Source organism: Lynx rufus, unplaced genomic scaffold, assembly GCF_022079265.1.
Source record: "Lynx rufus isolate CCGP_SWC_20201006 ecotype Redwood Valley unplaced genomic scaffold, mLynRuf1.p SCAF_16, whole genome shotgun sequence".
Lineage (NCBI taxonomy): Eukaryota > Metazoa > Chordata > Mammalia > Carnivora > Felidae > Lynx > Lynx rufus.
The window spans coordinates 39,779,743-40,036,845 of NW_025814830.1; the positions used below are offsets into that span (position 1 = coordinate 39,779,743).

Here is a 257,103-nt window from a genome sequence, read left to right on the forward strand (position 1 = left end):
AGAGGATAGGAGGGTGCAGCTCCCCCAAGAGAGTGTCAGTAGGGTCAGACAAGATAAGGATCAAAAAATGTCCCCCAGCCTGAGCCCTAGGGAGGGGGGGGGGTTGGTTACAGAAGCCAGTTAGTGTCCATGTGTTTGCTGACGGTTCGATGGACGGGAGCTGGGCTGAGCTAGGAGTTTGGGAGAAAACGTCTTGGGTCTGTGTCTTCCTAGGGTGCGTAGCGGAGGGGTTGGCTGAGAACGAGGTATGGAGGCTATCTAGCGCAACTTGTGTAAGCTGTATGGCCAACAGCCATAAAGGAACGGGCTGCGGGGGCCATTTAGAGCGAGGGTGGTTGGGCCCAGGTCACGGCCCGCCTGGGGACAGGCAGCCAAGTACACGCAGACGTTGGGACGGCACACCGAGCAGGGCCTTCTGATCCCTGAGGCCGCCGCGATGCCCCCCAGGCCCAGAGGCGCCGCCGCCTGCGGACTCAGCACGGAACTAGGCGTCCTGTCCCGACGCGGCGCGCGCTGTCGCGATCCGGCGGCGCGTGACGTGGCGGGGGCGGGGCCTCAGCGGCCCGGGCGGCCGTGGCGGTCGAGCTACTGAGCATCCTGTCGGCGCTTGGCTACCGCGAGGTAACGGGCCGCGGGCGGGCGCGCGGGGGACGCGGGGCCGGGGCCGGGGGCCGCGTCCTGGAGGCCGAATTCTCCGCGCCGCCGCAGTCGCCGCATGCGGAATTCGGGCCCGCCAACCCAGGCGCGGGGCGGGCGGGCGGGCGAGCGGCACGTGAGAGACGCCGCGGTGAGAGCGTGCCAGAGGGTGACGCCGTGCGTGTAAGAGGGACCGCGAGCGTGAGGGTGGCTCCAGGAGTGTGGGGAACCCTGAGTGTAAGACTGAGCGTGTCAGACTGTGTCTGTGTGAGTGTGTGTGTGTGTGAGCGACCCCCGTGAGTCTGAGGGTGACTGTGAGTGTGCAAGAAAGACCGTGAGTGAGAAGATGACGCCGAGTGTGTGTGAGATGATGCTGACAGTACGGGAGAGACTTTGGTGTGAAGGAGACTCGGTGTGCGTGAGGCACGCCCCCCCCCCCCCCCAGACTAGCGGGAGGCTGTGTGTGTGAAACCCAGAGCCTGAGGGTGATTCTCTGAGCGTGTGAGGGTGGTTCCAGGAGTGTGCGAGAGACTGAGACGGAGACTCTGGCGACAGAGGCCCCGAGTGTGACGCTGTGTAAGAGACTGAGAGGTGCTCCAGGGTGAGCGTGACGGGAAGAAAGCGAGCCTGTGCTGTGAGAAACTCTGCAAGCGAGAAAGACGGCGTGCAAGATTCTGAGAATGTCCTGCAGGATCAGAGCTTGGGATGCTGCGAGATTGTCTGGGGGGGGGGGGGGGGGTTGCAGGGCTAGGGAACCGCGTGCTGCTGCCATGAAGGCTCCTCCTCCCGTCTCATGTCCTGTCATCTTGTTTGATCATCTCACGTTGTAAATGGAAAGAGATATTTGTAAAACATTCTGAGAATTCTTCACTAAGTGCTAGGCAAACAGTGTGGGTACCACGTTGTGTAATGGTCGGTATAAATAGGAATCAATATTTAACAGACGTTTTTGAGTACCTCTTGTGTGCACTGGGCTGTGGGCTTGGTGACACAGTTCAAAAGAATTCAGTCTGTGCCCTTGATGGGGGAAAAAAAAGCACTGCCAGCGAATCTAGCATCGTGTTAGCAGAATGCTCAGCCATCTGGTGCTTCTCTGAGAGCTGCTCCCTGATTTGAAGATCTGGGGGCAGCAGACTTTTGAAAGTCTGAGTGCTTCCTGAGCTCATTTTCGTCTCTCTTTGCTTGCTGTGAAGCCCTTAGGAGGAAGCTGCCCAGGCTGCCTACTTTGCTAAGGTGCCGTTGTGCGCTCACGGCTTTTGCTTCCCAACTTTGGTCTCAGACTGTCATTTGAGTTCTTATATTTGATTTCCCTCTCCTGACAAGTATGTGGAAAACCACAAACCCAGTTTTTCCCTGTCTTTCTTCTTCTCTCTCTGGCTGCGGACATATTTTTGTTGCAGACCAGAAGTAAATACCAGTTATGTGACTTATCTCCTTGGCACTTCTTGGTACAGGAAATTTCCTGACCTCTGTCTTGTGCGCTTCCTGCTGTAGCCTCCAGGATGTGGATACGTTTCTACAAAAGTGACGCAAACAGTGCTCACAGGACCTGGGACTCCGGGAGCAGCAGCAGTCTAGATATGCATGCTTTGAGATGACCGAGCTACTTCTCTGACACATGTGTGGGCTGGTGGCTTCAGTTACACTCCACTGTGAGTGTGATGGAACTTCTCAGTTGAGAATGCTGTCCCTGCCAGGCATATAAAACATACATTTTACAAAGGGAGATATCCAGCTGCTTATTAGGCTCGTTTTTGATAAGCTGCCTCTTACTCTTTGTTGCAGAGGTTAAGTGGCCAAGACAGACAGGTGGAATTAGGCCTTGATGTGGAGGCTTCATTTTCTTCTCAATACCTGACCCTTCATAATGAGGCAGCTTATGGAAGTGTGATGTTTGTTCATTTCCTCACAGGTGAATGTTGTTGCTCTGTCCTCTGTTAACTTTCTTGGATCTTTGTGATTTGTAAAGAATTTCAGTTATTTTTGCACACTATGAACAGCATACTAGTGATGAGAATGGCTCATATATAATTAAAAATTATATAACATTGTATTATATAAATTGTATATATATTAAATTATATCTCTTTCTAAAGAGTAATTGTGGTGGTTCATAATGAAAGATACTTGCAATGAGGTTGTTAAAAAGAAATTGAAAACCAAAGTCATGGAAAAGAATAGATACCATGTACTGTTGAAAGTAAGGTTATCTGTTCACTGTGATTGGGAACTGAATTGGATCTTAAGTTTCCTATTTTCTTAGGTAAAAAGATAAATATAGAGTCACATCACTTTTTTGTTTTATAGGAGTGTAAGTATGTGTGTGTATATTATATAGATACAGTTAAACATTAAGAAAATTAATGTATACTAATTGTGGAAAATATATAAAGCTCAGAGGTGTATAGAAAAGAGAGTCCTCTATATTTTTACCACAGTTAAGATTTTGAGGGGTGCCTGGGTGGCTCCGTTGGTTGGGCGACCGACTTTGGCTCAGGTCATGATCTCACAGTTCGTTGAGTTTGAGCCCTGCGTCGGGCTCTGTGCTGACAGCTCAGAACCTGGAACCTGCTTGGGATTCTGTGTCTGCCCTCTCTCTAGCCCTCCCCTGCTCACGCTGTGTGTCTCTCTGTCTCTCAATAGTAAATAAACGTTAACAAAATTAAAAAAAAAAAAAAAGATTTTGATATTTTTCTCAACAGCATTTTCCCTCATAGTTACCCATTGTAAAAGAGATTTTAAATCCAGCTTGTAAACTATTCCTTGTAATTGAACGCTGAAAGATTCTTTTTTCCCCCTGAAATTGCATGTGGTAGTTTCATGGTTAAGTTTTCGTGAAGCAGTTTTAGTGGTCTGATGAATTCCTTTGTTATCTGCTTAGAGGAGCCTGTAAAATAGTATGAAAACCTGCTGGAAAACTGCATTGTGCCCTTACAGGCAGGGTTTAAGACTAGTTTTTCAAAACAGGAACTTATAGGGTACACTGAATGATTTAATGGAAATTGTCTTAGGTAGTGATTTTAGAGACTGTGTGAGAGAGACTGAGAATCCGATACTGTTTGTGATCTTCACATACCGATTTTTCTTATCAATTGGATAAAAACTGAAGACAGAAGGATAGCCAGTTCAGAGAGGGTGATCTGGTAAGATTTTGTTGTACACTCTTCCCCCCAGATACCAGGCTACTTAGCTGGAGATAGTGGCTTAGTTATGAGCTCCTTGATTTTCATCCCATTTCTGTGGGGATAGGATAAACAATGCATCTCACAGATAAGGATTGCCTTTTTGAGAATGTATGTAGATACTGTGGCAACTAATTAAATGTACTTGAATTCAAAACCATTATTGTAGTCATAGTTGCTTTTTATCCTTTTTTTCCTCTTTCATCATCTAAAGAACAAGTACTTTGACAAAATGATAAGAACCACCATCTCAGACTGAATTCTCTGAATGATCACTTCATTTAGTTAAGCCTTGTTTGTTTGTTGTTCTGGCAAGCAGGTGAGTAGGTGGCTCAAGGTGTTAGACTTTTAGTAGGGTTTGTTGTGTATTTTCTCTTTTAGCTATTTTTTGTCCTTGGTATTTATTTATTTATATTTTTTGTGGGGGGAGAGAGATAGAGAGTGAGCGGGGGAGGGGTAGAGAGAGAGAAGGAGATAGAGAATCCCAAGCAGGCTCCTGGCTGTCAGTGCAAAGCCCATTGTGGGGCTCAAACTCACAAACCACGAGACCATGACCTGAGCTGAAATCAAGAGTCAGATGCTTAACCGACTGAGCCATCCAGGTGCCCCTGTTCTTGGTATATTTTTATGGAGTGATCACAGATTGAGTACCAAGCCTGTGCTGGGCCTTGTACTGGGTGCTGTTAAAACAGACAAGGAACTTACTAACTAGTTGGGAGAGACTGAAGGTAAGTAAATGCAACAGAATGAGGTGGCTGCTAAGGCAGAAGTATGTATTAGAAACCTTACAGACACAAGGAGATAGGTGGAGAAAGATGGCAGCCAGGATGTTGGGGAAAAGGTGAGAGAAGTAGGGTGTTAGAAGCAGAGGCTCAGTACGAACAAAGGTGTGTTTGTCTGATGGGCTCTAGGAACCCTGGACTATTCCAGGTTCTGGAAGCTGCAAGGAATTTAGTGTGATAGGACCTTGGGTGGGACATCGGGGGTTGGAGGTAGGGGTGGGTGTGGGGGGGTGTAGTGATAAGGACCTGATAAGTAGGTTGGAATTGGTCTTAAAGGCCTCAGGTAGCACCTGAGGGAGGGTTCCTAACTGTGCTCTGATACCAACAGAGTAGATAGTAGGGTTGATACTCTGTTGTGAAATTTGAGGAGCCAAAGTAGTGTTTTTCCTGCTAGAAGGCTGCCTCCTACCCGTAGCCTGCCCCCCGTCTCCTGGATGGAGGTAAACCCTATTGCAGTTGCCAGTTTTTGTTTGTTTTCCTCAGAAGTCACATAATTACTTAGACAAGAGCTATGTTGTTGGCACATTCCGTTTTCAGGTCTTCTAGATCTTGCTGATTTTTTTAAAGTAGGCTCCACATGCAGTGTGGGACTTGAACTCATGACCCTGAGATTAAAAGTCGAATGCTCTACTGACTGAGCCAACCAGGTACCCCTCGATCTTGCTAATTTTATGTCTATTCTAGTGACAACTGAGAGAGGTGCTTTGAAGTCTCCAACTATAATTGTAGATTTGTGTATTTCTCTTTTTAGATATATATCACTTTATGTATTTTGAAACTTTGTTGTTGGAGGAAATATATATTTAGAATTGTCTTCTTGATTAATTGACTTCTTTATCCCTAGCAGTATTTCTTATTCTGAAGTTTATTTTATATAATGGTACTATAGCTACTCCATCTTTCTTTTGATTAGTGTTTGCATGGTTTATTTTTTTCCTATCGTTTTACCTATAGTTTACTTATGTCTTTATATTTAAAGCAGGTTTCTTGTAGACTACATGTTGGGTTTTGCATTTTTATCTGTCAGTATCTGTTTTTTAGTTGGTATGTTTAGATCATTTATATTTCATGTTATTATTGAGATGGTTGGATTAAAATCTTCCTTCTTGCTACTTGTCTTCTGCTTCTATTAGTTCCATATGTCTTTTTTTCTGCTTTCTTAAAAAATTTCTATTATTTAAGTATAGTTGACATACAACATTATGTTAGTTGCACAACATGGTGATTCCACAATTCAATGCATGCTCACCACGATAAGTGTGGTTACCATTTGTCACCATACACCATTACTACAATATTAACTATATTCTCTATGCTGTACTTTTCATCTGCGTCTTATTTATTTTATTATTTTTAAGTTTATTTATTTATTTTGAGGGGGGGAAGTGGGGAGAGAGAGAATCCCAACCAGGTCCCACACTGTCAGTGCAGATCTTGTGAAATGATGACCTAAGCTGAAATCAAGAGTTGGGTGCTTAACTGACTGAGTCACCCAAGCACCCCTGGAAGTTTGTGCATCTTAATCCCCTTCACTTGTTTTGCTTATCCCCTCACTTCCCTCCCCTCTGGCAACCACCAGTTTGATTTCTGTAGTTATGAGTCCCTTTCTTTGTTGTTGTTTGTTTTGTTTTTTAGGTAAGTGTGATAATATGACATTTATTTTTCTCTGACCTAGTTCACTTACTTTTGGTTTGTGTATTTTTTATGTTTTATTTCCACTGTTGGCTTGTTATTTACACCCCTTCTTTTAATCTTTTTAGTTTAGTTTTGTTTTTAATATTTACCTATTTTGAAGGAGAGAATGCATGTGGGGGAGAAGTAGAGAGAGAGGAGAGAGAGAATCCCAAGTAGGTTCTGGTGCTGTCAAACCAGAGCCCAAAACAGACCTCAAACTCACAAACTGTGACATTATGACCTGAGCTGAAATCAAGAGTCGGATGCTTACCCAACTGAGCCACCTAGGTGTCCCTTTAGTTTAGTTTTTTTAAGTAATGTTACATTATTTCACACATGAGAACCTTACAACAGTATAATTTCCAATTCTTCGTTGTCTTTGTGCTGTCATTGTCATACATTTCACTTTCATATATGCTATAAATCCACAATTCACTGCTAGTGAATTTTTACTTGAGGCAGTCAACTATATTCTACAGCAATTAAATGGCCCCCCAAAAGAGTTTTTTTTTTCAAAAAGTATTTTTTTTATATTTACCATAGACCATTTGATACTGTTCTAGGTTTTTACTTTTTTTCCCGTTTTGACTTTTGTGGTTTTCATCTCTCTGCTGAAATTTCACCTGTTTATGTATGCTGCCCTACTTTTCCATTAGAGCATTTAATGTATTAATCATAGTTATTTTGTATTTCATATTTTTATGTTTTGAGAGAGAGGGAGAGTATGCGCGCACGCAAGCAGGGGAGGGGCAGAGGGAGAGAGTATCTTTTATTTTAAGTTTATTTTATTTTTTTTTGACAGAGAAAGAGAGTACACTCACAAGCACTCTTAAGCAGGGGAGGGACAGAGACCGATGTGGGGCTCGAACTCACAAACTGTTAGATCATGACCCTAGCCAAGATCAAGAGTCGGATGTTTAACGGACTGCGCGCCTAGGCACCCCAAGGGAGAGAGAGAATCTTAAGCAGGCCCCATGCCCGGCGTGGAGCCCGAGGAGGGCCTCAATCTCTTGACTGTGAGATATGACCAGAGCCTTAGATGCTTAAAAGACTGAGCCATCCATGGGCCCCAATCATAGTTAGTTAGTCAGTTAGTTATTTTCAGGAGTAGAATTCGGTGATTCATCACTTTCATACAACACCTAGTGCTCATCATAACACGTGCCCTCCTAATACCCATCATCCGTCTAGCCCATCTCCTACCCCCTTCCCTCCATCAATCCTGAGTTGGGTTTGGGTTTTGTTGTTCTTGTGGTTACCTTAGGTGCACACATGGCTTCAAATTCCTCTGGTGTTTCCTTGCGCTTAGCATTGGTTTGCTGGAGGGAGGGTTTTTCTTCAATGTTTATGCTTTGCCCTCAGCTTTAGGTCTTTTTGTTGTTGTTGTTGCTGGGTGCTTGCATACCTGGTGGTGGGGAGCAGGGATTCTCTGTTGTCTTGGTTCAGCCTCAGTCTTAGGCAGGCCCTGTTTTTCTGGATTTGAGTGGGGGGAGAAAAGGGAGGGGTGTGGATCTTTTTGGTGATCCTGCTCTTGGCCCAGAGGTAGGCTATCATTAATGGTCTGGATCAGAATGTCCTGCCTTCCCCCAGGAATAAAGGGTTGTTTTATTTTTCTTTCACCCTGCCCTAGCTGCCTTGGGAGTGGCAGAGTTTTGCCACTCTTTCCCCAGCAGTGTTAAGATTTTTATTCTAGGGGCGCCTGGGTGGCTCAGTCGGTTGGGTGCCCGACTTCGGCTCAGGTCATGATCTCTGTCTGTGAGTTCAAGCCCCGCGTTGGGCTCTGTGCTGATAGCTCAGAGCCTGGAGCCTGTTTCAGATTCTGTGTCTCCCTCTCTCTGACCCTCCTCCATTCATGCTCTGTCTCTCTCTGTCTCAAAAATAAATAAACGTTAAAAAAAAAAAAAAGATTTTTATTCTAGAGAGGGCACCTGGTGGACCTTTGTATTTTTCCTGGAATAGTGATTGCTTTCCTTCTCCAGACTAGCACTACGGAGAGGCTATCTCTGGCCTCCTGCCTAGTATTTTTTATGAGCATCCAATCCACAGAGATCTGTGGAGAAAAAACGTCTAAGTGTCTATGCTCTTGCTAACCCACACTAGACCTTTATTATTGTTTTTTTTTTTTTAAGTTTTATTTATTTATTTTGAGACACAGAGAGAGAGAGCAAGCAGGGAGGGACAGAGAAAGAGAGGGAGAGAGAGAATTCCAGGCAGGCTCAGTACTGTCAGTGCAGGTGGGGCTTGAACTCCCAAACTGTGAGATCATGACCTGAGCCAAAATACTGAGTCAGACACTTAACCGACTGAGCCACCCACGTGCCCCTAACCCATGCTAGACCTTTAGTAATTCATTAAAAATTATACCTGAATTCTACTTACCTGCCTGTATATTGGTCCCATCATTCTCCCTCTGCCACAGACCAGCCAGACCTTACATCTCTCCGTGGAGGTGCCTTTTTTTCCTTAAATTTCAGTCCACTTGGTTGCCCTGTAACCTTAGCTCTCTGATGGCTTCAAGAAAAGTCACAGCTTTTGATGTAAGAAACAAAGCTGAGGAACTGTAGATAAAATTAAATATATAACCCACTGCCCATTGACTGATATTTGAGATAGGCAGAGTATGATATTCTTTCAGGAACTCCCAACTATCTTAATGTTTATACTTTGCTAGAGGGAAAAACAACCTTAGCTTGACAATACCTAGGCCTCTAGGATCCTGTGTGTCTTTAGCATATGAAAGTCTGTTTGGAAACCTCCAGGTACCTTTTACCTTCCCCAACTCCCAGGTAGAAGATTGGTTCCTCCGCACAACCCCAGTGCAGCTCTTTCTGTCCACAGGTCCTGTCCCTGTGCTTTAATGAAACTACCTTTTTTGTACTGAAGACATACCAAGAATTCTTCCTTAGCCGTCATCTCCAAACCCCAACACTCCAAACCATATCAGTTATGTAGATTATTTGGCTTTTTCTTGTCATTGGAGTGGGAGTGATGCTTTCACCATCTTTCTACATCTTAAATCTAATTTGTGATTAAATATATATTTGGTCTTCATCAACTGTTTCTAGACACAGCTCCTATAATTTCCTATATAAGAGCCATAGGGGCTTTTTGTTATAATATTTGTGTTTGTTCTCAATTTCCTGAAATAGTTCAAGGGCAATAAAGGTGAAATGGATGTCTTTTGTTATTTATATAACAATCCCCTTTCAACCATACCTCTGAGTTTATGTTAATGAAGTGATTTTTGGAAAACATCTTGATCTCCTAAGGATGGAGGTTGGTTGCTAGAGGAACCAGACCTGTGGTTAGGAGATTGGTAACTTAGGTTCAGTCTGACCTCTGGGGAGGGGAGAGGGGCTGGAGATTGAGTCAATCTCTAATGGCCAATGATTTTCATCAATCATGCCTTTGTAATGAAGCCTCCTTAAAAATCCCATAAGGAGAGAGTTTGGAGAGCTCCCAGGTTGGTGAACAGGTGGAGGTGCTGGGTGAGTAGCGGCTTGCTCAGAGAGAGCATGGAAAGTCCACACCCCTTTCCATATACCTTGCCCTAAGCATCTTTTCCATCTGGCTGTTCCTGAGTTATATCCTTTTTATTTTTTTATTTCTTATTTTTTTTAATGTTTATTTGTTTTTGAGGGAGAGAGAGACAGAGCATGATGGGAAGGGGGCAGAGAGAGAGGGAGACACAGAATCTGAAGCAGGCTTCAGGCTCTGAGCTGACAGCACAGAGCCCTACCTGGGGCTGGAACTCACAAGCTGTGAGATCATGACCTGACTGAGCCACTCAGGTGCCCCCCCTGAATTATATCTTTTTTTAATAAACTGGTAATCTAGTAAGTAAACTGTTTTTCTGTGAGCCACTCGAACAAATTAATTGAACCCAAGGAGGGGGCAGTGGGACCCTTCAATTTATAGCCAGGCATATTGCAAGCCCTGGTAACAACCTGAACCTGCATTTGGCATCGGAAGAGGGGAAAGTTTTGTGGGACCGAGCTCTTAACCTGTGAGATCTCCAGGTGGATAGTGTCAGGAATAAGTTAAGTGTTGCAAAATTGCTTGATGTGTGGAAAACCATACATCTGGTGTCAGAAGTCCGAACAAGAAGGTGTGGGAGCCCCAGCCTCCTCCTGCCAGCTAGCTAGGGTTTGATGGAATAGGGGAGAGGCTGGAATGGGCACTGGGACCAGGGATCAGGTTTCTCTGCTTGCCCTGGGTTGAATTGGGTGGAAAAAGGCAATCTAGATCTCTCTGCACCTGACTCATGGGAGAATATAAGCTCCTCTGCTATTTTCAAGTTTGTTTTCATGGTTGCTTTGGCTCAGCTGACAGACACGTGAAAACAAGTATGTTCCCACGTGTCTGTGCCTGCAGAGGGAAACCTGCATGGCTTGGTGCCAGGAGTGAAAGGAAGAGTGGTGCTGCCTTAAAGCCAGTTCTCATCTAAGCGGAGGTAGGCTGGCTCCACTCTGGGAGTGAGAGAAGGCTTATCAGTGCCCAGAGGAGTTTTTTCACTTCGCCTCCAATCCAGACTCTGGAAGGGGACCAGAACAGGTAAGGCAGGAGTTTTGGATGGAGCTGTGGAGACTGGAGTTTTCCCTGAGAACTACTTACTCTTGAGTGGCTGTGGTTCCCTTACTCTGAGCTCCATGAGGTAAGGTTCTGGCATCTCCATCTTTGTTAAGTCGATGAGAGGCTTCTGGGAAGATGATGTACTGATCTCATTCTTATCCCTGGAAATTATCTCTGTGACCTTAAAAGACTGACTCCTGGGTGGGAATCAAACGGCTTACAGGATTCCTTTATCCAGAACATGAGGGGGGAGTAAATAGGTGATCTGAATTCCTGATTCCTGGGGCATAGGAAGGTTCTTGTCTTCCTCTGACAGATTCTGGGTTCTTTATATGAAGATTGGTGTGGAGTCTAATTTTCCTGAGGTTTCTGGACTGGCCCAACTCTAAACCAAAAGTAGTAGTGTGTGTGCCATCTCCATATAGGATGCCTTCCGATGCCAGGTCTGTGGATAAGAAAAGTCATGTAGCGGGGCGCCTGGGTGGCGCAGTCGGTTAAGCGTCCGACTTCAGCCAGGTCACGATCTCGCGGTCCGTGAGTTCGAGCCCCGCGTCAGGCTCTGGGCTGATGGCTCAGAGCCTGGAGCCTGTTTCCGATTCTGTGTCTCCCTCTCTCTCTGCCCCTCCCCCGTTCATGCTCTGTCTCTCTCTGTCCCAAAAATAAATAAAAAACGTTGAAAAAAATTAAAAAAAAAAAAAAAAAAAAAAAAAAAAAAAAAAAAAAAAAAAAAAGAAAAGTCATGTAGCTCCGATTGAGTGTCAGAATTCCTGGGTCCTATTCTGGGAGAATCTCTTTGCAACCCAGATGGTAGTGAGAGGCACATGCTGAGAAGGAAAACAAATAAACAGATAGCAGTTGAGCCCCAGGTTAGGGTGCCCTCTGTGTGTTCTTTCTCCATCTGGTCTTGTTGTCTCTTTTTCTGGGCACTTTAGAAAAAGAGATGTGTTGAACGGGGAAAGCAGCAATGAGGGAAGTAAGGTGGAAGTGGTGGACTTAGCAACACACAGGTGTGTATTTTCATGAAGATCCTCTCCTTGGTCTAGTCTTTGTAATGGCCCTGGTCTTAGCATCTTCCTAGTCCTTCTCACCACCTGCTCATATTCTTTCGTATTTTTTGCTGGCCTGAGAGTAGCTACAGACTTCTCTGCATGTGGCTAGATACTGCAGGAGTTCCTGTTTATGTTTGGATGGAGGTGAGTGGGTTTGGGCAGTGAGGGACCTATCAGGCTGGCTAGGGCTATGAACCTGGTGCTGGGAGTGTTGTTGTTGTTGTTGTTTTTAAGTTTATTTATTTATTTTGAGAGAGAAAGAAAGAGAGAATCCGAGGCAGGCTCTGCACTGTCAGCACAGAGCCCCAGAGCCCAATTGGTGCTTGAACTGATGAACCGTGGATCATGACCTGAGCCGAAATCAATTGCTAGATGCTTAACTGACTGAGCCACCCAGGCACCCCTGGTTTGCAGGTTTTAAACTGACCAAACTAGACTCTGTAGCTCAGGGGTTAGAGCACTGGTCTCATAAACTAACCAGACTAAAACCTATACCTTAGGGAGAATCCGTGCTATGGCTAGGCCTAATGCCAACCTAATGGCTGGGTGTCAAGCCAGATACCTCTTGTTGGAAGTTGCCATCGCCTGAACCCTGTCATTGTCATCTTTCTTGGGAGCACTAGATGTCTGCCTACCTCCATTTATTTCTCTGTGTCCTGTGGTGGGAAGTGATACAAGGTCATTGTATTTAGATCTATGTGCAAGGCATGCCATTCCTACAAAAGAGGTTGGCTTTGCAGTTCTCTAAACCAGAGACTCACCAGCTCCTGCCCTAGACTAATACATTTATATTCTTTGCCAGGCCACAGGAAACATAAGTGTGAAGGAGACATTTGCCATGGAAGCCAGGGAGCTGGAGAGCCCCACACCAACCTACCATCTCATTCCTGAGGCCAGCCAGCCCAGAGAGAAAGATGTCAGCATGCAACCTCAACGGACCATGGAAACTATGCAGCTAAAAAAGGAGATCTCTCTGTTGAATGGGGTCAGCCTGGTGGTGGGCAACATGATTGGCTCAGGAATCTTTGTCTCACCCAAAGGCGTGCTGGTATACACTGCCTCCTATGGGTTGTCACTAGTCATATGGGCCATTGGTGGGCTTTTCTCAGTTGTTGGTGCCCTTTGCTATGCGGAGCTGGGGACTACCATCACCAAGTCTGGGGCCAGCTATGCTTATATTCTAGAAGCTTTTGGGGGCTTCATTGCCTTCATCCGCCTTTGGGCCTCCTTGCTAATTGTTGAGCCCACCAGTCAGGCCATCATTGCCATCACCTTCGCCAACTACATCATCCAGCCCTCGTTCCCCACTTGTGATCCCCCGTACCTGGCCTGCCGTCTCCTCGCTGCTGCTTGCATATGTAAGTCTGGGGTTTAGTGGGAAAGTATGTTTGAGGATGTGGGTTCCTTTAATAATGCTAATGGTACCTCATATTTGAACAGTATATTTTGCTTTATGGGAGGAAGAGAGGCATCTTACCTTTTGAAGAAGTAATTTCACCAAAGCCATTTAACCCTGAGAGATAAGTAAGGGTAAGGGATAGAGATGAGAGAAATTTGAGTCTGTTTGTGGCTTTTGGTGCCTCACATTCCTTCAACTCTTGACTGTTACAGAGTTCTGTGCTCCAGTCTATGTGACAGGTTGGTGCATGTCTTATTTTTGTCTTATCAGATGTTTTGATTGGAGTCAATAGCACTACTTGTGGCTTAACCCAGAAAAAAACCTCAGTGCTGAGTACTTTATTTTGCTTCCCAGCTTTTTATCTTAATCCAGTTAAAAAAAAAGAAAACAAACCAGTTTAGAGGCTGAGAAAAGAGCTTCTCTAGATTGTTGGGGGTGGGGGGTGAGGGGGTCCCAAGGTGTTACCCATCAGGCCCACAGGACTACTGCTCCCTGCCACTTCCACTCTTTGCAGCCCATTGTGTTGTTTTTTTTTTTTTAATTTTTTAAATGTTTATTTTTTGAGAGAGAGAGACAGAACATGAGCATGGGAGAGGCAGAGAGAGAAGACACAGAATCCTAAACAGGCTCCAGGCTCTGAGCTGTCAGCACAGAGCCCGACACGGGGCTCAAACCCACAAACTGTGAGATCACGACCTGAGCTGAAGTCAGATGCTTGACCGACTGAGCCACCGAGGTGCCCCTCTTTGCAGCCCATTCTAAGCAGCAGGCACCACACCAAAATGGCTTTTTCCCATTGGTGTTTCAGATTTCTTTACACTGACTTTGTAAACAAGCTCTGCTTGTGGCCAGTGACAGGAAGGTGGCTTCTAGCCCATATTTGGGTTTCTGAGGACAGAACCTGAGAGATTCCAGTTCATCCCTCTTTATTTTCCTTTTTCTCTTACGAGGTGGTGAAGAGTGATTCTGCCTAAAGTCACTGAAAAGAAAGAAGATTGCTGTGAATTTACACAGTCTTGTAGAGCTAGTGTTTTAGCTGAGAAGTGGCCCAGAATTCCCTGTGTTCCTTAAGCACTGTGCTGCCAGAAGCACTTAATTATACTCTGTCCTTTCCGTATCTCTGCTTGCAAAAGCTTTGGCAGTGTGTGTAGTTTATCCACAGTGTTAAAAATAGGCTGAGAGTACCTTGGAGTTAGCAATAAAGGATTGTACTGTACACTGGGCCTGCTGACTTTAAGGATTTGTTAAAGACAAATGTTAAAGGGAACCCCTCCACATATAGCCCCAGGAAGAGGGAAAGTGGGTACTCAGCTGTATTGTATGTCTGGTAGGGTCTGGCCAGGGGAACTCTGGCCAGACTGAGTTGTCTAGAAAAAGAATAATTTTCTGGGGTGCCTGGGTGGCTCAGTCAGTTAAGCATCTGACTTTGGCTTAGGTCATGATCTCACAGTTCCTGGGTTTGAGCCCCACATCAGGCTGTCTGCTGAGAGAGCCTGCTTCAGGTCCTCTCTCCCTCCTGCCCTCTCTCTGCCCCTTCCCTGCTCTCAGTCTCTCTCAGTTTCAAAAAATAATAATAATTTTCTGATTACAAAATATGTTAGGGGGTGCCTAGGTGGTGGCTCATTTGGTTAAGTATCTGGCTCTTGATTTCGGCTCAGGTCATGATCTCATAGGTTCATGAGATTGAGCCCTGCGTTGGGCTTTGCACTGACAGAGTGGAGCCTGCTTAGGATTCTCTCTCCCTCTCTCTCTGCCCCTCCCCCTCTCTCAAAATAAATAAACATTAAAGAATAAATAAAATACAATGTATTCATTAAGGAGAAAATTAACTTGACCACAAATCACCCATAATCTACCACCAAAAGATGAGCACTTTTAATAGTTAAATCATGTCTTCATTTCTTTCTTTTTATAGAATTGGTATCATACTTTGCATATAACTTTATATTCTGCATTTTAAATTTAGTATATCATTTTTTTCCCATTTTGTGGAATGTTCTTCAAAAGAATCATTTTTTAAAGTAGTGTTTCTTTTACTATTATTGTTTAGAGGTAATATGTAATGTTACAAGCACTTTGAAAATGCAAAAAAATAGAAAAAAGAAAAGAAAAATCACCCATAATTTTAACTCCCCGAGAACTATTGCTGCTATTTGTGTGAAATACCTGTGGTATTTTTTTTTCCTGTGCTTATCTCATTTTTTACAAGTACTTTTGAGATCATACTCTGCGTGGTTTGTATAATACTTTTAAAAATTTAATATTTAATCCCTTTCATGATATATTCTTAGAAAACATGATTTAGGGACACATAAGTAGGTTCCTGGCAGTGTGGTATAGTGGTTAAGTTCACAGGCTCCCATGCCAGACTGGGATTGATTCCAGCTTTACCAGCTGTTTTTCTAGCTGTTAACCTTAGAGTAGTTAGTTAACTGTTGCTTTGGTCTTCTCATTTGTAAAATGGAAATATCAATTGTATTGATGGTTGTGAGGAGTAAATGAATCAATACATGTATAGTACTTCTCTGTGTCTGGCATATAGTAAGTGTTCTGTAATATCATTATAAATAATATTGCTGTGGGAGTCTTTGTATATATAGTTTCAGAGTTTCTGCATCTTTTTTTAGGGTAGAATTATACAAGAGAAATACTTGTGTCTAAAGAAATAAACTGTTTTAAGATTCTTCATGTGTTACCCAATTTTCTTCTAGAAGGTTTTGTGAGTTTGTGCTCTTATCTAAGCAACTGAGAGTGCCTGTGCATTGGTCTCGTGTTGGCCTTAGGGTGAATTCCAAAAATAACCAAGTCAAAGGACACCTCTATATATAATTTTTCATGTGCAAAAGATTTTTATTTGCTAAATCCTTTTTCCTTTATGATTTTCCTCATTGTTTTTGTGCTTAGGAAGCCTATCCCCATATCAGGAACTGCTCTTTTGATTGGAGAAGAGACCTCACTTCTTAGAAGTGCATTCATAGCATCTGTAGCTGCTTTTATTCAAGTGTACTTTTACCCAGAGTACTCAGGATCAGAATTCCTTCAAGCCCGTATCCTAGAAGCCCAGGCTTTTTCACAATGCATGTCTGTAGGCAGGAAATTGTCAGAGACGGGCCGAAGTTATAAAACCATGTCTCATTCTAACTGACAAGACTTTGGAGTTCAGCTTGCTCCTCTTCTTGGAACTTAGGGTGTAGAACCAGGCTGATGCATCATCTAACAAATCTGGAATGTGCTGAAGGGAGTCTCTTTGGGCAGGGGTGGCAGTGAGAGCGACGTGGTCTTAAGAGACAAAAATTTGGAAGAAACCAATTAGGTCATAATTAAGGGGGAAACCCCCAAAATCTGCACTTGTAACCATGGTGAAATTTAGGTGGGATAGGATAATTAAGTTAGTCTAAAATTGAGATATGAGAGGGGTCCACGTTGTTGTTTGGGAGACTGTCTACAGAAATTATAACCATGCCAAGCTAGACAATTAAAGTTCCATTCTAGAAGAAAGGGCCCAGATAGTCTCCATATAACAACTCCAGGTCAGAGCTGCAAGCTGGTGCCCCATGGGCCAGACTTGACCCACAGATATATTTGTTTGGCCTCGTGTTGTAAGCAATTTTGAATTACTTGCCAAAGTATGAAAATCAGGACTGGACCTTTCTTTTGAAAAACCAAAAGTTCTGGTAACCTTGGACCCACATTCTTTACTGACACAATCAGCTGCCTTTGAGTAGTGGTTGCTCTCTTTAAAGGAGCACACACTCTTTAGTCTGCTACAGCCCTCCACTCCCTCTTGTTTAATACCCAGACATTCTTACCATTGCTCACTTGTATTACCTACTTGGACCTTGAAGGTGTTACTGATTCAAATCCTGGCTTTATAGCAGCCCCTTACCCTATTCCCAGATTACACTGGCAGAGAGATCCTAGCAACTTTTTTTAAATTGCAGGCTATTTTAGCTACTTACTATCCTAGGGCAGTGGTTCTCAACCGGAGGTGAGTTTGTCCCCCAGGAGGCATTTGGCAAGGTCTGGAGAGATTTTTGGTTGTCACACCTGCTGGGAAGGGGTGCTACTGGCATCTAGTGGGCAGAAGCCAGATCTTATAACTTATAAAGTATAAGACAGCCTCATACAATTAAGCCTTTTCTAGCCCCAAATGTCAATAGTGCCGAGGTTGAGAAACTCTATTCTAAAGGTGCATTCTACTCATATCTGTGCTGGGAGCTTGGACTCTTCTGTGGTGGGTGGGGCCTCAGGCTGCCAATTGGACTCAGTATGCTTAGAGGCTCTTACTCACTTATGGGACTGTAGGGGAAAATGGCAGTTCTTGAGGTCCATAGGTCCCTTCTCTGGCCAGGTGACCAGCAGTATTCTTGATAACTCAGGTGCCCAGGAGTACTTGATTTGATTGCGATGTTTCTGTCTTAGGTGTTGTCATTCTGTTTATCTTTGTGGGATCCTGCCTGTTGTGTAGGCCTGTTGTGTATCATTGGAGATTATTTGCTGTAAAGGTTTCAGTATAGAAGTCATTTAGCATTGACACTGGCATCAAAGCAGAAACTTGCTCACACTGAGATCCATTTCCCCCACCCTCCACCCCTCATGGTTTGTTTGGCAAGGCCCACAGTGAAGAAGAGCTGGAGGAGGAGGAGCAGGAGCTGGAGGAGATGGGGGAGGGAGACTGCCAAGGGGAAGACGAGTGAAGAAACACCATATAATTCCTGAATAACTTTCTGTTGTCTCTTGCTGTCTTAGGCACTGGCATGGCCAGGGTTCTGAGAAGGAAGGGTATGCTCCCCTTTTTTGGTCAGTTGTTGCTATGGATAGACAGCTTTCATGTTCTGAAAGTGACAGGCCTCAGAAGGACTGGGTCTTTAGCAGTACAAAGACCCTGGAGTCTACCCCTGTATAGAGCATGAATGGTTTGATAATAAATGTGTATATCTGTGTAATTAAAAACAAGGAGGGGGTGCCTGAGTGCCTAAGTTGGTTAAGAGTCTGACTCTTGATCTCAGCTCAGGTCATGATCTCAGGGCTTGTGGGTTTGAGCCCTGCATTGGGCTCAGTGTTTACAGCCTGGAGTCTGCTTGGGATTCTCTCTCTCTCCCCCTCTCTCTTTGCCCCTTCCCGCTTGTTCATGAGCACACACATATATTCTCTCTAAATAAATAAATAAATAAATAAACTTTAAGCAAACAAACAAGGGTGTTTCTTAACAAGGCATATACCTGACATATTCATATGCATCCTGAGAGGTAGCTCCAGATTCCAGGATTTACATTTGGAAGGGTTTACTTCTCCTGGACTGTTGTACATTTTTCTCCTAATATGTTTGTAGATGGTCTCTCCCCTGCTTTTTTTCTTCTTCTGCCTTGTAGCTGCTGTTGTTAAGGATTGCACTCCTGTGTCCTTGAGTGCCCCTTAGTAACACCCAGCTTGTTTGTGGGAGGAATTGGAAGGGTTCCTTCCTTTCCCTGTTGCTGTGGGAAAAGGGAGCTGTGACTATCAGCATAACTGGGACTATAGCTGCAGATTGCCAAGTCATCTCCTCATCAGAAAGAGAATATGAGAGGCACAGTTCTGTTGTAGGGCACATGTATTATCCAGGATGAATTTCGGCTTCAAATAACTGAAAACCGAAAGCAGTATGGCTCAAATATATTGAAGTTTATTTCTCTCACATGTTAAAAGTTTATTTCTCTCACAGCATTGTGGGGCTGGTAGGATGACTTTATAGTTTTTCGGGGAGCCAGGTTCCTTCCTTCTGCTTTACTGCTCCGCCATCTTCAGCATGCGACTTCTACCTAGCTGGTGGTCCAAGATGGCTACTCACGCTCTAGCTGTCAAGTCTGCACTGTAGCTGATACAGAGAACAAAGAAAGGCATGTGCTGCCCTTCAAACAGACTTCCTGAGGTCTTATTTATATGAATGTTTGCTTACATCCCTGGGGCAAGAACTTAGTTATCTGGCCATACCTGCCTGCGGAGAGAGACTGGGAAATGTCAACTTTATTTTGGGCAGCCATGACTACGCTAAAATTTCTATTACTAAGGAAAAAATGGAAGAAGAGATACTAAAAGATAACTAGCAGTTTTTGCCACAGAGAGACTTTAGGGATTTGTTTCTGCTTTGGGGTTGGGTATGGATCTGCTAAAGCCCCTGGAGACTGAAGACCCTCACATGGACCCCACACTTGCTGGTACAGGCTTTCCAGCCAGGAAATGAGATCGGGAGAAGAGGGAAGTCTTGGATGTTGTAATTGTGGTAGTTGCGTCTGAGCACCTGGCCTCCAGGCTCAGCTTTGTGCTTAAGCCCTGACAGAATCTATGGTGCTAGATGGGGTTGGGAATTTGGGGAGGCTTGAAGGGGTGGGATCAGATAGTGATATGTTTCTTACTTAATTAAAATGAGGAAAACTTTAAGGGGACTTGGCTTCTGCATGGTAGACTGTTCTTGGAGCTCCCTGTTCTCTGGTAGGGCTGAGAGTATGGTGAAGCAAGTAAGGCTCCGGGGACAGCATTTAAGGATGCACTCACTCTGGGGGTGAGTCCCCCAGACACCTGGGGGTGTCTGGGTGGTCCATTGGTTAAGAGTCCGACTCTTGGTTTCGGCTCAGGTCATGATCTAGCAGTTGGTAAGTATGAGCCCCGCCCTGACGATGCAGAGCCTGCTCAGGATTCTCTCTCTTTCTGCCCCTCCCCTGCTCCTGCTCTCTCTCTTCCCTTCTCTGTCTCAAAAAATAAATAAACTTAAAAAAGAAAAAAAGGATGCACTCATTCTGAGGTTCTCCAGGCGATCCTGAAAGTGAGCACCTCCTTAAATTTTGTGTCCCAGACACCCTCCTTACCTCACCCTACTTCTGGCCTTGCTCCCTGGCTACACGTTGTTTTAGATTAAGTATTTTAATCTTTACTGAGGAAGAAGCATTTATGCGTGGTAAATAACAGTGTAAAACAGTGTACAATGGAAAAAGTGTCTCTCCCTCACCAGAGCTTTGGTCTTCTTCCCCAGAGGCAACCACTGTGACCAGGCTCTTTTGTATCTTTCCAGCTGTCATTCAGAAGGGGCTCTGAGGGGATTTCCACGAAGAGCTGCCTTCTTTCACTTATTGGCAGGAGTCATTGAATTGCACTATGTGCAATATTTACTTCTGTGCTGAGAGGATCAAGCCAGGGGGGAGATTTGTAGCAGGATGGAGGGAAGGAGAAGGAACAGGAGTGAGAGGGAGTGCCTGTTAGTGGGGCTGTGGAGTATGTCTTCTTTTCTCCCCCATCTTGCAGCCACATCTTGGTGCTGTAAGGCACAAGCACAGTGAGCACAGCTAGGGCATCGTGAGATAGTCTCTTTCTTTGTGTGTATGTCCGTCTTTTTGTCTGTCACTCTTTTTGTCCCTTCTCTCTGTCTCTCTTGGTCTGTCTCATCTCTCTCTCCCCTGTCTTCTGTGTATTTCTGCACCTTTCTCTGTTAGTCTTTTTCTCACAAGCTGCACACCCTCTCACCTCTGCTTCTTTTCATAGTTCTGTTTCCTTCCTCTGCTTTTTTGTGGTTTTTGTTTCTCTGTTACAAGGGCCTGTATGTACCTTCGACTTGCTGTGTCTCCCAACTCTGCTACTGTTAGATAGATTCCATTTCTTGCTGCCTCACTCTGTGTTCCTGGGAAAGACAATTGAATAGGTTCACCTTGGGTGATCAGCTGTGATAGGTGAGGGGGGGGCAATTCCCAAGAAGGGGCCTGGCAGATACCTCAAAATTTGCTTACTGTGTTGGATAGGGGTCTGTGGATTACTGGTGGCTATTAACTTGGTAATCCTTATGCTAGCTGATCTAGGCTTAACCCCCACAGAGAACTTGGATTAGCAGGGCAGGTCCCTGGGAAGACCTGCCAGCAGCATGCATTCCTTTGGCCTTCCCTCCTCTTTGACCATTGCCTTCCTCCATCCCCCGTATGACTAGTGAGCACCTGTATCATTTGCCAGAGTACTGAGTGAAAGGTCTTTAAGGGCTATGGAGTCTGTTTAGCCACCATGTTTATTTCCACAGGCTCTAGGCTTCCTCACATCTGAGTAGAGAAATGTCAACTTTCTGACAATTGCCTCACTCTAGGGAATTGGTGATTAAGTGAAAGTCATCACCATCTTTTTTTAATGTTTATTTTTGAGAGAGAGAGAGAGTGTGTGTGGGTGCGTGCAAGTGCAAGTGGGGAGGGGCAGAGAGAGAGAATTTCAACTGGGTCCGCACTGTCAGTGGGGAGCCTGACATGGGGCTTGAACTGATGAACCGCAAAGACCATGACCTGAGCTGAAATCAAGAGTTGGATGCTCAACCGACTGAGCCACCCAGACACTCCAAAGTTCATCAACATCTTGATTCCAACCAGAGTTTATCAGTTCCCCTCTTTGCTTGGCAATAAGCTTAAGAAAACAATATGCTTTTGTTTCCCCCTAATAGTTGTGGTCTTCTATGGGCACATGCCTAAGGGGGAGACCTTCATGAGACAGATGTCCGTATGACCATAGCATGAGTTACTAAGCTGTGCTGTGAAGTGGGAATGCCATAGGGTTCAGGGAGAGAGAGCTCAGTGAGGGGCTGCCTGGTATATTTGGGGAAGGTTTTACAGAGGAGGTGGGGATTTAGCTAGATCTTGCAAGTGGGAGTTGTTGGCTGTGGCAGGAGGAGGAAGAAAGGACATTTCTTTTAAATGTATATATGGCACCAGTAAGAAGAGAGCCTGGCTGAAGGAGAGAGTGCAAAATGGGTAGGAGTAGGTGGAGGCAGCCTGGAGGATGAACCCAAAAGATTTTGTAATAATGTTTGAGGTTCACATAAAAGTTCTATTGTTGGAGGCTTAGAGCAGTAGTTAGCAGTGTCACTGTGGAGCCTCTTGTATTCTGTTCTTGTGTCTTCCTGGTGGGTCAGAGCAGTCCCTGTTTAGCAACAGTAAGGTGCTGGGACACTCTGCATAGGGCCTGGATATCACTGATGTCCACGAAGAGCTGGAACGTAAAGCCAGTAGTGCAGACAGGAGCCTAGAGAATGTCCAAGCAAGCTTCGTTTTGCGTGGGTCTCATTGAGAATCAGGAGGTTTGGATAGAAATGGAGGGGGTGGATGGGGAGGGGGTCCTTGTAAGCTTAGGAATGGTGGTTAGCCTTATCTATAAAATGGGAATAAGAACACCTGTATTTTAAGGTTGTGAGAATTAATCGAGAGGATGCATGTGGAATTGTCAGGTACATAACAGGCTTTTAAAAATATATACTTACATGCAAAACATAGTCTCTCTAATTCCTAGGTGACTTGCCACTTGTATTTAAATTCACCTCATTTATTGATGGACCTCTCTTGTCCCCACTTTCTAATGTGGCCATGGAAATGTTTTGTGCCTTGGGTGGCTTGGAACCTTGGGAGTCTGAGTGGGGAAGGGTGGGTGAAATCCATTATTTCTGGGCCTGGGGGCAATTTCCAAAAATGATTCTGGCTGTCAGAATTAATGAATATGTGTTAATGCATGCCTTTGTATCTTAACTTGTCAACAGTGATGGGCAGATTGTGGATGTCCCTCCATTTGCCTGTTCTTGTGGTTCTGACTCGATCATTGGCCCCTTTGGTTTTAGTTAGGGCAGAAGTGATGCTCTCTAAGGAGAGGTTGGGTCACTGTGCCCTCAGCTCAAGCCTGCCAGTGATTTTATGTTTTTCCTTCTAGGTCTGCTGACATTTGTCAACTGTGCCTATGTCAAGTGGGGCACACGTGTGCAGGACACGTTCACTTATGCCAAGGTCTTAGCGCTCATTGCCATCATTGTCATGGGCCTCGTTAAACTGTGCCAGGGTAAGATGGGCCTGGGCTTGAAAGGAGGGTGAATGACTCCAGGAATTTGTGTGGATTTCCTGAGGAGGACATGGGAAATCTTGGCTTAACTGATCAGCTCATTCTATGTATATCCTAGACTGTCATTGAGAGTAAGACATCTGTTCCTGGGCTCCTTGGACCAGGCTGGCTTGGCCAACTGAACATGAGTCAGTCCCTCTCTCAGGGCTGTTTTCCCTTTGTGGAGGCTGGGAACATTGCAAGAAGGCAGCTGAGAGCCTAGGAATTCTTGAAACCTGGGTCGTGTGTAATTGGGTCATAAATGTAGTTGATGGGGATAGAGTGAGCCCTGCTGTGGCCCTGTTTTTGGTCTGTGACTGCCAGGCAGCAAGTAGGAAGACTTGGCCCTCCTTGAGAGGAGTGGGAAGGTGTGCATAGAAGGTGGATGGAATGTAGAAATGAGTGGTTATTTTGGAGTCTTTACTTTTTGCTTTTATTTAGCATTTGAACCCAAAGTCAGCTCTCAGCAAAATATTAAAATAGTATGAAGCACTGGCTTTCCTACATGTTGGCTTTAGAAAGCTTTTCATTCCTGAATCAGAGTAAACTAGCAGGGAGGGTAAAAGGCCTCATGAGGTCTCCTGAGCTCTTAGGGAAGTCCTGTGGTGTCTTTGGCCAAGGATATCTCAATCACTTACTTAGCAACCCAGTTCTATATTGTCTGTCTCTAAACTCAGCTGTGTTTACATTTACCAGGGAGAGGTGAGACCCCCTTCTCAGATCTATTGGTTTTGGAATTCAGAAAGTTCTGTTTTCAAGTGCCTTCGGTGATTCTGGTCCAGTACCTTGGCATATGTGCCAAGTTAGTACAGCCAGCCATCTGGATGTCCCTGGAGTCTCAGGAACATCTCAGGTCAAATTGGGTAGCTGAATTAGCCTCCTACCAAGATCTGTGCCTTAGGAAACCACTGCTGTGAATGATGACTGACACCTCTCGGGCATGAAAACCCCTATTTTCCCTTCTCTTGCTGCACACCAATCCCTTTTTGATACATTGAAGGAATAGGTCTGCTTTTTGCAGGGGATTACAGCAGGTTCCTTAGAAGTATGGATCTTGTAAGAAAAAAAAAAAGTATGGATCTTGTTTAAAAAACCTCCAGTGTGTCTAGAAGGTCTCTCTTCTGGGCAACTGGGTGCTGCTCCCTTGGCTTTCAACTGTGCGGGCTCCAGATGCCTCCAAGGAGAACAACAGGTGCCTAGGCTGGCTCTCCACGGGTGGAAGTGGCTTAGGCCTACCCCAGGCGCAGTGAGAGATAAGAAGACCCCAGTTCCTACATAGCCTGTGATTTCCTGCTGCATGCAACCGCAGCCCCTGCAATTAGAGCAACAGAGTTTCCTCCATGAGAATGAGAAAACTGTTTGACCACATTGTGCAGTGGTCTTGGCCAAAAGAGATAGTTCCACAGGAAGGTCTAATTGTTAGTTAAAAATGTAAAACAGGGTTATTTCTAAAAATAGGAAGAACTCTGGCCTACCGTGAGGTCACTTGGAAATTCAGCAGAGCTTTGGAAAAGGTGTTATCACTTCAGAAGGCAGCCAGGAATGTTTTTGTTTTTCTGAGATTGTGTAATTTTGCTAAAGGAATATGAACTTTCTTGAGGGAGTGGGTGGGGTGATAAAGTACAGGGAGCTGGTGGTTGTTCTTTTGGTGTTAAATTATGTTTTTTTTCTTCCCTCTGCCCGCTTGCTTTTCCCTTCTTTTCTTGACCCTCCTCTTTTTTTCTCCCCTCTTCACTTCCTCTTTCTTACTGCCTCTCCCTGTTCTTCCTCTTCTCCCTATACCTTCCATCTCTCCCCTCCTTCTTCCTCTTCCTTCTCCCTGAACCCCTTCCCCTACCTGCCTTTGCCCCCACAGGACACTCTGAGCACTTTCAGGATGCCTTTGAGGGTTCCTCCTGGGACATGGGAGACCTCTCTCTCGCCCTCTACTCTGCCCTCTTCTCTTACTCAGGTTGGGACACCCTTAATTTTGTAACAGAAGAAATCAAAAACCCAGAAAGGTAACGGTGGGATCACACTCTTTCCCCCCAACTTGGCTAGAACTCCTGCTAATAGTGGGCATACTTGCCCTCCTCCCTCTCCTCCTTTTTCTTTCTCTCATTCCTTCTTCTTCTCCCTACTGCCCTTTTTCTAGCTTGGAGGAATTAGGGGGTAAGCTGGGAATGAGTGAAGGTGGGAAAGCCCCTGGCTCCTCACCCTCAGGTTTACACTGAAGGATCCCCAGGGTCCTTGCTCAAGGAGAGGTCCTTCAGTGGGCAGTAGCTGACCCAGCTGGGGCTAAGGTGTTAGAACCTCGTCTCTGGTGCTGACACTGAGGCCTGAGGAGCCAGGAGCTTATTCTGGGCAGCCAGTTCCCCAGCCTGACCTCCAGTCCCTGGAGGACACTGCTCCTCCTTCAGTGGGGTCCATTGGTCCTATTGTGGTGAGGATCAAATACTGATCCCCAGCTATCCTCACAGAGAAGGGTTTCTCTCTCCCCCTCTCCTTCTCCCTCTGTCCCTCGATCTCTCTGTTTCTCCATGGAAAGGGCATGGGATTCATATCCATCTTTGACCATGTGGGGAAGAGGAGCCTGCCTCAAAGATTTAGAACCAGGGAACTGTTAAACTTCAGAAAAATCCTTGGGTTAACTTTTTTTGACTCCAAGGATAGTTGATTCTAGGTAGTCCTGTCTCACTTGTCCTGACAGAAATTTGCCCCTGGCCATTGGGATTTCTATGCCAATTGTGACGCTCATCTACATCCTGACCAATGTGGCCTATTACACAGTGCTGAGCATTTCAGATGTCCTTGACAGTGATGCTGTGGCTGTGGTGAGTACCCATTTGCTCATCACCTTTTCATACTGAATGGCTCAATCTTTCTTTCTGCAGCCATTCCAGTTCTGCAGGGTGGGATGATGGGTCTAGGTTAGAGGGTGGGTGGGCTGCTCAGTAGTGATGGCATTTGTCCTGATAGCATAGGTACAGGAGGCTTATGAAAGCCTGTCCTGTGCTGAGTGCCTTCTGTGCTCTGCCCTCAGACATTTGCTGACCAGACATTTGGCATGTTCAGCTGGACCATTCCTATTGCCGTTGCCCTGTCCTGCTTTGGGGGCCTCAATGCATCTATCTTTGCTTCATCAAGGTACTGTGTTTCTGCCTTACCAATAACAGACTGCGGTATTTAATCCCCTCAGGCTCTAGGTGAGCCAGTAAGAGCCCTTCTTTCTCTTGGATATATAGGGTGTATGTGTGTGTAAGCTAATGTGCATGCATATGCTTGCCTTTGTGCAAACATTGTGTGCTTGAAGCTCACACTTCCATCTGAGACGAGGACAAACTGGTTAGAGGTAGAGCGGAGGAAGGTCGTAGCTTGGAGTAGTGATCCTGTCAGGGACTATACTCTAGGCTCCTAGAGTGGGTTATCTGCAGTCCCAGGATTCATTCCTTTAGAAGATTATTATTGAGCACTTGCTGTGTACCAGGTATTAGTACAGGATAACTCTGCCCCTCATTTCAAAAACACTAAGGCTGGCAGGTAGGCTCTTGCTCTCCTCTCTACATAGAGACTTATCTATAGGAGCATTTGTCTTTCCTCCTGTTTCAGAGAAAAGAGCAGTTCTGCTTTTCCAGGCTTACTCTGGGTTCTAGTACCACCCTCTTCTTTAGCATTTTGCTTCATCACTTGGCCCTTCTCTTTGGTGGATGTTCAGTTGGAGCCAGCTCTGCGCTTCTCTCATCTCTACTTAGTGAAATCACAAAACAACTTTTCTTATCTCCCTTCTTCCTTATGGACACACTTCTTGAGGGAATAGTATGCATTTTGACTGTCAGTCATTTTTCTAACCATTATACTTTGGCTTCTACTACCTTAAAAAATGTTCTTATTACCAGTGTACCTGTGTACATTGTGTACCAGTGACCTCCTTCTTAGCCTGCTTTTAGTCCTTATCCTACTGGATCCCCAAAGCAAGTGATGCTTACCACCCTCTACTTCTGAAACTATTCCTGTGACTCTGTGACTCTCTGATATCTGAGAGAAAGGCTTCTTTCCCGATTTCTCTTCCACTCACCTTATAAACGTTGCTGTCCCAGGACTGGGAGTGTAATAGATATTCAATAGATATTTTCTGCATGAACAGATAAGATGAACTAATAAAATAGTTTCATCCTGTTTATTTTTCTTACTAGTTTTGACACCCCAGTCCATGTACCTGGGGTCTCCCTAGGGTAACCAGAATAATAGAGAAATCAAAGTCTTGTAAAACAGTACGGTGTCATCTTCCCTTGCTTCAGCCTGGTGTGGCCAGGGTTGCACCAGATGTGACTCTTAACAAGTTACCCCACCCAGAGATGGTGTTTCCTATAGCCTTATCCTTACTGATTCCTAAGACATCCCAATTGGCTCTGTCAATCTTCTTCTTCTTTTTTTAATTCTTTAAATGTTTTTTTTTTTATTTTTGAGAGAGAGAAGGAGTGAGAGAGACCGAGCATGAGAAGGGGAGGGGCAGAGAGAGAGGGAGACACAGAATCTGAAGCAGGCTTCAGGCTCCCAAGCTGTCAGCACAGAGCCTGACACAGGGCTCAAACCCATGAACTGAGATCATGACCGGAGCCGAAGTCAGATGCTTAACCAACTGAGCCGCCCAGGCACCCACCCTCCCTTCCTTCCTTCCTTCCTTCCTTCCTTCCTTCCTTCCTTCCTTCCTTCCTTCCTATCTTTGAGAGAGCATGAGCAAGGAGGGGCAGAGAGAGAAGGAGAGAGAGAATCCCAAGCAGGCTCTGCGCTGTCAGTGCAGAGCCCCAGGTAGGGCTTGAACTCACAATCTGTGAGTTCAGAGATCATTACCTGAGTGGAAACCAAGAATTGGACACTTAATCGACTGAGCCACCAGACACCGCTCTTTTTTTTTTTTAATGTTTATTTACTTATTTTGGGAGAGATAAAGCAAGAGAGAGAAAGAGAGCAGGGAAGGGGCAGAGAGAGGAGAGAGAAGGAGAGAGAGAGAGAGAGAGAGAGAGAGAGAGAGAGAGAGAGAGAATCCCTAGCAGGCTCCACACTGTCAGCACAGTGCCTGATGTGGGGCTCAATCCCACAAACCTTGAGATCATGAACTGAGCTGAAATCAAGAGTCGGACACTTAACTGACTGAGCCACCTAGGTGCCCCAGCTCTGACAGTCTTCTTAAAATACTTATGTGGTAGGTGCCTTTTAACCTCATTCAGCTATATTGTGGCATTGACAGGATGGGGGTGGGGATAGGGGATGCAGAGAGTAAGGGTCTGCATATAAAGGGGACTGCAGTGATGTCAAGATAATGCACAATTGTTTCTGTCTTACCTTCTCACTTTTTCTTTATTACCTATGTAGTTGTCTTTGTCTTTGTACTAGACACCTTTGCTGCACCAGGACATTATCTCCCCTTCCAGCATCCCCTCTACCATATTTCTTCTCTACCTAGAACAAATTATTAACCTCGTGTGAGCCAACTCCCAATATCTTGCCCTATGACCCTTCCAGATGCTATCTTCAACTCCTGTGGCTCCACCTGGATGGCCCACAGGTATCTCAATGCACTCCACTTGTGCTTTGTCTCTAGTTGTGATGTTATGTGCTATCAGTTCTCCTTGTGTGGCCTCTTTATTTTTCCCTTGGTGTCTACCCTCTTCTTCCAACTCAAACATGTACATGCATGCACACACATATATACACACACACACATGTAATGTATCACCAAATTTAGTTGAGGTTGTCACATATGTCTTGTTCTCTCCTAAACCAGGGTGTCTACCCTCATTCAGGCCTCTTCTCTTATGGGACAGTTGTCACAGATTGCTTTCTTGTGTGGCCTTCTCCCTATACCCTAGCCTCTCCCTCCTTTAGTTGGCTTCCATGATGCCCCCAGAGTCTCTGTGTCAAATCCTGTCAGGCCTTTACTTCAGAGCCACAGGTGACTCTCAGTGTTTGTTTAGACTCCACAGCATGGCCTGTGTGCAAGTTCTTTCCAGCTGTCTCCTCACACACCTTATCCTGGGACTGCAGGCATTCTAGTACCAACCTTCAAGGAGGCCACCCTCTTTCACTCCTCCAAGCTTCTTTTGCCTTTGCCTATGCTGTTTCCCACCTACCCACTCACCTTCTGGCAAACTCCAACTCTTCTTCCCAGCCCAGATATGGTTATCTCTTGTAAGGTTTTTTATTCCCCCAGCCCACCCAAGCCTGGTGAATGCCATGTGCTCCATGATGATGCTGTACACCCTGGTCTGTGGTTCATTTCTCTGCTGCTCTGTTTCTCAATCAGTAGGGCTCTTTGGGGACAGAGAGGAAGCCTGGGTTGTCTCTTTGAGCCCCAGGCTTGTCCTGTCCTATCATATATCAGGAGTTCGGGGAAGATAGAGAGAGAGAGCTGGCTGCCCTTCTTTAAACAGCCATTGTATTAAGCATGAAATTTGTGGGGTGATAGAGTGGAGGTACCCTTGGTGGAATGGATCGGAGTGCCAGTGAATGATGGGAGGGTGAGGCATTCATTGGGTGATTGGTGGGTTTTATAGCTGAGGGGCTGGCGGCTGTCCATGGCCAACAGTGAGGTAGGACGTGCCTGGATAATGTTGAAGTACTGTACCCATGGTTGGAGGTTGGAAACATCTGTGGGTAAAGTTGGGGTGAGGGTGAGGGTGAGGGTAGGTTGGGTTGGGCATGCATAGAGAGCATGTGATGCTCCTGAGACACTGCCTCCTGCTTTTTTCTGGAGCTCTGAGCCTAGTTTGTCTGAGGAGTATGGCTGCATGGCTAAGTGAAAGGATCATCCTGACACACTTCTTGTCCTTTTAGGTTGTTCTTCGTGGGCTCCCGTGAGGGCCACCTCCCAGATGTACTGTCCATGATCCACATTGAGCGTTTTACACCCATCCCTGCTTTATTGTTCAATGTAAGCTCTGCTGGGGCGGGTGTGGGGATTGTAGTCCCCTGCTGACATTATGAGAAGACTGGGTGGGAGGTATAGCAGCTTCTTACGACATTTCCCAAGCCGAAGGGCACCTGGGTGGCTTGGTCAGTTAAGATATTTTCCAAGCCTCTTAGTGTTTATTCTCTTTTCTTAAACTTTTTAAAAAATATAAAAGTAAAACAGGGCACCTAGGTGGCTCAGTTGGTTGAGCATCCGACTTCAGCTCAGGTCATGATCTCATAGTTCGTGAGTTCGGGCCCCACATTGGGCTCTGTGCGGACAGCTCAGAGCCTGGATTCTACTTCAGATTCCATGTCTCTCTCTCTCTCTCTGCCCCTCCCATGCTCACACTCTGTCTCTCTCTTTCTCTCTCAAAAATAAAAACACTTTAAAATTTTTTTTAAGTAAAACAATTATATTAGAGAAGGAAACAGTACAAAAGAATATAAAAATGAATTTGTAAAATTTATCTATCTTTTCTGTCAGTAGTTCTTTTCTTCTCCTTCTCCTCCTTTCTAGCTCCTTTTTTTTTTTTTTAATTTAATGAATGCATATCTAGAAAAGCCAGTCCAGTTGTATACCAACTACCTAGGGGCCTCTATTCATACTATAGACATCATAGATTTATATACAGTAGATAGCAGTAAAGCATTTTATTCTAACAAAATCAGTAAATTATGAAAGTATTCTAACAAATGAGAAAAGACCTGAAGTAGGACTGCCATTTTCTCATTTGCACTAAGGTATTATATATATGAAGGCCAACAAAGGCCTTGAGAAACCTTACTCCAAGATTTGGTGGACAGTTTATTTATTTATTTATTTATGTCATTTAGTTATTTTCTGGTTTCATTACTTAAGTTTACATTTTGGATTCATCTGGAATTTATAGTGTATGGAGTGAGCGGGGGGAATTCACTTAATTTTTTCTCAAATGGCTAGCCAGCCATACCAATATCATTTATTAAATAATCCATTTATCCACAGTTTAAAATTATTCTCGTATAAAAATAATAGCTAATTTTTAGGGTGCTTCATATGTACCGAGTACAATTACATACCCCTTAAGTAATATCATCAGCTCAACTTATCTTCTCCATTAACACCAACCTTCATTATTTAGCTTTGTACTGAATTTCTAAAAACTATTTTTTTTAATGCTTATTTATTTTTGAGAGAGAAAGAGAGAGAGGGAATGTGTAGGGGAGGGGCAGAGAGAGAAGGGGACAGAACATCTGAAGTGGGCTCCCAACTGACAGCAGTGAGCCTAATGTGGAGCTCGAACTCATGAACCACGAGATCATGATTTGAGCTGAAGTCGGAGGCTCAACTGACTCTGCTACCCAGGCGCCCTGAATTTCTGAAATCTAAACAGGGACTAAGGATACTTCTATAGTTTTTTCTTACCCCCTGAAGTTTTCCTGGCAATTACATTTGTATTTCTCTTTATGAACTTCATTATTTTGTCAAAATAACATAAAATCTTCTCAGTATTTTTATTGGGATTGCATTGAATTTATAAATTTAGGGGAGATTTGACATCTTGTTTTTGAATCCTCTTTCACCCCACTTTTTTCAATACAGTCCCCTTTCTCTCCCCAGAATGGGCTCTTTTTGTTTTAAATCCTTTGTTGATAATAGGTGAAAAGATTAAATGGGGAAACTCCATATTTTTGAAGTTTAAGTAAATCTGACCTTTCCCAGGACTCTAGTCCCTGATTCTGTCTTCTAGGACTTTTTTGTTCCAGAGGGCAAATTCTGTCATACCTGTTTTATCAGGGGTATAGATCCATTTTGCCAATCTACATTTCTAAGAACCCAGGACAGTGAGTTGGTTCTGGAGGCATTTCCTCCATTTATAAGCCAGGTAGTTGGGACTCAGGAGTGATGGTCTCCAGAGGGCAGTGTGTTTCATGTTGAGGTTGATGCATCAAAGTGAGGAGGGCCTAAATATCTGCCATCAGAAGGGGAAAGGAGTCTGGCTTCTTATTGAAGTGCTTGCAAAAAAGAAGGGAGGCATTGTGTATAGGAAGAGCCAACAGAAGAGGGAGAGATGCCACCTTGAAGGTTAATGCAGAGAATTGACCTATCTGATGCCAAGGGGTCACTGAAAAGAACTGGAGGTAGCCTGGTAAGCTAAATCAGCAATGAACGGCAGATCTCGTATTGATTGCTGGGTGGTTGGAGTCTCCTGGGGTGGCCTGTTGGTGACAATGCCCACTCCTTCTTCCCATCCCCTCCTCCTCCAGTGTACCATGACACTCATCTACCTCACTGTGGAAGATGTTTTCCTGCTCATCAACTACTTCAGCTTTAGCTACTGGTTCTTCGTGGGCCTGTCTGTTGCTGGACAGCTCTATCTTCGCTGGAAGGAGCCTGAGCGGCTCCGGCCTCTGAAGGTCAGTGACTGTGGACAGACTAGGAGGGGTGGGCCATCTCCTGTAGGTGACTTCTCTGTACCCTGTTCCCGCATAGTGCTTTACCTCGTATCTCACCTCCCTCCATTTCAGCTGAGCCTGTTTTTTCCCATCGTGTTCTGCACATGCTCTGTGTTTCTGGTGATTGTGCCTCTATTCAGTGACACCATCAATTCCCTCATTGGCATCGGGATTGCCCTCTCCGGGGTTCCTGTCTATTTCGTGGGTGTTTATCTGCCAGAGTCCCAGAGGCCACTACTTATTCGGAATGTCCTGGGTAAGTTTCTTTGCCCATAACTCACTGCCTCTGTGTGTGTGTGTGTGTGTGTGTGTGTGTGTGTATGCGCGCGTGCACACACAGATGTGTGCAGAGGTGGGAGTGGTGGCTAAAAGCTTCCCCTATACTAGTGATGTACTGGAAACCACGTGACTTCTCAGTGACATGAGCACTTTATTTATTTATTTATTTATTTATTTATTTATTTCAACGTTTATTTATTTTTGGGACAGAGAGAGACAGAGCATGAACGGGGGAGGGCCAGAGAGAGAGGGAGACACAGAATCAGAAACAGGCTCCAGGCTCTGAGCCATCAGCCCAGAGCCCGACACGGGGCTCGAACTCACGGACAATGAGATCGTGACCTGGCTGAAGTCGGACGCTTAACCGACTGTGCCACCCAGGCGCCCCTATTTTTTTTATTTTTTAAATTTTTTTTTCAACGTTTATTTATTTTTGGGACAGAGAGAGACAGAGCATGAACGGGGGAGGGGCAGAGAGAGAGGGAGACACAGAACCGGAAACAGGCTCCAGGCTCTGAGCCATCAGCCCAGAGCCCGACGCGGGGCTCGAACTCACGGACCGCGAGATCATGACCTGGCTGAAGTCGGACGCTTAACCGACTGCGCCACCCAGGCGCCCCTGAGCACTTTAGTTCTAACTTTAGAGTCCTATTTTTGGGTTAAAACACTCCCTCCTGAAAGTGCAATCCATGTGGGGAGATGGGGAGTCATGCATCACTTTCTGGTTGGGCATGGAATGGAGGACAGTGAGGCTTATGGGGTTAAGAGGCAAAGCCTGGCACAGGATACCCAAGGGACAAGTGGGAGGGGGCCATAGATGTGCTTTAATCAACATTGTGGTGTTCTTATTGGGGTTGTAGCTAACCATCAGTTTGCTGAATTCTGTTCTCTATTTTCATTTAGCTGCTATCACCAAAGTCACCCAGCAGCTTTGCTTTTGTGTCCTGACCGAGCTTGATGTAGCTGAAGAGAAAAAGGCTGAAAGGAAAACTGACTAGAGGCCAGAGGTGATGTCCCTTGAGGCCTGGAAGACCAGCCACAGCCACCAAAGTCCAGATGACAAGACTGTACAGGCCCAACTCTCTTGTTCTAAAGGATCCTGTGGGCCACATTATGTAAGGGGGCTCAGGGCCAATGGCCTGCTTTGGTGGTCACTCTCATTGGGAGCAGACTCAGGGTCTGAGGCCAGCCTGAAGGTGGGAACTGTATAGAAAGTGGTGGTGGGAGGGCTTGGGGTCAGGGGAATAGTTGTTTAGTTTTGTTTCTGGTGAGTAGGTACAGCTTACCAAACACTTGGCAAGTTGCACTGGGGAAAAGGAAGTGCTAGGTTAATAGCTGTGGCTGGTGGTTCTGAATTTGATATTTGAGGTTTGAATCAGAAGTCTCTACAAAAGGGGCTGCTTTATGACAAGTTTTCCTCTGACCAGGTCCAAGCATCTGACTGTAGAGGCCTAAAATGCTATCATTTCTTCCTGTGATTCAAAATCTTTCCCTGGAAAGACGGCTATATTCCGTTATTTATTGATATTATTTAATCCAGAACCCCAGTTCTAGCAAAGCATTGGTGTTCATTCATCTACCGAATGCCATAGACTGATTGTGTTTAAAAATTCAAAGTTACTCCAAACTGAGTCCCTCTGCCCTTAGAGGTGTCTCTGTGTGGTGGTGGATCAGACTCAGACCACAGATTTTTTGGTTTTAGCACATTCTTCTGTTGAGTCTTAGCTGCAAAGGTGAACTTTAAAGATTTTTTTAAACTCATGTATCAATTACACGTTAGTCAATAGGTCACAGATTACAAGCACCTGGCTCAAATCAGCAAGGACAAATGAACAAATTCATGAGTCAGAAGTCTGGTAATACTGCTATTTTGAAGGATAATCCTTTATTTTACTTGAGACCTTAGGTCTTTGTTCTAGATGATAGAAGGTAAATTTCTGGGTTTCTGGTATGAACTTTAAGAGGACATGAACTGTTCTAGAATTCAAGTGGATTACCTGAATTCTCTCAGCTGTCAATGGCTTAGAGACCATCTCATGGACCCAAGCCACCAAATAGCTTGTTTCTTTCTGTAAGGGCCGGTGTGAGGGATGCTGTGCAGACCCACACAAGCCCCCCTTGGTGCTAGAAGTGGTCATTTCCCTTTTCTGAAAACCTCACATCACGCTGCATGCTCCTCTTCTATCCCCGACACTGGGCTCTGTTTACACTCCGAGCTGTCTTGGTGTGGATCATCGGGATAGTGCATACCTGTCCTGTCTGCCTCCGCTTGCTGGAGGTTTGGTGGGCCTGCAGTCTCAGGAAGAGCTTGGTACTTGTGTGGACCTCTATTTTCTCCTTGTGGAGATAGTGAAGACTTAGAGGGGAAAAAGCTGCTTCATCCTCAAATCTGGCTCCTCAGCAGACTGCGTGATTGGAAGCAACTAATTCTGGTGCTCAGGCTGTGCTTTAGCATCCAGGTCAGGCCAGAGCAGATTTGGCCTAATGGATGTTCGTTCCCTCATGGACAGCCATGGTTGCGGTGGACTGTACATCTGTCCTGTGATGTGTCCAGACACTGTCATCCTGGGTCCAGAGGAACCTGCAGACTTGGCTCATCCCCTGCCTGGACTTCTTATCCTTTGGTTTTAGAATTGGTCAATTGTAAAGACAAGAATGAGGCAATCTCCCTTCCTGATCATTCTTTTCCACCAAATGGCCCCAGTCGCAGTCAGGGGAATGGCCTTGGTCATACTTGCTCAATAAAGACAATCAGGGGAGCATGAGCACAGCTGTCTTCGGTTCAGGGCATGCATGGATGAGAAAATGAGAGGACATTCCTACTGTCATGGGTTGGGGCAATAGGGAGTCTGTGCAAAGGCTGACTTGCCTAGACTGTGTAAACTTGACTCCTGTCTGAGGCAAGATGGCACTTTTCCCAGGGATCCTCTGGAGCTAATCATTGAAGTGGTGTGTGCTTGTCTTGAGGATCCCTGACCAAGGTTTTAGCTTTCTCCACTGAAGTAAATGACCAGCTAGTCCCAAGAACTTGCTGCCCCCCACTGGCTCCTGGGGGAAGCATGGGCCTCACACCCTAAGTGACCCCATACAAGCTTAGTGAGCCATGTCATCCTCCTCTCATTACTGGATGGCACCTGCATTTTTCCCCTCTGTGCTGGATACAGACTTCACCCAAGAACCCATCTGTGGGAGGGAAGCCAGAGACTCCCTACAGCACTCAAGCTTTGTGGTGGAATTAAATTTCTGCAAGGTCTTTGTTGTTCATCTCCTTCAATCCTTCTCCTGGTGTGCTAATCCCTTTTGCAGTAGGCACAGTATGTGAGGTTGTCAGCCCTTTAATGTTGGCAAACCTTAATGAGTATAGAAACAGCAGTGAGCACATTATAATGGCACGGAGTAGTTTTTAAGCCTTTGTTTCTATGCCTACAGGAGACTAAGATGACTAGTATTACACATGTAAATTGCTGCCTGTTACTTACAGCACTGAATTGTACCTTTGTGGATAGTTAGGATGGTAAACTAACATTTTGTTGGTTTTGTAGCCACAAGAGTACATATGGAATTTAATCACTTTGGCAGGTTTAACATAAATCTAGGAATATAGGAAAGACCTACAAAATGAACATAAAGTGAAAGAATGGGTGGAGGCAGGTTAGAAAAAGAGAGATACTTAAATTATAAAAGATGTGGGTAGAAGACATCCCTGTGCAACTCATCTTTCCATGTGATGGGTGTTCGTGCCACAGGGCAAGAAGGCACATTTTGAATCAAAATTCCTGTGTATTATTTTCCTAGACCTGTACTATCCGGTACAGTTAACTATTAGGCACATATAGCTAATTAAATTTAAAAATATTGATTCCTCAGTTGCACTAATCATAAATTTTAAGAGCTGAGCCACATATGGCTAGTGGCTACTATTGTACAGTACAGATATAGAACATAATTATTGTGCATGAAGTTCTATGGGACAGTGTTCTCTTAGAAGAATAAATGCCAACTCAGAGCAAAGATGTGTGGTATGGAATGAAGTAGGGACAGAGTTTGCTTATAGGGAGTCCAAGTTCCGTTAATCACTTTTTAGTGAGTACTGTGCATAGTTAACATTTCTCATTGGAAAGCTAAGTTCAGGATATGCTTTTCTTTTCCGCACTTGCCTGAAGTCCTTAGTGTCTAAGGTCAATCCTGAAAGCTGTCTCACTAACCACTTCCCCCCTGCCCATTTTTGGTCGAGGGTGGGGATAGGAGATAGGAGGTACAGTGGGAAAACATGTAAAGCCATTCAGATTTAAAAGGTTTTTGAGGAGGGACAGCTGGGTGGCTCAGTTGGTCAAGCATCTGACTTCAGTTTAGGTCATAATCTCATCGTTAGTGAGTTCCAGCCCTGCGTCTGGCTCTGTGATGACAGCTTGCAGCCTGGAGCCTGCTTTGGATTCTGTGTCTCCCCCTCTCTCTGGCCATCCTCCACTCACCCTATGCCTCTCTCTCTCAAAAATGAATAAAAATTTAAAAAATATTAAAAAAAGGTTTTTGAGGAGTGTCTGGGTGGCTCAGTCCATTGAGCATCCAACTTTTGATTTTGGCTAAGATCATGATCCTAGGGTTGTGGGATCAAGCCCGCATTGAGCTCTGCGCTGATTGTGGAGCCTGCTGAAGTTTCTCTCTCTTCCTCTCCTACTCACTCTCTCTAAAAAAATAAAAACTAAAAGGTTTTCAAGGAATGACTTGCTCCCATTTTTAAAGTTAGTTTTTATTAAACATAAGAGTATCACATTCATACATATCCTGTTCTTTCTGGCACCACTGCCAAAGGAAGACAGCAGTCTTTACAACCATTATCAGAGTCAGGAAACAGGGTGGTGGAGACAGCTGTTAACTTAAAACCTCTCATAGCTCAAGCAGATTCTACTTCCATCTCTATGGCCACAACTATCCAGTCTTTGCTGCTATAAGGGACCAACTACAGCCCTTCTAGATTCCATCAAAAGAAAGGCTTTTACTGGAGGCAGGTGGCCGGGTGGTATGAGAAAGCTAAATCTTAGTGTTGAGGAAACAGGAGGCTCTCCTCCACTTACTGGCCTTAGTGTAGGAGTAGAATGGGAAAATCCCCAGGCCAGGAAGCATCATTTTTACAGCATTCCCCCCCCCCCCCCCAGACTATAGAGTCACTTTTGATTGAGGCAAAGGGGCCCTTACTGTTACTGAAAAAGACACACTCCTTTAGCACAGGTTTTCACTGGTAGGAGGGTGCTGTTGGACATGGGTTTTCCCTTCTACTTGTTAAGCTAAGAAACCCAAGGATGTTACTAGGGTGGCTGAAGCTGCAGTTAGAGCCCTCAAGGGCCTGGGATAGAATCTCATGGGATCATCAGTCTGAATCCAGGTCATGGGGACTATCATAGCCAAACTCCTTCTGCACATCCAAAGGGTATTTGCTCCACATCTGTGGTCTGCTGTTGCCTCTTTCCTCTTCACTGAAGCTGTCGTATTCATCAGAGCCTAGAATGATAAAAGAAATGGGCTGTTTGAGTTTCTAGGTGGCCATGACAACCCTTTACCATCTCAAGAAGGTCTGGGTTTTTTGTTCTCTATTCTAAAATACTTGCTTAGTGAAGAGAATTTTGAATTTAAAAAAGCAGGGGAGGGCACCTGGGTGGTTTAGTCAGTTGAGCATCCTACTTCGGCTCAGTTCATGATCTCACGGTTTGTGAATTCGAGCCCCTTTGGTTTCTCTGTCCCCTTCCCCTGCCCTGCTTGTGCTCTCTCAAAAATAAACAAAAAAAAAGGCAATCCTATTTCTCTACCACCTAAACCAAGTCCCTCAACATTGGAATATTTTTTCATTTCTCCCCCTAAGTATAGGATTTTTTTTTGTTGTTGTTATAATAGTTGTAGTCATACTGTAAATATAGTTTCATGTCTGCCCCTTTCAACATATCACAGGCACTTCCCCAAAAGAATATTCCATAGTTTAATTGTTCCTCCATTAACAGAGACCAAGAAGTTCTTTTTGTTGGCACAAAGAACATAATCACTGAAGGAACTTTATCATCAGAGTATCTCTCCTTCTTCCTTCCCCAGGGTACCATGCCTGTGTTGCAGCTTCCTCAAAATGGTATAAACACAGCAACTTCTTTGAGAAGTTATATAACTGATTTGTCAAAATCCTAGCTCTGCTCCTACTGGCAAACCTCTCCAATACTTTCCTGACTGAGCGAGAGAAGAGACACTGAGATAGATGTTTCCCTTAATCCCAATCACTAAAGTTAGTGCAATACTGTTCTGGAGACAGGATGAGGCTCAGTGAGCCATTAACTATGTCCCCAAGACCCACAGACAGGCCATGAAAGAACCAAGGGTTCAAACCCAGCCCTGACTGACATTAAAACCCCAGTAGGCCCCCTGGAAACACTGGTCTTTGGGGTTCTTAGAGCTCCAATGGCTTGTGGGTGAGCTGCTGGGAATGGTAGAGAAGGAAAGCCAGTTAAGATGTAAGTGAACCGTGTTCACACCTCAGTCTTAGATGCCACCAGTCCCTTCCCATCCAACACTGCTACCCATGTACCTCTGGAATCTTCATCTCCATCACTGTTCTCCTCCTCTGGGTACTCGTTGCGCCAGTTACTCTCACTATTCTCATCATCATCATCTTCATAAATGTCTTCTGGTTGCTGGTCATCATTCACCTGCACATCTCAACACAATCATGAGTATAAATCAAAACCTCTAAGGTTGTAGGGGGGAAGCTATTAGCAGACCAACTTGGAGAGATCATTTAAGAGTACTGTGTGAAAGGGGCGCCTGGGTGACTTAGTCAGTTAAGCGTCCAACTTCAGCTCAGGTCATGATCTTACGGTGAGTTCGAGCCCTGTGTCGGGCTTTGTGCTGACAGCTCAGAGCCTGGAGCCTGCTTCAGATTCTATGTCTCCCTCTCTCTCTGCCCCTCCCCTGCTCATGCTCTGTCTTTCTCTGTCTCAAAAATAAATGAAAAAAAAAAAAACATTAAAAAAATTAAGAGCGCTGTGTGAAAATGAGGCAGCCTAGGAGCTGCTTTGAATCTGCTGCACAAGAGGCTATAGTAACCTTAGGCTACAAGATAGTGACAACAGCCCTATTCCCCACTCAGAGTCCAGCTCCAGGCATTACAATCCTGATAGGATGAACTCCACTAGAAGGGAACACACCAGGCTGGGGAGGAGAGACAGCTCTGAGCAGGTGATGGCAGTGGTCTTCAAACTTTAGGATAGCCAGGTGGGAGAGGGATTAAATGGATTATGGGTGATGCCAAAAATCAGAACCAAAACTTGAGTGTAAGGGCAGGAAGAGGGGCTATGCAATGGTCCAGGGTGGGTTCATGACTGTGAGAGTATGGTTGCAGTGTAGGTATGGGATAAATATGCCTTTCACCATTTTAGAATTTGTTTTAAGAATAATGATGTCTGGAACGCCTGAATGGCTCAGTTGGTTATGTGTCCGACTCTTTTTTTTTTTTAAATTTTTTTTTCAACGTTTATTTATTTTTGGGACAGAGAGAGACAGAGCACGAATGGGGGAGGGGCAGAGAGAGAGGGAGACACAGAACCGGAAACAGGCTCCAGGCTCCGAGCCATCAGCCCAGAGCCCGACGCGGGGCTCGAACTCACGGACCGCGAGATCGTGACCTGGCTGAAGTCGGACGCTTAACCGACTGCGCCACCCAGGCGCCCCTGTCCGACTCTTGATATTGGCTCAGGTCATGATCTCATGGTTGTGAGATCAAGCCCTACATCAGGCTCTGTACTGAGTATGGAGCTTTCTTGGGATTCTCTCTCTGCCTCTCCCCTGCTTGCACATTCTCACTCTCTCAAAATAAACAAACAATATCAACAAAAGAGTTGGATTGCCTGGGTGGCTTTGTTGAGTATCCAACTTTAGCTCAGGTCATGATCTCATGGTGCCATGATCTCATGGGCTTGATGCTGTCAGTGCAGAGCCTGCTTTGAATCCTCTGTCCCCACCCTTTCTGCCCCTCCCCCGCTGGTGGAAAAAAATAATAAGGATGTCAGGAGCACCTGGGTGGCTCAGTTAAGAGACTGACTCTTGATTTTGGTTCAGGTCAAGATCCTGCGGTTCATGAGATCAAGCCCCATGGCAGGCTCTGTGTTGACGGTAAGGAGCCTGTGTGGGATTCTCTCTCTGCCCCTCCCCTGCTCATGTGCAGGGGCACGCCCTCTATCTCTCTCTCAAAGTAAACAAACTTAAGAAAAAACAAAACAGAATAATGATGTCAAGGGGCGTCTGGCTGGCTCAATCAGCAGAGCCCCACTCCTGATCTTGGGTCATGAGTGTGAGCCCCACGATGGATGTAGAGCTCACTAAGAAAAATAAATAAAGATGTCAGGATGTTAGTTTTCTTCTTCTTTTTAAAAAAAGAATTTTTTTTTTTAACATTTATTTATTTTTGAAAGACCGAGAGACAGAGAGTGAGCAGGGGAGGAGGAGGAGGAAGAGGAGGAAAAGGAGGAGGAGGAGGAGGGGAGAGAGGGAGAGGGAGAGAGAGAGAGAGAGAAACAGAATCTGAAGCAGACTCCAGACTCTGAGTTGTCAGCACAGAGCCTGATGCAGGGCTCGAACCCACGAACTGTGAGATCATGACCTGAGCCAAAGTCGGACGCTTAACTGACTGAGCCGCCCAGGTGCCCCAGGATGTTAGCTTTCTTAATCCAAGGATCCCCCCCTTTTAAGATATAATTTTAAAAAAAGCTTTTATTACCATTCATGTTTAAGAATTTCTGGTTTATTTTCTCTTTAAGTCCCCATGTTTTTCCCCAAGGGTGGATGGTATAAATGTTAAAAATGATACTGCAAACCTTATAAAAGATGTATTAAGAGCAAACATTATCAGTGTAGACCGTCATTCCCAAAATTTCTTGCACTAAACCCAGGTTCCCAGGAAGCATTTAGAATAAATGTTTCCATTTAAGCAAGAACAAGAAGAGGTAAGAACAACCTTGAACCCAGTGGATGCAAAGCATCCTGACCAGAGAATTGCTTAGGCTACCTCATGCCCCTCATCCTCATGGGTCCCCTTACCAGCTCCCACTCCTGGCTATAGGGGTGCACGGAGAGGATGTTCTCAATCCATCCTGGAGTGGCCATCTCCAAGTAGTAAATGTCATATACATAGTCATCCTTCTGTTCCTCCTGGTGCCCAATTCTTGGTCCATCCTCAGATACAGCCAACCGCTCACGGATCAACTCTATAGAATTGCAGAGGATCACGTCTGGGTCAGAGATCTATAAAGAAATCAAGAGATAATACATACATGATCTAAACCATCGATGTTCCAAAAGGAAGAATCTAAGATTTGAGTGAAAGAAGCCTCTCTATAGTTGTCTATGTTAAATTCAAGATTCTTATTCCCATGTCCTACTAGTTTCTTCTTAATTAGCAATGAAATTAAAAACTCAATTATCTCTAAAAACTTAATGTGTAGTTTTTCTTTTGAAATAGACACTTATAGGCTCCTGTCCTTTTGTGCTTGGCTGACAGAAGAGAGCACATGGAAAGATGGGCCTGAGAAGAGGGCCAGCAGAGCTGGCTGGTCTTGTCCCCACGTCTTCTAAGCTCCTTCAGTATGATGTTCTCCCCTTAGGGATCTGCATTTTGTGTGGCCTCCTACAGGGGTCTAAAGGCGATTCCTGGACTCATGACTACCACCACCTGGCTTGCCCACAATGATGTCCCACTTTTTTTTTCAATATTTTTTAAGTTTCTTTTTTAAATGTTTACTTTAGAGAAAGTGTGTGTGTGAGGCAGGGGACGGACAGAGAGAGAGAGAGGGAGACAGTGGATCTGAAGCGGGCTCTGCATTGACAGCAGAGAGCCTGATGTGGGGCACAAACTCATGAACTGTGAGATCATGACCTGAGCCAAAGTCAGACGCTTAAGTGACTGAGCCACCCAGGTGCCCTAATGATGTCCCTCCCACTTTTAATCACAAACCAGGAGTGAACTCCCCTATAATCCTACTGCTAGAAAGAATAGCTCAGGATAGATTGCCCCAGAATAGAACTGGCCCAGGGAAGAGGTACTCCAGGGCAACAGGCTGTGTCATCCAGAGTAGCATAGGTCAATTTGCAAACCCAGGGGGGCATGCTACAAATGACCCCTCTCAAAGGGTTCATCGGAGGAGGCTATGTAGCTCAAACCAGATACCATATTGGGAGGAATGTTGCATAGCTAAGGCAGATAAAGGCAGACCAGACTTAGAAGATGAAGGGAATTAATTCTTTCTTGCTCCAAAGTCAAAAGGAACTAGAGATGTCACTTTTTGTGCAGGCTGTTGACCAACCTCAAAACTGTTCACAAGCAAAGTTCTGGCTCCCATTTATAAGCCCCCCACCCTTAGTCCAGCAAATCATGCAGCCATTAAAATATTTACAAAGACTAGCAAACAGAAAAATGCCATACTCTGAAGACAATAAGCTGATTTTACTCCAATTACCTTTGTGATGGGAGTAAAATAGGTGATTTTTTCCCCTTTTTACTTTCCTGTATTTTTTCTTAAAAAAAAATTTTTTTTTTTCAAATGTTTGTCTATTTTTGAGAGAGACAGAGAGCACAAGCCAGGGAGGTGCAGAGAGAGGAGACACAGAATCCGAAGCAGGCTCCAGGCTCTGAGCAGTCAGCACAGAGCCTGCTGTGGGTCTCAAACCCAGGAACCGTGAGATCATGACCTGAGCTGAAGTTAGTCGTTTAACCAACTGAGCCACCCAGGCACCCCTCCTATATTTTTTCAAAATTTCTATAAGGAACATCTATCATTTTTATAAAAGAAAAATTATTGTTTAGTCTAGTCTATGTTGGTATAAACATACATACTATCTTGCCAGTCTTCATGGTTATCACTTTAATGGTGCAGGCAGTTGTGTATGTCAATTTGTCAGTTTTTAGCCTATATCTACAATGCTGCAATGAATGTGTTTCCTGCATGTGAAAAATGGGGATAAAACACCTACCTCATAGGGTTTGCATGAAGATTAAAGGAGTTAAATTAAAAGAAAACACAACAAGGACTTAGCATAGTACTTAATGCACAGTAATTACTTAGTAAACCAACAGTAGCTTTTGTTAAGACCATAGCTGTTTGCCTCTGAATTATTTCCCTAGGATAAATCCTGGGGTTGAGATCACTAGATAAAATGAACTGAACTTTTTCACTTTAAAAAATATATATAGGGGCGCCTGGGTGGCTCAGTTGGTTAAGCGTCCGACTTCAGCTCAGGTCATGATCTCGCGGTCTGTGAGTTCGAGCCCCACGTCGGGCTCTGTGCTGACAGCTCAGAGCCTGGAGCCTGTTTCAGATTCTGTGTCTCCCTCTCTCTCTGGCCCTCCCCCGTTCATGCTCTGTCTCAAAAATAAATAAACGTTAGGGGCGCCTGGGTGGCGCAGTCGGTTAAGCGTCCGACTTCAGCCAGGTCACGATCTCGCGGTCCGGGAGTTCGAGCCCCGCATCAGGCTCTGGGCTGATGGCTCAGAGCCTGGAGCCTGTTTCCGATTCTGTGTCTCCCTCTCTCTCTGCCCCTTCCCCGTTCATGCTCTGTCTCTCTCTGTCCCAAAAATAAATAAACGTTGGAAAAAAAAAAAAATTAAAAAAAAAAAAAATAAATAAATAAATAAACGTTAAAAAACAAAAAAACAAAAAAAAAAGAAAAAATATACACTGTATAAAAAATATATACAGTTTTTATTTTTTATTTTTTTAGAGAACGCAAGAGAGGGGGGAGAGGAGCAGAGAGAGAGAACAAGAGAATCTTAAGCAGTCTCCATGTTTAGCGCAGGGCCTGACCTGGGCTCTTCGGTTTGATCACATGACCCTGAAATAAAAAATCAGACCTGAGCCAAAATCAAGAATCAGAAGCTCTACCAACTGAGCCACCCAGATGCCCCAGAACTTTTTCACTTTTTAAGATTTCCTATTAAATAGTACTTTATTTGCTTAAAATTTAAGTGGTGTCAAATTAATGAGAAATGTAATGTGGCAAAAAATACTGTCACTACTTTTGTTAAATTTCTTTATATGTTTGGATGGCTTTAGAATCCCAACAATAAAATAAATTTAGGTAGGGGTGCCTGGGTGGCTCAGTCAGTTGAGTCTCTGACTTCGGTTCAGGTCATGTCACAGTTCATGGGTTCAAGCCCCACATCAGGCTTTGCTCTGACAGTGCTCTGGATTCTCTGTCTCCTTCTTTCTCTGCCCCTCCCTGACTTGCACACATGTACATGCATGCACACTTTCTCAAAAATAAAAACATTAAAAAAATAAAAATAGGGGCGCCTGGGTGGCTCAGTCGGTTGAGCGTCTGACTTTGGCTCAGGTCATGATCTCGCGGTTTGTGAGTTCGAGCCCCGTGCTGGGCTCTGTGCTGACAGCTCAGAGCTTGGAGCCTGCTTCAGATTGTCTCTCTCTCTCTGCCCCTCCCGCATTCACACTCTGTCTCTCTCTCTCCTTCAAAAATAAACATTAAAAAAAATAAAAATAAAAAAATAAATTGAAGTAGTTTTAAAATAGGTCCCAAGCTATTTTTAGGATTGCTGATAAATAAAGCCATGCTGTTTTCCAAAAGCCTTGCATCAATTGTAAGCACTACAATTGTGTACCATTTTAATCTAGCCTTGCCAGCAGTGCTATCAATCTTTCCCCTGCTAGTCTAGTAGACATAAAACCCCAAGTTTGCTTTCAGTTTAAATCCATTTTTAAAAAGATAATTACTATGGACAAGCATTTTTTTAAACCTGTGATTAATTCTACAACTGTGTTTTTGAATAGCTGTTTAAAAGACAATCCTGAGGGGCGGTTAAGCGTCTGGATTTTGGCTCAGGTCATGATCTCTTGGTCTGTGAGACTGAGCCCCCTGTTGGACTCTATACTCACAGCACAGAGCCTCCTTGGATTCTTTCTCCCTTTCTCTCTGCCCCTCCCCCACTTGCACTCCTCCCCTCTCTCCAAATAAATAAACATTAAAAAAATATTTATGGTACATATAAAAAAAGACATGAGACATTTTTGTTTTGTAATAAATAAGGCGGTGGCCAATTACTACTCCTTAGTAGCTCTTTTTTTGAGATAAGCTATCAAGTCTGTCCTTTTCTCTGTCTTCTTAATGTCAGTGAAGATCATTTTTGTTCCAGGGATGTACTTTCTGGGATTATCTAAATACTCTATCAGTGTCACCTCTCCCCAGGGGTTCTTTGTTCTTGTTGGCATCTGTGTAAGAAAATCCAGGGGCCTGACCTATCTTGCACACACTGGACCATGGAGATCTGGCTCAGTCTTGTGTTTGCCTTGCCTCTCGTTTCGACAGTATGGCACGGGGCATTCTTTTGGACAAAAATCTTGCCTTTCTCAACGTCACCCATTTTTAAATTGCTTTCTTCACATGGAGACTGAAGATGCCCACTGGAAAGCCGGATGTCCCGCTCTCTGATATGCAAACATTTTTGATGTGTTTAGTTTTTATTGCATTGTCGGGAAGTCTGTGTTCACATCCTTCATCAGCTTATATACTAGTTTTTCTTTTAAAATTGAATGAGCTCTTTGGTTGATTCAATTCCACCGAATGTTGGTTTACTTTTTAAGCTATTTGACTTATAACTCATAAATCAGTTTTCAATTAGTTTTGGTAAAAGATGTGGCTGTCATCATCATGCACAAATTGTTATCCAAGTATACCAGCATCATGATGAAATATTTTTTGCTTGATATATTTGGAATTAAAATTTCAGTTTTTAAACTTTAACTTTTAAAAGGAGTGAAGAGTGAAGTTTATTAAGTTTTTTTTAAGTTTATTTTGAGAGAGACAGAAAGAGTGCAAGCAGGGGAGGGACAGAGAGCAAGGGGGACAGAGGATCTGAAGCAGGTTCTATGCTGACAGCTGAGAGCCTGATGTGGGTGTCAAACTCACGAACCATGAGATCATGACCTGAGCCAAAGTGAGAGGCTTAACCAACTGGGCCACCCAGGCGCCCCAAGTTTTTTTTGTTAAATCAGTGGCGGGGGGTGAACCTTTTAGTTTGAGAGTTTTCTATTTCTATAGTCTGAATACAGGTAGCCTTTGTTTTTTTGGAACTGAAGTACAAAACAAATTTAGTAAATCTAACAATGGAAAGACCACTGGATTAAATGTGAAGAGACTTGCATTCTAGAGTTAAATCTGCCTCAAACTTGATTCGCTAGGGAGAACTAGTCCTTTAACCTTCCTCTGATGAGTTTTTCCATCTGTTTTATCTTTACATTGCTCAAAACCCTCCAGTAATTACCCAGCTAAGGGTGAAGGCAATGTGTCCCTGAAAGCATCTTCAAGGGGCGCCTGGGTGGCTCAGTCGATTAAGCGACCGACTTCGGCTCAGGTCATGATCTCACGGTTTGTGAGTTTGAGCCCCGCGTCAGGCTCTGTGGTGGCAGCTCGGAGCCTGCTTTGGATCCTGTGTCTCCCTCTCTCTCTCCCCCACCCCCGCTCACACTTTGTCTCTGTCTCTCTCAAAATTAAATAAACATTAAAAAAAATAATAAAAAAAAGTACCTTCAGGGTCGGAGTATCTGGGTGGCTCAGTCGGTTAAGTGTCCAACTCTTGATATCAGCTTAGGTCGTGATCTCGGGGTTCGTGGGTTTGAGCCCCACATAAAGTTCTATGCTGACACCTCAGAGCCTGGATGGAACCTGCTTTGGTTTCTGTGTCTCCCTCTCTCTCTCTGCCCCTCCCCTGCTCCCGCTCTCTCTCAAAAATGAACAAAAATTAAAAGTATCTTCAGGGTCTAACAGGAATCCTTTCCCAAATTCCTTATTATTCTCCCAGAGTTCACTGAGCTCCAGGCACAGTGGTCTTGAAAACACCAAACTGCCTTTTCTTCACATATCCACAGTACTTTGCCATTCACCTCCTCCAAGTCCTCACTGAAATGTCATTTTCTGAGACCCTCTCTGTAATGGAACCAATCTTTTCCTGCCCCCCCCTTCCCTGTACAGCCCTTATTAAATTTGTTTTCTGTTTCTCTCCTCTACCTGAACGTTAAGTCCTCAAAGCTATATCCACAGAACCTAAGAACAATGCCTGACACATAGTGGGCACTCAGTAAATACTGTTGAATGAATAACTTAATCTGTAAAAGGAGGTTATCTCGGCTGATAGATCATTCATTCATCAGTAAGGCGAAGCTGTGTGCCTCCTCTTCACTGTGTGCTAAGTGCCCAGACCCTGGCACTATCTGTCCGCGGGAAGGCCAGCGCTCTGCTCCCGGCGGCTACTCACTTTGGAGGAGACTGCGGCGGCGGCGGCGGCGGTCTCTGGGTCTCCTTCCTCGTGGACTAGGTCGAACAGCTGGAAGCTTCCGTCCTCGGTGGCTTCTGGGTTTCCCGGCACGTCTTCGGACTCTAGGCTACCCGACGGAATTCCTGAGGATCGGCGGCTAGAAATCACCCTGTAGCGGCCCTCCTGTCGGATCTCCCGAGCCGAAGCGCGGAGTTCTCGGCGGATACGCTGCTGGCTGCCCCGGGAAGGGCGCAGGGCGGCTCGAACGAGCTCCTGGACTGGCTCCTCCTGGGAGGTGGTAGGGAAGAGCAGCCGGGGTAAGCAGGCGGCTCGTCAAGGGGTCAGGGATACAATTTCCCCCCATTTGCGCCCTAAGATCCCCTTCAGACATCGGCTCCATCCCGCCCAATACCTGGGAGCGCACGGTGGCCACCAACTGGAAGACATTATTCTCTGGCCCTCTCTCCACATCCTCTGGAGGTGTCTTTTGGGCTACCGACTCGACGCCGCCCCTCCGCAGGCGCTTACAAGAGAGGACAAGAGCTTCGACAGCCTCTGCGCTACGCTTCCGCTTCACGCGAAGCACTGCAGTCCTCCCGGCCTCCATACTGGCTGTCGCGGAGGACTCTGGGAACCCGTGGGGGTACGACGGGAGAGCCTTTAAGTTCCGCTTCCGGGCCTCGCTCCCAGCATTCTCAGCGGGCCCTGAGAGAGCCCGCCCCCGTACGCCGGCTTCGGCGTGGTGGAGGTAGCGGCGGAAGTGAACGGAGAGGTTCCCGCTGCGGGTGAGGCGCATGGGTAGGTAGGGAAGGTGGGGTTGCAGTTAGAGTCCTGGGTGCCGCCATCATCCGGCCGTCAGCCCAGCGGCTCTGGCCGACGGACCTGATGTGGGCTTTCTAGGCCACCGGGGTATGCGTCTCTCGAGGACCTTTCTAGAGTCTGCACTGGGCGGCGGTGGGGAGAGCCTGGGCCGGCAAGAAAACTGGGATACGGTTGGGCCCCGACTCTGTAGGGTGACCTCTACGGGGACCTGGATTTTAGTACTTGGCGTCTCCCTTCTGCTACAGAAATTCGAACCGCAGTCATATGGAGCTCCAGCCATCACATCCTTAATTGACCCACGCTTCTCTGATTCAGGGAACTGCTGATGGGCTCGCTTTTCCCAGTTACTGTGTTCTGAGTAGTTGGAAACCAGTCCATTCACCACACGCTAGTCAGAAGGGTCTTGTAAAAGCGTACATCTGACGCGGACGTTTTTTGTGCCTAAGACCTTGAGTGGTTTCCAGCGAGTGAGAACAATATCCAAACGCGTTTCCGAAGCCGGCATGGTTCAGTGTGATTTACAGTAGCCCACGCTTAATCGATCGTTCTCAATACTTTTGCTGGAAGTGCTTCAGTCATTCAGGCTTTTGTCAGTCTTGCTTATATACACAGGTCTTTTTTCCCTTAGGACTTTTTCTTGGAAAAGTAGGGGTAAGGTGTCCAGAAACATAAGCACTACCTTTCTCTCTTACCTTGTGGCATCTTAATTGCCACCTTCCTCAGAGAGTCTAACAATTAACCTTGTTAATTCTCTTTCATAGCACCCTGCCTGTTTCCTTTCTTGCACTCACATAGTTTGTGATTGTATATTTAGTCTCTCCCTTATTAGAATCTAATCCCTTGGAGGATGAAGATCTCCTTTATTTTACTTATGGGAGTTCTCCAGTCCCTAACGCAGTGTCTGATATTGTATAAATTTTACTAAAATTTGAATGAATGAAGCAGCTATCTGCTCTGAAATCTGATTGGTAATCCATTTAGGGCTTGGCATGGTGGTTTCCATTCCAGCCTTATAAACTATCATGTGAGTTCACAGGTCTTTTGAATGAGGAGGGGGTCAAAATAGCTCCTGAGTCTGGAGTGTGAGGTCCTTTTGGGAGAGGACAAGTCATAATAATAAAAGGGATTTATCCATAGGAGATGTGTAGTACTGAGAGGTTACAGGACATGGTTCCCATCTGCAAGCTTTATTTAAACTTATATGAAACTAGTAACTTCTCTAAGTTATGAAAAAACTATAGTCCTATTTATAGCCTAAGCAACAGCACAGACAAAAAGGAAATTCCATAGATTAGAGTTCTGTATTACACTCTTAACCTTTAAATAACTTCAGAATTGATCTCACATGGCCCACAGGATAAGGGTTTTAGGACTCTGCACAGTATGTACCTCACTGATATGTTTGACCTCTTGTTCAGTTTCACTTCAGTTAAACTGGTTTATTAACTGTACATGACTAAGTCTTTCTGATCTGGTGAAGTGCCCTCTCCCTCCCATGCCCATCTAAATCCTAGCCATCTTTTAAGCCTTTCCTGAACATTCAGCCAGATATGGTTATTTCTTTCTACTGTGGCATTTTTTTGGACACACTTCTTTAAAGCACATTACAGATTCTGATAGTTGGAGATACTCTTTAAAAAAATTAACATAGGAGAGGTTCACAGCTGATTGTGGCAAAACTTTTTAACCTGTGGGTTGCAACTCAGTTAAATTGTGAAATCGGGCACCTAGGTGGCTCATTTGGTTAGGCTCAGGTCATGATCTCACGGTTCGTGCATTCAAGCCCTGCATCAGGCTGTGTGCTGACAGTGCAGAGCTTGCTTTAGATCCTCTGTCTCCCTCTCTCTCTGCCTCTCAAAAATAAACATTGAAAAATGCTTCTCAAAGTAAAAAGTAAAATAAACATTGAAAAAGTTGTGAAATCAGTTTAGTGGATCATGATCAATTTAAAAAGAAAAATCAGGGCGCCTGGGTGGCTCAGTAGGTTGAGCACTGACAGTGCAGAGCCTGCTTTGGATCCTCTGTCTCTGCCCCTTCCCCACACATGTGTTCTCTGTCTCTCTCAAATAAGTAAACTTAAAAAAAAGAAAAAAAATACAGTAGAATGTATCAAAGGGCTTTGCCCATAGGAAGGCTAAACACTAGTGAAAGTTTGTACGTACGCGTGTGTGTTGTGTCTTTATGTAAAGTATATTTCTTTCTGGTGTTGCCAGAAAGTTTGGGAGCCACTAGAAGAGAGGATGAGTAATACTGAGATTTTAGAAGTAGAGTTTCACTGAAGGACAAATTGACTACTTTGAACCAGACCACTGACTGCCTGAGTCTTTTAAGAAAAGATTTTTCCCCATCCTCTTTTATGAGAATTAAGTGTTTAGTCTAAATAACTTTGAGAGAAAGGCAATAACTCTGGTCAGTAAAATGCCTCAGGGATGTTTAGGGACCTATGGAGTAGGCATTTTTTCTAAGGTTTCCTGAAGATAGATCAGTGTTTAACAAGAAATGAAGGGGAGTGTAGAACACTTGAGGTTTTCTGAAGGTAGGTGGGAGGGTGCTGGTAGAGCCCATACCTGCTGACAGGTGCCTTCAGACTTTGAGCTGTGGTGTTTCTCTGTCAGAAATAGATCTCTGCAGAAATAGGGCATACAAGATGAATCTGGAGAATTTGAAGGATTTTTTAAGATGAAGAATTTTTTTAAATTTTATTTATTTAATCTGCACCCATTGTGGAGCTTGAGCTCACAACCCCAAGATCAAGAGTTGCACACTCTTCCAACTGAGCCAGCCAGACATCTCTCGATGAAGAATTTTTAAAAATTACTTTTAAAATCAAATATTGAGTAGGTAACAAGTAATCATTATTAAAAATTGTAAGTCATAAAGAAGGACAGTATCATGAACATCTTTCTTCCCACCACCCAGTTTTATTTATTTTTTAATGTTTATTTTTGAGAGAGAGGGAGGGAAGGAGCCTTTGCAAGTTGGGGAGGGACATAGGGGAACAGAGGATTCAAAGTGGGCTCTCTGCTTTCAGCACAGAATGCAGAGGCTTGAACTTACCTGGCCCAAAGTCGGATGCTTAACCGACTGAGCCACCCAGGTGGCACTTCCCCATCCTGTTTTTTTTTTTATTTTTTTTTTTTAAGATTTTTTTTTTCAACGTTTATTTATTTTTGGGACAGAGAGAGAGGGAGACACAGAATCGGAAACAGGCTCCAGGCTCTGAGCCATCAGCCCAGAGCCCGACGTGGGGCTCGAACTCACGGACCGCGAGATCGTGACCTGGCTGAAGTCGGACGCTTAACCGACTGCGCCACCCAGGCGCCCCCCCCATCCTGTTTAAGAAGAAACAGTACTATTACTTTGAAGCCCCCTGTATGGCCCTCCTTGATCCCAGCCTTTTCCCTTTCCTCTTAGGGGTAACCACTATCCTTATTCCCTGCTATGCTTTTTAGTGTGATCCCTGAAGAATATATTGTTCTTGGGGTGCCTGGGTGGCTCAGTCAGTTGAGCCTCCAACTTCGGCTCAGATCATGATCTCAGGGTCTTTGAGTTCGAGCCCTACATCGGGCTCTGTTCTCACAGCCTGCTTCAGATTGTGTCTCCCTCTCTATCTGACCCTCCCTCATTCATGCTCTGTCTCTCTCTGTCTCAAAAATAAAAAAAAATAAACATTAAAAAAATTAAAAAATATATTCTTGTTCGGCATCATTATAAATGTTATAAAAATGTTATCATTGGGGCGCCTGGGTGGCGCAGTCGGTTGGGCGTCCGACTTCAGCCATGTCACGATCTCGCGGTCCGGGAGTTCGAGCCCCGCATCGGGCTCTGGGCTGATGGCTCAGAGCCTGGAGCCTGTTTCTGATTCTGTGTCTCCCTCTCTCTCTGCCCCTCCCCCGTTCATGCTCTGTCTCTCTCTGTCCCAAAAATAAATAAACGTTGAAAAAAAAATTTAAAAAAAATAATAAAAAAAAATAAAAATAAAAATGTTATCATTACGTATTCTGTGATTTGCTTATTTATTTTTGGCTCAACATGATATTTTTGGATTATCCACACTTATAGCTGTGATATATTTGTTTAGATGAAAGTTTTCCTAGTTTGTTTGAATTGCTCTTTGTATTTTTCCTTAAACTAAGTGTTTAAAAACTTTATTTATTTTTGAGAGAGAGAGAGAGAGCAAGCAAGCAGGGGAGGGGCAGAGAGAGAGAGAAAGAAAATCCCACGTAGGCTCTGAGCTGTCAGCACAGCCTGATGTGGGGCTTGAACTCACAAACCATGAGATCATGACCTGAGTCAAAACCAAGAGTCAGATGCTTAACTGACTGAGCCACCCAGGCACTAGTGTTTAAACTGTTTAATATCTTGAGGCAGTATTGGTGGCACTCTTTTCCCACTACCCCAGCCTCTTTGTTTCTTCTTTCTGGTTAACCACCTGTTTCCTTTGCTTTATTTCTCTTCTCATCTGCCTTTACCTTGAGGCTGCATCGAGTTGCACCTGTGAGGCTCATTTAACCTGAAATCACTGGGGACTGCCAAAGTTTCCAGATAGCTTTATGAATTTATGTTAATTACAGTTTTTTGATGTTACATGCTGAATGTAAAACCAAATAACTTGTGGGAAAGATTAAAATACTAATTTTTTTTTTAAGTTTATTTATTTCGAGAGAGAAGGAGAGAGAGAGAATTCCAAGCAGGCTCCATGCTGTCAGTGCAGAACCCAGCTTAGGCCTTGGACCCATCCACAAACCGGGAGAACGTGACCTGTGCTGAAGTCGAACACTTAACCAACTGAGCCACCCAGGTGCCCCTAAAATACCGATTAACAAATAATTTCATTGGCTTTGATGCTTTTGTTCATTTTATGATTTTTTTCCTTTTTTTTTTTTTGTCTTTAAAATTATTTCCCTCTACAGTTTGGGCATTATGATGTGAACAGATTTCTGATGATTAGACCTGTCCACAAGAAGTGAGCTGGCAAGGCTGCTTTTCTGTGGTGAAACTGAGAAGCTGATTGGCACCATGAAGGTCTTCTGCGGGCGGGCCAATCCAACCACTGGCTCTATGGAGTGGCTGGAAGAGGATGAGCACTATGATTACCACCAGGAGATTGCAAGGTAACAAGGGCGTGTTCACTATTGGTTGCAGCTGGGTGGGGACACTGGCTCTCAAAGTAGGAGCCCTAGAATCCTGTTCGAATGTGGAATAAGCTTTACCCAGTGCTTCTGATCAGGGCAGATGTTGGTCATGAGCAGGTCTGCTCTGCCAGGTAGGTTTGTGTGGGAATTAGGCAAAGTCATTTCTGTGTAGAGAGTCAGATATCATGTAACAGCTTTATCAGGGTCTCAGAGGATCTGTCTAGTGGAGCAGAGAGGACCCACCTCAGTAGTACTAGTGATAATTGAAGAGTTTATGAAATTCATTCATTGTGTCACTGAAATGGAGACACATTTATCATATAGCTAAATTCTTTTGTTTTTTTTTTTTTTTTCAACGTTTATTTATTTTTGGGACAGAGAGAGACCGGGGGAGGGGCAGAGAGAGAGGGAGACACAGAATCGGAAACAGGCTCCAGGCTCTGAGCCATCAGCCCAGAGCCTGATGCGGGGCTCGAACTCCCGGACCGCGAGATCGTGACCTGACTGAAGTCGGACGCTTAACCGACTGCGCCACCCAGGCGCCCCTAGCTAAATTCTTTTGAATGGAAAATGTGAAAAATGCATTCTTCCCCGACTTGGGAAGGGATATTTAAAACTGTTGAGTGTGTTACTATTCTTTAGCAGTCATTAAGTGCGTACAACATACTAGCCCTGTGGTGGAGCTAATGAAGAAGATGGGGTTCCCATCCTCAAGGACCATGCAGTTTTTTGTAAGAGACAGACATGTAACGAATCATGACACAGTGAAGAAAGGCCACGGGACATGGGTGCAAAAGTTCATGCAAGCAGTAAGAACCAGCTGGGCTGGGGGGAGGGGGGGGCGGGGGCGGTGATATGTGAGTGATTTCCCAAATCCAAAAGGAGGGAAATTGCTTTCTGAGCAGCAGGGATCACGTGTAACAGTTTGGGGGATTGCTAGCAGTTTGAGGTAGCTGGAATGTGGTACAAAAGCAGGGCTCTGGTGAGGGTACCGAAAAGGTAGGCAGGATCATATTGTAAAGGGTGGTAGCAAAATGCAGGAAGAGGAGCATGAGGGTTAGTCTGGGCTCTGTCGTGTCTTAACTCTGACATTGGCTAAGCTCCTTAACTTCCTTGAGCCTCAGTATGATAATATATGTCTCCATACATGTAATAATGTACATTTCCTCACATATAAAGCCTTATTTTAGGGCTCTTTGATGGGTGACAAATACAATGTGTGGTATAGAATAAGGGCTCAAAGATACTACCTTCTTTCAAAAGATTTTGAACATCATTTTGTAAGTGATTGAGATGTTAAACTGGGGAGAAAAAAGATTAAGCTGCATTTTGGGACATTTACTGAGAATGGTGTGGAAAGTGGGTTGGAGGGAGTGGAAGCCATTTGGGTGGATATTGCAACCCTACAGGTGAGGCAGTGGAGGTGGGGAGACAGCTTTGAAGGAGCTTGAGTTTTAATAACTCATTGGTTCAGTGGTGGAAGGAGAGAGAAATTCCAGAAGCACCCAAGATTTCTGATTAGAGTGACTAAGTGGATGGAGCTGTGTTCTGTGAGAGGGATGACCACAGGAGGAATGGGTGTTGCTGGAGAGAAAGTGATGGAGATTAGGTATCTGGGTTTCGTCATCCAGGTAGAGACGCAGTGGGCAGATAAACATGGGTCTGGAGCCAGTTTGCAGTTATTAGAATTCAAGATGGAAAAGATGGCAGGCTCTGAGGGAGGGTGTGTGATGAGAAAGGTAGAGGGCTGAAGAAAGAATCTTGGAATAGAGGAGGCAGGAGAACCAGGAGGGAATGGCCAGCAAGTGGAAAAGAAGAAAGTGTTTCAGGAAGAGGGAGTGTCCAACAGAGACAGAAATCCTGGATGTTAGTGATGGAGTGGGTTGATAGTGCTTAGGCAGAATGATGTCTGTGGAGTGGTGGGGAGAGTGGATGATGAGGCTATGAAGATGGAGACCAGAAATGCCTCTTGGAAGGTAGGGAAAGACAGAACCAGATTTCAACTAAACATTCCTAGGTGGGTTCACATGTAAAAGCCATGGTGTGCCATTAAAACGAAAAGAATGCTATTCTTCTGGTACAGTGCTCCTCGGAGTTTAGAATATGAGCTGCCTGTGTGACAGTTGTGTGGGGTACCAGTTCAAGTGCGTATTTCCAGACTCCAGCCCAATTTTCTGGATCAGGATCTGTTTGCATGTATCGTGGGAATCTGCATTAAAAAAATTTTTTTCAGTATTTATTAAAAATTTTTTTTATAATGTTTAATTTTGAGAGAGAGAGAGAGGAAGAGAAAGCATGACTGGGGGAGGAGCAGAGAGAGAGGAAGACAGAGAATCTGAAGCAGGCTCCAGGTTCTGAACTGTCAACACAGAGCCGGATGTGGGGCTTGAACCCACAGACTGCAAGATGATGACCTGAGCTGAAGTCAGCTGCTTAACTGACTGAGCCACCTAGGCGCCCCTAATTTTTATTTGTTTTTGAGAGAGTGCAAACAAGGGAGGGGCAGAGAGAGAGGGAGACAGAGGATCTGCAGTGGGCTCTGCACTTAGAGCAGCTAGCCCGACTCAGGGCTTGAATTCACAGACAGTGAGATCATGACCTGAGCCAAAGTCAGAGACTCAGTTCAACTGACTGAGCCATCCAGGTGCCTTGGCAATGTGCACTTAAAATAAGCTCTCCAAGGATCCCTGGCTAGCTCAATCAGTAGAACATGCAACTCTTGATTTCAGGGTCGTGAGTTTAAGCCTCATGTTGGGCATGGAGTCTATTTAAAACAAACAAAAACAAAAAACAGGTCTCCAGTGATTCTGTTGTTGATCTGAAGCTGGAGGTCCTCTGTTTAGTGAAAGCACCTTTGCTCTCACCTGCATCTCTCAGAAAGCATCTTTGGGCTGGGCCTGCTGAGTTCTGGGAGCTTATCCTGACCCTGCCAGAGATTTTTCAAGTTTGTGAATTAATGGAAAGTGCAGGGCATGATACCCCTCACTTACACAGCAGGTATATACTTTCCCTGATTCGTCTCTGCGGTGTTGAATCTGTGATTATCGTAATGTGCAAATGTATGCAAGATTATGTAAAGTATTAGACAAATTGAGCCTGAGTTCTGGAGAGAAAAAAAAATGTGTGACATATAACATGATCAGCATGCTGGTGGCTGTGACAGGGTTAACTCCCAGACCATTTTTAGCTCTGAGGTTCTTTGCTGAAAGTAAACATCTTTAAGATTTTTTTTTTCCTGCAATACTAGAGAATTTTAGCTTATAACTCTACTAAAATAGTTTAAAATGGGCCTGGGTTAGAGATGAAAAGTACAGCAGAGGGAACATTGTTATAATGTTGTATGGTGACTCCACTTAACATATTGAACATTGAGTATAGAATTGTGAATCAATATGTTGTACGCCTGAAACTAACGTAACATTGCATGTCAATTATAGTTCAGTAATAAATAAAAAATAAAATGGGCCTGGATGTTTTTCCATTTGACTTAGGAATGCATTTATATATGTGAATGCTCTCATATGTTAATGCATATCATTAATAGAGGTTTCTGACCTTTTGTTTCTTTTTAGATCCTCCTATGCTGATATGTTACATGACAAAGACAGAGTAAGTGTAAAAGGAAACCATTATCTTGCTGTGGTGTTGAAACCTTTAGTTAGTTACAAGATCAAAAATTTCCTCCAGAGACATGATGTTAGAATAATGTACAGAGGCAGTATGGTGTAACGAGTGGTCAGGAAATCAGTTGGGAGGCCTTGTCCTACTTCCAGCTCTGCTGTTCACTTGAGTGTGGCCTTGGAGAAAACATGGGACCTCTGCAGATCTTGTTTATTAGGATTTAAAAGGAGTGGGATATACTAGCTGATCTCCATAATCTCCTCTAGATACAGATTCTCTAATTACACAGTTTTACCTCGTGTAGTCCGTTTGTAATTTTAAAATCATATCTCTAGAGGCCACTGCAGACTGTTTTGTAAAAGCAAATTTGACTTCTGTTGCACTGTGACATTTCATTCAGCTTTTTGTTTGTTTGTTTGTTTCTTTTTGTTTCATCTGAGTTTTCTTTTCCTGTTTGAATTATGTTACAGTTCTGGTGTTACGATGGTTAGCAATGCAAGCTTTCCTGGTCTACCAGAGTGCTTGACTGGTCATTCTCATCTGGATGGCTCAGAAATGCAGAGGCTTGAAGGCAAAGGATTCAGGGCCAAGCTTAAGAGCTAAGCAGTGTAGGGTAAGAGAAAGATCAGGGCACATGGTCAGGTTGGTCATGAGGCTTTGTTGTTGGTGTCTACTTCATCCAGCCCTGGTTAACTGCTCAGTATGCATACTTCTTGGCAACATCATGACAGAACAGTCTCCTTGAGCATCATTAGTGTGTAGAATACACCAAAAGGGGCTAGGTGCTTCCCTGATTTTTATCAAATAGCTGAGTGCCTTTGCTGAGCTATTGGGGAATTATAGGATGTGGACAGACATTGCTTCTGGATTTGACTAATTTTCTCTAGCTTAGTGGTCTTGGCTTCTTACTGGTTTCTTGAGCTTGTGAGCCTCTCTGATTTTAGTATCATCTGCAAAGATGATCCTTTTTGGCTCAAATTCCAGGGGATTTGAACAAATGGCATTGCCATTCATTCAGTCAGCCAGGCAGAAAAATGGCACCCTTTTCCTCATCTGAGCACACAGTCTGTCATCAAATTGTGTGAATCTTTCAACCCTACTGCCTGCTCAGACCTCATTTACTAGTGTTGACCTCTCTTCCTTTCTTTACATAGCAGCCCAAGGGTTGTCTTTCTGAAATGCCAATCTATGTTATTCTTCCGCTTAAAACCCTCACAACCCTGTTTAGCACCATCCTCGGTGTCCTCTCGCTGTTGTCAAGTTAAAATCCAAACTCGTTTGAGGAATGTTCCTACCTCTTCATTAATTAATCCCCCCCTTTTAAAAAATATTTATTTTTGAGAGAGACAGAGTGAGCTGGGGAGGCACAGAGAGAGAGGGTAACACAGAATCCGAAGCAAGCTCCAGGCTCTGAGCTGTCAGCACAGAGCCTGACACAGGGCTCAAACCCATGAAATGTGAGACTGTGACCTGAGCCGAAGTCAGGTGCTTCACCAGCTGAGCCAGCCAGGCATCCCCGTTTTCTTCTCTTTTTATATTGAGTCCCATGTTTCCTGGTTCCCCTGTGTTCCTCTGTGGTTCACCCTCTCTTTTTGGTGAAGCACATTCTTCCTTAGTGTCCTATGAGAGGGTGCATGGGAGGTGAGAGTTTAAAAACTTTGCTAATCTGAAAACTTCTTTATTCTGTCCTTACAGTTAAGACTTAGGCTGAATTGGATTCTGATTGGGAAATCACTTTTTGTCAGAATTTTGACATTATCCATTTTCTTTTATTTACTATTATTTTAATGTTCGAGAGAGCGAGTGTGAGTGAGCATGGGAGGCGGAGGGGACAGAGGATCTGAAGTGGGCTCTGTGCTGACACCAGAGAGCCTGATGTGGGGCTCAAACTCAAAAACTGCGAGATCATGACCTGAGCTGAAGTCGGACGCTTAACCAACTGAGTCACCCAGGTGTCCCTAAAGATTTTAAGTAATTTGTATACACAACCTGGGGCTTGAACCCACAACCCCAAGATCAAGAGTCACATGTTCCACCAACTGAGCCAGCCAGGCACCCCCTATTCATTATTTATTTATTTAAATCTTTATTTATTTTTGAGAGATAGAGAGCGTGAGCAGGGGAGGAACAGAGAGAGAAGGAGACACAGAATCCAAAGCAGGCTCCAGGTTCTGAGCTGTCAGCACAGAGCCCGACGCAGGGCTCGAGCCCATGAACTGCGAGATAGTGACCTGAGCTGAAGTCAGACGCTCAACCGACTGAGCCACCCAGGCGCCCCACTATTCATTTTCTTTTCGAATTCAGTGCTGCTATCTTAAGATTTATTACCATTCTTATTCTATAAAAAACTTTTTTATTGTGACAGACATAGAGAAGAGTATAAAATGTGTATGTATAGTTTAAAAAAGAATAGTAAATGTTCATAGACTTACCACTCAGCTTGGAAATAGAACATTACAGTTACTTACAGTTCCCCTGTGTACTCCTAGATTGCATTCCTTTTTCTCCCCCTAGAAGTTTCCACTGTCTTGAATTTTATATCAGTCACTCCCTTACTTTTCTTTATAGTTTTACCATCTGTTGTATTAAAAAAGTAAATTCCTAGTTTTGCCTGTTTGTGAACTTTATATAATGGAGTCATACTGTTTAATCTTTATGACTTTCTTCTTTGCTCACCATTATTTTTGAGATTCATCCATTTTTCATGAGGCTGTAGTTCATGCATTTTCATGATGTATAGATTCCATTGTATAAATATATCCTCGCTTACCTGTTATTCTGTTGGTAGACCTTGGAGTTATTTCTAACTTGTTGCCGTTGTACATAGTGCTCCTAGAATATTCTAGGACCTGTACTCTGGGACACTTTTCTCTAGGTTGGTATATCTAAGAATGGAGTTGCTGCCCGTTGAGTTTGTTCAACTTTATGAGGTAATGTCAGATTGTCTCCCAAAGGATCATGCCATTTTACATTCTCATACTTGTGTATGATAGTTCTTCTTGTTTCATGTCCTTGCCATTATTTGGTATTAACCAATTTACATTCTTGACAGTCTGATAGGTATGATTCAGCCTGTCATTGTCAGTTTTAATTTGCATTTCTCTGGTTACTACTGAGTATGAACTCTTTTTGTTCATTGGCTTTTTGTGTTTCCTCTTTTTTTTTTTTTCTTTTTTTTGAGAGAGAGAGAGAGACACACAGAGCATAAGCACGGGAGGGGCAGAGCGTTAGGGAGACACAGAATCCACAGCAGGCTCCAGGCTCTGAGCTGTTAGCACTGAGCGGACATGGGGCTTGAACGCACGAACTGCGAGATCATGACCTGACTTGAAGTCGGATGCTTAACTGAGCCACCCAGGTGCCCTTCATGTTTCTTCTTTTAATACTTAGTTATTTATAAGAGTTCTTTATGTATTTTGGGTACTGACCATTTGTCAGTTATATGTATTGTAGGTGTCTTACTTTATGGGTTGTTTTTTCATCTGATAAATGCAAGTTCTTAAATTTAATGTCAGGATTTATTTTTTAATCTTTGTTGGCTGGTACTTTTTGTCTCTTGTTTAAGAAATCCTTCCCTTTGCCAAGGTTTTTTTTTTAAGTTTATTTATTTATTTTGAGAGAGAGAAAGCACGGGCAAGGAGGGGCAGAGAGGAGAGACAGAACCCCAAAGCAGGCTCTGCGCCATCAGTGCACAACCTGATGCGGGGCTCGAACTGATGAACTGTGAGATCATGACCTGAGCTAAGGTCAAGAGTCCCACACTTGATCCAGGTGCTGCCCCTTTGCCAAGGTTTTTTCTTAATTTTTTCTTAAATTTTTTTTTTTTTTAACATTTATTTATTTTTGAGAGACAGAGTAAGACAGAGCATGAGTGGTGGAGGGGCAGAGAGCGAGGGGGACAGAGGATCTGAAGCAGGCTCCAGGCTCTGAGCTGTCAGCACAGAGCCTGATGCAGGGCTCAAAATCACGGACCACGAAATCATGACCTGAGCCAAAGTCGGGTGCTTAAGCGACTGAGCCATCCAGGCGCCCCGTTAATTTTTTTTAACATTTATTTATTTTTGAGAGAGAGAGAGCGAGAGAGAGAGAGTGCATGCAAGAGGGGAAGAGGCAGAGAGAGGGGAGACACAGAATCCAAAGCAGGCTCCAGGCTCTGAGCTGTCAGCACAGAGCCCGATGCGGCGCCCAAACTCACAAGCTGTGAGATCATGACCTGATCCGAAGTTGGATGCTCAACCAACTGAGCCACCCAGGTGCCCCTCCTCTGCCAAGGTTTTAAAGGCTGCTGCTGATATATAAAATTTCAGTTGATTTTTATTTATTGATTTGAAGTTCTGTAATCTTAAGTTTTTTTTAATGTTTGTTTATTTTGAGAGAGAGGGAGAGAGCACGTGCATGCACTAGGGGGAGTGGCAGAGAGAGAATCCCAAGCAGGCTCTGAGCTGATAGTGCAGAGCCCAATATGGCCACGATCTCACGAAATGTGAGATCATGAGCTGAAATCAAGAGATGCCTAACTGAGCCACCCAGGTGTACCTCAAAATGTATTTGCTAAAAGTTGTTTATAATCTTTAATCTTTCTAATATTGGCAGCATATATAGTGGTACCGTGCTCTTTCCCCCACCCCTTATTCCCAGTTTTTGCTTACTTCTTTTTTCCCTTTTGTTTTTTGACTTATCAGAGGCTCATCAATTAGATTTTTGAAATAACTTTTATAAAAAATTTCTATAAAATCTCCATATTTGTTCCCTGGTTCATTAATTTTTGTGTTTTATTATTTTTATTCATCTGCTGATTTAGAGATTATATTGCAGTCCTCTTTCTAATTTTTTGAGACAGATGCTTACCTTATCTCTTGTCTTTTGTAACGTATTTCTTTCCAAATATTGCTTTTTGCTATCCCCTGAGTTTTGATAATGTAATTTTAAAAAGTTCAGTTCTAGATATTTTCTAATTCTCTTTTGATTTGGTTCTTTACCTGTGAGTTTAGAATTTTTTCATGTTCAAAAATCTCTTTTTCTTTAGTTATATTTTTGTTATTGAGATCTCTGACTTGATTGCACTCAGGTCTGAGAATGTTGCCCTTTTGATACCAGTCCTGTATTATGTTCTGTTGTATAACAAATTATCCCAGAACTTAATGGCTGAAAAGAGTTATTATTGTCTCATCATTTCTGTGGGTTCGGAATCTGAGCTCAAGCTTAGCTGTGTGCCCTGACTCTGGGTCCCTTGCAGGCTGTGATCAAGGTGTCACCCTGTCAGGCAGTCACCTTAAGGCTCAGTTGAGGGGAATCTACTTCCAGGAGTTTGGCCTCTTTCTTTTTTTAATTTTTTTATGTTTGTTTGTTTGTTTGTTTGTTTATTTATTTATTTTATTTTATTTTTTTTTTAAATTTTTTTTTTCAACGTTTATTTATTTTTGGGACAGAGAGAGACAGAGCATGAACGGGGGAGGGGCAGAGAGAGAGGGAGACACAGAATCAGAAACAGGCTCCAGGCTCTGAGCCATCAGCACAGAGCCTGACGCGGGGCTCGAACTCACGGACTGCAAGATCATGACCTGGCTGAAGTCGGACGCTTAACCGACTGCGCCACCCAGGCGCCCCTGTTTATTTATTTTTGAGACAGTAACAGAGCATGAGTGGGGGAGGGGCAAAGAGAGAGGGAAACACAAAATCTGAAGCAGGCTCCAGGCTCTGAGCTGTCAGCACAGAGCCTGATGTGGGGCTCGAACCCACCAACCGTGAGATAATGACCTGAACTGAAGTTGGACGCTTAACCAACTGAGCCACCCAGGCGCCCCCAGGAGTTTGGCCTCTTAATGTTTCTTTCTAACTTGCCAGCTCATTAGTGCATTTTAAAAGATTTGCATGTGTTTTCCCTATCATTATTGTTTTCATCAGAAGGGTCAGGGTACCTATGGAGCCAAACTGTTACAGATTGGAAATGTATCTGTGTCAGCTGCGAAAGACCTGAACTAAAAACAAAGAAATGATTTCCTGAGGAGGGGATTATTTTTTGAGACAAGGAACCCCTGTGAATTAGAGTCCAGTAAGGAAATCCAAAGCCATGTTACTATTTTAACAGAGGGAATTTCACAGGGGGAATTGGTAACACAGATGTGGGAGGCCTGGGAAGCAAATGGGAGCACCAAGGTTACCTAGTGGTAGTAATTGCAGGAGGCAGCTAACTTGCCTAGGGCTGATGATACAGAAGAGTGAGCTTCATGAGTCCGGAAGCGTGGAGGAGAGGTCCTGTGGAACTGGTGCTCAGCTCTCCGAGAAGGACAGCTGCATGAGTGCTGCACCTGTCTCTGAGGTGCCCAAGGAGGCTGGTGATGAGAGTATAGAGAGGAGCTGGGGAGGAGCTGGCATCTGGAGCTGGCTGCCACTTCTGGGAGGACCCTGATGAGAGCAGCAACCATTTGGGAAGGAACAAGTTTTCTGCCTCTTCCTACCTGCCGGTCGCCCTGTAGTTCCCCTATTGTCCATACCTAATAGCTGGAAAAAGAGAAGGTTGTTGGCAGAGCCCCAGCCCCTCTAAGCAGAGTACAAAAGAGTGGGTGTGGAGGGAGGGACAATCACCAAATAAAAGGCAAGAGGCTGACCCAGTGCTCTGGGAGTCTCTCAAGGCCTGCTTTACTCAACTAGCCAATGCCGTTCCTTGACAGGCCAGAAAGCCATGGAACCATGACTTACATTGCTGCTGCCATCCATGACTCCCAAACTTCACAAAGTATCCTTGCATTTGTTTATAGTAACTGGTATGAAGTGATAGCTGTTTCTCCTTTTCTCTTAGAATATAAAATATTATCAAGGTATCCGGGCTGCTGTGAGCAGGGTGAAGGACAGAGGACAGAAGGCTTTGGTTCTTGACATTGGCACTGGCACGGGACTCTTGTCAATGATGGCGGTCACAGCCGGGGCTGACTTCTGCTATGCCATTGAGGTGAGCCACACTGTTCAGATATGTGTCCTGTGTGTTGTGTGGGAAGTCTGTCATGTACCTTGCCTATCTGTTTGTTTACAAATGTTCATGGAGTGCTCACTCTGTTTCAGGCATAGAGCCAGGTTCTAAGGATATGGAGATGAATCAGACACCTTTCCTTACCCCAGGGTCTCCTTTTCTCCTCTGAAAACAGCAGTCCTCAGTCTTGGCCTCATGTCAGAATCACTTAAGTACTTAAATAGCTTCAGAAAATACTGATGCGGTTACTGCCTCCCCTGCCTCACCACCCCGCTATCCTGACTCCAGTTTTAATTTAATTATTCTGAGATGTGGCCTGGGCATTGGGAGTTTTAACTGTGCACCAAGGTTGAGACCTGCTAGTTTAAATTTTTTTTTAATTAAAAAAAATATTTTTTAATGTTTTTATTTTTGATGGAGAGAGAGAGAGCATGAGTGGGGGAGGAGCAGAGAGAGAGGGAGACACAGAATCCGAAGCAGGCTCCCGGCTTTGAGCTGTCGGCACAGAGCCAGACACGTGGCTCGAACTCACAAACCATGAGATCATGACCTGAGCTGAAGCCGGATGCCCAACTGACTGAGCCACCCAGGCGCCCCTAATTTTTTTTTTTTTTTTTTAACATTTATTCATTTTTGAGAGTGAGAGAGGCAGAGAATGAGTGGGAGAACGGCAGAGAGAGAGGGAGACATAGAATCCGAAGCAGGCTCCAGGCTCCGAGCTGTCAGGACAGGGTCCAACGCAGGGCTCGAACCCACGGACTGTGAGATCATGACCCGAGCTGAAGTTGGACACTTAACCGACTGAGCCACCCAGGCACCCGAGACCTACTAGTTTAAATGTCTCCATTGAGCCTGCTATCTTACTATGTTTGTCAGTAGTTGGGCAGTCTGTCATTTCATTTCTTTATTGTTAACATTAAACATACATTGTTTTGCTGATAAAGTAAATAATGCATTCTACCATAGAAAATATGGTAAATGTAAAACAAAAATAGCATGTTAACACAATGTTAACCATTGTTGAAATTTTGGCATATGTTCTTCACAGCTTTTGGGAAAAGGTAGCATGTATTTAAACACTTTTTCCTACAAGATTTGGTTTGTATGGTGATTGAGCTGTGAATAACAAAGTCCCAAAATAACATTGGCTTAAACAAGATAGAAGATTTTTGCTTTCTCACATAAAGTCTGGAGGCAGCACTCTGGGGTATTCTACTCAGACTCCTTCTAGCTCCCCACCCCTCTTTCCCTATAGTGTGGCCCTCATGTTCATGGTCTAGAAAGGTGGGCATTTTAGGCTGAGGGAATCCCGTATTGTATTGTCCAGAGTCATGGCAAACAGGGTCAGGGTAGAAATCCAGAAAGGTAGATTGTAGCCACACTATGGAGGACCTGAGTGCTACAATAAAGACTTCTAACTTCAGTATCCTGAGTTAGTTGTTCTTAGCCTGAAATAAGAATAATGGGCTTCAGGGGCGCCTGGGTGGCTCAGTCGGTTAAGCGTCCGACTTCGGCTCAGGTCATGATCTCGCAGTCTGAGTTCAAGCCCCACGTCGGGCTCTGTGCTGACAGCTTGGAGCCTGGAGCCTGCTTCAGATTCTGTGTCTCCCTTTCTCTGACCCTCCCCATTCATGCTCTGTCTCTTTCTCTCTCAAAAATAAATAAACATTAAACAAAAAAAAAGAATAGGTTTCAGGGGCCTTTGGATGGCTTGGTCATTTAAGCGCCCGACTTCAGCTCAGGTCATGATCTCAGCACTCGAGCCCCACATCAGGCTCTGTGCTGACAGCTCAGAGCCTAGAACCTGCTTTGGATTCTGTCTCCCTCTCTTTCTGTCCCTCCCCCACTTGTGCTCTTTCTCTCTCTCAAATATGAATAAACATTAAAAAGAAAATCTTAACAAAAAAAAAAAGAAAAATGGGGTTCAGGTCTCCATTAAGTCCTGAGAGAGGTAGGGGTGTGTGTGTGTATGTATGTGTATGAGTGTATGACTCTGTGCACTTGTCTCAGGACTTCATAAAAAGATGAAGAGTCATTTCTTGGCCTTCTGGGGCATCATCAAGATTTTTTTTTGAGAGAAGAGAGACAAAGAGAATATGAGCAGGAGAGAGGGAGGGGGAGAGAGAGGACCCCAAGCAGGTTCCACATCCAGCATGGTGCCTGATGCAGGGTTCAGTCTTATAAACTGTGAGATCATGACCTGAGCCAAAATCAAGAGTCAGATGCTTAACCAACTGAGCCACCCAGGTGCCTCCAGCATCATGATTTTTAAACAGATACAAAAAAATTTATATTTTAGGATAGTTACCTTAGTTAGTCTCAAGTAAATTTTATTATCCTTACTTTACAAATGAAGAAACTAAGACCCAGAGAGATTAAAGACTTAATCTCACAATTAATAAATAGGAGAGCTAGACCTGGAGACTTGGTCTTTTGGTTGCTAATTAAGGTGCTAGCCCTACAGTGGTATCTTGGATGGGAGAGGATGTGTGAGTGTGAGATTTCTAGCATGGTTGTCTGGGGGAACAGTGATGCTGTTGACTGGTGAGAGGAACTCAAGAAGATACTTACTTTGTAGGAAAGATAATGCATTTCATGTTGGATGTGGTAAGTATGAGAGAGACAGGTCCCAGGGCAGGAGTCACTTTATGCGTGGACTGCTAATTGAAAATACAGGGTGAGGGGGCACCTGGGTGGCTCAGTCGGTTGTGCGTCTGACTCTTGATTTCAGCTTAGGTCATGATCTTACAGTTTGTGATTTGAGCTCCACTTCAGGCTCCTCACTCTTAGTGCAGAGCCTGTTTGAGATTTCGCCTTCCCTCCCTCTCTCTGTGCCCCTCCCCTGCTCGCGCTCTCTCTCAAAATGAGTAAATAAACTTAAAAAAAAAGTACACACACACATACATATATGTATGTTATATATATATATATATGTACGGTAAGAACATGTTTTCTGGCAGAATTGGTAGGACTGTGCTGTTGGGTTTTTCTATATATTTCCATCTCAGTTACCTGGATTTCTAATTTCTGTCTTGGTACTCTGGTCTGTGATTCTCAGATCTTTCCTTTTTGGCTCTTGACATCTTATGGTGGCCTCCCAGCTTTTACTTTAGTGACCACCTTTTGAACCTCTCAACTCAGTTCTAGCTGGACTGCCCTGTGGTTTTCAACTCTGCCTGAGCTCCACAACTGGAAAGACAGGTCTAGAACAATGAGTGAGAACCTGCTAGTCTCTGGAGATGGACGTCTGAACCTTTAGAGAGTGGCATGTACAGGCGATTTCCAAACTCATTTGCAGATGTGGCAGGTGAAGCTGGCATTGTAGGAGATTGTTCAAGGAGAGAGTAAAATGAGAAGGGCAGAGCTGGGGACATGCCTGTGAGGGAAGAAGGGTGGCCAGTAAAGCAAGTTCAGACAGATGCAAAGAGACCCTAGAGGGCAGAGGTGGAAGCCAAGGTTGCAGGGCATTCATGGGAAAAAGGAAGTGGTCAGCAAGTGTGGATGTTCTAGCCCAGCATTGTCATATAGAACTTTCTGTGATGCTGAATATTCTATAGCTGTGCTGGCCAACATAGTGGTCCGTAGCCACATACGGCTGCTGAGCACTTGCAGTGTGACTAGTATGAGGAACTGAATTTTTTTTTTAATTTTTTTTTTTTTTTTTTTGAGAGAGAGAGAGAGAGAGAGAGAGAGAGAGAGAGACAGAGTGTGAGTCGGGCAGGGGTAGAGAGAAAGAGACACAGAATCTGAAACAGGCTCCAGGCTCCGAGCTGTCAGCACAGAGCCTGACGTGGGGCTTGCGCTCACAAACTGCAAGATCATGATCTGAGCTGAAGTCGGACACTTAACCGACTGAGCCACCCAGACGCCCTGAGAACTTAATTTTTAAATTTCACTTAGTTTGAATCAACGTCTATTTAAATGCATGTGGTCACTGTGTTAGCACTGATGTAGCAGTTGAGTAGGATGAGGACTGAGAGAAAGCTGTTAGGTTGGCAGCTAGGAGGTGACCTCCTTTAAATGGTATTTTCAGGGGAATAGGTTTGAGGAGTAGATGGAATGCAAGGAATTACAGACAGTGACTATAAACTTCTCTTTTAACACATTTGAAAAGTGAGGAATATTTTGGGAAGGTGTATTCGTTACAGTGATTTCTGTGGCAAATGCTTTGAGAATAAAGCGTGGTCCTGGTTTCCTCACTTATTTTCCTTCTTTGTAAGAGCAAGAAGAACTTTCTCAGAAATCTCTAGCAAACCTCTCTTTGGGTATCTTTGGCCAGAATAAGGTTCAATCCTATTTAACTTACTTGAGTGACATGGCCTGAGAGATTCAGTTACACTTAGACCAGACAGGTGTACCACTTGGAAGTGATACAGTCATTCCCCAAACTGGAGGTGCAGGGGAGTACACAGAATGATGTTGGGAAGTCATCTTCAGGGGCCATTCCAGAAAGAAGTGTTCTGGGAGAGATTTTGAGGTCTTAAGCTAAGGAGGAGACTGTGAATGTCAAGCCTGAAGGGTCAACAGAAGAGATGAGTGATAATGTCCAGAGGCAGGAGGGCTGAGGGGATGATACGAACTTGTGATAACTTTGGGGTGGAGGCAAAGTGATGGGTGAGAACTGAGGTCTTGAGGCCCTCAGACTACATCTAAAAACACCAAGCCAGATCCTAGAAATAATTTGAAACAGATTGGAACGATTTTTTTCCTAGGTAAGCACATATGTATCCTTTACAGAAGAATATAGCATTTCCTTTTGATTTTAATAAAAGAAGTATGTGTTCATGGTAGAAAATATGGAAAACGCAGAAAAGGACTTAGGAAAAATGGAAATCTTGTCCTTGTGACCAGTTACTTTATCATTTTGTTCCATTTCCACTCTGTAGGTGTGGCCACATGTGCATCTGTATGTTTTATGCACTATCGTGGTTGGAGCCGTGCAATCTAAATTGGGCAAGCTAGAAAGTAAGAGTTGGAGGGGTTTGTGTTTAGGGATAAGTGAAGGGTTTAGGAAGGCTTTGGAGAAGCGGGGGCTTCGTGCTTCCTGGAAAGTTGGGTTTGCCTTGGCAGGTTGGGGTAGGGCAGAGAAGGCTAAGGCTTCCCTAGTGCACAATAAGATCAGTGTGGCCGGAGCATCAGTCATGGGTGGGGATGGATTAGGAGGGGAATAAGGCTGGGGGAACTAAGGTGGTTCATATTATGGAGGTCCTCGAATGCCATAAAATAGAGGCTGTATTATGCCAGCAGAGAGGATTTGGGACAGTTTTGAGCTGACGCCTGTTTACATTTAACAACTAATGCAGTAACAGTCTCACTTCCTTCTAGAGAGTACAGTTGTCCAGCCCCATTCCCCCAGGGTGTGGTTTTGTGAAGCAAATCCCCTTGCTGCCTTCTTCTAGCCTGGCTCTGACACCTGCCGTCCTTACTAGGTAGTGCAACCTTCCTGGGAAGCCCTGCGTCCCCAGTGTGCCTAGCATGTAAGGTTTAACTCCTGCAAGTTAAACCCAGTGGATGGCCTTCCCTTTGTGTTCATTTTTATGACATGCATTTGGAGAATAAACTATTTAAGTTACAAAGGTGAAGTCTCATTTATTTAGATCAAATCAGCCCAAGAAATATTTTGCCTGTATCAAACAGTAACAGAGGTACATTTTATATATTCAGGAGGTAACTCTGTAATGGAGACCTCTTTTACTTCAAGTCTTAGAACCTGTATCAAGACATATTGTGTCTTGATTCTCCATTTAAAGAGAGATTACTAATCTTTGATGTTAGGATGTTATTTAATTTATTGCTCATTTTTACTTGGGTTTTGGCTCCAATTTCTAGGTTTTCAAGCCTATGGCTGATGCTGCTGTAAAGATTGTGGAGAAAAATGGCTTCAGTGATAAGATTAAGATTATTAACAAGCATTCTACTGAGGTGACGATGGGGCCAGGTAAGATCAACACATACTGTTTTGAGGGGTGCCTGGGTGGCTCATTCGGTTGAGCATCTGACTCTTGATTTCTGCTCAGGTCATGATCTCATGGGGCTCTGCTCTGACAGCATGGAGCCTGCTTGGGATTCTCTCTCTCCCTCTCTCTGCCCCTCTCATGATAGTGCGCTTTTTCGTGCTCTCTCTCTCAAAATAAATAAACTTAAAAAAAAGCAAAACATACTGTTTTAAAAGCCTTATTCACTCTTATAGGAGAGAAGACAAGGTTTATTCTAGTTATCTGGAATAAACGTATTCAGGTTATTGAAGAGAAATAGGGCCTCTCCACTTGGTCTGAAGATAAGTACTTTGCTTCTCTACTAGTGAAAGCAAATCAGCAGTGAGTAAACCAAAACTAATGCTCAACAGTGGTGAGACAAATGAAACTTCCTTTTGCTTTAAGCAAGTTGAAATTCTTATGTGACTCAGTTCTCAGAGATTTGAGTTTTATCGACAGAAGTAGAACTAAGTAGATAACAGAAAGAGGTTTGCTTAGTGCTGACATCCTGCTTCAGCATCCAACATGGGAGATTTGCTTGTATAGCACAGTCTCTCCAGGTTTTCAGAATATTTTTTATAGTGTAGGCATTTGAGTCAGACTTCTAAAATTTCACATGCCACTTGATACCTGGAGAGACAGTGGAAAGATTTGCAAAAGAAGCTTCTGGGATGAGGTTATGTATATCACCAGTTTTTTAAAATGCAGTATTTTAGATGGAAGCATCTATATAAGATCAACGTTTTTGTCCCATTTAAAAAAAATGTTTTTTTAAATGGAGAATCTGAAACATGCACAAAAGAAAGGATTAGTGTGCCCTTTATTTTTGAAGCCTACAAAAGAGTGTGCAAATAATTATCTCATTTTTTAGTCCACATTATTGAGGTATAATGTACATAAAATGAGTGCATCTGGGGCACTTGGGTGGCTCAGTCAGTTAAGCGCCCAACTTCGGCTCGGATCATGATCTCGCGGTTCCAGAGTTCAAGCCCCACATCAGGCTCTGTGCTGACAGCTCAGAGCCTGGAACCTGCTTCAGATTCTTTCTCTCCCTCTCTTTCTGCCCCTCCCCAGTGCGTGTGCACTCTCTTTCTCTCTCTCTCTCTGTCTCAAAAATATACATTAAAAAAATTTTTTTAAAAATGACGGGGCGCCAGGGTGGCGCAGTCGGTTAAGCGTCCGACTTCAGCCAGGTCACGATCTCGCGGTCCGTGAGTTCGAGCCCCGCGTCAGGCTCTGGGCTGATGGCTCAGAGCCTGGAGCCTGTTTCCGATTCTGTGCCTCCCTCTCTCTCTGCCCCTCCCCCGTTCATGCTCTGTCTCTCTCTGTCCCAAAAATAAATAAACGTTGGAAAAAAAAAAAAAATTAAAAAAAAAAAATGAGTGCATCTGTCTTAAGTATATAGTTTGAGTTTGGACAAATGTAAACACATTTGTAACCTCTTCTGCATTCCAGACTAGAAAGTCTTTACCGTGCACAGATTTCCTCATGGCCGCTTTATAGTCTTTTGCCTCCGTATCACTGATCCTAGGCATCCACTGATGTGCTTTCTTCTTTTTTTTTTAACGTTTATTCATTTTTGAGACAGAGAGAGACAGAGCATGAATGGGGGAAGGTCACAGAGAGAGGGAGAAACAGAATCTGAAACAGGCTCCAGGCTCTGAGCTGTCAGCACAGAGACTGACGCGGGGCTCGAACTCACTGCGATGCGAGATCGTGACCTGAAAAAAAGCCGAAGTCGGATGCCCAACCGACTGAGCCACCCAGGCGCCTCAACATTGTGAATATTCTTAAGCTTCTTCTCAAAACAAGTGTCAAAGGTCACAGTAAACCTCAAGACCTAAGAAACTAACATGTCCATCAGTAGGTGAGGGGATGAACAAATTAAAGTATGCACACACACAGTGCTACTCAGCAACCCTTTAGCCACAGAACGTGGATGAAACCCAAAAGCATTATGCTAAAGAAAAGAAAGAGTACATGTGGGTGATTTCACTTACTCAAAATTCTAGAAAGGGGGGGATCTAATCTACATTGAAGAAAGTTTTGCATTGCTGAGTACCAGAGTTTATTGCCTCCCTTTAAAAACTTTGTCTGGGGGCATCTGGGTGGTTCAGTCAGTTAAGTGCCTGACTTTGGCCAGGTCATGATTTCATGGTTTGTGAGTTCAAGCCCCACCTTGGACTCTCTGCTGTCAGCACAGAGCCTGCTTTGGATTTTCTATCTCCCTCTCTCTGTCTCGTGTCTGCTCACTCCCTCTCAAAAATAAATATAATTTTTTTTTTTTAATTAAAAAAATAGGCTTTGCCTGGCATGCGGTTGGGCTACTAGTAGGTTAGTTTGATCCTTTCAGGGCTTGTTTGTTTTTGTTTTTTTTTTAAATTTTTTTTTTCAACGTTTATTTATTTTTGGGACAGAGAGAGACAGAGCATGAACGGGGGAGGGGCAGAGAGAGAGGGAGACACAGAATTGGAAACAGGCTCCAGGCCCTGAGCCATCAGCCCAGAGCCTGACGCGGGGCTCGAACTCACGGACCGCGAGATCGTGACCTGGCTGAAGTCGGACGCTTAACCGTCTGCGCCACCCAGGCGCCCCTCAGGGCTTGTTTTTAAGCTTTGTTGGAGCAGGGTTAGAATAGCTTTATTTATTGATTTATTTATTTTTAAAGATTTTTATTTTTAATCTCTACACCCAATGTAGGACTCGAACTCACAGCCCTGAGATCAAGAGCCACACGCTCCACTGATTGAATCACCTGGCACCCTGGGTTAGAATAATTTTAAGTCAGGTTTTCTCAAAAGTGACATTTTGGGCCTGATAATTTGTTGGGAGGAGCTGTCCTGTGTATTGGAGGATGTTTACCCCTGGCTTCTAACCAGTAGAAGCTGGTATCACCTACTCCCCCACTAGCATTTGTACCAACCAGAAATGTCTCCAGACATTGCTGAATGTCTTGGGGGTGGGTAGGGGCAAAATTGCCCTGTATTGAAAACCACTGTTCCTCCTCCTCCTCCTCCTCCTTCTTTTTTTTTTTTAATGTTTATTATTTTTCAGAGAGAGCATGAGTAGGGGAAGGACAGAGAGAGAGAGGGAGACAGAATATGAAGCAGGCTCTAGGTTCTGAGCTGTTTGAGAGCCAGATGCAGGGCTCAAACTCATGGACCAAGAGAACATGACCTCAGCCGAAGTCAGATTCTTAACCGACTGAGCCACCCAGGCGCCCCTGTTTTAAGACTACCTTGGTCACACTAGCAAAGCATGGCTTTTCTGGGGTCTCCGCTTAGTGTCTGTTGCTGGCTGATTGGAACTAGAATGTTTCCCAGTCCTCTGTAAGCTCTGGAAATTATTCAATTTCTAGCTCTATGGTTGTCCTTTGCCAGACTTTCTATATTCTTCTATATGTGTGAATATATTCAACAAGAGGCTTCGGGGGAGTCCTGTGCAGATTTCGGAAACCTGCTTTCTGTGTAACATCCTCTCTGGTCCCTGCCCCCAGTCGTGAGCCCCAGCCACCTGCCCTCTCTCAGCTTCAGTTGCTATCTCTTTACCTCAGCAAGATTGCTACGTTCTGCCTGACATCCTGCTTTTTGTACAGCATCTGGAAACTACCTACTGGCAGAAAGCCAGAGCAGTTGCAGGGGTCACTTTGTTTCTCTTCTTAGAGAACAAATTTGTTTCCTCTTATTCAACATCTGAAAGCACTTGTTTCATATATTTTATCTAGTTTTCTAGTTGACTACAGTGGGTGGCTAAGTTTGATCCCAAGTACTCCACAGGTAACTTGGGGAGCAACATTTGTCCATCTAGTCATGTGGCAAAGACATACAAGGCACTGGGGTAACCACCCCTCCCCAGGTTCCCACTGCACCCTCCTGTATTAGCACTCACATGCTAGATACCAGGCTCTTCAAGAGTATTTATTGAGATTCAGTGGATCATAAAACTTAGTTTATTTGAAGCAAATTGAATAATAAGTCATTTTAAGTTACAAAATTGTTTTAAGAATTATTCAGGAGGTAGAATTGGCAGGGCTTGGTGACTCATTGGATGTAAGATGACAGGGAGGAATCAAGAATTCAGCCAATGTTTGCTGGTTGTTGTGGGTGCTAGGTGTTGTTCTAGGCATTGGGGTAAAATGGCAAGCAGAGCAGGCAGGGTCTCTGCTCTCCTGGAGCTGACAAATGATGCCCTGGTTTCAGGGCTGTGTGACCGGTGGTGCCATCCACTGAGGCAGAAGCATCGGAGGGAGAAGCAGTTGTGTAGGGGTTGGGTGCAGTTTGGGATAATATACTTCCGTTCGAGTTTGGCATGATATCAGAGATGTGGGCAGTGCCATTCAGGAGGGCAGTCTCTGTGCCAAGAGACAGATGTTTCTTGTCAGCCTCCTTGCATGGCATACTGCCATTGAGCACAAGGGTACTTCATAGAATGTAGATACCTGGGTGGCCCAGTCAGTTGAGTGTCCTACTCTTAATTTCAGCTCAGGTCATGATCTCACAGGTTCCTGGGATGGAGCCCTGCATTGGGCTCTGTGCTGAGAATGCAGAGCTTGCTTGGGATTTTCTCTCTCCCTCTTTGTCCCTTGCTCTTGAGCATGTGTGCACATACTCTCTCCCTGTCTCAAAGTACGTAAACTTAAAAAAGAAAGTGAAAGTGGACAGCTTTTTCCTTTGCTGTGTTACCACTATATCTCATTACTCTTGTTTTTTTTTTTTTTTTTTTTTTTTTAAATTTTTTTTCAACGTTTTTATTTATTTTTGGGACAGAGAGAGACAGAGCATGAACGGGGGAGGGGCAGAGAGAGAGGGAGACACAGAATCGGAAACAGGCTCCAGGCTCCGAGCCATCAGCCCAGAGCCTGACACGGGGCTCGAACTCACGGACCGTGAGATCGTGACCTGGCTGAAGTCGGACGCTTAACCGACTGCGCCACCCAGGCGCCCCTCATTACTCTTGTTTTAAAGATTACGTGACTGATGGTCAGCACTGAAGGTTCAAGGCTAGAAAGTGGGATCCAGCCCCAGGTCTCCATGACTTCAGGTTTTCTCTACCTCACCCTCCTTTGAGCTTCCTAAATGCTTCTCTTTCCTTTTGTTATCCATGAGACTTGTCTTCTTTGTGGGGAAGATGAGTGGGCTTTGTCAGATGAGAATTTGTGTGCCATTAGAAGTATTTATGGTTAATTCTCTATGATAATTAGCCCCTTCCAAAGTTTATTGTCTCTTGGCTCATTAAAAATTGTAATTGTAGAAGTAACATTACATTACATGATGGAGGTTTGAGAAATAGATTCAGCAAAAGGTCTTCCCTGATCCTAGTATTCTAAAACAACTATTATTTGGGGAATTGACTGGTAGCAAGAAATTAACTTAATTAAGGAGGATTTAGTAGAAGGAACTGGGGATTCTGAATCCTGGATCTTGTAGTATCATTGGAATCATGCAACCTCTCTTGCTTTGGTTTTTCTCTCTCTGTGCAGCCTAGAAATAGAAGTACCAGCATTCAGGGGCACCTGAGTGGCTCATTCACTTAAGCTTCCTACTCTTGATTTCAGTTTAGGTCATGATCTTATGGTTCATGGGTTCAAGCCCCAGGGTTGGGCTTCATGCTCATGGCATGGAGCCTGCTCGGGATTTCTCTCTCTCCCCCTCTCTCTGCCTCTCCCCCATTCGTGCTCGCTCGCTCTCTCTCTCTTAAAAATAAATAAAAAATAAACTTAAAAAGTAGAAGCATTAAGTTTTTGTTTTTCAAATCATTGTTGTTAATATATTAATAGTTTATTTAATTGTTAATTTGCATCTCTCCAATTGCTAATAAGAATGATACATTTTTGGGGTGCCTGGGTGGCTCAGTTGGTTAAGCACCTGACTCTTGATCTCAGGGTCAGGAGTTCAGGCCTTGTGTTGGGGTCTACACTGGGCATGGGGCCTACTTTAAAAATAAATAAATAAATAAATAACATTTTCCATATAATTGATTGATTTTTCTGTTTTGAATTGTCTGTTTGTATTTTTGCCTGGTTTTCTTTTTGGGTGTTTATAGCTTTCTTATCAGTTCTGCAAGTCCCTTGCAATATTAAATGTACAGAAAAATTGAAAGAGTGGTGTAGTGGACACTTACATTCTCTTAAGCAAGACTTATCAGTTGCTGGTATTTTGATGTGTATATGTACATCGAAATGGGCTCTTTGGTGAGCCATTGGAAAGTTAGTTGCATGACACTATTGAATTGTTCGGTATATGTATATGCTTTCAATTTAGTGATCTGTTAACCTTTTATCTTTCACGTATTTGTTGTAAATATTTTTTTGACCGCTTGCTTCTGGCTCTTTGTTCATGTTTCTTAGATGGTGACATGCCATGCCGTGCCAATATCCTGATAACGGAGTTGTTTGATACGGAACTGATTGGAGAGGGAGCGCTGCCTTCCTATGAACATGCACACAGGCATCTCGTGCAGGTAGGGAATCAAGGACCTCCCTCGCACATATTGCTGTGATCTCAGCCAGCTCACACAGGTCTCATTGATACAATGTGCTGTGCACAGCCTGAGCCCTCAGTACTTCTCTGTACACCTTAGGGTGCCCTTCATTCCTACAAGACTCTGGTTCTCCTCAATTAGGATTTCTGGATCTCTTATCAGGTCTTTGTAGGCTAGAGTCAAAAGGCAAGAAACTGTGTTTCAATTCAATTCAATTCAGCAAACATTCTTTGAATGTCACCCGTGTATAAGGTGTTCTAGCATCCAGGGAGAAATATCAGACATCCTTCTTGTTTCTAAGATCCACCGTCAGTGACAGTAAAGACTGGATGGGCCAAATGGAGAGGCACACAGAAGCACCACTAACATTTGTTTTAGGACTGGCGGATGGGGTCTGGGATCAGGAGATGAGGTCATGTGTAGAGATGGTGGAATTTGGAAAGGCACTGAGAAGAGAGAGAGGTATCCCAGGTAGAGGACCTATTTGGTAGGTCAGTGAGAACACCACACTGAGTGGGCTTGTGAGCTAATGGTGGAGAGTGGGGGAGAGGGTGGAAGGCCTTGAATGCGAAACCATTCCAGGTAGAAGAATTTGGGTAGTGATAATCGTTGACAGTTTTGGGGGAAGGGAGAAGCGTGTTGAAAGTGTTATCACAGGGATGTTGGTCTTTTTTTTTTATGGACATAAGCTTCCCCAGAGGCAAAAGCCAGGTGGGGAGGTATGAGTGTCTGCTTCTTTTGCTGCCACCTGTCCTGTGGGAACCATCCAGGTGAGCCTACAACTGTCTCAGTCTGGGGCCCTCTTTGGGGATTCTTGGTGTTCGCACAATGAAGAATGTGGCTCCTTCCAGGGCAATTGGGGCCATAGTCCACCTTACTCACACGGTCAGCATGTGATGGTGATTGTTCCACAGATCCCTACGCTGTGTGAGATGTCTCATTGTCTCCAAAATGTGAAATCTTTTTCTAGTAATGTTAGTAATTATTGCTGTTTCTTCACATTAAAACCATCAGCTAAAGCAAAACAAAACAAAACAAAAACTACCAACTAGATGAATCCCTGAAACAGAGAATGAGGATGTTAGAATTATGTTAGTGTTGCCCAATTGGTCTTTTCTCTAATACATTTAATAATTATGAGTTGTGCAGGCAGCCATCTGCAGTTTCCTTTCTCAGCTGACCTGTGCAGCTAGGTGTCCATTGTCTGGGGGTATTTTTTTTTTTTTAATGTTTGTTTATTTTTAATGTTTATTTATTTATTTTGAGAGTGAGCAAGTAGGGGGAGGGACAGAGAGAGAGGAGAGAAAGAATCCCAAACAGGCTCCATGCTATCAGCACAGAGCCCGATGTGTGGCTCGATCCCGCAAGCTGTGAGATCATGACCTGAGCCGAAACCAAGAATCAGGTGTTTAACTGACTGAGCCACCTGGGTGCCCCTCCACTGTCTGTTCTAATCGCTGTCCCCATCTGTCCACCCTGTTTCTGAGATTGAAAGAGTTACGGCTTTACACAAAGGCTTCCATTGCCCTGTCCCTCTTCCTGCCTTGTTGAGGGTCATGGAACTAGGATGCTGGCATGTCTAACAGATAGTCCATCTGGTGTCCATGTGGTGATGAATGACCCAGTGATTAATCTGAGAAGGTAGATTTATCAAGTGCCTTCATTTTTCTGGGCTCCTTTTTGAGTACCAGGAATATGAAGGTGCACTCCCAGACAGGCAGGTAGGTGAGCAGATTATCCCAGTACAGTTGGAGTTATGCTCAGATGGTCAGTGGGGTGAGATCCTGTCCGCTCTGGTAGGGTATGATGGGGAGCATGAAGGGAGATAAAGCTTGAGCTGAGTCTGTCTTCAAGAATCATCAAGTATTGGCCTGGCAGACGAGGGTATTCTCAGTAGAAAAGGTCAGCATGCAGAAAGATGTGAAGAAGAGCTGGTACAGGGCAAGTTGTTGGCATTATGGGTAGTGTGGGAGGCAGGGCTACATTCAGATGGGCCCCTGTGCTCCAGAAGGCAGTGTGTTACCACAGGAGGGGATTGACATTGGATTCATGCAGGCAGGCATTTGGAGAGCAGTTGAGGTGTAAGATCAGAGGTAGGAAGACTGATTGGAAGGTGGTTGGGGTCATCCAGGCCCTGAGGCTGAGACGAGCCTCAGCTGAGACCAGGGAAATGGGCCTGGAGAGGTAGACTTGGGGAGGAGGAAGGTGGTCAAAGACTTGGTAATTACTTAGATGTGGAGGCATTGAGGATGATGCCAGGGTTTGGGGCTAGGTGATTAGATTGGATGTTGGTGTTCCCTACTGAATGGGAGGACCACCAAACCTGGGAAGGAGGGGGAGAGGTGAAGGTGATTTGTTTGGTTTAGACAGAGTTTGAGCTATCTGAGGGTCAGCCAAATGGAGTGGACCAGAAGGCTTTTGGACACGTGGTATTTGGTAAACGAAATACCAAATTTCCCTGGCTGAGCTCCCTCAGGGGAGAGTATGTGGAGGGAGAGAAAGGTGGGCCCAGACCAAGTCTGGAGTTCTCTCTGAAGGATGAACAGGGGAAGTTTAGCCTTCTGAAGGAGACAGAGGGGGAGAACAGTACTTCTCATCAGGGGTCATGCTTGGAGACATTTTTGTTGTTACAACTGAGATGGAGATGCTATTGGCATCCTTGTGGATAGAGGCCAAGGTGTTGATAAACATGGTATGATGCACCAAACAGCCCCATACCAAAGGATCATCTGGCCCAAGAGGTCACTAGTACTAAGGTAGAGATACCCTATGCCTGTCATTTCCCTCCAGTAGTAGCTGTGTCTTCCTCATGGCTGGGCCCCTGGTGCCTGGTGCGTAGAGGCTGTCAGGTGAAAGAATGGGGTAGGAGGGAAACTGGATGAGGTGTTTCAGCCAAAACCAAACAAGGGGAGCAATTGGCAGTGCCCAGTGAGGCCAGGAGATTAGGTCATCTGAGGGTGGACACTTGTCCATTGGGCTGTGCAATAAGGTTCTGGCGTCTGGGTGAGAGCTGTACCTAAGAGAAACTCTGAGCCCAGTGCCAGAATTACTGCTTCGCAGGAAGTCTTGGACTCTTTCTTCAAAGTTGATGTGGGAGTTAATCAGCATGATAACAATTAAGGGTTATTTTTGAAGTATTTAAAAGTGTCATGTAGCCAGGAATTTATCTGACATAAATCATTTTAGATATAGCATGTATTCTTTTTGAAATGTGGTTCCTTTTTTCTCCTTTCCCAAGGACATTAGGCCAAAAACAGTTCACTGTTCTGATAGTGGTAAGGCGTTAGATGCTGCTAAACTGACCTGATATTAAGGAACAAACCCTCTCCCTCTCCCTTTCCCTCTCCCCCTCCCCTCTCCCCCCCCCCTTCTCTCCTCTTCTGTCTTTTTTTTTCTTGAGAGAGACAGAGAGTGCAAGCAGGGGAGAGGGGCGCGCTCGGGGGAGAAACAAAGAGAGAAAGTGGGAGAGAGAATCCTAGGCAGGCTCCATGCTCAGTGTGGAGCCCCACACAGGGCTCAATTCTAAGATCCTGCGATTATGACCTGTGCTGAAATCAAGAGTCTGATGCTCAACTGACAGCCTGAGCCACTTAGGCATGCCTGGAACAAACCTCTTTTGATCCATGAGGATTACTGTGGGTTTATTTTCTAATAATATACTGGTTTGTTTTTTCTTCTTTTGTTTTTTAACAAACTTAGGAAAACTGTGAGGCAGTGCCTCACAGAGCAACTGTCTATGCTCAGCTGGTGGAGTCCAGGAGGATGTGGTCATGGAATAAGCTCTTTCCTATCCCCGTGCATACCAGCTGTGGAGAGCAGGTCATCGTCCCCCCCTTGGAACTGGAGAGGTGCCCTGGTGCACCCTCTGTCTATGACATTCAGCTGAACCAGGTGTCATCCGCTGACTTCACTGTCCTCAGTGATGTGCTGCCTATGTTCAGGTACCAAGAAGCCACCCCAGCTGACGGCGTTTTAAGATATTTGGTGGAATTGGGGTCTTTAGAAGTTCTTCATGAGTGAGAAGGAAACCTAGCTGAGGTCAGCTGCTTCTGAAGGCAGGAGTCCATTGCAGACAAGTCCCATTGCTAGTGATGTCACCATAAAAGCTTAAAAATGGAGTGTGTGGGCTTAAAATGTACTTAAGTTCTTGCATATTCTTCCACAGTGTGGACTTCAGCAAGCAAGTCAGTAGCTCAGCAGCCTGCCACAGCCGGCAGTTTGAACCTCTGGCATCTGGTCGAGCTCAGGTGGTTCTCTCTTGGTGGGACATTGAAATGGACCCTGAGGGGAAGATTAAGTGCAGCATGGCCCCCTTCTGGGCACACTCAGACCCAGAGGAGCTACAGGTAAGAGATCATACCTGAGCACATTTTCATGTAAATCAGGAAACTTACCCACTTCTGGTTGTGGGAAAGTAACGTGTTGAACCTTAGATTCACAAGAATGTAGAGACCGGAGGGGCTATGTCAGAATCAATGTCAGAGAAGAATTAAACAAACAAAAATCCCCAAAAGGCAAGGCTACCTATCATAATAAGATATAAAATAGATCTCTCAGCCGAATTCAGGCAGCAGCCACAGAGGGGGCCTTGGGGAAACTTGGATGTGCTGGCTCTCCCAACTCCTAGCACAGCTACTCTCAGAGCCCACACCCCTTGCCCCCGAGTAATCCCAGGGAGCCTCACATCAAGTTGGAATGGAGGACTACAGTCTGTCTGCAGACTTATTTTCTGCGTGGCCTCAAAATCTAGCTTTTCTAAAAAAAACGGGTACCTTTTCTAGCTCAGTTGAAAGTGGGTGAGGACGTGAACTACAGAAAAGGAAATGCAGAGTACTGTTTAACATGTGAAAAGCTGTTCAGCCTCACTCATAAGAGCAGTGCACATGTAAACTGCAGTGAGAAATGATTTTCCACCTGTTAGTGATGAAGTTCAGGAAATTTGGTAATGCACTGTCGGGAGAGCTGTGGGGACAACTGGCCAGTGAGCATCACAGCTTCCGTGGAGCACAAGGAGGCCTACCTAATCTGTCATCAGAGGAAGGATGCCACTTCCAGGCATTTAGGTTCTGGATAGATTGGTGTCTGTGTATAATGACGTGTGCTGGGATACTCACTGCAGCCCTGATTTAACAGAAAAGACTGGAACAACCTAGAAGCCACCAGTAGGGGACTGCATCCTTACTGATGCTAAGAGAGGCAGCTCTCTTATCACTGATGGAGAATAATCTCTAGGATGATCATTAAGTGAAACAAAAATAGAGGTGCTGAACAGTGTGTGCTATGCCAATGTTGGTATCAATAAAAATAAGATGTTATGTGTTTATGAGTGTATATGTGTGGTGGGTGTGTATAAGAATATATTTGGAAGACTCCACATAAATTGGTAAAAATGGTTGCTTCTGGGAAGGGGGCTAGAGGTTAGGGGTGAAAAGCAAACTTACTTTTTACTCCATGACCTTTTTATATCTTTTGAATTTTCTCTCAAGTGCACGTGTTGTCCACCCCTTATATGCACACCTAAAGGGAAAAAAAGTGGGAAAGGTGCCTGTTCAGGGCCAAGGAATCAAGCCTTCCTTTTCCGCCTGGGAGGCCCTGGGGCACCATCCTCTCTCTGTGTTTTGTTGTCCTGTTAACCATTTGCTGGGCACTGGGTTTATCTTGATTGCTCATCTTCTAGTTCTAGTGTGACTTCTAAGGATGACCTTAGCTGCTCCCCTGCTCTCTGAGTTACTGCTTAGGCCAAAGGGTCATGACTGCTACAGGATTGCACTTGGTCCCCTTCCCCCCTTCCGGGCCTTTGAGGTCCCTCTTCTCCCTTCTGCCCTGCACTTGTCTGGCATTGGGCGTGTGTGACTGCAAGCAGTGTGTATGAACTTCCTCGGCATATCCTGGTCCTCTGCAGGCTCGGGGTGTATTTTGGGGTGGGAGGAGGGTGTGGGTCAGAATTCTTCTACAGAATTGAGATTGACGCTGGGCTGTTTTCTTTCCCTTTGGGAGTGTGAGGATACACATTAGCATAAGAATGTAAAATGCTAATGATCTCATTTGCATATCTTCAAAGTGCTACTATGTATATTTTCTCCTTGAATTCCTGTGGAAGACTTGCTGGGTAACCACATACTGCCCAAACTGAGACTGAGACCCAACCCAGTGAGTGATTGGAGCAGGGCCTTCTATCTAGGCGGCAGTAGTGGATGCTTGTCCCTAGGTCTCCTGACTTTGTGTCCTTCCTTTACCAGTGTTTTGTACAGTTTGTGCCCTTTGTTTACCAGTGGTGGCCTGTGGACTGTTAGAAATGTGAAGAGCTGCTTGCTAATGCATTTCTCTCTTGACTTCACTAAACTGCTCTTGGTTTGAAATATATTCAGTTTGTCTCACCTTGGTCAGTGGGTTCTGTCAGCAGACCTTTAGCTTAAGAACCTGGGAGGCTGGCGTGTTGAGAAGGACTTGTTGATGATCAGGGAGCATTATGGGAGCCCGGGAGGGGTTGGGGACGGCTTCTTTTGTCTTTGGGTCAATTTGCATAGTAAGGAATGAACTACAGGTTTTAGAGAATCTGTTTTTCCCTCCTTGTGTTTCCTTATTCTACAGTGTGTCTAGTTACATTGTCATTTTCTAGCTTTTATGTTCAAATAGACATCTTAGATACCTGGGGCTGTCATTCACCTGCGTTTTAGTTAGATCCAAATCTGGGGAGGGCGGAATGCTTCCTGAGAAGTAAGGCTGGTGTCAGCCTCATTTGGGTCTGCGCCCAGCAGTGATGGAGTCTCCCAGGGGCCAAGTTTTTCTTAGTTCCTGATGATGACAGAGAATGAGTACACGCTTGTGTCATCAGAATTGAGCCAGGCATCCACTTTTTAGGACAGTTCTTTCTTTTTAAAAAAGAGGCTTAAAGGTTATGAGAGTAATAAACCTTGTGTAAAACAAAAATGAATCCAAAGTCACTCAGGGTCCTGTCACTGCTAAGAACTCCCTTCCTTTGATCTCTTTCCATATGCACAGATTTTGTCAGTGCTGACATCTGGTTTCATGCTGCACTAGTCATGATAGTTACCATTTTCAGTGTCTGTGAATATTCTGAATAAGATTTTGTAGACCCATTTCTGAGCTGCTGGACGTTTGGTCCAGTTTTTGCTAGTATAAATCTGTAATATGGGTGTTCCTGAGAATATAGCTTTTTTTCCTTTTTTGTTTGCATTTTCTTAGCATAGAATCCTGTATGTGGGGTTTGTAGTGTCAAAAAGGATCAACACAGTGTATTAAGTTGACTCTGGATCATTGTATGCCATGTTTCACAATTTAGAGTATTCCAGGTCTTTAAAAACTATTTAATTCAAAAGAATAAACAGAACAAAACCTTTCTGTACTATTTCCCCAACTTTTTATTTTGAAAAATTCTAAATCCATAGAATAAATGAAAATAAACATCGAGATGCCCTTTACTTAAATGTAACAGTTATTTACATTTGCCATGTTTGCTTTCTCTCCCCCTTCCCTCTCTGCCTTCCTTTGTGTGTGCACACACGTGAGGTGGAGGCATGCACATGTACACACACATACACACACATGACAGAGAGGCTGGAGTCCCCTCTCCTAAACCCTTCTGGAAGACTGCTTCCCTGGGCTGTACCCTTGAAGCCAGCAAGCCTTCAGGACATGAACCTCTCTGACTTGAGAATCTTCTTATTTATCTCTGTGGCAAGAGTAGTCATCTGTAGTCCACAGCATGGTCTCCCTGCAAGCTGATTTTTGGCTTAGATTTTGGCTCCTGGATTAGAGACGTTGCTCTTTTTGCAACTTGGGAACAGCTGGTATCTCTGTTCCCTATTTCAGTGGCGGGACCACTGGATGCAGTGTGTGTACTTCCTGCCACAAGAAGAGCCTGTTGTCCAAGGCTCAAGCATCTACCTGGTAGCGCACCATGATGACTATTGTGTATGGTACAGCCTCCAGAGGACCAGGTATGCCCCAAGTCTTGTGGTGGGGGGAAGCACTGGGCCTGTGATACTGTGTACTTACGTAAGTTCGCCTTATAAACAGTGTAGAGGCACAAGTGGGCACGCTTGTGTCTGAACAGAATAAAACAAGAGCAAGAGTTTGTGAGTAGATGTGTTAGTGCCCATTGGCATGTTCTTAGAAGAGACTGCCCTGGTTGTAGGGCCCCTGTTTGGGGGAGACATGAATGAGAAGTCTCGGGTTGGGGGACCCTCCAACCTCTAATGCCTACTTGAAAGCCAGTTCCTAGACTCATGCCCTCTAGAGGATGTGGGTGTGCCCACCATGGCTTGTTTCAGTTTTAGTGGGGCAGATCCCTATGCCCATCTCTGTGCCATGCCTTCATGCTTGCCGGTGTCTAGCAGGTTATGCTCATCATGTGTGTCTATTTCCTGGCCTAGCCCTGAAAAGGACAGGAGAGTCTATCCAGCACGCCCCGTGTGTGACTGCCAAGCTCACCTGCTCTGGAACCGGCCTCGGTTTGGAGAGATCAACGATCAGGACAGAACTGATCAATACATCCAGGCTCTGCGGACAGTAAGTGTCCAGCCCCTTGGGTGGTTATAGTCAAGAAGGAGTTTGTAGCATGGGCCTCAGGTCATTGCTTGCTTATAATTTGCAGGTTTTGATTTCTGTACTACCTGGCTTTTGGGTGGGCACTCAGATAGTAGCCAGGAAGCATGTTACTAGACTTTCTGAGGGCTTGTTCTCTGCTGTCCTGTGAGAACCTCTGCCTGGGAGCCTTACCTCAGCTGCTGCCATTGTCCCTCTAGATACTTTGCCTTTGTGGTCACTAGTAGTTCCTGTGGATAATCCCAGTGGATTCAGCCACCTCATTCTTCCTTTCATCTGCTGCATTCTTTCTAAAATTTTCTAAAATATGAGTCTGGTTATGTAACTCTCCTGCCTGAAACCTTTGCTCCCTGCTGCGTGTAGCAGGAGTCTCTCAGCTCAGGACTATACAGAGGGTTTGGGGAAGTGTCTTTTGGACCTCTTGGAGTTGTATGCAGAAATATGTGTGCACATATGTACATGCATGCATTTTGGCACGAGGGAAGATCCCAGCCATCTAAAGTTTCTCTCAAAGGGATCTATGACCTATAAAGTAATCCCTGCCTTTGGCAAGTCACTCAAAAGCCCAAGCTGTCTGTTCTGTGACCAGAGAGGGAAGAGGCTTATGGTAAACTGAGAGATGGCCTCTAGCAAGTGGGGCAGGTCTTCAGGTGGGCCTTGTAGGACAGCTTGGGGATAGTCTCTCCTGACAGTGAGGTCTGGGTAGGGAGAGGTGGGTGAGGTGGTTGCACTGGAGGGTGGGGGCTGCTTACTGCCTACAAGGCAAGCACAAGTCTGGGGCTACAAGAAGATCCAGCTGGGTGTTGAGGGGTAGATTGAATGATCACAGAGTGAGTTAATGGGGCTAGGAGAAAGGAAGTGTTTCTGTCAGTTTTCCAACAAGAATTTCTTGACCTGCTATAAGAAAACATATTGAGGTTGTTGTTTTCCTGCAGGTGCTGAAGCCAGACAGTGTCTGCCTGTGTGTCAGTGACGGCAGTCTGCTCTCCTTGTTGGCCCATCACCTTGGGGCAGAGCAGGTACCAGACCGCATTCTGCCAGCTTCCTGAGGGCAGCTCTTGAGTTTGAATATCACATGGTCTGGGTACACAGTTCTGTGACTAAAGGCCTTTGCAAGTGCAGCTGCCACGCACGTGGGGGCTTTGGGGTTTATTGCCTCCGTGTGCAGACAGGAGTCAGGCTGTAGCTATTCCCATATAGCTGCAGCTCCAGTGTCTGAGTGCTCCTTGCTAGCATCAGTGCAGAAAGTGGGTGCTGTCTCAGTGGGTAGTGAGCACAGGTAGACTTGGTTAGGTGGTACATTCTGCCTTGGAATTATCTTGTTGGGTTTTAACCTTTTTTTTTTTTTTTTTTTTTTTTTTTTTAGTTTTTTTAAACTTTTATTTAGAGGGAAAGAGAGAGAAGGGGAGGGACAGAGAGCAGGGCGGCGGGTGGGGGGACAGAGGATCCAAAGTGGGCTGTGCGCTGAACAGCAGAGAGCCTGATGTGGGGCTCGAATTCACAAACTACAAAATCGTGATCTGAGCCGAAGTTGGACACTCAACCAGCTGAGCCACCCAGGTGCCCCAGTTTTAAATCTTTAATTTCTTCTTTTTTAATGTTACTTAGAACAAGAACGAGTGGGGGAAGGGCAGAGAGAGGGGGAGACAGAGAATCCCTAGCAGACTCCATGCTCAGCTCAGACCCCCGATGCAGGGCTCGAACTCAAAACCATGAAATCATGACCTGGGCCGAAATCAGGAGTCAGATGCTTAACCAGCTGAGCCGCCCAGATGCCCGTTAATCTTTAATTTCTTTGTCAAATGAATCTCTAATAGCATCGTATTCTTTTTAGGTATTTACAGTAGAGAGCTCAGCAGCTTCTCATAGACTGATGAAAAAAGTAAGTGACTGTTGTTACTAAACTATCGGGCGGGGAGGCAGGTCAGGGGCCTGCCTTGCTGAGTGTGGGATTGATTGCTCTGATGCTGTCTTGGCAGTAAGGGAGCTGGTGAGAGTTCCCACCTTGAGAGCTGGTGTAGAAGTCTTCTGGGGCTGTTGCTGAATAGCAGCAAACATTTAGACTATTTTTTGTGGCTTTTCTCCTCGCTTCACATAAAACTAAAAAAGCTACAATCTTTGCAGTGATATAACTGAATTTATGATTTGTTTTTGGGACCCAGTGCCCAGGGAGTCAACACTCACAAGCTGACCTGACTGATTGGTTCCATGATGGTATTTCTTCCCTTGGCCATCGATTGGTTTTGATTTCCTTTCTGAAGGAAACTACCAGAACTACAAGCCTATTGCTAAGTCCTGCTGATACGTCTGTAAGAGAAATTTCTTTTGCTGTTACAACAATTTGCTTGGTGCACAGGATGCCCCTGGAGGAGAGGATTTTCACAAAGCAGATAAAAGTGGTGCTTAGAACAATTTGGCCAGAAAACTGCAAGCATACAAAACAACTTTGAGATGTTTTTTTCTGGACAAAAACAATACTTTCATTTTTTTTCCTCATAAGATTTTCAAGGCTAATCACTTGGAAGATAAAATTAATATAATAGAGAAACGGCCTGAATTGTTAACATCTGCAGACTTGGAGGGTAAAAAGGTGAGTGGCAGGGGCTCTGCATTTGCATGGACAGCACAGCACCGAGATGGCCTGAGTCCCCCTTCTCTTCTCAGGCCATACAGTGGGTCCCATACCTAACTCAGCCCCTGTGGGAATGTGGTGAGGCATTGCATAGATGTCTGGTCTGCAAATACATGAGCTACTCTGAACTCTGACCGATCTCTGCTCCTTCCGAGTGAGGACAGAATGGTTCTGTTAGGATGAATAGCCGCCTGTTGTGGCCTCTCTGCCTTATCCCTTTACAGTGCTCCAGCTCCCATTCACTCCTGTTATTTTGGTTCACTTTTCACCGTTCTGCTTACTTCCTGCCACCTCGGCAGTTGATCTTCTGTCCCCTACGGTTGGTCTTGTCACACAATCCACCCACCACCCGTTGCTTCTAAAGCTACTCCCACCCCTTAGTAATCCTGAGATGTAAACACATTCTTCTGCTGCCTTTCCTCTCACTGGCCCCCTGGGCCCTCATGACTCAGGGGCCTCTCCCTTCTCAACACATTTCTTTTTAGGGCCTTAAGAGACTGCTTTTTCCAGGTTTTTCTCTTATTTTTCTAGCTGCTCTTCCTGAGCTTTTCATGGGTTTCTCTTCCTTCACTTGATCCTTCCATAGCAGTCTTCTGATGGTTTCTCCCTGTCTGTTCTCTCCTCTCCCTCTGTGTCTCCTCTCTCTCTAGGTGATCATGTCCTTTCCCATAAGGGAATCTTTGGCCTCCAAAGCTGGGTCTGCAAATCTCTCATGTCCAAGTGCCCACTGGATGCTTTCCTTGCATATCCTGCAGGCCCTTCAAGCTGGAATCCATCACCTTTCTTCACCAGCTTTTTAACAGCTTTACTGAGATGTAATTGACATACCATAAAATTAACCCATTTCAAGTGTACAGTGATTTTTTAATAAATTTTTAGAGATGTACAACTATCACACACTCTAGTTTTAGAGCATTTCCATCACCCAGCCCCTAGCCCCAGGCAAGCACTGATCTGGTTTCTTTGTATCAATTTGTCTTTTCTGGGCATCTCATATAAATGGAGTAGAACGATACATGGTTTTTAGTGTTGGGCTTCTTTCACTAGTCGCACCTTTGAGGTTCATCCGTGTTGTAGAATGTGCCAGTATTGTATTCCGTTTTAATCCTGAATAATATGCCATGTCACATTTTGTTTATCCATTTACCTGTTGGTGGATATTTGGATTGTTTCTTCTTCTTCTCTCTTCTCCTTCTCTCTTCTCTCTTCTCTTTCTCTCTTCTTCTCTCTTCTCTTTCTCTCTTCTCCTTCTCTCTTCTCTTTCTCTCTTCGTCTTCTCTCTTCTTCTTTTAATGTTTGTTTATTTTTCAGACAAAGAGAGTGAGCAGGGGAGGGGCAGAGAGAGGGAGACAGAGGATCCAAAGCAGGCTCTGCCCTGACAGCACAGAGCTCCATGTAGAGCTCAGACTCACAAACCACAAGATCAGGACCTAAGCTGAATTTGGACGCTTAACCATTTTTGGCTGTTAGAATAATACTGCTGTGAGCGTTGATATATGTCGTTGTGAAGATATGTGTTTTCAGTTCCCTCAAATGCTTAGGCTTAGAATTGCTGGGTTGTGTAGTATTTTTGTTTAACTTTTTAAGGTACTTCTAAACTGTCCAGAGAAGCCATACCATTTCACATCCCCATTACACACGAAGGTTCCAGTTTCTCTGTATCTTTACCAGCACTTGGTATTGTCTTTTTTAATACAGTCATTTTCACGAGTGTGAGTTTTAATTTGTATTTGCCTAGTAACCACTGGTGTTGAATACGTTTCCTGCGCCCATTAATTGCTCCATGTCTAGCTAGCTGAAATCACTCTTCAGGTCTTTTGCCCATTTCTCCCTATGCCTTTTCTTTTAAGGAGAGTTTTTTTGAGACCTAATTCACATACCATACAGTTCACCCACTTAAAGTGTGAAATTCCATGATTTAGTATATTCATACAGTTGTACAATCATCACGAGTCAATTTTTAGAACATTTTTATCACCTAAAATGAAACCCATGCCCATTAGAAGTCACTTCCCATTTGCCCCCTGCCCTCCCAGCCTCTAGGGAACCACCAGTCTACTTTTTGTCTACGAATTTGCCAATTCTGGACATTTCATGTAAGTGGAATCATGGGATATGTGTGGTCTGTTTGAGACTGGCTTCTTTCAAGGTTCATCCATGTAGCATAAATCAGTACTACATTTCTTTTTACTGCTAAATAACATCCCATTTCATGGATAGGCCACATTTTGTTTATCTGTTCATTAGTTGCTGGACACTTGAGTTGTTTCTGTTTTTTGGTTGCTATAAATGATGCTGCCATGAACACTCAGTACAAGTTGCCCTTTTTTTTCTCATAGATGAGGATTAAAAACTTACTCTAGTTCTGGGGAGCCCGGGTGACTGAGTTGGTCAGCGTCTGACTTCAGCTCAGGTTACGATCTTACAGTTTGTGAGTTCGAGCCCCACATTGGGCTCTGTGCTGATAGCTAGGAGCCTGGAACCTGCTTTGGATTCTCTGTCTCCTTCCATCTCTGCCCCTCCCCAGCTCACTCTCTGTCTCTCAAAAAGAAATAAATGTTAAAAAGAAAGCTACTCCACTTCTATAAGCCACTGATAATGGTGCGCTGGCTAGACTCTAGGTGACTAGTGTGGTGAATAGAAGGGGTGAGAGCAGGCATTCTTGCCTTGTTCTGATGTTGCAGGGCAGGGAATACTCAGGACCAGCTCTTTTCTGTCTTTGGTGTTTCCATCTGCATCTTTGTTACCTCAGCCAGACACCTAGATGTCATCTCAGATCGGCCCCTCCCTTGAGGTCCTTCTGCTTGGGCCCAGCCCTGGGTGCCCTGTGTCCTCCACATCTGTTGTGTCTCCCAGTCCTTCCTTCTGTACACTCCCTGCTCCTTTCCTGGACCACTGCAGTACTCACCCAAGTCCCTGTGGGTGGTCTCTCCGTATGTTTCATGGTCGTCAGAGGGCTCTTTCTAAAACACATTCCTTCTCATTTTGAACCCCCAGTTAAAGCTTTTAGAGATCCCCTCTTACCATCAGGAAGGAGTCCAGCCTCCTTGACCTTTCATAAGCTGCCTTTGGGCAACCTAACTCCTTTCCACCTCTCTGGCCTCACCCTTTACCATCCTACCCTGCATACTCATGTAACAAGCTCTTGATGGGCCTTGCTCTCACACCCATGCTTATTCCCCTGCATACCTCTGCTAGAATCCCCAGTCCTTTGCTTTTCCTATTCATACATTTGTTCATTTGCTCAGCAAATAAATACTAACCATCTGCTCTGAGCCAGGCACTTTGCAAAGTGCTGGGGATACTGTGCTGCCAATGTCCCCACTTCTGTGGTGCTCAGAACCTACTGAGGAAGACTGCTAGAGGAGCACTGATAACAGTTTGTTATGATAAGCTGAATGGGAATCTACCCACAGGATGCCATTCAGGAAGATGTTATCTACACTGGCCCTTCCCATGAAGGGCCCAACCCTGGGGTCCCTCCACATGTCCCTTCCTCACTTCTGTCAAACCACACTGTACAAGGATAACCCCAGCCCTGTCTGTTCCCTCTTCTACTCTGCACTCCTGAGGACAGGGCTCATGTCTGCTCATCTTTGTGTCTTCAGGCAGGTGCAGACCTGGCATGCTTGTTGGTTGAGGGAATGGATGCCCTTTTATTTCCATGTTTCACATGAACCTTGTGACCTGTCCTTCACCCTTTAGCAAAATCGTTCTGACATCTTGGCCCCCCTTCTTGCTCTGATTGCCAGATCTCTCTCCTCCTGGGTGAACCATTCTTCACTACCAGCCTGCTGCCCTGGCACAACCTGTACTTCTGGTATGTGCGGACTGCCGTGGACCAGCATCTGGGGCCTGGTGCTGTGGTGATGCCCCAGACTGCCTCGCTGCACACTGTGGTCGTGGAGTTCAGGGTAGGCCCCTCAGAAGTTGTTGCAGAAAGGGCAGGGGCTGGGGGTCCTTATTTTCTTGCAGAGACCTTGGGTGCAGATAGAGCAATGTGAGTCTTAATGATATGGGCCTCTGCTTTTCTGTATCAGCACACTGCAGGGTTGAATGGAAGAGACTTGCCTTTGTACAAATGCGGTAATTTGGCATGTGAAATGGAAATGGCTGTGTGTTGTCATTTTACAATTATCCCTTATCAGAATAATTAAAAAAAGCATAAATGAAGAGTTTCAGAAGACATGCTGTGCAGCTCACTCTGTTCTTATTAAAAGTTGACGCTCCAGTTGTTAAAAGCATTTTGAGATGGAAAGTCAGCTTCTTTATGTAACAAAAAATTGAAAAGCTTCATTTTAATTTCCTCATCAAAGCAGAACCAGTCACAAAGTCATTTTGGGAAAGACGTTTCTTCTTAAAAGGATTTTGAAATGCTTTCAACCTGAGAAGTAGAGTGAACCTCATTTGATATTTCTTTGATAAGAACGGCTTCACCCATTGGTAGCTTAGTGTCTCCATCAGTGATTATCTGGGCATTTCTTCTGTGTTGTCTATTTACCTGGCGAGATTTCCACAGGAGTTCTGGCTTTCATGGCCCAGGAGGGAATGTAGGCATGATGCTCATTCCCAGACATGTATCCAGGAAACGGGACACAAAATTGGCTAGCCTGAGTGCACTTCTGGTCCCTTCTCTCCCAATGTCCTCACATCCTGTTTATAGGCACAGAGCCTCAGGAACTGGTTTACAGATTTCTTCCCAAAGAAACCCCATCCCAGTGGCTCTGGTTGATTGTCCCCTGTAGGAGAGGACTTGATCATGTGACACTTTGCAGATTTCAGTGACCTTCCCAGATCCTTGGTGTCTCTGAGGCCTTTCAATCATGGGGTCTCTTCCAAGTGTGTGGGAATAGCAAGGGGTGCCTTTTTGGGGCTGTCCCCTTCCCCCCAACCTGACCTCACTGACTCTTCTCGCTCTTGTCACCATGCTTTCATGTCTCTGGGTGGGTGTGGATGTCTGTGTGCTGTCCTACCGAACCTGTGACATCCATCCCCAACTGGGTGTCGACAAGGGCTTTGCCTTCCTCACAGGACCTGTGGCGGATCCGGAGTCCCTGTGGTGACTGCGAAGGCTTTGACGTACACATCATGGATGACATGATTAAGGTAGGTGGGGCACAGTTCCTGCCTGTAGTGTCCCACCCACCTACTCCATGTGCACAGTTTCCTACCCCTCCCACTTGGCTTTCCCTTACCCAGTCCAGGTGAACCTATTGATCCTGAGTCTGGCCCCATATGTTACCCCATCCGTCACCCCTGCCGCTTGGTCTGTGCCCTGCGCCCTCTCACTCCTTGGCTTTATACATTCTTCTTTCTACCAACTCCTGTGTGACCTTCAGGTAGCTGCTCAGAGATCACGTGTGGGTCAGCTTTCCTGCCCAACCCCATTCTCAGCCAGACACTGGTGTGTCCAGGCACTGTGATTCCCTGTCTCCCTCTAGACTGGGAGCCTCATGTAGGAGTGATCTGGCAGCTGTAGTGCTCAGTAATGGTCACTGAATGGGCAAGTGTCCAAGTGCCAGATGTTTTTACCATTGTTGACGTTTGGTCCTCAGAGTAGCTCATGAGACAGGCAGCGTCATCCCATTTTAAAAAGGGAAAAAATGAGGCTCAGGTGAAGTTAACTCTCTGAGAAGACACTTGTGCATGGCAGCTGAGAGTAGAGAAGGCAGCTGGTTTGATCCCCGTGTGTGTGGTCTTTCTGTGAGGACCCACTGAGGCATCTGACTGTGGCAGTTACCTTGAGGGACCTGGGCCAAGGAGGTAAAGGACCACTGGTATAGACCTTGGAGACTGGACAAGAGCCCCTTATCTCCTAGGCCACTGGCTCTGGTTCTGTCTCTGTCTCTGCCCACTGCCACCTCCCCTTCCCTTCTCAGCGTGCCCTGGACTTCAGGGAGAGCAAGGAGGCCGAACCCCACCCGCTGTGGGAGTACCCATGCCGCTGTCTGTCTGAGCCCCAGCAGATCCTGACCTTTGATTTTCGGCAGCCAGTACCCCCACACCTGATCCATGCTGAGGGCTCCATTGAGCTGAGGAGGTAAGAACGGGTTCCAGGGTGCAGTAAGCTGGGGAAGGGAGTGGTAGGGCCTGCTTTCTGTCTAGTTACTGCCTGGGTGACTAAGCACTTACTTTGGCCATTTTCATGTGGGTGGCATGGCCTCCTTTTTTGGGCCTTGCCCTTCCTGGTCCAAAGTGGCCCTGAGTGTATAGTGGGTCCCCACAGCCTCTGGGTGTGTACAGGTGGGGAGGGAGAGCCAGAGTGGGCTTTGCACATCCCCCCACACCTGCAGCTTCCTTTGAGCTAAGTGTCATGATGGATCACAGCCATAGAGAAAAGTGATTTTTGTTGCTATGGTTACCCAGTGGGCCATTTTCCTGAACCCTGCTGGGAATTAAGCAGGTTAGGAATTGGTAAGGGCTACTCATCGTGAGGCACAGTTGGGCCATCCTGCTCCACCTCCCTTCCCAGGGAGGAGTTGCTGCTTCCCTGAGGAAAAACCCCTGTCCCATGGTTCCTCTAAGTGCTTGGCCAGGTTGCAGGGAGCAGGTGGGGCTCTGGGTTGTGGTTCTTGCTCAGCATTTTACCAAGTGGCCTTTAGTCAGGTGGAATGTTAGCAGCCTCCTGATTGGGGAGGAAGGAAAGATCAGAGGTTTCTGGAAAGCGGTGAGGAACCGTGGCTGTGCCTGCCCATCTCTTGTGTGGCTGTTTGTCTTTGGCCCAACATCCCCACCTCCAGGCCTGGGAGGAGCCATGGGGCCGTCCTGTGGATGGAATACCACCTCACGCCGGACAGCACTGTCAGCACTGGCCTCCTGAAGTCTGCAGAGGACAAGGTAGTGCTGTGCACGTGAGTCCCAGAACAGGCCCACCCTGTGAGCTGGTTACAAGTTAGCCGGATTGTAACTCTTCAGTGGCCCCAGGTCACCTGGTTCTGACCAGCTTCTCACTGCGAGTTGCCTGGGCTGGAGACTGGCCAGGAGGGGGCTTGGGTGCTAGTAGCCCTCACTATCTTCTCGCTGCTTCTACAGGGGGACTGTTGCTGGAACCCCCACTGCAAGCAGGCAGTGTACTTCTTCACCACGGCGGACCCCAGAGCGCCGCTGGGCGGCCCTCAGACTGTCAGTTACACCGTGGATTTCCACCCCCACACTGGAGACATCACCATGGATTTCTCACTCTCAGACACCCTGGACGATGGGCAGTGACCCTCACCTGTTGAGAAATAAAGTGGCCTGAGGGCTCTGGGCTCTGACTGGCGTGGCTTTCTAGGAGGGAAGGTGAAGGCACTTCTCTTTTCAGGGCCCAGCTTGTCCTCCGGGCTCAAAGCCCTCTTCCCTTTTTGTGTTTTTGCTCTGCCAGTTCCTTATTTTGGGTGTGATGGGCGACATAAACTGCTGACTGAATTTGGAGCCGAGGAGGGGCCAGGGAGCCTCCCTGCCATGGTTCTAAAATGCTTAGACAGCTCTAGTGTGGCGTTTCCCTCTACCATCCTGGGAGTTGGCTGGGCCAGGCAAGTTATGTGCTGCTGTTAGCTGTGCAGTGCTGCGGTAGGTGTGCTGCCCCTCTGTGAGCCGCTGGCCTGTACTGGGGAACCTTGGGGTCCCTCCTGCCTGATTCCAGCTAGGAGGGGCTTCTGGGGTGGAGATGCTGACTTGTGGCTCAGTCCTGGGCCTGAAAGACCCTGACAGGGCCGTCCTTTTCATCTCTTGGGTAATGTTACCAAGGCACATCCATAAGCATCTGCCATTGGTGTTGCAGCATCAGCAGGTACCCAAGACTGACACCTGGTTTCAGGCTACTGTTCAGAGGACAGGGAAGAGGCTGTCTCATAGCAGTTCCTGAGATGCAGACCAGGAAACCAGCCATCAGGAGGGGGAACCAGGAGGTAAACCTTTTCCTGTGTGCCCCCATTCCACCTTGGAAGTCTGGGGCAGGTGGGTGCCGTGCAGCCACCCCACCCTAGCCTGGGCCTTGCTTTGCTAGGGAAGGCTGTAGAATCCTGAGGAGGCCCCAGCCGTGCTTCTCCCTACGTTCAAGGTGTCCTTCACTGTTTATTCCCACTTCCAGAGGGAACAGGGAGACAGTAGGAACCCAGGTGGCCCAGTTTTCTGGCAGTTCAGGGCAGACTTGGCCTATTCCCATCCTGTTGGGGAGGAGGCAGGAAAGGTGCCCCCCCCCCCCACAGCCTGGCCCCAGCTTGTCGCTCAAATAAGACAATACCAGCCTTGAGCCTCACAGTTTTATTTTATCCTTGTTATCCATCTTTCTGTTCAGCACCAGTAAAGGGGAAAAACACCTCTCTTTTCAAAATATTTTATCAGGTGTAAAGATTGTTTTTCTTCTAGGGAAGAATCGTCTGGATATATATTTGATAATAATTTTACCAAAACCTTAGGTGTGCTTACCATATAAAACCCCTAATGTCCCATGAGGATACAATACAGAAAAAAATACAGAAATTAAAAAATTTTGTTTTTTTTTTAAAACAGTATTTCTAAATCTCAGCAAGTTAATACAGTAGTTAAAAAGCATCAAGGTTAATATTCATACTTAAAACTCAAGGTGGTTTGGACAAATGGAAATGACTGTTTCCTTCTAAAGCTGACCCCTGCCTCCTGGCTTCTCTGGAGGAGGCTGGGCCTGGAGTGGGCATGGGGGCCTCAGTTGGGGATTTGAGTGACCCCTGTGTCCACCCCTCCTAGGCCTAGATGCCACAGAATCTGAGATTCTGGTAGTGTTTTCTTTGTTTTTTAAAAATCAAAATGGAAAAGTCTGGCTTGTGCATGGCCCTAGGAGTCCACAGCCTTGATGAAACATGTGGTTGGGCAGTGGCGTCCTCGATGCTGAAGCTGCGCCAGAGGGAAGTGCAAGGGGAGCTGGGACACAGGCTGGTCCGGCTCCAGATACTAGGGCCAGGCTGGGCAGAGGTGACCTTGTTAGGACAGGAAGTGACCGAGGCACAGGGAGGTATGACTTGCCTAAGGCCGCCCTGTGAGTAGGGAGAGAAGCATGTACCCCTGTGCTGTGGCTCCCGTAGAGCTGCCCTGGGAGGGAGGTGACTCCTCGGAGGGATGCAGGCTGGGTCCGGAGTTTCTCTGCTTCAGGAACCCTGGCCTCTGTCCCTGCTGCTCTCCTGGACACACATCCAACTTGAAGCCTGGGGCCTTTGCTCAGTCCCAGCCATCCAGGCGTTGAGTGTGTTTAGTTGGGCCCCACCTGTGTGAGCAGAGATTCCTGGCTGCTCCTGGGAATGGGGGCCCCATTTGGCTTAGCCAAGGCCCTGAAGGCCAGGCCCTGAGGCACAGCAGAGAGCCCAGGTGGGGTTGTGCCTTCAGTGGTGAGCAGCCCCTCCTGGCTCTGGACTCAGGGTGGGGCTGGGGGCTTGGTCAGTGAATGCTCCTGGCAACAAAGCCGGCAGCCCACTGCCCCAAACAAACCAGTGCCTCCGTGTGTATAGTTCTCAAGAGTGTCCTCCCCCAGCACAGGGCCTGCCCCTGACTGGCTGCTTGGCCCCATCTTGGTCCCTCTTGCAGCTCAACTGGGTGACAAGGCACTGCATCAGCGTGCCAGCACCAGGAGGAGGCTTCTGGCAGAAAGATCCTGGTGCATTCCCCAGCCTTGATAGGCAGAGCTGGCTCTGAGCCAGGTGGGCACAAGGTCAGGGCACTTCAAGGAGGGGAGATCAGTGGGGAGTTGTCAAGAACAGTCTGAGTTGGAGGGTCCTTGCATGGGAAAACAGACACAACCCTCCCTCGTGTGACTGGGGAGTATCTCCGGGCATGTTTAAAAAGTCAGGTAGGCAGAGGCAGAGCTGCCGTGGAGTGGGGAGCTGTGGACTTCACCTGCAGGCTTTGCCATGCCCTGCCCAGGTCACACGGTGGCAGAGTGGGTGTCTACTGGCCTGGATGCCAACCAGTACCACTCCATGCCCCAGGCAAGCGGTGGCCCCTGGCCTTCACCCCCAGCCTCCACACTGGTAATGGTCAGGGGACATGCCTTTCTGCACCTTGGCTTCCTGTCCCTTCATCCAGGGCCCTGGGTCACTTTTGAGGATGGGGCTGGGAGGACAGAGCTGCAGCCCCACCTAGAGGCAGGCAGACAGTTCCTGAGCTCAGCCAGGGAAAGATTGGTCCCAAAGCAGAGAGATGTCCAGAAGGGAAATGGGATCAGGCAGAAAGAAGGGCATGTGTTGGTTCTGACAGAAGAGAAGCTATAAATCTATCATTTGGAAAACCTGAAGCTCCCTGACCCCTTTATGTCATGAGTTCCCCTTCTTCCTATAAAAAAGTGATGCTCTCTCCTCAGATTCCCTTTGCCCACTTTGAAGTCTCTCAGGGGAGACTCAGGGGCCCTGATTGGCTGGGAGAGAGGAGCCTGAGCAGTGTTCTCCCTCACGGTCTGCAGACCTTCTAAAGTGAAGGGTTTTCTTAACTTTTTCTGTTCTTCTTTTTAAAATAATCGCCCTTGAATGCAAGACCCTGGGAAGAGCCCGGGCTTGCTGGTAACTGGACACGGCCCTCATGGTCCCTGCTCATTAGCCGTCCGGCCTGGAGGCGGGAGCTGGCGGCCCTGTGCCCAGGAATGCTTCTTTGGCTGGTTCTGATTGTGTTTGGAGTTTGGCCTTGGGTGAGGCCCGAGTGAGGGGTCTGTGTGGCTACGGTGTGGCACATGACATGCGGGCAGCGTGCATGCGAGGGTGCAGGCATGCGAGACAACATGGCAGCAGACAAAAATAATGAACCCTGGACGAAGCTTGAGAAGAGATACAAAGAGTACAGAAACCCGGTTCTCATACTAACCCCCGGGTTACAAACTAGGTTGTGCTGTAGATTTGTAGAAAATCACGTTTTGAAAGAATGGCACTGTTGGGCAGCTGTGGCTCCCAAGACCAGCCTGACCCTTCTGTCCACAGTGAGTGCCCAGAGGTGCAGGGCAGCGCTGGTTCCAGCTCACCTGGGACTAACCAAGTCTCCCCCCAGGTCTCTGCCCTCCTCCCCCAGAACCGCTGGTGCTCGCTGGAGGGGACATGGCCAGAGAGGTGCTGCGGCTCAAAGGGTTGGCAGAGGCCCCACTGCTCTGAATGACGTGGCTGGTCTATGCCTCCTCCTCCCCTGCAGACACCATTAGCCGCATGGCCACTGGGAGATGGTCGGTCAGGCCAGACAGCTGGGTGATAAAACTGAATTCTTCTACCTCCTGTTGGGAAGAAGCATTCCTATTAGACCCAGAGGGCATCCTACACAGGAGGGGCCTGGAGGGCAGGGGTGGGGCTTCTGGGCAGAGGCGGGGGCTGGGTCTAGCCAGGATCTTCCCGGAGGCAGAGGAATGGGAGCATCCCATGGGCCCCAAGGACTCTGAGACTGACAGATCTCGTTTTCAGAGAAGAGCTCAGTGCTGCTGAGGGGTACAGGGCACGGGATCCCCTATCTATAGGCATTGCCTGGCCCACTCGACTCACAGCCTTCCAGTCCGGGCACAGCCCCTCCTCTGCGTACAGCATGTAGTCGATGCGTCTGCCGTTGCCCTTCAGCAGGTCCTTGCGTCCCTTCTGGCCTGCCCCGGGGCTCTTGCTGGTGGGGAAAGCCAGGTACTCCCTGCGGCCTTCCTCGGTCTCCAAGACCCTGCTCGACAGACAGGAAGGACAGGAAGCAAGGTGAGCCCCTGCCCCATTCTCCAGACCCCAGATCCTGAGTGTGGAATCATGTTCTAGTCCCTAAGTGGGAGAGATGCAGGTCAGACCAAACCCTGTGTTTAAGATCTATTTTCCTTGGGGACCCAAAAAAAGGGGACTAGGGTGGAGGGAAACCCAGTCTGACCCTGTGAGTTCCTGACTGAGCCATGCCACTCCAGAGTCTGTCCATGTCCACCTTCGGCTTGGCTGTGGCTGAAGTTTGGACATAGTACTGCCCAGAGCCTGGGGTGCCGAGTTGGGAACAGAAGTGCTCACCCCTCTCTGCACACAGGGCTTTGCTTAGAGCCAGTGGTGGGGGGTGGGGGTGGGGTGGGAAAGGGTCTTTGCAGTGAACCTCAGGGACCCTTCTCTCCTATAGGTCCTCAGAACCACCCACCCCACCCTCCGTGACCGTTGTTTCAAGTCAGCAGGGGTGAGGGAGCCAGGAGAGCACCCAGGCCCTATCCTGGGCCTGGACTCTTGTGTTGGTTTCTCTCTGAGCAGCTGTGCCACCAAACCCCTGAGCTTTCCTCTGACACAAGGATGATTGATTGCTGTGGGCCCCAAGACATTTGGGGGACCAGGAATGCTAAGAAAGGAACAATTTTGGGGGCACCTGTCTGGCTCAGTAGGAAAAGCATGTGAGTCTTGAAGTCATAAGCTTGAGCCCCACGTTGGGTGTAGAAATTATGTTAAAAAAAAAATGTGGGATGTGGTTGCCATACCATTTCTTACAGGAAGAAAACTGATGTGGGTACTTAAATGTGGGTCAGGGTTCTCTACAGGATGTGCAAGGGACTCAGGTTGGGTGTTAACACCCTGAATCCAGGCCTTTTGACTTCCTGTCTGCCGTCCCCTTCCTGCCAGGTTTCCTTTGGAGCCTGAGCACTGGTTGGGGACAGCCTTTACGGGAGACTTGCAGAGGCCAATGGACACTGAACAAATGGAAGGGGCGCCTGGACAGGCACAGCAGGCAAACGTGGGTTTCTACAAGGCCTTTATCAGCCCAGAGATAAATACACTAATGACATGCAGAGCATCACTACATCTCAGAAATATAATCCATTACCGTCCTTGGCCTTTGGTAATTAATTCCAGCATCAATGATCTAAGAGTTACTGATAGTCATTTTTTAATCATCATCTCATAAAAAGATAATTTTCTCGGCATAGGATGATGTTTCAAATTTAGTCTATAATCTAATTAATTGGCTTAAATTAGCTGTGAGGAGCCATTGCCATGGCTTTGTGCAGTTTCGGGCTGTGAGTTACAAATTGGTTCTGCTGCTGGCCTCTCAGATGGGCCCTGTATGGAATTCTCATCATGTTCAAGTATGAAGCTTGGCTGCAGTGGAACTGTTTCTGCTTTGAAAATGACTACTTAGTGTTAGCTCTGCTCGCGTTTTTGTTTGCCTGATTGGTGGCTACCAGCTGCCGGGCTCCCTGCAATGGATGCCGCTCCATGGCTCTTCTGCAGGGGTCTCAGCAGCCCTTGGCCTCACCCTGAGAGATTCTGTCCCTCTCCCTGTGCCCAGAAGGGCCTCAAAGCAGGCTATGGCTCAGGGCTGGCCAAGCTCTTGTAAAATGAGCCCGGACTCTGGGGCTGATGTAGGAAGTGCCACCTCTAGAGCCTCCTCCTGGTTGAAGGCTTCTCCTCAGTCAGGCCAGTCCCTGGGGCATGAAGGTGGCCTGGTCTCTGCCCAACCCCAGCTTTAGTCCTTGAGGCTTTCACAGGCTTCCTTCCCATGGAACTGCATTCTCTAGTCTACCCTGCACAGCCCATCTCTCCACACCAGAGTCAGTGCTCAGTGTTCATCCCAGCCCTGGGATCCATCCACCCCTGCACAACTGCATTGGCATGGGTGCTGGCTGCTTACTTTTGCAGGTTGTCAGGGGTGCACACGTCCTCATCGTAGAGGTTATCTGTGTCCAGCATGGTACCTAGGAACAAGGAGGCAAGAGTGGTCACTGTGAACAGGGCCCAGCCAGCCTCTAGGAGGGCTGCCTCTGGGGGGCAGGAGGCATGGGTGAGGGCTTCTACCCCTGCCCCTTGCAGAGTGGTCTTGGCGATAGGTCCTGAAATGTCTCTGGGAAGCCTGTGGGGAGCCCAGCCTTGGTTCAGTGTCAGGTCTCAGCAGGGTGGGCTCAGGCCTTGCAGTGCTCCTCCGCCATTCCCCCTCAGGGCCCCCAACCCTGTGCCCAGCCCCAGCTCACCGATGGCCCAGGACTTCTCCTCTCCAGGCCCCAGGCGGCAGGGGTCCTTGTAGTGTGTAAACAGGGAGTGCTGCTGCTCCAGCTTGTCATCTGTGCATGAGGGGAGAAAGGGAATGCTGTGAGGCTCAGGGTGTCTGTCCTGGAGGGCTGCCTGCCTTGGGTTCTAGTCAGTAACTCAGGTAACTGCCTCTGGGTGGGGTCTCCTTTGTCACTGGTTTTCTGTGTCCTTGAGAATGCCCCCCCCCACCCCCAGCGGGGGTGGGAGTGAGCTATCCTTCTGAGGACAGTGGTCATGGTCCCTCTTGGGCTCCAGGGGACGGCGGTCTTGAGGCCTTCCCAGATCTGGTGGCAAAACCTGTGGGGGCTCGCTCATGCTGTCCTGGAAGGGACCCCTGCCCTTCAGACTTGGGTGACCAGGTTGAATCAAGAGTGACCATATAGGACTTAGGAGAGGGAGGTGATCTGCCCTGAATTCCAGTTTGTCTTGCCAACTCATGGAGCCAGAGGGCCTTTCTGAGACCCCTTGGGAGGAAGGACAGGCACCAGTGGGGCCTGACTGGGTGAGACCCTCTCTGACAGCCTCTTCCTGTGTGTACCACATCCCCACCCTGACTCAGGAGGATCCCAGGAGCACCTAGCATTTGGAGCTGGTATCAGGAATGTGTCTTTGAGGGGACCACAGGGCTACCATCGAGGGGCTGTATGTTCCAGGGTAGGCACTGGTCTCCCCACCCACCCTAGAGTTGCCACCAAGTGAGGGCACCACCCTGTGCTCCAGGTAGGACCTTTAGGTCTCCAGCTTTCACTGAGGGCTAAGCCTCAGCTCACAGACCCCATGTCACTCACTCATCTGTAGTTGGGCTGGGGCTAGCGTGGAAGGAGCCCAGGAGCCAGTGGCGGGCGGGGGGCGGGGAGTGGCGGTTCCTCACATCAGCCCCTTGGGCAAAGGGAAGCTCAGAGCTGCATAAACTCCCAGGAGTAAACTGAGATCAGCGTGATCACCAGATCAGTTATTTAAGTCAATTATTTAAAAGTTTACCCATGATGAATTTTTAGTCTTTTAGCCTAAGGGGTAAAGATATAATTGCCAGGGTTCAAATCCCAGTTCAACCACTTCCTGGCTGTGTGACCTGGGACTAGTTACTCAGCCTATCTGGGTCTTAGCTTCCTCTTCCACACCCTGTAGATTAATACTGTGCTCACTCTTTGGGTCATTATGAGATTTAAATGAAACAGCCGGCCCACAAACAGCTGTTAGAATTGTGCCTGGTGCAAAGCAGGAGATGAGTAACGACTTGGTGGGTAGTGTTAGCTAGCTTGCCCACAGTCTGAGTTTCAGAGGCCCCAAGCTTCTCCATCAGAAGTTCATTTTTAGGGCATCTCTTTGTCTCCAGCAAGGAGGCCTCTCAGCTTTCTAGGCAGAGCGTGGGCTCTTCTCATTTTAGGATTTTTAGGGGCCACAGAAATCAGAGTCTTGCTAATATCCCACGCACATGCTCACAAGCAGCAGGAAGTTCTTCAAGCTGTGGAGCCCAATCCTTTCCAGTGTGACTGGAGCCCATGCCTTCCCCAGTAGTCCACCCAACTGGGGAGGACCACCACCTCACCAGAGGAGCAGTTGTCAAAGTTAAAATCTCCACAGACGACATCAAACACCACCAGCTCCTCGGGGTTGGCTGTGCTGGACGAGGAGGTAGATTTTCGGAAATCAGCCAGCCAGTCCTGAAGCAGGTCCAGCTGCTCACAACGGATGGCACTGTCCTCTGTGGGGCAGAGCCATAGAGAACAGATGGCAGAGCTGCAGTTAGACCCCAGCCACGCCCCGGCACCAATCCCAGCCCGCGGCGGGCAGATTACCCCCCCGCCCTGCCCTGGAAATCAGGGGCTGCCAGACCCTACCTGGCAGGGCATGCAGGTGTGTGCAGGAGATGTACCCGACGATTCTTTGGTCCTGAGGTGTGCTTCCCACCTGCACCTGTTGGGGAGGAGGCGAGGTGTTGATGATGAAGCCTACGAGTCATGACTGCTCTAAGTATGAGCCCATCTCTGTCAGCTCCTGCTAGACCTGGGCCCAGATAGGAACAGCACATGTCATGCTTATAGGAACTTCTCGTCCAGGGTGGGAGGCAGATGTTTAAAGAAATACCAGCCTGTGGCATAATGAGTGCCACTAGCAATTCATGCAAGGCTTTACAGGAAGAAAAATGCAGAAATCACTGCTGATTTCCTCCCTAAATCCCCACCATCTCCTGGTGACCAGAGTGTCCACATGGATGACCCTCATGTGCCAGCCCCTCCTGTCTGGTGGCTCTTTCCCCTGATCCCACTGCCCTGGAGCCCATCCCTCCAAAATCCAAGCTGGTCTCCCCTCTGGGATGCAGCCTAGCAGGTAGAGCCTCCCACCCATCCCTTCAACGTGAGTGGACCCTGCCCTCCACTCTCCCCAGTCTCTCTCTGCCCCTGTGACTTCATGAGAAGCCACTTTATCTGCTTTTTGGCAGTGGTTTCTGTTGGTCCCCTGATCTGGGATGACAAGTGTGGGCTATGTCTCTATGACACCTGTGACATGGGCTTGCCCCAGGTGCCCCATAGTCTCTATCCAGAGCCCAGCCCTCCTTCCTCCACAGCAGCCTCTCCAGGCCTTCATGCTGCACTCTCCCCAGACCTAGTCCTTGCCTCCTGCTCACCTCCTTCACTGGAGATAGAGTCCCCAGGGGGTGAAGTGGGGCCAGGGGCTCCTCCGTGACTCCCTGCCCAAGTGCAGATGTCCCTGGTGGGCTTTCTCTACAGGCTGGCATAATGACATCACAGACAACCCGAAACAGCCCCCAGTGGTGACACTGATACAAGCCTGAGCCCTTGTCAGGGCTGTGGCTGTGGAGGTAAGGAAGGGGTGGCTGCCCAGCCAGCTGCTCTCCCAGGCCCTCTGTCCATGGCAAGTGGCAAGAGGCTGCAATAGGAGATTACCCCTTCCCCCTCCAGGCATGCTCCCTTGGGTAATCTGTGGGTGCCTTTCCCCAGAGGCCTCTGGTTGGTTCCTCCTCTTTCTTTCTGGGCTCTCCTCCCACCTAGGCCTCAGCAGTATTTCCCAAACTTCTTTAATCCATTCCAGAATTGGTTTTGTATGAAGAAGAGATCCTGGACCCTGGGAACTCTCCAGGGAAGATGACCGTAGAGGCCTGTTCTTGGCTACGAGGCAGACATCTGCCTGAACATGACCTTGCCCATCCTCCAGCTAAGAGAGGCTTGGACTCACGGCTGCAACCACCGCCACATCACAGGCCCTCCACTCAGAGAGCCTGGGCAGGCTTCCATCTTTCTTTTCGCTGCCAAAGTCAGGTTGGCATTATTCTCCTCCATATGGGTTTTCACATCATTAAGCATCCTTAGCTTCCTACAGCTCTTCATCTCCTTTCCCAGCCTGGATGGATGCACATCTCTCCTTTCCCAGCTCTTGGGGGGGATGAACATCTGGTTACTTGATAATGGGCTGTACAGCCTGAATTTGGGGCTGTTTATAAACTCCTATGTCCACCATTCACTTCTTGCCTACATTCCAGACCCAAACCTCAGCCTTTAGTACCACCACCCTGGAATGTCTTGGGAAATCACATACCACTGATGCACTGTGTTGCAAAAACACAACACAGTTTTAAAGCCACAGTGCCTCCAAAGGCCACACGATGGCGCTCTTGCCCCCTGTGTTCCCCAGGCAGTGAATGTTCCCCCTCAATAATAATAATAATAATAATAATAATATGCTGTGAGCACTAGTGGTTAGTGCTTCCTGGACACTGCCCCCCTAGGGCCTTACAACAATTAAGAAGGTTAAAGTAAAATTATACCAGAATTGGCTTGGGGGTCACGAGGCTCAGAAGGGGGAGGCAAGTTCTTGTCAGATGTTTGCTGCCCTGAGCCCAGCTCTTCACCCTACTCTCTGCTGCTTTCTCAACTCCTGGTGACTTGGCAGGCTTTTCACCCATTTGATGGTCTTAGTGTGCTAACCCATCACTCACTCTGCACTTGGTGTCACTTGCCTGTGCTGAGACATGGGGCAGGGACCGGGGAGGCCCCCCCTGAGGAGACCGGCCCCCGAGGGAGGGAAGACACAGCAGCGAGGCTATGGCTGCCCCTCCCTCAGCCCCTTCCAGCCCCTCCCACTCTCCATCAGCCCGTGAGCTGCCAATAGCCACTTTACTACGTGCTTGGATTGATTGATTCCAGTGTGAGTCCTCAGGAGTTGCAGAGGCTTGTGTTTCTCTTGCAAAAACAAATAATCACACCAAGAGATTGTGTCTTTTAGTCCTGGTGGGCAAAGACTGTCAATAGAGAAGGTGCCCAGAATCAGGCTCTCCCGCAAGGGGGGCAACAGCGATTCTAGTCCCTTTTCAGGCTGTGACAGCAGCAGGAAAGCACACTTTCCTCAGGCATAGCCGTGCCACAGAGTAAATGGGGGGGGGGGGGGCGGGGGGAGAAGGGGATACAGATAGAGGGAGCACTGGCTTCCACCTGCAGCCAAGGCCACAGCCATGGCTGCTATCTTTCTAGCCCCTGGCCCCTTGGGGGATGGCCTGTCTCCTGAAACCTCCAGGCTGGAGAAACAGGTCTGCTCTCATCAACAGACAGCTGGGTCTGCCACATAGGGAGCTCAGTCGGCCGGCTTTCATTTCTGTCTCACTAGAGAGACAGACAGCTGGGGACAAAGGCTGAGGGGCCTATGGCGGGAAATACGGCTTGTGCGGGCTGCGCTGAGGAAAGCGCCACACAGGTGGTGTGACCAACCCAGGGTGGGACCAGGACAAGAGGAGCCATTCATGGAGGACCCTGGGGGTGTGGGGTGCTGGAGCAGAGGCCAGGGCAGGTGGAAGGGCCCCGCTATGAGATGGGCTTCTCCCCGAGGCAGGAAGTAGGCACCAGGAGTCAGACCTGGGACAGGAGGAGGATGGGATTGGAAGGGGAAGGAAAAGCAGAGGAATGGTGGCCTGGGCCTTGGAGGTGCAGCTGAGGATGTGGGATGGACCCGGATGTATTTAGAAGGTGCAACTAGAAGTCTGGATGGACTCCTAATGGAAATTAGGAAATGGAAGTGAAATTAAGAGCCTGGATGGGCTCAGGTCATAGGGAAGAGTAAAGGTGGGGATGGTGGAACCTGGCTGATGGAGATGGGCATATGATAAGTGAAAGAGACTGTGTCCAGGAGGGCAGCCGGACACAGAGTTGAGGGCTCTGGGGAGAGATCTGGGCTGGGACAAGCCTGAGAGCCCTCAGCAAATATGGAAATGGAGTCTGTGGACTGACTTCCCAGGGGCAGGTGCGTGGGGCTGGCCATGGTGTCCACTTGGAAATGAAGAGGTCTAGTCAAGTGGGGTAACCCTGCTGTGGGGGCTGCCAACCCTCACTCAGGCTGAGAGCTGGGAGGAAGGCAGCAGGCCCTGCCAGGTGCTGCCAGATCTGTGAGGTGAGAGAGAAGTTGCAAATTGGATTTTATTGGAATAATCTTGATTTTTCAGTGCTGGCCAACACAGGAAACTTTTTAATGGTGTGGACCAAGTCAAACATATCTGCAGACCAGTTTTAGGCTAAGGAGCAGAGGGAGCAGTTAAAGGCTGGGCAGGTGACCAAGAGTCTGGAAGGAACGGCCAGAGAGGTAAGAGGAAAGCCCGTAGCAGAGGGACTGTCCTAAGGAGACTGTTGTGACCCTGGTGGGCGTGGTGGTCAGGGTGCAATACCAAGGAGGGAGATGAGGGTGTGTGGGCTGGGGGCAGCACCAAGGGGGTCCCTAGCCTCTGAACCATCTGTGGTAGGGGGTGGGAGGGAGAGGGTATGCTCTCCTCCTGAGAGCTTGACAACATTTCCCCTCCTTCCCCAAAAAGTCACTCCGGCTGCTGAGACAAAAATATATCCAAGGAACAGAACACTGATGAACCACATGCCAAAATGGGGTGGTAAAAGGAGTTCATTCAATTTTCTCTGTGAATGGAGAGTCAAGGACCCCCATGTCTGGGCCTGAAGAGCCACACAAGAACCACTGGAGTGGGGCCTGGGGCCGGTGCTGTATCAACTGGCCTAATGCTCCTTCTGAAAAATCTGGAAGCACCAACAGTGGCTTTTGCATAGGGAACAAAAAGTCAGCACTCAGAGTGTGTCAGGCTCAGTAGAAGATAAGGGGTAATGACCAAATTACCATGGTCTAAAAACTCCTCCAATTGCATCCAAATTAGCAGAAATAATTATGATTCACTTTAATTAGTGACTATGGAAGCGAAGCCTTGGGCTGGTGGGCAGGGTGCCTGGCATGGCAGCTGTGTGACAGCCAGGAGGGAGGGTGCACCGGGCCAGTGAGGCTGCAGGCCTAAGCGAGCAGGCATTTGCCCCTTAATGGAAAGGGGCCCCTGCCTCCCCCTTCTTCCCTTTATCACTGCCATCACTGCCAGCCACCTTCACCAACCCACAAGACCCCTCAGGCCTCAAGCTCACTCCCCACCCTATGACTGGGCACTAGGTCGCCCCCACTTTACAGATGGGGAAAGGGCTCAGAGATCTGAGGAGCTTGCCCAAGAGGACCCAGTCAGGTCTGTCTGTGCCTGGACCTTCGGCCCTTGTCCCTGCATCCTTATTGTCCTTGTCCCTGAGCTGGGTGCCCACCCATTCAGCTCCACGAAAGGCCTCGCCTACCCCCAGCCCCCAGGAGGAACCCCCGGCTGCAGCCCACCTCCGGTGGCTCTGTGACGGGCTGATGTGTGGCCACTCTGCAGAGCCACAGCCTCCTACCTTGAGAAACAGCGCTCCTTTCGAGGCCAGGCCATCGGAGCCGCGCCCGTTGGGGTAACAGTGATAGGCCACGTCCATGATGGGGTAGCGGCTGGCAAAGAAGAGGCCGCTGTTGAGACACTTGAAGCTGCAGCAGCCTTGGCAGCCGTAGACCCCGACGTCGTACAGAATGTACTCGAAGTAGCCGTGCAGCTGGGCTTTCAACTTGGCGGCTGCCCGCTTGTCAAACACCTCCTGCAGGCACAGGAAGTCCAGGTTGGCGGGGAAGAAAGCGGAGACCTCGTGGTCAAAGGCCTCGTCCGGGTGGCGCCTCTTGCGCGCGGCAGCCTTCTTCACCCCGGAGGCCTTGTAGGGGAGCTTGCTGTTGGTGGCGCCCGGCTCCCCGCTGCCGCCGTCCCGCGCCTTCACCAGGGACTCCCTGGAGGCCGAGGGGCTGCCCAGGCTCCCCGAGTCCCCATCCCGCTGACTGTGGTTGGGCGTCTGGCCCCGCGAGCCCCCACTGGCCCCGTTCCTGGCCTGGCCCCCAGAGGCGGAGTCATCAGCTTCAGGGGGCCGGCCCCCGTCCTCGCCTCCGATGCGCACAATGCAGGCGTCCTCAAGGCTACCGCCTTCGGCCGGGTCCCCGGAAGCCGGGCCGTTGGCAGCCTCGTCACTGGAGTGATGCCCGCTGTCACCCTTGTATTCCACAGAGGCCGTCCTCTTAATGCTCCCAGGGACGGCCCGGGCCACGCCATCACTGCCCTGCGGTGACACCAGGCTGCTAAAGCTGGCCGCGCTGATGGAGGTGTTGGTGGGCGAATCGATGTAGATTTTGATCTGGGGTCGGCTGGCCCCATTGCGGATTCTCTGCCCGATCTCTTTGGCTCGTGCTTGGGTGTTAAAAACATTGTTGAGCCTGGCCAGCGAGTCAGGGAGGAGGCAGAGGTTGGCAGTGGCGAAGCAGAAGCTTTTGCCAGGACCTGTACCCTTCCATTCACTGAGCAGGGCCGCCCCACCGGCCGGGCCCTTGTCCTCCAGCCGGGAGTAGATGTAGGGTCGGCGGGCAGACTGCAGTGGGGACCAGAGGAGGAACCCAACAAAGGCGAAGGGCAGCGAGGCGACCAGGAGGGCCAGGTAGACGGGCGCGAAGAGCACGGTGCAAAGCAGCTGGAGGTAGCACGGGTCATCTGCCCGCTGGCGCTTCTGGCAGGCAATGGGTATGAAGGAGGCCACGAGCCGGTCCAGCAGCCAGTAGCATGGGAAGATGAGGGCCCAGGACACGGCGTGCAGGGCGGACAGACAGCTATTGGGAAAGGGGGCCGTGTACAAAACCATCGCAGCTCACTGGGCGCCGCAGCCGGCCCTACTACATGGTGTCTGTGGCGGCGCGGGCACTTTCCTGGGAGGGGTGGGTGAGCGGGGGGCGGGGGTCCGTTGGAGGAGGGGTCACCTCCTGGCGAGATGCGTCTCTGAGTGGTCAGTGGCGAGTGTTGGCCAACTGGTCATGGTTCACCTCAGTGGGCCATGCTGGGCCACCAAGGCCTGCTGGAGAACCTGCAAGACAGAAAGGAAGGGGGCTTTTATTCACCCTTAGGGAAGCAGGTCGAAAGCAGGGGCCATTGTCTCCCTTCACCCTGTCCCCTTGCTCCAACATGAGCAGGAGCATTCTGTTTGCCTGTGTGTGTTTGGTTTTCTTGGAGCAAACAGCTTGGTGACATGACCACCTTCAGCTGACCATCTTGATCTTGTGACTGCTTGAAAACTGACCCAGGATTTTGGAGGGGCCCAGCTTAATAGGCATTTGGGAGGCAGGCTGGGGATCCCAGAGGATGGCTGGACCTGACACTAGCCTGGAGCAGCCAGAAGCCCGTCAGGAGCCAGGGGTGTGCTTGGAATGAGTGAGAGGTGACCCTGATTCAGAGGAGCCTCAAACACATCTGCTTGTCACGGAGTGTCCTTCAGGTCCCAACAGAGAGGGAGCATACTGCAGAGAAAGGGGCCAGAGAGTCCTGGGGCAGAGGGCAGTGTGGCTGGCAGAGCCCTGAGAGGAGGGCCATCCCCACACCCAGGCTCTCACTGGGCCCCCGCCTACAGCATCAGACAGACCATTCTTGCGCTCCCACCCCTGGTGACCCCCGGCAGAAATCCCTCTCTGACCAGGACCCAGGCGCTGCCCCGGCCTAAACAACTTCTAGAATGATGGTCCCTGTGACTTTCGGAGAAGTGTCCTGGGGCTGCAAGGATCTGGCCCAAGCTTCTCCCCTAAGCGTGAGATGCAACCCCAGGGCCCAGCTGAGGCCCACAGCTGCAGAAATGAGTCCATCCCAGGTCCCTGTCCCAGCCAGTGCATGAACCTCAGAACAGGCCCTGGGGTCCTGCCTAGGAGAGACTGCCAGGTGCAATCATCATGCTGAATGTAGAATCAATAAAGACCAGAGTCTGGAGTGTTTGCCCAGCCTCCGGGGACCTGTTGGTGATCATTCTGTGGTGAAGCTGGTATAAGCAAATCCAGAGTCTTTATTACCAGCTCTGTCAGGGAGTTCATTTCCCGCTCACTGTCTCACCGACCCAGTCCAGCTTCTGCCCTGGCACCAGCGGGTCTGTGCCCATGTTCCATCCATCCTGGCCTCACAGCCTATCTTCCTGCTGCCTCCCTGGTCACCTCAGCCAGCACCTGGTGTCACCTGGGTCCTGCCTTCCCTCAGTCCGCACATCCTCCCCAAGCTCTCCTGGAGCCCTTGTGCTGGTCCACGACTGCATCGCAGCTTCGCCCACTTTTTTTGGCCTCCTATCCATTAGGCCACAGTGGCTGGGGCGACTCATTGTCTGATCCGACCATCCCTCAGATACCTCAAACCCTCTGAAAGTTTGAGCCTCACTTGGCCCTTATTGGGCGTCTTGTCTCCTAGCCAGGCCTCCGTGTCTGCAGCCCCATCTCCCACTCAGTAGGATGTGGTTTCCTGCCCATGCCCTGCCCCTCACCTGACTCACCCTCTTTCTTCTAAGACTCAGCTCAGAAATCACCTCCTCAGAGAGGCCCTTTTGCCCCCTCTTGCCAGGTAGCTTAAGTACGTCCACTGGGGGCTCCTGTTCCCCTCATTCATGGCCTGGTCTCTGCGTTTCTAGGTCATAAATGCTCCTGGGACACGGCCACCTCCCCAGCAGACTGGGAGCTTCCTGAAAGAAGGGGCTGCCTTGAGGGCGTGGTGGGTCCTGGAGCTGCACCAGCAGGAGCTCAAGAAATGGGTGAGTGAATGGAGGTCAATCTGCTCTGCCTCCAGGCCTGAGGTGCAGGGTGGACGGGGTGCCGAGTTTCTGCCGTGTACCTGTCACCCAAGTGCACTCCTGTAACCACATCTCCAGGGCTGAGTTAACGGGGACGAGGTGCTTGTCCCAGACCAGAGCTTAATGTCTAAAGACGAATCTAAGCTGATGTCTGTGTCTCGTTCTGGAGAATATATTTCATGAGGATTTTACTTTCTTCAGAGGAAATCGTTTTGAAGCAAATGCCGGAAGGTTACAATTTGTAGAAGCAGGTGTGTCTACTCAGACCACAGCTGTTTGGCCAGGAGCCATGGGAAACAGCTCCTTTGCAGACAGCTCTGTGCTGCAACTTGGTTTAATCTGGGAAAGGCACGCCCTCCACTTGTGGGCATTGGGATCATAGGGCTTTGTCTGGTGCTGAAGTAGCAAGGCCTCTCACTCAGATGCGGGCAATGAAGTTCACTGTCAAGGATGTTGGTGAGGCCAGAGGGCCAGCTACTGTGTCCCTTTCCCCTTCTTCATGGGGCAGGGGTTGGGGAAACTGTTTCAGAGAGGATAGGAGGAGACCCTGATATCCTGTCCTGAAGCTCCAGACCAGACAGTGGCCTTCACCACTCCTCCACACCCAGCCCGAGCCCTGGTCTCCAAGGGCCAGGCTCTGTATGTGGGGTGTCCTAACCCCGATGGCCTTTCCTTTGGGGTTTGCTGATTCAGAGGTCCTTAACTTAAGCCAGGCTCCTGGGCTGAGACCCTGAAACCGATTTTATGACAGTGGCTGAAACTGGAGGATTTGTGGCAGGCTTGCTGAACCTCTGTGCACACGATCTTTAACCCCCAGGAGAGTTGTGTCATCTCTGTGGCCCAGAGCTTGTGGCTTAGTACTTAGATTGGTGGCTGTGCAGAGTTCTCCCATACCTGCTATCTGACAGACTCGCCTGTTGTTTCTTTAAAATCCCAAAAATTTCATTTGAATTTAACCCGAAGCTGGGGCAACGGCCCACTGGCTCCCTTTGAGCCTGTGGGCTTGGCTGCCTTCAGCACAGTGTGCAGCACACAGCAATGCACGGTGTGGCCACCTTCAGACTGGCTGCAGTGAAAGCTGTAGGGGAGGCCACAGAGCCGCCTGCACCAACTGGACCTAGAGGAGGTGGCAGGTCCTGTCCCTACAGGTGGGGAAGGTGGAATGGGGTCTCCCAAGTCTCCAGCAGCCACTGCATTTGGCACCAAGGTGCTGGGGGTAGGGGTCTAGGCCGGACTGCTGGGGACACTCAGATGTCACCCCCAAATGCATGGAGCAGGCCCGCTCCCAAATCTCCTTAGCTCTTTCTTCCTCTTCTCTGTGGCCCGAGGTCACCAGCCCAGCCGACACCACCCTTACCTGAGCACCTACCGCACCCTGTCACCATCCTCCGTCTCAGGCCACAATGTGCATAGTGGTCGAAGGAGCTTCCTAAACAATCTGACTAGATCCTCCCTTTGGCAGTCCCATGGCCTTGGAGGAGAAAGTCCAATCTCCGAGTCTCTGTCTAGGGGCCCTCTGTGCTTCTGCCCCTCTTTCCTTACCCAGCCCCACCCTGGAAGGGTCCCTAGCACCTCAGAGGTAGATGCAGCCCCACTTCGTCAAAGGGTTGCTGAGAGAAATTCCAAAACCTTCTGCTCTCCCATGTGGCCCATCCCTAACACTGGCCAGGCAGGGTAGGGACCTGACATCTGCTGTGACCGCACTATCAGTGGGAACTGGCTCCCTCTCCAGCTGCCCTGTGTCCACCTCACTTCTGCTGTGGCCACAGGAACACTTCTGGGCAAGTTCCTTCCCAGCCCTGCCTGCAGCGGCAGTGAGCGGCCAGGCCTGATCTTTCTGGTTCCCCCAGGCTGGTCCCAAGAATGTTGTTGGTCTCAACGCAGGCATCAGTGGGTTTGAGGTGGCTGGCAGCCCAAGGGCCACCATGGCGTTCCTCTAAGATGTGGCAGATCCAAGCATCCTAGCTCTTCACGGCCACTGGGTCCCCCATCCGGGGCCCCTCCCCTGCCTCCTGTCCCTCAGTGCCCTGGACATAAGGAGCCCCCAGGTGCTGCCCAGCCACCCGCTCCTGCATGCAGTCCCTACATCTATGCACGGAAGCTGCTGAAGCAGTTGACACAAAAGGAATTGCCACGGATGGAGCCAGTTTCTAGAGCTGTGTGGTTAATTATTTTGTCTCAGTGAAATGAAAGGAGGGCAAACAAACAACAACACGTTAATTAGTTTGATCTACGCTTTCCCCATGAAAGAGGGGAGTAGAAGTTAAACGCCAGAGGCTGGGAACTTCTCAGAGAGCCCTAGAAGCCTTCGAGGGTGTGGGTGCCGAGGGGGATGCAGCAGGGCACCCAGCCTGTATCCCTGGGCCCTTTGTCTTGCCCACACCCCCTGGCGGGGCAGGACCTTGTGGGTGGCCCAGCCCAGGCTCAGTCTCCCAGTGAGGCATGCCTTCGTCACCTCCATGCCCCAGTTCTCTGCTTCCCTGTTCTAGAACTGGCATCTTTGCCAAGCAAAGTCTACCATGGGCATCTCTGATCAGGGTGACAGGTTCCTCAAAGGCCACATGTGCTGAACTGTAGCCACTCAACCCCACACGCTGGATTGCTCTTTCAGGTTCCTATTTAAAGCAACAATCACTCCTCGGTTTCTCCCTTTTATAAGTCCTGGTGAGTGGATTCCAGGGTTGCTCAGGATGCCCCCTCCCCTGCCCCCATACCATGGTCTCCAGAGCTGGGCTTGAGTCCCAGATACCCTCAGTTCCTCATGGTCACTCCTGAGCCCTGGGGTCACTGTGGGGGGCTACCCGGTGCCCCAAGGGAGGGCTCTTGGGAGTCAACCTCTGTCCTACAAATGGAGACCTCAGACTTGCCCCCTCACTTCCAACTGCCCTGCTCAACACTCAGCTTGGGTTGGAGGGTCAGTCTCGCTGATCCTGTCTCGTTATCTATGGCATAGTGGTAGCAATATCTGCCTTCCAGGGCTAATCATGAGGATTAATCCTTCCCTACCTTCCCTCCTCTTCCTTGTAGGACCTCCCTGACCAGGTCAGGAGGGAGCCGCCTCCCCTGAAGCTGGCTCCTGTGTGTCCTGACTGCTCAGCCTGACCTGTGGATTCAGTGGATTTTGAAGATGATACAAGCTGGTTCCGTGCACTGTGCTGGGGGCAGCTTGAGCCGCCCCCCCGCCCCCCCCCGCCCCCCCCCCCCCCGATCCTCTGATCCTCTAAGCTCTCCTGACTGACCTGTGATGCTTTCAGATCCTCAGAGACCCATCTGCACTGTTTAGGCTGGAGCTGCTGGCCTTCACAAACGTGTTCCTCTCCCTACAGTGAGGACCGGACGGGACCTAATTGTGACAAGGAGACTGGGCTGCAGAACCAGGGCAGATGGAGGGAGCAGAGAGGTTTGCAGGCTGATCCAGCAAGGAGGGGAAGTTGCCTGGGGAGGTTTGGAGTCCAGATGGGAGAGAAAGAGGTGGTCGGTCACAGGCTGGCCACTCCTGGGCAGTCACGGGACATTGACAGAGAGAAGCTCTACATCAGGGTCCTGTGGGTTACTGGTATCTGTGGTGACCTGACCTGCAGATGCCTCAGCACAGGAAGGGAAGACTTGGACTGCTCAGAGGCCGAGCTAAGCCAAAGCTGCTCTCCCATACACCTCCCTGAGGAGTCGGGGACCAGCTGATCTGCTATCCCTTGGGGAGGGCAACTGCAGGAATAGGGCCTGGCCAGGCCTGTCCTGTTTGGTGTTGAAGATTGGGGGGAGGTTCCCAGCAGCTGCCCCGGGGAAGCTGCAATGGGCGGGACCTCTGCAACAGGCACCAGGTGGCACTGGCACTAGGGTAGCCACCCCACTTCCCACTTTTCTGGGAAATGGACCTGGCAGGCATGCTGGTACACAAGGCCTGCTGCACTGGGGCTCAGAGGGTCCCAGATGAAGGTTGACTTTGGACTTGAATTTTTCCTGCAGCAGGAAAGTAAGCAAGCCAGACCAGTCCTGCTGGCCAAGGCCAGCCCTGGCCCCTTCAAGGAAGCCTGAACTGTCTTGAGGGATCTCTGAGCTTTGGGGAACTTTGGGGGAAGTTGATGAGGGTTGGGAGTTGCCCCAGGCTGGGCGTAGGGTGGGACCTGTCCCTCCTTCATAACCCTTTGCTCTGGTCCTTATGCCTGCTGAGCCCTGTCTTCCCAGCAGCTGGGCTGGGAATCCTGGGGCAGAGGGACCTCCTCCTATCCTCTCTGTGTCCACAGGCTCATGTCTAAACAGGCATTGGGCCAAGCCCCAGGTTTCTGCAGGAAAGACCGAGAGGATCCCTCCAATCCAATTACTCAAATGTGCCTGCATCCGCCGGTGGCGCCGAGATCGGGCCGGCCCATTTCTGCCTGGATGCCAGCCGCACAGGGGTTGGCATAGCAACATGAGCTCTGATCTGCTGAAACTGGGAGTCAATTCGTCACTGGGAGGACAGAAAGAAAGACTGAAGAGGACGCCTTTAAAAGTGATGCGGGTCAGACAAATCCAGGCTAATCCCTGAAATCCACAAAAATGGGGTCTGGCATTAACACGTGTGCCATAGCAGCGACTCCCAGTGACATGGTGTGCCAGGTAAATGCCCATTCACCCTTCTAGATCCAGAGTACCTGCCCCCTTCTTTCTGAAGCTCTCCCCAACTTCCCCATCCTGCCTATACCCTCTCTGCCCTACACACCCCCAGCTGGCCCTCTAACCAGGCACATGTCTGTTTGCACATCGGGCCCCCCCCCAGCAGCCTGAGAGCACCTGATGGAGTCTCTGGCACCAGCACAGACCCAAGTCCGAGCCTGCTCCACCTCTCTGGCGGTGGCAGACCTGCTTTTGTCTGTCCCCCTCCAATCCGAGGGGAGAGCAGTGAGCCACACTAAGTCAACCGGCACCACAGCCCCCTGATCCCAAGGTGAATGGTCACACGACCCACGCTCTCACGGGTGCTCTTACTGGACCTCTCAGGAAAGAGGCCTGCATTTTCTCTGAGGTGGAGGCACTAAGAACCTGAAGCTTCTGGAGCCTTCCTTGAGAACAAATCTAATTCAAAGGAAAATAGACCTTAGGGCTGGAAGGGGAGTCCTGGTGACATTTTGAGCTCTAGTTTCCCTGGGCCTGAAGACAACACCACCCCAGACTTTCTAATGAGTGAGTTACCAAATTACCATTTCCTTTGCTCTAGTGAAAGTTGCATTTCTGTCGCTTGCCATCAAAGGGATCCTATCTAATATATACCAGCGACCTGATCTTTCTAAAACTCAATTCTTAATCAGTTTGTCTCCTGGGTACACTTCTGTGGCACCTCATGGCCTGCCCACTGGGCAAAGGATGGGGGTGGGGGACTTTCTCCTGAGTTCTGGAAGACCCTGCAGGACCTGGTGCCTGGGGTTTGTACCGTTATGGTTTGAGCATCCCTCAGGAGACAGCAGTGCAGATGTTGCAAGCACAAACTCGGGTGTCAGGCCACTGACTCTGAGCTGTGATTTCCGTATCTGTTAGGCATCTATAATAACATAACTAGCTCAGGGTAGCTGGAAATGATGTATGAAGACTTAGCACAGTGCCTGCCACATCTCTAGTAATATTTTTGTTACTGCTACTACTGTTAATTTTCTTGCTGCAAAGGCCCTCAAGATACAGCCGGAGCCCTCACAGTTTCCTCCTTGTGTGGTTGGCTGCTTGACAAGAGGGTGCCCTGCTATCCCAAACAAGGGGTGAGGATGGTGCAGGGGGTATGGGGGTCTCATTCTCCCGGCAGGACGGTCTGGTGGGGGCTGCCTGTGCAAGCCTAAGTCACAGGCTTCTGCAGAAACCTGTGCAGGTGCAGGCCAAGGGGCCATAAAATTTTCAAAAAGACACTTTCCAAGGGAGCTATTAATGCATCACGTGGTTTCTGAGAATAGGAACAGGCTGCAAGCAGCTCCGTGGCACCCCTTCAGTCAGCCAGCCTTGGCATTTCCATGTCAGAGCTCAGAAAGCCCAGATGAAGCTGATTCTTGCCACGTTGGATGTATATGTGCCAGGGGTGGCCAAATCCATCTAATATTTAAAATAGCAACACTTCTGGGTTCAAGACCTTGTGCTACAACAGTGTCATGGGGCAGCTGCCCTGAGACCATGTGCTTCATCACAGAATGGGGCTAAGTTTGAAGATCTGGCACCCACCCTCTACTTTCTGCCTTTCCAGAATCATCTATTGGTGACCAGAAAGGGGGCCATTAAGGAGAAGGCTAGGTGGTGGTTGGCACCTAAGTCTATACCTGACCCCAGGGCATGGGGAAGCTGGGGGTGAGCGCTTCCTCCATGATGAAAATCAGGTCTGAGATCAGTCTGCTCCAGGCTCTTCTCCACACGGGCATTGACAGGGCAGCTCCAAGGCAGGACTGGAGCAGACCATTGTGACTACCAGAGAGGAGGCTTCAACATCCTTAAGCAAGGGCCAAACCGGGAGGCACGTGCCAATAGCTGAGCATCTAGACTGGCCTGGGGCTCCTACCTCAAGTGGCCTGAGCCTGCCCGTGTGCTGAGGTCTTTGCCCGAGCTGGTCCTCACAAACAGACATGAGCAGGCGGTCCTGGAACTGCCCATCACCTGCCTCAGGTGAGCTCTGGGGTGTCTCCTGCATGACTGGCCGAGTGCCAGCATGCTTCCCTCTGGCCAGCCCTACTTCCACCCTCAGGGGAGACCCTCCTGAGGGATGGAGACCAGGAGGAATCACACTTTTCTCAGGCTCTGCTATTGAGGCTGCTGTCCCAGCGAAGTCCCTGCTTCCCTGACATGAGGGCTGATGTTAATGGTTCATGAGCTGAACAAGGCTTGGAACATCCTTTGCTTAAGAAGAAATGACAGCATACCTTCTGTGGGAGTAGAACTTTAAATACAAGTCCACACAAATGGTAGGATTTATGCAGACCCAGTGTTCAGCTGCATTTCAAGTACAGTATTTCCTCCTGGAATGGATTGGCCGCCTGAGTGGTGTGTAGGCATTTCAAGGCATCAGAGAACACAGATGAAGACAACAAACCTTCCTAAAACAGAACAGACTTGCTAAAATTCTTCTGAAGGGAATCATTTCACATTCAACCTAAAGTTTTCTGTGCAAAGAACATTTAACAAACTGAGTCCTAGAGGAGAATTTATGCAGAGATCAAAAAGCAAATCAGTGTGAATGAGTAAATAAAATCAGGCGTGAGTGTCTCGCCAAGCCTCCCTGCAGCCCTGGGCAACTGGGTTTTCTGGACAGAGGCTGGGTCTCACGTACCACGGAGCACTCAGGCACTCATCCTGGGCCCTCGCAGAGGCCTGGAGTCCGAGGCCTCTGCCATACTCAGGTCCTTCCTCACACACGTTACCACTGGAGCACTTCGCTCTGAGAGAATGGGCAAGAACTCCCTCCTCCTGAGAGAGGAAACCCCACTCAGGCTAAACCAAAGACTGCCTGACTTAGACGGCCTCTGACCTGCCTGTGGGGTTTCAGCGCCTGCTCCAGAATGTATAAGTGAGAGGGGATTGGGGGCTGCTGGAGTCAGCTTCCCCCATGAATGAGATGTTGAGCTTCTTTTGCGTAAGACTGTGAATTAGTCATTTGTCCCCAGCAAAGCCAGGGGAGAAGAGATGGTGGGGATCTATAGCCCCCAAGTTCCCTCTAACTGCTGCCACCAAACTTGCCTTCCAAGGGTCTTCTGAGGCTCTGGGTTCCAACTAACGCCTACCCCTCTGGTCGTGGTAGCATTTCTACACAGTTCTTGCCTACTGAATCCTGCACTTGTGAAAAGGGAAACAGGAACCCTTGGGTCTGGCCAAAGAGGCTTCGTGTCCTCAGATTGCTGGTATAGACATGCTAGTGTAGATAGTGACATGTCTCCATTCAGGAATGACTACTTATAAGCACGCTTTATCTTTGTGAAGAGTTGGGCAGATGTTTCCTTTTTTGTCTCTACCGCCGCTTCCAAGTCTAGGCTAGGACTCCTGCCTTACTTCCTCTAGCCCCTGGCGAGGCCAGAGCCTGCTTTCCAGGCATTGAGGCAGAGTTGCACTTCCTGGTGTCCTTGTGAACCAGGCTGGGTGGAATAATGTGACCAGCTCCATCTGACAGATGAGCTGTGAGTGAAAATGATATGGGTCACTGCGGGGCCAGAGTCCTTAACAGCAGGCGTGAGACCTTCCAGAGTTCTCTCCCTTTGCCACATCTACCTGCAGCATTCAAGATGGTGGCTGCTCCATCAGCCTGGGTCCCAAGGTGAGGACACACGGAGCAGGGCCCCAGCTAACCCACGTGTAGTAGGAATGAAAAGAAAACTTAAGATTATAAACCACAGCATAGCCCATCCCAGCCTGACCAATAGAGGAAGGCTTCTGGCTTTGTTTCATCAATCCATTTACCAAAAACAAGGCCTTACTGATCAACAGCCCTCAGTTTCCCAGGTATATAACTAGATCCACCCTCCAGACCTAAATCTCTTCAAGAAAGATCTTCATTTTATTTTTATTTATTTATTTATTTTTTAACGTTTATCTATTTTTGGGACAGAGAGAGACAGAGCATGAACGGGGGAGGGGCAGAGAGAGAGGGAGACACAGAATCGGGAGCAGGCTCCAGGCTCTGAGCCATCAGCCCAGAGCCCGACGCGGGGCTCAAACTCACGGACCGTGAGATCGTGACCTGAGCCGAAGTCGGACGCTCAACCGACTGAGCCACCCAGGTGCCCCTAAAGATCTTCATTTTAAATGGCAATAATGATGTTCCTCTGCCCTAAATCCAGACCAGGTAGGGAGCTCACTCCTTCCCATTCTCTCAGGGTATGTTCTGAACAGTCCATTCCCTCTCAGGACCATGAGGCATCAGGGGAGCTGAGCCATAATCTTTTAATTTTTAGTGGAAACCATTTCTGCTCAGAGAAGAGGCCACTGCTAGTGATATAAGTAGCAAAGTAAATCCATGGGCATGGGGAAGTAAATCCCCTGAAAACTTCTACCGGGGATCAATGTACAGGTTGGTTCCAGGGGCCAAGCAAGGCCCACAGGGGACAGGCAGGAGGGAATGTCAAGAGTCCACTGAGGTGGTGCAGATGGAGATGGATACAGCAACCTATGCTTAATGGTTGGGGGTCAGACACTGCCGGGTTGTGCTGGCTGAGCGGTGCCTGCCGGGGCTGGCGTGGTTAGGGGGGAGGCCTGGGAGCTTGTGGGGGGGGCTCGAAATCCAGCTCTGATGAGTCAGATGCAGCACTGTGACTACTTGGGATTTCACAGCAAGGTCCTGGGAATTTCCGGGGGCGGAGCCTTTGCTTTCTAGGTGTGTATATTTTAGTGTGGGGGTGTCCTTCTCAAGGGCATTGAGACAGGAAGGTGGTAGGTGGTGGGTGTAGCAAGCAGTAGCAAGGGAGGGAGATGAAGTGGAGAGTCGGAGAGAGCTGCGAGTAGGCATGTGGGAGGCAGAGCCACTCAGATAGTCCAGGCTGCAGGGCCAAGCCCTGACCACAATGACCCACCAAGTCCCAGGAGGCCGGGGAGGAGACGCAGGGAGGAGCAGTTGTGGAAAATGGGCCTGGAGGGAGGATCCAGCGCATTCACTGACAGTTTATCCTGAGTTGGGCTTGTTTAACTTAAATGCTTTGAATGTCCCAGTGGCTTCCCACTGACACCACACAGATCAGGCTAGCCTGGAGCCAGTCTTCTGCTCAGAGCAGGGAGGGCCGAGCGACGCTCTGGATGACTGAGTGTCTGGGCAGCCCCCTAGTTTGAAGGTCCCTGCACCACCCTCACAGCCAGACAGAAGGTAGACAGGGTGTCTCACCGTGCTTTCTGGTAAAGTTCTGGAGAGAAAATTGCCAGAACAGAGGTCAGCACCAATGAGAAAACACTCTATGCAATTTCAACCTGATTTTACTTTTAAAAATAGGCCCATGGAAACCAATTTGTCAATAAACTTCATATAAAAAAAAATAAATAAAAAAAAAAAATAAAAATAGGCCCAGTGGGAGGTGCAAGCCACTTGATCCTCATCTGTCCTTCTGCTCTCTGCCCTCGGTCCTGGAACCACCATCCTTCTCGTCCCTTTCCTGTCTCTGGGTCTGCTTCTTCTCAGAGCCTGTTGTTGTCTCCTCCTCCTCTGCCTACCCTGAGGAGCTAGACCTTCCTCTGACTCTTCTCCTCTCTTGGTTGATCCTTCAGGGTCATCTGTTCCCAGGTGTCTCTCCTGATAGATCACCTCTTCCTCCACTGCCCCACCACCAGCTCTGTCTCCTGAATCATCCCTGAGGCTCTGGACCTCCTCCATACCATGCCTCTTCCCACCAGACCACAGTTCTACCTCCCTGACCCCTCATATCCATTCCCAGGGGTGTGTCAGGGTCAGGCCCCACCCCCTCCCACCTGTCTCCTTACAGCTGGCCTCCCTTCTTCTGGTCCACATGGCAGCTACTGGGGTCTTTTAAAACTACACAGTAGACCACATTACTTCCCTGCTAAACTCTTCAGTGGCTCCTGCTGACCCCAGGAAGATGACCAAACACCTGGCAGGGAAGGGCAGGCCAGACTCAGCATCCTGATCACTCTGCATCGTCTCCTATTTCTGAAGTCCCAGGGGCTGTGCGCAGTTCCCCTCCATACCCTTCTAGGTCTCCATGCCTCTGCTGGGGTTGTTCCCTGGTAGCCACCATCTGTGTGCAGGGATGAGGCCTCAGCAGGGGGCTTGGGGTCAGAAAGTCACAATGATGTTCTGTTTACCCAGTCCCAGCTAGTCCCTGGCTCTATGGCCAGAGGACCTTTGACCTGGATGAAACAGGTCATTTCTCTCTAGACACCTGGCAGTTTCTGTCCATTTACTTATTGCACACATTTGCAGTCTTGCACACCAGAAGGGTGACCAGCCCCTCATATCTTCAGATTTTCCAAGCTAGAAACAGAATTTGATCTTGAGCAATGTTGGCAAATGCCATTCCTCAAAGCAAAAGGTGGAAGTGTCATTGGTGGTCCTATGGATTGTCTCTGTAGACCAGGGACTCTGCTCTTGTGACTGACACCAGCAGCCTGGGAGCTGCTCAGCCCCACCCCTCCTCTACTCCCAGTCCCAGAGAATGCAGGTTTTGCTTTCTAACTCTGAGGACTTTGTCCCCCCTTGCAAGCACTCAATATTTTAGTCCGTCACCTGACTATAGCTGTGTTGGGCACATAGTAGGCAAGTGTCAGCTCCCCACCCCCTGCCCAAATTACTTTCCACCAGTTGTTTGACAGTGCTTGTTTCATAGCATCCTTACCAGCTCTGGGTTTTAAGCAATTAAAACATTTTTCAATAGTTTAGTGGGTAATGATATCTGGTGACATTTCCCAAGATATTTAACTTGTATTCCTTCATTTTTGCGAAGTGTTACCTCAATTATTTCCCTAGGTATCGAAGGAATTTGTATTTTCTCCATAGATTTGGGTGTGTGAGACACGCTCCTCCACTGGCATTCTACTCCACAAGAGGGAGTTCTGGACAGGATCAGACCGCCAGCCCCCTGATGGCTTACTGCGCAGCTGTGTTTTCAAACTTTTAAACCAAGCAGCAGAACCTTTTCTTAAACAATCTCACCCAGCACCTCTTTATATAAAACAATAATCAGCCTACGAGGGGAGGCCTGGAGAGGCAACTCCCACCCCCTCCAGAAACCCCTATCTTACCTGAGGAGGAGCCACTGGGACCCTCTTGATCTTCGTCTGAAGAGGGGGCGCCACTGCAGTCAGGACCTGAAACGAGATGAGCGGTTCACAGAGGTGGTTCACAGAGGTGTCCGGAACTCAACCGACAGCCATCCAGCAGCCCAGAACAGGTGAGCCAGGTACAAAGACCAAGGGGCCCCACCTGCGCCAGAGGCTGCGCCACACCCTCCACGTCGCCAAGGAGAGGGTGTGGACCCGGTCCTTGCAGACGAAGTACAGCTAGAGGGGGTGGGGGCTGAGGTTTCTGCGACAAATGTGCACAGGCCTGGGGGTCGGAGGGTCGACAAGTGGGGAGGACTCTGCCTGACGGGCGGGAGGGATGAGACCTCCTCGTGGACAGCTGGACCTGGGCCAGGCCGCTGAGGGTGTGCAGGGTCGGGACGGGAGAGAGGCGAATTCAGAGCTCCAGCCTCGGAGCCTGGGTTTGATCTGACAGGCGAAGCTAGAACAATCGGAGTTTTCCCCCAGGAGCTCCTTGTAATCTCAACCTCGCAAAGATATGTGGGGATGGAGAGAACTGAACCCAGGCAGCAGAAGATGGAGAGTGGCCACCGGGACCCGGGTCGGGTGGAGGAGAAAGCCGCGTGGAGAGAAAGAGAGGGCTTTCACAGCAGATAAGGGTGAAGATAGGCTGGCCTAGGGGACGCTCAGCAGAGACACTTCGTGACCTCAACAGGGTCTACTTAGATGATGGTTGGGAGAGCACTCGTGTGAGGGGAGGCCTTGGACAAGATGCCACCGGCTCCCTGTATCTCCTGCTGGCTTGGCCTGAGCATAAGCAGCTCCAGACACAAGCGCCCCTATGGGGGTTGGTAGGCTGGGTCTCGCTCTCTGGTCCCGCCCTGCCCTTCTAACCTCGCCCCTGGCCTCGGGTATTGACCCCTCCCTCGACACTCTGGCCCCGCCCCCTCTTCCTAGGCCTCCACGCCCCTCGTGGACCGCGCCCCCTGGCTTGAGGCGCTCTTCTGACTGTTTAGTCCCGCCTTCCAGTCCCAAGTCTGGTCCTCGACTTTCCAGGCCCATCCTTGGCTCCGGGCCCGGCCTCCTGGACCCGGCCCAGGAAGTACAGCCCCCACCCCGCCAGGCTCCGTGTGCGGCGCCCCTTGGCCCTCCACCTAATCCAGCCAGTTTGGCTGCCGGGACCAAAGCCCTCTCTATCACTGTCACATGTCGAGGCAACCGTTACTCCCCAGCGCTCCTCTGGACCAGCTTCCATCCTTTATACACACTTAGTTTGCAAATCACCCAAACTGTATTTCAGAAGAATCTGAAATTTAAGTCCCAGTCCCCCTGCCCACAAGCCAAAGATGTTGCAGAAGGGCTGGAAGGAGTGTTTCTTCACTTGGCAGACAACTGGCTTCCCTCCTGCCTAGGAATCCACATCGAGAAGCTTCAGGGTGACCTGGGTTCTAGTCCTGGGTCTGCCATCCATCTGAGTCTCAGATGCTTCCTTCTTGGTAACACTGGGGGTGGGGGGGTGTCACTCGAGGGTCCTGGGCAGCTATGACCAGGACCAAATGAGCATGAGATGTTGACAGATTAGGGTGGGAAGAAGGAAGCCATAGACCCTGGGACCTGTGTTCCCCTAGGGGCCCTTTTTCCCATGTGGACACTCTAGCTTGTTTCTTCTGAGTTAACCACCTGGCAGGCATCCCTCCCCACCCGTAGCCTGGGGAGTCCAGCCTGCTGGGAGGTCACAGGGTGGCCTCCAGGCAGGTCTTGTTTTCTGTCCCTGGGACGTCTGCCTCTTCACCCTCTGTAGGCTGATGACCTGCATGCACCTCTGTTCACCCTCTTCCTGGGCTGACCTGACCCTAGGCCACAGGCTGACAAGCATCTAGAAGTGGACATGGAGGAGGCAGGCCTCTCCTGGGCCAGCGCAACCAATGCAACTCTCAGCTCCCTCCACGCTCGGATGGGGAGGAGCTCACTCCTCAGCTCCCAAGGAGAAGCTTCTCAAGGAGGCCCTGTGTCCCCAGACATTCTCCAAATTGTCCCCCTCCAGCTACACAACCTCTCTTCCCCACCAGACTCTTGTAAAAAATTCTCTGCATGGTTTTTCAAAATAGAATTAACTGACAGGAACTGACTATTTAGGGAGGGGTTTCCAAGGGGAAATGAAATTACAGGACCTTTTTTTTCTCAAAAGAAAAGAAAAACATGTCAGATCATTGATATTCTCAAGCCAGACCTTGTTTTGAAATATGCTCTCCTCTGTCCTTTCACAAACTACAGGCTTTCACCCTCTTTGAAAATAAGATCACATCAAGTCAAGGATTCAAAATGGGAAAAATTCAATCAGACCCTCCCTCGGGCCAGCTACACATCTCAATACACTCGTCGGCCAGCAGAATCGGCTCCCGCTACAACCCAGCTCAGCATCATCGTTCAAAACGCACCGGTAGGAAATGGTGAAACAGAAGGACCTTTCATCCCCGAGTGAGCGAGGCCTGCAGGGCTGCTCTTCTAGCTCCGGAAGCTGGTGGTGCCTGGGTCGAGTGGAGTCGGGGCCTCTTGTTTAAATAGGCAGCAGGAGTGGGGCAGGGCGGGCCTGGGGGGCGGGCATGGAAAGTGGGCTGTTTACCCAGCACAGCGAGGCAGTGTCTGGGGATCCAGCAGTGGTCCTCAGCACGCGCCTGCCTGCTTGTCCACCAGGAGCCTCTAGCCCGCAGGCCTCTAGACCGCAGACCAGCACCTGGGGTGACCTCTGATGGACGTGCAGCTCTAAGTGAGACCATGTCCTTGGATGCTTGGTCCAGGTTCCTGAATACCTCTACCTCTCCTGAGATACACCCCAGTCAGCAGAACCATTTCTGGAGCTGGATGGACCTACTCCCTAGTCCAGGAAGGAGTGGTCTCTTCTGGCAGGGGCATCTCTCCAAGCCTCAGTTTCTACTTTCTTTCTACAGTTTCTCCTTTCCTTCTGACTTTAAAGTTCCAGAAATGATGTGTGCAAAAGGCCTGATGCCTTAGGAGGTTGATTTATTTATTCACATGGTAATGCTGGGGCCAAGTATCTTTGATGAGGTTCAAGCCCAGAGATGTTTGGAAACGTTTGCAAAGTCACACAGCCCTCTGGCTGAGTGTCAGGGTCAGCCTGGGACTAGGCTGGGTTGGTGGAATCCCCTTGGGGTGAGGGTGAGAAGCAGCTGCTGGCCTTGGGGAAAGGTCTTGAATGAACTTTGGTGAAGTAGTTACCCGTAAACCTCCAGCACCATGGCAAGAGGAGAGGCATGGCTGGACAGGCATACTCACATGGCCTGTCTGCGCACTTGGTGGAGACCTCATTGGCAGGGTGCAGAAGTACCCCAGAGTCACTTCTAGGAATGGCCTGTGAGAGGAGCTGCTCCCCACCAAATCCGTATATTACAGCCCTAACCCCCAAGGTAGCTGTATTTGAGATGAGGCCTCTAAGGAAGTGATTAAGGTTAAATGAAGTCATAAGGGTGAGACCATGATCCAATCAGATTAGTGTCTTATAAAAAAGACATCTAAGAGATCTCAAGGCCTCACCCATGCATTGGGGAAAGGCCATGTGAAGACTGCAAAGCCAGAAGGAGAGATCTCATCAGAAACCCAATCAGCCAGAACCTTGATCTTGGGTTTCTGGCCTCCAGAATTGTAAGAAAATACATTTCTGTTGTTTAAGCCCCCAGTCTGATATTTTGTTACGGCAGCCCCAGCAGACTAACACAAGGATGGGATTGAGCATGGGGAGCATGGCAGAGGACCAGGAATGAATGCAGAGGCTTCCAGTTCATCCAGCTGTATGGGTGCTGAAGTTGCTCACTGGCCATGGGTGGGGTGGTGAAGGCAGGGTTGTGGTGTTGAGGGACATGTGCATGGATGTGTCCAGGTGGCAATGGGATATTCTGACCCAGAACTCAGCAGACAGGTCTGGGCTGGAGCAAGACTGGGGAATTATTAGAGTGTAGGTTAAATCTTAGGAGTGGCTGAATTTTGTCAGAGCACCTATTCTTTCTTTTTCAACTGGTCCATTCTAATTCCAATGAGTGTTGGATCAGCTTTTGTCTTTCATATTTTTATAAAAAGTCAACCATCCCTTCTTTTTTGTTGTATAATTGTGCACAAATTCTCCCCAATTTTTAAATGAGTCTGTTTTCTTCTACTTACCCAGAGCAAGTCTTACTTAGGAGCATAACTCACATGTGATTAAGGTACTCATGCGTGGTTCGAATTGCACATTTCTTCCTGACATTCATCTTATCCTCACTATTTATGATATCAGTTCTTTCATCATTCTTATCCAATTGCAAAACAACATATCTCCCTTCAGCCTGCCAGATCATTTATCACACCACATTGTAACTAGCAAATGCTGATTTCTTTCTCTCAGAGTTACCCTTGAAAGGCACGCTGTGTGCATTCTTTATTTCTAGGCTGAGCTGTTTCTCATCTCTGGAAACTTTTCTTGTATTGTTTCTTTTCTGAGGTTTCCTCATGGTATACCTCATCCCGTTTATCTTTCTCTCAACTTCTGTAGGGCTGTGACACCATTTCCCATTCCCAGGTGGGTTGTGTGTACCTCTGATTGTTGTCTTTTATCTGTATTTCTGGTTTGATGTCTTGCTTTGTCCTCAACATCACTGCTTTCTCTCCTCTATTGTTTCAGTTATCCCAACTACTGCTTCCAGACATGTTTCAATTCTTTTACGGTTTCCACCATGGAATTACAGCCTTTCTCCCCCCCCCCCCTCCCCCCCGGTTATGATCTGTTCTTGTTAGTAATGTTTTTTGTCATTTTTTTCCCAGTAAGTTCATCTTATTTGTTCCTGGGTCCTTTCAGATTCCATCATTTAAAAAACAAATTTGTGGACATTTATTGAGGGCCAACTGTGTGCAGACATTGCTATTCTGCATTTAGCACTTGCAGGGGCCTGCTGAGCTTCTAGGTGCAGCAGAATTCTGCAGTTAGAGCTGCTTTGAGGGAGGTTCTGGTTAACAACCATTTATTCCATCTTGTTCCAAAGAAGATTTAAGATGACTTAAACTTTGTTCTATGTACAATATAATGAGACTTTTTTTTTTTCTAGCAGTGAGGGAATTAGAGTTAAAGGAAAATAAAGGTAGAAAAGGCAAGCAGCAGCCAAGCAGAGATACAAAGATAGCATGCAGGAAGTGAGAGTGTCTATTCTGATGGTGGCCTCGGTGGGCACAGAAGGGACATATCTTATGACTGTGGCTTCTCCTTTTGATTTCTGATGGTGGTGCTGAAACGGTCCTTTGTTTTAAGTTCTTCCTTGAAAGGCTGCAGCACAGAGGAGGCCCCCCATGTTATGACTCACTCTGTAAGCCCCCTAGGTGGGAAACACTTACTTAAAATTTTTTTCCCAATAGGGAAGGAATTGAAAAGAAACAGGCAAGATACACGTGACAGTGTGGGCCGGCTGCATGTAAACAGTGGGCCAGCTGCCTCCCGCTCATCTTTCAAAAGTTGGTATTGACTGAGCAACTGATCCTCTGTGTATTTCCTGTACCCTGAATCTGATAGTTGCCCTGTTTTGGGGTGGCAAGTATAGTCTGGGAGTGGAAGGCTTCTTGGGGTCTCTCTGTTCCCACAGAACTCCAGAGTGGCCTCATTTCACACCTCTCAGGAAACAGTTTTCCGAGTGACAGATTGATTGGTGTATGGGTGGTTACCAAAAAAGAATCTATTTTATTAGCTGTTTGTCTTGCAAAGTAAGATCGCTTTTTAAAACTTTATCAAAATGTCATCGTCTTGGGGTTTCAGAACGTGCCCTCTGACTTGGAGGGAAGATCTGCAGATCCCACAGGTGAAGAGCTGTCAGGTCAGGGTCTTACATGCACTCTCGGGTGGTGAGCCCTGGTGTGCCGCCCAGCCTGAGCTCTCTCGGGTGGCACGGAGGGCGCAAGGGGCAGCTGGGCACCAAAGTGCTGTTGCCAAATCTCATCCTGATGCCTGAAATGGCTTTTTTTTTTTTTAAATATACCAAGGGAAAATAAAAATCTAGGCATTCATACACATGAGAGACCATGTACAGATAACTTTGCTTTTCATTTTGAAAAGGAAATAGAAAACATTCCACTTACTAATTTTTTTAGAGTAGTATTATTATACAATTAAAAAGTATTTGATTTTCTCTTGGTGGCAGTTAGAGAAGAGAGAAAGGCAGAGGGAGACCGAAAGCAGTGGAGGGAAGGCAGAGAGCGGAGTTCCGTCCCCTGGAAGCTTCAGTGGGCCCAGCCCCCGTCAGTCAGTCGGTCAGTGGGCAGAGGCTCTGTTCTTGGGCCTTCCCATCACCCTCAACCTGTCATGTCCAGAGTCAAAGCCAGTTACTACCAGATCCGTAGTCCATTTCTGGTCCCTGCAGCTCCTCTTCCCTCCCTCCTCGGGCCTCCTCACTTCTCGCCTGCAGAGTTGCATGGCCCGTGGGGCCGTCCACCATGCTCACGTCCAAGCTGGGATCTCTACCACGAACTGCTGAGTTCTCTCTGCCCATTCACTCTGTCCAGTGCCTACAGATCTCCCTCTGCTCACAGAACAAATCCATCTACCTAGCCTGGTTTGGGGGCCCCTGGTGATGAGGCCCAGCCTTCCTCAGTCTCACTTCTGCCTTTCCTTCCCTCCCACTGATTTGTTCTCACAGCCTCAACCTCTAGCTTTCATCTTTCCTGGAACATACCATGCTCATTCACGCCTCCGTGCCTTTGCACATGCTGTCCCCAGTGTCCGGAACACCCTCCCCGGTTGGTCCACCTGGCACCCATTCTCTATGGCTCAACTCTACAGCTGTCAGCCCCCATCCCTCAATCGCACACCCACCAGGCATTGGACTCGTAGCCTAGAACCCCCTGAGCACTGAGCATAGGGGCCAGTCCCTGAAAGGCACTCAGGGAACCTTGACTGGATTAATGCAATGGTTTCTAGCCAGACCAGAATGTCAATTACCGAAAGGTTCAATTCCCTCTGTGTGTAGCGGGTGGCACAGCAGGAGCTATGAGAAAACTTCCCAATTGTTTGAACTAGTGCATCACTTAGGCTGCCTTGTGTAAAGGGAGATTCTGGAATCACACAGCTAGTGTGGCAGAGCCTAGACTCTGTGATTAAGACTTATCTGTGGCCCCATCCTGGCCAGTTTTGACCCCCACATGGCTCTCTAATGCTCAGAAGGGACCCACAGACAGGGAAGGAACCCCCCAGAAGTCTGGGAAGGCTGGTAGCTACCACCCTTCCCTCTTTGCTGCCACCCTCCTGTGTCCCAGAGACATATGAAGTGGGTGGCGCCACTATTTGTCCTTAACACCTGAATGCGAATCGGTCCATGGATTGTTGTCTTGAACATCTGTCTGGGCAGAGAGCTGGGGTGGCTGGGAAGGTGTGAGCCAGCCGCAGCCAGGCATAGATATTGTTGGGGGGCATCTCCAGGGGTAGGGGGGACTGTGGTCAAGCCCCATCATCTCTCACTGGGTCCTTCAGCCTTGCCTCCACCGTTCATTTCCACACAGAAGCCAGAATCCTCTTTCTACTTACAAACCCCAGCACCTTCCCAACTGAAAACACCCCCAGGATAAAACCTATGCCCTGGTTCGACCGTCCTCTCCTGTGTCACTCCTCACCAACCTTATCCTCCCTGCTCGTGCCTCCAGAGCCCTCCTGTTTCCTCCTACAGTCCCTGGTCTCTTTCAAGGCAGGTCTTTGCTCACACTGTCCCATCGCGCTGGAACCCCTGCTCACCTGGCCAGCTGCTCCTCCCCTTCGACCTGAGCTGGTATGTCTCTTTCTCAGGGAAGCCTTCCCAGTCTCCCCTCACATTTATTATTAGGGACTCCCATAGGGAGCACCCATTGCTCCCATCCCTGCCTCTGAAGAGGCTGAATCCAGGGTCACATACCAAACAGTCCTGGCTACCAGTATTCAGACAAGGCTGTGGGGAAGGACAACGTTGGGGGGGGGGGAGGAATATGCCCCAGATGCGGCTCCCCAAGGGAGATGCTGAATCTGGTTCTGGGAAGTTAGGGGCCTCATAGGAGGAGGGGGCTGTCCAAAAGGCAGGCAGGTGTGTGGAATGTGCCTGAACTGTGGCCACGTGGACCCCGTGCTGTAGCCACAGCTGTGGATGAGGACAGGCAGAGGACAAAAGGGGGTCAAGGACAGAACCACGGGACTCATCCCATTTTTGTCTTGGTGAAGAAAAAGGAGCCAAAATGAGCACTTGGGAGAAGGCAGAAGAACGCAAAAAAGGTGGCTAAAATATAGCCCTGTGTTTTTTTATTTAGTTCTCAGATAATCTTACATTTTTTCGTTTTCACTTAGAATAGCTGGAAAAGGAGGGCCCTACGTGGCAGTCCCTGGATGAGAAAACCATGTGTCAAAGCTGTTGCCGAATCCCTCGCTCTATTTTTACCTTCCTGACACTACCTCTTTGAGTCCTGAGGAGGGCTCCTGGCCTGAGGTGGCCCCAGCTGGCATCTCCAAGGCCAGTGTGGCCAGCCCTCGCTTCGTTCTCCAGAAACCACCAAAAAGCCAGCTATTCACTTCTCTTGAGCAGGAGTAAATGCATTAGACAAATGTTCTCAGGCAAACGTAAAGGATGTGAACACCAAATTACTCCATGAATTACTTTTGTTTCCTTTCCTCACTTCCAATTTGGGTTGTTTTGTTGTTGTTGTTATTGTTGTTCACATCAGCACATTAAAGTTGGACGGTAATTAATGTTCTTAAAATAGAACATCCATGTTCCCAAGTTTAGAAGGAAAAACCACCCGGGAGTGAAAGAACGTGGATGTGTGTGACCTGCTGTTCCACTCGCCACAGAACCTTTTCCGAGCCTCGGTGGGGAGCGCCTGTCAGGTGGGGTTTGTGGCAGGACACACCACGACGGACCACGTCTGCGGCCGTTTTTCATTCCGTTCCCGGCTCGAGTTCAAGGAAACCTTTGACATCCGCGGCCAGGAGCTCTGGGGGTTCACCAACCTCTGATTACATTTCTTTCTTAAAATATTGGTGAACAGTCCCTCTATCATTTCGAAACACTGAGGCTGCGGCTGTTGGCCCCGTGCAAGGCCTCCTCAGGCCGCAGAGCCTCTCCCGGCACCTCAAGGCTCTGGGACTCTCTTTCAAACACTGAGAGAAGAAAACGGTCCCTCTGGGTAGGGGAGGGGGAGGTCACTTCAGGATCCAAAATCAGGCCTGCCCAGGCTGCAGATGCAGGTTGGGGCAGGGGCGCCCATTCCTACTCCCACTGCCCCACAGCCTGACGCCCCACTGCACATCTGGTCACCTTGTCCCTGACATGTCTGCTGCCTGGGATGGAGAATAGTGGGACTGGAGAGGATCACTTCCAGTTCCATAAGGTCCAGAAGAGCTAAGTGCCATCCACCCCATCTTAGAAACACCCACACAGAAGGGCCCTGCAGGCCCAGGCTGCCCCGGAGGAGCTGACTACCATGTGGGGCTGGGTGGCGGTCCCCATGCTCTGGGAGGACTCGGTGCCCAATCAGCTGCTTCTTGCCCACGCTACCAGCTTGTCATTGCCTGTCCCCATTGACTGAGGACACCCCCAGCAGCCAGGTATTGACATGGCTTCTGTAGTGACCTTGTCTAGAGAAGAGCATCTCTTTACAGATGGGGTATGTCAGTGATGTCCATGATACCCTGAAGCTCCTGAGTGCGTGGGGCTGAGGCCAAGTTCCTGCCATCATCACACCTCTCCACTCTACAGCGCAGCAGAGCGGCTACTGTTGTCGCCATTGTACAGACGCGGAAGCTGAAACTCTGAGAGATGAAGCACACTGCCCAAGATCACAGTGGAGGAGGTGGGATTTGAACCCAGATCCATCTGACTCTGAAGCCAGAGCGCTTCTCCATCTACCCTGCCACAGAGTCTCCCGCGCCCACCTCCTGCCCTTGACACGTGGCCTCTGGAAGGGGCCACCCTCAAATACATGCGCCATGGCCCTGGGTAAGGGAGCTCTGTGGCGGGTACCAGCAGCTGTGGCGCTTCTTGTCAAGTCCTGCCCAGCTCTGCTGGGGTGCCCCCTTAGTTGGAGGCCCTTGTTGACACGACCCATTTGGACTGCAATTTTATAAGGTAATTATGGATCAGTTTGGTGACCATCAGGCCCTTCTGCTACATCCTGGGAAATGGACCTAACTCTGTTACAGGGTAAATCAGATATAATCAGCTCCTAATTCAATATGGTGGCTCTAAGTAACATTTATCAAGATACAGAAGCTGGTCCTGTGAGATAGCCAACAGTGGTGGTTGGATTAGACTCAGACAAGAAGAACCCATTTGCTGACAGTTTTAAAAATTAAGTGGAAGAGACAAACTTTTCCAGTACTGTACGTTATTACATACACTCGTGTGTTCCAGGCACAGACAAGGGCATCTTTTGGAGTGGCCACCTGTACACCTCAGTCTCATCCTGCCCGTGGCTCATCCTTCAAATCTTGACACAAGTGCCTGGACACCTGGAACACCTTCCTGTTCAAAAGCCAACCTGGGCGATCAGATGGTGGGCAGGGCTGGCTGTTGCTACCCCTTCTGTGCCCGAGGATCCAAAAACTCTTAGCTACAGAGCTTAGGTATACTGGCAGACTTCCTCCCCAGCTCTGAGTGGGATAGAATTTCTCTTTTGATTGGTGATTTGGGAGTCACGTAGGCTAAATAATAATCAGATTATTGATTGGGTGATCGTGATTGGATCTGTTACTTTTTGTTTGTTTCTTTGAGAGAGAGAGAATGAGTGGGGGAGAAGGGCAAAGAGAGAGAATCTTAAGCAGACTCCACACTCAAATGTGGGATTCAATCCCATGACCCTGGGATCATGACCTGAGCTGAAATCAGGAGTTGGATGCTCAACCGACCGAGCCACCCAGATACCCTGGATCTGTTACTTTTGCATCGGATCGAACTTTATGTCCCCACTTCCTTCCCAACTGCCAGCCGAGTTGACCAACAGCAAGGCCCACACCAGACCCACACCAGACAGTTTTTGCAAACTTACGGAAGCAGTGGCCGCTAAGAGCCGACAATGTTCCATAGACTTCTACCCCAGCCTCCCTTAGCTGTATGGGCCTGCCTTCCAGACCTCTGTGCAAGCTTCAACACCTCTTCACCCACACTAGGGCTGGCTGGTGACCTTTGATCCACCAAGTCCCTCGTTTGGACTCTCGCCCCCCTGTCTCCGCTCACAGTTGTTAAGGTCTAACTCCTATAATAAGTTCCTTATTCCACCACACTTACAGTGATTCTGCCTCCTTGATTGAACCCTGAGTGATAAAGCACCCCACCTCTTCAGATAGGCCTCATTTCTCTCCCCTATAAAACGGGGATGGTGTGAGACATACAGGTTCCAGTAAGGGGGCTGAGTCTGGGTGGTGGGCCTGAACCTGGGACTGACGCTAGCATGTACATTTGTCATAGTCTGCAGACAAGCTTCAGGCCAGCATCATGACTCGGTCGGGCTTTTCATCTTAATACCAGCTGTAGGAGCCCCACAGAGCAGGGCCCTATGAGGTCAGTGGACACATTTATACTGGTGGCAGAAGATGTGGGGTGTCCCTCCAGTAGTCAGACTGGTTATGGAGCACTGTGGGTGCCCTGAGGGAGTGTTTAAGGCAGTGGCTGGTCGGAGCCTGATTGGACGCTGGTGTCTTAGCCGGGAACGCAACCCTAAATTGGAACATCATTCCGCCGGGAAGCCGGTGTGTGCTGAGTTAGGAGGCTTCCAAGAAGCTGCTGAGAAGAGCGAGAATGGCTCTTTGGACAGAAACAAACTCTGCTGACTTGCTAGTGAGGAGGCTCCGCTCCCCTGATGACGAACTAGTCCTCCCCCATCGAAGCTGGAGAGTGGATCTGTAGATGCTGTCTCAGGGTGGTGCATCACCTGCTGCCGATGTCCGCGTGGCCCACTCCTTCACTGTACCCAGGTCCCCACTCGATGCCACCCCCTTGGAATAGTGTGTGCCACCCCATGCAAACTTCATGCCCCCTTCCATCACCCTCTGTGCCCTTACCCTCCTCCATTTTTCTTTCCAAAATATAACCACTTAACACATGATGCATTTCCACATGGTCTTTCTTCCTCCACTAGAAGGCGAAGCTCCATGAAGGCAATGCTTACGTCCGTTTTGTCCAGAGCACCCGGAACAGCACCTGGCTCATAGCAGACACCATTGCAAATTTGCTGCAGGTCAGAATGATCGCCGTGTAAAGAAAAGTGTCCTGATCTCACCTCTACCTGTGTCTTCATTTGTGCTCAAAAACACCACAGACAGCGCCCCCAGCCTGGAGGAAAGCTGCTTCTTGGTGTCAGGAAGGCTGGTTTGATCAGTTAAGTACCAAACGTGAGTGCTCGCCGTCAGGACTTTAGTCTTTTCCTCTGATCATTACTCTTGATCTTAGGATATGTAACCATTTGGGAAGTGGATTTGGTGTGATTAAATTCTTTTCTAACTTAATCCTTTATGGAAAACAAAAGTTTTAAATGGAGTGAATTAGAATGGATTTGCTGATGTCTCATCATTTGCAAGATAATTCACCCTGGATCATTTTGAAAACTGGTGGCCAGGTATCACGCCCTGAAGAATACTCCACTGGATCTTCCTGTGACGGAGGAGAGAAGGCTCCCATCCTTACAGAGGACCCGTGATTAGAAGAGTTACACAGGAGTCGGAGGGGCCAAGGCTGAGAGCTGTTGGGAAAGAGAGCTGTCCATGCCCTTTCTCTGCCAGGAAGCACAAGCCCTTCCTGGTAGGGCTGCGCCATGGCCAGGATGGCAGGTAGCATTACAACCCCTGGCATGGTTTCTCTGTTTGCTCTTCGTATCCTCATGACCACAGTTGGGAAAACACAAGAGTGGGTGTGCAGAGAGTGGTGCACAAGGAGGGTCTGGCAAGGGACTTTCGGTAGCAGGACTGTAGGGTCAAGTCGGGGTCTCTCAAGGAGGAGGAGGGAGTCACCTATATCCCTGCCATTGAGGGACTAGCTCCGGGAGGCGGTTGTGTTTCCAGTTCAGTCCAGTACAGAAACCTGGGGGTCATGACAGCAAGAAACAATGTTTCCAAGAACATAACATAGAACAGAAACCTGTCCACCCAAACTGGAAACAAGAGGCACGGGTACTTGACCAGACCACTCTAGTCACCTGGAACCTTGTGGGAGGCCCTGTTTTTGGCTAGAAGTGGGGAAGCTGTGAGTTTCCTCCCTGTAGCTCCAGTCACACGGTGCAGACTGGCGAGGTTCGGTGGGCCAAGCCGGGGTAGAACCTGGCTCCTACCCAGATGTTTGGTAACTCTCAGAAAATGGGATTTCCCTCTTCTGCTGATTTGATTTTTAACTTTGGGGATTTATCACTTGTTTAATCTCCAGCTTTTGGGTTCAGACAGCAGGGTTTCTTCCCCCAAGACAGGTGTTTTAATGAGGGTTTGTGGCCACAGGCTTGGCTCTCACGGCTGCCCTGCATCTTCAGTCTTGCTGGCCTGGCCGGCACGGTTCCCATGCCTCTAGTGGCTGCCCGGCCATGCTCCATGAAAGGAGATGCACAGGGGTGCCTGGGTGGCTCGGCTGGTTAAGTGTCCGGCTTTGACTCAGGTCATGATCTCACGGTTTGTAGGTTCGAGCCCCACGTCGGGCTCTGTGCTGACAGCTCAGAGCCTGGAGCCTGCTTTGGATTCTGTGTCTCCCTCTCTCTCTCTGCCCCCTCCCCACTTGCGCTCTGTCTCTCCCTCTCAAAAATAAATAAACATTTAAAAATTTAAAAAGGAGTTGCACAGAATCATTCTGTCTGGGAGGCCTAATGGTCAGTCGCATGAATATGGCGGCTTGGTGTAAAGCATGTGGCCTAAGAGGCCTTTTTCTCTTTCAGAATCATAAATAAACATGGCACAGGCCCCGGAGACATGCTGGCTCAGCCACAGGATGGCCTAGCACAGGCACAGCCCCTCATGGTTAAACCTTCACTTCACTCCCCCTCCTTGCTCGGTGCAGTTTGTAGGCTGATGTGGGCACGTGCCCCTCTCCCAGCCGGGCCTTACTTGCCAGTGAAAATCCAGAGACGTCCCTCTTCCCTCAACCCAAGACTCAACAACTAACACAGAAGGAAGGAAAGGAGAACGTTCTTTATGCCGGACCCAGTGCCTCACAGCTTATCTCACTCAATCCTCAACCCAGTCCTAGTCTGGGACGCTCTCAGAGGTCACAGCTTTTGCCTTTGGTCAGCAGCAAGGTTGGGATGTGAAGCCCCGGGGTTGGGTCGCTAGAGCCTATGCCCTTAGCTAGCTTGTGATTCTTCCCATGGGGCTCGTTTGATGATTCATTTCTTATTCTATACCCAGAGACAATGAGGCGGAAACCAGAAGAAAAGGGGGCTATTATGATATCACTATTTGCCGTTTACCTAAATTAGATAATAAATCACAGAGCTACTTGAAAAATATACATGTCAACCTCCTGAACGTCTGGTTATCGCTTAGTGCCATTTGATGGTATATGGTATAATTAACACTTTCTTATAGAAAATACGCTGTTTCTGTGAAATGGGTAAGCGAATGAGAAAGTGAATTTAACCTGGCCCTCCCCTTCCTTGGGAACAGGGCAATAGACCTGTGGTTGTGGGTAGCTGGAGTGCTTGGGCTGGTAGGTGGGCAAGTGTTCCCAGCCCCCTCCAGGCCAGCATGGTGCAGTGGGAGGGGGAAGGCTGGCGCCTAAGTAGCAGCGGGCCCAGCTGAGTGATGCTGCTGATCCCCAAATAACTCTGTGCCCATTCATCAGCCTCAGCATAATTGGGCATCTGCCACTGGCATCTCCAGATGTTTGCCTTGTTCAGACGTCGATGCGGTTCAGTGTTTTCATTGAGAGCCTCATAAAAAGCTCTAGCTGGTTGGGGACGCTTATTGTTCATTTTATTTGAGTTCCTTATCATGTGCAAAATGTTCCAGGAACCATTAGGAGACACAAAAGGCTCAGAAAACACAGTTTCAGGGGGCGGAAGCTCACCCTAGCGTGGAGGAGACACGGCCACTGAAATTTACAAACATTTGCAGAACACAATCAGCTGTGGTAGGAATGAAAGTTGCTCACAGCAGCACATCAGGGCAGGGGATGGGGGTGGCGGAGACTGAGGATTTAATGCTCGCCTGAGGGAATCTTCTCAAATCAGATGGGTGTTCCAGGCTATTTGTTCATTAATGTGGTCTTCAAATTACTTCTCAGCGAAATTGAAGTATGGGGGCCCTACTTGGGGCAGAAGCTCGATCAGGAGATTAAAGGGGACAGGAATCTTGCTTGAGGTGAAACATTTGAGGTGCAGGTCCAGGCACGTTACAATTATTGCTAACCGTAAATGTGTCTTGGCAAGTTACATTGATTTCCACACAGGTTGCTAAGGGCTTTTAAGGGAAAATAAACCATAGGCAATGAGAATGTCCCCATCAATTTACCAAATTCATGTCTGAGACAGCATCATGGCAGTGAGGGGAACACTGCTCATAGACATAAATTAATGCTATCTTCCTTGGAAAAAGATAATTTAAATAATCAATAACCTCTTTTGCAAGAATGCTTCGAGAGTATTCCTTTTTAAAAATTGACTTAATTTATTCTCTCCTCTTATCAAAAAAGAATTTGTAGAGATTTATAACAAAAGATACGACAGTGAGGTTATTAAAATAGAAATGGGAAATTAGAAAGCAGTCAGAAAAGAGCATACAAATTTTCTAACTACAGTGGCTAACCTGACTTTTGTGACCAACCTCTAAATTTAGCTCTGAGCTTCCTGGAATCCAAGGTGAGAAGGGAAACATAATTAATTACATAGTTCAACTACTAAAATGGACAAACTATGTCAATTCTTGACTAACTTTTCATGACTTTATAAAAAAGAGAGGTAGAGGAAACTTTTGGGAACATGGGGGATATTTTTTAAACACTGAGAAAGGAAGAGATGGGTTTTGAAATTTTTTTGTGAGAGGCAAAACTTGGGCAACAATGATAGACACTCCCACTAAGATCTGGGTGAACCTGGGATAGCTCGGATTTGACCAGTTAGTTGAATGAATCACTTCGGACCAGGACCCAGGTATTTAGCGTGTCTGGCCCGTCCTCAGGAAGAGGCTGGGTTCCTTTTCTCTGCTCTGCCTAGACAGTGCCTGGTACATTTTGCCCATAAAGAACTCAAACATGGCTCTGTCTCCCCTGGGTTGAGAACCCCAGGCGGGCACGGACAGAGTGCCAGCACCCCTTGGGTATCTGCCAGCTACTAGTAGCCACTCAGTGTTGGAGGATGATAGCTCAGAAGCTAAAAATGGGAAATGTATTCATAAAACAACAAACACCATTTGCAATGTAGTGGGGGCATTTTTTTTGCAACTCTCAGTGACAACAATCGAATCTTCTAGTTTTTAGCTCTCACTGTGGGGAACTTGTGGATGGACCTGCCCAGAAACAGATGGGCAGTTATGAAGCGTTAGAGGGGTTAGTCAGCTGTGATTTGGGGCCTCATTTTAGAAGGGTCTGCCTTGGCCCTTGTGATGGGGCACTCACCGGAAGGGGTCCCCTTGGGCAGACTTGTGTCAGGTCTCCCAAGGGCTACAGGAGGGGCGTGTGGGGGGAGGGGATCTCATGAACAATGCTGACCTGTCTCTAGCCGTGCTCCCAGCTGGCTGTAGGGTGGGATTCCAGCAGGCACTGCGTTTTACAGTTGGTTTGCAGCCGCCTTTCATCCTCAATTACTCAGTGCAGATTCCTGTGCTGCTCTAAAGAGCCTTTGTGTTCCACCATTTTCTTTGAAAAATCCCTGGAGGCCTCATTTTGGTCCCAGCAGGGAATGCCTTTTCTGAGAAATGAAGTCCCAGGCTTCGGCAGGCAGTCTCTGGAGGCCCCAGAGGTCCGATATGCTGGCAGAGGGGAAGGGTGCGATGCAGGGAGGGAGGAGGGCCATGGCCTGGACATCAAGCCCCCAGGAGGACAGATGTATCTGCAAGCAAGTCATGCTTGTGGCAAAGGCAGGGTGTTTGTGTCCCTCATGTCCTACCCACACTGGGTCTGTGCTGGGGGCTTGGCGTCTAAGGTGGGGGGGGGGGGCGCTGCCTCTGGGCACAGCAGCAGACCTCCTGCCAGGCTGGGAGGCTTTGGATAAGTCAGGTTTCCCCTCTGGGGCCTCGGTTTTCTTCATCTCTGAGGTGGGGATTTGAATAGTATGTCAGTCACACCAGATCAAGGTGTCCTGTCATAGTGCCTGGCTCAGAGCCCGGCACTTGGTGTGGTCATGATTACTGTGCTTGTTATCATTTCCTGGAGCTTGAAGGACCTGCCAGCTCTCTTCCCTAAGTCTCGTGTCCTTGACATTGGTGGGTTCCACCCTCGGAAGAGGAAGCTGAGCTTAGAACCCACTCAGGCGAGCCTCATGGCCTCCGAGACCCTTCGTGGGAAGTAGGGCATCCAGTCCTGCCTGTCCCCTGAGTGCTGTGGGAATCGAGCACTGTGAAGACGCTGGAGAGGCACTTCCCTGCTCCTGACTCTACCTCTGGAGGACTGAGGACAGCACTTAGAGGACCCACAGCTCGGGGCACCTGAGTGGCTCAGTTAAGTGCTGACTTCGGCTGGTGGTTCAAGCCCCGTGGGCTTCTCGCTCTCTCCTTTCTCTCTGCTCCTCCCCCACTCACGCATTCTCTCTCTCAAAATAAAAAATAAAAGTTAAAAAAAAAAAAAAAGGGAGAAGACCCATAGCTCAGTGGCCGGCACACACAAGTGCCCAGCAAGTGCTGGCGGTGGAAATATAAACTGATTACTCCATGAGGACTATAGGAAGCACAGGGCTGGGGCTGGGGGGTTGGGGGGAGATGCTCCTCACGGAAGCGGGGAGAGGGAAGCTGGGAGAGCTGAGGGCTGGTCCTTGTTGTCCACGGACCTGGGATGGCCCCACCGACCTGAACACTATTGGTGTCGTCAATTCAGATGCCACTGTGAGTTCCATGCACAAATGATGCACGAATTCCCCTCCCCGTCTCGCCACCACCCCCAGCCCCAGGGGTAGGACTGTCCTATATTTTTATACACGAAACCTGGCAGCTCTAAGCGAAGGGGTTAAGAATAAACTGCATAAGTGACTGGATTTAAATCAGCCTGACATCGGACTCCTAAGACTCCTAGAAAGCTGCGAGGGCAGGGGCATCCCCGACTACGAATCCTCACTTTGCCACAGGGTTCAACAGAGAGTCATATTATCTCTCTGCCACTATGAATGGATATACTGGAATAGAGCTTGGGTTTTTTGTTTTTTTAACTCAAAAATTTCCCCAGACATACAGAAGGACTTATAACATAAGCCAGATGAAGGGCCCAACACTCCCGCTACAAGTAGTGTAGGAAAAATAAAGAGTGAGAGAGATAGGCCCCAACCCTATCATTGACAGAGAGAATGGAGGCAGAGCGAAGCCCACTGAGGGCAGGAACACGGCACCCAAAATGTCAGGGCGGGAACTGCCCAGACTTTGCAGCAGATGCCAGCAAGTTCTGTGTAAGTGAGGAATCAGTTGGGCGTCACTGGCACTGTGGCAGGATGGGAGGTGGCTGCTGCTCAACACGAAGGTGTGAAGTTTGAGAAGACAGCAGAATGAGACCATGTGGCTGTACTGCTCAGAGGCCAGGATGCCCCTGTGGGTCTGGAGGAGGGCAGTGTCCAGGCAGAGCAGGCCTGCGTGTGGCCTGTCAGGTGGCCAGACCCGCAGGGAGGGCCAGTCCAGTCCCCCTCTTCCCAGGCCTGTCCTCCTGCCTGGACCACCTTAGCCCGGTGATCGCAGGTGGGCACAAACTCCTTGGGCACCTGGTATTTGGACGCTGCTAGCAGGTTGGAGTGGGGAGCTCCAGTTATGGGGGTCAGGCTGCCTGGCCAAGAGGGGCTCAGAGCTGGGGCTGACCCCCTCCCCCATCCCTTGCCAAAGGGGCCACTACAGTTCAGGCTGGAGGCCTAGGCCTGTGGGACCCAGACCAGTCCTTCTTTTGATTCTCTGCTTGGTGCTGCTCCTCACTCCCCAGCAGGCACGAGTGGAGGGGTGGAGGCTAGGGGGCGGGAATGGGGGAAGTGGGGAGTGGGGAAAGGATGGGGGCCGCACTGAGGCCAGAATTGAGGTTGGGTGGGTGGAAATGACGATGGATAATAAGCTAAGAAAATGGGGCCTGTGCCCAGCAATGGAGGACCATGGAGCCAGCATGTACTGCATCCTTGTAAAACTAGCTGGGCCATTAGCTCAGTTTTTGACTCTGTGAAATGGAGTTCCTGATGCTCTCCCAGGGGGGAAGTGACTGCGAGGCCCTGGGATCCCAGGGCAGTGAGGCAGCCATGGACAAGTGCCGAAAAAACAAAAACAAACAAACAAAAAGAAGTGCTGAGGAGTTGGGGGCTAGGAATGGGAATTCAGGAATCTGGATCATTAGGTTTGGAGATGGGGTGGCTGGGAGGCCAGTGTGCCGTAAGCAGAAATGAGGGTATGTAAGGTATTTGGGGACATGATGTGTTTGAGAAGGTTGCAGGCAGCTGGGGTGTGGGCCTGGACCAGGGGGAACCACAGAGGTGGACAGTGGGTAAGGGTCATTTGCATCAGGACGTTCGTGAACAGCCAAGGGGCATTTGCTGAGAAGAGAAGCCAAAGACAGGCTGTGGGGAGGGCTGGCATCTAGAACCGGAAGGAGGAGAGGAGGTAGAAGGATGCTGGGAAAACGCAATGCATGGAGGCTAGGGAGGCAGTGGCAGTCGTTGGGCAGAGCTGTGCCAGATGAGATGGGAGAGCCGCACACCTTCCCGGGAAAGCAATAAGGAAGGGAGGGCACAAAGTGCAGATCACGAGGAGTGAGTGGATGGCGAGGACCTGGAAGATTTGACTGTCAAGTTACTTCCCCAGCAGCCTGCTAGGAACCATGAGCGCCTGCTGGCCCAATGCCCGGTGCCGAGATACACTGCCATTCCTGGCTGCCAGACACGGTGAGCGGTGGGGGGAGCCCACAGCCGGGATGATAGCCCCCAAGTCCCACAAGAGATCAAACCGCTTAATGCCAAATATACATAAAAGGTCAAGATCAGGAAGTGCAACAGATTTCCAGCCACATCTACCTCCCAAAACGTAGCTGTGAATCCAGAGGCAAATCGAAAATATTTCTGAATAGTCAAAATGGCTGCCACAGGGCCTCCACTACTAGCATGCTTTGCTTTGTAAGGAGACACCCTGAAGCCCTCACTCAGAGCCAACCTGCTTTTCCTCATGTATTTATTTATTTGTTATTAAAATTTGTAAGGTTTATTTGTTTATTTTGAGAGAGCGAAAGCACGCGCACGAGTGCGAGTGGGGGGAGGGGCAGAAAGAGGAGAGAGAATCCCAAGCAGGCTCTGCTGCCAGCACAAAGCCTGGTGGGGGGGCTTCAACTCAGGAATGACGAGATCATGACCTGAGCCTAAACAGAGTCAGACAGACGTTTAACCGACTGAGCTACCCAGTTGCCCCTCATTTATTTATTTTTTCAAGATTGTATTTTTGGGGCTTCTGAGTGGTTCAGTCGGTTAAGTGTCAGATTCGGTTCAGGTCATGAGCTCCCAGTTTGTGAGTTTGAGCCTCTCATCGGAGCTGGCAGTGCAGAGCCTACTTGGGATTCTTGTTCCCTCCTTTCTTTCTGCCCCTTCCCGGCTTGTGCTTTCTCTCTCTGTCTCTCTCTGTCTCTCTCAAAATAAGTAAGTAAACTTAAAAAAAAAAAATTTTATTTTTAAGTAATCTCTACGCCCAACATGGGGCTCAAACTCACAACCCCAAGATCAAGAGTTGCGTGTTCTTCGACTGAGCCAGCCAGAGGACCCCATCCTACTTTTATTTAACACACAGTTCTGATAAACACTGTTACCTGGTTTCAATTGGAAAAAAAAATCAAAATCAAGAGAAAAGATACAATGTAAGTGGCTTAGAAAATCTGAACTGTGTGAGATCATCAGGGTGAAGGATTAGCCTGGACAGGCTCCCAATTCCCACTCAAGGCTGATATTCTGTGGTTCTCATATTTTTGTGAGGAGGATCCCCAAGTTAAGAAGACATTGTGAAATAATGTTCCATCTCCATTGCTTAAGAAGGCAGTGTGTGGTCCATGTCAGGAAGTTGTTCTTTAAAAAGTTCTGGCTATTGAAGAGGAAATGGAGCCACATTTATTGAGCACCTACTGTGTAGTCACCAACTTAAGTCTGTTAACTTCCTAACAATCCTACAGGTAACTATAATCTTTACCATTTTAGGGAAAAGAAAGTAGACTTAAACAGCTGAAGTGATTTGTCCCAGTTTACACTGCCTTCTAATGCTTTTCTCATATCACCCCCCGCTTCCCCCCGGTTCCAGGCAGAGTGCTCCTGCGGACCACCTACTCTCTGACAACAGGTGGGTGGCCTGAGCCTGAGCTCAGGGGCTGCCCTCGAGGGAGGTGGTGATGCTCTCTGTCCAGTCAGCTCACTGTGCGGCCCAAGTTCCCGCCCAGGCCTCCATAGCTTTGGCTACTCTGGGGGGGGGAGGGGAACCAGCCCTGCTCCTGCCTCTGATTTCAGGACAAAGCTCCCCTCTCCCTGCGGGTAGACCGTGAGCGGTGAAGTCCTTGGAGCTGGCAGATAAACACATGGCTGTGAGAGCCCCATCACAACCAGTAGCCTTGTGAACCCCATCCTCCAGGGGAATTACTCCCGAAGGACTTTGATGGTGACAGGCCCTGTTTTCATTCTCTAATCATTCAGAAAAATACATCCATTTCGGTTTATTCAAAACAGTGGAAAATCATTGAGGTTTTTCCTGTGTAAAGGTCAAACTATAAAAAGATAAGTGGACTCAGAGAAACCCAGGCCAGTCATGAAAACGTGGCAGTGTATGAAAATGGATCCAAAAAAGGATTTAATCCTCCTTTGGAAACAGCTCATAATAATCCCCCTGCCTTACTCTCCACTATGTGTGCGTTAAATTCCTGGTTTTAGGCTCAAGGACACGAAGTAAGTGACTTTCAATGTATAGAACAAGGACCGCACGGACCGGGGTCCTGGGTCAGAATCCCTGACCGGCTGCTGCTTGCCAAGCGTGAAAGCTGAAGCAGGAAGCCTCACCTCCCCGGGCCTCAGTTCCCTCACCTGAAAAATGGGAAAGATTCCCTCATTTCCACCCTTTCCTAGAGGTCTAATATACTGCCTGGTAAGGTCCAGGCCGGTGGACATTGAGAACCTTCTACCGTCCTGTCCATGGTTTCCACCAGGCAGGACAGGTGAGGCCTGGCTTGGCCTGCTGCCAGTGGAGACCCTGAGGAGGGCGCTACCGGACCCCAGTCTGGAGACAGATCCTGCGCTGACTTCCTCTCCTGCCTCTGGCCACTGGATGTCCCCAGACTGTGACAGGGCTCGGCTGCACATGCACTTGGGTGACCTGTGAAGTCCCTGCAGCTGGAAAATAAACAAGTATCTGCGAGATCCCTAACATGAGGACATTTTAAAGGGGCACTTGGTAATTCAACTGCTTTTGTCAAGCTGAGCCAGCAACTAGAGAATGAGAGAGTGTTTCGAAAACACAGCCTGGACAGGAAAATCCTCACTTTCCTTTTTACCAGTTAAGAACTTTGAGGAGATCTTCAAGTGTCTTTGGGAAGATAAGGAACAGCTGTGTCCCCTCTTCGTCATTAAGTCAAGGCTCCATCTCTGCTGTGTTGTGCGCAGCCCTGCCTGCGGGGGTAGGCCCAGCCCGGTCTCTCCCACATCAGCCCACCCACTGGTGGAGTCAGGTTTCCTGGTGGCAGTCCCTGGGCCTGGGAGGACTCCAAGCCCCACAAACGGGAGCTGGCTTTTGTTTCTTGACTTGTGTCCAAGTAGAACAGAAGGAGCGCATGGGCGAGTGCCGGCTCGTGGGTCTGGCCAGCAGGGGCGTGGCGGGAGATGAAGGAGGCTGGCAGCGGCCAGATCCCGCAGACATAGGACCCGGCGAGTGACAGGTCTCATCTGTGTTCTACAAATGTCACACGGCTGCTGCGGGGAGGGGGGAGGGCTCAGAGGCAGCAGGACCAGGTAGGGGGTTGCCTTGGTCACCCAGGGATGAGGTGGCAGGGATACAGGAGATGTGTCTGGAGGACTGACTGGTGGGACATGGAGGGTGAGGAAGAGGTGGTCCTGGGAGGAGGTCTCTGCAGCCTGTGGCGCTTGGGTGGATGGCGATGCCTCAATATGAGATGAGATGGGGGATGGGTGGCACGGGTTTGGGCATCTGTGATGAGGCAGAGTTGGGCAGGTAGCAACGGAGCTGCCTGAGGGATGTCCAAGTGGACCTGTCCACTGGGGCACAGGACATGAAAGTGCAGAGTTAGGGAGACCGTCGAGCCAGAGGTAGAAAAGTGGATGAGGCCAACACACGGGGAGCCGACAGGTGAAGCCAAAGAGCGGACAAGATCCCACAGGGCGAGTACAGGTGAGATCCAAAGAGGGACAGGAAGAGAAGATCCGGGAATCACTGACATTCAAGTTTGAGGAAACAGACTTGTGAAGAAGCCGAAGAAGTGGTCAGAGAGGTTTCTGGGAGAGCATGGAGTCAGGGGGACCTCGAGAGTCTGTGGTGGTGGGGGCGGCACACAGCGAGGGTTGCTTTAGAACCTGGGCTCTAGGCTGCGTTAGCCTGTGCGGGACTGAGAGGGATCCTGCCTGGTCAGCAATGCCGCGGCTGTGCTGTGATTTCAGCCAGTTCGGCAGCTTTGCAGATGGTTTGTTTTCCTGGATGGGTGGTTCAAAGTGGGCTTTCTTGGGGGTTTCCGAGAGATCTGTCTGCAGAAATTTTATTCCACATCTTAAGGACTTTTTAATATAGGTAACATGAAAAGCATAACCATGGCCACTGTGTTTACATTCTCTTAATCTTGACTTGAAAAAATATTTATAGCAGACACTTGTTTTAAACGGCAGCAAGAGGTTCTATTTTACTATCCTTTATACTCTTCACATGAAGAGCCCATTTTGAAAAGGTCTATAAATTACCTATACAAATCTTGGAGAGTCTAGCTCTTCAGCTTTTTTTTTCTTTTTTAGGTCACAAGAGACCCATCTTAGACCATTAGGGACTTAATGTGACATGTTCTGCTTTGCAATGTCAAAGAGAAAGGGCAGTTTTTGGCTCAGATACAGCAATTGTGCCCCCAAATGTGTCCAACGGCCTGATTTAGTGTTAAAGCTCCAAAATAATTGATTATCCATTAGGGCAGCTATTTAAAGAGTTCATCGCATCAGATTCAAACCGACAACATCTGTGCTGCCAGGGCAGCGAGGCGAGGCCAGGCAGAACCAAATGGAGTCTGGATGGGGCCGTGGATCCTGCCGTCCACGAGGCTCTGAGACCAGGCCTCCGTGAAGAAGAGTGACAGGTTGCTGTCCTAACCGTGCCTGATGATCAGGCCTGTGCCGGCTGCTTCCTGCTGGGCCAAGGCAGGGAAGACTCCTCACAGCGAATGAAAACTCTCATGGGGCTGCTCTGTGCCTCACCTCCCACCTCCTCACAGTCCCCTGCCAGCTTTCCCCCATCTCCTGCTCCTCAGACCCCGAGCTGTCCCAGGCCTCCGCTCCTTGTCCCACGCTTCCCTCCACAAGCCCTTGCAGCCTCCCCAGCAGGGTTTGCTCCTGATCCCTCCTGACCCTCTCATCTAACATGTCCCTGGCAAACCGCACAAAGTCTGGGTCTAAGGCCCCACTGACGTTTTCTCCCAACCCTGGCAGGTTTCCTCTTAATGGCACCACCCAACCCATTCCCTCATTGTGCCTCCTCCTCGTATGCTTAGCAAACAGTTTACCTTGGCAGGTTCACCAGGAAGCAGTAATACTGCCAAAGCCAGGTGCTTGATGGACTTTTTATTTCTGAAGTCGTGTGTGTGTAGGTAGGTGTGCCTTAGGTGGGTGTTTAAGTTTCCAGGCCCAAGTTACTGCTGCCCATGCTAATAGGAGCAGCCTCTGGGGCTTCAGCCCTATTTACCCGGTGTCAGAGCACAGCCAGTGCTATATTCCAAGGCCATCATGGGTGGTCCTAGCGCCTGCCTTGTCCAAACCCAGGTAGGAGACTGGATCCTTGGAGGACGCCTCAGCCCCTACAAAAGTGCTGTGGCTGGAAAGCTCCCTACGGATTGCTCTGGCTCTCGGTCACAAACACTGTACCCAAAGGCTTTTTGTAGTGGCTGCTGTGGTTTCTGCCTAGACCCCAGCCCCGAGACTGACCCATCCATCCCTAGATGCTCTATCTCACAGCTGCATCCCTACCCGGGAATAGCCCTCAGCCGAGGGGAGCTGCCTCACTCAGGTTTAAGCCCCCTCCTGGAGGCTGGCCTGTGGTCAATGACTGGTTGATGGCAAGGAGGTGCTGAGACTGAACCCCTTGGTCTCCACTGGGACATCTCTGAGGGGCCACCTCAGCTCCTTCGTTCCTTGTAGAATGCCGAGGCCTCAGTTGCAACCATAGCCCGGGTCACTTTGTCTCTCTGCTCCATCCTGCCTTCTTCATTTCTTCGCATCACCATCAAATCCGCACACAACAGTCTAAGACAGCTGCCACGGCTTAGCTAAGAGAGAGAGGCTGGGCTGACCCGTGGCCCCCCTCCTCACCTCCAGCGCCACCCTGGCCACCTGGGCTGCTGAGGTGCCTTGATTGTTGTATTGTTACACTCCTTTGGTACACACTCAAGAGTCCCTAAGAGGTCACTTGGGAGGCATTTGTTTGTTTTTGGACTTGAACTTAGGAAATACGGTGCTTCTTGGCCCTTTGGTCTGTGTTTGATTCGTGTCTATGCTACCGACACCAGTAACTGGGGAAGAGATTGGGCTTTCTTTGCTTTGGCTGCTAGGAATCTTGAAGTCAGGTGTAAGGTTCACTTGTGACAAGACACTTGTTGCTTTCTGAGTTCCCTAAAAGTCCCTTTCTCACTATTGTTATTTGTGCTGGTTTACTACATCACACAGTTCCCTCCGAGCTGCCTCAAAGTGTTTGGATGAGGTGGGCTAAAAATGAGTAAACATACGCAGACAGCCGTAGGGGTGTGTTGTTAGGCCCGGCTGCTGGTTACCAGCTCTGGGACATCTGCCAAGTTAGAACTTCTCTAAACCATAGTTTTTTCAGCCAGGGAGTGGGCCTGGTGCCTGTATCACAGAATTATTTTGAAGATAGATACAGTAAGCACGTGGCTGGTACGTGTCAAGTGCTCAAATGGTAGACATTAATAACAATTTTTTAATAAAATCACGTTGCTCTCACCAACAGGTCCTACCATGTGGGGGGTTGGAACTTCCTCCTTTGTTTCTGGAGCATGCTGGCTGTAAGCCAAGATGCATTTTTGGCCTGTTGGGTTTTAATTTCTTATGGGAGCAAGATTCCCACCCAGGTGCCCACAGCTCACAGCAGACTGTGTGGACCATTGGAAGGGCCAGTGGAGATGTTTACTGATTGTTAATGCAGGTAGGTGGACACACAGTTAAAATGGCCATGACATAAATGACCACATACTTGGCTGGAGAAAAACTAAAACTAAAACCCTTTATGTAAACTGAGCCTTCAGAAAATGGGGGAAAAAACGGTTGTAGATGAGAGGTTGGAGATGAGTAATCTAACCAAGACGATGTAAATCTAGGCCTTTGGATACTTTAAATATAACCATCTGATATAAAAAGAATTGCACTAAATTTTTTAAAGCTGAGATCTTTCCTAGGGTGAGAGACTCACTTTCCTGATAGGGCCACGTTCCCCAAAAGGCAAGTAGGGACGGCAAAGAATAACATCCTTGTCGCATCACATCCCCCTCTAGGCAACTTAGGAGGTTTTATGCATTCCAGTGGGCACTAGCACCCCATATGCTACAGGTTACCTTACAAACCAGTTTGGAACCCATATTGGAACAGAAAAGCCCATTTCAAAGGGCAGGTGACTTGGAAGCCTTTCTTTGGTCCATTTCTTTCTTTTTTTCTTTAATTTTTTAAAATGTTTATTCATTAAAAAAAATTTTTTTTAACGTTATTTATTTTTGAGACAGAGAGAGACCGAGCATGAATGGGGGAGGGTCAGAGAGAGAGGGAGACACAGAACCTGAAACAGGCTCCAGGCTCTGAGCTGTCAGCATAGAGCCCGACGTGGGGCTCGAACTCACGGACTGCGAGATCATGACCTGAGCTGAAGTCGGACGCTTAACCAACTGAGCCACCCAGGCGCCCCAAATGTTTATTCATTTTTGAGAGACAGAGAGAGACACACAGGGGCAGAGAGAGAGGTTAGACACAGAACTCAAAGCAGGCTCCAGGCTCTATCTACACTGTCAGCACAGAACCTAATGTGGGGCTCAAACCCACAAACTGTGAGATCATGACCTGAGCTGAAGTCGACGCTTAACTAACTGAACCACCCAGGAGCCCTTCTTTTGTCCATTTCTAAAGTCAACCTGCCCCTGGCTCTTTCCCTACATAAATGCAGCCTGGACTTGAAATTTAGTTTTGAACTCGTCCGAAGATGGGTATAAAACTGGAGTTCCTTGTCTTTCTTGGGGATGAAGAATCTGGAGCAGGGAACCATCTAGAACTGGCCTCCAGGGTGCATCCTCTTGGGGGGGTGGGTAGTGTGAAGGCAGGATGGAGAGAGAGTGTCATGAGAGCAAACCTGGGTGCAGAGCAGGCCCTGGGATGGTCTATAGGAGTGGGCCTCAGGGAAGGGGGGGAGAGGAGCAGAGAAGTGAAGGGAGGTTAGGGGGCAGAGTAAGTGTCTGGCTGGGCTGTTTAGTCCTGGAGGGGAGAGGGATCCTAGGCCACACCTTTGGACCGGTCTGGGAGGGACCAGGTGGGCCTTAGACAAGCTGTCTGAGAGCTGTGGCGGCAAGGAGAGGCTCAGAGTTGACAGGTCTTGAGCCCTTTGCAGGGATTTGCTGACGTCTTGGGAGATGGACTAAGCATATTAATCAGCCTCAGGACTTTGGGTGAGGCCTCAGGAGCCTTCCTTTGAGGGATCAGCCAGTGTGAGAGGGACAGTCAGTTTCTGGGGGACCAAAGACCTTCTGCTCTATCACCTACAGGCAGCCCCTTGTCTGTCACATGTGAGGACAATGTCCCCTTTAATGCATAACCTGAGGAAGGAGATGGGAGGCTGCAGTTTTCAGTCTCTCTCAGCATCTATTGACTATTCTCCCTAAAAATATGTTACCTACACATTTCCTTGCATCTCCAGAGTTTTGATGAGTGAGAAAACCCACCTACTTCACCTCTATCTCCATAACAATGTTTCTTCCCTTCCTATGGCAGACGGAGGATTAGAGAAGATACCACCCCCATGCCCGACAGCACAGAAGCCTCAGGGTCCAGTTTCCAAGCACAGGCTGGTACATTTACCCCAAGCGATGATGATGATGATGATGATGATGATGATAATGGCAATCATAAGGAAGCACACAGCCTTGTTGCTAAAATAAGTATAATGACAATACTGATAAAGGCAGTGCCTGACAATGGAGGAGAGAATAGACTCTGGAGCCAGACTGCCTGGGCCCATATCCTGGCTCCATTTTTCACTAGCTATGGGACACTGGAGGTCACTTGACTTCTTTGTGCTGCTTCTTCTCCCTTGTCTATAATAGCTAATGGCTATTTAGGAGTAGCTAATTAGCAGAATGCCTGATATGCAGTATTCTTACTATTCTTCCTCTTGGTCTCATTACGGTAGGCCTTTTCATGGGCGATGTCATTTGAATCTCACAATCCTATAAGGGAGAGGGTATGATTATTATTATCCCACTGTGCAGATGAGGAAACTGAGGCTCAGAGAAGTTGAGGGACTTGCCCAAAGACACCCATCCTGATACAGAGTCCATGTGCTCCTCTACCTGGCTCACCTTGGCAAGGCAGAACAGTCTGGGCACCCAGAATTGGAAAAGATGCTCTACTATTACCTGACAGTCCTCCCATTGTCCCTGCTCAGCCGGGTGGGAGTTTTATCACTTCTACTTAATGGACGGAGATAACAGCCAGGTGAGTTAAGTGGTTCCTACACAGGCCTGCCTCCTCCTGCTAAGCTGCTTTTGAGCCAGCTGATCAGGACCGACCGCTCTTCAAAATCACAATTTAACTGCTCGGCTGCGTCCATTGTTCTATGCATGGAGGCAGCTGCCCACAGGCCACCCCACTTGACGCTGCGGCAGTGATTAATAAGGATATTCTGCGTGTGTGTGAGGCCTCTCGGCTGAGGCCTCGGAGCACTTCGCGAGCATTAATTAAGCTTCGTGGTGGTGGCTCAGGTCGGTGGGGGCCCTGAATCCACTTCACATGTCTTTAGCTGATGCAGACAGAGACCAAATCATTCCCCCAGCAAGCCACGGCCTTCGGCTCTGCCAGGCCCCAGTGGGCATTTGCCGTCCCTGGAGTTTGGCCAAAATCATTTGCAGAGAAAAGATCTCCTCACTTGTCCCTCCAGACTTCAAAATAATAATGGGCCCTCGGAAGACATTCCCCATTTGAGTTAGGCCAACAGCTCTGTGGCTGGGCCCTGCCTAGTGCCCACCCACTGGTCCACCTAAACTAACGAGGAGCTAGCGTAGCTCAGTCTGCACCTGTCGGCGTATCAGAGCCTACTGCACCTGGACATCGGGACTTTGGGTCAGGCCTGTTCCTGCCATACCACCTGCACAGTACCCCCGCCCTCCCAGCCCCTATCGCTTATCTGCTTCACTCCCATCCCAGCTCTGCCTTCATACATCTGCCACCTGCTTCCTGTGGTTCTGACATCCTGGAGCTTGTTGGGAGGTGAGAAGAGACTGCGTAACTGAGGGTAAAGAGCTTGGACTTCCCCCCAGGGATGAGGGGGAACCACAGAAGGGAAGACATGGTCAGATTTGTGTTTTGTGATTAAAATTCAGGGAGATATGTATGTGGGGTGAGGGATGAGGAGGCCTGAAGCTTTGGGGTCATTGACTAGGACAGTGAGCCAGGGGAGTACGGATAGAGCTCCACTTGGCCATGGCAGTGGGGTGGAGAGAAGGCACTTGAGGGGCATTTGGAAACGAGATTAACAGGGCTTGGTGACTACCTGGAGGTAAGGATGAGGCAGAAGGAGGAAGTCTAGATGAAGCTCCTGGTCATCAGATCCAGTCCACTGGGCATTTGTGCCCTCTGTGTCTGGCACTGCACTTAGTAAACTTAGGACCTACTTGGCAATGTTAGTGCAAACCAGCTGCCCCAGAGAAATCGTGTCAGGTAGAACAACCAAGCCCGAACCCTACTTCCCGGACTACTATCTCCCAGGCACCATCCTTTCTAGCTTGGCCAGGGAGTGAGGCCTCACACTCAGACCTCAGCCTCCATTCCTGGGCCATGGACACTCCAAGGCACCATTGAGCTTGATCCACACAAGAACCTGGGGGGTGGGCATTTGTTCCCCGCTTTGCTGATGAAACCAAGGCTCTGGGGTTAAGTGACCTGCAGTGGTCTGCCGAATTGTGGCCCCTGAAAAAAGCTCACGCACGCCCTAATCCCTAGAACCTGTGGGGAAAGGAACTCTGCAGGTGTGGTTAAGTTAAGGGCTCTGAACTGGGGAGATGATCGTGGAGTATCCAGGTGGGCTGGTGTAGTCACAGCGGTTCTTATAAGAGGGAGGCAAGAACACCAAAGTGGAGGAGGGGGATGGTGGTAGAGGCCGAAGCGCTAGGCTTTGAAGGTGGAAGAAGGCACCACGGGCCAAGGAATGCAGCCAATGCTTGGAGATTAGAAAAAGCAAGGAAATGGATTCTCCCCTAGAGCTTCCAGAGGAACAACCAATCTGCTGACACTCTGATTTTAGCCCTGTGAAATTGATCTTGGACTTCCGGCGTCCCAAACTGTAAGGTAATGCAGTTAAATAATGGTAAGATAACCCTCAGCATCACAACTACAACCAAAATTCTCTGTAGGAGGTGCAGTTTATCCTGGGCAAAGGAAAAGGTTTATGTCGATTCTGCAGAGGCCCTTGCAGTTTCAGAATCGATCTCTTTCCTTGCCCCAAACCGGGGAAGCCATAGACCCTGGGCCTGGCCCTCATCTGAGCCTTGGTCAGGGTTTGTATGGGGAAGACAGAGGAGTGAACCTCCTGAAAGGGGACGGAAGGGCGCTGGAGGCAGAGGCTAGGAAAGCGGTTGGAGGGGTAAAGGCGGATTTTGCTATCATCGCTGAGTGTGAGCTCCAGCTGCTAGAGGTCCGGGCTGAGGGGACAACCAGAGCTGAGGCTTCCGTCTCCTGCTGAGGGTTTCTGTGGTAGTTTGCTGTTGCTCAGGAGCTGGAAAGAAGGCGGAGGGAGCTTTCTCCTAAGCCACAGAGCCGGGTGATTGCAAACTGCTTCCTGTGCAGTCTCCTCAGCTTGACCTCCTGGGAACAGAGGGTGAATTTCTGTCTCCTCTGGGTGCTTCTGCCACTGCCTGGGAGGTGCCGGCTGCACGGGCTCCTTATTACAGTGAGGCGGTCAAAGTTAGGACATGTGAGACCTCCTTTCAGTTTAAAATGTCAAATTCTCCTTGAAAAGGAAGTGTCTTTAACCATTGTACAAATATACGGCCCTGCCCTGGTTTACAGGATTTTAGTTACGATTATAACATTCACACAATCCTCAGGGGAACTAGTTCATGGATCTTCACAGCAACCTCTGAGGCAGATACTGGTATCATCCCATTTTGCAGTTGAGGAAACTGAGGCTCAGAGAGATGACCCGTTAAGTTGGTTGTGAGTCAGGATTTTGACCCAGCTTTTCCGGCCTCCTCCTGGCCTTCCTCTGACAGAGAAGGGAGCTCAAAGATCATCCTGTTCACTGCTGTTCTGTGACCTTGCTCTGTGAGGCCCAGGGCTTTTCCTGGCATACCACAGGGAGTTGCCAGCAAACTCGGTTGGGTCTTTTTTTCCCGGGGTCTTTCCCCTGCACCCCAGACTTCTCCTTCGGGCCTAGACAAGAGGCCTTGGCCTTCTGTCCACTGTCCACCACATTGTTCACCCACTAACCAGTATTTCCTAAGTGTGGTGCTCTTCCAGGCTCTGTGGGCAGCTCTGAGCATGGAAGAATGGACGGACACAGGTAGAGCGAGTCCTGGACACTGGTGTGGGTGGCTCTGGGGGTGCTACAGGAGCCATCAGGGTGACGCCATCCAGCAGTCATGCTGGGAGAGTGAGAGTCTAGAGGCCTCAATAGGGGGCGGGCAGCCCACAATGACAGTGGACATGGTCAACAGTGAGTGGGTAAGAAGTTGAGGTGACCAAGGAGTCGGCCTGGGGAGGTCCCCTGCTTAGCCAGGTCCTCCTTGCACCAAAGCCAGAGGAGCTGGTTCTGCCTTTGCTGGGTGTTGCCTTCCTCACAAGTCCTTCTCTTTGCTTCATAGTGGGAAACACCTGCTGAGCCCTTCAGGGTTCCAGCTATGAGTTTGGGGATGCTGGGTCCGTACATTTGGAAGCATGGCAAGGTGGGCCTCAGGGACTGGGGGTGACTATAGCCTTTCCTGTCCCGGCCACTGGGACAACTGTCTCTTCTGATTCCTCTCTTTGACCATGAGTACTGCCATGTCTACACTACTAGAGTCCCTCTGTGTACATGGCCAGATACTATCTCAGAGCTTTGAATCCTGTGCTCTCACCCAGGGCATCAACTTTGTTCTTCTGTCTGCTTCACTCCCCCCTCCACATGGTGCCATGGGGACTTCGGGGGGTGGGTGTGGGTAAGCATCTCCAGAGACCCTAGTGACTCCTGGGTACTCTCTATAGAGCACAGATGCAGTGTCCAGGGGTCTGTGGCATCATGGAAGTCAAGTTGGACATGACTCCACTGTGACACGAGTAAAGTGATTTCACTTCTAAGCCCCCAGTTCTCCCATCTGTAAAATGGAGGTACTCACAGAAGCCACATCAAAAGGGGGTTGAGAGGATATTAAAAAGCCATGCACAATGTTTCAGCACTGTGCAGGGCATCAGATGCTCTATCGATGCTGTGGTGTTCTCCTGCAGATCTATGGGGCTCTGATGACTCTACTATAAACCAGAAGTTTCTCAAGGAAATAGTCCCTAATAAAAAGGTGTGGAAATGTCATAGGAAGGTGTGGAAGAGAGGCCTGGTTCTCAGCTGATGGGAGGGTGCCTGTTGTGGCACCTATTCCCACTCCTCATCAGACAGTGGGGCTTACAAAGGGCAGAATCAGAACCTCTGGCTTTGGGCCTATGATTGTCAATTCTCCTCACTTGGAGAACAAAAAATGGATGCCATGGATGTCCCTGGAGGAGCCCTCCACTCAAGGCTGGAATTGATGATGGAGGACCTCTCCTACGCAAAAGAAGTAGGCTGCTTGGGGTAAATGTAGCATTGGTAGGAGCTCTGTATGCCAAGAAGGTCTCCTCCAGGCATAGACAAGAAGATTCCATATAAAGAGTCAGTGGCTGGGTTTGCCCCAGGGGAAAGGGAAGGGCCCAGCTTCCTCGTCTCTCCAGGAGTCTTTGGTTCCTGAAGCATACGGTATGAGTAGGAGGCAGATTCCACTGGATGCCATGGGGACGAGGGAAGGTCCCCAGAGAGAAGCCAGAGTGGCTTTGCTGACCGCTGGAGCAGATCTGGGATTGGAAGAAAGAAAGAGGCAGAAAGATGGAGCCCCATGGGAAACATCAAATCCTAAGCTCTTGAGATTGTTATTAGAGCTGCAAGAAGTTGAAGATGGGTGAACCTAGAGACTGGAGGTTGGTAGACACTTCGTGTTTGGCCGCGGCCCAACCCAGGCTAGTGTTGAGTGGTGGGATCTGGAGAAGCAGCAGCCCTGCCGAGCGAGAGGGAGATGTGCACGACCCAGAAAGGACAGCACCTGGGGCTGCTAGTCCCCCCTCTTGTGCTGTTCTCCAGGAAGCCAGTCGCATATGGTTCTCTGAGGTTGAAGATCTGCTCTTAGCATGGAGCCTGGTGTGTGAAGAGTGCTCAGAGGGGTGCTGAGGGAGTGAGTTGGACCAAAAAGGGAACAGGGACCTCTGGTATTGACCATGGGCCAGATTTTCCTCAAAGAAAACAAACTTCAGAGAGTAGGAGAGTGGAGGTTCTATTCTAGATTATCTTATATATTGTAATATTAATAATCCTGCCCCAGTTTTGCAAACTGCAAAACTAGTTCTAAATGGGATCTTTATATGATCAGCCATCCAGTCAACATGTTTGTTGAGCGTCTACTCAGGTTTCATGCAGAACCAGGCCCCACGGGTGCCAGACACAGGTGCACCCACAAGGAAATGAATGTTGATTCAATAACCTCATTTGATCTTTGACAACCCCATTCATTATGCCATTATGGGGACGGGGCTCTGGAAGAAGAAGAAACAAAGGGTGGTGAGCTGGCTGGCCAAGGTCCTACTAATAACCAGTTTGTGACCATACCAAGCGGTTCCTCTGGGTCTCTTGATGGTGACCTCAAACTGACCCCAGATGGCCTAGCAGCTCCCCACTCCAGTTTGGCTCTTACAGAAGTGACTCATTGATGGGGGTTTCCAGTGGCAACTACTGAGTATCCAAGAGAGACACGCTTCAGAAAACTGTGAAACAATGAAAAGCTCTTAACAATTGATTTAAAATCCATTTGGCAATGTAATTGCACCAAAAATAGAAATACCCCCAAGAGGCCAAGGGACCAATCTACACTCCTCATTGCTATTTCTGTCCCTGCACTCATTCTCCAGTCCTGACCATGAGTGCATTTAATCTCTTTCGCAGACCCAGGCTTCAACTCTGTGCTATTTGACACTTTATCAAGAACAAGAACTATGTTTATGAACTGCTTCTCTGCCAGGAACTTTACATTTGTTCCTTGAATTTTGCTATCAATGTACTTAGGTTGATAGGATTATTCCCATTTTACAGATGAGGTGGCTAGAGCATCCTAGGAATACTCAGCTCTTAGGTTTCAGAGATGTAAACTCAAGTCTGTCTCATTTAAAACAAGATGGTCTCCCTACTTTTCTCTGGTCACCAAACTTGTAGGTGACAGGGAAGAGCCTGGAAAAACCGTAAATGCATTCAGTGAAGGAACCAGGACCCTGAAATAGCCTGCAGCCCTGGGCAGCACTGTTCAATAGAACTTTCTGCAATGATGGAAATGTTCCGTATCTGTGCCGTCCAATGTGGTAGCCACGAACCACGCATGACTATAGAGAACTTGAAATGTGGCCAGTGTGACTGAGAAAACAGACTTCAAATTTTATTTAACTCATATTAATTAGCCACATGTGGCTGGGGGCTACTATACTAGACCATACCATACCTAGCACTATGGGCAGAAACCAACAGGATGACTCTAGGTCAGGATGTGTGTAACTCTTGCCTTTGAGTCATAGGAACAGGACAGGGAATTGAGAATAACTGAGGGACCCTGATACACTGTGTCCTTGAGCTTCAGTGGATGAGGTCTCTGCAGTCACCTCTAAATGTGGGAGCTAAGACATTAAATCAGAGAACAAAAGGAGGGAGGAAGTGGGCAAGGCAGAGAGGAGAGATGGGGCTTGGAAAGTGGAGGCAGGTACAAGATGGGTTCACCTGAGGACCCAGTCCCTTGTTCCCTGTGCTAAAGCCCCAGTAATGCAAAGGAAAGAAATCTTCTGAGAAAGGAGTGGGTTTCACTGCCAGTTAATAGGCCTGCCCCAAAGGAAAGCACCTTCCAATCCCTCGGCAGGATGCCCTAGACTTCTTATGAGCTTGTGACCACTTTTGTCTGCTTCCTACTTCTTGTTTGCTTTGGAGCATCCAAGCAGCCTATGCCTCATCCTGGGAGCAGGGAAACAAACATCACCGTGGAGACAAAATCACTCGACTCCACTTACAGTGGCTAACGGCCCATGATTTTCCAGCCTGAAGGCCCTTTTGCTTCTGTGAGCATTGCCTGAGAAGATGTGGCCATGGAAAAAGACATTAGGAAGCTGAGGGCAATAAACTGTGATCAGAAAGACTAAGGACAAATCCCTGATGGGGGCATTGGAGGCCACAGTTCGAATAGGACAGCGGCACAGGCTGCCTCCAACAGCTCCTCTGCCTCTGGTTTGTAAATGGAAAGCACCCTTAAGCTCACTTTCACCCTACCCTGAAAATCTGGGGAAGCAGGTGCAGCAGCAGAACAAGCTGGACAACTTGCTCCAGAGGGGGCTTCTTGCCTTGGGCTTTCAAAGGAGAGGGTGGGTTTACTCTCCTGTCGTCATACTGTCTTGAGTCTGGACTTCAATGGCAGAAGGTCCATAGCAGAACCAGTCACAGGGAGAAAAGGGCCTTTCCAGGAAGTCATGCTGTGAAGTAGGATATCTAATTCCTTCTTCTCTGTTTTGATTATGGAAGAAGAAAGGGTAAGCTTGGGAGGTTTGCAAGAGGCACTCCCTGTGGTCCCCACATAACAGAGCCCTCCATCCCACAAGTGGGCCTGGATTTGGGGCAGGATGGGGTCAGCCTTGGTCCCTGCCTGGTGGAGAAAGGCAGACATGGACACAGATGGCCACAGTGTGGTATGTGTAGAGAGCCCGGAGGAGGCCATGATCCATCAGATTCTTGATTCTGGGGACTACTGTATGTCAAAAGTCCCAGCACATGGTGGTGGCTGTGGTTGGAGCAGACCAATCTGGCTGAGCCAGGGAAGACTCTTAGTGGTATAACCAAACCTGGCTGCCCTGTGGGAGGTGACCCCATTCTCAAGGCTGTACATTAGGTGAGGCAGACGTGGGTGAGGGTCTAGGTCATTGCAGGGCTATTAATCTGGAGTTGGTTCTGGCCCACCAGATACTCTGAGATAGGGTACATGGAAACTCTAAGGAAGGATCACTGATGATCTGGATTCAAATGTGGACAAAGTCAAAGCCTATCTGCTTTCCTGTCAGACACAGTGGGCTCAGTCCAGGCAATCTGCCTGCCAGATCCTGAACTAAAAGTAAGGCTCATTGTAATAAGGGTTTCCTGAGCCAGACAGCAGTCAGGGCTATACAAGAGCTGGTTAGTGCTCTGTGTTCGAGCAGTATTGTTCTGAAAAAGTGAGGAGGCCTCTGTATACAGTGACCAGGAAACTTTGCCCTAGCAACATTGGTATAGGGCTGGATTTCCTGAGGGATCTGGGTAGGTTGGGGGTCACTGGGCCTCAAGACTACTGCACTGATTCTAAGAGAAGACTGGTTCCTACTCTCAGCAAGAACTTGGGGTACATGTGATGGGCACCACAGGCCCTTCTTCCCTGGCTTGTAGTGTAACACAATCAGTTATAGCCCAGCTGGCGGGGGGCGCTGGGGGGAGAGGGGCTGTGTAGCCCAGGGCTGACACTGGCCTGGCTGGCCTAGGTATCCTTGTCCACAGTGAGTCTCTATGGGTCTTTTGGGCTATGCTATTCCTGTTCTTTTCCAAATGAAGGACTTGAGGACCAAGGCAGGGAAACTGTTCTCTGGACCAAGCAGTGGGCCCTGTCTTAGGAGAGGGGAGTGATGTTCAGGTCTGCATCAAGGAGAGGAACCTAAGGCAGGGTCAGACCTCCCCTGTGAGCGTAGAGGAGGTGACCCTCAAGGTCAGGTTTGACTTGACACTGGCAGAAGCTGCCTAGCTCCCCCTCCCTGACCTGTCAGTCTACCTCTCCCCTTTCTCATTCTTCCCAGGAATTCCTGGGAACATTTTCCAGAAACACATAGGTCTCAGTAGAGCCTACCATGGGGTGCTCTGTGAGTATTTGGTACAGATGCTTTCTACCGCCTCCCCAGTCATGCTTTTTATCGACCGTAAAAAGGGCCATGGGCTGTGATTCTGTGGCAAGAATCAATTTCATAGATGTCAATAAACTACAAAGAGGATTAATTCAGACTGTGAGGCTGAGCATGACAGCTATTTTGGGTCAAGTCCACATTTTGTTCCTGAATGGACTCTGGCTTCTGCATCCTTTCCCCGGTCCAGCTCCTCAGCCTTCATTTTGAGTTCAGCACACTGAGTTTGGCCACGTGCCTACGAGGAAGCCCTGGACTAATTTCCAATCTTGGGGGCTGTTCCCTGCCATCTCCTGTTCATTGTAAAAACCAAGCAACATAGAAGAGAATTTGGAAACTTATCAGGCAGAATCCCGCCCCTCCCATAGCAACAAATTCTCTACAGCTTTCCTCTTCCGTCTGGGTCCATGTGTGTGATGGCTGGACAAGGACACTCGCTTTATGGTCTATTTATTCAGTTAATGTTAACTGTGTCTCCATGTGGCCTTTGAGTCTTTGAGCCCATCATTTCCAGTGGCTTCAAAATGTCATAGTCATGTCAAGTGGATAGACATGCATTATTTAATCATTTGCCTTCTGTGCACATTATTGCTGGAAGCCAGGTCACCTGACCTGATTTTGGCTCATAATGCACACTTGCTCGTCCCAGAGAAAGGAGGCACAAAAGTGGGGCCAGAATTCAAATGTATTTATTTATGAAACATTTATTAACTGTCTGCTAAAGACAAGGAAGTATACCAGGAAGAGCACGTGGTTTGGGGGGAGTAAGAAAATGTGGTTCTGGATACCCAATTGCTTGAGAGTCTGGGGTCAGAAGACAGGCCTCTGGTGTCACAGGACAAGGAGGGGGATGTTAGGGCTTGTGAGCTCCAAGGAAGCTGTGATGTCCCTGGTTCTGAGAAACTAGGTTCTCAAATAGTTGGGAGTTGTCTTTTAGACATTGGTGCATTCCCGTTTATTTGTCACTGATGGTACGATAATGAAGGTTTTGACTAATTTCCATGAAAAGGCAAGTAAGCAAAGATTCTGAGAGCTTTTCCTATTATCACTTCATTTCTAGTCACGTGCCTTTGGATGTTTCTTGAGTGGGCAGAGAAAGGTTGTGGAAGTAGAGCTGTATGGCTGGGAATTGTGGGAAGCCCAGGAATTTTTCCCAGAACGACTCGCATCCATTATGTGCAGTGGCAGGGGCACAGAGGCTAAAACGCGCTGCTTGATAGAAGCATAACTGCTATGTTTAACTGAGCTCCTGCTGCAAGCAGACACTGTACTAGGCATGTTGTGCAGGGAAGCACGATTTTCTTTACAGCAGTATTTTAAGGTAGGTATGATTCCCTTCACTTTTAAGAAGAGGAGCTTGCAAATTAGACAAGTTAAGTGACTTGCTAGAGGTGACTTAGCAGCGTCTCTTCTCTGGAGCCCGGTAGCTGCACAGTATTTCATGAAACCCGGTTTCTAAAGAGTGGTCTCATGCATGTTTGCCTTTCAAAACAAAATGGTAACTAGATAGCAACCCAGACCTAGGAATGCAAGAGAAATTATATGCAATAATTTTAGAAAGCTCTGTTAAAGTCATTTACTTCCCATTGAGAGTATGTACTTAGAGCTGAGACTGATAAGAATATATGTTTAGGGTTAGTAGTTAAGTTTATTTTTATCATTTTCAAAAGAAACTGTACCTTAAAATTAACATACCACATCACTGGGCTAAAAAACTGATCTCATCTTTACTCTTTTGGCTGGTAGATTAAAGACTTCAGAGTTATTTACAGACTTTCTATTCTGCCCTGAAAAGTTAGGAGGCCAGACCAGAAACTACTGCCCAACAAATCTCGGTGGTGGAGCGGGTCTGTCCGCTGAACCAGTAGCTGGATGTGTGTGGTGGGCAGAAGAGAATTTGAGGGATCCCACATGAGTGTTCCAAGGGCCAGGTCAGTCTAAGCCTGGTTTTTATTTTTTATTTTTTTATTTTATTTATTTATTTTTTAATTTTTTTTTTAACGTTTATTTATTTTTGAGACAGAGAGAGACAGAGCATGAACGGGGGAGGGTCAGAGAGAGGGAGACACAGAATCCGAAACAGGCTCCAGGCTCCGAGCTGTCAGCACAGAGCCCGACGCGGGGCTCGAACTCACGGACCGCGAGATCGTGACCTGAGCTGAAGTCGGCCGCTCAACCGACTGAGCCACCCAGGCGCCCCTAAGCCTGGTTTTTAAATTTGATTTTGTTTTGCTTGATTACTGCCACAATCCTGATTCATTGCCCTGTACATCAGAGATGTAAGTGTTGTTTGCAAGTGGCATAGACAGAACTATGCCCAAGGTGATGGTTTATCTAATTCTTTCATGGAAACCTGCTTTGACCTCTGACCATGGATGCCTACATGCTCTCACCACTACCCCTTGGGGCATCCCTGCTTCACATTCAATCCCTGTGCCCTACCATCATGTGTTCAGAGAGGCTTCACTGACTGTTTCCTCTTTAGGCATGTCCACTGTGCCTGCCCCACATCTGTGGGTTGACCTGGAAACACACACCCTGGAAACTCTGTGAGGAGTCTGGGGATAGAGATGCATTCATGAGTTCTTGGCATACAGAGGGAACTGCATCCCTTTACAGGAGTAGGTGAGGTCACCAGGGGCATGGGAGGAGGGGAAAAGCAAGACCAGGTCTGTCTCTGGGGAAACCACAGTTAAGCTGTCACTGGAGGATAGAAGGGTTGCAAAGGCTCAGTAGAAGAGGTGGGAGTGGAGTTGGGAAAACACAGTTGCCCCCAGGGTTTTGAGGAGGGAGAGACCTTGTGGTTCTAGAAGGGCTGGGAGCCCCAGGCTGTGTGGGGCCTGCTGGGATTCCTGTTTGCTGTTCTTGTTAAATTTTACCGAAATTTTAAAAATCATAAGCCCTATGCCATGGGGATGAGTCTAAAACTAACTTTTTTTTTTTTCCAGTTCACTTTCTTAAACTCATAGAATATTATATGATCATTAAAGAACATTTGGAAAGAGAAAGTGGAAAGAAATTTTAAATACCTAAATTTGAACCTTTCTGAACACACCAAATGTTAACATTTTGGTCTATTTTCTTTCAGTGGTTTTTCAGTGGCTAAGGGTTTTTAAAACTGTGATTATAATTATACTGTATATATAAATCTGCGCTCAATTTAACATTTATATCCCAAGTACCAATCTATGATGGTCTTTTAAAATGTGGCAAACATCATTCAGACTGGTATAAAGTTCAGCACCCACCTTTTAATTCAGTCTTCTTCAGAATATTACTCGTTTCTGTTGTTATATATGTTCTGGCTACTAGACATCAGGTTCTGAGAATAGTATGTAAATTAATGCCCACAACCGTCTTCATCTTGTATTTCCAATGGTGATGGGTTTTGCCTCAAGTGTCCTGATGCTAGAATACTGAGTGTACAAATGTTCAGAACAGTTAGGTTTTCACAATTGCTCCTATGAATATAAAATTGCCCTTTTTATACTGCTTGATGCTACTTATTGCCTCAAATTGTGCTTTGTCTGACATAGGCACTCAGGCTTTTTCTTTTGTTTGCATTTACCTGGTATAGCTTTGCCCACCCTGGCATTGTTTTATTTTGGGTGAGTCTCTTGTATTTATTTAATCTGGAAGCCTTTGTCTTGGAACAAGGGAATGTTAAATGCTTACATTTATTGTCCTAACCATTGTGGGTAGCCTCCTGTCACCCTGTTTTATGTTTTCTGCATTTCCTTTCTTTTCTGACTTTTGAGCCATAGCTGATGATTTCTTTTATCTTCTGCAGTGATTTGGAAGGGAGACATCTTGTTTCTCACTCCACTGATCTGCATTCTATTGCCTCCAATGAATGTTTTGATTTGTCTCTGTGTTCGGTTTCTAAGCAGCTCTGCTTATCTCAGCCTGGCCTCTTCTCATCTCCTTTGGTGGAGGCGACATCCTTTGTGGAATGGTTTTAAAGGCCCTCTGTTGATTTTTCTTTGTTTGCTCACTCTGGGAAGGGAGTCCCGCATAGCTGCCCAGTCGCGCTTCCTGCAAGATGAAGGGACCATCCAGGCCCCAGCCAGAGGGGGGGTGTGTTTGGTGACGGTGAGGTGGCAAGGCAGGAAGTATCCTCAGCATCACCTGTGGAAGCCCCAGGAAGAGGTGCCTGCTGGCTCTCAGTGGAGAAAAGCACCCTGCACAGACCTGGTCCCAGCTGGCAATGATGAGCTCTCTGCAGAGAGAGGGGCGCAGGGCTGAAGGATGAGAGGGAGAGTGGGGAGACCTGAGCTGGCTGGGTCTTGGCTCTGGCCTAGAGAGGTGGTTCAGAGCCTGTCAGTCTTCTGCATGAAATTTCCTGGGCACATGAATTATTTGAAAAAATGCTTTTTAAGACTTGTAAAAGGAATTTCAGTGAGGGCTTTTTCAGTGCCTCCATTTGTCTGCTCTCTTAACCAGGTATTGCTGTAAAGTATTGTATACTAAAATTCTCTCTATGGAGCAATTAAAAGCTTTAAATGACTTGCTTAAATTAAACACTCTGGGGGCGCCTGGGTGGCTCAGTCGGTTAAGCGTCCAACTTCAGCCAGGTCATGATCTCGCGGTCCGTGAGTTCGAGCCCCGCATCGGGCTCTGGGCTGATGGCTCAGAGCCTGGAGCCTGTTTCCGATTCTGTGTCTCCCTCTCTCTCTGACCCTCCCCTGTTCATGCTCTGTCTCTCTCTGTCTCAAAAATAAATAAACGTTAAAAAAAATTTTTTTTAAACACTCCGGCATTTTTAAAATTGATGCAAGATAGCTGCTCCTCTGTATTCCCAACACAGAGGTCCCAGTTCTGGGAAGGGCACTGCCACACCCACAGACAAGAGTGGGTTGGGTCCCCAGGAACGGCAAGGTGGGACTGGCTGGGGAGGACAGCCTGCCAGGGCTGAAGAAGGTCTCCAGAGGGAGACACAGGCTGAGTAAAGCTTTTCTTTACTTTTTTTCTCCCCCAGCTTTATTGAGATCTTATTGACATACAACATGTTAGTTGAAGGTGTCCAACATGATGATTTGGTATGCAAGTATGTTGAGAAATGGTTGCCACAGGGCTTTGTCTTCTCAAGGGCCTGGAGGCAGGGGTGGGCCTGGTCTGCCAGCAGTGACCCTCCCATGATCAGGTCAAGGCTTTCCAAAGCAGGCCTCAGACCTGCTGGTAAGAAGGGAGCAGGGTAGCACATGCAGTGTAGAGTTTTGAGGGGGCCGGCCTGGCTTCTGGGATTGGTGGTAAAACCAAGTAGTGATTTAGAAGAGCTAGACCATTTGTTTGGATACCAAAAGCCCTCACAAATGACAAGTTCCTCTATGCCCAGCATCTCAGGTGATCCTCTGGAATCCCTTGGAATATTTCAGCCAGAATTAAAAAGGTCCAGACAGGGGTGCGTGGGTGGCTCAGTTGGTTAAGCATCCGACTTTGGCTCAGGTCATGATCTCACAGTTCATGGGTTTGAGCCCCATAATGGGCTCTGTGCTGACAGCTTGGAGCCTGGAGCCTGCTTCAGATTCTGTGTCTTCTTCTCTCTCTACTCATCCCCCACTTGCTCTCTCTCTCTCTCTCTCAAAAATAAATAAACATTAAAAAATATTTTTTAAAAGAGGGTCTAGACAAGCAGGTTCCAAGGAGGCCTCGAGACTGGGACAAGTCCAGGCCTTGGCCAACAAGATCAAGCTCATCCTTCTAATCTCCATGTTGTTCCAGGCCCACATGGTCAGGATGGCCACTACCACATCCTTGGAGTACCTGATGAGGGAACTGAGGTCCAGAGATAGATACATCCAAAATCACTCAACAGGCCAATCCCAACTCCTTTCAGTGTCCTAATATTTCAACCTATTTGCTTTTTCCTTTCTATATGTGTTGGTGTAAAACCCTGTAACTTAGATGTTAACATCTGGGCCATGAGAGAGAGAGAGAGAGAGAGAGAGAGTGTTTGTTACTCCCCCTCGTCCCCCATGAGAGTTGGTCACTCCTTCTCTGTGCCTTTAGTGCTCTCTGCTCATCCCCCCATTGCACCACTTACTTTGCTGCGCTATAATTATCTGTCTCTGTTTGTTCTCCTTGTAGGAGGCAGTACCTAAGGGCAGGGACTTTGTGCCACTCTTTGTATACAGTAGACATACATGAATTTTGTTAAATGAATGTTGATGAATTCATAATTCCACTCACTGTATATACATAGGTTACAGTGCTTTGGTCCAATTAAATGTGCAATTCTTTTTTGATCAATTAATTTAAAATTATGTTCAACTGAAGGTTAACAACTGGAAAGCTATTTTGCTCAGCATGCCACGCCTGTGGAGGGTGTGTCTACTTGGACCACACTTCATGGTGTTCATGGTGCTCCTTGTGGCAGCATGCTCTAATTGCAGGCAAAGCGTCTCAAGAGCAGGTCTTTCAAACAAAGCATGTAAAGGAAAAACATCTTCAGTGAGTGTACCCAACACGTTTCTGCAATATACCAGCCTCTGCCTCCTTCATTTTCATGCTGCTATCTCAGCTTCCACAGCTAGACCTGTTCAGATGTGATGTGAGATAAGGTTGCCTGTAGAAGATCCCAATTTGGCTCACCTGCTGGGCTACATTATTCCAGAGGTGTGAGGAAGCACCTAGAAGGTAACATCATGAGGTAACCATGTTCATTTGCACATTTCCTACAGTGTATTCCTTGTTCTATTTTGGAATTGACTAACCCCCTATGGACAGGCACTGTGTTTCACTCACTTCCATCTCTCCATTGCCTGGCCACAGGGCTTAGCACACAGTAGTGTTAAATGCGTGAGCAAGCTGTGAACACTTGCTGAGCACCTACTGTGTGCTAGGCCCTGAGTTGGGGGCTGATCACAGGAACATCTAAGAATTGACCCTCGGGGTCAGAATGATGAGGTAAAAGGGACTTGGCTGGTAAAGTTATTCTGCAGTAACATCAGCTGCACTTCCTGATGCCCAACCATTCTAAACATCTATACCTTTAGTATTATTATTTTGATTTTCCAGTTTGATTTTATCCTTCAGAAGTCACCATTCCACCCTGTTATATTCAGTGTCTGACACACATTAATCATTATGGGGTCAATGGCCAGAGGAGTCCTTGACATTCTATTACCAAGTGTGTGTCATTTCTCATTAGCAATACGTTTAAAATCCCTAGGGACTTATTCCTGGATAACTTGTCAAAATTTCTGTGGCCTTGCCCACCAGTTTATTTATCCTTCCAGAACTGTGGAGGGCACCTGGAATCCTACCATGACTTTCTAGAGAAAACATAGTAAGCACCATGATCTCTTTCATCTTCTATCATCTTGCACATCAGAACTCCTCCTTTACTCATCAAGGGGTTCTCTCAAAGCTGTGCAAGTTCCCTCCCCATTGCTTCACATCCTTCACAGAACCGCAGGTGCCTCTTGGAAGAAGTGCCCCATCTGTGCCCCTCTCCTTTCCTTTGTTTTCCACTGTTATTCAAAGTGTAGCCATGGAGAGAAATCTGGTGGTCAGCAATGACTGCAGCCATTAGAAAAGATAGATTTTTCTTCTAACCCCCCTAAGGAGAATAGGTTTGGTTTCTGGTCCCTGTAGTTTGCAGAGAAATGAACACAATGAATTCAAGATGGCAAATTCAGAAAAATCTCCTTTTGTGAAATAAGCTCTCTGCACGGGAGGGGGCCACTGGCTGACAGATGCTGCGTGGGGTTTGTTTGCAATGACCCTGACTCAGGCCCTCACCACCACTCAGGGGTGTCACTGGGAAATCATGGACCAAAGGATGACACTGCCTGCTTCCTGGAGCACAGAGAAAAGGACTGAGTCCTGTGGGCAAGGCATCTGCCTCCTCCCCCACAGAAAAAGTCCTCCTAAGCTTTTTGCCTGGGTTTGAGCACTGCAGCTGTGCTTGGCATCTGCGTTTCCTGGCAGCCCATGCTGCCTGCCACTTGATACAGTCAGCAATGCTGGTAGCAGACCTCCCACCTGGCTCTTGCCTAGGGCTTTTGTGAAGACCAAATGAAAGAAAAGGCTATGCACATTAGATAGCAAAGAGCACTGGTAGGAATGCTAGACTGTGGTCTGGCCACACTCTCCACAAACTTTGGCTTTGGGCATGCTTGGTGAACCTGCTCCTCACTGCAACAATATGCCCAAATCCAATGAGATGCTTCAAACTGGTGCTTTCAGATTTCATATCCCATCTTTTTCCTGTGAACTTTTTTGTTTTTCTAACACTTGTTAGCCTGATATCCAAGGCTTTTCAAACTCTTCTTTCTAAACATCTGTTTCCTACTGAAAACCTCTTCTCCATTTCAGGACTCCCAGAACACATCATTGGCATTCCCAGCCCTGTTCATTGGATCACAGCTTTTCCCTGTCTTCCCTCTGTACCATACACACTCCTCAGAGCCTCTCCATATTGTACCCACTCCTGAAGACCAAGCAGAAGACCTCTATGCAAGTTGGTCAACAAATCATTTTGCCCTCTTTCACAATAAGTTACTGGGTTCCTGCTGACCTTGAACCAGGGAGGCAATGATCACAATGGTTAAGAGAAGATTTTGCAGTCAAATTTCCTGGGTTGGGATGCTCGTCCCACTCCTTACTGCTTCTGGGACCTTGGGTAAGTTACTTGAAGTATGTGAACATTGCTTTCCTCAGCCATAAAATAGGAATAATAATGGTAGCTTTTATGCATATAAGTTGCTAAGCACAATGCCTGATGTACTGTAAGCACTCCATTAAGAAAGGCTAGTATTACCCTAAGAAATTTCATATATGTTGTCATGTAATAGCCATAACAGCCCAGGAAAGTATGTTTTATTGCTCCAGATGGGAAAAATGAGGCTCAGAAAGGTTAAAGCACTGGCTCAAGTGCTTGCTCACATATTGGTTGTGAAGCTGAGATTCAGATTCAGGTCGGGGGGCTGGGATCTTTAGCCAACTGGTGGTAGCAGACCTTTAGCTTTAGCCAACTGCCATAGCCAATGCACCGTAGTCAAGCCTCTTGTGTTTACTTCAGCCTTTGTTCCTTCGTTCACTCTACACATGGGCATCTCCCTTCTCCCCAGCCAGACCCTAGGTTCTTCCAGAGCTGCATTTTCAAAATGCAGCATTCAGCATTCATTGAGTGAACAAGAGTGAATGGATGGGAAAAATCCATTTCAAGATCAGACCCTATCCCAGGAGAACTTAGTAATGGTACTTAGGTCCCTGGAAGTCATGGGTGTCTCAACAAAATCAGTGGTGAGCCTGCCCTCCAGGCTCTTCCCCACCTCAATACACCCACCACACTTTTTTTTTCAATGTTTATTTTGAGAGAGAGAGAGGGAGTGAGTGAGCGTGAGCAGGGAAGAGGGGCAGAGAAAGAGGGAAAGAGAATCTTAAACAGGCTCCATGCTCAGCATGGATACCGACATCTGGTTTGATCCCATGACTGTAGATCATGACCTGAGCCAAAATCAAGAGTCAAATGCCTAACCGACTGAGCCAATTAGGTACCCACACCCACCACACTTTGACCCCAGACATCCGACCATGTTGCTCTCCTGCCAAAATATTTTTAGGGATTCCCCACAATTTCTGTGTGACTAGTCAGTATTTTCTCTAGAGTTCTACATGCTTTGTTAACATAAGTCTTCACTGAGCTTAACCTATATTTCTTTGGTCCAGAAAGCAAACTTTTGGAAGAGAACTAGATATTCAAGGACAGCAGCAATGTGCTCCCTCAGAGCTATGCAGTGAATGGACCTATCACCTGCTGTAAGAGCCAGGAGAACATGATTCTTCTGGGGCTATGGTTTCTAGATTGATGTCCCATCTATTTTTTAAAGCAAAGCTGCATGTAAAGTGCTCTAACCACTAAGGTCAGAATGTCAGAACTTTAGGATAAATATGATGGAGAACAATGCCCATTTTGGTTCTTAATTTATCATCTCAGGAAAGAAAGCTCATGTATGTTAATGGGAGAGAAGAACCTGACAGACTGTGTAATATGCCCAAAGTTACTGAGACCCTACATTTTGGTGTAGGCACAATCAGATGAAACTGTCCTTTCAACCTTTTTCAGAGACAAAGCAAAGATGCAGAATGCAGCAGTGAAACTGTAGAAAAGAGTGAAAATATAAAATAATATCAACAGCACATGTTTTTATATGTCTAGAAAGAAATTCTATAAGTTAAAAATACAAACATAAAACAATTGGAGAAAAGACCATGGAGATTCCGAATGGAAAATTCTCTATTAAACAACCACAAGTTCTCTATTAACATTTGAAATTTCATTTCATCAAAGCTACCATCTTTTGAGTACCTACTATGTATGAGATGTTTTATTTGCATTATCTAATTTAGTCCTCACCACAGCCTGCAAGAGTGGTGGTACTATCTCCATTTTACAGAGGAGGAGATTGACAGTGTCTTGATCAAGACCAATGGATGGCAGAATGGCTTTGACCTCACATAGGTCTGACTCTTGTCCGGGATCTTTCTCCTAGAGCATAAGGCTTACATTTCTCTGAGGAATCTTGGAATCCAAGAGACTCAGAGTTCTTGGGTCCTCTGTTATCAGTACACACTAATCATTCTCTTCCTCAACTTGTTAGCAGAGGTCAGGACCTGTGCATAATGCAGTTAGCTAATGTGTTTACCCATTGTGTACTTATGTAAGTGGCTTGAAGTCTTTCCTCAGTTTCATTTTCTGTCAGAAAATTGGGGCCACATCAAGGTAGTTCATGAGCTTGTACTGAACATGCATTTTCAATCATCTTTTAAGTAGTAGTAAATCCTTTCCTTCATGTATTTGAAAATTGTCTGCTTGTTCTCCTTCTTGTTGCCCCTGTCTTGTAAGATTCTAGAAGTCTCCTCTGATAATAATATTGAGTACTCCTCTGATAGCTAATACTGAAGTCTCCTCTGATAGCTAATATTGAGTACTCACTATGTACCAGCCACTGTTCTAAGTGATTTGACTCAACCAAGGAGGTAGGTTCTATTATCATCATCATTTTACAGGTGAGGAAATGGAAGCATAGAGATTAATCAACTTGTCCAAGGTCACACAGCTTAAGTGGTAAAGCTAGTATTCATCTCTGGCTGACTGATTACAAAACCTACTTTGCTAAATGCCTTAGTTTGTGAAGAACATTTTCTCCTAAATGGAAGCACTCTAGAGAAGTGTTATGCAGTAGAAATGAGTTACAAATGCAAGACATGTATATAATTATTAATTCTCTAGTAGACACATTAAAAGGAGAAACAAGTGAAGTTAATTTTAATATATTTTATTTAACTCAATATATCCAAAATAATATTTCAACTTATACTATTAACATTATTAGTGAGCTATATTATATATATTTTTCATACTAATTTTTCAAAATCTGGTGCCTCAATTTGGACTAGCCACATTTCAAGTGCTCAATGGCATGTGGCTACTATATTGTACAACACGGATATAAGTGGGCATTCTTCTTTTCCCATTTAATCTATTGTATCTCTTTCAACTTAAGTTTTGCATTAAGATTAGATCTAAAAAGTCTCTGTTAATGGAAACATGCCCTTTGGATAATTTGGTGAGCAGAGCAGCAGTTAAGTACAGTGGAGAGAAGAAATTTTAGGAATTAATAAAACCTGGGTTCTAATCCCCCTCTTTGCCACTAACCAGGGCTGTGTGTGGCTAGTGGCAACACTCAATTTCCCTCAGCCTCTTTCCTTATGTTAAAAAAGAGATGATGGTTTATGATTATTAAGGTTCTTTCCATTTCTAAAAACTCTTAAAATTTTTTAATGTTTATTTTTGAGAGAGAGTGCGTGAGTGAGGGAGGGGCTGAGAGAGTGGGAGACACAGAATCTGAGGCAGGCTCCAGGCTCTGTCAACACAGAGCCTGATGTGGGGTTCGAACCCACAAACTGTGAAATGACCTGAGCCGAAGGTGGGCGCTTAACTGACTGAGCCACCCAGGTGCCCCTCTAAAGACTCTTTCTGCTTACAGCACACACCCTTGTCAGCGTTTCTGCATCTGTTTCCACTTTCCATTTAAGATTCCGATATGACAGGGCTTATCCCACGTTGGATTGTGTTCACTATGCAGAGCTCTGTGCCTGGCACATTGCAGGTCTAGGAAATATTGAATGAATGAAAGTCCTGTTCTTTCAGTGACCCTGGAGTTTCCCAGTTTTTGCCAGAATAACTATAGCAGCCTTAGCAATTAATTACAATTTTATTTCCTTTCTCATATTGGCATAAAGTCTTGACAATCTAAGCTTACTGAAGGGTTACAGCCAGAATTAAAAACCATTTCCTGATCCTGTTAGAAAAGGAGACAGTACTCAGCTGTAGGCATGGCTTCCTAGAGACCCCCACGAATGGCTCCCCTCTTAATACACGCTGTTCTGATGCTGAGGAGAGTTAATTAATGACTCTAAATAAGAAAACAATCAAATCTGTCTGCAGTCATATGAGTCAGAACAGACCCGGATGGGAGCCGGGTCCTTGGCCTCCAAGTGCACTCGGGAAAAGCAATAGCAGATTTGCTGCATGCATCAGAGTCCTGCAAAGCCCGAACCTAGACGGGGAAAGAAAGACTCAAAATGGACAGGAGACCTAGCCTGATGTGAGACATTTTCTTAAAAGGTGAGGCCCCCTTTCTATGCATTGTGCAGACTGGGGTCAAGAGAGGAGAAAAAGCAAATCTCTTGCTCTCTACTCTCTGTAGACACCTAAACTAACAGCCACTGAATGGGGAGTTCTCAGGCCCAGGTCACTTGTGTGTGTGGCAAGATTGGGGCAGTTGGCACTGCCACCCTGGGAGGACCAGAGGATGTGTGGCCTGAAGCCTATCACACCCCAAACTTGCCAACCTGCAGGAGTCGTGCAGCCACATATGAAGGCAGAACACTGGTTATGATGACACAAGGGCAGGAATGTGGCACTTCCCTGGGATTAGCTGAGGCTCACAACAATGAAAACTTTTATTTTGGTGTTAAAGACCTTGCTGTAAAAATCTGAGAGTGGGAATAGGGAGAAGGAGCCTCTTAACAATATCCAAGTGTCCTCAGCATTGGAACAGGACACCAGCAAATAAATATAAGCCCTATTTCTTTGGCTCTATGTGTACTCTGTGAAATAATAACAGCCTCCTCATTCCCCACCCCCATTCTTGCAGATTATGAAAAATACATTTTGCTGCCATCCAAGCTTGGCTTCTTGTGAAATTGTTCCACTCTGGAAAGAAAACCCTGGGACACTGGCCATCAGGGTCATTGTACTCCTTTTTCTCCTTCTTTACCTATAACCAAGTACAGGCAACAAGCCTTTTGTCAGGATAATATGTAAAGTATTGTGGTAATATCCTTGGTACATTTGAAAGGACTTTTTATGGCTTATGTCTGAATCTTTGTTGGTCCCCAATCCATTCCTCTAAAAGTTGGTTAGAATCTCATATAGGACAGTCCAAAACTTCAATTTTGCTTCTACAATAGCAGTAGGAAAAAATAATGGTAAGAGGAGACTCTGGAGTTTAAGAGATGAAGTTTGGAATCTAAACTCTATTCCTTCTGATCTGTGTAATCATGGGCAAGACCCTTTCCTCCCAAAGCTTCATTTCCTCTTCTTGAAAGTGGAAACACCACCACCACCTACCTCATAGGACTGTGAAGATTAAATACATTTGAAAAGCCTGACTCAGAAATGTTGTTTCTTATTATTAGCTTGTAATTCTTTAAATAGGGTTTGCCAATGGGTTTGTTTGAAGCAATACAATAAAAGCCTCTACAGCTCTGTTTCCACCTATTTCTTTCTGTGATGAGCTTTGGGGAAATCCTTACAGAAGCCTTGGTCCTCAGAGCTTCCTTCTATTCCCTGCCCTGAATCCTGCCTTCTCCACTAGTGGGGTTGAGGCCAGAGTTCCAGAACCTTGGACAGCTCCACTCCTTCTTGGCTACTGGCAACCTGAGAGAACAGGAGGGATTTAGTGGATTTTTCCCACAAAGGCTGTATTAATACTTGGATTTAGGAATCCCACTCGTTCATTCTCACTCACAGCATGCATACTATTTTCTTGCATCCTCAGATTCTTCAACACGACCAGCACTCCTAGAAAAATTTTGAGGAGCTTCTCCTCTTCATGAACCTGTTAACTACACCCATAAGATTTACTAACTCTTCAGCCCCTTTACTACTCTCCTGTGAACTCCAATAATTTTTTTGAGCCCAAGAACAGAAACACCACCCACATCTTCCTGTATCTGCTGATATTTAATTTGTTTGGCTTTTGTACAAGGATTAAACATTCTTGATTAACTTCAAGTGAAAGTAATAATGTATGAGCATGAAGAAAGGTTTTACAAGACAAAGAGATTCAGGTATGAATTAAAAGAAACATAAAATAATGTTACTGCCTGTAGGTGATGTTAAGTGCCATTCTCTAATCAGAATAAGCAGGTGGTTCAATTTATGAGATAATTTCACTTTTCACTCTTTCATGCAGAATGCAACACACATATGCAGTCACCTTCTGAACAGGCAAGGAAGAGATTAAGTCCTATTTTTACTTTATGATACTGAGTCATGTAGTTCAATGCAAATCACATGGATGCCAAAGTAAGAACAATACTAGGTATTTAAATACCTCCTTTCCTTTAAGGAGCTCTAAAGATTTTGTGGCTGTGTGAAATCTCTTCAGAGCAATTCTGGGAGAAGAGACACATGTCACCAGGTAAGTATTTAAGACAGAGCATATTTCATCCATCTCCCCTACTCCCGTTAGATCTAGGAGAGCCAGTGTTTGCCAGTTCTTTGCACTTAGTAATAGCCTTCTGATTTCTGCATTTTCTGGGCCACATTTTCAACAAGGTAAAAGAAGGCTTATCTTTCAAAATACATTATTGGCGGGGCACCTGGGTGGCTCAGTCGGTTAAGCATCCAACTTTGGCTTGGTCATGATGTCACAGCTCATGTGTTCAAGACTCACACCAGGCTCTGGGCTGACAGCTCGAAGTCTGGAGCCTGCTTCAGATTCTGTGTCTCCCTCTCTCTCTGACCCTCCCCCACCCCCACTCTCTCAAAAATAAACATTAGAAAAAAATTAAACAAAAATATGTTATTGGCTAATAATGAGGAAGAGAGGAGGAGAAAGTGGAATAAGAAGGGGAGGGTGGGAATCATAGTAGGAGAGGAAGAGATAAGAAAGATGCTTAAAACTCCCTGAACTTGCTAAGTGTTTTCCATGCATTTTCCTCACAAATGGATTTGATGTCCGTCCCCAATTGGATGGAAACTTGGACAAAGGCCTTTTGGCCCTCTTCAAATACTTCTGTATGGGCAAGGACAGTGGCAATTTCACTGCTTGGACTAGTTTGAAGTCACTTCCATTAAGAATATCAACTTAGGACTCGAAAGGCTGACAGGGAGCCCCATATGGAAGGGTTTGTGATTTTTACCTAACAGTGCCCACACCCACCCTGAACCTCCACACTCAGGGAGAGTGTTAGTTGCAAATTTACTACTTTTCCCAGTAGAGGTCGCTGTGGATACTGGCAGTGGATACTTCAGACTGGATCAGGCAGGGCTGGGCTGGATGGTGGCTCCACTGTCTAATAATGGGTCTTTCTGTGGTTGCACTCAAAACGGTCTAGCCCCTCATCCTATGGGAAGGGGGTCTCTGGTGGGTATTGTCTCAAAGCCACACAACACCTTTGCTGTAAAGTACTATGAAACTGAGGTCACTCACTGGGAATGGGCAGGTCTGGGAGAGCTGTCATCCTCTAGGGGTGTCCACTCATAGTGGTATCTGTGTGCCACACTCATACCCTCTCTGTGAGTATACCTGGTATTACTGAGAGGCCACCTGCCACTGACTGGCAAACCCAGACCTATAGACCTTCCAGGCATGGAGGCCAAATTGAGGAAATTTCCTTGCCACAATATCTTGCACCCCAAAACCATAAAAGACTATGCTGATGAGCCCCCCAAGCCCCACTTGGAAGCTCACGTGGAGAGGTGGGGTGGAATTCTGGGCCTCAGGGTAACCCCTTGCAGCAGGATAAGATTTCTGAGGGATGGGAAGGGCAGGGCAATGGTGGAGATGTTAGGGTCTGATCTGAGACCCCAGAAAGGCTGACGAGGGCTCCACATACTTGTGATGTCCTATCTTCTAGGCCACACCCAAGCATGCAGTTTAGGCCCAAGGCAGCCTGAAGCTACCTTCACCCTGAGGGCACCCAATGGAGCCCTAAATTATTACTGTGGCTTTAGAGTGGAAGAGACAACCAACCTGCCCACACCCCCAACATCTAAGGTCAGCAGAGAGTGGTTCCTCCTCCCACAAGCACACACAGACAGATTCACAAGCTCATCATGACACACACATGAACATTGGAGCACACAATGGCACATTCACACAGTCATACACGTTAATATTCACACTCTGACCCACATCATCACCCATGCAAACACACGGTGACACATACACTCGAACCCGAGAATCAAACCTGACCTAACATGGTTGATGGAGCGTAGCGAGATCGAGTCAGGATGCCTCTCCAGACCCTGGTCCATCTATATCTCCTGAATCCTGGGACCCTACCCTCCAGGCGGAGCCCCCTGCCTGTCCGCGTGCGTCCTCGTGGCCACAGATCTTGAATGTCCCCCAGGAGGAACCCTGGTTACCACTGCACACACTGCAACCTGGGGTGCCCGGCCAACGTTAGGGGGTGATGTGCGGGAAAGAAGGGTGCAGGGCATAGTACTGAGCCAGGGCGCAGCCGCCTCCTCCCTCGGGATTTTCCATGCCGGCTCGCGCAGGCCCGAGAGAAGCTAGCGCGCTTTGTCTCCCGCCCGGCTCCCGGCGTGATTCCGCGGAAGCTCTCCGCGCCGCGCCCGGAGCCCCCCCTCCCTTAGCCGCGCCCCCAGCCCAGCGGGTGGCGCAGGCCCGCCAGTGCGGAGACCGCCGCTTTGTCCTAACGAGGATGCCTGGGCCGAGCGCAAAAGCCCTGTTCGCGAAGCTGCCGCCGCGCGCCCTGGAAGCAGGTTTCGGTAGCCGGATCTGGGGCGCGCCCCGCGTGGAGCCGAGCAGTCCCAAAGGTCTGGAGGCTCAGGGGGCGTCTGCCTGGAGCTTCGTAGGGCTAGAGAGGGGACCCGCCCCGTTCCGCCCCGCACGTGCCCATCCGCGTCTGGCTCCCTGCCGCGGTGCAGGAGCCGGGTCGCCGGGCGGGGCGGGACTGAGCGGGACAGGGAGGGTCTTCTCGACTTGGGCCCCTGACCTGGATCCAGGTAGAGAGGGCCTGAGAGGTAAGGTTCAAGTAGGGGGAGGTCGGGTGGATTCCCTGCACCCTTCTTACTTTCCCCCACCGCACATCCACACCCAGGCCACTCAGACCTTAGGCGCGGGGCCCCGAGCATGGAGGACCCCAAGAATCCGTCAGTGCCTTCCTGTGCCAGCGACTTCAAGTACTGTGGGGAAGGGTCTCCCCGGCTCTAGTTCCTCACGTCCCACTCCCCTCCCCCAATAACCGAGGCGGGTCCAAGTGGGAGGGGGAAGAGTCCCGTCTCCATCTCCATCCCGTTTCTCCTCTTCACAAAAACCTAGGCTTCGGGAGAGGGGTGGGCGCGGAAAGGATCTTCCTGACATCGCAAACAGCCCCTCCTCAATAAGCCCAGGACGGTCTGAGCAGAGGAGGAGCAGTTTCCCGGTGTCATCCATCACATCTAGACCCCCTTTGTAACCTCAAGCAGTACAGGTGTTATGGGGAAGGGTCCCCCTGCCTCTGAACCTTTCATCCCATAACACTCCCTCCCATCCTCAATAATCCAAGCAGCCTCGTTATCAGGCACAAGGGTGGGGGAAGGCTCCAAGCTCCCCAACGCCCCCTCAGTAGAGACGGGGGGAGTTCCCCCAGCCTTTGCCCCTCACACTCGAGAATCCCCTCTACCATAGAACAAAAACTAACGCAAGCTGCTCCGACTTCAGGCGACAGGCCACAGAGAGGCCCGCAAGGAGTCAGTCAGCAGCTCTCCGGGACAGATGGTCTTGAGGGCGGTGAGGAGAGGTCCCATCAACTCCCCAGGCCCCCTCATCTCAGTTCATTCCGTCCCCAATAAAACAAAAGAGAATCCAGCAGCACCGACCTCAAAGAGGAGGGAGGGCTGTCAGCGCTCGGCAGCGCAACGAGCTCCTCTGGGCTCCTCACTGCCCCGGCTTTCCCGCGGTGGCTCTCGCGGTGACGGCGGCGGCGGTGGCGGCGGCGGAGACCGCGGCTCTCGCGTCGGGAGCCTCCCTCGGACTCAGCACCTGGAGCGGCGAACAGCTCCGCGCCTCATTCCGCTGACTCCGCCTCCCCTGCGCGGCCGTAGCCAATGGAGATCCTGGCCACGCCCAGAAGGCCGCCCATTGGGGGCGCCTTCTCCACTCTCTTCGGCCCAGCCGGCGGGTTTCTCTAGCTTTTCGTCAAGACCGCATGCCCTAGAGACTGTCGGAGTTTTTGTACTGCCTTCTGGAACTCGTAGTCCTTTAAGGACGCGAAGGGGGCTTATGCGGCAGGCAGGTTACCGGGGGTGGACTGCATTTCCCAGGGTGCATGAAGAAACCGAGGCGCTGAGGAGGGCGGGAGGACTGTTTCCATAGCAAAGGCGGCTGGTTGGGGCCGGCTGACTGAGAAATTGGGCAGGCCGCGGGACCCTCGGATTGTGCGTGACTACCGGCAGCCTCTTGGGAGGCCGTTTCGATTTTTTTTTTTTTTTTTGTCCTCGGCACCCTCCACGGGACTCTGGGCCTCAGTTTTCCTACCTGAGAAGAAGGGTGTGGAGCCGTCCTCCTGCCCACAGTCCGCGGTGATGGGGCAAACCGAGGTCGAGCCGCTCTGGTTTGCCCAGCAAAGGTGAGAGAGGACGGAGGAGACCTGTGGCTTGAGAGTGTGGCATTCTGAACTTTATCGCTTTAGTTTTGTCTCGAACTTATAGAGGAGTGCTTTACTTTGGTCATATCCCTTGAGCCGTCAAGGTCTTACCCAGTCTTCCCATCCAGGATTCTGGTCTCCTTACGCCATCCCTGATACGGCAACATTTCCCCCAGAGTAGCCAGAGGGCGCTACTCCTTCTCATTATCTATGGAATTAAGCCCACATTCCTCTCAACATTGCTCAAAAGGCCCTTCTAAATCTGGTCTCCACCTTGTTCTTGCGACACTCTGAACTTCTTTTGATGTCTGGGAAGTCTTAACCACCCGTTTTCTCTCACTCTGGTGGTTCCCTCTACCCTTGTACTCAGCTAACCCCTCACACTCTTCAAGCCCCAGCCTAGACGTTGCGTCTTCTGTGAAGCCTTCCTAGATGTCTGGCTCCATATTAGGTATTCCACCTTGCATATGAGCAGCACCCTCTACTTCCCCTATTCCATTTGTGTGCTTATGTATCCATCTTCCACATGATAAGATCCACAGAACAGGGGCCATGTCTATATTATTCATAGGTATAAGCCAGTGCCTATAGTGTCTGACACATAGTAGGTACTCTGAGATATTTGTTGAGTTTAAAATGAATTGAACATTGGGGCGCCTGGGTGGCTCAGTCGGTTAAGCGTCCGACTTCAGCCAGGTCACGATCTCGCGGTCCGTGAGTTCGAGCCCCGCGTCGGGCTCTGGGCAGATGGCTCAGAGCCTGGAGCCTGTTTCTGATTCTGTGTCTCCCTCTCTCTCTGCCCCTCCCCCGTTCATGCTCTGTCTCTCTCTGTCCCAAAAATAAATAAATGTTGAAAAAAAAATTAAAAAAAAAATAAAATGAATTGAACACTAATTGAATTTTACTCACACCTCCGTGCTCTTAATTTCCTAAGGTTGTGTATTTTCCATTGCTGAAAACGTTCAACTAGAGGGATGCCACCCTCATGAGGAAATGTTTGTCATTCATATAATGGATTGGAATTTTGCCTCAGTGCTTTGAGAGTCCTTAGAATTCTTTGACACTAGGGACTCATAGATTCATGCTGATCATTACTTGGAAGTCTTGTCAGTTCTCCACTAAAGGTCATCAGTTCTTCATGTTCCCCTATTTCTAGCTGTTTGCCCTTCTTTCTGTGCCTCAATTCCCTACCTCCCACTCCCTTTCTGGGAAAGATCTTCTGCCCCTGTCAGTTGTGAAGCAATGACAGTCTGAGATGCCTGCCCTTCTTTCAGTCTCTGCTCAGCATCATAGGGCCCTGGTGGTGATGTCCCACCTTGTTAGTTAGTTTTTTTTTTTTTTTTTTTTTTTCCTGAATCTTTTTCCACTCAGGGCTCTGGTGTTGGCCAGATGGTCCAATTAATCCCACACATGCTTCATATGTCACCCCACCAGACTTTTGGGTGTATTTCAGCTAAAGCATTCTTGGGATAATATATGGGTATAATTAATTCATGGCCAAAGAAATAACCAGGGGGGCTGTTACCCTGAACCTGTTTCAAACCCAAGAGACAGATCCTGAGAAAAAGCAACGCTGTCATCCTTGAGTTGATGATATCCACGGAGGGAAGGCTAGGATGGGGGAATGAGTAAAATGGGTTGCATTTGGGGAGGAAATAACAGGACCTCTAAGAGGCATGGCAGAGGGACTTTGATCCAGACCAAACCATAAGGGAAGGCCACTGGAGCTGGATAAACAAATGGGTCCTCATTACTGGAGATGAGAAAACTATAAGGAGGGGGAAGAAATAGGATTTGTGCTGACACAGAGTGCCTAGTTCTCTGGATGCAGTGAGAGCAGAGGTTTTTGGAAAAGTAGGTGGGGGAAGACTAGGCCACAGGATGGGCATCAACAGAGCATTGGCAGAGTTATCAACAGAAGGTTAACAAAGAATGCTGCGTAGAGCCACAGCTGAAACTCCGGAGGTCAGCGTAGCCGTAAGTAGTAGGGCTACTTTTCAGGAAATCGTTGCAAATAGTGAAAACCAGGGTTCCGTGATTCTCCCAGAAAGCAGGGACTAAAATAGCATCATCCACATGGTCAAGTGAAGTCAGAAAATCTGGATTCTAATTCTGACTTTGCCTCCAATTCGATGCGTGACGCTGGGCTGGACCTGTTTCTTCAGTTGTAAAATGGTATTTATTGGTTTTAGGGAGCAGCTAATAGGGTAAAGGTGGGGGGATTCAAACTTGCACAAACTACATTATCAGATCTGCAGTTTGCTTATTTGACAATGTTTTAATAGATAAATGAGATGCCTTATGTAAAGCACTTCACAAATATTAAGCATGTAATAAAATGTTCTTCATCTTGGATTATCAGAAATTGGTTTGACTGTGAATAAACAAGCAGGAGGTGGTGTCCTGGCTAATCTGGGTTCAAATTTCCATTCTCTCTCTTACTAGTGGTATGATTTTGGTCAGGTATATGCTCAATATATTTGTTTTGCCATTTTTTAGGGGTGGTTTTAGAAAATAGAAGCCTAAGAGAATGGAATTCTAGCTACTTGGAACCTAGGGTTACAAAGGATTTTAGGGGAACATTGAGCTAGACTCCTACCATGTTAAAGGGGAAAAAAAGGTCTCAGTGAAGTTCCATAGGTCTTCTGATTAAATATTGTGGGGATTAACCAGAATGTTGAATCTCAGACATGGGGTTGGATTAACCAGGGCTGGGTTTTGAAGAGCCTAGTATACTAGGCTAAGGAATATAACTTTATTCTAAAGATGAAGATTTTTAGGGAGACATGTATTCTGAAAAGTCTGAGGCCTGTGTGGAAAATGACCAGGAGAAGATGAGGCTGGAATGTAGGTCAGAAGCTGCTGCAGTGTTCCAGCACAGCATCTATGAAGATAGAAAAGAGAGGGTAGATCTGAGATGTGTTAGGGAGGTAAATATTCAAAGGACTTTGTGAGTGATGAGTTGAGGGCCTGGAGGAGAGTGGTGTGTTAAGGATGACACCTGGATGTCTGCCTTGGAAAACTTGGTGGACGGATGGTGGTACTTTCCCCTGAGGTGAGGAATAGTAAAGGAGTAGGTGGGTTTGAAATGAGTGGGAGACAACCAGGTGAGATGTCCAGTAGGTTTGGCTTGGGAAAATGCCTTAATATTTGGGAATTCATGTCCAAAGAAGAAATAACCAGAGGGACTATTACCCTAAAACTAATTCAAACCAAGAAAACAGATCCTGAGAGCCTATCATACTTGAGAGATCTGATCTGGAAAAAAGAGTCATAAGTTAACAAGTTAGGAGTACATACATCATAATCAAAACCATGGGAATGGTAAAATCCTTCACCAGAGAGAGTCAAAGAGAAAACCAAAATCCTTTGGGAAATACCAACGTAGATAACTCTTAGAAATGGTTTTGAAGGGGAGGAGGGAGAAAACCAGAAAGGATGTAGAGTTGAGAGACAATTTGGTTTAAGTTGAGAGAGGTTAGGACATTTAAAAATGCTGATGGGGAAAAGCCAGTAGAGGGACAGTTGAGGATAAAGGAAAGAGAAGGGTGGAAGGATGGAGTGAGGTCAGCAAGATGGTAGAAGGTGGTAGAGTTCAGACTCAGCCTCAGGCAGGAGGAGGGCCTACTTTTCATTTAAGATGGGAGGGGAAAAAGGAAGGAGGAGTTGGAGATGCAAGTAGGTTGGTAGGTCGGTGGGTACCAGGTGGTTGGGAGATGGGATCAGGAAATGGAGGCAGTTCATACCCAGTGGCCATTACTTCTTATGTGATGTCAGAGGCAAGGATATCTGCTCAGTGTGAGGGAATTGGATGGAATGGAAAGCTTGGAAAAAGAGTGAAAACGTTCAAGATGGCTGCTGTGGAAAAGAGGACGGAAAGCTAATAGCAGCCCACACGCACCACAGGGCAGTAGTGAGGGCTTGCTGTGGTTGAAATCCATGGGTTTGTGGGGCACTAATTTGTAGGGTTCGAGGCTTTCTTCAGCATCCTATCAACGCTGAGATAGGCGTGGGAAAGGCTATTGGTGAGGCTGTTCCAGGGCTGGGCTTTGCTGGACAAAGGAGACCAGAAAGCAAGGAAGTTGGAGATGTTGACAAGAGAGGTAGGAGTGCTGGGCCACTAAGAGGAAGGAGGTGAGGCCAGGATGGAGTGGGCAGAGGGGTGGAGGTGGAGGGGTGGAGTTCTTAATATAGTAAGAATGATGTGATGGGTGGGAGGGAAGAGCAGGGAGGGCAGGCAGTGCTGATCAGAGGTAGAGGAACTCTGGTCAGGGGCAATGGCAGGGTGACTGGAGAGGACAGAGGAGGTCATGGGAAGGCATTGAAAGGCAATTTTGTAGGTCATTGGCAGGTCACTCATAAAGATGGCTGCTTTGATGGAGAGAGGAATCCTGGTAGTTCTGTGTCAAAATATATAGTAAGTGAGAAGTTAACAGATGGTAAGAAGGAGGGATAGGGTGCAGAAACCTCTGACATGAGTGACACAGAAATCAAGATGTTGGAGAGCTAAGAAGAAGCCCTCTCACTCTCATAAGAGCCATGACTTTCTTGTACATTTTCATAGAGGTATCATCTCAACATGATCAGTTTTATACATACCTAAAAGGCAGGATGTCTAGGAATAAACTTAATGAAACCGAAAAACAATTCTAGATTTCATGGTGAAGTTGTATCAACCAAGTTCAATGTAGTGTTTCCTGCAGTTTATATTTTGGTGTAGTTTGTAGATTTAAGTATGTGCATATCAACTAGAAAATGTGTTTTAAAAATTTTGCAAATTTCATTTCTTAGCAACGATTTGTTTTCTCAGTTTAGAACATAAATTAGAGAACTTGTGTTGATTTTTTTTCAAATGTAGAGTTTAGAGCTTAATTCATGCCTTTGAAATGCCATGAATTTGAAATGCAGCCATTTTCCTTTCTGCATCCTTGAAAAGGATTACAAGGATTTTATTAGTTTTTCAGATAATCTTGCCAGCACATACAGACTTTCCACAAGGGCCTCCTATCAGTAATGTTGGGTTGTGAGTGATGCTGTAGGAGTGCTGTATGTGAGCTATGTAAGACAAGTCAAGTAAGCAGCCAACTTTAAGATTTTCCCAACAGAGACACCTGGATGGCTCAGTCAGTTAAGCGTCCGACTTTGGCTCGGGTCATGATCTCGCAGTTTGTGGGTTGGAGCCCCCATCGGGCTCTTCACTGACAGCTCAGAGACTGGAGCCTACTTCAGATTCTGTGCCTCCCTTTCTCTCTACCCCTCCCCCACTTGTACTCTGTGTGTCTCTCTCTCTCAAAAATAAACATTAAAAGATTAAAAAAAAAAGATTTTCCCAGAAGCAGCTCAGTTTACAATTATGGGACTTGGTATAGAATATGAAATTGCATCTAAATGTTAATTGAGAAAAATGATTTTTCATAGTTTTTAAAGAAAAATAACAAAATTGCTGCATTGCTATGAACAATCTTTGTCTTAAAAAACCCAATGTTATTTAAAAATATTTTTGTATGGTTAATGTCTTTGTAATCTTGAAGTAGTTTTGCTATTCCAGACCCTGAGAATATTGGGGATGCTCAGAAAGTATTTTGTAAATCAGTTCATGAATGTTATGATAATCTGTTCTTTGTTTAAAATACTTCCTTTTATCTTAAACTCTCATAAAGTATTCTTGTAAAAAGAATGATTCTTTCTAAACGTAAGTCAAATCACATCACACGTCTGCTCAAACTCCCAGTGGCTTCTTTGTCTCACTGAAAGCAAACATACTCTGACTCCTGTAGCATCTCTGCCTTGTCTCCTAGTACCCCGTGTTTCAGCACATTGATCTCCTTGCTGTTCCTTGAGTGTACCAAGTACACTCTGGCCTCAGGGCCCTTGCACTTGCTGTTTGCTTTGCTTGGAGGCTCTTTTCCTAAATATCCTCATGGACACCCATATGAAATGACAGCCTTTCCTCTCCTAACACTCTCTATCCCCCATTCTGCTTTTTTTTTCTTCCTCCAATAGCACTTATCACCATCTGACATATTATACATTCTCTTATCTGTTTATTTTCGATCTCTCTCCCATTCTCACACCTCCAGTAACCCACTAACATAAACTACCCATTAGGGTAGAGACTGTCTGTTTTTTTGTTTTTGTTTTTGTTTTTACTGTTGTATTCACAGCATGTGGCACAGCACCTGATATATAATAGATACTCAGTAAGACATGTTGAATAAATAAGAATAACACATCATCCCTAGTATGTAACCCAAACATCTTATTTAAAAATTCATTCCACATTACACTCTACATGTAGGACACATGTATATATAGTCTTTCATATTCTGGAAATCATAGTTTAGATATAATTTTGAGTTCTGCTTTTTTTTTTTAACATAACATGTAATAAGCATTTTCTCTTGCTAAGATTGAATTCATTTGTTCAGTTGTTCATTCACTCATTCGTTCAACAAATATTTAATGAACTATTTCTGTGTTTCAGACAGAGCTGGATCTATAGTAGTAAACAGGATGCAGGACTTGCCCTCAAGGAACAAAGATTCTTTATAAACACCATCTGTAATGATTGCCTAATATTCCATCAAAACTATACTATATTTAATCTCTTCCCTATTTAAGGCTTACTGTTTATTATTAATAATGATGTAATGAGTGCTTCCAAGTCAATAGCAATTACCCTTTAAATTGTTCCTTAAGGTAAATTCCCAAGTGAACAGTTATTGAGTTGAAGGATTAAAAATAATTTTGGTGTTTTGATATTACTTGCCATGTTGATTTCCAAAAAAGTGGTACCCACTTTATCCAGTCACCAGCACAAATTCCAATTTTATCCCAGTCTCTCCAGCATTAGACATTTCTTTTTGTTTTGGCTGATGTAAAGTATAAAATGATTCTTCTTTGTATTTTTGCATATAATTGATGTCTAGTAAAAGTGCCCATTTTTTGTTTTCTTTTTTTTCTTATCTTTTTGTCATTGGTTAATTCACTAGGTCCCTAGGAGGTTCTTGGAGGGCCATTGTCCTAACTTGTGGGTCATGCCTGCCCTTTTAACACACATCAGAGGCTTATAGCATCTTAGAGTTGGAAGAGATTGTGTTTATCATCTAGTTCAACTGAAATTTCTAGTAGATGGCTCTCTAGCCTCTGTTGGCAAATCCCTGGCAATAGAGACTCACAACCTCATGGGGAAATGTATCTTGTTTTTGCCAGATTCTACAGGTACTTAGGTGGCAGCTCATCCCTGTGGTTCCCGTGTGGCCCCAGTTCTGCCCTCTGAAGCTCAGAGCCCACATACCAGATGTTACGGAACCTCTTTACCTTGGCTGCCCCTCTCTGCAAATATGTGGCCAGACTAGAATGTTCAAGCCCGGGTAAGTCCAGCAGGCCTAGAACCCAAGATGCTGTCCCACCCATAAATCTGCAGTGGTATATCAGCCACCTCTTCAGCTGGGTTCATATGAAGTTTAAGATTAGATGAGATTCTGAGACCTTCTTTAAGTGACCTGTAGCCAGGTCACACATTTCTGCAGTTGATCTTTTAAACCTGAAAACAAAACTGCTTTTCTCCCTGTTTTATTTCAATATATCAGTAGAGAGGCTGCTCTGGTCACACTCCTGCTGTCTAAAATGGGGATAACAAGGGGCGCCTGGGTGGCTCAGTCGGTTAAGTGTCCAACTTCAGTTTAGGTCATGATCTCGCAGTTCGTGGGTTCAAGGCCCACGTCAGGCTCTGTGCTGACAGCTCAGAGCCTGGAGCCTGCTTCAGATTCTGTGTCTCCTTCTTTATCTGCCCCTCCCCCATGCGCGCGTGCTCTCTCTCTCTCTCTCTCTCTCTCTCTCTCTCTCCAAAATAAATAAACATTAAAAAATAAATAAAATGGGGAAAATAGGAGTCATTCTGACAACTTCGTGTGTTAGTGTGATGATTGAGTACAATGCAAAGTTGAACATTTGTCACCCATTTTGGTTGCCTAGCAACTGAGCCTCCTTCCTATGCTTGAGGAATCCTATGCCTCATGAGGTGGAGCCATCTTCCTTTACAGCTAGGGCGTGGACATTGGCTTGAGGCTCAGGCTCCTCCAGTCAGACAGGCCCCCTTCCTCCTGCTACACCTCACCAATTTTGAATTGGAAGCCAATGACAGCAAAGGAGCAGCATCTATTTTTAGTGATTTGATGGGTACAATCTCAGTTTAAGTGGTAGCAGTTTTACCGGCAGCATCCAGTATGAGGGTGTCTGTGGTGTAGGTGGCAGGGATGGTATCCTGCCATTCCAGACTCAGTGGTCACAGTAATGTGTTCTTAGACCACTGTTGAGTTGGGGTTTAGGGCATTGTTTCTGACTGCGTGCTTCCAAGCCTGATTTTCTACCTTCTTGGAAATTTTGTGAGCTACTTACTCACTATCTTTTAATTTATGTCCTTTGCTGTGCACATTAGCCAAAGTTAGTTACTTTTGCTTACAACTAAAAATCCTAATCAGTACATACAGGATATGAAAAGTGTATCGGAAAGCACTAAGCACCACACACATACAAGACGTTATTGTAGTGGGTGTGAGGGGAGTGGGGGAGATAGGCCTGAACTCTACCTTCGAGAGTTCAGACAGGCCTAGGCATGCCTGGAAAGCTGGCCAGTGGGAGGGTATGATGGCAGGAACTTGTGGCCTGTACCTTGGCTCAACAGTAAGGCTGCCCACTGATCCTAAGGCAATTGGTATGGGGATGGCAGCTGCCAGAGGTCCTGCTGGGCACACGTAAGTAGATTGGCTGCTTGCTGTCTCCTGCCCTTGGACTGTTACCAACAGCCAGGGCCAGGAGGTAGGGCTGGGCTGTAAAGCAAGTCTCTTGGGGTTGGACAGCTGCCCTTGGAGTGTCCTCACTGGGGTGGAAGAAGAATCCTGTCTGAATCTCTGCCCCCTCCCCGCCCCCACCCCCCCCACCCCAATCACAAGAGGGATTATGACTGGGTTGGGGTCCTGTCCTGTGTTACCTTTAGGCTGCCTTTCATCCCACTGAGCTATAACTTGGCTTTCCAGCCCAGCTTGGCTATGCCTCCAGAGTCCTGCCTTGCAGGCTGCCATCTGCATCTATCAGTTCTGGTGTCCCAGAGTGGGGCTCAGGCTGGCACTGCTGCTCTGTTCAGATGTAGGCTCTTGGGATCTTTGCGACATTGAGGATAGCCTCCCTGGGGACTTTCTGTCTTGAACCCCTGATGCCTTTCAAATCAGCCCTGTTGGGTGTGTGTATGGGTGGTGGTGCTCTTGCTTTATGGCATTCCCTGATTAGTCAGGGGTCATGTCCTGGGCTCAGACCATGGTCATATCCAAAATGTGGTAGCATCAAGCACTGTTGAGAGGAATCCTCGTAGGGAGTTGTAGGTTCTATCCCTGCTATAGCCACGGATTTTGTGATGTTAACATCACAACTACCAAATTTTAATCATTTTGCCAAATATGAATGTATATAATATTATTTTGATATCAAAACAAATAGAATAAAATCCACCATAAAAACAGCATAGAATAGGGGCGCCTGGGTGGCTCATTCAGTTAAGCAACCAACAGACTTTTGCTCAGGTCATGATCTCACAGTTCATGAGTTTGAGACCCGCATTGGGTGAGCATGAACCCCACTTCGGGTGAGCTCTGCTTCTCTTGCTTTCTCTTATTAATCTTCACCATAATCCCATGAACTAGGTACTATTTTATTTTATTTTATTTTATTTTATTTTATTTTATTTTATTTTATTTTATATTTTATAAAGATTTTGTTTTTAAGTAATCTCTACACCCAACGTGGGTCTTGAACCTATAACCCTGAAAACAAGAGTTGCATGCTCTACTGACTGAGCCAGCCAGGTGCCCAGAACTAGGTACCATTTTAATTCCCATTTTACAGGGACACCTGGGTGGCTCAGTTGGTTGAGCGTCCGACTTTGGCTCAGGTCATGATCTCGCAATCTGTGAGTTTGAGCCCCGCGTCCGGCTCTGTGCTGACAGCTCAGAGCCTGGAGCCTGTTTCAGATTCTGTCTCCCTCCCTCCCCCTTCCCCCACTCATGCTGTGTCTCTGAATCTGTCTGTCTCTGTTAAAAATAAATAAACATTAAAAAAATTAATTCCCATTTTACAGACAAGGAAACTGAGGCCTATAGAGGTTCTAAGACCAGCCCAAGGTCACACAGCCAGTAAGTGGGAGAGATGGGCCAGCCATCCACTGTCAGAGCCTGAGTACTGCCCTTCCTACTGCCCATTCTACTGTGGAACATCTCTGGCTATTGAAACGTTTTCTCTCACATGGAGCTAAAAATCTCCTTCTCACTAAGTTAGTACCATTTCTGTTTCTGCTTATGCCAGTTGCCCACCATGGCAGTCCCAACATCCCAGGTTGAGGGATCTCAACCTTTTAGCTCAGCTCTCTACTCCAGTCATACCTGGAGCTTCTTCTGGGAACATCTGATATATATACTCCAGTCATACCTTTAGCTTCTTCTGGGAACATCTGAACCATTTTGTATCCGCTAAATCCTAAGACATTCACTGTAGGAAGGTTATGGTTGGGTAGCTCACCAATTTTCTAGTTACTTTGACTCCAAAGGTACTGGCATGCAGTCTGTCCCACTCCTAGCAGAGTTATGGCAAGAAACAGTAAACCTAGCCACACTTAGGAAGGACTTGGGAGGGGGATACCGGGTGACTCAGTTGGTTGGGTGCTCGATTTCGGCTCATGTCATGATCTCACAGTTTAAGAGTTTGAGCCCAGCATTGGGTTCTCTTGCTGTCAGGACAGAGCCTGTTTTGGATCTGCGGTCCTCCTCTCTCTCTGCCCCTCCCCTGCTTGCATGCATTCTCTCAAAAACAGACAAACAAACAAATAAACAAGTAAATAAGGACTTGGTAGAAATTTCTCTTTCTCTAAGTAAAATGGCAATAAAACAGTCAAAACAGTAGAAACAGTATTAAAACTGTGCTAAAGATTGTTTTGCTGCATGGGAATCTTCTGCTTCTCTGACCAGAAGGCAAGCTTCATGAGGGTAGGAATTTTTGCTAGTTTTGTTTCCTGTTGTATCCCCAGTGCCTAGAACTATGTATGCCTGGAGCATAGTAAATATTCAAATATTTGTTAAGTGATTTGCTAGAATTAGGGGTGCCTGGGTGGCTCAGTCGCTTAAACATCCAACTTCGGCTCAGGTCACGATTGCACAGTCTGTGGGTTCATGCCCCACATTGGGCTCTGTGCTGATAGCTCGGAGCCTGGAGCCTGCTTCAGATTCGGTGTCTCCCTCTCTTTGCCCCTCCCCTGCTCACACTCTTTCTCTCTCTCTCAAAAATAAATAAATAAAAGCACTAAAAAAATTACTAGAATTAAATGAATCCTTGTCTGTAAAAAGGGAATTAAAATCTACATCTGAAAAAAAAAAAATCTACATCTGGTGTTACTTCCTTGGGTTACTAAGTTGTTTTGGAGAATAATGTGATCTCCCAAGACCATGGCTTTGAATTTCTTCTTCCATTACCTCACCGGCAATTTTTCTAGTTTTGTTGTGATTTTGATTCATAGGAAGATAACCTTAACTGTATGTAAAGTACGCTGAATAAATAATCCTATTTTAAAAACAATTTCATTTAGGAGTACCTGGGTGGCTCAATCAGTTAAGGAACCGACTCTGGATTTTGGCTCAGGCCATAGTCTCTTAGGTTCATAAGTTCAAGCCCTATATTGGGCTCTGCTTTGGCAGCGTGGAGCCTATGTGGGATTCTTTCTCTGTGTCCCTCCCCTGCTCATGCTCTTTCTCTCTCTCAAAATAAATAAATAAACTTTTAAAAATCTTTCATTTGTTCTTGTAAACCTAAGGATAAACCGGAAATTGGTTTAGCTTGGTAAAGGGCAATATGCAGGAATTACTGGATTTCTTTTTTTTTCTTTCCCCCATTCTTTTTTTTTTAATTTATTTAAATCCAAGTTAGTCAACATCTAGTGTAATAATGATTTCAGAAGTAGAATTTAGTGATCCATCACTTACATACAACACCCAGTGCTCATCCTAAGTGCCTTCAGGAATCATTGGATTTCTCGTATCTTATCTTTCGGAAAAAACATTCTGTGACTTTCTGCTTTGAATGTTGGGCTTAAATTCAGAATGTAAAATCATTAAGAAAGAGCTAAGCGAGAAGATTGCTGGTTCTTACATTTTTCTCATTGTTTATACACAAATATTACATGCTCATTGTTAAAAATAAAAAAATATGGGTAAGCAAAATGATGAATATAGAAATCACTTCTAGGGGCGCCTGGGTGGCGCAGTCGGTTAAGCGTCCGACTTCAGCCAGGTCACGATCTCGCGGTCCGGGAGTTCGAGCCCCGCGTCAGGCTCTGGGCTGATGGCTCGGAGCCTGGAGCCTGTTTCCGATTCTGTGTCTCCCTCTCTCTCTGCCCCTCCCCCGTTCATGCTCTGTCTCTCTCTGTCCCAAAAATAAATAAAAACGTTGAAAAAAAAAATTTAAAAAAAAAAAAAAAAAAAAAAAAGAAAAAAAAAAAGAAATCACTTCTAGTCCTATCACTCAGAGGTGATCACTGTCACCATTTCTCTGTTTCTATCAAATACTGAAATTAGTTAACATGGTGATAGATTCAGGGAAGGAGCTACATTTTTCTGATGAGAAAGTAAACACAGGAGATCTGGTTTCCAGCCCATGTCAACCTGTGTTAAGAGCAGCAACAGATGTGAGTCCAGCAAGACACAGGTAACAAATAGATAGGGTCACTCCAGTTCACACCCCAGAATGTGACCTTAGAAGGTGACCCAAGAAGTAGCAGAAGGCTAGAATGGGAGGGAGTAAGGAAAACAACTTTGAATTGGCTGAACATCCTAGATGTGACAAATTTCACAAAGTTTTCCTAGAATTGGGAGTGTCTTTTCATGAGAATTGAGGATAATCTTGGAAGAATCTGCCCTGATTTTTGCTCGCAAGTCAGAAAGACAGACTGTGCAAGCGAGGCTGTCGGGACAGTGAGGGTGGTGAGCCCGAGGACTCACCGTGTAATTGTTTGGTTTGTCTTCTGGGCCAGTTTGCTTCTACACTGATTTCCTAGGAAGGGGCCGTGTCACTTCTGGTTCATATCTTACAGCAGGAAAAGGTGGAGATCTGTGTGAATCGCACCTGAGGTCATATTCTTGGGCATCTTAGCATCCTCAAGCTGCCCTGAATGGGATCCCTGGGAAGTCCAGGGCATGGGCCTAATGACTTATGTTTTTCTTTCAAATTTAATACAAAATTTGCATCCTCCTCCATAATATTTGTCTTAGTGTTAAAATCACATTTTAAAAACTTTAAATGAAGTTGATATTCCGGGGTGTTAGATGTATAGACACTTTATGTAAATGTTGGTTGAATGAATGAATGTTGTTCATCTCAATATCCAGGATGCTCCAGGTCATGGCAAGTCTGAAAAGTCCACTGGGCTGGGAGGTAAAGAAATTAATACTTAATTGGGCATCACCTATATGCCACGTAAGTTTCCAGGTGTTTTACCTACGTAGTCCCAGTTTCACCCTCATGACCTTACAAGAATCCCTATTTTATAGGCAAGTAACTGGAGAATCAGAGAAATTAGGTAAGTTTCTCAAGGTCTGGAATGGGGCAGGACCAAGTTGAAAATCCTGGTCTATCTGGGCCTCTGCTCTCTCCATACACCATGTGGCCACCTGCGGCCAGTTTACCCATCAGTTTCTTAGAGACTTCATGGGCAATGCGGCCCACTGCTATGTCCTGGGGGCATGAAAGAAACACCATATTCTATCTTCCTGGTACTGAAGGCTGAAAGAGCAGGGGTCACAGGACTTGACTGCGGGCAGAAGAAGGCAGTACCTCTGGGGGTCTGGAGCACATCCCCTCATTCCTGAACAGGCCAAGTGAGAGTACACTGGGATGCTCCATGAGAAAAAAGGCTCACTTGCTATGTTATTTTAGGATAACAACCATTCAGGGTCGTTGTTGGCATTTTTAACAGGTTTAATCTTTTGAACTTTGTTCCTACTTTGTTATGGCTCAGGTTCAAGTTTCACTGGCTCCTCTCAGCCATGAGTTGAATGCCCCTGGTTGAGGGACCCACACCATGGCTTTGTGGAACTCTCCAAAAGCACAAATTACAAGGTTCCAGATTATTCACAGATGTCCGGAGGTGGTTGTTAACATGATTATTCAGTGAAGGCATTGCGGTCCCTGAAGCAGAAGTGGCCATTTCACCTTCCAGGGAGAGCCCATAGTGTCTTTCTTCTCCTTAGGTTAAGCTCACAGCACCCTCTACTCTTTCTTCTAAAACTCCTTCCCTAGGGCCCAGGGCAGGCAGATATGTGTCAGGTAGATAGGGCACTTGAATCCTGGAGAGCTAGATTCCTTATAGGTGGTTGAAAAAAGTAAATACAGTATGAACCCACTGTATACAGGTTAGAGAAGGAGCTGGAAGACATATTCTTACATATTAACTAGCTGCCAGTTTTCCTTCTACCTATCTGTAATTTAAAATTTTCCTGTCATTAACATGAGTTATTTTTCTCAAAAGAAAAAAGAAATTCTCTCTCTCTCTCTCTCTCTCTCTCTCTCTGCCCCTCTCCTGCTCTGGCGCTCTCTTTCTCTCTTTCAAAATAAATCAACATTAAAATAAGGAACTATAGGGCGCCTGGGTGACTCAGTCGTTAACCATCTGACTTTGGCTCAGATCATGATCTTATGGTTTATGAGTTTGAGTCCCACATGAGGTGAGATTGAGCCCCACTTCAGGCGACCTCGAGCCCCACTTTGGGTGAACATGAGCCCCACTCTGGGTAAGCCCTGCTTCTCTCTCTCTACCGCTTGTGGGATTCTCTCCCTCTCTCCCTCTCTCTCTCTGCCCCTTGCCTTCTCTCTCTCTCTCTCTCTCTCTCAAAAAAAAAAAAAAGAGAAGGAAGGAAGGAAGGAAGGAAAGAAAGAAAGAAAGAAAGAAACAAAGAAAGAAAGAAAGATACCACTGATAAGGAAGGGAGTCCTAGCAATTCAATAAAATATTCAAACATTTAAAAAAAAAGAGCTATATAACAAATCCTATTGTTGGCTATTTAAGTAATTGTGACTTTTATGAATATAAAACAGTGCAGAGCAGGAATAACTGGCTGAAAATAGTTAAAAATTATAAAGCACAAAAAGTAGACTCCATCTCTAAATTCTGAAAAAAGGATAAAATTGCTGAAAGATGTTTAAGAGGGTGATAAAATTGCTGCAGTGTTCAGCAGCATGGTTTCTATTCAAAAAGCAAGGACTTAATCATTCTCATCCCCCTTTTCCAATAATAGTTCATCAAGTTGATCAAATTACTGCATTTTAGAAACTTGTAAACTTATCGTTTTAAGTACCTTCGACACCAGTCATCTGCACCGGGGTGGGAGGTACAGATAAGAATCTCATCCCATTGTTACCTCTGAGTTTGTGGGGTGGACATAATGCTGAGAGATGTGGGCAGGCAAGGTCATGTGCCCATAGAAGCACTTGACCTTGATTGCTGACCCAGAAGCAAGGTGGGGTGTGGGCTGCTACTTCAATGTTGAAAACATCAACTCTATTCATTCGAATGGCTTTTCTATTTACTATATTTTAAGTTACAACAGACTATTATCTCTTCTATAAAAGGAAACTGGAGGGGTGCCTGGCTGGCTCAGTTGCAACTCTTGATCTCGGGGTTGTGAGTTCGAGTTGGGTGTAGAGATTACTTAAAATCTTAAAAAAAAAAAAAAAAGAAAGAAAATGAAAGAAAACCATAAAAGTCTCTTTTGTCTAGCAACTGCAGATGTTCCCAGAGCTGTTGTCATCTGCCCAGCACTCTCTGTGGCCTTAATCCTATGTCCAGCTGTACCCACTTTGCCTACCCTAACCTGGGAATAATCCAGCCTCTCATCTTGTCTGCAGGACTTCAGAGCTATTGAGCTCTACTGGGACAAAAGAAAATTAGTACCACACAGAGATGTGGTTTCCAACTCAGCCAGCTCTTTGCCAGTCCTTTTATTCACACCTAGCCAGACACTAATGCCATTCCCAATGGTGGCTTGTTTCCTGCTTGTCTAGCTCTCCTCAAATTGTCCACCCCACTGCTGTCTTTATCTCCAATGACCTTAACTTCTACTGTCTTGGGACAATGAAGCATATCAGGTTCTCAGCTCCTCTCTTTTTTGTTTCTAAAAGGATCCACATGGCATTTCTAAGATGAATCCTCCTAGACGCCCCTGCCCCCTTGACTTCCAGGATCCAGGACAATAAATTACCTTCTTTCTCTGATTTTCTAATCCTTCCTTTGTGTGTTTCCTTTCCTCTACCCTGCACACATAATTCTTTCCTATTCTAGGCAGGTGCTCTAACCTTCACTTTCTCTTCCCTGGCAGCTCCCATCCTGCACTTTATAAACAAACTTCTTGAAAGTAGCCTACATACTGTGCCTCCATTTCCTCAGTTTCTTTTATTCCCCACCAAGTGTAGGTTCTACCCCCATCATTCTACCAAAGTGGCCCTTGCTAAGGTCACCAGCAGCTTCTTAATTGTCAAATTATTAAATGAAATCTTCACTGATGTACCTCTGATATGTGATCAGTTTCTATAACTACCCCCCCCCCCTTTTTATTGTTTATTTCTTTTGAGGGAGAGAGAGAGAGAGAGAGCAGGAAAGGCGCAGAGAGAGAGAGGGAGAGGGAGAATCCATATTGTTAGCACAGAGCCCAAAGTGGGGCTTGATTCCACCAACTGTGAGATCATGACCTGAGCCGAAATCAAGAGTCAGGCTGTTAATGGAGCCACCAAGGCACATGTATAACTCCTCCTTAAATCTCTGTGGTTTCTTTGGCATTTCTTGTCCCCTGATGCTTTCTACTGTCTCCTCTGACCTCTCTTCATCTAACCAATCCTTCAATACTCGTGATATTGACCCGTCCTTGACCCAGCTTCTCAACCTTTCTACCTTGGCTTCCTTCCATGAGGTTTTTAGTGACAAGGGGTTTGGGCCAGTGGCTGCCCAGCAGAGTTCTGTAGAACTAGATACCATCAGTCTCTTTGATTTCTAACACATAGCCTTGACACAGAGGAGTAAATTTCTAATAATGGAAATTCGCCATTGAACCTTTGGTGGATTGGATGAGGTAAGTCTTCTAAGTGTCTGATATTCAACTATAGGAGGCCATCCCCTTCCCTGCTCAAGGACTCAACCAACATGGGGGACATAAGAGCTGTCACTCCTGAAGGCTGTATGCCCACAGGGCTGCTTCATGTTACGGTCCAGACTCTTCTATGTTGACACATGTAGCTGTAATTCATTCATCTTCATTGCTCTGTGTTATTCCACCATGTGGATATACTGCTATATCTATTCTCCTGATGAACATTAAGATTATTCCTAGCTTTTTATATTCCCACAATGCCCTGTAACACTCTCATATGGGTCCCCTGTACATATGTGCAGAATTTCTCTAGTATGTGTGTATCTTGGATTTTACTAGTGGGTGGGATGCGAAGTTGCTTTCCAAAGGTTGCACCAATGTGCACTCCTACTGGTTTGCATAATAGTCCCCAACATTTTAAACCAAAGGTAAAGGTGAAAGCTCCACCTTGACTTTTCCTTGCTCCCAGGCATCTCCCTGCTGCTAGAACATTCCACATGGTTATGTGGGTACCACACCAGACCCTAGTGTCTGCTTTCCATCTTTGCCTGGGCCCTCAGTGCTGTTGGGCTGTCTTCTTGCTTAAGCCCTGCTGGGAGAAGTCCCCATGCTCCACACTGAAGCTATTTCCAACTTTTTCAGGATTAGAACTTTCTCCTATGAGTGCCTGTTGCCAGAGCTAGCTTTGTAATTTGTAGGAAGTGGGGCCCCTTGCTTAAAAAGCAGGAATTGTCTTTTTCTTCTTCTCCTCCTCCTCCTCCTCCTTCTCCTTTTCCTTCTTGTCTTGACCTGTAGTGGTGTTTTTATTTTTTTAATTTTTTAAAGTTTATTTATTTATTTTGAGAGAGAGAGAATGAGTGAGTACAAGGGAGGGGCAGAGAGAGAGGGAGGGAGAGAGAAAGAGAATCCCAAGCAGGCTCCTCACTGAGATTGAGGAGCCTGATGTGGGGCTCAAGCCCACGAACCGCGAGATCATGCCCTGAGCCGAAATCAAAAGTCAGATGCCCAACCAACTGAGCCACCCAGGTGCCCCATGTAGCAGTGTTTTTAATTTGTTGTTTAATGTTGCACTTCCTCAGGCACAAGGGTGACTCACAGTTGCATATGTAGACCCTCACAGTGCCTAGGCCCTTGCCCTGTGATGCAGCACACACACCCAACCATGATCCTCCCTTCCAAGGCTGGTGCGGCCACTGGGTGGGGACAGTGGGCAGACAGCAGAGAACCTGTCCCAGGAAGGGTGGCCACAGGGGAATCGAGGTGCCCTCCCATTGGTGCATGCTCTCTTGTCGCATTGGACTTCGTTTACAAAGCATGAGCTCAAAAATAAAATTATTAAGGACTTTGAGGTAGCCACTATAGAGTATTAAATCCTGAGTGGAGAGCCAAGCACAACTGCACTGTCGCTTATCCATGAAGCCAGCCCTACGTGCCACACCCCTCAGACCCAGCTGCCAAGATCTGCTTGCCTGCCATATTCTGGATTAGCTGGAGAACTCACTGTGAGTGTGTTGAATTTTATTGGCACAGGCATCATGGTTTTTGCAAAAAGATCCCCAAATTGTCAAGTTTGGAGTTTGCATTCTTCCTTTTGCCCCAACGCCTTCAGTCACTTAACTTAATTCTTCTCTTGTTTTTCTTTGTTTTAATAATGTAACAGTATTTTTATTCACTAAGGTTAAGTCTTCAAGTACCAAAATAATGTTTAAAATTATTTGGGTGTAACTGGATTGCTCAGTCAGCTAAGCATCCAACTCTTGATTTTGGCTGAGGTCATGATCTCACAGTTCATGGGATTGAGCCCTGCATCGGGCTCTGTGCTGGCAGCATGGGGCCTGCTTGGTATTCTCTCCCCCTCTCTCTCTCTGCCTACCCCCACCTCAAAATAAATAAATAAACCTTAAAAAATAAATTAAAAAAAACTATTTGATGGAAAAGCATGGAAACTCCCTCTAGAGACTAAGCCAGCTACAGCTCTATTTGGCTAATACAATGTGTGGCTCTTTGTCTAATCTTGTGAAATACAAAGTCGACATGATAATCACCGGTAAAAGTAAGGCAATTTTGATTAACACAACTATACTCCACCAGAAATAATAATAAGGCATGATGAGAAATAGTGTAAAAGCTAGTTTTGCAATATTTCTAACCAAATTTGTTTTTAAAATTGTAAGACTATTTTCTCAACAAATATTGAGAATAGAAATATTAATTTCATATTCTTTTCATATGAGTATAAGCATTCTCAACGTGATCTAAAATTGGATTTGGGTCAGAATAGAAAATTTGAAGAGTTATTTGGGCAGGGTGCCTGGGTGGCTCAGTCGGTTAAACATCGGGCTCTTGATCTCAGGTCAGGACATGATCTCACAGTTTGTGAGTTGAGCCCCATGTCAGTCTCTGCTGGGATTCTGTCTCTCCTTCTCTTTGCCCCTCCCCTGCTTGTTCTCTCTCTCTCAATAAAAAAATTAAACTTAAAAAAAAGTTATTTGGGCTAACAGTTTTTTGCTATTCCTGTCCACTGAAATTTTCCAAAATACTGGGGTCTTTTACGGCTACCAGTAGAGTTTGCTTAAAAAAAAATGTAAAGGAAGCAACTGGGAACACCCACATGTTTGTTTATTCATAACGTAGCCACGCATTTTTATAGTCATTTCTTAACTGATTCACCCAGAATCTGGGGGTCAGGTTCTGAATTTGTCTTATGATAAACAAAGCAGCAGAGCCGCAGCTCGCCCTGCCTGAGGGAAGGTGGCTGTGAGGTTAGAAGAAAAGCAAGGAGGGAAATTACATTTCTATGACACTTGTTTAACACATCTCCTTATTTAATGCTCACAACCGAGCCACTTGCAGGTGGAGAAACTGAGGCACAGAGCAGGGCAGTCACTCAGTCGAGGCCCCAGTGTAGAGAAGCCCTAGAGGCTGTCAGTTCAAACTACTGTCTCCCCCAAGAACAGCAGGGAGTCTGGCAGTGCTGAGCCCAGTGGTCTGGGGGCAGAAACAGTGTTCTCTGAGTCTGGTTCTCCTTTCTCTGTTCTCCTTTCAGCTAGCCATCCTTGGTCACTTAGGGCCACACGGCTAGAATTGGCTGCTTCCAGAGGAAGGCCCCTGAGTGCTCTGTGCTGGCTGAGCCTTCCACAAGCCACAGAGGTTTAGAGGAAGTTCAGTTTCTCGGATGGGGGGAGGTGAATGGCCCAGACAGCCTTTACCTAGAGCTCAGCTTGTGCAGAGCAAGCCATGCTCAGTGGGCAGGATTGCCCTAGGTAGCCTGACACAGGGCAGAAGGCTTTTACAGATCCGGAACTGAGGCCAGGAGAGAAGTGATCTGTCCAGGATCCTGCAGTAAACTGGCAGAGCCTGGCTCAGCGCTAGGCCGCTCTCCATCTTCACCTTGGTTAGCCTGTGCCATGCAGCTGCAGGTGGTTGTGGATGGCACTTGTAGGACTGGTGGGTGCTGGCATCGCCTTGTCATTCTCACTTATTAGGAGCCTTGGAGCCACATTCTCCTTGGGAGTTGATGACATGTTTCTGAAATCAAATTAACTCTTTGATATCTGAGATCCGGAATCTGGAATCGTTACATGTCTCATGTCTTGTCCCAACTCTGCTCCGGATTTTGGGTGACGAACAGATGGGAGCAATTAATCTGAAATTCCTCAGGGCAAGATTTACTAACTGTATCTTTGTGACCTGCAGGAAGTAAGGAAGTCTTCTGAAGTGCTATACCCACAGTGTGCCATGCCCCGGGGAGAATGTAGCTCAGGCTGTAAGGTGAGCAAGGTAGCACTCTATTCAGAGCACCCAACAGGCTTCTTTACCCCAAGTGTGGAGCTGTCTTGGTCACTGTGGCTCTTCTTCCTGCTGGCCTGTCCCATCTGTCTTCTTTGCTTTGCTTGACCTTTAGGGGCCAGCAGTATAACTCTGAGATGCCTTGGGACAAGAGCACAGAAAGCCCAGATGAGAAAGATGCCCAATTTGATAGTTGTCCCCAGCTGAGTTCCCTGCAGTCTCTTAGGTTCCTGGCCTCAAGCCCCACTTAGTGACTCTTGACACCTCTCACCTCAGCTCCTGGGGTCTCCAGGAAGCTTCCCAAATTCAGTCATGAGTGCCCCCCAACTCTGTCTCTTGAATCTTGAGGTAGACCTGCCTCCACCCCATGCCTGTTCAGGTGTCCTTGGTCCCCTCCCCATTCAGCTCCTGAGTGACCCCTAATTTCGTAACAAAAGTCCCTGTACTTTGCTCTCTTCCCTAGAGCCACACCATCATTGATCTTTCTTGACCAACTCCCATCAACTAGAGTTAAGAAAGCCTTGTGGGGCACAACCAGCTACTTTGATAGTTTGGCAGGTGAGTGTGGGGTGGGAGTCAGAGCTGCATCAGATAGGAGCCATAATAGCAGGAGGATGAGGAGGGTGGGTGAACTGGTGCTACCCAGGAGGCAGGCCATGGAAGTCCAAGTCTGATGTGTAGTTCACAAGGCAAGCTCTAATTGGGCACAGGCCAAGAAGGCCAAAGTCTAGGGAAGGGGGATGGGAGGCAAGTGGTGAGTGAAAAGCAGAGCCTGGAGGCCAGTTGCAGCAATTAAGGGTTTCTGGTTCTCGTGCATCTCAGCAGAAAATGTGTGGGAGATGTAGCCATGGTCTATAGTCCTGACTATCGTGTGCTGCTTGCATTGTCAGGCCCACCTTCTGAACTTCTCTGCTCACTTGTGTACTCCTCACTACATCCCTGAAAGCCCAGCCTTTGCTCCCAGCCCACATTGCTGGACCTCTGGCCCAAGGCTAGTACAGGAGCTGCCCTGCTAAGGCCAAGAGCGGTACATCAAGCCTTCGGGAGAAGCTCTGGTGGGTGCCCTCACTCTCTTTAGACTCCTTGGCACCCAGCCAGCCTTGGCCACTTGCTAAATCCTACCAGAATTCTCACTCACTCACTCACTCACTCACAGATATACTCCCCATACACATCTCTTTGCTTTTGGCTGAGGTGTCGACGGCTTCTTCCTGTATCTGGCCTTGCCCTATCCTGTCCTGAGTTCTTTCTCCCTTCACTCAGGGATGGGATTTTGGAGTTCTACCTGGGCTGCTTCTGGTATCCAACCTGGTCAGCCCTGTTCATGACCTCTCAGGGCTAATGTTACAGGGCTGAGGCTGTGAGAACCATGAGGGCAGGGGCCTCATCCATCTGAATGAGGCTGAATCCACAGTAACATCACATAATAAGGGCCCAGTAAATATTTGATCAGGGGCCTGAGTTCCTAATCAGGTCAGGTCCCTGATGCCCCCTCCACCCTGTGCTGCATAGATGTACATCTGTGTGTGGTACACATTAAAGGCCAGGTACTGGGGCACTGAGACAGATAGCAGAGCCCTGTGTCCTTGCACACATGACTGCAGTTGGCTTTAGTGCCCTCTTGTTCACACCCTTATTTCTCTGAATGCCAGCAGGGACCAAAGCTCCCCTGAGAAGACCGTATTCTGTTACAACACAAATGGGAAATGTGCTGTGCCAATGTGAGCCCTGGACAAGTGCTTGGTTAGAAGAGAGGCCTTCTAGTTTTGCCTTGCCTATTGGGATGGCCATTCTGGGCACATGATTTTAATTAAAATTCATCAGACTTTGCCTGGTTATCTGGCCAGGTGGTGAGTTGTTAGCTAGTGTCTCTTGGGTGAGAGATCTAGAAAGCAAGCTTTCCCCGCCATTCGGATGGCTGAGCTCAGTCAGGAATGTGTGGGAGGATGGGGAGTGATCCCAGGTTCTGAGCCTACAGAGACAGTGAGCTGAGGAGAGAACATGGATGTGGGCCTGAGCCAGAGAACAGAGCAAGGCCTGTGGCATCCACAAAGGTCACTGGAGCACTGATAGTGACCCAGAGAGAAAGCTCAGACTGTCTGCCATGCACAGCCCCTTGTCCCTGCAGCCTGGCCCTTGTCACAATCAAGGTGAACTTCCTAAGGAAATGGAACCACATTAGAACCCAGCGGGGAGAGGATGACTGTCACTGGAAGAGTCACCCTGCTTCTCAGGCATGCCTGAAAATCTACCTGTAGGCAGTTTCTGGAAACCAGATCATTTTGTGGATGCTGGTGATGGAGTGTGTGATTTAAAGGAACACCCAGAACGTCTGTCCATCAGGTGTCTAATTCCTTTGTCATTGTAACTTTGTGATATAATAAGAAATAGATATTTGGTCTTTGTCACTGGTTCCTAGCACAGAGCTTCTCAAATCCTTGCAGCTTCCTGAGTGATAGAGGTGAGAGGGGTATTTTTTGTTACTCCTATAAGCCCTTGCAACCATATCTGAATTTATGTTGATGAGATGGTTCTTGGGGAATGGGGGTTGGTTTCCAGAGGAACCAGCATGTGATTAGAGCCTTGGAAACTTCAGTCCCTGCCCTGCACCCTCCCCCATCTCTGGGGAGGAGAAAGCGGCTGGGGATTGACTTAAACATCAACAACCAATGATTTAATCAATTTGTGCCTTTGCAAAGGAGCCTCCATAAAATCTGTGAATGAAGGGAGGATCAGAGAGCTTCTGGGTTGGTGAACACACTGAGGCGCTAGGAGAGTGGTGCACCCAGAGAGGGCATGGGACCTCCATACCCTTTCCCCAGACCTTGCTCTATGCAACTCTTCCATTTGGCTTTTCCCAAGTTGTGACCTTTATAATACACTGGGAACAGTGAAGTGTTTCCCTGAGTTCTGTGAGCCATGTAGCAAATTATTGAACCTGAAAAGGGGCTCATGGGAACCTTTGATTTATAGCCAAGTTGGACAGAAGTGTGGGTTACCTGGGCACCCACTACTTTCAGTTGGCATCTGAAGTATATGCAATCTTGTGAGCCTGAGCCCTTAACCTGCAGGGTCTGCACTAACTCTGGGTAGTTAGTGTCAGAATTGCCTAAGGTGAGGGGAAAACCCACACATTTGGTATCAGAAGTGTTGTGAGTAGAGGAAACAGTTTTTCCTTTAGTCATGTGAGTAGTAACCCTAACATGTAAGTCCATTTTAGGGTTGGATTTTTTTTAGAAACATTTTTTTTTATGTTTATTTATTTTTGAGAGAGAGAGACAGAGCACGAGCAGGGGAGGGGCAGAGAGAGGGGGACATAGAATCCAAAGCAGGCTCCAGGCTCTGAACTGTCAGCACAGAGCCTGACATGGGGTTCAAACCCATGGACCGCGAGATCATGACCTGAGCCGAAGTTGGATGCTTAACCAACTGAGCCACTCAGGTGCCCCTGGTTGGATATTTATGAATCCAGCTTTCTTTCAGTAAGGCTCATGCTATCAAGGAAAACACACAGAGGTTGAGGGCAGGTCACACATGTTGGCAGGACTGCCAACAGGGTGGAGGATTGCATTCTTAGCCTAGTTGAATGCCATAGAAATTAACTCCCTCGTATAGAGTCAAGTGTTTAGCCCTCAGGGGTCAGTACCTCAAGAGACTTCAATCAGGTCAGCGTAGGAAAGATTGGAATCTAGGTTTAGCCAGTTGCTGCAGGAGCACCTTGCACATAGCTTTGGCTTTCTGGCTCCAGAATTTGACGAGTCACTGTAGGTTATATAATGACCATCTTGTCTGACAGCCCCAACCTGAAGGGTAAGCCTGGGTAGTTCAGTTCCTTCAAGAGCCAAGCATGGCTCAGCACCTCCCCTCTTCCTTATCCAGCTCTGCAGCAATGTTGGGACTATTTCCAGAGTCAGTTGTTGCACATTCCACAAATAAGGCAGGAATGACAGTGGCGTACATGTCCCGTGGTTGGGTAGATTCCTCCAGGAGCCAAATGTAATCACCACTGGCCTTCTGCTGCTGCCCAAGGAGTCTCCTCCATCATATGATGTCACCCTCTTCCTCTACAGGAGACTTGACACAGAAGATACAGCCCTTTCCCTTGAGAACCCTAGAACAAGTGAGAGAGGTATGGATGAGTAGGTGAAGAAGAGTGACTGGTCTCCACCAAGGGGCCAAGTGTGGACACCTTCTTCCCCCTCTTTTGAACAGTTTTATTGAAACATAACTTATGTACAGTAAACTGCATATATTTAAGGCATACAATTTGATGAGTTTGACATGTGTCTATCCCTGTGAAACCATTACCACAGTCAAGACAAGGAATGTATTCATCACTCATTTTCCTGTGCCCCTTTGAAATCCTTCATCCCTGTCCTTCCTGTCCCACTTAGCCAACCACTGATCTGCTATCAGCCACTGTAGATCAGTTTACATTTTCCAGAATTGTATATATGTGGAATCATAGTAGGTGCACTTTGTCTGCCTTATTTCATAGCTTCATTATTTTAGTGTTCATCCATGTCATTACATGTATAAATAGTTTCTTTTTATTGCTGTGTAGTGGTCTATTGTGTGGATATACCACAGTTTGTTTATCCATATCCAATTGTGGATGGACAATTGAGTTGTTTCTGGTTTCGGGCTACCACAAATATAACTTCTATGAATGTTCATGTACAAGTGTTTGAGTGAATGTGTGTTTTTATTTTTCTTGGGTAATTACCTAGGAGTGGAATGGCTGTGTCATATGGTGTATGTACATTTTAAATTTTTAAAAAACTGCCAAACTGGGGCACCTGGGTGGATTAGTCAGTTACGCATCTGAATCTTGGTTTCAGCTCAGATCATGATGTCCCAGTTCGTGGGTTTGAGCCCCATGTCGTGTTCCGAGCTGACAGTGTAGAGCCTGCTTGGGATTTTCTCTCTCTCTCTCTCTTTCAAAATAAATAAATAAACGTAAAAACCTGCCAAACTGTTTTCCAAAGTGGTTGAATCATTTTATATTTCTACCAGCAATTTCTATGAGAGTTATAGTTGGCCCATATCCTTGACAACACTTGGTATGATAAGTCTTTTTAATTTTAGCCATTTTAGTGGGTGTGTAGTAGTATCTCATTATGCTTTTAATTTACATATCCCTAATAACTATGATGTTGAGCATCTTTCCATGTGTTTACTTGCCATTTATATATTTTCTCTGGTAAAGTGTTTCTTCAAATTTTTCCCACTTTTAAAGTTGGGGTGTTCATATTAATATAATGTATAAAATAATTATAATTTATATTATATTATATGTTATGATACATTAAAATATGTTACATATTATAATGTTACATATTATATAAAATTATATATATTATAAATATTTATAAACTATCCACCAAAATGCTTGTATTTCAAATATATATTCAAATATGTTATATTTCCCCCTTGGAGTTTATTGACAAGTTCCGTGATGAAGTGGCACAAGGTGACAACTATGTTGAAATATCAATGAAAAGACTGTTTATATTTGTTTATAGATGGATGTATGCTTTGCAAATATTTTCTCCTAGTCTTTGGCTTACCTTTTCATTTTTGTAGCAGTGTATTTTGAAGTACAAAAGTTTAAAATCTCGGTGAAGATTTTTAGATCAATATATTGATTTTTATCTTTTTTTTAATGTTTATTTATTTTTGAGACAGAGAGAGACAGAGCATGAACGGGGGAGGGTCAGAGAGAGACGGAGACACAGAATCTGAAACAGGTGCCAGGCTCTGAGCTCTCAGCACAGAGCCCGACACAGGGCTCGAACTCACAGACCACGAGATCATGACCTGAGCCAAAGTCGGATGCTTAACCAACTGAGCCACCCAGGCGCCCCTTGATTTTTTTTTTTTAATTTTTTTTTTTCAACGTTTATTTATTTTTGGGACAGAGAGAGACAGAGCATGAACGGGCGAGGGGCAGAGAGAGAGGGAGACACAGAATCGGAAACAGGCTCCAGGCTCCGAGCCATCAGCCCAGAGCCTGACGCGGGGCTCGAACTCCCGGACCGTGAGATCGTGACCTGGCTGAAGTCGGACGCTCAACCGACTGCGCCACCCAGGCGCCCCGCGCCCCTTGATTTTTATCTTTTAAAGCCTGTGCTATCGTGTACTGTGTAGGAAATCTTTGCCAAATCCAAGGCCATCAAGAATTTCTCCTATATTTTCTTCTACTCATTTTGTAGTTTTTGTTCTTACCTTTAAGTCAGTGATCCATTTTAATTTTTGTATCTGATGTGAGGTAAGAATCTAGGTTCATTTTCTTTCAAGATTCCTAGTGCTCTGGGTCAGTACTGTCTTCTCCCCACCACACCTCCATCTCTACCTCTTCATGAAGCCACCATCCTGTTCCAGTCTCTGATGTCCCATAAACTATTCAGCCTCTGACTTCTTGCTGGACACTCAAGCACTTGATGGGGATCGTGCTTTGGATGCTCTGGTGTTTCTCTCTGGCATTGGTCATGGAGGCAAAGACCAGACGACATCCTTTTGAGGCCATTCTGCGCTTGATGGTCATGTGGTTCTGGTGATAATTTGCCTTCCGTGACATCTGTTTCCTGTAGTGACAGCCAAAGGATCTGGAACTCCCCAGTGGGAGAGACAACCACTCTTAGGGTTCTAAAAACCAACTGGAATCTCAACCTGCCTGACATCCTTGTTGGCACTTGCAACAACCCACGTGTATGGGAGGGAGGCAGTCTTTCTGAGTGGGACCAGCTGTTGTTATCATCATACCAGGAGTGAGCAAACTAAGGTTTCATAAGATTCAGTGACCTGTCCAAGATCACTCAACTGGCTCATCACATAGTGCCTTAATCCCTGGGTCCACAAAGGACCCAGGCTCCCAGGCCAGCAGTTTCCACTCTATAAATGTGGCAAGTTGCGTGTGGGATTTTCCTGCCAAAAGGACAAACTAGTCCCGTGTTCTTTTATGGTTTCAAAGAAAAGGAACTTCAATGGGTGAAAGGTTTTAAAGAGCATACTTAAGGTCTTGGGTGTAAGTTGAAGAACTAGGTTTGGGAGAGGCTGGTTTTCCCTTTGTGAGATGGGTCTGGGCTTTATTTTTTCTTCTGCCCTTTGTTGGGTTCAGAAAGGAAGTGCTCCTGTAGGGTTCAGGGCTCAGCACATAGCACTGAGACTGTGGAGGAAAGAAAGTAGGGGCTACCTGATGTATATTCCCTTCAGTCCTGCACTCATCAGGCCCTCCACAATGCCTCACTGTCCCCATGAAGACCCAATCTCAGCCTGATGTCATCAGCCTGGCCCATTTCCAACCTCAGCTTCTTTTACCTGGCTCTTTCATCTAGCCTCCGTCCACCCAGACAGGCTGGTGGCCTCAGGGACATCCATACCCTTTACCCGGTGTGCACTTTTCTCATCCCTCAGTTTTGTGTACACGAGTACCCCCTGCACTTGGTCCCTCATGAGCCAGCTTGCATTTCAGTTTCTGTCAGCTGGTTGGGCCTGCTCCTGCCTTGGCACCTTCAGATGTACTAACCCTGTGTCCAAGGCTCAGTCTTGCAGAACCTCTTCCCCTGTGGCCTGAAACTGGTAATTAGGCCTCATCCCATTTCCGTGTTCATAGCTTTTCCACGGGACTTATCTCTCCACCTAGATTGTCAGCTCCTTCTGGACACGGACAGGTCTGTACCTTCCTCATTGCATCATAGCCCCTCAGCACCTGGTGTCATCCACACAGCACCGTATCTATATGGATTGCTTCAATTGGGTCTGAGTCTTGGCGGAATGGTGGGTGGTTTGCAGTGTATAGTTTTGTTATGAATTCTGGAAAGGAATTCTAAAACTCTGTGTGATGGTACAGAGATGCATACCACTGTCCAGGCTGGAGACTTGGGGTTAATAGAAGCCAGCGTTCACCTCTGAAGGCGAGAGGGGTAAGAAGGTCCACATAAGACAACTTCTAAATTCAGAACCAGCCTTTAGACCACCCAGGAGTGCCCATGCCCACAGAACTTCCCTGTTGCTTCACACACAAGGAGAGCATGTGGCTGGGAGGGTTACACAGCACAGGCATGAATGCTGTACATGCCAAGATCCAGGAGAATGTGCCCTGGTCTCCCAAGCTGTGCTTGGGAAGGGGGGAAGTTGTTAGATGGGCACAGAGTTTCAGCTTTGTAAGATGTAAAGAAGTTTGGAGATGAATGCTGGTGATGGTTATGTAACAGTGTGAATGTACTTTTAATGCCATGGAACTGGACACTTAAAAATGCCTAAGATGGGGGTGCCTGGGTGGCTCAGTCGATTAAGCGTCCAACTTTGGCTCAGGTCAGTGAGTTCAGGCTCCCACGTCCGACTCTGCTGACAGCTCGGAGCCTGGAACCTTCTTCAGATTCTGTCTCCCTCTGTGTCTCTGCCCCTCTCCTACTTGTGCTCTGTCTCTCTCTCTTAAAATCAATATTAAAAAAAATTTTTTTAATGGCTAAGATGGTAAATTTTATGTTATGTGTATTTTACCACAACTGAAGAAAAACAAAACAAAACAACAACAACAACCTTGAAAGCTAGCTAGCTTAATGCTTAAAGGCATGGGACCTCTGAGTCAGACAAACAAAGCCAGGTTTGCTTCTTTTATAGTTGGGCAACCTTGGGCAAGTTAGTTCATTTCTCAAAGCCTCAGTTTCCTCATCAATGAAACTGGGATGATGTTAACACCAACTTGTGGAGTAGCTTTGAGGAATGAATGGAGGTATTGCTGCACCAGGCAGTTGTTAATGCGGTGTCTGAGTCTCTTGCCTCAGGGAGCCCAGCACTGCTGGGGGTTGTGGGAGAGGGCACCGGAAGGGGTAGGCTGTGAAGCCTGGTAGCGTTCAGATGTCTAAAGTGGACAAGTAGTGTGGGGGCTGTGTCAGGAGGCAGTGGGGGTCCCCTGGGGAGGGAGGGTGACTTTCTGCAGCCGTGCGGAGCAGGGAACAAAACCCGGCTCCATTACACACACACACACACACACACACACACACACACACACACACTGCGATGTTGAATCCTCTATCCTATTTTGTGCTTTTTATTCTTCTTATCTTTTTTGTGTTTCTCTTATGGACTGATTTTTTTTTTTTTTTAGTATTATTACTGTCTTTTTTTCTCCTCTACTAATTAGAAGTTACACTTGTGTTTCTTTTTCTTTTTCCTTTTAGTGGTTACCTTGAAATTACCACATGTATACTTACCAAGGCCTAAAGTTAGCTAGTTACTTTACCTTCCTCTTTGGTAGTGCAGAACTTTAAAGCATCTTAACTCTGTTTTCCCCTTCATTATATGTTTTGTGCTTTAATTCTGTCTTGTTTTGCTATAACCTCATAAGACCTTGTAATTATCATTATAGTATAAGCCAACATTTGTTTAGTTTTACACACATATTTACTACTTTTTTGGCTCTTCACGTCTTCTTATATCTCAGATCTTCCATCTGGGATCATTTTCTTTCTGCCCAACATACATTCTTTACAATATCCTTTAATGAGAGTTCTCCGGTTACACATGCTCTCAGTTTTTGTTTGTCTGAAAATGTGTTTGCTTTGTGGTCATTCATGGAAGATGTTTTCCCTGGTTGAAGAATTCTGGGTTGTCTGGTCCCTTCCACCCCCAGCTTCTACTGTTGCCATTGACAAATGAGCTGTTGGTATAAGGTACGCTACTTTTTCTTTGCTATTCTCTCTCTCTCTCTCTGTCACTGTCTCTGTCTCTTATGTTTGTGTTCTGCAATTTACTATATGTGTTTCTTTATTTTCCTCTTCCTTTTTAAAATCCTGCTTGAATTTTCTTGTTATTCTTATCTCTGAATGACATCTCTTATCAGTTCTGAAAAATTCTAAGCCAGTATCTCTTCAAGAATTGCCTCTCTCCAGGGGCGCCTGGGTGGCTCAGTTGGTTAAGCTTCTGACTTCCACTCAGGTCATGATCTCCTGACCTGTGAGTTCGAGCCCTGCATCCGGCTCTGTGCTGATGGCTCATAGCCTGGACCCTGCTTTGGATTCTGTGTCTCCCTCTCCCTCTGCCCCTTCCCTGCTCACACTCTGTCTCTCTCTCTCAAAAATAAATAAACATTTTTAAAAAATTAAAAAAAAAAAAGAATCGCCTCTCCAGTCTCTCTCTCCTTCTAGAGGAGAATCTTAGGCCATTCTTTTCCATGTCTCTGGGCCCTTCCTCTGTATTTTTTTCTTTTTTTAAATGCAAATGTTTATAGCAACATGCTTCTTAATAGCCAAAAAGTAGAAACAACCCAAATGTCCATCAACAGATGAATGGACAAATAAAAATGGCATATCCACACAATGCAACATTACCCAGCCATTGAAGGAATGAAGTATGGCTACAGCTACAACAGGGATCAACTCTGAAAACTTTATGCCAAGTGAAAGAAACCAGACACAAAAGGCCACTTATTGTATGACTCCATTTATATGAAATATCCAGAATAGGCAAGTCCACAGAGACAATAGACCCGCAGGGTCTGGGGGTAGGAGAGAATGGGGAGTGATTATTAATGGTATAGAGTTTCTTTTTCAGGTAATGAAAATATTCTAAAATTAGGTAGTGGTGGTGGTTGCATAACTCTGTTAATACACTAAAGACTACTAAATTATATATTTTATTTATTTAATTTTTTTAAATGTTTATTTTTGAGAGAGAGAGATAGAGTGCAAGTGTGGAAGGGGCAGAGAGAGAGGGAGACACAGAATCCGAAGCAGGCTCCAGGCTCTGAGCTGTCAGCATAGAGATACGGGGCTCCAACCCATGAACCGTGAGATCATGACCTGAGCCAAAGTCAGACACTTAACCAACTGAGCCACCCAGGTGCCTCTAAATTGTACATTTTAAAGGGATGAATTTTGCAGTATGTGGATTCCATATTTTCTGTCTTTTGGTCTCTCTCTGCTCATTCCTCTTGCTTTCTTTCTCATCCATCTGCCAGTTTGCAAATGGCCCCTTTAGCTAAATCTAATCTTCCACTGCATTTTAAAATTACAGTTATAGTATTTTCGTTTCTGGAAGTTCTGTTTGCTTCTTTCTCAGATCTGTTAGGTCATTCTTTATAATTTCCTATTTTTTGCAGATATTTCCAAACTTGTCCTCTATTTCATTAAACATATTAAATATGGTTGGTTTATAATCTGTGCTTGGCAATCCTGTCATTTGAAGGTGTAGGTTCATGTGGGCTATGTGCTGTCTCTTCTGGTTCTTGTTCATTGTTTCCTCGTGTGCTTGGTTATTTCTAGCTTGTGTACCACTGAGTATATTGGAAAATTTATTAGTGGGTGTTTGTTGAGGCTTAGGATGAAGATACCTTCCCCCAGGTAGGATTTACACATCCTTCTGCCAGGTGCCCCACAGTATTAGCAGTGCAGGAGTACTTTGAACTAAATTCATGACTTTGGGTTTTTTGAACCATCCCATTGATGTGAATTTGGGCTGCTACTCTGTGTGAAGGTCAGCTGATGGTGTAACTTCTCAGGAACAGCCTCTTCCCCTTCTTTTTCATTCCCTGGGTACCAGTTTTAGGGTACCAGTTTAATCTGGGAGTGTCTTTTGGTAGATTCCTTACTTGGGTCAGGTCCTGAGTTTTGACATTTATCCACATTGCCCCTCAAGGCCATTAAAACTGAGATTCAGATATGCCTATATCAGCAAGAGCCAGAAGGACTTCAGTTTTCCTTACTTCTCTAGGTTTTTGCCTCTCCTTCCATTTTGACCATATTCTTTTTTCTTTCTCCAGTTCTTCATTGTTCTCAAGAAGGCATTTTTCATGTTTCAGCCAGCATTTTTTGTTATTTTCAGCAACTATATTTCCTAAAACAGAAGTTGGCAGATCTTCTCATGCTATTTGACCTTACATAAGTCACTTCACTTCTCAGGAGAGGCACCTGACCAGCAGCTCTAGTGCTGGGGAGCATGAAGAGCCTCTCAGGAAGTCTGGACCATGGCCTCAGTAGTATCTCTGGAAGTGCCATTAGGCCTATTAGGATATTAGACTGCAGATGGTTTGGGGTGTCTTGGCTTACGAGCTGAACTTCTGGGAAAATCACTCCCCCTGGGTCTAGAAGGCTACTGGTGAGTGTCCTTTCCCAGAGGAACCGGCTTCCTGGGGCCAGGAGGCCAGGAGTGTCCATCCCCATCATGGGAAGCTGCAACAAGAGACTCCCCTGGGGGCTAAGCAGGCTCTTCCTAGAGTCACTTCTGACCTTTCTTCCCACTCCATTACAGCCCCCCACCTGGCCACCCCTGCCAGCCCAGCTCACAACAGTTCTCCCTGACACCAGAGGGTTTTGTGTTTCCAAGGTCACAGACACTGTTTTCTGTGGATAACGTTTTCTTCTTCTTCTTCTTCTTCTTTTTTTATAATTTTTTTTAAATTTTTTTTCAACGTTTATTTATTTTTGGGACGGAGAGAGACAGAGCATGAACGGGGGAGGGGCAGAGAGAGAGGGAGACACAGAATCGGAAACAGGCTCCAGGCTCTGAGCCATCAGCCCAGAGCCCGACGCGGGGCTCGAACTCACGGACCGCGAGATCATGACCTGGCTGAAGTCGGACGCTTAACCGACCGCGCCACCCAGGCGCCCCTTATAATTCTTTTTAATGTTTATTTATTTTTGAGAGACAGAGAGAGAGACAGAGCTTGAGCAGGGGAGTGGCAGAGAGAGAGGGAGACACAGAGTCTGAAGCAGTCGTCAGGCTCCGAGCTGCCTGCACAGAGCCTGATGTGGGGCTTGAACCCACGAACAGTGAGATCATGACCCAAGCTGAAGTCATACGCTTAACTGACTGAGCCACCCAGAAGCCCCAATAACATTTTCTTCTTAATAAGAGCTCCCAAAAGGGGCACCTGGGTGGCTCAGTTGGTTGAGCATATGACTCTTCATTTTGGCTCAAGCTGTGATCCCAGGGTCATGGGATCAAACCCCACGTCGAGCCCTATGTCAGGCTCTGTGCTGAGTGTGGAGCCTGCTTAAGACTCTCTCTCTCTCTCTCTCTCTCTCTCTCTCTGTCTCCCTCTCCCTCTCCCTCAGCCCCTCTCCCCCACTCGCATGCACTCTCTCTCTCTAAAAAAAATAATAATAAAAATTAGAAAAAATAAGAGCTACCAAAACTCAGATGACACTGCAGTATCCTGTCCCTTCAGACCATTTGGTGTTGGTTAGGGAACCCCCTGTCCTTTCCTGAGCTTAACCTCAGTCATTCCTGTCCCTATGGCCCTTATATCAGTTCCCTGGGAGGTGAGGTCTGGACACGTCCACTCTGACAATGTTTATTGCACAGTCCCTGCCTGGAGAGACCTTTCTAGATTTCCATCGGGTGGGGTAGGCAGCAGTTTGGAAATCATTGTGCTGGCTATAGAGCAGCCCAGGTCTGGAAGAATGAGCAGTTCTATGATCCAAAATCATTATAGACTACATTGTATAAAGCAACCACTTTCTTATCAAATGCGGCACTTTATGCCGTTTTACTCATATGAATGTATAAAATAGACAGCTCTTTAAATAAGCTCAAACAGCTAAAAAAAAAAAAGAAGGTGCATGCCCTTACAAAATAGAATATGAGATTCAAATGCAGATAAAATACATCAATTAAGGAGCCCTAGTCAGTCCCTGGACTGCCGCAGTTTATACCCTTTAGAGAAAACAACTGTTCTCCAAAGGTTCAGCTACATCCTAATTATCCAGTGGGGAATCGGTGTGTCTTTGGAAGAAAACATTAACAAGGGCTTTTAGCATTAGCTATCTCCAAGAAATTCCCTGCAGAGACAGAGGGAGGAGAATTAGGCCAGTGCCAGACTCAGGCGCACATTCTTGTATCAAGAGGCCAATATTACTGCATCTTTTTTTTTTTTTTTTTTAATTTGGGGAATTTCTCTGGAATTCTTTGAATAGCAAAGTTTGTACTTCTTTTAAGGCACATCTTATCTCATATCTTAAGACATTTCTCTCAGATTTGCTAATCTTGTTTTCTTGGCCTGGGCTTCCCTTTCACCCTTTATCTGTCTGGCAAACCTCTTTTTATTACTCAGAGACTGTTGAAACAGCCCCTCCCCACAAAGCCTTCCCTGACCCTTGACACTCCCGGTAGAAAGACCAGCTCATCTAATTCTGCTGGAGAGTGAGATATGAATGATAATGACATAATCCAGATGCTGTTCCCACTTTGCTCCCACTACACCTGCTCTGGAACATCTTTGATCAGTTCATAGAGCACTCTGAATTGTGTTGTGTGGCCACTGTGCTGTGAGCCCTTTGCCCTTGCCCTCACTTTCGACATCCCTAAGCACTCTCACTGGACCTGGCTCTCAGGCTGTGAGGGTCAGTGAGTGTCTGAGTGCTGGCTGCAAGCCTCTATCTGGTAAGGTATTCATCTCTCTTCTTTGAGATACCTAGCACAGTGCTCCACATGCAGCAGGAACCTAAGAACATTTATGGATTGAAAGAAAAGAAGTGAATTACAGATGCTTTGCCATCGAAGATGCTGAGGTGCCGAGAGTCTTAGCAACTTTTCTAAGCTAGAGTGTGTGGGCTTAAGAATGAGTTTGTAGGATCTCACTTTGGGATGCCAGCTTGACAAATTTTCAAACAATGTGACATTAGAAGGCCCATCTCCAAGAGAGGTGCCACAAGATACCTTCTAAGAGAGGCTGACCTTTAATGAGCCCTTTGGTGGGAAGCCACTTACTTAACCAGCTGGGATGGGACCCAAGAGCAACAAGGTCATGGCTGGTTCTGCTCAAGAGTAAATAATGGGATCGGCCCCGGTGGTATCACTTGTATTTTGAAAGAAGAATTTCACTTATGATTATCTGCCTGTGGCATCAGAAAATAGTTTGATGATCATTGGACAAATGATGCATTTCTGACTTGGGCCCAGGCTTGTTACCCCGGGGCAGTGCCTCTGGCTCTTGGCTGTCCCTCCTCCTGAGTATGCTCCAGTGGTGCAGGGACTTTCAGCCCCTGGCACACACATGTGTCTCTAGTTACCAATCTAGATGCTTGTGGAAATACCCATCATTGCTGGGTATTTATTCTCCCAGATTTGATCCCGAAGACTGATTTCCTCTGGGCCGACTGTACTAGGCCCTGGCACTGTTCCCTGATTGATCAGGAAGAGTGGGAGCTCTCTTCCACCTGTGTAGCCCAGCTCCTAATAGGTTACAGCTGAATGGGAATGCCAAGGCTGCAGGGCTAAATGGAGAAAGGGTTGCCCCCACACAGTCATCCAGTCAGAAGGCTGCGTAGGACCCCCGAACACATGGAAGAAGAGGTAGCCAGGACTGCTGGGCAGTTACTCAAGTCATCAGGGCTCATGGGGTTCCTTTTGCAGTGTTTCTCTCTCTTACTGTGTCCATGAGTCACTGAGGGGCCTGCTGCCCATTCCACCCCTCGGAGCTGTTAGCTGCAGATGGAGTCTCTGATGCCATTTTTCACCAGGCCTGGGGAATGCAGGCAAACAGTTGTTGGAATTTCCTGATGAGCCTTGGAGCAGAGTCCTCAGCTCCTTGTGTGGGGAATAAGGGGGCCCACCTTACCCAACCCCACCCATCTGAGGCTCTGGCTGAGTCCTAATAGTATAATCTCTTCTTTTTCTAGGGAAGCAGTCTGACTCTCCTTGGAGGCTGTGCCTTCTGCCCTTCCTGGTTCTTCCCACCTCTTAGCTCCTGTTCTTCTGAATCTCTCATGCCCCACCCCATGCTGACCCACCCCACTTTCCTGGGCATATTAAATTCACTGAATAAAGCCCCACGGATGCCCATGGGCCTGGCACAGACAAGACAGGGATGTATGTGATGCTGTCGCTAGCCTCAAGGAGCCCATAGTCTGCTGGGATGAACGGATGCTAACAGCAAATTGTGTACTTGGACTGTGGAGTACAGAGGAAGTTGCTGTTCACAGTGACCTGCTAGGGCTGGGAAGGCTTCTGTGGAGAGGGCACTACTGAGCAGGGCCTTGACAATGGAGTAGGAGTTTTCTGGGTGGTTGAGGCAGGAGACAGCCCTGCTGGCAGAGGGCACAGCGCGCACAAGTGTAGAATAGCATGGTACATTCAGGGAGCCACAACTGATTCATTGCCATACAAGAGAGATACAAGAGATGAGTCCGGAAAGGGTGACCAGGCTGCTAGAAAGGACTTGCAGACTGAGCTGGGTGCTCCTTATATCCTGAGGGCAACAGAAGACCACAATGGGGATACAGGGAGACTCTGCCCTTTCCTCTTCTTCTTTTTAAATAGCTTTATTGTTATAATTAATGTATATAAACTTTATTAAGTTATATATTATATATATAAACTGAACATACTTCAAGTATACAATATGGTGAGTTTTAACACATGTGTCCACCTGTAATACCATAACCACAATCAACATAATGAGTATATCCATCACTCCCAAAAGTTTCCTCATGTCCCTTTGTCATCCCTCCCTCCCATCCCCACTATCTGTAGTCAACCACCCATCTGTTGCCCTGTCACTGTAGATTAGTTGGCATTGTCTGAAATTTACATAAATGAACTCATCTAGTATGTAATATTTTTATTTGTTCTTCTTATCAGTCAGCATAATTGTTTTGAGATTCATCCATATTGTGTATATTAACAGTTAATTTCTTTTCATTGCTAAGTAGTATTCTATTGCATGAATGATACAACAATTTGGCTATCTCTTTACCTATCAATGGACATTTGGGTTGTTTCCACTTTCAGGCTACTACAAATTAAGTTGCTATGGATATTTGTGTACAAGTGTTTGTGTGAATATGTGCTTTTATTTCTCTTGGGTAAATCTCTAGGAATGAAATGGTCATGTCATATGACAGATGTATGGGTTTTTTTTCATATTTTTCTTTTATTTTTCTACCTGAGTACTTCTACCTTTGAAAACCTCCATCTTGTGTGTGTGTGCATGCACATGCACGCATTTATTTATTTTATTTTATTTTATTTCATTTTATTTTTTAAATTTACATCCAAATTAGTTAGAATATAGTGCAACAATGATTTCAGGAGTAGATTCCTCAGTGCCCCTTACCCATTTAGCCCATCCCCCCTCCCACAACCCCTCCAGTAACCCTCTCTTTGTTCTCCATATTTAAGAGTCTCTTATGTTTTGTCCCCCACCCTGTTTTTATATTATTTTTGTTTCCCTTCCCTTATGTTCATCTGTTTTGTCTCTTAAAGTTCTCATATGAGTGAAGTCATATGATATTTGTCTTTCTCTGACTGATTGATTTCACTTAGCATAATACCCTCCAGTTCCATCCATGTAGTTGCAAATAGCAAGATTTCATTCTTTTTGATTGCCGAGTAATACTCCATTGTATATATGTACCACATTTTCTTTATCCATTCATCCATTGATGGACATTTGGGCTCTTTCCATACTTTGGCTATTGTTGACAGTGCTGCTGTAAACATTGGGGTGCATGTGTCCCTTCGAAACAGCACACCTGCATCCCTTGGATAAATACCTAGTAGTGCAATTGCTGGGTCATAGGGTAGTTCTATTTTTAGTTTTTTGAGGAATCTCCATACTGTTTTCCAGAGTGGCTGCACCAGCTTGTATTCCCATGACAGATATATGTTTAACTTTTATTTTACTTAAATTTTTAAAAAATGTTTATTTATTTTTGAGAGACAGAGACAGAGCATGAGCAGGGGAGGGGCAGAGAGGGAGACAAAGAATCTGAAGCAGGGTCCAGGCTCCGAGGTGTCCACACAGAGCCCATTGTGGGGCTCAAACCCACAGAACTGTGAGATCATGATCTGAGCTGAAGTCAGCGCTCAACCAACTGAGCCACCCAGGTGCCCCATGTTTAACTTTTAAAGAAATTGCCAAACTGTGTTTTATATTCCCATACATATCTTTTTCTGACTGCCTACAGACTGCAGGATGAACCTTCAGGACTGAGTCTCCTTTGGATTTGCCCAGCTAGTGACTACAACTGAAGCCCTGAGACATGTACTCCTTGGGACCAGGAAAGGTGAGAAGGGCATCCTGAAAATCCTTCCTGAAGATGATAAGACTTGGCATCATTTCAAGAGGCTTATTTGTCATTGATACTGCCCCAGGAGCTGGGGGAATTGAGTGGCACCTGAGGATAATGAACTAAGGACACCTCTGGCTCAGAACTTGAGAAAATCCCTCTGGACCCAAAGAGGCCACAAGCCCACAGATTAAAGCCCAAATTCTACAGAAATGAATTTTTGTGTAAATAAATGATTTTAGCTTATGTTGGATTGGGGCCCCAACCACTTGTGGGAGTGGCCGTGGTCTCTGGGTCAGAGCCCTGTTCTAGGGAGGTGGCATCCCAGCCACACTGTTCTAGGAAGAGCCATAAAACTGAGGGTTCCAGAGCTCTGCAGACCTCCCAGGTGAAGGTTGCTAATCTAGGTACATTCCCCACAGATATGAGCTGTGGAGCAGTATCAAAGAGTAGAGAGCAAGACCAAGTCTGTGTCCTTCTGGCCACTGCTGGGGCCTGGCTTTTTTGGATGCTAATGTCTGTAGGGTGTGAGCCCTGCCAGAGTTTTGAGTGTGCTGTTCATTCATTCACATTCATTAGTGCCTCTTTGGAAGTACAGATGACTCAGGCAAGTTGGGGTCAGGTTGTGAAATCTTCCAGTCTCTGCCAGACTTTTGGATGGATTTTATGGAAGGGGCATAACCTGGTGATTATATCAGGCTTACGTTTTAGAAAGGGGCCCTGGCAGCCAGTGTGGAGGATGGATTTGAGTGTGGCAGACCTCCGGTAGGGAGGTCATTAGGAAGAGGTAAGGGAAGATCTGAGTAGGCAGTGGTGGTGGGAGGACAAGGAACTTGGGACCAATGTGTGGTTGAGAAAGAGAAGAGTCAACACCACCTCACGGCTGTTAGCTCTCTTCTCTCATGACTTTAGTGACATTGCTGTCTCCCAGTTCCCACCAACCACGGACTGCATGAATAATAAATAAGCAGAGGGATGTTTGGAAGGATAGCGTGATGGCTGTGTGGCTCAGGAGTGAGCCAAGACATACATCTCTCCACACATGTTTCCATCACCTCCTGCCTGAGCAGCCATCCTTCAGTGAGGTGAAGATGGGGACTTCAGGTGTCCTCCTGGTCCAGCAGGATGTCACTGACTCATGGCTGACAGCTGTCAGCATAGACTGGCACTGCAGTCCCTTCTTGTCCTAGATTCCTAAATTAGTGAAGGAGTCCCTGGAACCAAAGCTTTAAACCTCTAGGAAGGAAAGACCTCAGTTTCTCATGAAAACCCCATCCTTGGGGGTAGGAGGGGAGGGCAAGACAAGCCAGATCCTGGTAGGAAGGTCAAAGGTCTCAGTTTGATGCCTGTTAAGGAGTTGGGTCACAGCCGTGATCGCTGAGTGTCAATGTCATGTGATCTTTGTCTGGTTAAGCACAGTGAATACAGCACTGTCCAGACACATTTCTGTTGTTTTTTTTTTTAATGTTTATTTATTTATTTTGAGAGAGAGAGAGAGAGAGAGAGAGAGAGAGCGAGCATGCAAGTGGGAGAAGGGCAGAGGGAGAGAAAGAGAGAGAGAATCCTAAGCAGGCCCCATGCTGTCAACACAGAGCATGATGTGGAGCTCAATCCCACAACTGTGGGATCATGCCCTGAGTCAAAATCAAGAGTCAGATGCTCAGCTGACTGAGACACCCAGGTGCCCTGCTTTTCTGTGGTTTTTAATGGCTTTGTGAAAGCTCCATCCACAGGGGACCGCAGAATGGCATTCACCATAACCAGAGTTCATCCCCAAAATAGTGTGCGGGGGCAGAGGGGGAAGGATGGAGGGGCTGTGGGCACAGGCCACTGGACTTGCATGATGTGGAGGAAAGAGCACTGCTGACATGTAGGAAAAGCCTAGCATCCTTGGTTCCAATTCCCTGTGCCCCCTCCCCTGGGCGACCACAAGAGAGAATCACTCCACCTGTCTGAGCTGATCTGGGCTCTGATCTCATGGTCTGCAAGTTGACATCTATGTCTGCATTCCCTCATTTTCAATCTGGGCCCCAAGAGGGTTGAGGTACCAGGTTTGAAAAGACAGATCATAGATGTTCACTCCTGCTTCTGCTCAGGCTGCAACTTGTTGGGAGTTGATGCCAAGTGTTGAAAGTGAATGAATTGCTATATTTCTAAATCTAGGGCCCGGGCATTAGCTCTCAGCCTAGGTTCAGGGTTTTGATTTGGTCATGAGGAACATGATTGTGTGGTCATCTGCTTCTGGCCTGGGGGGTGCTCACAAACCTTTTGAATCACCTGGAATTTCAGTCTTAGTGTTTCAGAGCTGGGAGAGCACCGAGTGGCTTCCCCTCAACCCTTTGCTGTGAGAGGAAATAGAAGCCCTGAGAAGGTGGAAGAGCAGCTGAGGCCGAGCAGCAGAAATGGCCAAGCTTGTCCACTTGGGCTCTGAGGGGGTCTGGGGGACCTCAGTGCTTGGTGTTCTGGGCTGCTGTACAGGAGGCACCCAGTGGTCATGGACTCGGAACAGCCTTGGCCCTGTTCCCTGCCCTGTGGCACCACCAACAGGGCCCTCCTGCCCTTGTCTGTTGAACCTTTTAGAGAAGAGAGCCTGCCTGGTCATGCCTAGTTGGTGAATGTGGCCTTCCTGTCCGCCAGGCTATATTGCAGCAATAATAGCAGCAGGAGGGGGGAAAGTGGTCCAGGTACAGACAATGGAGGTGAGGAGCCCAAGGGTGGGGAGGGGACGGCAGAGGCCCAGTGCTAGAAGATAAGGCTTATGATGAGCTGGGTGGTGCCTGGCACACAGAGGAGGTAGCCCGGTTGTTGTTATTCTCAGTCCAGGGTACTCGCCTGGATTTGATGGTAAAAGCCAGAGCCAGGCACCGAACGGTGATGCCAGCCTGAGAAACCCTGGGAAGGAGGCCTGGTGATGAGGTGGTTGGCCCCAGGCCAGATGGTACAGGCTGGGCATCCCTGGACCCAGGGCATGGATTCCTGCCAGTGACTCAGACACTTTGGAGCAGAGGGGCAACCTGTAAATCTCCATGGCTCTGCCAGGAGGCCTACCTGGGGCAGCTGTCTCAGATGAGTGGGGAGGAATGCGGAAGGACTGGGTGGGCCATGGTCTGAGAAGAGAGGCCGTGATCTTTGTGCTATATTTGTGCCACAAACACTCCCCCAGGCCTCTTAGTGCCACCTGGGAGCTGCAGATGTGGGGTGTATAGTTCAAGTGGCATGAGTCACCTCCACCTCCTTCTTCTGGGCTTTTCTCTTTATCCTCCATGCCCTGCCTTTTCAAGAGAGAGGAGATGCCCCTGGCTGCTTGCTGCATGAGTGATGGAAAGGGAGGAGCAGGTGGCCACACAGAGGTCCCTCAGCTCCCAGGCCTTGCACCCACAAGCATGGGCGGGGGGAGGATGACCCAGGGCTCTAGCGTATCTGGATTGGGGCATGGTGGGGGAAAGGAGCAGGCTGGATGAGCTTCCGACCCTGGCTTCTTGATGGTCATTGAGCACTTCCAGAGTTAAACCTCAGATCCTTCAGATGTGGACAGATACTACCCTTTCCCTCTCTCCTCATGCCCTTATATTCCCAGCAATGCTCTTACTCCTGGCTCTTTGCCCATCCTTTCCTCCTTCTTCCAAACCTTCCCTGCCCCCTGGCCCAGCTCAGTCCTCTTCCTAACCTGCTGCACCAGGCCTCGCAGACTTCCTGCCTTTATCTGTTCCCATCTGTACCAGTCTCAGATAGGGCAGGGAGCTGATGGAGGAGGCATCCAGGGAAGGAAGGTAGGAGGAGAGCAAGACACAGCCAGCTCATCTACAGCCAAGCAGGGGCCTGGAGTAGAGAGCTCCCAAGAAAGAAGGCCTGAGGGGATAGTCATCTCTCTGAAATCTGTACCAGCAGGGGTGAGGAACAGGGATAGACGAACAGTGGGAGCCCTGGTCAGAGGGCCAGGCCGATAGGGACAGGCAGACGCTTCACTGGGAGTACTAGTTGTGGCCATGGTCAGTGGAATATATAGCAAAATAGAGGAAAGGCAGACACCTGGGTCTGGGTCTCTCTGGATGGTGAGGCAAAGGCTGAGGTCCTACCACATGCAGTCTCCCTGGAGACTTGGTAGCAGGGGCCAGGCAGTGGAGCAGAGTGACAAATCTGATCGTGAGTCACTAGAAAGCCCATTTTGGGTGCAGAAGCAGACACGCACACCCCCATAAGCTCTACTTTTTAAATGGGACAGCACCTCTTTCTGGCAGTTTTGGAATGGCACTCACTGAAGGCAACCATAGGGCCTTTGGCATGGGCAGCTCCGCCCCATCCTTTACTCCTACTTCTCGTACCACAAGTGCATCTCTGCCTGAGCAAGGCCACTGTGGGTAGCTGGAGGTATTCTCAGCACCAGTGGTCACAGCCTGGCCAAAGTCATTACCCAGCCAACCAGCCCACACAGGTGAGGAACTCGGCATGCTGGGACTGCAGGCACCCACTTATTTTGAGCAAAATAGGGCTCCTGGCACAGCCCTGAACCTGTCATCTGCCCCTGAAAAGGCCTCATGGTGTCTTGGGTTCTCCCAGCACTCCAGGGAAGCAGTGTCTGGGCCTGAAGACCTGGCCAGCCACAGACCACACACTACAGGATTAACTAGCAATAACACACATCAATTTAACCTCATAAGGGAAGTTCACATTAAGGCCACAAGGAGATACCACCACACAACTATTAGATTGGTCAAAAGAAAAAAAAAAATGATATCAAGTCCTGGTCAAGATGCAAAGCAACTGGAACTCTTAAACATGGCTGGAGGAAATGCAAAAAGGTGCAGCCACTTTGGAAAACACTTTGGCATTTTCTTATAAAGTTAAGCGTTCTCTTACCATATGACCCAGAAATCCCAATCCTACATATTTACCCAAGAGAAATGAACTTGCCCTTATACAAAAATCTGTATACAAACATTTGTAGTGAACTTACTCCTAATTGCCCCAAACTGGAAATAACCCACATGTCCTTCAACCGGCAAGTAGATAAACAAACTGTGGTACATCCATACGGTGGGATATTCCTTGGCAATAAAAAGGAAATCAGACTTTCAAATGTATGATATGATATGAGTAAAAATAGGGATCAATCCCAAGTGTGTTGTGCTAAGTGAAAGAAGCCAGACTCAAAAGGCTCTATGATGTTATTCCACTTATATTTTGGAAAAAGCAAACCTACAGGGACAGCAAAGAGATCAGGCACTGCCAGGGGTGGAGGTGGGAGTGGGGGTAGAGAGGCTCGACTACAAAAGAGCACCAGGGAACCCTCTGCGGTGATGGAAATATTTTCTGTGTTGGTTGTGGTAGTGATTATACCACCGTGCATTTATCAAAACTCCTAGAACTGTGCACTACAAAGGGTGGATTTTACGGTCTATAAATAATACTACATTCAACCTGATTTAAAACACACACACGCATACATTAATCACAGCCACTGTTTCTGAGCACCTACTAGGCCCTGTGCCAGGGGCTCTGAGTGTTTTCTCATCCATCCACTCATTTGCTCGCTCATTCAGCAAGCATTTATTGATGCCTCCACAAGGTGCACAATGTCTAATTACTCCTCTCTAACACCTTCAAGCCCCACGGCTCCCTAAGTCCTATAGAGAAACTGGCAGGAAGATGTGGTGAGAGCCCAACCCTGGGGGCCTGCAGGCGAGCTTGAAGGTTCTCTGTGGGTACATTTTCATGAGGAGAGGAATTCCTAGCTTTGTCACCCTCACAAGGGATTCTGCAACTCATAAAAGAGAGACCAAGGTGAGGAACAAATCATAAGGACCCAGGAAGGGTTTGCTCTCTCTCTGAGGTGCTGATCTTGCACAAGCTGGCCAGGCCATGCCCCTCACAGCTCTGAACATGGAGCTGAGCTGAGGCAGAGTGTTGGGGCTCTGGGCTCACTTAGGTACACAGTTTTATTGCCGGGTGGCTGGTTCTCTGCTTGGGAACTATCTGTGTCTGCCCAGCTCAGATAGGAGTAACGCTTGCTTCTCTGGTAAGAATCCAAATGTGGGAACCCCCTGGATAAACCCAGCACGTGGGGTATACAGTCACAGGAACACTGTATAGCAGCAATAAAAATGAGCAAACCAGGGCTGCACATGTCCACATGGATCGATCTCAAAAATACCATGTGGAGTGGAGAACAGATGACAAGCTAGACAATATATGACACCATTGAAGTTTTTGTTTAGTAGTTGGACACCTTGTATTTATATGTGCAGATTCTTCAAAAATATCAAATTACATTTAAAAACACTTTTTAATTCTTTTCAGTTTTTTTGAGATAATTGACAAACAGTACTGTGTAAGTTTAAAGTATACAGCAGGACTCACATATATTGTGAAATGATTACCACAGTAAGTTCTCATATAGATACCAAAAAAATTTTTTCTTTGTGATGAGAATTTTTACAATCAATTCTCTTAGAAACTTTCAAATATATCATATGGCAGTGTTAACTATAGTTATCATGTACATTAAGTATGTTTTAAAGACACAAAATAGTACCATATATTGTTATGATTATAAACTTAGAAATATAAAAACATGAACAAGAAAGATGAATACTAACTTCAGAACTGAATTAGCTCTAGGGAAGGCATTACAAAAAAACCAAAAAAACCAAATATGGCAAAAGGCTAGCAAATAGATTTAACAAATCTGAGATTTAGGACTTAAATCACAGGGGTGTGTTGCATATTGTTTTCTGTACTTTTGGTTGAAATGTTTCATAATTTAAAAAAATACAAGCCAGAATGAACTTTGAAAACAGTATGCGCAGCAAAATAAGCCAGACACAAAAGAACATAGGGAGGGGCAGAGAGAGGGGGACAGAGGATCCCAAGCAGGCTCTGCACTGGCAGCAGAGAGCCCAATGCAGGGCTTGAACTTGTGAACCACGAGATCATGACTTGAGCTGAAGTCAGACACTTAACCAACTGAGCCACTCAGGTGCCCAATAAATAAACATTAAAAAGAAATCCAGAATAGGCAAATCTATAGAGACAAAAAGTAGATTAGTGGTTGCCTAGGGCTGAGGAGGATGCCAGGAAAAGGAGAGGTCATGGGTAAGGAGTGCGGGGTTTCTTTTTGTGGTAATGAAATGTGATGATGAACTGTTCTCAGATTGATTGTGGTCATGGATGCACAACTCTGCGAATATACTAGAAGCCATTAAATTGAATGCTTTAAATCGATGGAGTTTATATCTCAATTAATCTGCTTTAAAAAAACATAAAAAGCCAAAAGAAGGAAAATCCTTTCTGTGTCAGCTACTCTAATAGAAGCCGAGGTCTGTGTGCTCTGACATGAGTTTCTTAGAGTCATCAGGAACCTTAGAACCTCCCCCACCACACCACCCACTAACATGAGGAGGGAACCCTGTTGGCCTGGCTCCCTGGGCTAGAGCTATTGCCACATCCATGGGGTTCTAAAAAGGAAGCGGAGTCACAGCCTCTACAGAATGAGGTTAATGAGAATCTGTTCCAGACTCCAGGGGTTCTGAGCCTTAATTAATACTCACTGTGAGGCTCTCTGTGATTGTGAAATCAGAGGTTCTGTAAATCTATACGGCAGTGGCCTTATTAGTACCAGCACATTACTCAAGAGAAAGAAGCCAGCCTTCTTATCACTGACTTAGCTCCCTGGAAAGGCTGGGCCCCCAGTGTCCAGGCCAGGCTGAAGCTATCTCTCCTGCTCCCTTGTCTTGCTTTCTAGGCCGCTCCTGGGGTCCGAGTGGTCTGGGCCAGTCTGGGGCTTCAGGGCATCCTCCTCCCTGCCCTGAGCACTGTGGCCAGGCTCCTGATGGACAAAGACATCTGATTTGCAGATCTGAGGAAGGAAACCAGGTAGATTCCCCCACAGTACCCCACAGGTGATTTTCACTCCAAGCCTAAAGAAAGGTAGAGTGTTTCCTTTTTTACAAATCTCAGGACTTTGTTGAGAGCTCCTACATCTTCCCAGATGGCCATCCTTTCTGTATTACCCAGTTCCTGAGTGGGGGGACTGGTTCTGCCCTCTGCCCATAGCAGCCTGGGGGCATGGAACCATCCTATTTTGCCTTAGCTTGGGTCTTTACTGCCTGATGGCTCCTTCTTGGTCCCCTTAAACACCCTCCCCCAGCAGGACTCTGCGTGGCATAGCCTCTTTCCTCCTTTGTTTTGGCACTGTCCCTCAAGATAATTCCTGTCAGACCACATCATCCTTTGGGCCCCTCACAAGAGAGCACCTCACGCCAGCCTGTTTATGCTAGACATCTTGATGCCATGCAGAACCATCCCCACCTGGCAGAGCCTTGTTGCCTTGGATTCTGTGAACTCGTTTGTAACCTCCGGGATGGTTCTCTGGCCAAAGCAGCAGAGGTAGATGGAGGCATGGGCTGGGAGCCAGTATCTATGGCCCTAGATGCTCTCAGCTCTGGGGCTGGTGATCCTTGACTTTAAAGACCCTGGAGGTCTATGAACTTAAAGATCTGCAGCCCAGGTTACCTCCCTCAACCCAGGAGACTCATAGCCCCCAATGCCTGCTGACCTTGGGGCTTGTGACCCTGGGCCAGCTTCTAGTATGTGGACCTCTCTAACTGACCCCTTCAATGAGTACCTGTTAAGACCTGGCACATGGGGTGCCTGGCTGGCTCAGTTATTAGAGCAGCATGCATATCTTAATCTTGAGGTCATGAGTTTGAGCCCCAAGTTGGGCACTGAGTTTAATTTTTAAACATTAAAAATAAACAAAAAATAAACAAAAACAAACCTGTTAACAACAAGAAAAAGACCTGGCACAGCCTTGCCCCACATTAGATTTTGTTTCCGGGGATTAATCCTTGCTCTTCACATTTCCCCCGGGAATGTTACAACCTGATGGATGCAACTTGTCACTCCTGCTGGGTAGCTCTGAAGATCCTGAACATCATCCTCCATGTCAGCAGCCCCTCCCTTCCACTCTCCCTACTGGCTTCCTGATGTACTCAGACATTGCCAGCGTATTATTTATCTCTTTCCTTATCCAGGGCCTGTCAAACCAGATGCAACTGAGGCCAGAGCCCAATGGCCCCTTGCCAGAGACCCCCTCAGGGCTGATATAAGTCTCTTCCACAGCCTTCTCAGGGGAGCAGTGTAGTATCATGGTTAGATCTACAGGCACTGGAGATGGCTTCCTGGGTTCAAACCCTGTCTCCACCTTTTACCTGCTGTGTGGCCCTGGGAAAGTTGCTTAACCTCTCTGTGCATCATCTGTAAAATAAGGGACATCATAATACTACTGCACAGGGTTGTCGGGAGAAATAAATGAGATCGTTTATTGGCAGTGCTGGACCTGGCATTCAGTAAATACCCAAAGAAGGTCAGCTGTCAATGGTGCTAAACTTGCTTTTTCTGATTCTCCTTGAACATCCATGGTTCTTATTTAAGAATATGTACTTGCGGGGGGAGAAGAATATGTACTGGGAGGGCACCAGTCATCTTGCCCAAGCCAAGGTGACCCCTGTCCACAACCTGACCTCCTGCCTGCCCTTGACCTCCCACCCTAGCTGAGGGAATGCCACCCACATTAGATGGATGCTGAGGCTCCCTCCCCAAAAACTTGTCTGTATAGGTCACCCAGGAAGTGCCTCCCTAGCCCTACTGACTGCCTCACACCCCACCAAGCGGCTTGGACTCTGAGGGTCCAAGGTAGGACAGTGAGGCTGCTTAATGAGAGGGTACAGGCCTCTGTCTAATTAGACCATCCCAAGAGAGGCCAGTTTTCTCCTATTTATAGTTAAACTTCTCTGCCATTTTGATGCATCTCTAATTTGGGTACTCTCTTATTATGTTTTCTTTATGTCTTCTTCATGTGGATGAGTAGAAAAATAAATGGAAGGGAAAATTACAGTTTTGTGGTTAGAAAAACCTGCCAGGGGAGATGGCAGGCTTTGTGGTCACTGACTTGGTGGCATGTCTGAGGTGTCCTGAGGCATCAGAACAAGACAAGACCTTTCCTGGGCGTGGTTATGGGGTGCTCATGAGGCAGGGTGCTGTAGGAACAGACTGGAGCTTGAATCCTGGCTTTGCCCTTGGGTAGGTCCTACGCCTCCAGGTCTCACCTGCTTTACCTTAAAATGGGATTAAAGGCTGGCTCAGCTTCCTGGTGGCTGGAATGCACAGTCCCCTTGAAGATGATAAAAGGCAGCTTAGCAGCAAGAGCAGGAAAGGTTGAGGCCCAATTCTGGCTTGCCCTAGGTGCCCAGGACTCCTGTCCCCATGCCTTTTGTGATCCACAGAACTGCTCCCCCTTCCCACTTTTCTGCTGTGACCACTCTCCCAGAAAGCAGGGGAGCCCAGAGTGACCAGGCCAGGAAGGGAAGCGTGGTCCTGTCTGGAATGGGGGCTGTCCTGCAGCCCCCCATGGAGAGGCAGGAGTTAACATGGTCACGGTGGGTCACAAAGTTGCAGCCACAGATCTCCCTGGCTCATGAGTCCATTTTAGGAGGGTGGCCTGGCAGTTCTCACTATGGAGCAAGGCCTGACTTATTTTAAGCTGGGCGGAACAAAGGCCTCGGTGTCTCTGTGGTCTGTGGTCTGTGCACATGGCAAGGCTGTGGTGGGAAGGACACCAGTAGGCTTAGATCCCAGGTCCCCAGCTGACCTACTGTGGGTCAGCATGCCTGCGGGATGCCCATTCTCCACCCCAAAGGTCTGGCTTGACTCCCCTCAGACCAAATGGACAGGGAAGGTCCATCCATAGGCTCCTGCCTGAGGCACTTGAGCAGGGCGAGGTAGATGCTAGGGGTTGACTGGATAGCCAGGGTCATGTCTGAGTCAGAGGGCGTGGCTGGGTCAAGGTCACTCAGCCCTGGTCTGTACCTAGGTCTTCAAGCAAAAGGATTTGGGACCATTTTGTGAGAAAGCTGGGGAAGGGATGCAGGCAGGGGAGAGCTGAGGAGGGGTGTGGGAGTAGTGAGTAGCTCTAAGCACACAGATATTATACTTGAGCCAGGTCACCTTGGTTCAAGCCCCAGCTTGACCAGTTACCAGATATTGTATAACCTTGGGAAATTATTGAACTTCTTTGTTCCTCCACTTACCTGTTTATAAAATGGGGATGATGACAGTAACTTATACCAAGGGCCACTGAAATGGTTAAATGAGTTTAGTGTAAATCACTTAGAAATGTGCCTGACACTTGGGCAGTCCCCTATGGCCCAGCCCCGACCTGACCCTGCTCTGACCCTTTGTGAGTAGATGACAGGACAGTCAGTCACCTGTGACCCTCTCCTCTCATAAGGGGCAGGAAAGGAAGGACCTTGGCCTTCAGGCTGGCAGTGAGGCCAGGGCAGGCTGCCAGCTGCATAGCTCCACCTGGTTAGGGCAATAAGCTTGTGTAGGATTTGAGCCCTTCTCTCCCTGTGACTTCTCAGCCCAAGTTCATCTGCTTAGGAAGGGACCTTGGCCAAGTTCTCAGTTTTGCTCCACAACCTTTGTCCTCATTGTTCTTCTCAGTGTGCACCATGTCTGGTGCCTGCCATGTTGGTCAGGACCCTCAGTGTCTCTCTGGGACTTTGGCTTTTCCTCTCAGTGCCCCGGCGAGGGTGTACCTGGCTGCCTGTATCGACACACCTGATGTCCTTCATGTGAGGTGCTGCTCCCAGCTGTCAGCAGGTATATCTGTCAACAGACTCAGGATTGTGTAGGCCAGTGCCCCTGCCTTGGGACAGGTTTGGATTCCAGTCCGGGCTGCTTCACTACCCAGATGTGTGGCCTCCAACAAGTCACTGGGCTTCTCACTGGCCATGTAGGGATGATGATTTCTACCTCAAGGGTCATTTGAGAATTGGGTGAGAGAACAAATGGAAATACCCAGCCTGAGGCCTGGCATGCAGTAGCTACTGAGCTCGTCCCACAGGCATCAGTGACTCATTGGGGTAGCAGGGGACCCTAGGACCAATATAGCATGCCCTCCCAGTTTCATTTCCTTAATTTCTCACCAGTCCACTGCCATTTGCCAGCCCCACCATCTTTGTCCTTGTTCAGGCCTCTTCAGACCTCTCTTCTGACCCTCAGTCCATTCTCCACACTCAGAATGAACTTTAGCACACATGAATCAGATCATGGCCCTCTCTGCCTACAACCAGCCATGGCTTCCCTCTGTCCTCAGGGTAAGGTTCAGATTACTTGACCAAACCCATGAGACCAATGTGATCTGTCCCTGCCAGCTACTCATCACTACTCTCCCAAATGCCCCCAGCATATTCCATATCCCACAAGTTGCGTGGAGTGACTTGTCTCCTGGACATGCCTTGCACTTTCTGTCTCCAACTTTCATGCTGGCAAATTATGGAATGAGCTGTATTTGGCTTCTGAAAACCCCCTCTCCGTCAACTCTCTCTATTAGAAAAACTCAGGTAGACACAAAATCTTTTCCAGCCACCATTACATAACCAAATATATACCCTATTCAGACCTCTCCCTTCTGCAACATGGGAAGCCTGAAGTGGGGATAGCAGGTTGCACTGTGCCTCTAATTTCTTTCCTGCTCCAGCTTATCTCCATTTGCTAGCTGCTATGTTGTCCATGTCTTTGGGGATGGACTAAGGTGGGAGAGTGAGGTGGGGAGAGGAGCACGAGGCCCCAAAGGGCTTCTTTTCACTGAATCTTGGATCTGACATTCTGGCTTTCTCCGTGGCACATGTATAACTTCTGGATCTTTCCCAGCTGGGCACTTTCGTGGGTTCCTCAAAGATCCTTCTCCTCCTGTCCCACTCAGAACCCCCAAACAGTTCTCTGGCATGGTGTTCACCTCCTCAAGTGGCTGCTTGTGGCCCACCACAGCCTCTTTCACTGCCTCCTCATCTGGAAGGATGCTCTCTTCGGCAGGATTCCTTTATGATGACCCCAGGCCAGGTCCTGCCTGCTGGTGGTTTGGGGTTGAGTGTGGAGCCTAGGCACCTATAAGCCACTGTGAGAAGTTTGGATGTTAGCACTATAAAAATGTGGAGAATCCCCCAGAGGGATTGTGCAGCAGTGGAGGGACATGATAGGTGTCTACTGTAATAGTCCAGGCAAAAGACTATGCTATTTCCCCTGGGAAGGGAGCTGTGGAAGACAGGGGAGCTGGCTGGGATGGTGGTGGAGCTGACAGACAGGCTGCTGGTTTAGATGTGAGGGGCAATGAAAGGGGAAGAGTCCAGTGTTTTTGGATTGAGTAACTGGGTAAACACAGATGCTACTCGTTGAGAGGGGGAAGTCTGGGGTGGAGCAGACTGAGAGGACCAGAAATCAGGGGTCATGCAGTGTTTGAAATGCTTGTCAGATATCAAGTAGAGCTGTCCAGGAGCCAGATAGATAAATGCAAAGCTTCCATGGATGCATATGGTGCCTTTGTGCAAATGAGAGGACAGCCTTTCCTCCAGGCAAATGTAGCCTCCTACCGGGGCAGTGGCTTGGTGAGCAGAGCACAGCTGGACCTCAGCTCCATCAGTCCCCTTGGCCATGCACCCTCGTGCCCCAAACAAACTATACAACTCTGCATGGTAGCCTGGATTTGCTAGTCTGGAGCTCAGGGGGGTATCTGGGACTGGGGAAGAGCCATTAGCTTGTAGGATGCTTATTTGGATGCTGTATGGGTTAGTGGCTCCCCGGCCAAAATAGGGAGGAAGGACCAGGGATGTGGAAAGGTGTGGGCTGAGAGCCCTCCCTTTCCAGGGCTAGACTTTTCCTTCACTTCCTGCAGATGAAAACCCCCTGATTCTCTGCAGGGCTGAGTAGCTGTGAGCCCCTCAGTTCTGCCTTCTCTAAGTTCATCCTGAGGAGTGGGTGACACAAAGGTGGGTCATGAGGAGGCCTCATTCTCTCTCTCCTTTCACTTTCCATCCTTAATGCAGGTATGTTAACTTCTGTCACCATGCTGATGATTGTAGTGCCCACAGATGGGCTCCATAGACAGGGTAAGCACCAAGAGGGGGGAATAACATTCAGAGTGCTCGTTGGAGCCCCACAGGAGGGGAGCAGGCATAGTCAACCAGGCCACAGAGACTGCAGTGGCTGAAGAAGCACGCAGCCAAGTGTTTGATAGAGGGGTGATTGGCTCAGACTGCTTGGATTCAAAGCCCAGGGCCAATTCTTATCACGTAGGTGACCTCAGCTATAATAAAGTATCTATCTCATAAGGCTATGGTGAGAAATGAATGAGTTCTCTCACATAAAGTACTTAGCACAGTACTTCAATACCCAGTGAGTATTAGTGTATATGGTGTGTATGAACCAGTGGGGTATGTATATATGTGTGTATGAGGAAAGCCCTTCCTAGTGGAGTCCCTAACCCCCTGCTAGTTGCTGACCAAAGCAGGCAGCAGAGGAAGTGGCCTTGCTGAGCTGGTCAAGCTTAGAGCTGTTTTCTGCCTTTTCAAATTGGGTTCCTCAAGGGATCACATCCCCAGAACCTTGTGGAGGTCAAGCTTGAGTCACAGCAGCTGAACAGGGACTCTTCCCTTTGTAAACACTTCCAGGGAAGGTGATTTCACAACTCCTCAGGACCTGGTCCAGCATTGCTTAGCTCCCACCCTCTGTATGGTATCCCGGGGGGGGGGGGGGCCTGAGTCCTGATCTCATGGCTGGCACTTTCTTATCTTCAGAGTAAGAGGGAAGTAAACCCAGTGCAGGACCCTTTGTTGCACCACCCTCTACCTTCTCTTCTCTTCAGCCTGTATGGGGTCCTGAAGAGTGCCTTAGAGTCTCTTTCCAGAAAAAACATCTCCCAGATACATATGGTCAAAGGCCAAAATTTGCAAGATTCCCCATCTTTCAGGAAGTTATAATTTAGTGGTTAAACTGGTGGGCTCTGGAGTTTAATTTCCTGAGTCTCAGTGCTGCTTCTATTACCTACGGACTGTGAGACCTGAAGTCACATAGCATCTCTAAACCTCAACTTTCTTATCTGTAAAATGGAAGCAGCCACAGTGGCTCCCTCATGAGTTTCTAAGAGGATTAAATGTAGGGTAACCAACTCGTCGCTGTTTGGGACTTTCCCATTTTCACACTGGAAGTGTTGCTTCCAGAGAAACCCCTCAGTGCTTGACAAACTAGGACAATTGGGCCCCCTAGTAAATGACATAATGCCCAGAAAGCAACTAGCCCAGTGCAAGCAGTTCATCCAGGTTCCATTGCAGTCAGCTGATACTATTGGTATATTCCCTAATTAATCGATTTTTAAAAATATTTTTTAAAGTTTATTTATTTATTTTGAGAGGGAGACAACGTGCAAGTAGGGTAAGGGCAGAGAAAGAGGGAGAGAGAGAAACCTAAGCAGGCTCCACACTGTCAGCACAAAGCCCAATGCAGGGCTCAAACTCACAAACTGTGAAATCATGACCTGAGCCAAAATCAAGAGTCCTAGGCTTAACATACTGAGCCACCCAGGTGCCCCTATCTCTCTCTCTCTCTCTCCCTTTTTAAGTTTATTTATTTATTTTTGAGAGACAGAGAGAAAAAGTTCAAGTGGGGGAGGCGCAGAGAGGGAGAGGGAGAGAGAATCCCAAACAGGCTCCACTTTGTGAATGTGGAGCCGATGCGAGTCTCAAACCCATGAACCATGAGATCATGACCTGAGCTGAAGGCAGGCACTTAACTGAATAAGCCACCCAGGCACCCTGCCTAATAATCTGATAGGAATGTTGCCTGGGGGATCTGGAGTCCAGGACTCAGTTCACCTTTCTGTCCCCCTCCTGCTCTAATGGCTTCCTGGGCATCCCTCCCTATTTTCTGGGGCCTCAGTTTGTTCACCCTTCAAATAAAGGAGATGAACTTGAGAGTCGCTGGGGATTCTTCTCACTAAAGCCTACGAGATTTATTCAGGGATGCCCTCCCAGTGCCTGGTAAGGCAGCCTTGAATATAGATAGCACCAGGTATGCATTTGTCTGCTTGACGTTGAGCAAAGCCCACGCATGTTCTAGCAACACAATCTGCCCCAGGAGAAGTCTGAATTGGAAGTTTCATTTGCACATTGATGGTGACGTTTTACCTACAGCTAGGGCTGATTTGGCTCACAGGAAACCTTGACCTACGTGTTGGGGGGAAATGACAAGATAATTGATGTTCCTGTGTTTCTTGAGGTTAGCATCAGCTCCAGGAATGAGTGTGCCATCAAGAAATGAGATTTTCCCCAGGAAAGCCTTTTCCTTGAAGGGATGCAAAGGGTTGCCTCTTCTCCTGGAGCAGTTGGAATCTAGGTTTCAACCCCTCTTTGTCGGACCCACCCCAATATCCAGATTTCAAGTCAAGCCAATAGGAAATAACTGGGATCCCCCAAGATCTGGGGTTTATGAGTTCTTGAGGGCCTAAGTCCTAGGTTATCAACCTCCCCTGCATACCCTAGTTTAGTACTGGACTCACAGAAGATATTCAATAATAGATATGCTTTACTTTGTCATTCCCAGCCATTCACTGTTTGGGGCCTCTGCATACATCCTGTTGAGTTGCCTGCAAAATGTTCAGTTGATAAGGAAGGCTGTTTTATTTTAGCTCTAACGAGGAGGGTAATGCCCAGGTTGGACAGAGCCCCCAGACTTTGGGATTTGGACCCCTCTCAGATTATTTGATTGTCTAGTTGGGTCCTGGAGGATGAGGGGCAGTTGCCCATGAAAAGACTAATTGGCTTAGGTAACTATCCTGGAAATGATTAATTTTGAGGCCAGGAATGAAACTAGTCCTAATACTGGATGGCAGAGAGCCTTCTTTTCTCTCTGGGGCTGCTTGAGAGGCCTCTGGATTCTGAGACATGGAGATGGGGATTAATCATCCCGGTTTGCCTGGGACCATCCCAGTTTTAACAAGGAAAGTCCTGCACCCCAGGAAATTCCTCAGTCCCAGGCCAGTGGGACAGTTGGTCACCCTACATGGAGATGTCTGGGTGGTTCCAGCATGGGGACCAAGTGCTCACATTGAGGCAGGAAAGAGCAGGGGAACAGATAATAGAGGTCCCACCAGGCAGCTGCTGTTGGCTAGAAGGGTCGGTGGCAGCACTGACAGGTGATTACAGTGGAGGCCCCGGCAGTGGGCAAAGACAAGTCATTTCTGAGGCGAATGACTTTAGAAGAGCTGACATCTGGCAACGAGGCTTGTTAGGACAGATCTCTTGGCTCTAAGAAGAAGAAACCCGGGGCGCCTGGGTGGCTCAGTCTGTTGGGCATCTGACTTTGGCCCAGGTCATGATCTTGCGGTTCGTGGGTTCAAGCCCCGCATTGAGCTCTGTGCTGACAGCTGAGCCTGGAGCCTGCTTTGAATTCTGTCTCTCCCTCTCTCTCTGCCCCTTCCCTACTCAAGCTCTGTCTCTCAAAAAACAAATAAACATTGAAAAAAAAGTTAAAAAAAAAAAAGAAGAAACCCTTCCTGAAGCCAGAGTGGGGCCTTAGGAGTAGCCAGGGAGGCCAGCAATGCTCAGCTAAGTGGCCATCTCAGGGTCCTAGGCCACAGAGGCAACCTCATAGCCAAAAAGCTGACAGGAAAATCTCTAAGTCCCCAGGAAAATCTTAGATTTTCGGGGGGGGGGGTTGCTTGGATAGGGTGTAAAACCCAGCCAGATACTGGCAGGAGTTTATGCTCTGATGTGAGGCATAAGAGAGAAATTTCACCCAGCTTTGTTCTAGGCTGGTACAGTGGGATGAATAATGGCCTTCCCCAGAACCTGTGAACGTTAGCTTATATGGCAAAGGGGATTTTGAAATGTATTTAAAGTTAAGGATCTTGAGATGGGGAGATTATCCTGGGTTATCTGGGTGGGCCCTAAAAATAATCACAAGTATCTTTAGAAGAGGGAGGAAAGGTCAAAGAAGGAAGTTGGAAAGGTGATGTAATGACAGAAGCAGAGGTTGGACTGATGTGCTTTGAAGCCAAGGAAGGGGCCACAAGCCAAGGAATACGGGTGGCCATCAGAAGCCAAGAAAGCAAGGAGTCTTCCCTCCAGAGGCTCTAAAAGAACTAGCCCTGCCGACATCTTGACTTGAACCCAGTGAAACTGATTTTGGACTTCTGACTTCCAGACCCATAAGAGAATACATTTGTTTTGACCCCTAAGTTTGTGTTGATTTGTTATAGCAGCAATATGAAACTAATACTGTTGATAAGTTGGGAGTCACCGCATGGCCATGTCCTGATTCTCACATTCGTCTTTGCAGCACACCTCCTCAAGGGCCGAGAAAAGTGGGAGAGAACATGGAGATCCTTTTCAGTGTGACTGTCCTAAGGAACAGGCTGCCCAGAGTTTCAGACCCAGTACCTAGAACAGGACTTTAAACCTGGTAATACCCAAAAAACACTTGCAAAGTAAATGAATACCTTTCAGTCTGGTGATTGAATTGGAATAGCTCAGTAAGGAGAAGAAATGCCCTCGAGGCGTGACCGACATGGACTCTCACTGAAAATCATGGGTCCCGACCCCAAGAGTGCCCCTCTTTAGACCCAAGGGCTTCAGGGAACCTCAGTGGAGTCAGCTGGGGAAGGGCCACCAGGTAGTTTCAACCAAAACTGCAAGCATACTCAAAAATTTCTCAACCAAAGCACACTACAAAACATAAGCAGATTATGAAAAGTCCCCATTGCGTCTCATATATTACATAGTGCCATGTGACTTTTATTTGTGTGTTTTTATTTTTTTAAGTTTGTTACTTATTTTTTTAGTAATCTCTACACCCAGTGTGCGGCTGAAACTCCTGATCCCAAGATCAAGAGTCACATACTCTTCCGACTGAGCCAGGCAGGCACCCCTGTTTCTGGGAAAATGGGATATGGCTTTAGGAAGCCACAGGATCCCATCTTGCTGCCCTAACACCTGACCTGGGGCATCTGTTAGCTCTTGACATCGAACACCCATCCACTCTGGAACTGGGCATAGAGATTAAGATGGTTTTCAAAAACTTGGAGGAAGAGACTATTTTGCTGAAGAAAAAAAAATTATTCTTCTTACTAAGAAGAGTTTTCAAAGAAACTGGACATTGTGTCCAAGGTACCAACTTCTTCATAAAGAAAATTGGGGAGGCACTCTTTCCTCTAAGCCTTTGCAACTAAGATGGAAACATGAAGGTTGGAATGGTTTGTTACTAATCTATGTTTATAAAAGGAGTATCTAGAACACCCAGTATCTGTGTGAGCGCACCGAGGGGCTCATTCCTGCTGTTGAGAGAGAGGTCTAAGGTGATGCAGAGGGGGCTCCTTCGACCTTTGGTGATGGAGTTCCCATTGTTTTTGTCCTGGCTTTGTTGTGACCCATATCCACGAAGCTACACACACACAGGGCATGGACTAGCTGTGCCTTGTCCACTTGTGAGCTCTACAGTGCCCATTCTTGGGCTTGGCATAGGTAGGTGTTCCATAAATGCTTCCAGAATTTCATTGAATTATCCCTGCAGCTCGGGTAGTGGATACTTACGTGACAGGCCACATAGTGCTGTTGGCAAAAGCTCTTCCTTCTCCTGGCTGTCTCAGAAGCGAGGTCTTTGGAGGAGGGCATGTGTCACTCTGGGTCCTAGACTACAACCAGCCTGCACCGTTGATCCCAGGGCTGTCTCAGTCCGTCGACTCACCCAGAGCCCCAGAGCCCCAGAGCCACGTGCAACAAGCAAATGGGAAGTTGGCTTTCCTTTTTCTTCCTGTCTTTGATCCTTTCCTTCCACTCTTAACTGGTGGAGCACCAGATGGGCCAGCCAGTGTTCTAGATGCTGGGACCACAAGGCAGGACCTTGTTTGGAAAGCTCTTTATTGAAGTGCACAGAGAAAGAGATCGATTCTTTGCTTCTCAGAGAGATAAGCTGAGGGGACTTTATTACAAGTTACCCAGGGAAGTGGATGTTCACCACTGTGGGCCTTCTGGCATCCATTTCTTCTTCCCTTTGATGACATATTACACACTTTATTTGAATGTTCATCTTTCCCGCATGCAGCCTCTAGACTTCCCACCCTCCCCCAGCTACACAGGCAGGTCTTGATAGAGTGAAACCAATCAGCATGTCCCATCCACCTGGCCTCAGCAATTGGCCAGTGGGTAGACACCAGACCCAATCTGGATCAACCGGACCGGAGGGACTTTTGATGGGTCCTTGGGAAGATGGTTTCTTGATCATGGGGAGAAAGACCCACAGACTCTTCTGTGTGGTCAGAGTGTGGACATGGGTTTGGAACAGCTTTGACTTCTTTACAGCCTTGAGTGTGGCTCAGCTAGGGATGAAGCCCATAGCCAGAGCTAGGCGGGCCTGAGAGAATCCCAGAGCAGTGGAGTCAGCACCCTGCCTGAACCTCGGCTGGCACCTCGGCCACCTCTGGACTCTGAGGTTATGTGAGCCAATCCACTCTCTTTATTGTGTGATTTAGTTTGGATTGGGTCGTCTGTGTCCTGCAGCTGAGAGCATACTCGCTGATCTCACCGAAGAGGAATTTCAAATCTGGTTTCTTGACCTTGAAAGGCAGTCTGGGTTTGGGGAAGGAGGGGCAGGCACTGGTTAGTGACCCATCCAAGGACCAACAGCCTTGTGTCCCCAGCTCAGGAGAAGTGGGAAGGAGACCTGAATATGGACAGAAAAGTCTAGGCAGGTGGGGTGAGGGGAGGGCTGGTGCCAGGGTCCCTCGCCCCCAGCCTTGGCTGGCAGCTGCTGCAGTTTAACTCCACCTGACTAGTAAATGCAGAGTGCAGTCCACCTAAAGAAATCAGAGCAGCTGCCACTTCAAAGCAGGAAAGATGTGTGTAGGTGGGTGGGGAGGAGGCGGATAATTATGCAGGGAAAATACTTTTCTTGATGTTCTTCTGGAAATGTGCATGGAGCACAGGGAGCAGCAGGAGAGACCACGGGAAAGGGAAAATGTATTAGTAGAGGATATGCATTGTACCTCTCCAAAGGGGCATAGGTGGGGATTTGCAGCCGGTCACATGCTCATCTGACCACAGCACCCTTTTATGGGAAGCATCTGAGACTCCATGGGACACCACCAGATATGGGACTTCATCCACGAGTGACTGAGGGATTTGTTGGGAATGATTGAGTCCACCTTTGTATGTGTGTTTGTACAACACACTGGCTCTTCCTCATGACCAGGAGGCTGGGTGCCGTTTGCATTTTCTCACGCTCTGGAGAAGGAGAAGGGAATTCAGGCCTAGCAGGAGAGGAGGCTGCAACGTGCCAGGGAGAGCTAGGGCCTCTATGTGCCATCTCTCTGCCCCACTGGGGATCTGCCCACAGACTCCGCGTACCGTGCATGCTTTGAGTGGCAGAGGGACACCACTGAAATTTCAGAAGCAGCTCTGAGTCTGTGAACGTTGGATGCCAACAATTATCCAGCTGTGAGCAAGCTGAACATTTGTTAGGGCCATTTTTGTGTAATTATAAATATTTGAGGATGTTAAGCTCCCAGGTTACATATTGAGGGTATTATTTGAGCAATGGCTGGCTGCCGAGCTGGAAATGCAAACACCCTTTCATTCCCCTCTCCTGGAGCACTTAGAATATTTTATGGGATTCAAAAGAAAAAAGTTTCAGTTGAGAAAAACAACAACAACAACTGGAAACAAAGTCAGTTGCTAATATTTCTAAATAGCTCTAAATCAAAAAAGAGGAATGCGACCATTTTACTTAATTGTGGTGGGTTTGTGATGCATTTTCTCTATGGGTTAGGAAAGCAATTACCGTCAAACAACCTACTTGTGTCTCCATTGTGATAAATGTTCCCTCTAATGGGGTTGACATGCCAGGCAGAGGGCCTTTTAAAGCACTTAATGCTTCAGGAAGTGTTTGCACGTGTGCGGCTCCTTGGCGTGCACTGAGAGCCCATGACTGGCTCCCTCTAAGGATATATCGTGGTGCAGGGGGTTCTTAATAGGAGATAGGTCCTTTGAAGCAGCAGCTGAGGCCTGGGGCATGAATGGCGTCTCTGTTGCCCTGTCTCTGTCCAGGGCCCCACGTGAGGCCTTGGGGCCTGTCCAGCCCTCGTACCCTTGGTCACCCTATCCTGTCCAGCCAACCTGAGAAGTCTTATATCACCTCACCTGCCCCCATCTGCATTCCTCCCACCCTGGAAAACACGGGCCATCTCCCACCAACACATGCACAACCTCTCCTTCCATCTTCTGCCTGGAACCTGACCCCTCCTGCTAAGCTTCCCCATACCCCCTGAGCATTGCCACTCATTCTCCAGACCCCCAGTACTCCCAGAGACCATGGCTTCTGTGCCCTTGAACAACCCCACCCAGCCTCTGAGGCTCCTGCATGCTGTTCCCCCCCTTTCTCAGCCCTTGCTCTGGGCCCTGGCTTACCCTTTCTCACCTCAAAGAACTGCCTTCATCTTGGGTAACTTTAACATGGTGTGAACGGCCCATTGCACTGGCCAGGTCACAGACTTCCTTGATACCCTTCCACTTGCTTTCACAACCAGGCTGCCATGTCCAGACCTGACAATCTTAGCCATTAGGTGACACCTTGGCCACAGTGAGCACCCTGTATCTCCCCTACCCTCTGCTCCTGCGGAGGCCTTAGGTCCCCAGCCCCAAGGATTTTGTGGCCTCATTTCTGGCTGGGACGCTGTGGCCATCCCTCTTACTCTGTCTAGGGCTCCTGAACCCCATCATCTCCATCCCTCAGCCCAGGAGCTGCCATCTAAGGCCCCTGCTTGGGCACGGAGCTGCTGCTTGGCGACCCTACTAGCCAGCCCCGGAGGGAATCCTGACCGTGCAGCCTCCCACGCCCCTACCCCTCCCTGCCTTCTGTCCCCAGTTCCTAAGGTCACAGCGAAACGGCTGTGAAAACGTGTTAATAGTAAAATAACCAAGACTCCCCCTCCGCCCCCCCCCCCCCCCCCCCCCCCGCCTCAGATGCAGGCAACAGGCAGGGGGCATCTTCTGAGACACTAGGGCAAGCATCCCCCGCTTGCTTCCCGAGGGCGCGGGGCGGGGGCGGGGCGGGAAGGTGGAGAAACAATGTAACATTGGTTTGAAAACTCGAGGTCCCCACACAAAGGTGGGACAAAAGTGGGATCGATCCTGAAGGCTGTAGTCCCCAGACGACGCTCCAGCCGCCAGCGCCAGGCCCCTCTCCAGCTCACCATACTTGGATGGGGCAGCGAGAAAACGATTCGGGACAATGGGGACAAACCCAGGGGGACCCAGATCGCGGCTCTGGCCGCCGTTCCCTGCCCACTCACTGGTTGCCTCGTCCCCGCAGCGCGGGCCCCGGGCGCCCCCTGGAGGGTGTGCGGACTTCAGGCTTTCAGCCCAGACCCAGGAGGGTGCTCCCATCAGCTAGAAAAATAGCCCCCATAAAAGTGGACAAAGGACAGGAACAGAAACATTTGGAATGAAACACAAATGCTCAATAAAACGTTAATCTGACGTTTACATAGGCAGGATCTGTTGCAAGCCATTACATACATCAATTCCTTTAAATCTCTCAATAACACTACTAGGAAGACAGAGTACTCCCATTCTATGAATGAGTAAACTGAGGCGCAGAACTGAGAGTAAACTGTGGGCTTATGCTCAAGCCCACACATAAAGTGACAAGGCTAGAAATCTGCCCCAGCGGCCTGACACCAGAGTCTATGGCCTTACTCACTGCATTAGACTGATTGTCAATATATGAAAAATGTACATTCTGGCTAAAAAACAAAGTGTAAATTAAAACAATCCATTCAATAAATTTATTCTACAGGTATTTACTGCATGCCTACTGTGAGCCAGGGCCTATTCTGTGTGCAGAGGAATGGATACCAAAACACACAAAACATTAAACTTACATTTCAATGTAAATAAATAAATAAACATGAAACTATATTCTGTGGCAAGTGGGATAAGTGCTTAGGGGGAAAATAGCAGGGTAAGGGGGAAAAGAAGGGATATTTAAATCAGATGATCAGATCCTTCTCTTTGAGACCTAAAGAAAGTGGGGGAGGGAGGCTCGTGGTTATCTGTGGGGAGAGCGTTTTAGGGAGAGCAAGGTCCCTGAAGCCATGCTGAAGGCACTGTCTGTATAGTCCACAGGAGTTGGTGGGCTCCTGTCCAGCTGCTGTGATCCATTGCCTGTGCCCAGGACTGTGCTAGACATTTGGGGAGGAAGACTTGCACGTTAGCCATTCAGTGGGGATGACGCTCATCTTTGCTCCTAGTATTCACTCACCTCCCTGCCACTGGCCCAGTGTGACAATTATCCCCCATGGGTCTCAGCAGAAGGTGGGATGGATCTGGGGAAGTGAAAGGGAAAGCCCCCACTAATATCTGGGGGTGGGGATAACTGACCCAAGTTCCAGGTCTCTGGGCTGGGACACAGCAAAATTTAGCCCTGTTAAATGTGGTGAGAGAAGTTTCATTACCGGGGGAGCCATCTAACTCTTAGCCCAGACTCTGAGAGGCCTGAGGGAATCCGGATGAGTGCATCTGCAGCTTCCAGTGGTCCCAGCAGGATCCAGATGCTCTCGCTTCTGTGTTCCCTTCACGGGTCTCTGTGGTCTTCCTCGCTAGATCTTGGAGGCACCTGGGATTTTGAGTGAAATGTCCCCTTAGTGAGCTTCCTGTCTGGCCCCAGGATAGGAGGGCCAGGCCATGACTGTAGTCTGCAGGCTCACCTTTCCTCCAGAGACAGAAACCCAAGAGTAAGGTCAGAGGGAGAGCAGGTAGCCCCAGAGGAGGTGAACCCAATGCTTTCTCAGTGCCTGCCACCTCCTCCTTGCTGTGGCCAAAAGGCCATGATTTTCCCTACTGGTTTGGTCTCATTTCATCCCTTTGAGATAAGATGAATCACTCTCTAAAAACTGCTTATGTTTTATATGGTGAACTGCCCTGTGGTTCAGTGTTGAAAACTTCTGTTGATTCTTGTGTCCACCTGGGTTCTTTTGAGTCCTGCTTGGATGACCTTAGGAAGGGGTGAGCTTGTTTTCAAGATGAGCACAAACTGGGGCAGAACCTGGAAGAGAAGGAGCTTAGCATAAGGGCTGCCCGGGGAGGGCCAGCTGGTATCTCCATCTCTCTCCCAGGGTCACAGAGTCTCTCTCTGAGCTTGTTCTCTTCTCTTCTCCATCAGCAGCACCTTTGTCCCCCACTTACTTAAAGTTTCCTTTCCCTGGCTCCTGGCTTCTTTTTCCTGAGCTGCTTTCTCATATCTGACCACGTCACTGATCTGAACATCTCCTTGACCTCTCTCTTCTCTCCTTTCAGCATCTGTATCAGAAACTGGCCACCTCAGCCCTGGAGTTCTTCATTTGTGTCCCCAAGCCAGCTCATCTATTTTATGCCAGGGCACATCATATCTCTGGATAGTCCCATCCGGGTTCAACCACTGGGGCCAAAAAGGTAGGGCACCAAGGTAGCCAGCTGTCCCTTCTGCCAGTGGCCAAGGTGATGCAGACACCACTATTAGACTGTCTGCTACGGTCCCAGATTCATTTTTTTTTATTGTTTACTCATGCTCGTGTTTCAGTTTTTGGCCTTTGTTATTGTTGTCTTGAGGTCTTTTCAGGGTCCTTAAAAATTCCTCAGGCGCCCAGCCTGGTTTATTGCAGTGGCTCTTACCCAGATGCCTGGCATGGGGAGGATCATTCATAAACAGGAAGTCACTTCTTCCTCCCACTTAAGTCTTACCTGTCATCAAAAAAGGGAGGGGAGACCATACTTAATAAACACCACCCATTAGATTAGATCGACGGTCCCCAAATATTGCATTTCTTCCAGAAACAGTATCTCTTGCCTTCACAGAAGAGCATGTGGTCAAGAGGAAATTGAATAAAGTCCTTTAATCAGCCACAGTAGTATTTGAATCATTTAATTTAGGATCTGACAACCACAAATTACTTTATTTTCCAGACCAATTTTAGCCGACCAGGAGAGCTGGCCCAGTCCCGACTCATGCTTAATAAATCACTCCTTTGCCTGAACATGGAAAGTTTGGGGAAGCAATTTTTCTGGGGCTTTTCAAACATAATCAAAAATAATCTCCCATGCTGTGTGTGCCTGACATGAGTCCTTGGCTATGCTCCCTCTGCATAGCTTTGTGGCTATAGAGTGAACCCTCCAGCTGAGAGAGCCAGGGACATGAAGCAGGGAGCTGTCACCTCTGCAGCCTGTGCTTTTTATTCCTGGCTCCAAGTTCTCATGGCTAGGAAAACAAGTCAAATCAAATTAGATGCCAGACACAAGCTGCTTATTGCAGCTCACCCTCGGCTGCCTCAGACTTTTCAACACCTGCTGAAGCTGCTTCACTGGGAAAAAAACGAAAGAGGAGCTTCTGATTCAAATAACACCAGTGGGACACCCCAGCTGTGTCCTCTTCCAGAGTCCCGTTAAATCACCGGTGAAGTCCCAGTGGCGGGCAAAGCACAAGATTTCTCCTTCAGAACCAGTCTAGATGTCTGTGTGTCTGAGCCCCTGGCGCCTCCTCTGGCCACCAGGCAGATGCAGCTGGGCTGAGAAAAACCCACGGGACTTCATTCTAGCCCTGCTGCAAGCTACAGCCGTGTGTCTGTTCAAGGCCCTTGCTTTTAGGCCAGTCTGCTCATTTTTCTCCGTTGATTCCAAGGAAACAAAGTGGCCGGAAGGAGGCTGGTGGGACTAGGCAGGATGCGTGGCGTTCTTTTTTTTTTTTTTTTTTTTTAAATATGGAATGCTTCACGAATTTGCGTGTCATCCTTGCGCAGGGGCCATGCTAATCTTCTCTGTATCGTTCCAGTTTTAGTATATGTGCTGCCGAAGCGAGCACAGGATGCATGGCGTTCTTGGGGGCATGTTGTATTCCTGGAGGTATAGTACTGATGAGTAAGTGGTATTAAGGAAGGAAGAATCTGGGGTGCCTGAGGGGCTCAGTCAGTTAAGCGCCCGACTTCAGCTCGGGTCATGATCTCACCATGCACGAGTTCAAACCCCGCGTCAGGCCCTGTGCTGACAGCTTAGAGCCTGGAGCCTGCTCCAGATTCTGTGTCTCCCTCTCTCTCGGCCCCTCCCCTGCTTGCACTCTGTCTCTATCTCAAAAATAAATAAACATTAAAAATTTTAAAAAAGAAAGAAAAAGGAAGGAAGAATCTGATGTGGGCCAGTGCATGCAGGGGAATTGTAAATTTTAATGAAATACGTTTTTTAAGAATTTCTGTCTCAGTCAAAGATGTGTTGATGTGAAAATAAAACCATCAACAGCCAAGGTTACAAGGGTGGAGCAGGTGCCCGCAGGCACCAGGAAATCCTGGGATGGAGCCAAATGGGAGAGCAGTCCAGGACTCCTGGGAGCTGTCTGGTCACAGGCAGCACCTCCCTGGCGCCAGACCTGAGGCTGCTCATCCATCTCCTGCTTCTGGGCACCCCTCTCTGCAGGTGCGCTCTTGGTTCCTGCTCCCCTCCCAAAATTTGAACTCATACAAACATGACTCTGGGTTCATCTGGTCATGGCACTTGACCCAGTGCTTGGAGAGCCACTATCAACCAAGGAAACCCTCTTCTGGCCCCTTTGTGGAGGGTGTCCAGGGACAGAGTGCCCCAAGCACCTGTGTCAAAGTCCTGGGCAGCGGTAGGGCCACTGTTTGTCAGGAGGTCCCACGTGGAACCTGTCTAGAAAGTAGCTGCCCATATTTTAAAGTGGGAGCAGGGATGGAGATTCGGGGGAGGGCTGCTGACGCCGCTCATTCCTCACATTGGCACCACTACTGCCTGAACTCCCACCCTAACCCTGGCCTTACTTATCTAATTAAGCCTGACTCAAAAAATAAATAGAAATAAGATAAAATAAAATAAAATAAAATAAAATATTAAAATAAAATAAAGTAATAAACCTGACTCTGCCATTCACTCTTATGTACCTTTGAGCTCCTTTCTTAATCGCTGATGCCCAAAAGTGGAACAGATAACAAGGGCACTTTCCTTCCAGGGTTGTTATGAGAATTAAATGAGATAAGAGTTCAGAAACATAAACTATTTGGGAAATAATAAAGATAATAGACCTCTTTGGCCTAAATGCAGCTGGAAATCATAGAAAATGTAGATGGGTGTAGATTGGAGATATGATCTTATTCTAGAAAGATGAAATATGTTTTGAATTGACACAAGAGTGAAGTACATTTCATTAAACAAAAAGAAAATAAGGTAATTTATGTGTAGCCCTATAAACATGACTCACAAAATAGAACTATAAAATAGTTTGCCTTGCTCTTGGATGAAATATAAGCTAAATTCCCATATGACCTCTTCTTTACCCCTTGGCCTGGCAGTAATTTTCAGCTCTTTCTTCCTCCCGGAGGCTTTCGTGATCAAGCTGTAAAATGACCCCATGCTGTTTCTCTCATGTCAGCAGCCACCTCTGGTCCACTGGAAACATTCACTCATCTTTCGCCCCCATGATCTCTGGCCTTGCAGGCAGACCCCAATGCGGCCCCTCTCCTAGCTGCACTGTGAACACATCTGGCCAGCCTGTCTCCTGCCATTAAGATTTCCCTGCCCTAGTTCACTGTATCCCTGAACTCCAAAGGACATGTATTGAGCCTTCTGAGTGATCCCACAGAAGCTCCTTTCCCTAAGCTTGAGGTGAGGAACAAGCATCTTTTACTATCACCCTGGAGAAAGGGGATTCACAACCCTAACTCCCCAAATATGTCCACAGAGCCCGGTGCACTGCAAATGCTCAGTAAATGGCAATCATCCCAGCCTTCTGATCCTGCCTCCCGGAGACCTACCTGCCTCTCAATGGCCACTGGGAATTGACTGCCCCTTTCCTGAGCAGTTCTTTTTTTTTTTTTTAATCTTTAAACATTTGTTTATTTATTTTGAGTGGGGGGAGGGGCAGAGGGAGAGGGAGACAGTGGATCTGAAGAAGGCTCTGCACTGTTAGCAGAGAGCCCAACATGGGGCCTGAACTCACAACATGTGAGATCATTCCCTCAGCCAAAGTTGGGCACCTAACGTATCGAAAATAAAGGAATTTTTATTAATTGAGTGCCCCAGAGAAGCTCAAGAGCAGAAACTAGTCTGGAGAGTGCAAGAAACCTCCATTAAGGGGCTCCGTGTTGACAGCTTGGAGCCTGGAGCTTGTTTCAGATTCTGTGTCTTCCTCTCTCTCTGCCCCTCTCCTGCTCATGCCCTGTATCTCTCTGTCTAAAAATAAATAAACATTAAGAAAAAAAAATTTTAAAGGGGGATTGAGGGGCCCAGGGAAGCTTGGGAGCAGAAATGAGCCTGCTTGAGGATGGGGAACAAAAATTCTAGGCCTAGGGGTAAGGGAAGAGACACCCAGGTGCCCCTTCCTGAGTAGTTCTAAGCCCTAAGTCCCAAAGGCAATTCCAGGTCCCTAAGTGAGACAGTTATTGAGAGGCCAAACTGAGATTCCACTCCAAGCCAAAGTATTCCTTTCTGGTCTTTGCCAACTGCCTCCAGGGAGAACAGTATCCCTACCCCTATATTATGAGGATGGATGGGCTAGTGAGAAAGAGGAAGATATCCATCCAGCCACAGAAATGTGATGGGTATGGCAGTGTCCCAGGCAAGCACCAAATAATCCCCACGTTGGCTGCTGGCTATTTTGTCCCATTAGGGACTTACTTAGGGAACTTATGGGAGAAGAATTAGGAGGCCCTTGCTCAGTGTGACCAAAGGGACCTCAGGAAGTACTAGGCCTTGAAGTAGAATGAAAACCATGCCCCAGGAAACAGGAGAGGAGGAGACTGGAAGGAGGAAGATAATGAGTGTGGGGAGAAAGGGAGAACCCTGAAGTCAGAGATGCCTTGGGGAAAAACCTTGGGTCTGAGGGTCAACCCAGAATCGCTGAGGGAGGGGTCCATGCTCAATTCTCAGAGTGGCTCAGGAGGAGACAGATGGTCTGGAAGGCCAGGCAGTGCCCCAGGAACATCTACACCAGCAAGCCTATCTCAGATGATTAAAAATGGCAGCAGATAAATTTAACTAAACATGAGTAATGGGGACACAAAGGGGAAGTGAAGAGAAATAGAATATTTTAGCAACATAAGGAAATGAGAAGAAAATGACTTTGCAATGAAATGTCAAACTTCTGTGCCTGGAGGAGATGTAATCTGGTCATTGCAGGCTCAGGGGAGCGGGGGAGTCTGTGGTTATTTCAAGCAAATTTTAATTCACTATAATTTAATAACATATGGCCAAATCCCTTTGGGTTGGTGTCAGGGGATAGAACTGGGATTCAGAGAGTTACCTGGGGTGTTTATTTTCATTGCTTTACAGGAAACTGTGTGATTATTCATCCACCATCCATCCATCCATCCACCCATTCATTCAGAGAGTAAATGTTAAAGCCTGAGGATTAGAAAAACAAAAGATGGGGTGGGGTGGGGGGCCTGGGTGGCTCAGACTTCTGACTCTTGATTTCAGCTCAAGTCATGATCTCTCAGTTCATGAGTTCGAGCCCTGCATCAGGCTCTCCTAACAGTGCGGAGCCTGCTTGGGATTCTCTCTCCCCTTCTCTCTGAGCCTTGGGTGTATTTTCTCTCGCATTCTCTCTCCCTCTTTCAAAATAAATAAACTTTAAAAATTAATTAAAAAAAAAAAAAGAAAAACAAAAGAGCCCTGCCATCTCCTGCCCCCCCCAGGAGACAGACAAGTGAACAGACAGTTACAATATAGGGTCACATTCTGGGCCTAACACTTGCTGTTCATTAGAAGTGTGTGAATTGAATGTATGAATGAAAGGGTGGTTCTGGTAAGGCCAGAAAGGAGTGAACATCAAGCTGGGTCTTGAAGAATGAGTAAGAGTTCACCAGGTGGACAAATAAGTTGTGAGTAGCCCAGGGAGAAGGGACCACATGTAACAAAGGAGTGTGGGTTACAGTCATGGAGTTGGAGATCGCCCAGGGAAAGGGGACAGGATAAGAGGAGGAAACAGACAAGGAGACACAAGATCAGTGGGGTTTGGATGGGGAATCACACCCTCAGAAAGGCAGACTCTGAAGACCTCCCAGTCCACCTAAAGCCCACCCTCATGGAAATCTTGACTCCAACCTAGATGCCTATTTACCCTTCCAGCCTCAACTCAGGCATCATGTCCCCCAAGAAACATTCCTTTCTGACTTAGCCTGGGGTGAGTCCCCTTCCCCATGCATGCTCCTGGTATACCCTGTGCCACCAACCCTGTCACTGCCCATCCCACCCCTACCTATATTGGATTAGCTTGTCTGTATGCCTGCCCATCTCCCAGTGGAAGGGATCCCCAGCTCTGGTGATACCCCCCAACACTGATGCCTCCCTGGGTTCTAGCCAGGCTGTCCTGTCAATGGTATCCCATCCCAAAGATTATCCATCCAGAAAAGTGGCTCCAAAATCTGAGGCCTAAATCAACGGTTGCTGGGTGGTGTGGCAGAGAGGAAGTTGTTTTAGTTCACACCACATTGGACCTTTCTGCTCCTCTAGAGGGACTCAGGAGTGTCCGAGGTAAGAACTCTTTTTAAGCTCCCAGGACCCTGGCTGGAAGGGGTGGGTGGTTAGGACTTCTGGGCCTGGGGAAACAAAGTCATAGAAGCCTGGCCCCAAGGCAGAGAAGCCAGAAGTGCTAAAGAGGTCAGGTCCGGGCCTAGCAGTAGAGGGACAGGTAGCCAGCCACCTCCCTGAACACAGCTGCCCCCAATACATGGCCAGAGGGAAATGATAGAGCTGCAGGTGCCCTGGATGTCCTGGTTGCTAGGCGGCAACCAAGGCTGTAGCAGCCGGCAGGTCACCATGGTAACGGCAGGGCCTGTCTCCCGCGTTAGCCCTCTAGACCTGTGCCTCTGTGCCGGGAGGTGCAGGAAACGCCCAAGATGTGGGGTCCCAGATGCCAGTGGATGTGTGGCAGTCACCTCCTGGCAAAGGCCCAGGCAGGTCGAAGACCCAGCTGATTTTAACTTCCACATTTTCTCACCTCCCAGCGGGTCACACCTATGCAGTTTGAGCCAGGCATAACAGTTGTAGGGGAAAAATAAAATTTGGCTTTGGATCAGCCACACCAGATCTTTCATTTTCCAGATGAAATAGAACCCAGAGAGGGAAAGACACTTTTTGGTGACCATACAACTGCAGTCCTTCAAATAAGGCTGAATAGAAAATGGAAAAGAAGAAAATGATGCAAATGACCAAAAACCTAATCTAGAATGTGTTCTATTTTTTAATTACCATTTTAAAATTTAAATTGTTTTAGGGGCGCTTGGGTGACTCAGTCGGTTAAGCGTTCAAGTTGGGCTCAGGTCATGATCTCACAGTTCTTTTCTTCTTCTTCTTCTTCTTTTTAATGTTTATTTATTTTTGAGAGAGAGAGTGAAAGAGTGCAAATGGGGTAGGGGCAGAGAGAGAGGGAGACACAGAATCCGGAGCAGGCTCCAGGCTCTGAGCTGTCAGCACAAGAGCCTAACACCAGGCTTGAACTCAGGAGAGCTGTGAGATCAGGACCTGAGCCGAAGTTGGATGCTTAACCGACTGAGCCACCCAGGCTCCCCACGATCTCATAGTTCTTGAGTTAAAGCCCCACATCGGGCGAGCTCACTGCTGTCAACATGAGCCTGCTTCAAATTCTGTACCCCCCCTCCGCCCCGCTCTCGCTCATGTGCTCTCTTTCTCAAAAATAAAAATAAATTGAAAATTTAAATTGTTTTAAACCCCAGCATTCACCTGATGAGTTAAAACAAACAAACACAATGTGAAGCTCAGTTGGTTGGGCTTCTGACTCTTGATTTTCGCTCAGGTTATAATCTCACGGTTGTGAGACTGAGCCCCATGCTTGGGATTCTCTCTCTTTCTCTCTCAATATTAAGTAAATAAATAAGTAAACATTTTTAAAAAACCAGCCCAATGCCACGTGTAACTTATGAATCTCCTTCAGCTGATCATATGCAGCTTTGTCTTCCTGTGCCATTTTCTTTCTTCTCCAACTAGTGTCTTTCCCTCTCTGGGCTTCTGTTTCATCCTTAAAAGGAAGAAGCTGGTCTAGCTGATCTCAGAGCCCATTACTCTTTTTAATAAAGCAAAGCCTTCGTTTCATAAACTCAGCCAGGTTAACTGGGCACACGTTTATTGGGCATGCAAGTGAGCAAGATCCACCTGTGGCTACAGTCCAGTTGGGGCTACAGTCCACAGATGTCTCTGGAACTGGGCCCCTGGTAGGCTTAGTCTAAGGGCGGCCTAACTCAGGTCCCTTGGACTCATATATCTGGTTGTAATGTTAGAGAACATTAGCCATGAAAAAAAATTACCTTGTTGAGAATAATTTCAAGTTAATTAACCTGCAAGTCTATTTTAAATTTTTTTTTTTTCAACGTTTATTTATTTTTGGGACAGAGAGAGACAGAGCATGAACGGGGGAGGGGCAGAGAGAGAGGGAGACACAGAATCGGAAACAGGCTCCAGGCTCTGAGCCATCAGCCCAGAGCCCGATGCGGGGCTCGAGCTCACAGACTGCGAGATCGTGACCTGGCTGAAGTCGGACGCTTAACCGACTGCGCCACCCAGGCGCCCCATGCAAGTCTATTTTAAAAACAAAAACTCAGAAACACGGTTAATCAAGAAGTATCATATAATCTTGTTTATTTCTAGCACCTCATCCGTTCTCTGCCCTCCTTCCATATTCTGTCCTTGGCTCATTTTGTCCACTTCTTGGTCTCTAAGCAGTGTCCCTGTGTTTGTCCAGAAAAGCCCTCAGATGCCGTTTGCATCTTGGATCTCCAGGTAGGATCAATCTTCCCACACAACTAACCACATCTCACAGTCATTGAACACCCTTGTCTCAGATAACAGAGGTATCTGAGGAAAACCTTCCTTGAGTAGACATTTTCCATGACTCCAAACCCGGGGAGAGAATGGGACCAGGCCACAGTGCCAGGGCAAAGATGAGATGCCAGGATACACTTGAGGCACCACTGAGACATAAGGATACTTGATAAACAAGGAGCAAGCGACAGGGAGAGCAAGATGGCTGAGCCAGAAGCCAAAATGAGGTTGATAAGGGACCAAGAGGCAAGCTGAGGGCCCAGCACAAGCTAGCACGCCTGTGGGATATGTGTGACATTCCTCAGGCATTCCTGGCTGCCCAAGGTCAAAGGAAAGGACAGAAACAAATGGCTAAACTGATAGAGTCTCCATTGGTTTACAAATATCTTAGTAAATTACAAGGAAAAGGCAATCTTATCAATAGCCTAATCTCCAGAAACCTATAGACTCAGTTTCCTGGAGCCCAACATCACCTTCCCGTCCATAGTGATGTGGGGAACAAGGGCAAGAAGGACATGGCATATAAAATTAAATTTCCTTATAACCTACAGCCCATTGACAACTACTTGAGGTAGGCAGAGTAAAGCTTTCTCCAAGAACTCCCTACTCTCTTAATGTTAATGCTTTGCTAGAGGGAAAAACAACCTTAGCTTGACAATAGCTAGGCCTCCAGTAATCTGTGAGTCTTTAGCATCTGGAAAATCCCTTTAAGAAACTTCCTCTTGAGTTTTTAATCAAAAAAATATTTTTTTAGTGTTTATTTATTCTTGACAGAAATGGGGGGGGGGAGAGGGCAGAGAGAGAGGGAAATACAGAATCTGAAGCAGTCTCCAGGCCCTGAGCTGTCAGCACAGAACCTGACGCGGGGCTCGAAATAACAAACCAGGAGATCATGACCTGAGCCGACCTGAGCTGAAGTGAGATGCTTAACGGAATGAACCACCCAGGTGCCCCTAAGAAAGTTCCTCTCGACTTTACCTCCCCCAGTCCCATAGTATACAACCAGCCATTCTTCACAACCCAGTGCAACTCCTCCTGCCCAGGGGTCCTGTCTCTGTGCTTTAATAAAATCACCTTTTTGCACCAAAGACGACTTCAAGAATTCTTTCTTGGCTGTCAGTTCCGAACCCCACCATCACCCCAAAACCACATCAAGGTCTCCTGACACCTGGCTCTTGTGACCTGTGGGGACTACATTGCCCTTGAGGCGACACCACTCGGGTCCAGCCTGAGTAGCTGCAGCTGAGTCTGGAGCAAGAGCTGAGTCTTCAGCTCAGCCCAGAGTAGCAGGAGACCACCAGGGAGGTTTTGTGAGGAAATAGAGGGCATCGGGGGTCAGGGAATGAGGGCTACATAGGTGTTAAGTGAAATTTTGTTGAATTGAAAAACATTTTTTGGGCCGTATGGAGGAAGCTTGACTTGAGGGTGGGCGGTTGGCAGGGTCGGCAATGGTCCGGAAGCTGTCAAATTAATGTTCTCAATATTGTTATGCAGAAAACTTTACAGGAGTAGAGGGTCCTAGTGGCCAGCAGGTGGCACTAGAGCCCCAGCGCTTTGCGGACTGACCCCTGAAGTTCCAAACTTAAAGCAGGTGTTAGTCGATGTGAGCGAGAGGACCTGGGCGCTGAGAACTCGCTTCCCTTCGTGTCCGACTCGAAGGTCGGCTTCAGATCTAGCGTGGGTGGCTGAAGCTACACAGCCTCCACTCAGCGCCTCATTCGTGTCCTGCCAGCCCGGGAGTGCAGGGAAGACAGGGGACCCGAGTTCACTGTTGGTTCAGGAATCGCTGGTTCTCTGGCTTAACAGGGTAGGATCTGGACGAGCTACCTTCGTCAAGTCCCCCCCCCCCACCTTTTTTCTCACGAATTTTCTTGGAAACCAGAGGGTGGAACAGTTTAATGAACATTTTAAGGGACTGGAACTTGGATATTCTTGTGCTGTGGGGAAGGCCCCAGCCAGAAGCCTTGGACCCACGGCGGGCCGAGTGAGGAATTGAAGGTCAAATCCACGTGGATATTAAAGACAGAGAAGGCAATATGGAAGGCATTTGGCATTAACGACGGGTCTTCTCGCCTCTGTCGTGGCTGGGACAAAAACCCGCTGAATACTGCATTATTAGTCGCTTCCCCAGCACAGGGGCGGCCTCTTGCCCACCGTGTAGCGGGGACGTGAGAGGCTTTGGAGCACCACTCGGGCACCTGGTGGCCCCCGCCGATGTCCCTGGCCCAGCGCCGGTGCCCCGGGACCTCAACTGGACCCGCGAGTTGATCTTTTCAGCTCCGCGACTCCGAGTACGGAGCAGACACCTCGGAGACACCTCGGAGGCGGTTGTCATGGAAACAGGAGGCTCGGAGAAGAATGACTCTCCACCTGCTGGAAGACAGGTTAGCGCCACGCCCCACGCCCGGGAGGTTGCCATCAACCCTGAGGTGTGCACTGGCCTAGGAGGAACTGGCCAGCTTGCTGTCTTCTCCGTGCGGCTGGACATCAACCCACCTGGCCACCTGACCTTCAGCGGCAGAGCCTGCCGGGTAGGGCCGCGCTTCCCCCTGAGAGGAGCCTGTGGCTCCCATCTCGATGCCCCACCCCTGGCCTTCCCGGCCAGAGGGCGTCCTTGAAAGGAAAGTAGGAGACCATGGAAAACAAAGTTCAACTTTGCCTTATTTGCAAAAGTCTTCCAGGCGAGAGCTGACTCTAGTGCTCCACCTACCACTCTTTAAAAAAAATTTTTTTTTTTAAATGTTTATTTATTTTTGAGAGAGACGGAGCCAGAATGTGAGTGGGTTAGGGGCAGAGTGAGAGGGAGACACAGAACCCAAAGCAGCTTCCAGGCTCCCAGCTGTCAGCACAGAGCCTGACCCGGGGCTCAAACTCGAAAGCCGTGAGATCATGACCCTAGCTGAAGTCGGAGGTTCAACCAACTGAGCCACCCAGGCGCCCCTCCACCTACCACTCTTAAGTTGTTATTTTTGCTTTGTTTTTGCTTTCAGTGTATCTTACCAATTTTCAGTGCATTGGTGTATTTTAAAAGGTTTTGAAACCATTTCATCCAGCATTAAAGTTGCTTAGCTACACTGGGAGAAACGTAAGTGCATTTGTGAGATTCTTAGAGCAAATCAACTGATATCTGACTTGGGAGATCTGGCTCTTGCTTCAACCTCTTCCAACCTCCTCAGCAACTTTTCACACCCAGTAATGTTGTGAGCTGCACCCCTCTCACTCCCTTAGAGCTAAAGCCCAGTTGTTTTCCAGTGTATCCACTTACTACACAATGAGAATTCAGGCTGCTCTCCTTACACCCAGCCTCTTCTCTAACTCCCTTTCTCTTGCTCTGGCAGGCATTGGGGGTAGTTTATGTAACCTCCCCTTTTCCTGGGAACATGCCATTATGAGGAATTGTTTTCTTTCCCATTCCAGTCTCTTCATAGAACCTGGGAAAGGGGTTGTGTCCAGGCAACGGTTAATAGCAATAGGGCACAAATTCAGCACCTGGCTCCCCTTTTATAAGACCTGATGATGTCTAGTCTCAAATGTTTGGTCTTTCTTTAGAATGAAGAAGAACTAAGTCCTCAGCTGAGTCCGGGTTACCAATTCTGGGACAAAAGGAAAAGTTTCTCTTATCCTCTCGGAGCAATAAGTGACTCAAGTATCTTAGTCATAGTAAGTGTCATCTGGGGAATCATTGTTTAAACCTTCCGTAGTGACCCATGGGTGAAGATGGCATAGAAGAGGAAAAGGAAGTAGCATCTTGTGATGAATATGCAACGTTGCCCCACTTGCTTAACTGTCTAATTCCTGTAGCTGAAGTCAGTACCTTGATATGTTTACGTTTTTATTGTTGGCCTCGTCCACAGGAGTGCACGCTAGCTCCCCGAA

The 257,103-nt window shown here is 47.5% G+C and overlaps 4 protein-coding genes, 1 long non-coding RNA gene, 1 other non-coding gene and 1 pseudogene across 11 annotated transcripts; 3 read left to right on the plus strand and 4 right to left on the minus strand.

Moving 5' to 3' along the window:
• The first annotated feature begins 570 nt into the window (after positions 1-570).
• Positions 571-36,264, plus strand: SLC7A6 (solute carrier family 7 member 6). Of its 2 annotated transcripts, none has more exons than XM_047078636.1 (10): positions 571-621; positions 12,698-13,253; positions 22,991-23,116; positions 25,011-25,155; positions 25,845-25,968; positions 26,178-26,281; positions 29,969-30,065; positions 32,333-32,482; positions 32,594-32,777; positions 33,704-36,264. In XM_047078636.1, the coding sequence occupies exons 2-10, from the start codon at positions 12,734-12,736 to the stop codon at positions 33,796-33,798; spliced, it is 1,545 nt and encodes a 514-aa protein (XP_046934592.1). In that variant the 5' UTR covers positions 571-621; positions 12,698-12,733; the 3' UTR covers positions 33,799-36,264. The 2 variants fall into 2 exon arrangements, with proteins under 2 accessions (XP_046934592.1, XP_046934593.1); XM_047078637.1 differs by lacking the exon at positions 571-621 and adding an exon at positions 2,401-2,548.
• A 1,265-nt stretch (positions 36,265-37,529) lies between these two features.
• Positions 37,530-48,707, minus strand: SLC7A6OS (solute carrier family 7 member 6 opposite strand). The gene is made up of 5 exons (XM_047078638.1): positions 48,505-48,707; positions 48,093-48,380; positions 41,873-42,076; positions 39,366-39,486; positions 37,530-38,299 (listed from the first exon to the last, which is right to left on the minus strand). Exons 1-5 carry the CDS (start codon positions 48,697-48,699, stop codon positions 38,169-38,171), a joined length of 939 nt encoding a protein of 312 aa, XP_046934594.1. The 5' UTR covers positions 48,700-48,707; the 3' UTR covers positions 37,530-38,168.
• Positions 45,795-46,577, minus strand: LOC124511426 (cytochrome c-like; annotated as a pseudogene).
• A 111-nt stretch (positions 48,708-48,818) lies between the features above and the next one.
• PRMT7 (protein arginine methyltransferase 7) lies at positions 48,819-95,548 on the plus strand. Of its 5 annotated transcripts, none has more exons than XM_047078640.1 (19): positions 48,819-48,890; positions 53,564-53,715; positions 53,828-54,028; positions 57,622-57,658; positions 64,470-64,619; positions 70,467-70,575; positions 76,959-77,071; positions 80,792-81,033; positions 81,258-81,438; positions 84,926-85,053; positions 85,489-85,624; positions 86,596-86,679; positions 87,495-87,542; positions 88,161-88,250; positions 92,045-92,206; positions 93,324-93,398; positions 94,172-94,332; positions 95,033-95,143; positions 95,325-95,548. In XM_047078640.1, the coding sequence occupies exons 3-19, from the start codon at positions 53,934-53,936 to the stop codon at positions 95,530-95,532; spliced, it is 2,130 nt and encodes a 709-aa protein (XP_046934596.1). In that variant the 5' UTR covers positions 48,819-48,890; positions 53,564-53,715; positions 53,828-53,933; the 3' UTR covers positions 95,533-95,548. The 5 variants fall into 5 exon arrangements, with proteins under 5 accessions (XP_046934596.1, XP_046934598.1, XP_046934600.1 ...); XM_047078642.1 differs by having other exon boundaries at positions 53,851-54,028; XM_047078643.1 differs by having other exon boundaries at positions 48,822-48,890; positions 95,033-95,129.
• Positions 95,549-99,390: 3,842 nt separating this feature from the next.
• Positions 99,391-110,384, minus strand: SMPD3 (sphingomyelin phosphodiesterase 3). The gene is made up of 7 exons (XM_047078645.1): positions 108,952-110,384; positions 104,080-104,155; positions 103,788-103,943; positions 102,181-102,270; positions 101,844-101,907; positions 99,755-99,917; positions 99,391-99,492 (listed from the first exon to the last, which is right to left on the minus strand). Exons 1-7 carry the CDS (start codon positions 110,263-110,265, stop codon positions 99,391-99,393), a joined length of 1,965 nt encoding a protein of 654 aa, XP_046934601.1. The 5' UTR covers positions 110,266-110,384.
• LOC124511429 (uncharacterized) lies at positions 107,746-128,324 on the plus strand. Its single transcript, XR_006961883.1, has 6 exons — positions 107,746-107,827; positions 112,057-112,176; positions 115,243-116,814; positions 123,650-124,043; positions 126,169-126,334; positions 126,589-128,324. It is a non-coding gene; the product is annotated as an uncharacterized LOC124511429 (long non-coding RNA).
• Positions 128,325-246,140: 117,816 nt separating this feature from the next.
• LOC124511976 (U6 spliceosomal RNA) lies at positions 246,141-246,247 on the minus strand. Its single transcript, XR_006962013.1, has one exon. It is a non-coding gene; the product is annotated as a U6 spliceosomal RNA (small nuclear RNA).
• Positions 246,248-257,103: the final 10,856 nt, after the last annotated feature.

Excerpts from the sequence above, each read along its gene's own strand:
- SLC7A6 (XM_047078636.1), top strand. The coding sequence starts at position 12,734 with ATGGAAGCCAGGGAGCTGGAGAGCCCCACACCAACCTACCATCTCATT. Across the intron at positions 23,117-25,010 it reads CCTCGTTAAACTGTGCCAGG|GACACTCTGAGCACTTTCAG; the intron begins GTAAGATGGGCC and ends TTGCCCCCACAG. Across the intron at positions 32,778-33,703 it reads ACTTATTCGGAATGTCCTGG|CTGCTATCACCAAAGTCACC; the intron begins GTAAGTTTCTTT and ends ATTTTCATTTAG.
- SLC7A6OS (XM_047078638.1), bottom strand. The coding sequence starts at position 48,699 with ATGGAGGCCGGGAGGACTGCAGTGCTTCGCGTGAAGCGGAAGCGTAGC. Across the intron at positions 48,381-48,504 it reads TGGCCACCGTGCGCTCCCAG|GAGGAGCCAGTCCAGGAGCT; the intron begins GTATTGGGCGGG and ends ACCACCTCCCAG. Across the intron at positions 42,077-48,092 it reads CCGCCGCAGTCTCCTCCAAA|ATCTCTGACCCAGACGTGAT; the intron begins GTGAGTAGCCGC and ends ATTTCTTTATAG.
- PRMT7 (XM_047078640.1), top strand. The coding sequence starts at position 53,934 with ATGAAGGTCTTCTGCGGGCGGGCCAATCCAACCACTGGCTCTATGGAG. Across the intron at positions 77,072-80,791 it reads CACACAGGCATCTCGTGCAG|GAAAACTGTGAGGCAGTGCC; the intron begins GTAGGGAATCAA and ends TAACAAACTTAG. Across the intron at positions 85,054-85,488 it reads TACAGCCTCCAGAGGACCAG|CCCTGAAAAGGACAGGAGAG; the intron begins GTATGCCCCAAG and ends TTCCTGGCCTAG.
- SMPD3 (XM_047078645.1), bottom strand. The coding sequence starts at position 110,265 with ATGGTTTTGTACACGGCCCCCTTTCCCAATAGCTGTCTGTCCGCCCTG. Across the intron at positions 101,908-102,180 it reads GGAGAAGTCCTGGGCCATCG|GTACCATGCTGGACACAGAT; the intron begins GTGAGCTGGGGC and ends CCTTGTTCCTAG. Across the intron at positions 99,918-101,843 it reads ACCCCTGACAACCTGCAAAA|GGTCTTGGAGACCGAGGAAG; the intron begins GTAAGCAGCCAG and ends TCTGTCGAGCAG.